Here is a 288358-nt window from a genome sequence, read left to right on the forward strand (position 1 = left end):
GAAACGCTTTTTTATAGTTCACATTATCTCACACGTAAAACGCGTGAAACGTTTTCGATTAAAGGAATAAAAAAAAATTAAAGCTCATGCTTCAATCTTCTTCAATGTGCTTCAATCTGCTTCAATTGGCTTCAATCAATCGTTCAATCCAGCTTTAAGCCTTAAAGTTTAAGGTTGATCAAGGTTGATCAATGTTTCACAAGGTGTTGTTGTGAATCTCGCCGTCATCTTGTAGCGGCGTCCAACGTAAGCTTCACAAGCGTGAAATTCAAATTGAGGTAGAAAAGGAGGTGGAAGCAGCTGTGTATTCTTTTAAAATGCATATTTTAATTAATTAATATTTGCTTAGGAACGTATGTTTTAACAGTCGAATTTCGCTTTTACTCCTTCTCTGAAGTATATTAAATTATGGCAAATATGTTAAACACTTGAAAATTAGAAAATTAATAGCTGAAAGGAATGTATTAGCAAATCAGAAGTTATTTCATAATCTAATAATTATTTTATTGAATTATTAGACATATTATTGTAATGAACAAATGCAACAAAACCGATCGTTTTGTAAAGGAGTCCATTCCTATATAGTGCCAAAAACTATAAAAGGAAGTGCAAAAATAAGTGTTTAGAAATAAAGAAAAGAATAATTAGTAAACAATATAATAATGAGGAGTGTGTAAGAAATCCTTTTACGATTATGAAATGGCAAAATATTATACATATAAGCCCTACAGTGTTTGTACCAACTTATTACGTTTACAATGTACTTTTATCAATGTTGAAATACAATGCATTTTTATTAAATTTTATTTTATTGTAACAACATTTATCTATTCTCAATGACTATTCCTTACCTCACCTGTAACCTGTAAGACGTCTGTGACACATGTGTATAAGACTTCTTGAAGCCATCTTTAAACCATGTGTAACGTATCTTTAATACGTCTATGAATCCCGGCCATCAAATAAAAATGGACCTAGGAATGGGACCTTGCGTTCCGTCTTTTAGTTCCTATATCCATGGGTTCCCTGTGGTGCATGCGCCTATACGATCTTCTACGGACACATCGATTGCAGCGCTGTGTGGCTAGCGGAAAATTCATGAAACTTTCGGTCTTCCTTAAGGGATCACCCCCACCAGAGAGGATGAAACTAATGATTCCATCGATGTAACTACGGTTCCATAGATGGGATTGGGTTCCATCTAGAGTTCTACATTGGGCGGATAAACCTGGGTCTTCCCGCCCGTTACCCGTCGCTTATCGCTTCGCTCAAGCCCACCCAAACCCGTAGCGGGTCGACATATATATCTAGGCGTCCAAGCCCGTCCGAAGTTATCGCAACATGTGATCTTTCCACTCGTGCCCGCTAGAGTCCTGCATTGAACGGGCTGAGCGGGCGTAGTGGGCCTAGCGGGGATTCTACGGGTCGGGCGGGCTAGCACAAATTTGGGCGGGTATGGACGGGTTTGTGGCGCGCATCGTCGGCCTGCGCGGGCCGGGCCAGCCCAGGTAGAGATAAAACGGTCGGGTGACGGGCGGGCTCAGCCCGCCCAATGCAGAACTCTAGTTTCTATGCTACAATAAAGTAGCCTACAATAAACGAGCGTCTACTGTATGACGTTATACCGAACCTGTACGCAACAACATTATTTCAATTGCTCCTTGTTAATAAGTTATTAGTAAGATATCTGACCATTCAATATTATAAAACAGATCAGGAGCAATTTTTTAGTACCATAATATTTGTGTAAAAAGACCATTTACTATCTATTTTGCAGATAACAAATTTTTGCTTTTTCATTTGCGAATATCTTATTAAATATAAACGGTGCGATGGGATCAATTTTAGATTTCGAGGGAGCAAATTGAGAGCAATTTTTTAAGATATAAATTGTTAAGAAACCTAATATTCGGCACCAACTATTCTCCGGTTCCTGGGCATGCTAGATGACAGAGTGGGGTACGCGCACGTGGTTGAGAAATACGTGTGGGCGGAGGGCGTTCCTATGCTACAATAAAATAGTCTGCAATAAACGAGCGCCTACTGGACATATTTCAATTTCTTTAAATTTTTATTTACCGCAAGAGGATAAAAATAACAGTCCATAAAATAACAAAGGTATGTAAATTATTTAATAAAAATGGCAATACATATTATGACTTTATAAATTGTTTTTTTAGACTGTTGTGTTTAGAAGCTGTTAATATTTTTATCCATTTTGTATTAATTATTTCTTGTTAAATTACTGCACATGTAAGTAATTTCTAATTTTTTGATGTATTTAACAAAAATACTCAATTTACTACACTTTTATTTGTCTCTATGTACGTGTGGTGAATACGTACATAAACATGATAATACAAAATACTAAACAACCATAACGTGTCCACACGTCATATCAACAAGATATGACATGTTATGGTATTGCAACTACTGTATTTAATTACTTGTAGTGTATCCAACTTGAAATTCCCAGGTGAATTCCCTTCTATACTGCTTCTACAATATTGTATTAACTATAATTAATAAAGAATTATTGTAAATGATTGTTTCTGCGACATTTTTAGTGTATCCTTGAAGTATTTCCTTTACTTTTTTGTTAAACATTTAATTTAAAGAACGTCGTGTATATACATACATACATATATAGGCATACATGTGTATACCATTCAATCATTAAACAGGATCGCAAGTCGTTTCTACTTCATGTCACATAAAATAATATTTTATGCTTTCTGATTCGATTATGATTTTAAACCAGTTGATAGAATTTATCGTGTGGCCAATAGTAGTCAATTTCTATTGAAACTACCTTTCTCAACCGTCGTATAGATCTGTCTATAAATACAGGACACAGCACAGCAGTTAGCAGCTGGCAGCCGTAATAATGTCTGTTGTGGACAAAATTAAGCATTATCAGCGAAATATTGAAAAATGCGATGACAATCACGATAGAGTATGTATAGTTGCATTAATTTTCATGTTTTCAACATTTTTAGCGAAGCATAAAATGAAGCAGTTACATTATTGTCGTTTGAGGATAACCTCACGATGCTCACGTATAATCACGTTGATGCGTAAACCTGAAGCATTATTATTGAAAATTATATTCAGAAATTTCAAATATTAAAATACATGTTTTGCTTCAAATATAAATACATTTCTTAAAATGAATATTAATTTATATTAGTTTTACGTTACGATCTGTATGAAAGTAAGCTTAAGAAAAATATGCGTTTGAACTTTGATGAATTTAATTCCTATAATTTTGAATATTTGTATATTTAAGTTAAGTATTTTTACGGTAAAAATATAACGATCAGTATTTTGTACCTTACATTTTTATTCTTTTCTTAACCTTTGATGTTCATGATAGGTCAATGTGTACCTGACAGATTAACATATCAATGTTAATATGTTGCTTTTTTTATATATTACAGATACTACATTGTATTTCCAAATTATCCAATTTGCCAGTGACAGTACAACATCTTCAAGAGACTGGTGTTGGACGTACAGTAAATGCTTTAAGGAAATATGAAGATGGCATAGGTGAAGCTTCTAAGGCACTTGTTGCAAAATGGAAAGCTATGGTTGCAAGTGAGGAAACTAGCGATGGAGAAGATGAGGATGAAGCTTGCATTCCTGATGCACCTGAAAGTTACAGTGACGGTCATGAATCTCCAAAGACTGAAGAAAATTTTATAAGGTACAAAGAAATTACCTTATCTTAGTGTATCTGGAACCATGTGATGTTTCAAGTAGTACTAATACTACGTATAACATAATCTGATTTTATTTTACATAGTTTTTATACATAACATGTTATAATAACTTAAGGTGAAAGATGTGTTTAGGTAATATTCATGTTGAAATATTTGTTATATGTAGAATTATAAGTATATATTAGTAACAACAAAAAATAATGTTCTTGGTATTAACAAAAATTTATGTACTTCATATTATGGTTTTTCAGATACAACAGCGAAGAAAGTGGGAAACATTTACAAAGGCATAAGACAGAAAAGATTGAAATATCAAATACAGCACATAATAAACATATATCTAAACAAGAATCAAAATTAAAATCTGACAAAAGTCAGTCAAAGTATACTAGTGATGCTGCCAAAAGTTCTGGTAGTGACTTAGAGAAGCAAAAGAAACATGACAAAGATAAGCATAGTCATAAACATCAGTCTCGAAACGAAAAAGAATCTTTAAAGGATTATAAAAGTGCCTCTAAGAAAGATGAAGTTCATGTGTCTAAACACCACAGTCATAGTAAACCAGAAAATCTAGAAAAATACTTGAATAAATCTTCTGACAGTAATACTTCACTTAAAAACAATGAAGAAAATCATAAGAAACGGAAAATTGAAGGTTCCAGCACTCTAAGAAAGGAAAGCAAACGAAGAAAAAATTCAGAAAGTGAAAACGATGAAGGCAAACTTCATGTGTCTTCTACTTCAGAAAAACATAACAGTACACCTAGTACAGTTAAAATAAAAGAAGAGCCCAAGGACAAAGATGTCATAAATAAGAATGAAATTAAGCATGAGAAGAAAGATTCTCAGGAAAAATTAAAAGGAAGCTCTAGTAAGCATAGAAGTGATTCATCGAGTAATAAGTTAAAAGACAGTGGAGAGAAAAATAAATGCAAGAGTGATAGTCAAACAAATCATAATAAAGATGAATCAAAAAAAGCTGATGATCATCATTCCAATAAAGAATCTTCAGAGTCAAAGCATCGTAATAGTTCCTCTAGTGATAAATATTGTGATAAAAGTAAAGATAGAAGTAAAAAAAAAGATCATACTGAAGGAAAAAGTAAACATGAAAGCAAAGGTAATAAGGATGCAAAGCACTCCAAGCATGGATCAAAGGAACCAAAGGAATCAGTAAAAGTTAAACAAGAAATTAATGGGGATGAGGGAATAGATTGCAATTCTGGTTAGTTTGTAAATATTTGCTGTTTTGAAGATAACCAAAAAAATATGTAATTATTTAGTTTTTTTACTTAAACAGTGTTGAATAAATTTGGTTTATTGTATTGTTGTGTGCTTATGATAACTTTATAAAATTCCTTAAATAAAATATTAATTTAATTTTGTATAGATGCTGTATTAAGAAAATGTTTCCTTTTATAAAACTATTTTGGAAAATTTCAAAAATTTATTTCTCATAGTTACATATTTTAATATTTTTCAAATTTTAAAATAATTAGAAATATCATAATCAATGTGTTTCTTCTTTATCTATAGGTGCTAGTTTTGCTGAGGCACTTGGTATGTGTACAGTGGCTCAGCCATCGAAGAAACGTATTAACAATACTGCAAGCACAAGTTCTACAAAACCAGTTAAAGTGGAACAATTGACTAATATTAAAAAATCAGTACCGAAGAATGAATCAGTGAACAGTGATCCTTTACAAGTAAGTTATATTATACAATATAATTTACATTGTTTCAAGTCATTTAAGTATTATTACTTTATATTAATACAAAACTATAAACAGTTGTTTTTGAAATTTTATTAAACTATAAATGTAATCAATGTCTTGTATTGCAGCCACCTTCTCTTTTGTCATCAAATGTAAAGTTAGAACCATTAAGTGTGGATTTGGCATCTACGTTGCCTGAGATTAGTCCAAATTATAAACCACTGCCATATGTTAACCCTGTGCATCGTAAAGAGGAAGATAAATGTCTTACGGACGTGATATATGTAAAAAATCAAAGGTAACATTTTAATAATTAGGAAAATGTGAATAAGATATGACATGTCTATTTGTAATTGTAGGACAAAAGTGTATTCAGGAAATAAATCTGGCTACACAACTGTACCTACCCTGTTTGAAATATGTACGCAAGTACTAATAGAAAATATTGATGGTAAGTAAGATAAAAATATAATTACAGTGAAAAAAATTTCCAGTACTTTTTATACTTAAAATTAGAGCTATTAATTTTACTCAGGTACCCGTGAGATAGCCGGGTATCCGGGTATCCATGAGATATCCGAATAATGAGCCAGTCAAGAATCTCGATTCGGGAGTCGATCGTATTTCGACCATCTTCGATCGATATCTGCAATGACCGAAATAAACTAAGAAAAACTGAAAATGATATTACAATAATAAGAATAATAATTATAATCATATAATCAAATATATGTTATTATATTATTATGATTATTCGATCGCAATCGCGTATACTACGTTATTTAGCACTATATACTAATAATAAATATTATATTGTTATATTATAAGAATGAGTAAGTCATGTTTTTGCAGTGTATGCCTACGCGGCTGCGGTCACTTCCGAATCGCAATTCTGGACTGTCTCATATATTCAGATATCCCATGGATACCCGGGTACCTGGGTATCTCACGGGTACTGGGGTACCCGGGTATCTTATGGAGTCACAGCTCTACTTAAAATACAGCTTACACATAAAATCTAAGTATAAGAGAAATGTGAAATATTTTCTTAAACTTCAAATATTTAATATATCGGTAACATTATTATATGTCACATACCTTGTTTCTTAAAAATAACTATTAATATTAAAGTATCTTTAATTTTCTTTATGTCATATATAGCTCTTGAATTTACTGGCGGTGTACCTTTTGACATCATAAAACCAGTGTTAGAACGTGCAACACCAGATCAGTTGTTTATGTTAGAACATTATAATCCTTATTTAATTGAAGATACAGATAGTTTGTGGCAGTTTCACTGTAATCGTGAATTTAGGAGCAAACAAAGGGAAGAAATGGAAACATGGCGTGAAATGTACATGGTATGTATATTTTGATATAGTTTTCAACAGTTTGTATAACGGTTCTTAAAATAATACAAATTTATACTTTGTGGAATGGTTACATGCTTGGAACATATTGTAACATTTTACCTTAACTATATGAATTCTGATTTTTATAACATATTAGCGCTGTTTGGATGAGAGAGAAGCAAAACTGAAAACGCTTACAGCAAATATAAAACAATCAATTAATAAATCTATCCCTGTAAGATCTGCAAAACTTGCATATGCGGAAAATATTGTTAAGCCTCCGAGAAATGTTCTTAAAAAGCAAGCTAAATACGGAACTGCAAATTCTGTACCTGCTACTACATCTAGTTTAAAGAAAAAATTAATCAGTGGAGGTGGTCCTACATCTGCAACAAACATTTCTGTTCCACCACCACCTATACATCGTGCAAAAACGTGTAAGTATTTTTATGTGTTGTAGTTCAGATTTCAGGAATTCAAAGATGTGAAAGTCATAAATCTTGCTATATGTGTAAGAATATATTGTACTAAATATTTCTATTTGTTTTATTAGCCTCTGGTAACGTTAAGAAAACAAAAGCACCTCTGATGGCAAAAGCTTTGCAATTAATAAAAGGACGTTACAAGCGGTAGTTCATGAAATGTTTATTAACATTTCACTACTTAAGTAAGTTATGGATCAATTCATAATGCATTTTGCGTTTATGTATGTGTATCATAATCACGCGAATCATATCAGTTTATATTTTCGGTTATATAATTTAGTGACAAAAGAATGTATTCTGAATAGAAATATGTTGCGATCTTCGCCCACTCTGTTAAGCAGTCGATAATTTACTAATTTGATCATGTAATGTAAGTATCTGACAACAAGCGCGCAGTTCTTTCAGATTTATTATGAATATTATAAGCAGATCTATAGATGGAATTCAAAGGTTTGGATTTTCAAAATGATTTATATAAAAGTTTGATGAATTTTTTAATATGAATGACGTGCAGTAGATATCTGACATTCTTTAATCATAAAGGTCATCAGAAATTGATATTAAATTAAGGAGTTATTAACATTGAACTTATTTAATAGTTTAATAGCTTATATGCACAAATAAAAAATTCAACTGAAATATGACAGACAGACATAAAATCTACTTGTGTACTGTATTTTACTTTGTTCAGTAATGTTTATTCACGTACAAAGTATCTATTCAAATGAAATTCAAAGTTACATACACATTAATATATCTCATTTGTAACTGTGATTCGTTAATTTCGTTAAATTGCAATTGTAAATATCTGTTTATGGAGAAATATAAAAAAGGAAGTAAAACAGAATAAACTATCTAAAGGCAGAAGAAAATTATAATAATGGTTAATATTAAGAGCATAATATGTAGTTTGTATTCTTGTATAATTTACAATGATTGTGAATTATTGATTGTATGAAACATCACTGATCTACATGAAGATAGAGTATATCAATGAAGCATACAAATGTGCATTGAAAAATACTTTCTTCATTATACTGAAAATCACCTAGGACTAATAACATTTAGAAAATTATAATGTTAAATTATTTTAGTAACTATAAATAAACTGCATTCAAGAAGTTTTTAGATGGTTACTCAGAGACATGGCAAATCTGAGAATTTGAGATCACAAAATTGTTTAAACATACAGGTGGAAAAATATGCAAGCATAAATAACATTAAATATTGCATATTAATATTTTTGTAAATTTTCTTTGAGTAGCAGATCATAACTAAATATTGTGTGAAATTAATGTTATTTTGTCCAATACGTGATATGCATATATTTATGCGGAATTTGTAATCGAATACATGTATTTAGCGTAAAACACTGATCTTTTAGTTATCCCGTCTCGGAAATACGTTACCTATCAGCTTAGATTATTATAAGGATATAATTTAACACGTTGGCTGCTAAAGTAATTGTTTTGTATAGGTTGTTAGACTAGTTTGATCACCTGCATAGATAAGGAGGGTTTGTTATAATGTTCCATGTACTACTATCGGCGACCATGTATTCTTTCATCCGTTTCTTTTTCGACTATTCAGTCATTAATGAAAATTAATAATTTGGAAATAAGATTTTATATGGCCCACTTTTGAACTTAAATATTCTTTTTGTGTATGAAGGAGATTCTAAGGTTACCAATTCATTTTTAAATATAAATATATGTTCATAAATTAACATAACAATATTCTATTCTATATTCGGACAAATTGAATGACTGTAATCGCTGAAAGTAAACGATCCGAACATTTCCACAAATGGTGATAAGTAGATAACAGAATGTTAGAAAGCTGATTTTGACTTTAATTCATGATATTTATGAAAATTATACAGAACGGTTGACTGTTTAAAAAACACATTAATTATAATTTATCAATTTTCGATATAATCAATATTTTTGAATACGTATAACTTTCATATTTTATGAATCTTTTCCTGTATTTTAATAATAGCGTTTATTGACATGTATCAATGATCAAATGAAAAATTGAGCGCAAGTGAGATCAAGTAAAGAAATTGACAGCAATTTTATTTGCTTTTAAGTATTTTTCTGAAAGCAATTAATAGATATAAATGTACTTGACCAATTAACACAAAACGCATGAACAATTTTTACTAATGTACAAGCTTATAGTCAGCTTTGAAAGTTCTTTTTTATGTTTCAGCATTTTTCATACTATATAAAGCTATACTTTTCAAACGAATCTTCTACAATTTTTCTTCATTATTAGATTCATCTGTCCACATCACTCGGAGTTTTTGTTTTTCCTGTGTGCCCCTTTTTCTTTTTTGACAATTATTATTTTTAATAAGAAATAAAAATCAAGGAAAATGTGTTAGCATATGCTGAACTGTTTGTTTCAATACTTCACGAAGCTACTAAGCAAAAAAAGATGTAGTACAGGCATTATCAATATTCCAGCTTTACATAGCAGAATACTTTGCCTGTTGAGTGACATTTTTCTTCGAGTTTCTACATTAGACAGAGTATTATCTAAGTCTGTTTCGAAATTTCAAATACATGGTAAAAAGGACATTGTTCTCCGTGTATATGGCGTCTATACAAAGCATGTAATACAAAATCAAAGTAATATTTCAGTAATATTGAAATGACCGCCGGCGGTATAATATGTTACAGTCAACGTGTTAAATAAGAATTCGAAATGTATGTTAGTCAGGATGGCATATTTAGAAAACTATATGATCACTTTAGTTTAAAGAATGAATAGAATTAATTTTTAGGGAAAATTTTATTATCTACAGCATTATATTCATGAAATTGTACATACACAAGATACTGCAACGATTGTAATTTTATGTATCTTACAATGCTATTTTATTTATTGTTTCATTATAGATCTATATATTTCAGTCTTTTAAATTTGATTTTATAAACGAACAATTGTAGTTTTCTGATTTTACATATTTAACAAAAAATGAATTTGGATACATTCTTGAATTGTAAAACAATGAACAAAATGTCACAAATAGTTTTATATTTATTATATTGTAATAAGTTAACATCACAAAAGAAACATACATATGTATATTGTAATTTAAAAAAAAATTAAAAAAATTATAAGTGAAAACTAGATAATTGAATGTCATTATCGCCATATATTAGTTTCTAGAGTAAATTTCATTTCTTCTTTTTTTAATTTACGTTGTAGTAAGAAATTGTGTTCAGTTAATAGATTGCGACCAATATAGGGCTAAATGATAATCATATATATAAATCAGTTTCATATATGTACACAGTATAATTCGAGGTGATACATTTTATGTAGAATATATACTTTTAATAGTTTTCGATAGTATTTGAATGTTGAATAAAATTTACTTTTAAAAACAGGTAGGAGTATATAAAAAATTTAGGAATGCTAACTTTAAGAATTCATTTGATTTGTGTTTCTATAGTATTTACATGCTTTTAAGAGATCACATTGATTTTTGTACCTGTCTTATTTTCACAAATGCGTTTTAATCTGTACAATAAAATTCATACATGAAGTATTGTATTACCTACACCTGTTTCCATCACATTAAGAATTCATTAAGAAAATTTATAATGTTAATTAGCAGCTTATGTACTTAAAACCTTTGATAAGGATGTGTACTAATGAAAAGAACTGTATAAAGTACAATAAAATATGTTGACTAACATTGTACAGGGTGATTCTTTCGCTACATAAATCAAAGACTGTGCCGCTCTAAAGAACCGCCTCGCGGCTTATTAGTACCGCGACGCGAGGCATAATCGGGGCAGACCTCGACTCCCCGTGGACCAGTGAATACCGATCGCAATCAAACTCTCTGCTGTTTGGGTAACCGACTCTCCAAGGTACTCGTGTAAATCAGGCGCTGTCCGACCGCACGCAGGCAAACCTTTAGCCCCTGGTCCTTCGGCAGTGTAGGGTCAAGCCGGTCAACCCCATAGACCGGACCATCTAGACCCCTCGTTCCCCATAGGCAATTACCTAAGAACCCTTTCAGATCTGAATTTTCTTTTAAGAGTAACAAAAATATTTGATTACACATTTTAACTCAGTAGGCTGTTTAGATAGTGTTTTGAAGAAAAAAAAATTTTGTAAGAAAGTTCATCTACACAAATGTGACCACCAGGTCTGAAAGGGTTAAGACAGTAAATCTAAACTGAAGAACGAAGACATCCGACGAGGGAACTTAGTTCTTTATAGGTTTAGGCTCAAGAAAGAAGTCATCCGCCGAGGGATTTTAGTACCGATAGTATTAGATAATTAAAATTTAAGTTATTTATAAGGTTTATTGTGAAAGGTGGATAGATGCAGAACTTGGGATTCCATCTACCTGCCTTGAGCCTCCAGTCGCAGCAACCTCCTCGTGGTGAGGCCCAGGCAATCGGTATTGTCTTCGGTAAAGTATTGTAAAACGAAGATAATATCGAGTTACTGGCTGCGAACTTTGCATTTATTTCGTAACAGCATGTTGTATTTTACAGCGGACTTTCAAGGCGAAGGTAGTTATATACATATATTAATAAATGTATATATGTACTTAAAGTATGTATGTACATGGCAATATTCCTGGAATTCTGGCCCTCTATAACCCCGAAGGCTACAATAAACGAGCGCCTACCATATGACGTATTACCACCGATAGGTATAGAATAGACCTATCATCCAATGCTTTTTTCTGTCCCACGTTCGCAGGGCTACGTAGCCCTGTTACCATTTTAGTGTCAATATCCGACGTTACCGGTAAAGCATGAATTCTGAGTATTATCGAAGATGAGATATAAGAATAGACCTAACATGCAATGTAATTTTCTGTCCCATGCTTCGAGGGCGTCAGAAGCCCCCTTGCCATTTTAATGTCAATACCTGACGTTACTGATAAAGCATGAATTCTGAGTATTATTAACACAAATGAAGTGTTATATATTCCATTCATATTGCGTGTATCTATATGATTTGGCGGGAATAAAAATATCCGATGCTTCAGTTTAAGGTATAATATGATAAATAATATAATAGGATAAATATGACAGTCATGAAACATGAAACGGAAAAGTATATATTTTTTCACTTAACTACAAGACAATTTATTCTAAATGTATCGTTAATGGACATTTTATTAATGTTACTTTTTACATGTTCTTGTTTTATTCGTTTTTATATCTTGTCTTACATTTGTATATTTGTAACAGATAAATTCAGAATAGATGTAGTGTCATAAATAGTTTATCAAATCTACATGTGGGAGAATATATACACCGCTTTTATTAACATTTACATATTTATAATTTATATGGGAGTATGAATAGTTTTATTGCCTATTGTAAGAATTTTAATACGCACGAACAATTACATTCTGGCAATTGGTAAATTTTTACATATGAATTTACTTACAAAAATTTTATTTATTGCGAGTAATTAAATAATGAACGTATGTTAATATTCAGCTACGTGTCTCTCAAATTAAGTGAAATACAGAAGCTTTATTTTCTTGAAAATTAGTGTCAAAGACTACAGCAACTGGTCAGATTAGTTACGTAAATAAATCGAAACCCTGTATCGGCACATTGTTTTTTAGGCTATCAAATATGACACGGAGTCTTTTAGGATGTAGTAAATATACACGATATCATACGATCGTAAAAAGTTATCAGGCTTAGAGTTTCGGTTTGGCGGGTTTTCTAAAATACCCATTGGCACTCGTACGGAGTACCTGACGTCCGGTGGTAAGGTTCAAGTCGCGTGGACCCGAGCGGAGGAACGGGGCCGAGAGGGAAAACTTGTACGCGGCGTGTATCGAACGAATTTCACGTTGTGCGTAACAATACATACATGTAATACATAAAACGAAGTATGTATTACACTAAACAAATACATAGGGTGTTCCAAAAATCAGTCCCATACTTTAATTGGCTGACACTTTGGTATGATGCGACGCTGTTCGTTGGTATCTGATAGTTGTGAACTAACAATATGTAGTAAGTATCTACTATCCTTTTAAACTTATTATTTTCTTAATTTCATGTAGTATACGTGTGCATTAAAAATAGTAAAATCTAAATATTTCGTATGGAACTTCTTTATAAAGTAGAGTAATGTATGTTTTATGAACAAAACATACATTATCCACGATAGAAAAATAATTTAATCAGACAGACCTAATATTTCATGCGTACATTGCTACACGACTGATTTAAATTCGTGAAAATAAACTTGTAACTCGATTTATGCAATAAAATTTATTTCATCATTGTATAGTCTTTTTTGCAATGAAATAAAATTACAATAAATATGATAATACTGATTACAATAAAATTATTATAAAATAATTTTCCATGTACACATTACTTTACTTGTACGGACACGTTGTTAAACTTAACAACTTAATTTCGTATTGCAAGTAATTGTTACAAACTATGTTGTGAAGTTTAATTCCAATTACGAAAGTATCTTGGAAAGCGCAATAAATTTTTTATGTGCAAATGCAGGCTCTATAAGGCAGGCTATCCGTTCCAACCGAAAACGACGTGAGCGATCATTAGGTACATAGTAATTGTCACAGAACTCGTTAACATTACCGGAAAGCCTACCCTGAAACATACATGTAGAATATTATTTGCTAAATCAATAAAGATATTATACCTGGAAGAATAAGTTAATAGCAAACTTTTGTGAAAACTAGTTTACCTACTAGCGATTTGTTATTCGTTTTGAAATAATAACTCCAGTCTTGATGCACTAAGTTTATATGTATAACATATTAAACTATTTTGTTCAAACTTAATTCGTAATTTAAACTTCACTAATGTATTAATTATAACAAAGGAACATTGATTGATTGTAACTTGCAGGAAAATAATAGAAAAAGATACTTACTTGAAGAATTGCATAAAAGTAAATCTGTATCCATGTTGCTCGGCGACACCTACGCAAATTACGTTAGAGGTAGCTCCAATCAAAGTTCCATTCCCTGCAAATAATAATCCGTTCAACCACATAAATGACATCAGAATTGATCGTTGTTTAACGTTCACGATATAATGTGTTATGAGCAAATGAAGTAACACCGAAACTTGAATCACAATTCGTTTTGAACTTTCGTTATCCGTAAATTATATTCAGTCTCATAATTGGGAATGTAATCTCTGTTGCCTTGTAAACTAAAGTCCGGCATCCATTTGTTGCGCATCTTTGTATCGTATCACTGCTACGTATCAGTATGGACGGGTGAGCATTGCACAGTTTCGTGTCATCAAAATTTGATACAAACATATGCAACGGGCTCAACCTATCATTTGTTGATTTCTTATAGTTGCATCAAAGGAATGACACGGTATTGGAGTGAGGCAATGTGGTGTGGATACGCAATGATAATACGGGAAGAAATCACTCACCGTTGCACCGCACAGTATAATCGGATGATAAATAACGATGACACGATATGAGAGAATGCAACAAAAACTGAAGTTGACTGAAATTGAACAAATCCAAGTACACAGACGTCACGGAAGTCTGTAGCCGACTATAAACGCCGACCGTTGACCCGCCGAAACATGGTCAGCAGCCGCGATTACTTTTGAAGGAAAGTAACTTCTTTTTTAAGGAATCCGTGCCTTCATACACTGATTAGAAACAAACCAACACCAATCAATAGTCTCAATCACCCTAATACTAACATTAACCCGCGTGCAAAAGCAAATACATGCAAAAGATCATTTCCTATCTATTTTGCAGACAACAAATTTTTGCTTTATTTGCGAATATCTCATTAAATATAAACGGTGCGATGGGAGCAATTTCAGATTCGGAAAGAGCAAATCAGGAGCAATTTTTTGAAATGTAAATCGTTAAGATACGTTAACATTCGGTGCCACTATTTTCCGGTGGCGCCAGAGACCCTGTGTGGTGAGATCGTGGGGTCATAGAACCCCCGGTGGAGACGCCAACGACCCCGTGTGGTGAGATTGAGGGGTCATAGAACCCCGGTTTAGCACCAGGGACCCCGTGTGTGCGAGATGTACCCTCACGAGCAAAGTTATTGAGATATCTGACTATTGATTATTATAAAACAGATCAGGAGCAATTTTTTGGTACCATAATATTTGTGTAAAAAGGTCATTTACTACCTATTTTGTTAACAACAAATTGTTACTTTTCCTTTTGCGAATATCTCATTAACTATTAACGGTGCTGGGGAGGCAATTTCAGATTTCGAGGGAGCAAATTGGGAGCAATTTTTTCAGATATAAATCGTTAGATACGTTAACATTCGGCGTCAACTATTTTTCGGTGCACTATACGTAGATGTATCTTAAACTTTCATACTAAATCAAGTTGATTCACAAATTCTTAATAATAAATATTTTGGAAAATTTAAGTTAAAATCATACACTTTGATTACTCTAAATCAATTTAAACGATTTAAAAGTCGTCGTTACTGTAATAATGTACATCTTATAAAAATTAAATTAAGCAAATCTACTTTTTAGAATTGAAGGGGTATATGTTTTTAGTTGTTTTATCATCAAATATATTCTATTGTATAAACAGTTCTGTCATTAATCGTTTTCGTCGCAAGTGATTTGATCTCCATGATATGTCACAGACTCCTATCGATAGATGTCGGGAGTCACGTTTATTCGTTATTCAATTACGTTAATAACAAAAAAAATCGTATTCGAATAAATCTGGTTCGAATAACTCTTTAAATTTATTGGTGAATAACGAATAATTTTTCGTCGAATAAAATCGTTATTTGTTATTCACAAATAAATCTTGGGGATTTATTCGTTCTTCTTTATTTGTTATTCGGAATACAATTTGCACAACTCTTGTAACCGTGCGGGTTATATAACACCAGTAGGATGGTAGTAGTAGTAACTATGTAGTAACGCAGGTAAAGCCGCGTACCCATCTGAGTATGCGGCCCCAAATGATCACCGGATAAGTGTCGGACGCACACCGAAGAAGCGAACGTGCGCAGATCACTGATGCCAGTCTGGCTTAGGTCGGCCTTCGCGTCGTAAACGCGTGACGTAGGACTTTTGGACGTAAGGACTTACTAATGAACTCTAGTCCTACACTTTTGGCTGCTCGTATAGTTTCATGGGATCATATTAGGTGCTTAAAACGATATATTATTGCAGTTTGAAAATTATCTTAATTTCCTTACCTCCCATACAGGCTCCGAAAGCTAAGGCCCACACTAAAGGTTGTAGTGGTAAACCAAGTTCACTGTTTTGTGCTAAGTTTGTTACGATTCTTATCATCATAGTTGACAAAGGTACATTATCAACGAATGCGCTCGCAAATGCTGAAACCCAGAGTAGTAGCAATATAGCCACTGCTAAACGTGATTCTTCGCTCACTGATAGGATAATATTTTCTGTTTGTTTTCCTATCCAAGCAATAAGACCTAACCGAGAAAGTGCCTGCAACATATCGAATGCGTTACTAAAGCTTAATTAGGTAAATAACACAAAAAATACAGATAACTCTTTTATAAGATGGTAGTTAGAATTGGGTTAGCTCCTAATAAAACCACGTGTAATGTAAAATCGTGTCATGTAGGGACAATTATAACAAAATAATACCAAATGAATGATTCCCTTATAAAGACTAATAGATCCTTATAAGATTAATAGGAATTTACTTAAAAATCAGCAGAGTAATTAAACAATACTACTTTTTAAGTTAGATTCGTTATTTTATGACTACATAAGTCATTAAAACGAATGTCGAATTATTAAATGACATGCGAAAAATTAAAAGAAAATATTATTTTCAATAGAAAAATTCAAGTTATGGGTTCACGATAGATATGGAGTCATTCGACGTGAAGTCGGACACTCTTTGCAGTAACATTTCAGTTTTTGTTAAAACTTGGATATGTTGTAGTCTTTAATGATATAGAAGTGAAAATTAGTTGAAGTTAACGCTGCGTCAAAATACGCCTTAATCTTCATATGGTCAATTTTCAAGTGTCGATAGTTTTTAAAATTTGTCTATAAAGGGAACAAGTGGGACTAGGTATATCCTTATGTTTTTAAAAATTTTTTAGTAGTGCCTCGCTATTATAAAATTGCATTTCTTTAAAACAATTGCAAAATAAAAGCTTAAAATATATTTTTTTTCAATTGAAGTAATTTGTATTAGGTTCTCTGGTAAAAGTTACGTTTAGGGGATGCAGCTCCGATGATCCTGACCTTGACACATGTTTAGGACACTCTTCTCAGTAACCCCCAAGAAGTTTCAGCCATCGCTTATTTTTTTATTAAAAAGTTATTAGCAAAAGAATTTTCAACATATACTAATTATTTTAATTATTGGAAGGCATAAACAACTAGTATATGCGTGGAAATAGTACACGTATTAAGGGAGAAAAGTCATTTGAAGCAGTAAATCGATAGTGAACAGAGGATTATTATGATGTAAGAAATAGTCGATGAGTATGCGAAATGAGAATTTTAGTCAGTATTTAAACGATCTAATCGATACACAGAACTCATTATAAAGCATTAATACGTTCGTCAAAATTGTATTATTCTTATAAACAAAAATTCCGCAATGTAGTACGTGAAATGATAGTAATCACGTGTGCTGTAGCGAGGAATACTTGCTCGCATGTCCCTCCACAGTCTTTCTATAGTTTGTGTGTAAACATCAGTTTTAGGATGTACAAAATTGGCTCAATGGTTTACTGTCCGATGTATATAAATTTTCATTGCGTAAAGTATCGTATCCGCGCTACATGTCGCTGTGAATAATTGTGTTCGGAATAATATATTTTCGAATGTTAAGTAAAAGTGTTCCACTACTTCAATTTGGTACAGGCAAAATGAAAACTTTTTTTAGTATCACGTTTGATACCACCAACAACCAACATTGAACATGGTCCGTTGAAAAGAGAAAGAATGTGCGAGAGGAATAACTAACCAACTCTGAATTACTTTCTTTTTTAACTGCCTCTAATCAACTCTGAAGTATTATACTGATCGCAATTGGTTAGAGACAGTTCAAGAAAAAAAGTAATTCAAAGTTGGTTAGGGACAGTTGCCTTTTAGTAGTTAAAATACTTAGTATATGTTGCAATTTTTTTTGCGAATAGCTTTTTAATAAAAAACGAGCGACGACTTCAGGGTTACTTGGAAAAATATCCTTAACAGCATATGTCAAGGTCAAGGTCATTGGTACTACATCCCCTAAAAGTAACTTTTACATTTATTGAAAAAAGGTTGGCGTATATTTCAAACAGCTATAAAATTAACAATTTAAAAAAATTTCAAAAATCTTTCGAGATTCTTTAATATACCACTATAGACTACAAAATATCCGAGATTCAATAAAATCCGAAATGTTACTCCATAAAAATGTCCGACTTCACGTGGAATGGTTCTAGTGGGAGAGTAGTGACAAAAATAAAATCTACAATAGTTCAAACTTTACGAATACATTGTTTATGAAATAATATTATTCAATCGTTATTTAAATTGTACTGTATGTTCTAAGAAGGCTAATAAGCAATTTATTTGTTCCTGACAACAGCCGCTGTGTTCATAGAGTATTGCAGTATTTATCAATGCAACTATTTGTAAAGAATAACTATTTCTGAGTTAAAATTTGGATAATTATAAAGTACATAAGTATAAGCAAATATTATTAAATACACTATACCTCCATTAAGATAAATAATGATGCGAAAAATAACAAAGTACTCCATTCTACACGTGCCATAATACCATCCAAATCTTCAGTGTCCGCTAAAATTAGTAATAAAAGAACACCAACCAATGCTGTCCAACCGAGAGACAAATGCAGATTCGGAATACTGTGGAGAAAAAACAGAATGATCACGAAAAGTAACGTGAATCCAGATTTTGCTAGTAACCATTTGTCCCGAATAGGATACTGTAAAATAAAATAAAACAATTATACTTATTTTCATTTGGATTTATTTACTTTGTTTAGTATTTATTATAAAGTATTTCATTTGTAATATGCTTAAAATGTATGTACTTAACAGTAAGTCATATTCATATGACACTCTGTATACAAGGTAACTGTGGTCGGATAAGTGGCACAAGCGGCAAAGGGGTGATTCTACGTGGAAAAAATAAGTCGAGAACATATAACATTTTTTTCATTTGAGTCTTCGTTTTCGAGAAAATCTGCTGGATGCGCGTACAACTGAATAGGACTTGGCGACCGCGTCTGTTTATTGCATTCCGTTTCTACTTCCTACCATGATGAATACGGGTTTCAGATTAATCTTCAAAGTCGATTTTCTCAAAAACGAGGCGTCAAAAGAAAAAATTTTTTTTTTTTGGACTTATTTTTACATGTGTAGTCACCACCAGCCCGGCCACACTCTGAATAATACATGATGTTTATTATAATAATAAAGAAAATTACGAAAATTCTTTTTTCCATTACCAGTATCATTAAAAATTTGCTAAAACTGCTTGTGTTTATATTTAGTACGATTTTTATTCATGCATACAAGAAAGAATAGAAAAATTTTTATTCTCCTGGCTCTGGCTGAAAGCACTTCACTTGTCACGAAACGAAAATAAGATTCGGAACAATTCAGAGAATTGATGGAATATAAGGAAGAATTCCAAGATTCTAACAGAACAAGTGACATTGAAATAAACACCGTTTAAAAGGGACATAGCTTGATGTCAATAATCGGGGCGGGGGGGGGGGGGGCAGGACAATTATTTATTTCACGTTCTCGTACATTCATGCTATTGAAAACAGATAGATTAAAAAAGACAGTTCAATTCTGCACTATATACACCACTAGTTACGAGCAGTTTATGGTGTCGTTATGCGTTTTGTGGCAATTTTTCTTTTTCTAAAGATTGTGATCTTATTTTCTGTCATCTTTTGAACATCAGCAGGTAAGTAACAATTCTTCATCATGTAGTGGCGAATGTAGGAGGTAGTGCCGCTACAATGTTATGTCTTAAATATTACCAATTAGGCAATTTTTCAAAGTATTTACTTATGTGCTGTTAGGTTTAATAAAAACGATTTTAAGAATTTAATAGATAAACAAACGGTGTATTAAGAATATCACACCACACGCCCTTGAACAGTACCGAAAATAAAGGAACTGTTACAGACTTTTCGAAGAGCATATACATATACATATACCGTTCACGACCATGATCCCTTCAATGATTTTCCGACGTACCGAACACTCATGATCTGACAACATTGCGTACTTTAGACTCAACACACTGTAGAAGGTAGACTAGTTGAGCTCGAATAGATTTAACGTAGTTCACAAATTCACCGTTCTCATAACGTAGAGGGCAGCAGAAAATCCGTGACTTTTTACACTATCGGTATTTCAGAACATGAGACACGAAGTCCCATAAGATGATAGGTCTATCCTATACCTCGTCGGTGATGATAGGTCTATACTATACCTCGTCGGTGATTTTGGCGGGATAATTCAAATGTGCTTGCAAAAAAGAATCACTTCTTCAAAACAAAATACTGATTCTGTGTTATTTTGCTTTGATTAAGTGGTTTTTTTTCCTAAACAGCCTCTAACCATCACAGAATCAGTATTTTGCTTTGAATATGCGATTTTTTTTGCAAGCACATTTGAATTATCCCGCCAAAATGGCCGCGACCCACATGCATCTCCTTACAAGCAGTGACACTACTGATTCGGAGTGATTGGACGAATTTTAGATTGAAACCAATATGGCGTTAATCTAATCTGTAAAGTACGTTAAAAATACTTGGCTTTACATATGCATAACTTTTGAACCGGTGGATTCCTAAAATTTGCATTTTCACATTCTACTCGTTGAATACTACTAGGAAAAAGTAAAGTTTACTCTTTTAATTATTTATAATAACATGACTTTGGGTTACGTTTACAATAATATGACATTTTAATATTTTAAACATTATATTACAACATTTAAACATTCGATTCGCATTACAACAAGTACATACTTTACTGAAGAATATCTTAAAATCTTCCTCGATTGTTTTCTACTCTTTGTGGCATCTTCAATTGTAGCAATGCACTAAATAACAAATAATATACATCAATTATTTTATCAATGATTAATATTCAGGTACATTCAGGTAAATGTACCAAAGTATAAATAGTTATCTTGAATAATGTAATGATAATCTTATATAATGTATGGAATTTTAAATACATTTGTCACTATTCCTGTGTATTCTGAATTCCTTTCAACATCCTTAAAAGTGGTGTCCAGATTTCTTTTTTCAACCTGCCTCTGATGTCCTTACTTTTTATCATTTTATGTTACAGATAATATTACAACATTTAAACATTACATTTACATTAAAACAAGTACATACTTTATAGAAAACTGTATTGTAAAATCTTCCGTTACTGTTTTATATCCTTTGTGGGTTCTTCAATTGTAGAAATGCACTAAATAACAAAGAACATACACAAATTATTTCTGAATAACTAGTATTCAGGTACATTGTTAATTACCAAAGTATAACTACTTATCTTGAGTTATGTGATCATGTCTTTATACAACATATGGAATTTTAAATATACTTTTTGCTGTTCTTATGTGCCTTGAATTTCTTTGCTTATCTTTAATAGCTGTGGCCAGTCTTTTTTTTCCAATCATCCCTTGATGTCTTTGCTTTTTACTAGTTTGCATTACCTAGAAAAAACTCTTTTAAACCTGTTACTATCGTTTGTATCCAATATGGTGCTTTTGTACTATGATATTCTAGTCGTTCAAATATATATTTTAATTCTTTTGCATTATTTTCAGCCTGGTCTTCCTGATCGAGTATCTTTTTTTGCCATTCATCATGTTTTTGATCTTTATCACTGCTCTCTTTTTCTTGATATTCGTCTTCTGGAAATTCTTCCTCCTTGATGACAGGTTTCATTTCTATTTCCTCAGATACAGATACAGATTTTGTGACTTGGTTTACCATGGACTTTTTGTCATGTCCATGAATTAAATGTATGTTGTGGCGTCTTTTAAACTTTACAAGCCAGCCTTTGCTCACTTTGAAACATGAACATGATGGTATACTGTCTTTTAATTCGACAGCCTTCTCTAACATTAAAGCGTCTGTTAGAGTACGACCAAGTTTCCTTCTTTCTGCAAACCATGTAAATAAGTGGAGCTCCAGTTCTTCATACGTTGGTCTTCTTAGTCTTCGCCGTTCTCTCTCCTGCTTATTCTTTTTTGCAAATACATTAATAGTTGCGGCGTTTCTTCTTATTCGACGAACAGTTTCGGGATGTACACGATATTTTTCAGCAATAACTGCAACAGGTTGTAATGCTGCCAACTCTTGTAGAATATCCAGCCGTTGTTGCATAGAGAGAGTACATTTCTTTATAGACGCCATATTTATTACTTCAAACAAAATTACTACCACAGACGAGATATAAGAATAAACCTAACATGCAATGTAATTTTCTGTCCCATGCTTCGGGGGCGTCAGAAGTCAGAATTGGTTAGAAGTAGAGATGAATCGATACAAGTATATACGAGTACATTACTCGATACTTTTGTTTCGATACCGAGTAAGTATCGATACCTTCATACAATACTAGCAATGAGTAAAAGTATCGTTATCTTGGCGGTATCGATTCATCCCTAGTCAGAAGTAGGGATGAATCCATACAAGTGAACACGAGTACATACATTACTCAATACTTTTGTTTCGATATCGAGTAGTTTTGGTATCGATACGTATGGTTGCGATACCAAGTAGGTATCGAAAAAAAGTACTCGTATTGAATGGAGTGAGTATCGACCCATCAACATTTGATATTGTAATTACTTTTAACACAAAACAATGTTGTTTATATTAATAATTAAGGAATCTGTATTTAAATAGTTTCAATATTAAAATAATACATGAATATATGGTTGGGTGTGAGCTTCCAAAAATGGTATTTTCAAATACAGACCAAGTTTTCCTGCATTGTTTCCTGCAGCATCCCCATCTACCATTTATGTTATGTTTTACATAACCTTGTTCAATAATGCATGCTACCTTCCCAATGAAATATTTTACTACTTAAATTTAGCAAATTTAATTGATTTGCAAAGTTAAAGACTGCGTTTTCCGTTTCAGTTTCTGTTAAATATTTCATTTAATTTTATCATTAATAAATGTATTATTTATGTTATTGATGAAATTGTATTTATTCTTTTTGTTTTTACAGAAATAAGGGGCTTTCCCATTTTTCTAAGTACAACGTCATTGTCTTGTTGTATGTTCTATATTTTACTGGGTTTATTTTTGCAATATACTTCGAAAGATGGTCTGGTTGGTCTAGATATTTTTGGGGCTCATCCCTGTCGACCGGGGAACAGAACACGGTCACGGTATTACCTGCCTGTCGTAAGATGCGACTAAAAGGGACCGTTGGGATTGGTTGGGATCGCGGGACTGTGGCACCCGCGGTCCGGGGGGGGGGGGGGGCCCCCCCCCCCCCCCGGGGGGGGGGGGGGGAGCTCACCGCTTCCCCCACCACAGAGAGGGCGCTCTGCCGTTTCTGGCGGAGCGGGCGCTGGGGAGGTACCGCCGGTACCGTACCGGTTGTGTTCGCAAGAGATCCCGGTGCCTCCCCGCACAGCGCCGAGCCCGGCCACCGTGAGATTTTAACCAAGTTGAATATTTTCAGAATATCTCTGAAATTAAATATGCTAGTACAAATAATCTCTGATAATTAATACGTACATACCTATTTATTTATTATGTATATCATATATTACGTATATTGTATGTAGTTTATACATGTGTTTGTTTATTTTTTTTATATTAAATATTTAAATAAATATATATAGTATATGTAGTATTGTATTTTATTTTCTCTCGAAGTATAAACAATGTTTGTCTTGGGTATCAAGGTTAGGAAAATATAATTCGATCCAAGTAGGTATCCATACTTTTGTTGCGGTACTGAGTAAGTGTCGATACTGTAAGGAGTTCATAGTCACCACAGTCTTGAGGCGGGGCCCCCGCCTTGACCTGCCGAAACGAAAGTAGCAGTGGCTCTGAGGACCGCCAGAGGGCGATAGGAGCATAGGAGGTGTGGCGACTGTGCTCACAGATAGTTCGCGCCACCGCCGCGTTAGAATTAAGGAGTAGGTAAGGCACACTTTGTGAATGCAGATTCTTCTCCGTCAGGCGAACATAGCGACACCTGAAGTGGTGCAGGCGAATAATGGGAGGGGTTTTTTGGCGCTCTCGTGAAATGCGTCACCTTTTGTTCGGGACGTAAAACTGTATGAACGTTCCCGTTTACGTAAAGTTATTTGCGTTCGTTATTTTACATTCGTAAAATATAAGGTTATCTTATAAAGTATATCTAGTGTACGATGTAGTGTAAATTTTGTTAAACTATATTATATAAGAAGTAAGAATAGTTATTTTCGGGCACAGTCATCCTGATTGAAAGTATACGCACGAGGTGATAACCGCCACAGAGGCGAACATTTGTAGATTGGCGCTAACTTAACGCGCCCCTGGAAGGAAGGGAGGGAAGCTTCTTCCCGAGCGCGCGCGTAAAAACAAATGAGAGATATAGCGTGGCTTAGGTAAAGAAAGTACACGACGTGGACAATAAAGGGTCATCTTTAGAAACCCTTTGGTTCTAATTTTCTTTATCTTACACATCAGAAGTGAGATATATCAGCCACACGTGCCAAAGTGTTCGGACTGTCTTTTTGTTTCGATTTTAGTTTTGTATGTATATTCATTCTACGTAGTGTTGTACCTAAGCTATAGATTTAGGTTAGTTTAACTATAGTGTGTGTAGTTGTTAATTAGTGAACTAATTAATAAATTAGAGTGTACGACTTCCGTGGTCAAATGAGTAAACCGAAAGCGAAATCGCAGAAGCGTTCGAGTGACCTGTCGCGAGAGTCTTCGTGTTATCGCGAACGGGGAGAAAGCGCAACGATCGCGTGAACGTTCGCGTAAGGTGTAAGTGATCCGGACGCAAATCTGACGATCGAATTCGTCGACGCTCGCGTGATGTTTCGCGAGATGCATCGCGAGATAGCTCGCGAGAGTGTGTACGGAAGCGTTCGAGTGATCGACCCGGAAAAAAATCCAGAAATCGTGCTCGTAGTGATTCACATGATCGTCCGCGCCGTGCGCGAATTGACTCATGTGACCGTCCACGCCGTTGCGAGAGTTCGTTTTCTTCATCGGAGGATTGGCGCGCAGTGGTCAAAAGACTACAAGGGGAACTGAAAAGCGTATACAATAGACCCAACAGCCATGACTGCACTGTGCCGATCGTCGACCCATCTCGAGATGAGTCGGATGTGGAATCATGGGTATCACAGGTGGACCGACTCACCCGCCGGTACTTGTGGAACGACGACGACGTCGTCCGCGGTATGCGAGACGACTATACGACGACGAACAGAGGAACGATCCTTCATGGAAGGAGCTGAAGGAATTGTTCATAAGACAATTCAGGAAGCCGGTGCGGTTTGGGTGACTATTGAGAGAGGCCGCGATGTACACAGCCCGACCGGGACAGCGACACGGGAACTATTGCTTCGAGAAAATGTCGAATGAAGGATGCAATCATCGGAGGCATTGGCGACGACGGCATCGAACGAACGATACGTTCCAAATGGTATCGGAATGTCCACGAACTTTATGCTGCGATGCGGGAGATGCATGCAATGCCATAAACGCCGGCGGTTGCTCGAAGGTCTCCCCGACCGATGGCACGTCGCTACCCAGCAGCGTCGGAAGGGACGAAACCAGCGTTTCCAGTCGTCACTAGGACCACCGACGCGGCACAACCCGGCCCTTCAACGACACCTGGAGAGCAACGACAGGAGTCGTATAGTTGCTACAATTGCGGGAGGACGGACATTCGTGGAGGTGATGTCCCCAACCCCGCAATATCTGTCAGCAGTGCAATGGTCAAGGGCACCTAGAAAAGTACTACTTCCACACGAGACGTGTAAACGTTACACAGGTAAGATTAAGCACCGACAATATGTATAAATTACCGACTCTCGTTAACGGAAAAAATGGTTACTTGTGGACTTTGGGAGTTCGAATACCCTTATACAGCGGGTGGTAGCGGTTAGGTTAAAACTCGAGATGGTAGAGGACGACAGGTTTGAGTTACGTCGATTTACCTGAAATGGAATAATCAGTAACTTGGTTTCGGATATTACAATTAAGATTATGGAAGCATCTGCTAAAGTGACGGCGATTGTTGTATTAAGAACGCGCCGAGGGGTATTAGCGCAATAGAAGGGAGGTCGAAATGCGAGCAACTTACTATCGGCGAAATAGACGAACAGGACCGAAAGCATTGCAGGGCGGTGATCGAAAAGTACGCAGGTTGTATTCCGTTCTCGATGAGTACGCTTGGCAAGGCGGAAACTGTGAAGATGGAAATCCGATACACGACGGACGTTCCAATCGTTTACAACCGTTACCGTATGGCGGAATCTGAACGAGAAGTAGTACGGAAGGTTATTCACTACTTAGTGGACAATAGGATAGTTAGAGACTCGATGTCGCCGTACGCGAGTCCCATCGCTCTCGTCAAGAAGAAAACGAACGACTTCCAGTTATACGTCGACTATCGGAGATTGAATGTCATCACAATTAAAGATCGATATCCGTTGCCTCTGATCGGATATGCAACAGAGTCAGATCAGTGCAGACGTCTTAAATACAATCAAACAGTCGTTTCTTAACCGTTTACGCGAGTGTATTGCAGCTGATTTATGTTTCTTTGGTTTAGAAAAAAAAAATATTTGTTACAATGTTTGCCGAATTCGTCTCAGTATCCGCTAAAAGATGGGTGTAAAAAAATTATAGATTTATTTATAAAGAAAACTGAAGGTGACGTTGAAAACTCTGGAAAAAAGGGATGGCGAAAAATTTGGTATAATTATCTTGAAGCTCTTCTTGAATCATGTTACATTAGAGAAAAAAATTTCGATGGAGTGCGTAACAGTATAATAATCTAAGCTGATCACATAGTTAAATACATATTTCGTAAGTGAATGAACATATGAGACAATTATTCCGAAAAAGTGATTCGGTACTCAAGGGGATATCACATAATGCACGCCTGGCCAAACATTCGCCCGTGGAGCTACATAAACAATAACACCAGTCCTCTCCACACGCTTGTGTTGTGTTGTCACCCTTAGGCAGGAGGTGCGCGCGCATACTGTGAGTGCCCCACTTCCAATACATAGTCACTATGTCAACGTCTGTCGTCAAGAACCAATGAGTAGGGACTTCGGGAGTGCCTAAGTCCAAGGATGACAACATAACAGAAGCGAGTGGTGGGAGCTGGTGTTATTGTTTATGTGGCTCCACGGGTGAATCTTTGGCCAGGCCTGACATAGTGTATGTAGCTTTTCTGTAGGTACAATGGTGGGGGAAATTTTAAGGACAACTTAATTTGTTAAAGTGGAATGGAAATGGAATAAAAAATACATACATTTATATTTATAATATAAGAATATTTTTCGCGATGACTTCAACGAACTGCAATATGATGTACATTCCGTCTCATAGATTGTTTTGGAGCGTACGTTGGTTTTTCAACAAGGGAGTCTGAACGATCATTTGTAATTTCGAAAAAGTGATAATCTATGAATGAGTTATTAACACTCATTAGATGTTAACGTCAACGTGTTTTAACTAGAGTCGAAAGCAGCTGACTTGGCGTTGTTAGTCCTTCGAAGGATTTATGATAGGGTTTTGAAATGCGTGCGGTCTTGAAAGAGAGTACATGAAATCTTAAACGGACTTGTCATTGTTTGGTGGCGGATGACCAGCGTCGGATTAAGGGAGGTGGCCTAAGGGGGTTTGCAGTCTTGGGCCCCACTTTCCAGGAAGGGCCTGATCTAAACCGTCCATTTATGTAAAAAAATAACTGAACGAAATTTTATTTAGGTACTGCTTTCCTTTTGAAATAATTAGAAACCATACTAAATGTAGAAATAAATCGGATGAAAATTATTAAAATGTAACGAATGGTTCTTAATGTTAAAATAAAAGTTACTGTTAGCGCCCCCCCTCCTCTCCCCGCTTGCCAGTCAAAGAGGCCCTCTAAGGTTTGATAGCCCCGGACCCCAAAAATTGTAATCCCAGCCTGCTGAAGACCACGTTGGGTCATTTGGCTATCGGTAGTGTGGGTTTGTTTATGTGAAACAGATGAGAAAAAATTAGAAACGGCAAGCAATGATGTATAATTGATGTATGTACGTTGTCTTAAAGATAAGGATATTCTTCCTTCAGAATCTGGCCACGAAGTGGGGAAGGCGAGGATGCCTTCTGATAAGAGACTGTTGGACCGCACGGTACGTATCCAGAATCTCGAAGGAACGCAATTGCAATCTTAATTAGAGTTCGTTATTTCTAACATACATAATTAAATACGATCCAAATCGTATTGTGTTTGATTTCATCTTAATTAGAAAAATGACGCCAATAATTTAAATATATTTTCATAACATTGAAGTAAATAATATAAAACTTTCATGTTTCACTATTAATGTATAATAGTTTCTCGTCATGCACGATTTGCTGTCTCAGCCCTCACTCCCTCTTTTAGTTTCATTCACTGACCTTTTCTATGATCACCGTTGGGCGGCAAAATACAATGATAAACTGCCGACTGAATGAGGTAAGAAAATCTGTTCTGCCCCGCGCTAACTGTTCTATCAACCAGTCCGATTTTGTTCAATCCGCCGCAACCGCTTGCGTACACCTGTTACGGCAGCAATAAAGGACAGAGAGTAAACAAAGAAAGACGGAATGAGCGTCGAGGCTACAATAAATACTTCCATGCCCACGTATATGTGAGTACAACACAAATGCATGGATGAAACTTTTTCAGGTTTGATTCTGTGTTAATAAACATGTTGTTAACATATTGATGAGATTTTTCTGAATAACATGATATCAACACGATAGAATTTGGATCATTTGTAATTTATCCGAAGCGATAATGAGAGAAAATGAGCTAACATGAAATAAATAAATATAATTCAAATTATATTGTGTTTGGGATCACTTTAATCAGAAAAATCTCACCAATATGTTAATAAAATTTTCATTAACAAAGAACTAAAAATACAAAAGTTCCATTGCTACATTAGACTTTCCATACTGATAAGCAGGTTTCCATTTCCTCACCGTCGCTGCCGTCAAAACGTAAAAGCGAGCTGCCGAGGTCTGGCTTGAAATTGACGAAAGATTAAAATCATGTTTGTACGTTCGAACTGCTCGCACGTGGTCCCGAGTTTCGTGCAGTTAAGGAGGCAGTTCTATACGGTATTTGACTTTTTTGTTATGTTTACCGCGGTGTGGTTTTGCCATATTCACGTTTGTTTGCTGGTTTACAGAACTGTGTTTTAGTCCGGGTACGTGGATTTTTCCTCGTGGCGTGATTTCAGTGTTTTTGGTGCCTTTTTCTGTTCATCGCTTTTAGTGGTGGAAGGGGGGCGGGGGTATTTAAGTACGTGCGAGTATGTGGATATGTATAGGTGTTTGTACATACCAAGAGTTACATATATCAATAAAATTGTTGATGTTCCTTTCTCTTTTACTTTTATATTTTGTTGATCGATAGATCTCTCTAATAATGAGATGACTACGATATACAAAACTTCATTTTATTTCTAATTTCATACGTGTGCTTAATTTTTCCAAAGACACTTGAACGTTCGTGTTCATAAGAGAGGAAGGCATTCCGAATACATGTTACAATGATGAGCGGGTATTGAATTTTTAATATTTCTATAGATAAGACTATTTTATACGAAGAAACTAGTCTGATTAATGTGAATCATTTTTATCTACAATCACTTCTGGTTATTGTATCGTGGGAAGAAATACAGCTTACGACTGTAGAATTAAATGTTACGGAATGAATACGTGGCATGTAACAACATTTTTTTTCGGTTTATTATACTGTTTAAAGTAAAATTACTAAAGAGCAATATTAAAGAATATCGTCATAAATTTCTAATGAACTCATATTGATGTGTATACATTTATTTCTTACCTTTTCTTGTAGTTCTTCCAGTGTAGTTTCGTATCTCTCAAGCGCAACACTGCCAGTGAGTACTTTCTTTTTTAATTGAGAGAGTAACCGTTGAACTTTTTTCAATAAAGTTTCTCTGACTAAGTTTTCGTCTTTACTGTAACTCGATAAACTTGCTGCAGCTCGTTGCCAAATGGCAATTTCATGTTTTAATTCCTGCAATAAGAACACGTGGGTAATTTTTGGATTTATTGCTTTCAAACTACCTACGCAAAATATTAAACATATTTGGAACTATGTAGGAGAAAACTGCTGAATTTGGATTGTCGTGTCGTCTAATTTGGAGTACTACTATAACTTGTTATGTGTAAGCAATTTGCGCTGCATGATAGACAATATGTATTTGTTATATATTAAATTCGTTATTGCAATCACCACTATCGCACAGTGCCAGCTGACGTTCAGGTAAACGGTAAACGATGGCAGTAAGCTATAACAGTTAAGAATGAAATATTTTAACATTAAACTGAAACTGTTCTTCAGTTGTTCTGAAGTAAATAGTAAAACATTAAATTAGGTATATACATATAATCTATATATGTAGAAAGTACGATAATTAAGCTACAATTTCCTGTATTGATTTTAAATATCTTATCTGAAAGTACGGATCAGTGAAATATTTTTAATTATTCCGTAAAGTTGCCTAGATTGGAGCAAAAGTAGTTCCCTAGATTGGTTTCTACATAATTCTAAGTGGTTCTGTACTTTATGTGTAAAAACCGAGCAAGCAGATATACAATGCATAAAATATCACACTTGGATTCATATACTGTGCGTTGGCGTAAGTTTAAAAGTCTAAAATAAGTACTATGTAATTTTAAATTGTATTGAACAAACAATCTTGGAACAATAGTTCTGTACTATGAGATTTTGCCAATTATGCTGGTATCTACGTACCTAATAATTTTCTTGTAGATGTTCTTAAGAAAATTTAATAAGTTTTATACTTCAATCTAATGGTTCAACATAGGAAACGAGTTGCTTTGATTGGACTGATGTGACAATTAAACAAACGACCTGTATACTTTTTATATTATATCTAGGGCAAAATAAATTACGTTATCTTGAAGGCTAAAGTAGTGACATTTTTTCCATTACTTCTCAGAAATTAAAAATATTTTATTATCTTGTTAGAATAAGAAATAGTTTAGTGGTCCAAATTCGGCAATTTTCCCTCATTCCCACTACTCGCAGGGGTTGCGGTTTATGACAGTATTGGTCCGTGTGTCGGGAGGTGTGTAAAGTTGGGATCACACTGTACAAAACATTGTTATACAGTAAAGTTGTAAAGCGTATTAAAGAAGGGATAGAAAGATGTTATATAATATGTTACATATGTATATGTATGTATATTATGTATACATAGTATGTTTGCCAGTCGGTCCAACCAGTGTGAAGTGGTTTTAAAACATTTGCCATCTTCCGTATGCAGATGGTTGTCATCTCCATTTGGCTGAAATCTTTGATCGGAAAGTATTTCCTATTACTGTTTCATTAAATATTGCTTTTTACTATCATGACAAAATGGAATGGAGCAAGGAACTGACCGTTCGTGTAATTCAACTGTTCCGAGAGTAACGTGTGTGTGGCTACCTACAGCTATGAACTTCAAAGATAGAAAGAATACGAAGCATGCTGCTAGAATTATATGCTCAAGTTTTGACGCAATTGTTAATAATGAAATGCAAAATATTTTACAAATTTGACATTATAATCTATAATAGTAACAAATTATAAAGACGTCTAATACAATAAAGTTGCAAAAATATTGGTTATATAACAATGTTTTGTTATATAGTGTGGATTAAGCTTAACGGTGCATCAAAACCCCTGCACAAATTAAATAGCTCCTTATTCGCTATTTCGCTTAAAGAATAGTATGTAGAAAGTTCTTGTTGAGTGTTCGAAAGGCTCCTCAACACTGACAGTGAGTGTTCGGACTCAGACAACATCCCCACCACTAGGGAAGGGGACCGTGAAACTATGGTCTGTTTTTCGAAAGATGATGCCTGGGAGGTAGGCTCGAGTCTTCGCGGTGTTGCCACGATCACGAGACACCTACGGCACTTGTGTCTCTCTTACTCTTCGCGTCTTGGCCAATAACGTGAAACCGTCGACGTGAGTCCTTGCCTACGGTCGTCTGTCTCCATCACACGTATTGCAAACCTCTCGAGAAGGACCTACCTAGAATCTCAAGGAGTGGGGACTGCGTTCGGCACGCGCCCGTCAATCATCCATTCTCTGGAAATGGCGGAGAATGTTGACGAGATGCTGAACGTTTTTACACATCAAAAGTTAAAATACATGAATAAGAAAAATTTTATTTCTTTTGAAAGAATGTATTGTACCCAAATATTGAGCAACATATTGAAAGGGGATTAAATTAATACGTCGGTTATTAAACGCTACACGTGGAAATAGCAGGGTAAAGTAGGAAGTTGGTTTACCGAGTGTCTGAGCGAGAGGCTCTCGTGCCGAAGTGCTGGAGGATGGAAAGAGACACACAGTGGCATTGAGACCGTCACAACGTCGCACGAAATACGTAGCTCGTGTTGGATCCCCGCCAGGCCACGCGCCGAGGTAGGCCAACCTCCCAGGCATCATCTTTCGAAAACATAGTTATGCGCATACTTTGTTGTCCCCCACCCCCCTCGCCTTTGTTGCCGAGTCTGGGGCTTCGGGTAAAAAAAATATATGAGGTGCTGACGACTTTTCGCTTACCGCGTGAATGTTCCGTCGCGGAACCGAGCCCCGAACACTCACCGATGATTCTCTGTATTTGCTTTCAGCTATGAAATAATCTATGATTTCGAATATAAAATCCCAGCTGCTCGAAGAATGGCAAGTCTTTCGTTAGACGTAACAACGAGTGAAGAGGTAAATTTTATAGTGCTAAATGAAAAGTGAAAATTATACTTACTTGTACATCTTGTGGTTCATCGAATCTAAGGACAGCCACATCTCGAAAGATATATCGTAGCTGAGCGTAGACTGTAATTATTACCAATATTACACCAATGCTCATGTGTATTGTGAATGTACTGAAATCGATACCCTAAATGTTCAGAACATAAAATATGAACAAATAATGAATCTTCATATACGTGTAAATGAGTATACAGGGTGTCCCACCTAAGTATCGCCACGGAATTTCAAGACTTTTCATGATCTTTACAAAAAATTGTGTTAAACAAAAGTTAAACTATATTTAAGTGTGCACAACTTTCGTAATTAAGAGTTTATTTATTTGTATTTGGTAAATGAAACTGTAGAATTTTTTGAACATTTTTTATTAGTACTAATTGTGGGAAATTTAATGGCTACAAAAATGGGACAAAAAAATATAAATAACGTATAAAGGTCAATAGAAGTTATACAACGTCGTATGTACCCTCACGAGCATACTCCCGCGATTTGGTTTCGGGAATAATTGAAATATATGTCAAATTAACATTCGATTTACCATTTATTTTTAGTTTTTGGAATAATTTTATCAAGTTGTAGGAGGTCCTTCTCCTACGCCACTTTTTCCCCTAGCAGAAGCCGAGTTTGCTCGCGAGGGTATACCGACGAACAAACTCTGCTTCCTCTAGGGAAAAAAAAGCAATCTAGGGGTTAGGGTCACCTATGGGCGGCAGATTTAGGGGATTTTTCCGTCTCGGGATGGTGGAAGAATGTTCAGGTGGATCCGATATCTCATAAACATGTTTTAGTCAGTCGGAGAAGTCTGGAAGCCCCGAAAATCACACCCTCTCGCCTCCACGCGGTGCCGCCTGAGATCCTGTCTGGAGATTCGACTCTGGATAGGATGCGAAAGAGAGGGTGACCTTCTGTTTCAGATAGGGGATGGAAGTCAGCACGAGCAGAAGTAGAAGGATAGGAGAGGCCAAAGGAGACGACTGCAACAGAGTAGGTATCGTTCTCCGAGCCCTGAGAGGAGAGATAACGAGCCAGTGTTTTCTAGGGGTATTTGGGTTCGATACATACGGGGACCCCGTATCCGTAAGGATAGACAAATAGGATACGGACTGGGAGTGTCTTGTCAGGGAAGCATGTGATGTTGACAGAGCCACGGATAACATTTTTGCTAAGGAAAAATTTGCTCCAAATCGCCTCACGAATGTCCCCCTTCAGAGACCTACAACATTTTTGTTACACCCTGTATACCGCAGCGTTTCATAACTTCTGTTAAGTTTTTATACGTTATTTGTGTTTTTTTTGTGACATACAATAGTCGTTAGATTTCTTACGATTCGTATTTATACAAAATATTTAAAAAATGTTGTAATTTCATTTAAACAACGAAAAGAAAGATTCGTATCCCCGAAAAATTGCAAATATATAAACTCTGATTTATCAAAGTTTTGTACACTTAAATATTGTTCAACTTTTGTCTAACGTAATTTTTGGTAGAGTTCAAGGAGGTACCTGAAATTTCATGGCGACATTTACGTGGGACACCCTGTATACACAAAAAGTTTCTTTGTTCATTCATACTATGTTAGTATCGAATACATAATTTCAAACTTTTGAAGTACCTGCATTATTATTTGTATACAGGGTGTCTCATTTGCCTTCGAATATTTCCGACATTATTCGTGATACTGGAAAACGTTTCGAACAAAAATTAAATGGTTTCGGGGGGAACATAATTCAATGTCGATATCTTTTTGTTGGTGGAAGCGTAAAGAACATATGAAGGTTAACTTCATTTTTTTAAATGGAACTGTACAATTTGTAATACATTAATCGACGCGGCTCGGCATTTCCTATAAAAAAAGTACTAACTGTTTATGCCGAAAAAACATTAGTTTAGGAGATATTTTAATTTCAAAATGACAAAGCGGTGTACTAGTAATACGATGTTTACTTTAAAGTTTATATGCACAAGTATGTCCATAGATGTCACGCGTAATTTTGAAATTAAAATACCTTCTAAATTAAAAGATTCTCGATATAAATAGATTAATACTTTTTCGCAGGGAATGATGAGTTCCATCGATCAAAGTATTAAAAAATGTATTGTTCCATTAAGAAAAATAAAATTGGCCTTCATATATCCTCTGTCTCCACCTAGAAAAAAACTATTGATATCAAATTATGTCCTTCTCGGGACCATTTAACTTTTGTTCGAAACATTCTCCGGTATCACGAATAATGCCAGAGATATTCGAGGGGATCGACTGAAATGGGGCACCCTGTATATTATTACTATGAATCATTAACACATACTGTTATTATTATTAGTAAAAACTTACTATCGATGCGGTTTTTTTTGTATACAATATAAGTAAAGGAGAAGTTAAATTATTAAAATATTAGTAAAAATATTTACTTGTTTAGGAACACTTACACTATTTATAACATCACGATTGGATGCGATAATTACGTTCGGCGGGTCACCCACGGGTGTCATAGCACCGCCGATGTTAGAGAAAACAACTATTGCTGTCAATACTGGTACCGGATTTAATTCCATTACTTCGCATAATCTGATTGTTACCGGTGTCATTAAAAGCACTGTTGTAACGTTATCTAAGAAGGAGGAAATGAACGTTGTGAAGAAACATAACGTATTCACAAGTGGCCATACTCTTCCTCCAGTTATCTAAAAATAATGAACATAATAAGTGATAAAAATATCTCTGCTCGTGATTGATCAGTTTCTTTTTTCACATTTCATGGTAAATTGTGGAGTATACAGAATGTAACAAACAAGTTGGAGGACTCAGGAATACGAGATATTAACGAAAAACCCCGACCTATCAGAGCGCGAGTCTGCCAGCCGGGTTCCCGCAGTAACGTTGACTACGCTCTGCGATTGGTAGCCAACGCTATCGCAGGACCTCGACTGACAGACTTGTCATTGGACGGGGTTTTTCGTTAATATCTCCTTAATAAAGCCTCGGATAACATTTGTGCTAAGGACAAACTTGTTTCAAATTACCTCACGAGTCTCCCATTACCGGATCCTCCAACATTTTTGTTACACCCTGCATAATAGTGTGTAATAATCATAGACCGTTTGTCTGCTCAGATTTGAGACACGTTGAAATATTGGAACGTTGTGCGATACTGGGTAAACAAAGAAAAATTAGCGTTAGTTTTATTTTATAACGGACTAATGACTCAAAACACAAATAAAGAATAGGAACAAATTGTTTAAATCATTTTTTGTTAGAAAAAGCACTTGACCATCATAAACCAGCCTTGGAAATTATTTAACACGTACTGGATTATTCCGAACGAATAAGGAAAACAAACGAAGTTGCTAAGAGAAACGACATCTGAAGGAACTACAAGTAGAATGATAGGAAATACGAAAAGAATTTATTGAAAACTTCTTTGACAGCATCTTCGTACGAATTGCTACCGTTACAAGAATACAGGTCATATAAGACATTATTTTCAACGAGTTATTATTGTTTCACGGTGAATAATAATTTTAACATAAAAAACTTCCTAAGAAGTAACGACACAGTTAAACTGGTATTGGAAATTTTTAAACCCATTCATGAAGTAATGATGTGATGTACAATATATTCTTCCAGTAGATGTGTCGGATGACCAATCTAGATACCTATAAACTTTGATTTACTCTATGAACATTCTGTACTAAGGTCCACAAGCAGCATAATCCATAATAACAAAATAATTAATTCTAAAACTTTTAAAAAAGTGCGGGAAAAATTGGGAATTTATGGGACATTTTGTGGCGCTCCCACCAGTTGGTGGCGGGAATTGGAAGTAAACCCAGAACTTCTTGTTTAGTTCGCAAAGTCGCCACCAGATGGCGCTGCTTAAAAAAAGTTTGGGGATTAGTTCCAATTTCCGCCACCAACTGGTGGGGGCGCCACTAAATGTCCCATAAATTCCCAAATTTTTCCAGCACTTTTCTGAATCCAAGATGGCGGAAAAACCGGCATGTTTTCAAGTTTTGGAATTAGTTCCAATTTCCGCCACTAACTGACGGGAGCGCCACAAACGTACAGGTCTTCCGCCATATTGGATTCAGAAAAGTGCTGGAAAAATTTGGGAATTTATGGGACATTTAGTGGCGCCCCCACCACGTATTGAATACGTGACGTATTTCAGATTTTTCGAGAATACTGTGTATTCTAGATTCTAGAATATTCACAACGCAGCTGGCGTAATTAACAAAAAGCGGTCAAGAATGAATGTGTGTGTGCGTGCGTGAATTGCACATAGCACGTGGCAAGGGGCTCTGGAAAATCCTGGAATGTTCCTGATCCGGAGTCCTCATGCAGCGTGCCGTGTATAAGAATAATTGATAAACAAAATGGGTTGAGATAATCGTCATCAAGCAGTTCATCGTTTATTGGGTTCATTCTAAAATAGATATTTCAGATATTTAAAATCTCGTAATCAGCTACCAAAAAAACTCTGTATATGCCGTTTCGTGCAAGTTGAATGAAAAATCTAGAATTTAGCCCAAAGTGGTTGTTATATTGTATCCGCCGTGTTGAATTTTGTAATTTTTATCTCAGAATCGTAATGAGCAACCCCAAAAACCTATAAATGACCTACGATTTTAATGGTTGATTCAACAGAATAATGTGTCCCTGAAAATGGGTTGGGTCTTAGGGGTGCTTTGTGGGTAGGGGCCCCAACAGCCGTTTTTCTAGGGTGTCGAAGAATATCTATGCCACATTTGGTGCGGATTCGTTGAGCGATATAGAAGCATTTACATTACTGTATCCTAATTGAAAATATTTTTTTAAGTAGGTATACTTTGATATGTGCAGTTTTTCTGTAGACTACATGTTTTTTAGAGGCTTTGTTTCAAGTAAACTGGTGTTGAAGATGCATTGGATGGGCGAACACTTCAGTAATAGTTAAGGGTACCCTTCGGTCAAAATTTTTAGAAAAATCGGTTCTTTTTTATTACGCATTTTCATCGTATAACATCTCAAAAATACTATTTTAAAGTTTCAGTCCGATATTTACAGAAGTATAGATTCTGCAAGTATGTAAATGACCCAAACGCGTCGACCGCATGTAGCACTCGAAAGATTAGATCCAGAAGTACAAGAAATCGTAAATCCAGTATATGAAAACTTGATTTCTGATGAACTATTAACATGTTGCGCAGCGACAAATATTCAAAATTATAACGAAACTTTCAATAAGTGTAGGTATACGGCAGCTCGCTCAGAAACACATGTTTTGTCGAAGAAACGTTCTTAAAATTTTGGCCTGGGTTTCGGCATGCGTGTTTAATGAGAGACGAACCCTTTATCAGTCGTAACGCTAAAAATTTTGTCATCAAGAGATTAAGAGCGCATAGCGGAAGCCAACAGTCGTAGCACTAGCGCATCAAAAGAAGCTAGAGTTGCTTGAAAAAAAGAAAAAAGTTAGTTAGAAGTAGAATATGTAATCACGAATGGTGTTATTGTATGGTGCAGGAACATCTGACTAAAGGTAAAAAAGCTTTAAAATTGTTCTATATGCATATGATTAACTCGAGAATGAAAAAGAAAAACTAAATAGGTACGTTTTTCTCAAAACACGATTTTTTTTCCACGGGTGCCTCGATAAGAAAGTTAATTGTAGACGGATTTAAAAAATTCTTGCGACATTTTATTCATAATTTACGTTGCTATCCCGTTACTTACGGAGGTTATCTTTCGAACATTCATTTTTTTTGTGGACAAAATACGTGAAACTATCCGTCTTTTTGCAACATTCTGTTTAAACACATGCCACTCATTTTATGTGAATTATAATAGAATCCAACATTTTGAGAAACTTTACAGAGGGCTTGAGTTCATAGATTCAAGTAGTGGTCGGTAAACAAGAATGGAAAAACTAAAGGAGATTTAAAAAACACAATCTTGTAAATAAATTGCTTTTGAACTTCCAAATACCAAATTTCTATTACTAGTTAAGAATTCGTTATACAACTACGCTTGGTGCAATGCATGATATGTTGCAAATTTAGCATATTAATATTTACTAGATAATTTCTGCAGCTTTATTTGCATTCCCTATAGTAAAAATATACACTCTAAGACCGAAGTACTGTTTCCACGCGATTTTGAATCCATATTTCTTATCGTTTCTCTTATTTGCTGTGATTTCCCTTGGGTTGTCTTAGCCCAGATATTAATTTAAAATGATTGTTTATGGTTATTCAAACGTAGATAAATGGTAGACATCTGTTTTATATGTAGTCATACAAACTTTAACGATACGTATCAATCATCCTACAATGCATTTATGAAATAGCTTGAATGTCTCTGAAGTGATTAGTTTGTTAACATATATATGTTTACTATTATATTTAATTTATTTTTCTTTTCATTAGTCTTATTGTCCAGTTATGTTTATGCTTCTAGTGGGATTGAAACAGATACCAGAAACTTATCGTATACTAATTATACATGAACATAAAGAATTAAATTTTAAAGACAATATATGTACAAATATTTTTAATGTACCCAGTTTTTTCAATTTAAGACAAGTGACTTTATCAATAATAACGTATTAGTCAATTAATAGAATGAAATTTAATGGCAAATTTTTTAGTTACAGAGGAGTCATAGTTACAGTTATTCTGCCTTGCAAATTTTTATTTATTTTTACGTTAAAAGATACATAGTTATTTTAAACTACTATCAGTTGAGTTCTGGTTCGTTATTATACTTCTTACTATCTTTAATACGAATGGTAATATTATTTATTTATTTATTAATTTCATACTGATGAATTGTGTCTTACCTTATAAGCATAGACTGCTAACCAGTCAAATATGCCAGTTTCAGCAATAACGGCAACAAGTATCATCATAGAAAATAATAACATCAGCGTATCGACGTCTATCCATGAAATCAATTCACCCATTGTTGGCCTCTATAACCACATATTATTTCATTAAATAATTTCCATAGATTCTGTAAGTAACGTCTTATATGTATATTTGCGTATATTTTCTCAAATTTTTTGTACCTCATTTAACGCTGCTAATATCGCGATAGACATTGTGGACGCTAGCATGGCAGCAAGGGTTCTATGGACAACCTGTAATAATTAATTGTTAGATGCAAGAACAACAATATAACCGTTATATAACATACTATTGGGTTGGCCACAAAGTAACGTTGTAATTTTCAATAAGAAACAATGGTCCTTTTGAATCAATATTAACAACTTTATAAAACAATTTAAGTTTTAGTAACAGCTTTCGATATTTTCAATATCTCAGTAATCGTTCTTATTGTGTAACGTAGATTATTATCATTTAAAATGGATACTTGGTTGTTATCAATCTCGATACACCTACGAAATCGTTTATATACAGGGTGTCCTAAAAATGTCCTCCGACCCGGAAATGGGGCGCTCGGGGGGTGAATTGGAACAACTTTTTCCTTAGCAACAATGCAATCTGAGCCTTCGTTACAGAGATATTAACGACAAACCGCGACCAATCAGATCGCGAGTTTGCCAGCTGAGTTCCCGCGGTAATATTGGCTACCAATCGTAGCGCGTAGGCAACGTTACCGCGGGAACTCGGCTGGCAGACTCGCGCTCTGATTGGTTGGGGTTTTTCGTTAATATCTCGTTAACAAAGCCAAGGATAACATTTTTTCTAGGAAAGAACTTGTTTCAATCACCTCACGAATATAGATTGAAACTTTGAATGAAGTTATTATAAGTGAAAGATATTGATGATTTTCTGCATAACTATACATTTTTTAAAACGATTTCCTATGTGCATGATAATGGTGCTGTAAACGAAAGAATGTTTCAAAGATGGTTTAAGAAGCTTTGCGATTGAGACTGTAGTCTGGCCATTTACATATACATATGTATATGTAATGTATGTATGTATAATGTATGTATGTATAATGTATGTACATATGTGTATGTATATGTAAATGGCCAGACTACAGTCTCAATCACAAAGCTTCTTAAACCATTTTTGAAACATTCTTTAGTTTACAGCACCATTATCATGCACATATGAAATCGTTTTAAAAAATGTATAGTTATGCAGAAAATCATCAATATCTTTCACTTATAATAACTTCATTCAAAGTTTCAATCTATATAAAATATTTTTTATACCTATTCATGGTAAATTTATTCCAAAATTGTGGTTTATAAATAGCAGATTTTAATTACCTCAAATATTATTAATACATATAATCCCACTAAAACTATTGCAGCATATGCTATACCGATACTTTTGTCTATCAACGACAAATCGTAAGTCAGGGAGACTGCGAAACTGGATTCTAGATTAGTTTTTAGTTTAATTGACAGCAGACCTTCTTCCAATGCGCTAGAAAATAAAATATAAATGTTTAAATGGTAACATTTCAATTGGTATATACGGCATGTCCATGAAACAATGAGACCGGTTTTGTTCTTTGTCGTCTTGAGAACACGATAGGCAAATTTTATATGGTGTGTATGCCGTATGTGTATCGGGTGACATAGCTAACACAAATCATCTAAAATATCTCTGTTGATTTTATTGATACGAGAAAATAGTTCAGAAAGACGTTGTAAGGCTTAAGGGAGTATTCTAGTTTCAAGGATCCAAAATATATATTTAATTACACATAATTATTTTTTCTTATATTCACGAGTCTGTATAAAATCTCATGAGTAGGTAAACAAATGTTTAGTTTTTGTATGAATCAAATATGTTCAGTTTCAAAAGGTTATTTAATGATGCTGATGTTACTATGAATTCTCCCAACAATATGTCTTAATCAATCTTTCTTTCTCAATGAGACGAGCATTGTAACAATATATTAAATCTTATCACCGATATGTTTTTACTAAAAAATAACTGAACATACCTTATATCAGCGTTTTCTAATTCAAAGGTCTTATGATGCCTTTCACCTGGAAAAATGTCCACTAGATTTTCCGGAAGTACTGGTAACATCCATACATTGCTAATGTTCTGCGTATAAGATGTCAAAAATTGAAGTAAGTTATCAAATGTAAATAAAAGTAGTGTATATTATATTTTCATTTATACACACGTATCGATCACAAATACAATTATGGTTCTTAAACACTTGAATGTATGTACCTACTTATTTAGTGTCTGTAGGAAATATTACAAATTCTTTAAATTTTAAATTACAATTGGAAAGAACTTGAAATGGGTTTTATAGACGAAAATATAATCAAACATTTGTTGGTAGTTATGTGGAAAGAATTTTAGATACTGAAAGATACAAAAAGTCTTTTATAAAAAAGAAACAGTATTTCCTTTACTGAATAATGGAAGCATCAGAAATCGAAATAAAGTAAAACGATGTTGGTTATAACATAAATTAACTAAGAATAGGTAATCGACTCTTACAATTAGATAAGTTTAATCATAGACATGTACCACGCCATAAGGCGTTTCATAATTTTTGATAGTCCAGACCACAAAAAAACTTTTTATTGCTTCAATTTCCTGTCCGAAATTTAAAAAATTATATTTAGCATTCTTTGAAATTCAATTGGCACAAGTAATATCGGATATAAGCATGGCTTCTAACTAACAAAATATGTATGTACGTATTGTGAAAAGGTGATAGTTAAATGCATGGTTTAAAAAACATTACGATTGGGTTAAATTGTCCTGAATGACCTTGTTTTGAAAATAAGTGACGAGATGATGGATTTGTAGTAATTATGTTTTGTTATTTTCGTTCGTTTACTACACGATTACCATGCACATAGGAAAACTGTTCAGTTGTTTGTGCCGTGTTGTTCCCTTTTCGGAAATAGAAAAGCACATTTGCTCGAAAGTACACCTTCTAGTAATTCTCATTTCTTAGTCTTTATTAAAACCACGTGTTGACGTGTTAACTTTCAGAATATATACACATTTTATTATTTAGGAGCAGTACTTTGTATAGAAAAACAAAAAGAGCATCACTTACTGCAGAAATCCGACGTTACTTTTGATAATCCAATAATAGAAACAAAATTGTCATAATTTCTATAAAAACAATAGAAATGAATACATTTTGAACCGAAACTATGCCTGGACAAAGAATTTACAAAGATTGTACTAATATTACAGATACTATAACAAAATGTCTGCTATTTTTGTACTGTCAATTAAGTCAAATATAATTTATGATGTTATTTTATTTTAAAATTACATTACCTTGATTCGGTTAGAGAATTCAACTGAAGATTTATTATTTATATTTATTGTGTTATGTGTTAATTCTAACCATAACATTAAATATCGCTCAGATACATTCATATGACTCATTAATTTAGCCGGAGGTAGGAATGAACCTTCTACGACGACACTAATATGTTTGCTAGAAATATCGCCGTGGATTTTATAATCTATAGAAATTTAAGGAACAATTCAGTGCCAAGAGTAATTTTTCTAACAACGAGTGTATCCCAGGTGTTTACCTCCGATTGCTTTAGTTTTCGGATATGTTTTACAGGACCAAAAAATAAGAGATACGTATTTTTTTATATCGGCCCGTTTTCACATTTATGGGGTGAAACCACCCCTCAAAGTTTCGACCCGGAAGTACTATCTATCTCGAAAACCAAAGGACATACACGAAAAAATCCAATGGGCTAGTTTCATGGCTTGTTTATCTAGAATAATATGGTACTTACAAATTGTCAAAAATACAGTTTGTTTATAACAAAAATTCTTTTTATAACTTTATATTACAACTTATTGAAATTTACATAATCACAAAACATGACAAGCATTTCATTCCAAATCCATTGGTATATTTTTGTAAAAATCGCCCCTTACAGGTTCGCAGTTTTTTATTATTATATCTATATACGCATAGCTCAAGTTTAATTATTAATAAGAGATTCTTTAATTAAGATAATTAATTTTTATGCAGTCATGTATACATTCGTTAGGACGTATAAGTTGGGAAATTTTAGAAATGATGTAGATTTTGCTTTCGAACAGAATCCAGAAATGAAATGTGCACTTTGTGATGAAACACCGATAGTTAGATGCTCTTGGTGTAAAAAAGCATTTTGTTTAAAACATTTTTTTCATGAATATTACTTTCGTGACAAATGTGAACTGTAAAGCCTTCGATAATATATTATTCGAAAATCAAACCAATTGGAAGCTGCAAGAGCGGGCGTGCGCACTGGATATAAATAATAAAAAACTGCGAGACTGTAGGAGGTAATTTCAAAGAAAAATATACCAATGGATTTGGAATGAAATGATCGTCACCTTTATCATTATGTGAATTTTCATAAGTTGTTAAATAATGTTATACAAAGTTTTCGTGTTATAAACAAATTGTACTTTTGAAAATTTGATAACACCATATTATTCTACAGAAAAAACCATGAAACTCATTGCATGTTTTCGTGTACCTCCTACGGTCTTCGAGATAGTACTTCCGGGTCGAAACTTTGAGAGGTGGTTTCATCCCCTAAATATGAAAACGGGTCGATATAAACAAATACGTATCTCTCATTTTTCGGTCCTCTAAAACATATTCGAAAACCAAAGCAATCGGAGGCAGACACCTGGGATACACTCCTTGTCATAATGTAATACAATTACAAAATTTTCAGAATGAAATCATGTTGACTGCATGTATTTTCGAGACCACATCTGACGATAAAGATAGATTTTAGGCATTATGCGTACAAAACAAAGCGTTTCGCGAAAAATGAACTTGTTGGAATACATGTATTATACCTGTCAGAATTAATGTTTCTAAGTGTATCAGTTTTTATACATTGTTTGAATACTGTAAAAAATTGTTTAATAGTGAATAAAAGGATACTCTTTACTTGTCCCCTTGGTACTGAAATTTGATGCATAGTTTCAATTTTTTCACTCTTGATCATTAGTATAGACTGGAAATATGAAATACAATTATTAATTATTATGATAAGTAATCTGTTATGTTTAACAATAAAAATGGTATTTAACGAAACTTTTCTATAAAAATGTTTTTTAAGAAAGAAATTAATACAATTCTGTTACATAATTCTACGTACGCTATTATAATAAGACATGTATTAGTTTAATCGTATTAATTATTAAAATATAATATGCGATATATACAGTGTGTCGTAAAAAAAATTAAAATAGTTAATAATTATGAAGGAGGTCCATATTAGTTAAACAAACACTCAGGAATTAGGAGACATTTAAATATCTACTATATCTGATTCCCCGCTGTTATAATTAAATTTAAGAATATCTTTTGCTGTAATACATAATATCGTATATTAGGTATTGTGTTTCGGATAACTTACAGATAATGATTGTTTATAATATACAAACTATAAAAATTAAAAGATTATTCTACCTGTATTTGTAACATTCTTACTTAGAACATAGAATTATTATTGGTGTCAAATAATCTCTCTTTGGAATGAATACAAAGTAAAAAGATTTTCTAAACGTTTCGTAATTAAAAGTTTCTGTTTTACAAGATTGTCGGAATTGAAATATTGTTCTGAAATGTTTGTTAGACTCATCATAAATAATGCATACTGTAAATGTATTGTAAAACACTAATCTTTGATTGTTACAAAAATTGTATTTTATCATTTTGGTGATTAACATTTTTGTTGTCGTAAAAGGAATTTGTTATTGCTTCGTAAAATACTAGGTATATAAATTATAATATAACTTTGTCTTTGCTTGAACATTTATATACATATTTTAATATGTCTAATTTAGACAGTTTAAGAATTAATCACCATTAGTATTAAAGCAAATCTGGATAATCGATTTTTGTGTAGAATAATGTTTTAAAATAAGAAATTTAGTAAACAAACTTACCGTGAATATTAACCAACAGCAGAACAAAACTGTTAATTTTATGTAACGATAATGTGGCTTCTGTTTAGTTTCCTGAGACTCGTTCAAAGTATCCGCGTTTGTATCATCGTCGTGCTTTCTAAAATATTGTATGTAGAAGGTATGAGAATAATTCAAAATATATTCGGTAATAATAATTACTTAATATCATATTACTACACTGTTGATGGAATATACAGTGTGCGTAAATAATAAATATTATCTAAAATGTCTCGTTACCTATTGGTTGTATAAAAAAACGTTTTAAATGAATTATGTTGCAATTAGAAGGGACTCATCAAATGGAAGCAATTTGATTTATTTTATATCTTATATTTTCTGAAATATCTAGGCTATCCTGAGTTTTTTCGGGGTCAATAAATTGGTTTTCAATGGTGCGTTGCTTCTTTATTTCGAGACATTTAATATTTTGCATGTCACCCTATTTAAAGATACTGTTAAAGGTAATAAGTTTGTTGTATGCTTTTAAGGTTCCAGACATGTTTTATTTTAGATTATATGAGCATTTTTAGAAATATTTTCTCAGGAAAACAATATTTTTGTTAATCGCAAATGAGCTTACATAATTTTTAAGAGTAATAAATTGCCAAAAACGTGACTAATACCAAATTTAAATTTATAATACTCTATTGAAATAGATTTGTTTTGAAATATAATTCAAAAATATAAATAATAATAGTTCTAATAAAAACAATGAAGGCATATTATTGAATGTAAAAATACAGGGTGGGGCAATAACTCTGTCCACTTTGAATATTGCCGTTATTTGTAATAATATGAAAAAATGTTGTATACAAAACTTACACAGTACAGAGGGGGGCATATTGTGACACAAACATTTACTGCGTGGGTGAAGGCATAGAGATGATTTCAAGGTCATCTCTATTTTTTTTAATGGAATGTTATGTTTTTTTTATCGCGATGTGATAGTCGGTGTTGAGACGATTTCAGTGAATTATCATTAAAGGTCCTGCAAGGTCAAATGTGGTAGTAAAATAAACTTTCTTACATTACAGGAGATGCTCGAAGTGGTGACCGTTTGCGTCAATGCAAAGTTGCAATCTTTGTATCGCTGCATATATATGTATATATTGATATGATTATTATATATAAAGTTATATATAATAATCATTCTACCATTCTATCCTCAAAAACGGGATCGGTTCGTGTGTAAAATGAGTGATGAAAAGAACAGTATATAGTGCGAAAAACCATAAACGGAAGTGCAAAAATAAGTGTTTAGAAATAAAGAGAAGAATTATGTAGTGTGTAAGAAATCTTTTTACGATTATGACATGGCAAAATATTATACATATAAGCCCTATAGTGTTTGTACACACATATTACGTTTACAATGTAATTTTATCAATGGTTTAAATAAAATGAATTTTTATTAAATTTTGTTTTACTGTAATAACATTTATCTATTCTCAACCATTATTCCTTACCTCACCTGTAAAACGTCTATGACACACGTCTATGAGACTTCTTGAAGCCATCTTTAAACCGTGTGTAGCATATCTTTAATATGTCTATAAGCCATATCTAATACGTCTATTAAAAACCTATAAGACAGCCTTAAAATGTCTACAAAACGTCGATAACACATCTGCATTACCTACGAAGACGCCTGAGTCTACAAGTCTCCATGAGACCGCTCCAACCTGTCTTTAATATGGCCAGTTAGACCGTTTTAAGACATCTTCAAGACAACTCGTTTTTTCACAAGACACGCTCACAGGCTCTAGATAGGCTGTTCACAGGATATTACCAGACGTTTGCAAGATGACATGAACGTCTGAATACAGACATTTTCAACACAGTCACAAGACATACGTGTGCTATCTGGGTAGCTTTTGATTATTTGACTGATACAGAGTAACGATTCTTTCTTATTTAGCAGAGGTATTAACGTGAACGGACGTTTAGTTTCATAGAATTGCAAATCGATTAGTATAATGCTTCAGAGTTAATTAAACACAGTTCAAGAAAAAAATAACTGTCTCTAACCAACTCTGAATTACTTTTTTTTCTTAAACCGTCTCTAACCAACTTTAAAGCATTATACTATGTAATCGATTTGCAATTCTATGAAACTAAACGTCCATTCATGTTAATAACTCTGCTAAGAATGAATCGTTATTCTGTTGCAGTCAAATAAACACAACTATGGGCAGAATTCAATGTGCTAGTACCAGCAGTTTTTCGCGAATATCTCGGAAACTAAGTAACTCCCCCCGTTGTATGTATAGGAAAAAGTTGTTCAAAATGTCAAATTTTACAACATATCCAAAAATGATCAAAATCGGAGGTTAGGCAGCTTTGCTGCAGTTTGACAGAAGTTTTAAATAAATTTAGTCGTTGTTAGAAATAGACTCAACCAGTTTAACACTAGAACTATGTACCAAGCAAGTCAAAATGACGTGTCAATACACTCTTACATCGACGATTAAAATGTTATGACAATATATTTTCTCAGATATTTTGCACCTTTATTACGATATGAAAGTGAAGAAATTAGTCAATTTCTAAATTTCTAAATTTTCAAAAGTTTTTCACGTTTATCCACCGATCGAAGCAAATATGCGTTTATCAACTGTAGTTCTAGTGTTGAAGGAACACATTTATGCAATGCCATTCAACAGCCACACTTCTTTTCACTATGTCATGAGAATATTGTATTGTATTGTTACTATAAATATGAAAAGAATAGGTCCATTTGTGGCTAAAACTAACTTTAACTCATTTTTTTCAAAATTGGATTTACACCAGTTTAAAAAAAAAACGACTTATATATTCACTTGAAATGTAGAACACCAAATCGAAACTGAATAAATATATTTCGAATTTCATTAACTCCATATGTTATCTAGGATAATTGAGACATTAATAGTTAAGATGTACTTACTTTTTAGCAAGTGTAGGATGTGTCTCAACAGACATGTTCACAATCAGACAATCTTCGTTCCTGGCATCTGATGATCTACTGAAACAAGGAGCTGTTAGTAATTACTTATTTATTCTATACTGAGGAATCAACTGTCGAAATATACCTATATGTATGAATTTATATGTTGTATTTAAAGTAACGAGTGGTTAATGACGTAAATATGTAATCCATATAACAGTAAAATAGCAATTTGCTAATGCATAAAATGTTAACTAAATTACAAATTTCAGTCACTGAACCAGTAAAATTTAACCTAGCGACAAATATATGAAGCAGATTTAAATGAAGGATACTATCAGAGATTCCGAAATAATATATTGGGATGGACATAATAACCCTGTCTCGTCTATTTTTATTCGAGTTTTTCAATTTGGTCAGACTCGAAAATTATCATAATTTTATAAAAGATATTTCGCTGAACATGTAAAAAAAATCTTGCAAGAAGAAAATTGTTAATCATATTAAGATCAAATAAAAATAGGAAATCTCTAAAACTTCTTAAATTCTAATTGTCACTGTGTTATGAATGTATTTATAGAAATACTGACTTTCCTTCTGTAGCTTGGTGGAATCGGTTGTATTCCCTCTGAAAAGCTGCCAAGCTAGGATCCAAACGTATCGCCGGTGGTAATAGACTCCAAACACGAAGTACTTTTTCGGGAATCTGGCCAAGTACTATTGAACTTGATATAGAAGACGGTGTTCCAGCTACAAAACGAATAAGCGTTACAGAAAAAGATTAAATCGTTCTGCGTGTAGTGTTATAATTTAATAGGTCGATACACATGAAATGAGCGACTTTATTTATAGGCAGATTTGTGATGTCACTTTCATGAAAATTAGTAATACTGCTCCTTGCTTTATTGGAAAATAGTACATTGTACTCTAATCGTTTCAAGGTACTATGTGACATAACAATAAAATCAATGATGTTAAACACTAAAATAAATTAAGGTAGAGTATCAATTTCAGTTAAATTCGGCCATTTCTTTCACGCGCATTAAGCGATGGATATTTAAGCCAAATTTATAAATAATCGTTATAAAATGCATGTAAATTTCTGCTAAAAAATACTATTTATCGATGACAACATTTGACGAAAAGATGCCAGTTAAAAGTATTACTTTTGAGTCATCTACAAATTCCGTGACATAATTGTGTAATGAGTTGTAACCGGGGTTCGATGTTTATATTACGTAAAGTAAACAAAGATAAGGTATATTGCGGTACGAAGTTAATATGTGTATAAGGAGCGACATCAAACGCGCGACATTCAGATGAACACAGGATGTTTATTATTATGATTTTACATGATTCCGAACACTTTCTCAAATATGGAAATATTTGAAACACATTAAACAATATTTTAAGGCAACGCGAAGTCTATTTAAGCATTATTTAGTCATCTTTCTTGAATAACTTCATTGCTCAATACTTCTGAAAGACAGTTCGAGATAGAAAAGTAAAATAATTTTCTGAGATTTAAAGAAGGCCAAGAGGTAAGAGTTTTATCGCATGCGCTCTGAAAATCTAAACATCACTTGACGTCCCTCTCTAACATATTGTTTAATGTGTTTCATACATTTCCATGTTTGGAAAAGTGTTTGCAATCTTGTAAGATCATAGTAATTAACATGCTGTAAACTCAAAAACAATTGAGTGTGATTTTTAACGGCTTCATAGTTCATATTAATAAGTCGTACGTATGCATGCATCGAATATTGAAATAATTTGAAACTGAAAGTGATCGGGAAAAGTTCATTACAATTGCGGAACTAGTATCCAAGAATACATAGAAAAAATCAAACATTATACATATGGGAACGGGATGCCCATTGGACGGTACGGTCGGTGTCGATTACGCGTAGCTACGACACTGAAATGTCGAGAAAAGCGAGTAATGGTCGCGTGGCGGTAAAACACCGTGTACACGTTGCCGACGGATATTTTCCCGGCCAGTTTGAATTAAAAACCGTTCCGAAACTTATTCTAGGTGGTTTCTTCTTCACAAATGTCTACAGAATACGATACTGTGTAGCAAATTCGTACTATGTAGGTAAAGAACTTTTTATAAAAATACAAAAAAAGTACATAGAAAATATACACATCGGCTCTATTTTATATTTTCAAGGCAATTTACAACCATGAAAAATTACATAATTTTATAATTATGTACACTTATGTATTCGAAAAACTCTCCTCTATTTTTCAAGTTTAAATTGAATTTTCTAACGTTTTTAGTTTTCACGTAATACGTCATTTTTGGTCAAAATCGTGTGTTTTTACAAAAAACTCATGTTTTTACAAAATTGTGGGAGATGGAGAAATTCTGCTTTTGGATTCGTTATCTGGACAAGAAACTCTAAGGATTTATAGATCATGTAAACACAATGATTATAGATATTTTACTTACCTGGGGTTTCTCGGCTGCACCGAGATCCTTTCCTGAGGAATATCGGTGTGAGTAAACCAGTGTCATTTTCACTCGAGTCGCTATCAGACATTGCGGCGTTGGTTCTTTCCTTTTAAAATTTGTTCACTTTAAACTAATTGTTACTGACTAAATGTGAAAAATACAGTACACTAACGCATGAAATTTTCATACATTGCCATGACCAGAGATATTCACTAGAGATGTACTACATACATATTAACTATTCGATATTTAATCTCATCTTTATAAATCAAATGTTTTTGCAATAAGGAGTCGGACGGTTACATTAGTAAATATAGAATAAGAACGATTTGATTCTATGAAATTATATAAATAACAAATTGAATAAATTGTTATTAGTACTTTACATTATAGAAAAAATGTAAGCTATATTGTATGTCGAAAACAATCTTCAATATTTTTTTCATAAATCTTGTTACTTAATTCTGAAATGGCAATTTGAATTAATCATATTACTCTGACTGTTAATTTCTTAATTACTTTCTAATTATTTAATTTTACTGTAATTTTTTTTTATTTTCTTTACTAATTTTATTCGCCTTTCTTTATGCGTTTTCAATTCCTGCACCTGATTAAGGCTACATTCAGAGAAATTGATCGTGTGCGGAAAATATTACACAATGTTGAACTGATTATTATTTCCTAATTTTTTTCAATAATTCTGAAATGTACATTGCATAACAATTAGACAGTAAGCTTGCTCTATAATTGTGTATCTCTATCGCAATTAACATTTCTTTTAGAATAATTAATTTATCCATCATATATTAAAATAAAGGAAACATAGACGTATAGAAGTAAAGTACTAATTGCAACAAAAGAATCGTTACACTTTATTTTTGATTTGTTGATATTAATTATTGACAGATATTAATTATTTCTGTAGTATTTATTGGTAAAGATGCAATATTTGCATCGATAATTCCTTTTAAAGAAAATATGTGAATGAATTTATGTGTATGTATTACTATATTTTTAAATACTCGTGCGTTAACCTTTGTAACTGTCGTATTATTACACTTTTCGAAAATGCTTTAAGATATAAAACACTTTAAACACAATTAATTGCTAAACATTTTAAACTTGTAAAAATAAAAGTAATATTATTATCTTCTATTCCGAGTTCGTAACAATGATTCAAGTTTCCAGCATTTCTATTTGGTTTGTAAGTATTAAATTTAAATTCTACACATCGTTAGAATCTATAATACTGTTGGTAAAACAGTAAAAGTATTAACTTCCTCAAGCAACGTTGTCATTTTCTTTATACGTAGCAGGTAAATGACAAATATTGTATTAACACGGTTATTCATAAAGAAATACATTATCGTAGGGTATGTATATTTACATATACTTATATATTATATTATATACCTATGCACACCTATAGATATTATACTAAAGCTTCCATACATGTATTTCTTACTTAAAAAAAATTAATCATTACAATTAGAAACAATATATATTTAATGTTATCATAAGGTCAACGTAAACATATGTCAATATGTATCTTAGAGTTATAATTATGTATACAATTTCTAAATACCTTTTAAATAAATTTATAATACAATACATGTATCCATTTATTAAAATTTATTTCATAAATAGTTTCTACGTATTAAAACTTGAGAAATTCTGAGTCAGAAATTTCACAATAATCGAATATTACTTACCAGGAAGAAGTGATACACAGAACTGTTAATCTGTCTTTGTAAACACAGTCACACTACATTCTGTAGGAGATTTGATGGAACAGGCGGTCTGTGGAGACGTTTCTCCCAGTCATTTGGGTTTTTGGTAGCGGCCGCTAGGTGGCGAGTTTTCTCGCAAGCGGTAATTAGAGCTTTTGGCTACTTAAGCGGCTCCGTCAAGGAGCAACCCAGGCGTGTGGTGTAGGGGTCGTCTACCATCGTCAGCTCCACTGACGAGGTTTGGTAGACGATTCCCGACACGAAAACGCCGCCACCTTTTTGATCCGCCTACAATCCACTCACTGGAATTTTACAAAATTTTGAATACTGTTAAAACAACTATTTACACGTGAATAGGAAATGAAGGAACGTGAATCTGCGCTTAACGTTCTACGAGTTTCACTTTCTACTACTCGTATGGGTCGAAGTCACATTGTCCTAACTTTTTATTTGTTTTCATTTTCAGTTGAAATTTGAAATACTATCAGCCATTCCATTTTGAAACAACAAATTATGTATTTCAGTACATGTATCGTGTGTCAAGATTTCGTACGTCAAGGAAAATTTACTAGTTGTTACGTTTGATAACAGTTTACGACGAAATGTAAGAAAGCAAAATAGATTATGAATATTTTGATTAATGTTACCAATAATAAACAATGTATAATTAACTTGTTCTACATACATTCTTTCAAATATTATATGTGATTTTTATCGATAGGTGTGTTTAATGAATTATAATATACAAATGTATGTTATGTCGAATAAGTGTCATGTATGTAACTATGTACGGGGTATTTACATATAACATTCAATGTTTTCATTCTGTAACCGTACATATTATTCGTATCTTGCGGTACGATTGGCGTAATAACACACGTATACGAGTCGCAGCCCCACTACCAGTCCCCGTCCTCCAGTGCCTGGTGGCACGAATCCGACATTTCTACAATATCGTTGTATAGAAATCACGGGATACGTAGGAAGTAAAGTAACTGGCCTTCAGAGATAAATTAAATGTAAAATTTATATTAAAAATGACAATAGTACGGTTATAATTCATAGACCCTAACAGCAAAATACTGAACAAATTTATTATAATTTAAATTTGAACTTATTAATATTATTTGCTTACTAATACATAATAGATTGTGGATATTTACAGTGTATCTGTAAGGTGTGCATATGAACAAAATAAAATAAAACAATATAAAATAAAAATTTTAACAAGAATTTATGAAATTTTTATTTTATTTTAAGCCGTAAATAAAAATTAAGTAAATTTTTTAGTTCATTCTATTTATTGTTTCACAAAACTGTCTACCACTTTCAATTTTATCATAAATCTCACAATTTCATGTTTCTCTTTACCATCGCTCATTATAATTTCGTTTTCCGTTACATTACCAAAATTGCATTTTATTTTAAAGTCAGTATGACATTACGTAACATATTGCACGAAAATGTTACAGTTTAATTCTTAGTGTCCACTGACTAAACGTTGCTAGATAATCGTCAAAAATATTGTTTTATATGGTAACAAACCAAATTATTTTTATAAATGAACGATTATTGTTATAATAGTAAACACTAAATTTCGGATACCTAATGAGCATGCTTATTATAATGAATTTAATTATGATTGTAGGCGGCATTCAGAAATGAAAAGAAAACAGCAGCATTGAGAGCCAATCCTAGGTACTGAATAGCGTGCAACTTGAAAAAGGTCTGTTGCTTCGTCCTTCTTGATTTCCTATTAACATTATATGTTTCAATTAAAGTTAGATATTTACTTGAATTAGATACTGTAAGTGTTATACATAGATAAGTGATGTTATTTTGAATGCGGAATCATTTAAATTCAAGTATGTGTACGGAATTTGTAGTGGTTCAAATTTATCCGGTTTTAAAGTTAATAAATGTAACTGAAGGAGGGTCGTTAGCACATAATTATTAACTCAATTGCTAATTAATCAAAGTGTTAAATGTCTTATGAATTAATATTTGTACCGGATAAAATGAATGAGGAAGTATAGGAAAAGTAAAAGAATTCTGATTTAAACGTTGAAATCGATGATTAAAGACGAAAATCAATGACGAAAAATGTTGCTTTCATTATCATCGTTAGATAAGAAGTTAAGAAAGGTTAATTATTCCAAGTACAATAAAATTTCGATCATCGAACCTGTGGGGAGACAAAAGTGCACAACTAACAGAATTTTCGACAACCTTTATCACGTGAAGCTTTATATATTTTAAACATAATAATACAAGTGGCCAGAAAAAGATACGTTGTACAAGAAAAGTTTACAGGCTACTTTTAGCTTCCAAACTTGAACCGTTTTCGGGATATGTATGTAATGTCAAAATGTGACATTATTTCAACCACAATATTTTGGTTATTTTTAAACGTGGAGTATTGATTTTTCTCTCAATTTGAAACTAAAGAAACGCTTTAACTACCTGTATAGACAAAATTTTGTTTATCGTTAATAAATTCAACGATAATTAAAGTTACATTTTTAAATGCTCATTTGACACTGTTCTCACTCATTGAAGGATCTTTTGAGTTCTCGAAGTTAATTACGTTCTTTTATTAATGATATTGAAATACTATAGAATAAAATTACTTTCTTTTTACATAAATCGATTCTTCTAAACATGCTGCGCAATAAAGTATTAAAGTATTATGTGAAAAAGTTAATGATTCGTGACATATTTTAGTGGCAAATGTCTAGCTTGGTTAGCATCTTTTATGCATTACGTGTCATCCGCAAGACAAGAAGCAATGAAATTGCCACCAATATTCATTCCACTAATAAAAACATTGCAACATTTTATTAAAACAGTATTATATACATTTTGCTTTCTGTGATGCATATTTTTCTACATGTTACTATAAGTAACTGTATCTTAGGAAAGCGATATCATTGTGCGCCACCCAGTATAGTACGACCGCCGCGGCGCGTGACAACTGTTTGGCTCTCGCGGCATCAGCACAAACCACGTGACGTATATCATGATTAACTTTATTTTTTTTTACATGTTCCTGAAATCGCTCCATCATTTTGATCTAGTGGTATTTTTTCCAAATTGATCCATGGGTGGGAACAGTGTCAAATGAGCATTTAAAAAAGTAACTTTACTTATTATTGAATTTATAAACGATAAACAAAATTTTGTGCATACAGGTAGTTAAAGCGTTTCTTTAGTTTCAAATTGAGAGAAAAATCAATACTCTATGTTTAAAAATAACCAAAATATTGTGGTTGAAATGATATCGTGTCAGCTGATTTCGTTGGATTTTTAAAAAATTTGACATTAAATGTCTCGGAAACGGTTCAAGTTTGGAAGCTAAAATTTGACATGGGTCATTCTTTCGTGGTTAACACAAATGCTGTCAATTTGAAAAAAATCGGTGGCTCTGACCGCAGTTTTGTGTTTTTTGACGTGGAATGGCTCGTTCGTATACGTACACGGTGGTTTTTGAAACTGAATTTTCTTGAAACCTAAGCATTTTTCTTTGTACATATGCAAGAACACACAACAATTTAGGCTCAGGCAGATAAACAAGAGAATAGAGGTAGTTGGTATGCGATTTCTTTATTCATATGTGTCATTACAGTTTAATAATTCAAAATTTGTAATCCAAGAATGGTTAAAGTTACACGTTCCTAGGACATTAATTTACTATAATTTAAAATACGTACGTAATTCTGCTTATTTCATGCATAGTAAGTGTCTGGGGTCTAATTCTCGACAAGATTGAATAGGCTGTGACTTCACCGACTTCGATGGAACCATCTATTGTTCCTGGCCAATCAACAGCGTATTCGCTCGACGCAAAAAAAATCCTTGAAAAAGATTCATTATTATAAGCTACTCTGTTCAATGTTCCAAGATTTATTGGTCAAAGTGTTCCAGTATGCATCGTATGAAAGATGGTAATGAAAATATTATCGTAGTCTGCTTTTGTCATAACATTTGAATTAATTATTTTTGCCAAATAAGTAGTATCGCCAGTATCGGCAGTGTCTCACCAGAAAGCCAATTGTACGGCATAATAAAAATTTGTCATAAACATTGATTCGTTGGATTTGTAAGAAAGTAATACGTATCATATGCTATTGAATAGCATTTGTGAAAGTCATTTAGTGTGTCCAGTTTGTGTATACACTAGGCTGGCCCTTAATTTTCAACATCCGATTTCTTTTGCCCCCACCACGTAGTAAGGTTCCATTTTATAAAAAAAATGATCCCCGAAAAAGTTTATTTCAATCGGACAACAGGAAAAGGTGCCGACCAGGCCTTTAAGTTTTGAATTTATTGATGTTTTTTGAGTTTACAACCAATTTCTCAAAAATGGTACGTCTGATCGAAATTTTGGACAAATAATATTAAAAGTGCGTTAAATTTTCTATAATTTCTCCCTATATAACTTTCTCGTATTCCCATCCATTCTTAAGATAATAGCGTTTGAATATTGTAAAATTCGCATTACGTACATGTATAATACCACGCTAATTTGCACGTCGCGCAGGGTGAAGGACAACAAATTTCTTATAAAAAATAGAGAATCCCTTAATTTATAGTATCGTAGCAGTGACGATAATCTTGCGTACAGTTTGCAAGACAAACTATTTGTGTTCCTGGTCTTTTATTAAATATTCATTGTCATCGGTCACTAACTTAACTGCTCTCTCTGCTGCGTCATTTACTACCCCTTTGCTTACTATTTCAAATCCCTGTTTGTAGGCATCTTGTTACAATCACGTTACAGGGTTTATATTTAAAAATTCCGCATTCATGTTAAATCTCTTAAAAAATACTTTAGTTTCCGCAGAAATCAAATATTCTAGTTCTTGTTCAGTCATTTCATTAATGCTCTTATAATATTGTTTGAACAAAATTTGGATACGACTTACCATTTTTGAAGAATTCTTTAAAAGCTCCAAAAACATGGATAACTTAAAAACTTTCGGATTTGAATAGATTTATTCTTCAAAGGCATTCGAATTTGAGATTTTTGAGGAATGAAATCCAAGTGTGGTTTCTATCAAAAATTAGACCGAGGATTTTTGGTGTTTGTTATTGTATGTAGTGTGGATACTTAGGGATGTGATCGAACTGAGAGCGGAGCGTGAGCGAACCGAGAACGGTAACATAAAGATGGTAATTCTTATTGTTTTATTGTATTATTGTTTAATCTATTCACATACCTTCCATTGGAAGTATTTGTATGTCTGGTATGATTGACGATGGAAGTTGGCTTCATAACACTCATAGGACTACTAATCATCCCTTGTTCATCTGATAAATCTGGATTCCATACTTTAAACTGAATGTATTTTTCTGCTTCAGTGGTGTCAAAGCATTTATTTAGGGTTTCAAAAAGTTCCTCTGTGTGAGGCGCAGAAGAATTCGATTGCGCAAGAAATCCAGAGAGCACGAATGCATTTGTGCCAGTATGCGTTGCATCGTAAGCGATGTTAAGGTTGCTATTGAGGTCCCACGTAGTTACAATATCTTTTGCGTGATCATTCCACAATGGTATTCTATAAGCGATTTTGAAAACTGTATTTTCACCCGAGGCATATAGATTATGAGTGTTTAACAAATATTCTGGCGGTGATTCGATGATGATATTTTCTATTGGCGGTGGTACCGCTAAAACTGCGAGTTCACATCTGTAAAAGAAATGAATTCATGATTATAATCGTGTATAACTTAAAACTTGTATTTGCGAACAGAAAAGGAAAAATTATGACGGAACTGTATTCATCAATTTTCTGCTATAAAACATTCTTTTCTTCTATGATTTGAGAGTTGTCAAGAGTTTTGGAGATAATGATTAACAGAAGATACTACAATATATCCTAATTATTTAACGCATTGAGTACACTTAGGATTTGCAAATATACGAAAGAAAATGAAAGTAACAAATTGAGAATAATTAAAATGTTTAAAAGATCGAAGAAAATTATATTCCATTTGGCTCATAGTTAATATTTATAACTCAATAAACAGTAGTAGGTAGCATTGTATTGTAATAAATAATACATGCAATATTGTGGTTAATTATTCCAAATAGGGTACCTGCTTTTAATTACACATTTTATTAAGATGATGTACACACTTAAAGCATAAATAAGGATCATAATATTAAATTACTTGAAGCGATTTTTCGCTGTTTCTACATACGCTCGATCGTCGTTGAACCGAACTTTTTTAACAGGTTCTACGTATCTTATTTTTCCACCGAGACGCAAAATTTCGTTCAGTAATACGTGTACAATTTTGATCATGCCATTCTACAAGTAACAAGGATGATGATATTAAGAAAACTATTGTGTATCTAAAGAAGCATATATTTGTATACTTTGTTCAAAGTGAAGTTTGTTATAATTAGTTCTACGTATTTAGTTCAAGTGATGCAATTATTTTCCTTTGACGTTATCTTTAAGCTTCACTGAAAATCATGGATGTTTTTTTTTAAGTAATAAATTCCGCTTTCATAGTATTGCAACAAGTTGAGAATAAATTGAATACCGTATGATACTCTGACCTTTAAATGATATTAAATATGACGTTAAAGAGGGATCTGTTTCTACCATTATAATTGTTTCCTTTGAACAACATAACTTTTCTTTTTGTCACTTTCTTTTACTTCCCAACCTCACAGAAAAGTGTTCTTTTTCTCATAACTCACCTTGTATATCTATACAATGTGTTAATTTTTTGCAAAAAATTGAGATAAAATTTCTTATTTACATATCAATTAACTGTATTATATTATTTCTGTTCAAATATATGATATACAGATTTTATTATATTTGTATTGTGACTTTTTTAAAATCAAATGCATGTAAATTAAGCAAAAATGTAATAAGTATCTTATTGTAATCATTGCTTGCACAAAAATGTGCCCAATATTTATTATTAGTACATATGATATACATATATGTTTACCAAAATGTAAAAATTCATATACTCGTTATTGAAAAATAACAAAAGAATCTTTAGATGCAGTTTACTGCCCACTCTATGAAAGCATATTTTAGTAGCAACTTGTTAATTGTTAATGTCTGCATATACAAAACAGAACAAATGTTATTGAAACAATATTTGTGACAGTAATGAAATATCAAGTTATGAATGGCGAGGAACTTTACCAAAATATTTATGTGTATGTATAACAGTTTCTGAAAATGCATTATATATACTTATGGTACAGTAAATACAACTTATTAATTGTACACGTACTTGTATAAAATATCGATTTCTGTCACCCATTGTAACCTTTAATCGATTAAAAAGGCCAGATGATCCATTTAACATGACAAGTAACCAAAGAGATGAAATATTATTCAGGTTTTCCATAGCTACAAGAAATATTATCTTCAATATAATAACATTACATTATTATCAGAAAATAAACATTTCAAATTTATACAAGATTGACGTAAACTATTTTCCTTTGTGTTTAGCGATATGAAAAAAATATTTAAATTAGTATGGCAGTAATCAATTTCTGGAGGGTGGAAGCGTATTGCAAATTTCAAGATCATCTTAATTCTTGTAAGTTGCACATCTGCCTATTTTTAATGCATGGGCAGGTATTCAGTCAATTTTAAGGATTTATAATATATGCATGAAAAAAAGCTAGGCAGTTCTAGACTTGTAGCAAATTCGTGCTAGGTAAAGAACTTTTCGTGAAAATGCAAAAATAGTCTATAGCAAATACCCACATCGGCTCTTTTTTAAACTTTCACGGCTATTTACAACCATTCAGAATTACACAATTTAATAACTAAATACACTGCTGTATGTAGGGAACTCTCTTCTATTTTTCAAGATTAAATTGAACTTTCTAGCGTTTTTAGTTTTCACGTAATACGTCATTTTTTGTCAAAATCGGGTGTTTTTACAGAAGCTCGTGTTATTCAAAAACTGCGGGAGATTGAGAAATTCTGCTTCCGGATTCGTAATCTGAATGAGGAATTCTATAAGGGTTTCCCAATGGATATTGCAGATTAAAAATGGTGTTGGACAGTGCTATCGTCTTCTATGTTTTCATATTAACGTTATAAGTTGATATTGACGGTGACTTAGATTATTTATTCATAGTAACATTTGTCCTTTGAAAAAAAAATGTTTACTTCTTCAATAACTTTTTATATTCCCAAAATCAGGGAAGATGTTAGAGATATTTATATTAAGTTAAAGTACATTATATAAAAATCGTTATTATTACAATTAAAATATATTATTACACTTTATATTGTTACAATTTAAGTAGAGGTTATTAAAGCTTATAAAATGTAGGTATATACTGTATTTAAGAATAAAATCGTATGACATCATTTTTAAAAATTATGGTGACCTTGAAATCTCCGATACACATTCAGCTACTTTAATATGGCCCTTTATAATACCATGCATTTTTCTTACATAGTATTTCTTTGTACACTTGAAAATAGTGGGTTTATTTTACACGAAATGTTATTTTCCCACTTTATTTATTTAAATCACAATGAATTTAAAGACTGAGTCGGTTGTTTAATCATAATTTGAATAATATCAGTTAATTCGAAATCAATTTACCACATGAGCTGCAAATAAATGCGCGACATAATGTACGTGAATAAGGAAAATAAACCAGTCTACGTAACAACTGTGCAACAGATGTTTCTGCGAGATGCTTTGCGTCTTCATGTTTAGTATAACTATTAAATCTCGGGTCCAATGAATTTTTCTCAACCTAAAACATAAGACTATATTAAAAACATTAAATATAATTAGAAGTTATGAATGACAAGTGGCTATACTATTCAATGTGAATACAGATATTATTAGGTTGTTCCGAAAGTTCCAGGCGATTTTAAGAGTAGAGTTTCAATATATAGTTTTCAATTCTATTTTATTTACAATTTCTTTCTATTTTTTAATTAAGTTGATTGCACCAGTTATACACAGTTTCGATTGTTTTGGCTAAAAAAGACTCGACAACCTGGTCTATATTCTAGATGAATTTTGTTTTCGACGTTTTTTCTGTGACTCAGAATATTCTGGTGATCTGAAAGAATTGTTATCTGATGGGATAAAGTCTTATTAATTGGGTAGATGATATCAAATTTTCTAGTCGAAGTAGTGTAATATTTTAAAAAGTTTGATAGAACGTAATGATATTAGACTTTATATTTGTTCATACGTTTCGTCAGTAAAGACCTCTGAAGTATTTGCTAAAGTGTAAAAGGTATATATAAAAAAAAAAGATAGATAAAACATTTTCTATCGTATACTTTCAATGTTTATTAACCCATCCCTTACTATATTTTAATCGGAATAAAGAAATACGAAATGTTTCTTATGTTACCAGTTGAAGAAAGTGATGAACTTCTGCTCCATAAAATCTAGGTAACTTTTTGGATGGACCGTACTTTGTGTACAGTATTCTTTTCTTAACATCAATATTTTCTCCTTCATTAGTGATTACATGGAACTGGTTTGTCAAGTCAGTTATATGTTCTTGCAATGAACTAGCATAATACGTATCACTATAATCTGGAAGTATTCGGCCGCCTACTTCTTCTGTTTTTATATGCAAATAAGTAAGTTATAATATTATCATAAGTATTCGCAAATTTAGGACCTGACAAAGTGTAGTAGTTTATAATAACAAATAAGCAGTTTACACGATTATATCAAAATGCAAATATCACTATTACAATATTATAAGTGTAAAAATAATATAAATTTCCCTCGTTATTTGACAGCAGGTTTTAAATGCCAAATTTAAAACAAACCGTATAAAAATTGCATAATTGAAAAGAAACACCTATCAGTGTAGTATACTGAATTAAGATATGTCTTACGATACTTTTAGTTTTTTAGATTGTATACGTACATATACAATCTAAAAAACATGTACTTAGCATATTTATATAATACAATAGTTAATACTGCTTTACTTATGAAAATATAACGACCGAATATATTACTTTATATTGTGATATTTAAAATAAAACTACTAAAAAATGTGTATTTGTAAAGTATACTTAATAAAATTATCCAAGTAGTTTAATAATCAATTGTTACTGATTTTTTGTTTATGTATAATGATAATTACTATTTGCCTCGATAATTAATACTTCTAACCCAGCTTTTCTCTTCAGGATATTGTACGCGCAAATAAGACCACTTAATCCTCCTCCTATTATTATAATATCGTAGTCATTGTAATCTTCCATAACAGAGTTTTAAAAATTATCGTCAAATTTTCAAGCTATACGTGTTATTACTTGAGTTTCTGTTTGTATAAATTGATTTATTGTAAAAAATGTTCTAATAAATTTCAGTCCTTCTTGTTCTTCGGCTTGAATTTGGCAATTTAAAAAGTCTGCGATATATGTACATATGATATGGCGTCTTGAAATTATGTAATTTCCAAAAGTTACAAAAAATTAACTTTCTTACCTTTTTATGTAATTTAATAAACAAGATTTTACGTACAATAATATTTGTAGTGTTACTTCTAATGTATATATATATATACACACACACACACACACATTAATTAAGTACAGTACAATACAGTGAATATAATAATTGACATTGTTATAAATTATAAATTATCTTTAAAATGTCTCTTTCAGTTTCATTTTCAAATATTTAAATTGATAATAATGCATGTCAGAATTTAGGGGAGACGAGGGAAATGTGGGCCAGTTAATGGAAAGTTAAGATACTTAATCATTTACTTGAAATATTTATTAGAATTGTAGCGACCTTGTCACTACCATTCTCCGAGTTTTAGGTAGTATGCGTGAGCGGCGATTTACCGGGTTTTTCCGGAAGGTCTTGCTCGGGGCTGGCTTTCGTCGATGTACCCATCTGGCAACCAGATTCGTGCAGGCCTACAGTTTTTAAAGTTAACAGTGAAAGTCAGCGAATGTTGTCACCATTGTTGGGTCATTTTTTCTATGTTTGTTCCCCAAGGTCTTCGGTCTTGGAGGGCATTCTGCAAGGACGCACGGAAGCGTTCACTTCCTACCGCGTCAGCGCACAACTTCTAGTACATCTTTTATCCGCGCTTCATTATAGATCTAGTGTTTATGTATCGCACGATTTCAATTGTGTAACGTTCGCGTCGTATTATTAAAAGAGTGTGGACGAACATTGATTACAAATTATTATACCTTTTGTCGCCTCAGAACCTTTGACAATTCTTTAAACAAGCAATACATAATTAAATAAGGATAGCCTTCTTTACGTTTTATCAACTCAAATTAAGCTAGAAAGTATCAAGGAATGTTAGAAAATCTGTTTGTTTTCAATAGAGAAGCGAAATAGTTCAGCAAAACACGCGGCGACGATAGAGATACTCAATGACGGCGGTCGCCTTGCCTGCGCGCGTTTAGCGCATCCGTTATGTTGATTGTGAGTGGCAGGCAAAACGACCATCGTCATTTAGTATCACTACCGCCGCCGTGTGTTTCGTTGAACTATTTCGTTTCTCTAATGAAAAGCAAACAGATTTTGTAACTTTCCTTAACACCTTCTGAAGCAAAAAGGTCTGCTCTATCGCGTGCTATGATTAGATTCTCTCCTAAAACATTAGTTTTTGAAATAAATTGAGGAATATGAGCTTAAATTGGCGCGTTTACGGTGTCCTATTGACCTTGAAAATTATTTACACATATTTAGATATCTATAATATAATAACACTTTATATCATTTTGTTCGGGAGAGTCCAAAGAATTATTTTGTGTTAAATGGAATTGAATAACTATTAATGTAAAAGCACAACACAGTTCCAAATTTGAAAATTTGCAATGTTTAAAAAAATTGTGTTTTTCAAAAACTGGACGTGCTGGAAAGAAACGGTTTGCAGATTCGTATTCAGCTCATAAAGATCTATTAGGAACGCTTCCGAACCATTATGAGGTATTTTCGTGTTGAGTAGTGTTAGTAGAGATCCATAAGAAGTATGCATAAGCATATTGTACTGTACGGAATACCAATTTGATCAACTACTTTATATATGAATCGTCCTTGATGAATCAAATCAGCTGCACTTTTCAGCTCTTCAAAAGTCCAATTACAGTGATTCCTCGATGAATGCGACACGAACAACGACGTTATTCCCACCAGTAGGGGCTCCCTTTCTAAAATTAATCAAAACAGTAAACAGAAACTAAACATAGGTTCGGCTTCGTCGAAAGAAACAAATTTATAAGGGGCTAAAAACCTTTACGCCTTGCCACGAATGCTCCGAAACGGACCCGAGTTCGTTGCACTCATGTAGACATTACTGTACCTACCCTTGTTGGTAGCCCTTTTCCAAGTTCTTGGCAGCTTTAGCAAAAGAGGTATCGCTGTTCAATGTCTTTTGAAATAATATATAAGAGCCACCTGACTCTCATTACCCCTACGACCGTTATTTTATTTCGGTGAAGATAGCAGGAAAACATTTAAAATAAACACAAAATTAGTGTTATTACAACAAAATTTAACTGTGGATCATTCCAATTAAGTCGTAACAAAATATAATAGACAAAGGTTTTGTACTGATTATTTCGATGCAAATTTTTAAGAAGCAATATAAAAGATGTCCTCATGAAAGCACGTTCTTCGTCAGCAGCACGAAGGCGACTAGCGACAGAAACAAATGTTCGGTACCATCGGTGCTGGGACGGATACCTTCAAGCGAGATTTGAGCTCGGAGAAATGCATTTGAACACCACGTTGGTGTTTTTTGTTTCTTTTCCAGTCATTTTATTTACACGTATTCAAGAAAAACTGAACAAGTCAGAGAAGTTATGAAAAGAAAGTTACTTATATTCATTTTCGGAGCTTCTAATGACGCACCTTGACGCCATTTTTTTGATCGATACTGAATTTTCCGGATGAGTGACAGTTACTGTAGTTTTTAGGAAGTCGGGTCCCATAATTTTTAACCATTATTTTTCAAAGTTAATTTAACATATGGGTAGTTTCTCTTGTTAGTTTAATCTTGTTTTACAAGAGGAACTCAAAGTGTGATATGAATATCTAGTTCTAGGTCCCGCCATTAATCTAAGTGCCGAAGACTTCAGAACAATTAATATTCAGTTAGTAACTTTATAGTCATAATACAGCATTCTGTTTATATAGTCCTAATACTCTGTTCTCGTAAAATGATTGTAGAGAGCAGTTGGTACGATTTCGTGAAGGTTTCATTGGTCGGAAATTTACTTATGCCTTGGCTGCAAAGGCAAACGGAGAATAACAATGAGCGAGTGAGATGGAATGAAAGCCCTATAAAATAGTGAATATGGTGTATATTAATTATTACATATACTGTCACAACCCTAAAACGATACTGTCCATTTTTTAAGATAACGTGCCACGTTGGGGTCGCGGGTGACACGTAAATAAAAACTAAATATTATAAATACTTCCACTTTCCGTATTTTTCTTGAGACATTTTAAGAAAGAATGATTGCAGCATATTCTCTTATAAAAATACATACAGGAAAAGAAAATTAATTAAGAATTTTAATTTTACGAAATATAAACGTTATATTAAACTGTATGCTAAAAGAGAGTTCGTTCGATATGCTTTCACATCGTGGGTATTCCAATCACTATACATACCTGTATAGTTTTTAATGGTCAGAAAGTATAATTTATATCTTACCTATGTGGCTCAGAAATAAAATTTAAAAATTAGGCACAGTCTCCTTGAACATAAAACACACGGCAAATGCAAATCTACCACTTGGTTTTTTTTGTGTAAATTTTTGTAACTCAGGCGCACATACGTCAGCGATTAATGTACGTAGTTGTCCGGGTATAGGTAATATTGACTGATACATGGACTTTGAAGTGGTTTTCTATTAGCGCGAGTGATAATTTTTTTATGTAATCATAGCATTTTACTAAAAAAATAGAGTTGGAACAGTTAAGAACTCGGTCAACGATATATCCATTGTTTCGAATGATAGGTAACGTCTCATCTTGTTCTATATGTATATATACGGGATAATACATATACCAAACGTTTCCTATACTAGATGACACCACCTGCCGTTTCGTAAGATGACGCGAACTTTCACGTACAAATTCCAATACGCGGCATCTGAAAAATAACGGTCGCCACCGTCTCGAAGCAGTCAGTCCCTTGATAATTCAAACAACTTTTAACTGCAACCTTTATAACTCCCGCGATGGCCTCCTTCTCTTCCCTACCCTTCCGGTTCGTCCTAGAAGCGTTACTTTCTTCCGCCCCCTTTACGACTGGTCTACACTCTCTTTACGGAGCTGTACATCTTAAATAATTGATCTTAACGTAGTTGCCGGCGTTTTTATAACTGTTTTACCGCCCGCTGTTGCCGCTGTGATATATATTATTTAGCTGTCGGTTTTTAAACTTGGCTCCATGAACGTCGAGGTGTGAAAAGGCTGACGAACTATCGGGCATATGTATACTCATTCGTACTCATTACTGTCCCCTGTGTGTCATTAAGCGGGGGATTCTAGTGTAGACGTTCGTTTTCTATGTGATTTATTGGGATTTTTTTTGCAGAGAAACTGTAACACATTTTGCAATCAACGTTTCATTGCATATTCATGCACATTTCAAGAATATTTATATTTTTTTATGTCGAGAAGAAATCGACATTGGTGACACTGAATGCTTTCGAATACAATTGCTTATAAAAAAGGTCATATCATGGTGTCCGTGTTTCTAGTCGTTCTGCCCATCTGAAATAAAAAAACCAAGACAATTTTTAATTAGAATGGATTTGATATTGCAGGTATCAAAATCAATTCAAAATCTCTCTTTTTTATATTTTTTTTAAGCTCTCGAAAGTTGAAAAAAAAAACAAAAAAATCAATAGTCAAATTTCAAAGTGCCGCCATTTTTATAATTATCGACTTGTTTCTTTTGTTCTGGTACCTGCTATAGTCAAACTCATTCTAATTGAGAATCTTTTTGGCTTTTGTATTTCAAATAAGCCAAATGGCTGGAATCATGGGCACCATGCGACGACCTTTTTTTTTATGAGCGATTGTGTACGAAGCATGCCGTGTTACCAATTTTGTTTTTTTCTCGACATAGAAACTTGTAAATGTTCTTGAAATATGTATGAATATACCCTGAAGTGTTGACTACAAGAAGTGTTGTAGTTTCTTTGCAAAAATGCCCCAAACATCATATTAAAAACGGATGTCTACCCTCATCTATTACCTTAATACGTTGACTGCCACGGAGGACACCGAAGTCCGGTGCGGTTAAATTATACGAAGAAACATTAAATTTCTAAACAAGAATATTTAAGATTTTATAAATATGATTAATAGTAGAGTAATAATGATAGTTATAAGCATTCAAGTCAATGTATAAAAACTTATGTTGTTAATAACAAAGAGCTAAACAAACATATCCTATCACGATACTGTTCGGACAATAAAAATTGTGGGGTTCAACGCGTTAATCCTATTTCTAACCGCATACCCGGTAAAGGAGTCACAGTTCTACAATGCAACAATTACCTATATTTTACGTAATTTCTCGACTCAAATTAATTGCATTAAAGTTAAGTTTTAGAACTTTATCGTTTGCTATTATGTTAGTATACGTTCCCTCGGACACTTTTTGTGAATTAACACTAACCGTACCGAGACTTTTATACACCTATTTGTACCGTATTTAAAACCGGCCATTTGACCGGCGGTCGGTACGGTTAGTGTTAATCAAATACTACTTTATGCTACTATGTCGTAAAACAAATGTACAATACATCGAAGGGTTTCTTTTACATTTTCTTTAATTACACGAACAACCCAATTATCAGTTGGAGTATTGAATGATGTCTGTATTTGTGTGCAGTTATAATTAATTATATGTCAATTGAATATATCCAATATTAAATTTTGTACATTGCGATTTATGCATAGTTAGTGCGTGACTTTGTACAGTTTTATCACATTGTTTAAGAAATGTAAATATGTGTTTACAAGCTTGCATATTAATTAAGTCTTTCATGTGACTGTTGACGAGAGAGAGAGAGAGAGAGAGAGAGAGAGAGAGAAAGTGAGAGAGGGGGAGAGATCACTGCTAAATTAAGTAGTTCAGATCTTTTTCTTCTGGGTACATTCACATGTACGGTTAACATGTATGCCTATTCTAGCAACGGAAGCTGCTAGATTGTAGTAACTGACTGAATATCTATTAAAAGTTACTATAAATTCGCGAGATAAATTACATTTGCCGAACCATGGTATGATGGATTGATTGTAGTACAATTCAGAATATTTTTTACCTTTAGTTAGGCTTTGTCCGGTGAATATGCGGTTATTTTCGGCTTTAGAAATCATTTTGAACTGGGCGAACAAATCTGTGAACGGTATATAAAGTAATTCGCGCTCTGATTCTTTTTATCGCACTTTTGGCAAAATTGTCTGTAGCTTCGTTATCAATAATCCCAATGTGAGAAAGAATCCAAATAAATTATATAAGTGACTTAGGATTATTCGCCACAATTTCTGTATAATCAATTTGTTAGAGTTGGACACAATTTAAGATATCGATCTACACTGAGAATGTCATCAATTTTGTTCTCCTATACTGTCCTCACCGTTGCATCGGAAGAAATCGAAGAAGCTCCAATCGACGAGGGTTTGCCTTGCTGTAAGAGTGCAGCTATTTGGACGCACGGCAGCACTTTGGGCAAGAATGAACTTTCCGAATGCTGAATGCAACATCGTTCTCTTCTGGAAAGCACTTTGACAGTGCCCCACGGGTACATTACTAGGATTGCCGCCACCAATTGAACTCCCCTGACTCGTCGGAGAGCGCGGCCCCCGGCCCCGGCTCCGCCCGATTCCCTTATGCCTGCAAACAGAGTCGCCTCAGGCGACACCGCTGCGCCGTTCAAACACCCAATCGCTTGCGATTCATAACGATGAAGCAACTTGCAAATTCCGCCATTGTTAACGTTATTTGACTTAGCCGTGCATTGGCCGCGCTGATCTCCATAATAGGTATTAACCCGAAAGGATTCAAACTTCAGCCTCGCTGTTATAATTTCACCCCGTGTGTAGACCTGGTTACGTTTCCCCGCCTGGAACTTCGAAACGCGTTGCTTCTTATATACAATGGAAAGTGATTAACAATTCCAACAATTTTGCGATGGAACGTTCTCCGATGAAACGTATATGTGTGTACGTTGACCTTTTTTCAGAATCTGCAACACCGATCTGTCGCGTTAATTGTACATGATAAAACACATTTTGTATAGAAAATAATCATGGTTAACCCTCTGGTACCGAAATGGAATCTTGGAGACTGTGCTGACTCTACTTCTATTATTCCCCTGTTTTTTGTGCCTCTATCGAAGTTAAATGTAAGAAATTAGTTCAGCGCATCCCTCTACTCTGTGACATTTATTAAGAAAATGTATTACTAAAATGAAGCAGTAGAAAGAATTGTCGAGAATCGTGTATATTTATCTATAAATCTTTTAAAGTTCAGGAGTCTCGTAGAGTCACATGCGACATTATCTCTCGTATATGGTCCCTTGGTACTAGAGGGTTAATTAAACATTTTTCCAAATATATTGATAATTTCGTGTTTCTTCTGATCATCATGTAAGCAATTTTTTATCATGAATAATAATTTATATAAGTAAGTAATGATATTCATTTACGGATCTACTATTTCCGTTATTAACAGCATATACGGGAATGACGATAGTCAAAAATGGAACAGTTGTATTGTGATCTTATTCTTTTAATTATACTTTGATCAGTTTTTAATTATAGAGGTTAGTATTAAATACTAGGATATGTATATTTTCAATAAAATAGAAGTGTTAACAAGAACACTTGATTCTTCATGAAGCAATAAAATTGTCTTTTTACTTATATAATACCAGACGAGATTTTGAAAATATGAATTTATTGATATTTTATCATTCAATATACCTATCCGAATTAATACTTGTATGGGGATTTAGTGCATTTCTAATTTAATTTGGACATACATGTACGATTACAGTGATATAACAGGAAAAAAATGTTCGAACATGTGGAATAAAGGAATTTTTCTACGGAGCTACATTTTCGAGGATAACAATATTTGAAGTTAATCAATACGCGTGGTTTACAATATGAGTGATTAATATGTTTGTCTATTATTCACTATTTCTATTTGTTGCCAACACAAACCATGGCGCAATATTGTGTTCCTTTGAACGTAGTATCATCTAAGTACTTCTTAATTTCTGCCAAACTATTATAAGAAAAACCAAATACTATACCACTATCAATTTCAATTCAAATATTAACATTAATAGTAGAAGTCTTGTTTATTTTGAAATACAATTTTTCTGGAAATTGAAGCTTTATATGAAGAATCGTATTTAAACAATAAATTCTAATTCTACTTTTACATTGAAAAATATTAACCGATGTTTCTACACTGTCCTTATTAACACAATTAACTGTATAAGTGTTTATCATTTCTTTAAACTTCAATTAATTTTGTAATAGTCTTGATCGACGGTAGCATGGCATTTGTTTATTCTTGCATCAGTTAGTTTTTATATTCTGCACAGGTTTTTGCCAGGGAATTATAACAATACAACAATATTTGCAGTTGATATTCTTGGAATTTCTATGATACGCAATTTACATAATTACCGACTTCATACTTTGCCTAAAAAAGATACAAAATGTGTATAGAATCCTATTTAATTGATTTTGCAAACATTAAACTGCGTGTAAACCTAGGAATCTTTACCAACTGCAGAAATATTTTCTATTATCTTTGAAAACTATTTCGAAGTTGGAATAAAACAAGACAATTACAATATGTTCATTTATGATGTTTGTGAAAGCATTGATCTTCTACGTTCTCTTTGGATTTACAAAGCCCATTCGGTTGCTCAAGTATTCCTTCAATCAAGGGTACGTAATATTTGCTTATCAATAAACAATTACCCTTACAAAGTAGCATAAATAACAAAAAGCGAAAAAGATTCTCGTACGGTCGCATTTACCCTCGTCAGCTTAAAGGTGCGACTGCCGATTAAACATAAATTATTGATACAGTCAAGTCCGGTTATTGCGACATCGCTTATAACAGCAGACCGCATATTGCAACCGACTTGTTCTCTAAGTTTGGTTCCAATACACATTACTTTATGTATATTTTCATTTTGTTTATAACAACATTCGTTTACAGCGACGTAATTTCTCTATCCCTTGAATGTCGCTATAAACGGACTCCACTGTATCTTATTGATACTTACCGATATATCGATAATATCGTTAAAATATCGTTTCGGCGAATAGAATGCAACGCATTAATTGTATCCAAATCATTTGAAATTTATTTATTTTTATTGGAAGTTATTGCAAACAGTATATTACTATACTTTGGTTGTAATCTTATTCCTCTGTTTGAACAAATTTGTCCTGTTTTTGAAAATAATCTTTTTTGGAAATAAGTTGCCGGTATTGACAAATATTTGACAGCTACAGTGCAAAGTTTTGAGAAATTTATTGCACTTCTACATTCCATCACGCGACTAGGTCACGTTTTCTATTTATTATGTTGCATTTCAAATATCTGTAAACGTGAAAACATTAAAATATTACTCGTTGATATTGAAAATAAAAAGTGTGTGTGTAGATATACTCATATATGCACGCAACCAGATGGTTAGCAAAATTATGTCATTTAAAAACACTTACACAATCCAAATTCTTGCAGAAATAAGAACAAGGTTACAGCTAAAATACACTAATATGTTGTATGCAATAAGTTCTAATGAAAAGAAATAGATTTTGAATGATTTTATTACAATTAATGCGTTGCAGTTTATCTGAGTCGTTTCTGTTCACCTGAATCCTATATTTAACGACATTATCGATAACATTTCGATGTATGTGTGTATTGTATAGTGAAACGTTGTCCTACGTTTCCTCTCGGCGTATTCCAACCGGCCCACGATGTTGTCGACATTTATCCATGACTTTATCGATAGTCACACCTCTACGACAGTTATGGTACTTCAGAATGGGCCCCAAACTGTCATCCTCGGCTACAGATTGCACATTACTGAATTCTATTTTCCGGTCGGACAGCTCGGTTTCCAGCGAACCTGTCCGTTAATAGGTACACGGACTCGTCGTGCTCATAGTCCCACTTTGTACGACCGAAATTCTAGATAAAATGCAAGAGGACACTGGCAGAAGAAAGAAGCCAAAGGTGCCGGTGGATAGGGCGGAATGGGGGGGGGGGGGGGTTGTAGTGGCAGAGAGGAGGGGAGGAATTCGTAATATAGAGGGCCGCTCTACGACCCCGCTGGGAGGAATTCCGGGGTACGTTTTAAATTGCTGCATCCCCAACCTCCTTGTTTATGTATGCTACCGTGTTTCTTATTCTTGTGCGGCAGCGAAGGAAAGCGCGCGCCGCCCTAACTTTATGTGCACAGTGTCGGCATAAGTATGCAATCTATGCGTCGGTGTGACCGTATCCCTGTCTGCGTGATCGTACGTGTGAAAACAGGCGGTGCTCGTGTGCCGCGGAGGGTAGGATGTATGGGTGACCGCGTACACGCGATCGAGCCCGCGGCCTCTACGGGTGTGTGTGTATTGTATGGTAAAACGTGGTCCTATGTTTCCTCTCGGCGTGTTCCAACCACCCCACGATCTAACCGTATCCTCCTCTGGATTCTTTTCGTGTTTCGAACCAGCTAGACTCTTCCTCCTTATTCCCGACTTCAGCCTGGCTACCCTTCGTGCCATCGGTGAGGCCTACCCCCCCTTCCCCTCGCCGTTCTCCTACACCCCCTTTTTCCCCACCACAACCACCTTCTCCTCCTTCTTATTTCACCTTTGCTCTGCTTCCACTTCCCAGCCTCAATTGCTGTAATCTATGGCCTATGCTCTTGGATTTAACCGTGGAATTGAGCCACGGTGATTTGTACGGTTTATTAATATTGCACGGTATCGGGGATGGGAACTTGGCCATGGGTTTTCATAGATTTTCAACGACGACCGTGAGGATGATTATACGTACGTGAACGGTCGGATATATCGGTGCACGTTCTGTCTTGTAAACCAATTTCCGTGAGCGCGATTACAGCCGCCATTCTGCGGACCTCGATGTTCGAAAATCGGCGGCGTCTATGAATTATTTACTAGCGCCGGCAGACGTGGAAATAGAGTTTCTTTGGAATGTTACGGTGTTATGAGTATTTGTCTGTAACATGCTTCTATGGTTGCTGACTTATTAGCGGTTTATATCGGATGAAATTTTTTCTTTTAGTTTTTGTTCAGGAATAATAAATGTTTACATCCGTTAGGCCATAGGCCACTGCTTTCACTTATGTGACGAGTACTACTACTTTCATCTTCGATATTAAGAAATAATATTACGCCCGTGTATTCTACACCATCTGTAGATACGTACAATCTACAGGGTGAGTCTCGTAATATGACGATTTCAAATAACTCGTAAGTTATTTGTTGTACGACAAAATTTTTCAAACAAATGTTGCATGGTTTCCAAAGGGGACACACAATATGTTGTAATCTATTTTGTGTTACTTTGCTTTTTTATCGAGATATTAGGGTCATCTTCAGTTTTTTAAATGGAATGCCTAATATTTTTTCTCGAATTTCGATAAAGCACCAAATTCTGCATAAAAGAGTATTACACTAAATAAGGTTTATAATTAATGATTCGTAAAATAATTTGTAAAACAAGTTTTATTTCAAGCGTTGTTCGAAGTGTTGTCCATTACTTGTAATGGACAACACTAGAAGAATTTTTTCTAGTGTTTTTGCAGTTATTGAGGCACATGCACTAATAATATATTCTTGCATATCTTCGGCCATCGTTCGTGGCTCGCGATAAACTTCATTTTTTAATGTTCCCTAATGGAAATAATCGAGCGGCGTTAAATCTGGCGAGCGAACTGGCCAAGCAATGTTACTGCCACGTCCGATCCAACGATTAGGAAACATCCTATTTAATATTTGCTGCAATTGCCGAGTATAACAGCAATTCTGCTGATACCACATTATTAGACGTATTAGACACGGTACATTTTCTAATAGGCCTGGTAGTGTTTCGGACAAAAATGTGGAGTATGTTTGACCTGTTGATAATCCTTCAATGAAGTACGATCCAATGATTTTGTGACCAATTATGCCGCATCAAACATTCACTTTCCACCAGTGTTGGTGGTCAATTTCACTAATCCAATGTGGATTCTCTGTTGCCCAATAATGCATATTTTTGTATTAATATCTCCGTAATTTGTGACCGTGGCTTCGTCAATCCATTAAACAGTCTGTACAGGTGTACCATTCGAATCTTCCATTTGGTGCAACAACCAATCACAGAATTGTACGAGTTTTTCAAAATCCCGTCCATGTAGCTTCTAATGTACTGACAGATGAATACTGAATGAAGAATACGTACAACACTCCTTTGACTAATGTCCGAACTTACACGAAATCTGCCGTGTATTGATATGTGGATTATGGGCAACAGCATAAACAATTATCGTATCACACTTTTCTCTGTTACTGAACATCTTACTCTTACGTTTATTAAGCTACTAAACTTAGCTACATCTAATATTGATGATGTCTAACATGTAACAAAGAACGTGTTTACAAACATAACTTGCCGTCGCAAACGAAGATATGTTCTCACGTTGACTGAACATTATGAAATATTTACTAATAGAAGATTATTAATTTGAGAATATCTCAGTAATTCTTCATTTTAAGCTCTCTTTGGTAAAATACTTTTTTACGCAGAATTTGGTGCTTTATTCGAATTCGGGACAAAATATTGGGCATTCTATTTAAAAAAACTGAAGGTGATCCTCGTATATCGATAAAAAAGCAAATTAACAAAAAACAGATTGCAGTACTGTTTGTTCCCCTGGAAATCATGCAACATTCATTCGAACAATTTTTTTGTACAACAAATAACTTAGTTATTTGAAATCATCGTTACGAGACTCACCCTGTATAAATATGCTCACCCCTTTAAAAAAATTAACCCCTTAATTTCTCACTGGCAACTATCCATTTTCCCTTTGATCTATGATTTCATTTGTGTAATAATTGTTGGTAAAAAATATCATTATCGCGTAAATCAATAATACATGAAACAAACAATAAATAACTTTACTTCTTAACTGTCCGATTCCTATATCTTTATTGTTCCTATTTTCTTTATTGTTAGTAACTATATTAATCATTTATAATTTTCATATTTTACATATTATTGGCGCACATATAATCTCATTTACATGGCAGATTAGAAACTACGGGTGTGCGGATACCGGAGCATCGCTTTGGGTCAGGTCGGGTCGGGATTCTGAAAGTTTGTAACCACATTAATATGTTCGTGATTTCAGATACTAGAAGTTGGATGCGGGACATGATTTTTCAGTAGGCTTTTATACTTAACTTTCAAGTTTGGAATCATTTTCACATTCTGTAGTGCAATCAGATGTAAAAGTCCAGAAGCAAGAAAAATATTGTATAATAAAATGTGTGAAATAATAAAATTTTATTTAAAATTTGAATGAAGAAAACATAACTGCTTCTCTTTTTCTGCTATCAATTTAGTTTTAGCGACTGTGACAATATTGACAGCATCAGAAGCAAACAATTCGCTGGATACTTATGTAGCAGAAATAGGCAATTACTGTCGTGCTATTTCTACCAATATGGGAAATTGTGTACGATTGCATTTCCACCATCTATTATATCGGTTTTTCGAAAACTTTATATGTCTGCCCTCTACAACGCGTTTCAGACTACTGGATAAACAGCGTATCCCACAGTCAACGCAAGTAAAATTGTAAATATTCTAACAGCCGCCCTGAATCTATTTTGAATAGGTAATAATCTTATTACATGAATATATTTATGTGATCGACCTCAAGAAGAATTCCCGACCCGATCCGAACCCGTAATCTTGGGTACACGCATATCCCTATTAGAAACTATGTAGATTATAACCAGACTAAGAAGGAGATTACGTTACGATTTGAATAGTTAAGATCCCATGTCAAGTACTGGTTAAAATTGTACCAGTAGTTAATACTTCGATGTGAAATATTAATTACTAAAATGGGAATGCAAAAAATGAGGTGTATTTGTACTCTGTGGAAAATAGTGAATTTAATGTATACACTTATTAAAATTTATTACTTTATTAGCAATGGTTGCAGTAGTTAGTAAAGCCTATATTTATGTACCAATGCTTGACAAACCTCAAATATCAGTCACTCATATTCTATAGTGGTCAAACATACGGATATCCTCTCTGTAATGTGTAGAGTAAATTGAGATTGTGTTTGTGTGAAATTAATAGGATAACAAAGAAGATAACTTTCTTTGACTGGACTCATCTCCTTGAAAAACTTGCGAAGGGAACGAACTATTTAACCGCACGCAGTGTATAGACAAAAGTAACTAGGTATTCTGCCATCTACTTGAATGATGCCTTGCAAAAAAAGTAGTAAATATATCTTCATACTTCATTAGAGTGCATCATGTTTCAAACAGCGTATTATTCAGAACATTTTTTTCAGTAAAAAGCTTATTTCTGGTGACTAAAAATAAGTGTCAACTACCGATACAGTTACCCTAATATTTGTCTGAATTGACTTCAAAAGAAAAGAAATTTTATCTATTTCCGTGATCAAAAATACGTAAGACTTTATTATAAATATACTTTTTTAAACTCGACAATACATTCGTCCTGTAACTTTCACTTCAAGTGAGAGGCTGTAAAGGATTTATTAGTTATTGGAACTTCATGTGTGTACAAATATATTATGTAAATAATTATTTGTACCTTCGAAGTAATATTATACTACTGCTGGCAAAATGTATTCAACCACACGAGTTAACACGATCGTAATAGAAATTATTCACACATGTATTAAACATGGAAAATGCTGCTACCTGTGTCTACATTATAGAAATTATCTAGAACACTTGATATTATTGAAGAAAACAGCAGCGTTATACGGAAGGGATAACAGACAACAGGACATGGCTCACCAAAATGTGAAAATGATTAAAAATAGTTTAAATGAGATCACAAAATGTTAAAAGAAATGTTAACTTTCTAAACAAAAGGATTTGTAATAAAAGTTTGTCAAAACATTGTCGTCGTTGTTTACGACCAATATATGAATAATTTTTACAAGAAATATTTAACTTATTCGTCTAAGTATTTTCTGTTAGAAAAGTAATACTTTTAACTTAAAATACCAATAGCTTCTTTCAGTACGTAATTCGGTTATTTAAAAATCTCGAATGGAACCACTCGTAAGTGATATAATAGTTACTTTGCCAAATAAGTTACGCGATACTTATTATTTGTGTCTACAGGTTACGTTGTTAATGTTTTAATATGTTTAAAACCTTTCGTGTAATTAGTTTCTTCTAAAGAGCTTACCTTCCGTCGCAACTATAGCTCTTTGAAATACGGAGCAAGGTACAAAACATTGCAACTTAACACTATAGCAAAGAAAAATGAATAGAATCATTATTATTAATTATTTATACAAGTATGTTACAATCATGAGAAATTATACTATGAAATAAAACATTTTGTAATTTTCTTCCAGTAAATTAGATTTACATAGTTCGGAAAGATTTGGATTTTGCAATATGTAGGTAGTATTGAAATTAGATCTTTTCGAAACTTGTTGCATACTAGCTATTTATATTTATGTGTCAATCATTGCCTGACATTGTGAATTTCAAACAAAAATTTTTTTGCCACTGATAATATTATATTAATTAAATAATACAGTTTTTCAAAAGACGTAGCATCATTTTGGTTGGGGTTTAAATAAATTTCTTTGTCGTCATTCATAATTGACTAATAATAATTACATTTTATTATCACATTTGATATACTTTTCAATACTGAAATACAGTGAATTTCGGTATTTTTGCAGTGAGCGTAATGTATTGCGGTTGAAAATACCACAGAACTCTTAATGCAACTTGTTTATTCACGACCACGTAAATTAGCTTTGCTTAAATAAGTAATAGTAGCACGGAGCGTTGTGACTTTTGAACAAAAATTGAATCCGCGTTATTGCAATAACAGCATATCGCGGAAATTATTATTGTCACTGACCTGTGATATATTTAAACTTTATTTGTGAAATTATTTGGTACTTCTTTATTGTTTGATCATATAGTTACATCAAATCTGTCAATTTCTACAAAGATAAAAAGTATATAAAATCTACGTGTCCCTAATTACACGAAGTGTTGGATAAAAGTGAAACCAAATCTCGCTAAGGAAGACAAATAAGTGTCAGCAAAATCGGGATCACAAATTTAATTTAAATAATGTATATTTATATTACCATTATTTATCCTTGAATGCAAAATGATTGAATTAACAAATATGTACATATGTAAAAGTTCTATTCGAATGGACGTGGAACATTAAACATATCGCTAACATATCGGCATATCGGACGCTTACAATACATGAAAACAAGTCTACAGTTTTCTCGTTTGCCGATATAACTTTACTTAAAACTTCGAATATTTACCTTATAAACAGATTTCAGCCTCATTGCTGATTTTCAACAGTTTTCAATGTAATTGATGATTTTCCTTTTCTTTTATGTGCTGAAAGAAACGTACAATAATTATTAAGAGGAACAGAGTATTGTAATTATTATAGAAATATAAAATTTTGGGGCTTATATAACCATTTTAGATAATATAGATGTAGAAATTTCGAAATTAAAAATAGTGCCTGGTAGTTCTACAATTTGATTGAAATAATATTATAAGCATTATATACAAAATTATTTATTTTCCATATAGGGTTTTTAAAAAAGGTTCTATGACTATGGATTTATAGTACTCATCAAGAGGAATAAAAAATGTATAATCAAGAATGGTCTAAAAATTAATCTTCTCAAAGAAAAATAAATAAAAGATTGTTTTCACATTTGATACAGAAATTTCATGCGTCTTCCTTGCATTTTAATATAAAATTCACATCTGCGGATCATAGATGGACATATACCTACTTTCATATATTCCTTCTGTACCTCGTATCGCTTGTTATTACACAATATTGAATTAATCTATTTTTAAGCCAATTTTTCTGTTTTCATTCAATATGTTTGGAAGATATTCAGTTACGGTATCAAACGTTCGTAAATATAAAATTTTTAAATGTATGGTGATTACACATTTTCTACTTCTCACGGTATTATAAGATCCTTAAGTCTTAAACTTTCCTTTTTAGCACCGTGGATAGTATACAATGTGTCAATAAAAATGTGGAACACTTCCACGAGGTAGGTTCTATATGAAAAACTAATTACTAATTGTAAAATACGCGTGAAATACGCGTAAAATACGTCTGACACAGCGGGTTATTCTACTTGAGAGGCGCGTTTTTCAATTGTTTCGCGAGTTGGTTTCATTCCCTTGATGTTATTTCATTCAGAAAGTACATAATCGAACGATTCCGTGCATTAGTTGGAACTGGAGTGTTATAAATATTAGAGATTTGAGGCTTTCAAGGCCCGGTATCATACAGTTCTCACTGTTGAGGCTTTCGGGTGTAAGCCGTGTCCTTGTGGAATTGTTTTCCCAACGTTTCGCAAGCATTGCAGTTAGCTTCATCAGGGGGTCGAAGACAGACTGATACTGGTGTGTGTCTTGTGGTGCTCCTCTAATATACTGGAGCTTGGTCATGTTCCGGTTCATTGCTTACCAATCAAAATCGAAATTTAATTGCTCAACTGACCAAGAGAATTGTTGTAAATATTGGTACAGGGTAAGTCCGGTAGAGATGGACCGACAGGAGAGAAGGACCAGAAACCTTTTTTTTAAAATAATTGTCAAACACACTACATGTCAATATTGTTTTATTTTAATGAAGGTGATTGAGTGGATCTGTAAACTTGATACCGAAGTTGTAGCAAATTTTCATGAAAATCAGCAATACTTTAATTTATGGTAAGGACAAACATTTTTTCCCTAATCATAAAAAATAGAGTGACTGTTATTTGAGCAGAAGCTTGCGCCATTTTCATAAACTAAGCTTTAATAACGTGCACGTATAATCTAACCTTAAACAGTGATATTCAGAACCATCAGAATGGCGCAAATAGATGGTCTAGATGTATACCCAATTCAATTCGGACTAGATAATACCACATACACTCGGTAGTGATGAATGGACCGCCCAATTAATTTTACCCATAATGTCTTATAACAACAGTATTTAAATTTAAGATAATGAAAAATTAATTAAAAAATAATAGTAAAAATAATTAAAAAATTAATTCTTCGATTAATTGTACTAATTATTAATTAAACATTTTTAATTAATTTAATACTTTTTAATTATCTAATTTGTAATAATGTCATTATTTTAATTTCAAATGTTTCTTAATTAGTTCCAAATTTTAAAAACATTTGCAATTATGATGGTGTTACGTTTCCTTCCGTACATCTTTAAGCTTCGTGGGAAAAATGGCGTGAGCTAGCGCTTGTTGGGCACTTTCGTTTGTGAATGTAATTCTAAATATTTTAATAAATAACAATAAACTATTGAAACTGTTTAGAATTCTGAATTTTTTATTTTAACAAGACTGAACTTATGTAGGTGGGTTTAGTAAGAACTTTTACAAAATAATTTTATGTTTCGAGAACGCGGTCGTATAGTTTTAATATCCGGAGATTAATACCGAAAGGAAAAAAGAAAACATTTCTTCACCCGATCGTAAAACAATACAATTTGTTGATTATTAAAATATCTTAAATACCGACATCCTATCAGGAAATTACTAATTAATTAAACGACTTCCTATTTGTCGATGCATTTCTTTTCGGTTATCGATTTTCCAGTTGGTGAGCAATTGTAACATCTCTACATTGACTTACACATTGGGAAAGGGAGAGAAAGATAAAGTGCAATTGTTGGACATTCGTTTTTAAGTAAATAATCTGAAATATATCCTTTTTAAAAGAATTTTTACTGATTTCAAATCCCTTCCTACTTGTGCCAACTTCACTTTTCCTCCCTTCTACAATACTATTACATTTGATTCAAATTTCGTGCCTTCAAGACTCTCATATCGATAACGCTAAATATCGCCCGAACGGAACACACATTCCCACGATAACGTAAGAATGGGAAAAAATATGTAAAACAATACATATATTAACTTCTTTTGCTTAATAAAACAAGTTTGTCGATGAAAATAATTGTTATAGATTAATTTGATGGAGGAATATAACTTTTATAAAAGCGGTCCATCTCATCTGTAGTAGTCAGGGAGAGATGTCTTGTATATTTAAACTATTTGTCTTCTGAATTTTTGTATTTAGTGCAATAAAATAAGTATTTAAAGTGAAACATAATTTCTCGTAATATGTACGTAATCGTTATATACAATAATTTCTTCATATTACAAAATGTTATGAGCCTTTTATGTATTTAACATTATATGAGCACGATCCAATTATTTGCAGCTCTGAATAAATCGTTAAGGAGTAAATACGATTTAAAAGATGTGATAATACATACTTATTTTATATCGACTCAGGCGACACTTGCCGCCTGAGCTATAGGTACGCAACCTAACTACGTAGGCTTGTGGCGCCCTCGTTGAGGTTACAGCTTACTACATAATTTTTAGTATGTACTATGGAGCACTATGGAGACCGGATTCTAGAATAATAGCTTAGTATAATATTTTCAGATCGCTAGAAACAAGTAGTATTATTGATGAAAAATATTGTCGAATGCCTCATAGATGATTATTTATTTAAATGACTACTTAATTACTTTAGAACAAAGATTGAAACAAGTTGTGAAATAATACTCTTTTATGCAGAGACCCTAACTGTTATAACCACAATTTAAAAAGTGACGGTATAAAAGTTAATATCTTTTTGTGAATGATTTTGGTTACGAATAACCATTATAAATGATTAGAATTTTGTTTGGTTATTAATAGTAATTATCGATAACGGGAATTTTTTTGGTCACGAATGACCATTAGCAATAACGGAAATTGTTTTTGGTTGCATGTAGCCATTATCGATGACGAGAATTTTATTTTGGTTACCGATAACCATTATTGATGGCAGGAATTTTTGTTGGTTAATTATTATTATTGTGTTGGTTAATTATAATTATTATGAATTTATTTTGGTTACTTTCGGCTATCGTCAATTTTTATGAATGTTATTTTTATTAACGTATTTATATTTTATTTAACATATCAAATATTTTTAATTTAAAAATTTTTTATATAAAGATAACGTTAATAAAAATTTACCATGGTCGAAAGTAACCTAAATAGAACTCTCGTTATGGATATTGGTTACGCGTAACCAAACAAAATTCTCGTCATCGATAATGATTATCGATAACCAAAATAAAATTCTTGTCATCGATAATGGTTACATGCAACCGGAAATAATTTCCGTCAGTGATAATGGTTCTTCGCAACCAAAACAAATTCTCGTAATCGATAATTATTATTGGTAACCAACAAAAATTTTGATCATAAAAATAACCAGAAAAGTAACCAGAATAGACAAAAATCCATATTTTTTATTCGCATCATTCTTTGAAAAAATTCTTCGCAATTTCTTAATATTTGATTTCTATTTAAATAAATAAATTACTCTTTACTCAATGACTTTGGTCTCTGCTTTTATGATAAAGTAGGTACTGTTTGGTTAATAATTGACATTTATTAGACGAATACTTCGTCAGGTGTCATAATTTAAGATAATTGAAACTTTTCTGTGTCTAGTTGCTTGATTACGATTCAGCAAAAGATATTGCGATATTAAATTTGTTATACAAGCATTTGTTGCTTATGCAATGGAAATATATTTCAAGAAGACCTCCCAAACAGCACAAAAACATCCTATGTACGTCCGAAGAACGTACGTTCTGGACGTTCGATACATACGGAGGATGTCCTGAAATAAAAAATTTATACTTCAAAACTTATGCGTGACATCTGAAAATGTTCGTTAAATAAATTATTAGTGTATAACGGAATTATACTTTCAGCATAGTTTTCATTTGTTGATCTAATTCTGCGCTTTGTTGTTGTTAAATTATTTATAGGTTGCTCTAAATCGTCCATTAATACTTTAATTGCGTCTACATCCAACCCATTGTTCAGAGCAATTAGCAAAGCTGCATTCATTTTTTTAATATTTTATTATTATTTTATTAAACGGCAATGTTCACGATTGTTGTAACAACTGTTTAAATTTTGCGCCACAAGTTGTGTGTTCAAAATTAATTTAAAATTAAGATGTTTAATTTAAAATTGAATTCTCAATGCTATTTTTCATTATATCGTAAATTCTGTTATTTTTTAAAATACACCAAAGTTTTGTAGGTAGAATTTATTTGGTTTCAATAGGAACGTCCTGTGGTGCCATCTGTATATCTCTAACGAATAAGTAAGTATGTGTGCACATAAGCACACTGGTTACTTGTTCTTCGCACGGAAACGGGACCGAAACTGCAGGCAAGATTCGAGATTGTTGCAACAAACGAGGTTTCCAATCAGCGGCGTGATACCTCCCACCTATAAGATGCTTCTTGTGTTAACATTAATAAGACTAATGTTCAAAAATCCATGTTTTTCCTACTACGGTTGCTTCCTACTATAATATAAGTTACCACCCCTACCCTGCGTTAATGAAATGTAACGAACGTGGTTCGCGTGCAAGAATGGGCATTTCACCGAGAGTGCAACAAGCAAGTAACCACTGTATACATGTATAAGTAATAGGAAGTTGTAAATATTTAATAAGTTCCGTTGCTGCATGTTAATGTATCTTGTAACAAAAATATTTAATATTATATATAAGCTGTTTTTTTGATAAAATATATATTCAATTTTAAAAAATTCAATTGAAATTAGTTTTAGCTACCTACTTATGTTCTATTTTAGCTGTTTAAATATTAAAGTTAGGACATATTAATATCCTTACGAAATAGTCAATAGAAGTGCATCTGTTATTGCATAAACGCTGAAATTCAAATCCTTAAGTGTTTTTAAACAAGAAAATTTGCATTAAAATGTTTTATAAAATTATTTCAAGTTTCCCTTAATACTTTTATGCTTTCTATTAACATGTTTTTTAAATGTCAAATAAACACTGGGTATTAGTTAATTTATGCACCTTTGAAAATAATTTATTAACTTAATTGAACAACGCAATGATATTTAGACTCAATACTCAATAATGCAAAGTGGAGTCGTTAAAAGATCGAATCGATGGTACAATTTCTAAACATTCTATGCACATGTTGTAATATTGAATTACGTGATGAAATATTGATGACATGTTGTAATGAAATATTGTTTTCCAGAAAATAAATAAATATTTTTGTGAGAGATAAATATTAACTTTTAGAGAGTTATCAGGCTTTCGTGAAACGATACTTACGTGTACGCTCTCATTTATTTACTATTACATATTACGTATATCTATTATGTATTATTACGTATACTTATTACATCAGTTAGAAAAATAATATATCAGGATCACGTAATTTCAGGTTAATTTTCATTTACCCCACTTTGAACAACTGCACCGGTCAGTTTCTCTTGCGTAATTGTTACCCTTCAGCGAAACCACGATATGCAGCTTGCACTCGGTAGCCAGCTTGATTATATATTATATATCCTAGTTTCGCCTTGTATCCCTGTTACAGACAACGCAACATATTTTCGTGACAAGTAAAACTTCACTCTGAAAACTGGGATATACATTCTAATTTCATTTTATCATATCTCGCTTATTGTACGAATAGCTCGTAAATAACAAATAGATAATCTGAAAAGTTAGAAAATAACCGAATAATAAAAGTATTATTATAAAAAATGGCATCGTCGTTTCGATCTGTTAGACGTACCTTTGAGGTAAGCAACAACACCAAAAATCTCGTACGTGTCAGCATTCTTCTTTAAGCTCGAAGATTCAATTTGGCCCAGAAAGGAAACGGTCGCTCGTCGAGGAGGATCACCGCGTCCCGTCGTTCGAGGTGGAGCGCGCAGAGAACAGCCTAGACATCACGGGGAACCGAGAGATCGAGACGCGGCAGTAAACCTACTAGGCGTAGGTTTTGATGGTAGACAGCGGTGGCGAGTCCGGCGGTGGTCCGAGGATGAGGGGTGGTCGGAGGATCGGGTCGGAGGGAAGGTTTGGATACCTTGTTGAGGATAGGCTGCCGGTGCAAGTAGGTTTAATATTTGATACCGCGGGCTGGTCATCCTGCCGAGGCGATAACACAGGCCCCGCGGGAACCTTCCGCCCAACATCCCTCGGAAAACGACTGCCGCCAAACTCGGTGCACCCTCTCTCCTCCGCGCCTCGCGCCCTGTTCACGTCTCACCGTTTCTTCTTCCATCGTATACATTCCATCTCGCCCCCGATCCTTCCTGTCTTCCCTCGGCTGACCCGTCGCAAAATGGTCCTTTTTCTCAAAAAGCTGGCCAAACCACAGTTTTTGAAGTAAATAACAGCTTTTCGTTAATATAACACATTTACAATGTAATAGATGTCGCTTGAAATTTGTAAAATATAGTGGTCGGTTAGTGAGGTATACTGGATAGACGGGTAGTAGGATCCTTAGCTCAATTGTCCTAACCGACATATTCAGACATTCGAGATAATTCTTTTCGTGTCGTCCTTATTTTTCATGATAGAACATTTTAATATAGAAAACCATTTAAATCGTATTTATTTTACTTTTTTTACACATACCTATCTGGAGCATAAATAATTGAAGCATAAACATGTAAGTCATAACTTAAGACTACCTAAGTTAGTAGATGTTACATAGAACCATATGAAGTAGTAAAATCATTTGAAAACCAGTTAGGACAAATAAATTAGACTGTTTGTAGAGCCATAAAAAGCACACAGTGCATTCTAGCTATAACTAAAAAGTGCAAAACATATAGGGCTCAAAATATTTCGAAAAATTTTGAAAACTGATCATCTATTAGATAGAACATTTTAACTGAGGAAGGCAGTATAGCTCATTAAAGTTGACGAAATTTCGTGCTTCTTAATGGCTTGAAAACGCTAGCACGTTTAATGTATCAGGCAACGTTTATTTTTAAAATAAACATATGTAAAGAATTTTACCATTAAAATATGTTATAAACATAAACTTTTCTCATAAACAATGTAAAATATCTTTGAATTTGCTCATGTACTTTCCTTCTCAAGATGTTATAAATCTTACAATCAGCAATATTATTCACCAAACTTCACGCAGTGACAAGTTTCTTGACTTAAAGTTACATGTCAAGTATGATATTCAATTGGAAAGTCTTACACATATTTGCACCTTGTTAAGATATCCGCAATTAATGTGCCAATTAGTACCTATATACGCTCCTTAAAACAAATGGTTTTTGATCCGTATTTTTTTATTTTGAACAACATTTATGATCCTTACTTTTTTTATTATTATGTTCAACAACGTATTTGAAATACGTGATCTACTAAACCTAGAAATGCTGAATTTTTCATGAAAATCGATAGAATAAAATTTTAAAAATATTTTGAGTTAAAGTAATCATATTAAATTCAAAATTTTAATTATATACTTTTATGCGAACATCGGAAAGTTATCAACTTTCACACGGATTAATTTGAAAACAACATACCTGTGGAATTAGATCTTTCATTCTGACTTTTGCATTTTTGACAAGCTATTCAAATTCAGCCACCTAAAAAACATTAAAATAGGTACCGATTTTTATGAAAATGAAATGAAATTATGAGTTATGGCCAGCTTTTCGGGATAAAGAACCACTGTGCGTCGTCTGAATGCACAACCGTACCGCCGCATAGTGGTCTGGATCGAAGAATTGAGTTACATTTTGCCAAAATGTCAACTTTCTCGTATCAATCGTTACATCTCTCAATGTACATTGCTTCTTAAATATCCATCGACCTCCAAAATAAAGAAATTAATAAAATTGAATATGAATCTTAACTGTAATAAACAGTCGAAGTTGAACATTTTAAGAATGGCAGTTTTCAGTTGAGAAAACTGCTTTTCTTTTTCAAGATGCCCTGACGACCCTGATTGATATTTTTCCTCCGTCTTTTTAAATACAAAACATTCTTCCACGTTAAGAATTCACACGTTGAATTAAGAATTACTGTTTATAATTTATCAAAAGTATAATGCTCAATGGAGTAAAGAGAATTGTCAAAGTTTTCCACAATTGACAAGGAATATCTTTTAAATTCCAAAAAATTCCACATTCTCACAAATTAGATTGTTTTCAGTATACCTTTCTTTATATAACCACACAAGAATCATTTCCCCTACAAACCACTCTTTAAGTTATTAAAGTTTGAAGTTGATGCTATATGCCGGCTACTGTGCACAAGTTGTTAATACATGGGGCAGAGATAATACAACTCGCATTACTACCAATTGGACAGCTATTTAAGGAAGTTCATGAAGCACAACATAAAGATTTTAAAAAATATTAGAAGCAACATTACTTGAAAGTTTTCCCGATCACTAACGAATGAAGACATACTACCCAGATAGCACATGACGCCTTGAAGATGGCTTAAGGGCGCGTTAGACCTAAAATAGCCGTAAAATGGGCGTCTTCAAGACGTCATGTGCTTTCTGGGTATAGAAACTACTCTTAACGTCTGATCCTTATTCATGTATGTATTTAGTATGCGAATAAAATCATATACAAAGAAAGTTAAAAAATTTAGATCCACAAGCTAGGGAATTAATAATTATTAATTGATTTTTGATTTTTTCAAAAACTGGACATGCTGGAAAGAAACGGTTTGCAGATTCGTATTCAGCTCATGAAGATTAATTTAATAACATAAAATATGTAATAATAATAATGTCAACAATACTAATACTGTTAATATAATATTTTTATCCTTTTTTCTTTAATCTATTTGTAACTTACCACTAGTACATTATTGTGCTCAAATTTCATGTCAATATCTTACAATTCCAAAGTTATATCAAAATGTCACTACACTTCCCAGATAGCACACGGACGACTTCACGACGGCTTAGAGACACCTGTTTCAGTCGTTCCTCAAGCGTCTTGAATAGCTTACGAACAGCTTAGGCACAGCTTTTGACCGCCTAATGTGACAAAACAAGGCGCGTTCAAGGCGTCTTAAACAGGCCTGGATTAGGACTGAAGCAGTCGTTTAAAATACGTAATTCGTCGTATTTATCGAATTTAAATTAGGTCAAATGCATCTCTTTAAAAAACGCCATTAGCACATATTGAAAATGGTTATGGATACTGATTAATTGTAATATAAATTTAATCAAGGAAAGCGTTATCTAAATGAAATAAAACTTAATAACAATTCATTTCGATGTACTATATTTATTTATTTAAAATTTGATCACATTTATTTTTATTATTATTATTATTATTACATGCCATGCTTGGTATAATAGATTATCCACCGTGTGTTTACAAGTATATATTTATACAATATTTAAATATTACTTGTTTGTTATACGGGCACATATATGTATATAATATATTTCTATTATAAGATTAAATTATGCACGAAATGAATACAGACTACACTTACAAGAAGTATGTAATACACATGTAGTTAGTACACAACCGAATATATAGAGTATACAAAGTTCACAGAACACACAGAATATATGCACGTCAAATATACATAATATCATATAGAGAATACAAATACCATACGTTAGAGTATTAAAAATTTTACAAAATACTACAGAATATAAGGAATATATATGTATATAGACAATGGCTTAAGGAGGCAGTATATATGGCGCCTTAAATACGCCTGTTCCCTAGTCTTAATGGCGCTTACAGACGCTTAGAATACGTCTTCAAGACGCCCAGAATGCGTCTTAAAGGCGCCTTTGTTACCAATCAGGACATTCAGTCGTTCAGTCCTAAAATGGCTACAAAATGGGCGTCTTTAAGGCGTCATCTGCTATCTGGATCTTCGATCCGGACCCACAATATTTCTTTATAATCTGCAAACGAAACATTTCTTCAATTTGCGATTAATTTACCATAAAAAGTATTATGTACAGCATGAAATAAACAGATTTTTCTTTAATTGTTACGATAATTAAACCTAAGAAATTAAAACAAAATCTATTAAATAAACATAAAATATTTTGCATTATATATCAATAAAACAGAAATATGTTTTAACGTTTTTTAGCGTAAATTCCATCTGGATATCCTTTACGGTTCGAAAGTTATACACAAATGTCACTTAATTCTTCGATCCGGACCACTGTGCGCCGCGTCGCCGCCGCGCCGTTACTCTTTCTATTACCGTTCCTTCTTTTTTCTGCGGAATGAATCATTGGCTGCTTCTACTTTACCCAATAAATAAAGTTATCCCTACTTATCTGACGTAGGTGGACCGTTTACGGTATTCTTTTATCTTGCCGCCGTTTCTTCTTAACCCCTTGCTTTATGAGATCGAGTCGGGTCTGTGGTGATGATTTGATACTGGAGTTAACCTACATGCATGTTATTCGTTTTCGTCGAATTGAAGCAACACAGAATTTGGTCGGTATTAACATTTAAGTTTTCGTTTGTTTCCAGGAAATTATTCACAATAAAGTCATTTTGACGATCACTGTCGCGAAGAAAATCGTAAGGCAAGCGGGTTCAACTGGGTGCTTTTGAATGGTAATTGAGAACTGGTTTACATTGCCATGCGATAGTTGTACTTTTATGAACGGATAGATACCTACTGTAGATAAAGTAAGTGTTGAGCAAGATTCATTTTCTGAAATAACTTTTTTTTTTGTCATTACTTTACTTTCATTGCTGCTACTTTATTCCATCTTCAACGATATTAAAATCTCGAATAACGCGTTGGTTGCCATTGTATTATAAGTGTAACTACGAATGTTTGTGCAGTTATTCCATAAAGAAGAGCGTAAAGTACAAAGAAATACATCTTTTAACAAACAATAATTAAATTTTCTATATACCTACTTCTGACTTAATACATCCTTTTATTGCAGAAATTCGTTTTTTCATGACATAGATTTCTGTAAAATAACTTATAAAAATGGATATTTACATAAACGTCCGCACAAAACGTCTAATTGTAAGAGATCTGAGCGTGCAAATACTTTTCGAGCCACTGTATGAACGCAAAGTTATAGCGTGCAACAACTCAATATTTATTAATCTCTGGACATTTCTAGAGAGTATATAGATTTCGGTGTATGGGTCTATTGGATTTCTGCAAATTACTTTTTTTACACGTATATATTATGAACCGTACTCTTTCGAGACCTGATTGTTTCCTTATGCATACTAATATAAACAATTAATAGATTCAATGAGTGAAAGTGAACTAAAGAGATGGGCAGTACTCTTGCAAACTTACGTTGAAGGAAATCCGCAGCCGCAGTTGGAGGTTTAACACACAATTAGGATAAACGGTATGTATGTAAGTAACAATGTTAAGATTTTTATGAACTCCGATAAAGGATATGATTCCTTATTACCACTGTTTTGGTGCGAGACTGCTGTTACAACAGACCCTCGTTGAGCATATTATAACACAGTTGGGACGTATTGGTATTGTTGTATATCAGTGTAGATATATTATAATCAATGATTTATTATGACATAGAAAAATTCAAAATAACAGCATTGTAAGATATCCTTGTATTAATGCCATGAAAGTGTGAATTTTTCATAACAACTCTCATATAGACTTAATATTCAAGACATATAAAAATACTTTCTAAATGTCTAGGTCTTAATAAAACAAAGACTACTTTTAGCGTTTTATGTAGAACTTCATGTCTTCACATAAAAAGGAACGCAGAAACTATAAACAGTCATGCTCCTTGTATCGATTTTTCATAGTAAATTATGAAAACTTCAAGAAATAAGTTTATATTGTTGCTAATTCTTCGTATTTTAAATTCTTATTTTGTTCTATAGTCATTGTTGATAGAAATTGTTTATATGTATAGGGTGTCCCATGCAAGTGTTGCCACGAAATTTCAGGATTTTCCTTGAATTTTACAAAAAATTGTGTTAAACAAGAGTTGAACTATATTTAAATGGGCACCTCTTTCGTAAATCAGTTTCCTTATCTGCATTTCTTCGAGGATATGGATATTACCTTTCGTTTTCTAAATATTTTTTATTATAACAAATCATGAAAAATCCAACGATTACAAATATATTACCAATAAAGACCCAAATAGCGTATATAAAGTTAATAGAATTTATGCTAGTGCGAGGTACGTTTGTACTTTTCAATCTTCGATTCTTATAGAAGCGACCTCCTTGTACGCACCACGACGATCCACAAATTCTGCTAACGTTTTTAACGTTATTTATGTTTTTTTGTGATACATTTATAGTCATCGAATTTGTCACGATTCGTTCTAATGAAAAATATTTTAAGACTGCTACAGTTTCACTTAAAAAAATAAAATGGATCATCTATTTCCCCCCCAAAAAACACAGCTAAAGGAATTCTAATTTACAGAAGTTATGTACACTTAAATATAGTGTAACTTTTGTTTAACACAATTTTTGTTAAGTTCAAGAAGTCCTGAAATTTCGTGACGACACTTACGCGGGACACCCTGTATATGATACATATTTCTTTTATACATATTTAATTATTGTACACGCGCAACGTTTGCATTAAATATTGAATTTTTCAAATAATTTCTTATGAAATTTGCAATACCTTTGAGAGTTGTAGTTCCTGTACGCATGAAATAAATGTTTTAACTACCGTTGTATTACTGTAAATTGTTATTCCAATATTTCTGTTTAAAAATAATGTATTCTTGGTTATAGAATTATGTTACAATTTGGTATATGAAATAAATGAAAATGGATTTACAAAATAGCCGCTAGAGGTTATGTATATATTGAATATTACATTTATTATTTATGCCTGTTTGTTAACTCGGTTCTCAATAATAGGTGTCTGAAATTTTTAACTGTAAATAGACTGGAATAAAAGAATGGTAAAATCAGCTTCTGTGTTGGTCAGTTGGATTGAGATCCGAGAGTCAAGAATAGCGTGAAATGGCTTTATTCGTTTATTGGATCGACGAAAGTCCCAGAGTCTTGTGGGAGTAACAGAGGGGATCTGGGTTACGAAGGGTCCATGACACCTTAAAAATTCATTATGAAATAGCTCACACAAATCTGCACTTACTACGAAGACACGACCGATCAAATAGAAGTATAGTTGATCGTTAAAGTACTCTCAATTGCCTTTGAATTCCGAATGTGCATGCAATTGTCATTCATTATTAATGGCATATCGATATAATATTTATATCATTAAAAGTAAAAGTCTTGAGTGTCAGCTATTACTGTTTGTAAAATATGCGACAAAAACATAACGTGAACGAAAATTACAATTAAAGTAGTCTCTGGTTAAATAAAGTCGAAATTAAGTAAGTATGTATTGTGGTTTCAATATTATGAACATACAAAAAGTTAATGAAGGGATACATGTATATTTTCAGAATATGTAGCAATAAGCGTAGTAATTAGTATTTGATAGTAATTGTAGTTTTTAATATATCTTAAAAGACACTTAGAGGTAACAGGAGACCACTCGGAATAGGTATATAAATAGTGAAATATGTGTTTGGATTGGAGGTTGAACAAAAAAACGAATAGTAATATGTATTGGTATTTATCTACATGGATTATTTTCTCAAATACTATATTACTTTAAAACAAATATGCTCACAGGTTAAAACAATGATTTCGTACATGAAAGTGACGTAAGTAAACTGAATCTAGTTAAAATTGTCTACCAATAAATTAATTAAAGCAACAGTTATTAAATTCAAGTTACATATTGACTTCAGCTTTGTTATGATAATTTTAAAAAATTAGAAATACATCCAGACTTTATGAGTCCTGATCCTTATTTTGATTATTTCCATTAATCGTTACACATTTGTGATGTAATTGGAAAGTATGATGATAATCGTAATAGAAAGATATCTTTATATGGGTGTATTTCTTTGTTTATATTAGTTACGTAAAAATGATGTGTTGTTTAAAGTATTGTGCAAAAAGTGTAATGCAAGTATCAAAATAAATTTGTTTGCTACCGTTTGATTGCGAATATCAGTTGATCGAGTGGCGCCAAGGAAGTCACGAGGAATAATATTTAATATGTATGAAACATAATGTTTGTTACTTAACCCCTTGCCCTATAACATCGAGTCAAACTCGTGTTGACGATAAGAAAATTGATTCAACAAAGAAGAATATTATTCGGTTTTCTTTGAGTCGAAGTAAAGTAGCACGTTGCTGGTATTAATATTTAACCTTCACAGTAAAAGTACAGTTGCGGTAAGTGCAGAATTCCTGTTGTTTCTACTAGGAAACTATCGATAACAATGTAATTCGGGAGACTGCAGACGTCAAGAAAATCATAGGGCAAGGGGTTAATATAATTTTATTTTGTTTTATGTTGGTGCTATGGTAATATCGCGGGACAACATTCTTTCTCAAGAAGAATATAATATAAAATAGTATTAAATGCTCAGGGTATAATACAATAACATATGATCTGTTGCATTCGCGTTCACAATTGGGCAATTCGTCAAGAACTCACGCTCGTTTCAATTTCAGTCTATTGAAAATGAATGTGAAACTTTTTCGAGAACTGAATTTTTTAAATTATTAAAAGGAGTTACCTCAATTCTACATTTGTAAAATATTGTAATTATAATTAACATGTTGTGAAAAAAATCTTTCGGTCTAAAAAATTAGTGTACAATTCATAATTCTTCAGGTAATAATCACTGTATATGGCTGCTTTCGTGAAAATCCAAAAATATCGATACAAAATGGTTACTTAACGACCTAGTAACCTTATTTGAAGGAATGCTTTTGTTATTGTTTCGAATAATATATTAGATATACAAGGCTAACAAACGTGTATTTAACTTCAAAATTGCAGGACATCCAAATGTTGTTTTAATATTAAAATAAGTATTTTTCCATTTATTTCATGTGCTACGAAAACTGTTAATTAATACATATTAAAAAAGGTGACACTATAAAAATGTATAGATTCAGAAGCGTCGTGAGAATCTAAATTACGTCAACGAACACACAAGCCTTAATGCTAATATTACCAAAAATATTATTGGAACATTGCGTTAGCTTAATAAAATTTATTTAAATTTTTAGACGCATTTTCAGTCATGACTTTCTTTACAAATCTACACTAGAAGCTGTATTCATTACGAAATCTTTTAATGTTTAATCTTAGAGAGTATTAAATCTAGAAATTGTTGTATTCGATATTAATCAAGTCCGAATAATGTGTCAAAGTAGTGAACAAATGGACGAAGAACTTCTACTACAAGAAGCCGTTCTTCGATTCATATCGAAATAACTGAAACCGTCAGGCACCAGGTAAAAATTTTCTAGAATAGTTACAATTCACGATATATCGCGCAGATAAATGACGAACGGCGTGCTAGTAGCAGCAGCTGTCTTGGTGTTAAACCGAAGGACGATTGGGCCGGACCAGTTTACGACGTAGCTACTAATCCAACAGCAGTAGCGGTGACAGACGAACGAGAGATTTCGCGGTGGTCGAACAAAAGCACGATGTGGGAGAGGAAAAGTAGGTAGAAGACACGAAGCACCTTCGACGAGACAAGGTTGCACGAGGCAAGTTCAGTACTTACGGGGCTAGCTCGACGATTGCTAGGAAGGGTGTGTGTAACAGTGGTGGGAGTCGAAGGAAAAAAAGAGAATCAAACGGTGTAGGGGGAGCAAAAAGGATAGGTCGAACAAGAGGTTGGGTGGGGAGGGTTGAATGCAGGTAGGATGGACAAACGGGTGGTCGCGGTTAGCGACACCCATGCCAAGCACGAAGCAAGGGCAAAGATGGCCGACACGGATCAGATTAGGGGCGCACGCGTAGCTGCATTAGACTCCGCCTATGCACGATACTACCCCTCCGTTCCGGTTGTTCCCGACTTACCCCGGGACGAACAACCCCCTCTCGCAATGAGCACGCGCCGTTCCGCGAATCTCCTGGTTAGCCATCACCCCCTTGCCCCATCGTTTCCCTCTGCTTCATTTACTACTCCCGCCATCCCCCGTGGAAGAGTTCATCCGCGGAGCACTCTTCGGCGGCCAGTCAGCGCCAAAAAGTGCAGAGCATCAGGACCACATCCGCGCACGGTTCTACGCGGTTAATTAAAACGATTGATAACTTTTTCGAATCCTTTCTACCGTTGTGTATACACTCGTCAGGTGATCGACCTTGATGCACGAATCTGATCGATTATCGTTCATCTGCTTGTGACGCTACTGTTCATCAATTACGTCAGTGGACTTCCTTGGGATCAGCTGCTCTTCAATAGGAAATTATTTATTCATACCATAGGAGGAACAACGTGTTACCCACACCCCCAGCGGCCCCCTCCCTTCCCCCTCCCCTCATCCGTCTGTATTTCTTTTTGTGAAGTGTGAAGAGATCACTGGATTCACAGTCCGAGCCGATCGGAATGTTCGATCGCTATCACTGCAATGGTTAGGGCATAGGACGCAGGAAAAAACTGGTGCGAATCGAACAGTTTGTGTGCCGCGGTTACGTGCAACATGCGAGATCCACGGTCTATACGGTCGATCGTAATAGAACCGGCAGACTGATCGGTCCCGCGCGCCCGAGGATGATAAGGATGACTGTTGCCTCGTAAAACGAGAGTGTAAATGTACCCCTAACCGCGTGTATTCAACCCGTCACCTGTGATTCGTACACGATTGGTGCGCCGTCATCCGGTTTCGACGAGCGATCTGGTGGAAGTGAAGGTTAAAGTACATTCGTAGGGTGCGAGGGGACATATTGAGACATTCTTGTCACACAGATGCGAACCGCGAATACCGTGGCGAAGAAGAAGCGCAGCTGTCGCTGCTAGTATCGTTTCGGTCCGAGGGTGCTGGTTTTTCGTACTGGTTTAGGTCTAAGCCTGTGAGCTTAGACTTAGCTGGGCTGCAGGATGATGTACTCACCGGACAAGATGATGGGGAGCAAGGGACTCCACGGGGCACCGATCACTGCCCCGGGCTGCTTCCCTTCGGGAAGGTATTCGCCGCCGCCTTATCGCGCCGCCCCGGATCCTATGCCGCCACCGCCGCGACGCTGTATGCCGAACCCAACGGTGAGCGATCACCATTTCATCCTACCTTTTACTTTCGCTAGTTTCATTCGATTATACGGATGACGACGATTTCTTTTGTGACCTACGCTGATCATGATTTAACGTCCATTCTTCGATGAATGTCTGCGGATTGCTGTACGTTATTCAAATAACGCTAACCTCGGGGAAGGAGTTCAGTTGCTTAGTGTACTTGTTTGCATAGTTCCATTTTGGATCGTGGTCCCTAATTAACCTTTGTGCACTGTTCAATAGACTAGTGCATTACTATTCCTCGAATAAATAGGGCTTGAATTAAAATCGAATTAAGGAAATATATTTGCCTATCGCTAGATTGTAATATACAGTTTCTCATGAAAGTTTTCGTACACCCCATAAAAAGATCATTTCGATTGATACAAACAATAACTCTGTGTAATATCGTGTTTATTTATTAACATATGAGGTAATATTAACTATTTTATCAAAAAATGTATTAGTCTATACGAATATTTTGACGAATAAGAAGAAAACGAGTTATGCATCTCACAAAAGTGACCTTCTTTAAGAGGTGTACGAAGACTTTCGTGAGTGACTGTATGTAAGTTCGTGGTGTCAAAATAATTTAAAAGATCATAAATAACAGGTATAATTAACGCTCAAACTAATATTAACTAGACAGAATTTTTAGTCAAGATCCACGCCTTAATATGTTTTGTGTAGAAAACTTTTATGTGGACGGATCTTTATTATTATTACACTTTTATTGTAGACTTAAAAACGTTGAGTTCTATAAGAACAGCTGAAAGTACAAATTGAAGTTTAAATTCGGTAAAGAATATGCACAATGACAGTAACAAAAATTCATTTGTAAAATGAGGTTCTCAAAATTGCAATTTGCATAATTTCAATTTTAGTATTCATTCCCATTACAGGGACATGAAGTGTTATGGGATACTTCAAAAATGTAACTCGAGAAACTTTATTTATACAAAATTTAACGATATTTGTCAAATGCCAATTATTTTGCATCACACTCAACAATAATTTAAATTATAACAATTGAACGATTTTTGAAATACGAACATCTCTTGAATTTATAATATTTGTCTAAAATATTTTTATGATAATTGGTTCCTCCATCCAATACAGAGTCGAGGTGCTATAAATATCTAAGTGTAATTTAAATAAATATTTTTTATTTCTTACTTTAATTATGCTGTCTCTTATAATGTCTGATTTAATTCTATCTTTACATACCCTTAATACCTAAATAAATAGCGTGAAAGTGATTTACAATGATATAATCTAAATTTTATTAAATCAACAAACATATCGGAATTACATAAATTGCTCGAAAAGTTTTTAAAAACTGTAAGACATGCCAAGAGATTACGATTAAGGTGTACGGGAAACAATACATTATACATGAACAGATTGGTGGAACGAAGAAGTACTCCTGATATGTTTGGAATATAAGGTGACGATAAAAAAGACATTGGAAGTTCGTACCATCCATTTTCATTCGGCGCAGTTTCCCTTGTCACATGTATCACACATTTCGTGTATCCGTCGTTTATCTTACCGACGCTTACCATACCTTTCGCTGATGCTTACCGTTCTACCTTCTTTCTTACAATTTCCTTTGGGGACTGCTACAGGAAATTGTTTTCCAATATAGTATTTCTCTTTGATATTAAAAACATTATCTATTGACGTGCATTCATTATATTGACTTTTTCACTCCACTCTTACACATTTTATAGGACAGTAATACGTAACCATTTGGTTATACATATTACAGTTATAGCAAACAGAAAATATAAACTGTGTTCTTAGCAATTCTTAAATTAAAATTAAATGCAGCAGAAATGAAAGTATATTGAATAAAGTAATAGTAAAATATGTATTGTTTCTATGCAAAAATTTTAAAGGGTTTTCCTCTAAATGAGTAGAATAATAATAACTTCAATTATAATTGAATAACAATTTAATGAAATACATAATGATTCTTTTATAACATGTATTTTCAATAGATTTTAACACATTTTCTTATTATTCCAATAAATTATTTAATACTCCATGAACAAAATTTGTAGATTATTACTATTTATTGAATTTTTATAATTAAATTTTATTGATAAATTTTCATTGTACCACAGAGTGGGATTCACATAATAACTTCTCCTAACATATCGCAAGTGTTTTTTACGATCATTGTAACGTTTATTCTTTCCATTTTTAAATATTTTTTGAAAGTTTAATTTTAAGTTTATTTCAAATAATAAAACACATTCAGTCGCGTCAATTTTCGTTGGAAACAATCATTCACCGTGTTACATTAATATCGACTCATAATATATTAACATAATTGTTCATTGTTTCCACAAAAGCATGGCGATCATATCATCTGCAGAAAAGCCATCGAGACTTTTGCACTGATTCAATAATATGTATCATTTTATTTAATAACTTTTTAAGAAGTGTAACAACTCATGAATTTGAACTGTATTAAGAATCTGTGCATCTATTCATGTAATATTAATCTTTATAGTCGAAAAGTCTAAGTATAGAAATAAATTAGTTACTCATGTTTTATAAGTATGTATCGACAATCATTTATGTATGTTACTGACTATTATTACATTTTTAAATGTGCAGCACTTATGATAACAGAAAATGACTAATTAATGTGTTTTGAATTATTGAAACAATATTTCAATACAGGTATTCTTGCGAAGAAAATTATTACTGAGTGATCTAAATTTTGAAGTACAGAACAGTGATTTTCTAAAGAAACATCTTATACTGCGAAAATAAATACGAGGCCATAAATTGTTAATGTATATAGTGTTTAAAAATGAATCATGGTAACAAGTGAATGTACAGTAGCCATTATAAAGCATAGAGTTTGCAAAAAAGTTCTTATCAAATTGTATTAAGCTTTAATAGTTCCATTCAGTTGTCGCAGTTTTACGTGAACCTGAGAAATAGAAACTTGAAAAACTGGGAGACCATAAGACCATACACCAGAAAATTAAAACTCCCTTATACAGTGGGTAATCAAATTATCAGTGTCATCTGCATAAGCTCACGTTTTTTACGATTTTAACTGTATTTTTTAGAAGTAGATAATTCAAGTTTAATTTTTTTACGTATTTTTAGTGGATAAAAATTTTTAGTTGATTAAAAATTATCCAGTGCAAAAACCTTGATATTGTGATTTTATTTCGACACAAAGATAAAAAAACATATTTTTCGTATTATGGCTCTAATAGTCTGATCACCCGCAGTACCTATGTACACTGCTCAAAACAATTAGGGAATCATATATCGCAGTCACTCTTCTCACCAATACGACGTGTAATTTCCTTAAAAGTTTTTAATACAAATCTAACTAGATGTTAATAGTATTAGCATTGTATCGAAAAGATATTAATTTAGTAAACCTATAACACTTGTTTGGTTCTTTCATTTGGTGGGTGCAACAGAATCTCCACATTAGCTGTCTCTTATTCTTTTCAGCAGTGTGCTTAAACTTCTTCCTGAAGTTATCATCTGTGTTATTATCACAAAGAATATTTGAATGAGTTTCAACAGTTCAAGTCTATCACATAAAATCGTAGCAGCACAGATAGTACTAATAGGTAGAACACTTATTTTGCTTCCTTTGCTTACAGTGGATGCAACAAGAAGTCTCACATCAAAAATCCCCGAATTCTTTTGAGGACTGTGTTTATATTTCTCTTAAAGTAATCATCTTTATTATTGCAGAGAATATTTTCACGAGTTTGAATAGTGAAGTTGATCGCACACTATCCTAGTAGCGCAAATAGTACAAATAAAACATTTGTTTTGTTTCTTTCGCTTAGTGGGTACACCAAGACCACTCACCTCACAATCCTCTATTTCCTTTGAGAAGTGTACCTATTCTTCTCTCCAAAGTCATAATCTTTAATATTGCAAAAAATATTTTGCCAAGTTTACAAAGTGAAGTGCGTCGCATAAAATCCTGCTACCGTAGATAGTACAGATACAACAGCTCATGTCATGTAAAGCGACATTTGAGAAACGGTTCTACCATCAAGGTAAAAACGCACACCGTCGTAGCGGTTCGGTCATCCGTGTCGTCGCCGATACTCGTTTCACGACGTAAACGGGAAAGTACATCCGAAGTAGGAAACATCTAAACAGAATCAATCGGGGCTCAGTCTCACTGTAGGTAGTCCTACATCCTCTGTCCTGACAGGTCTTGCACTCTCCACGACGTATCCATTCGTAGCAGGAATCCCTCTGCAGACTGGTGACTGGTGGTCCCGCGTCCCTTCGCGAAGCTTGAAACCATGGCACACGTCGAACGGACCTGTCCCACCACCATCCCCCACCCCCCTACCTGCCCAATGCCGCGATCTCTTTCCTCCGCTATGTCGCGGACTCCACGGTCTTTAGTTTATTCATGTGACGTAATAGGATAAAAACCGTCGCTACGAGCTGAGTGCCTAGATGAGATTACAGCCGTACTGTTACGCCCGGTAACGCGAATCCGACGCAATCGTTTCCTCCTGCGATTTTTCGGCTACCTCTCTCTGCCATCATCCTGGCAACGGGCCTAGCGATTTTTTTCTTCTCGCTCCCTTGTTACGATCCGGATCCTGATGACAGGTTTAATGGAGACTTGCCTCGTAGAATCCTTACAAGTATCTGCATTCTTTGGGAATGAAGGCAATTTCGTGTTAGAACTACATACAGTTAATTAATTGATAAATGTCTCATTTAAATTGAGACCGTTTCTTCAATGATCAGTGACGTTTTTAATGACACTTACCTACGTGAAATATGGGGTTTCTGGATTTAACGAACTTTCATTACTTCTTGATTTGAAAATGATCTATTCTTCCAAAGGATGACGAAAACGTTGGTCATTGCGGAGATGCAGTAATTTTTGTAAATGAGATAACATTTTCTATTTTCGGTTTTCCGGATTGTTTAGTGACAGTTATATGGACACATACTATTGACAGCGGTTTCGATTATTTAAATTGAGAACATGAATGGTTCCTTCGTTGAAATATCCGTGCTTTGTTACATTATTTAATTACATATAGACATATTGTTGTATCGGGTCTATTAAATTTTCTGACTGATTGTAGGCTTTAACAAATATTTATAAATTTAAAATGTGTAAAGAGTACGAGAATACTTCAACTTAGGTATGTAGCTGTTCTAAAACAATAAATTCTTATGATACATATAAGAATTCTATGAAATGGAGTTAGACCATAAAAATACTCATGCTTTCTAAACCATACAGCTGTCATTGCTGTAATTTCTTCAAACTGACCAAAACTTTTGTGAAACAAATATTGATAAAATAGTAAGTAGACATATTCGCTTGCCATAAGCCATTATTACTGTTGAGGCGGCATTAAAAATCTATTAAGATATATGTAACAGTTTAACAACAACTTCAGCGAAGGCTCAGTAAATTTTACGAGATCAAACAATAAGGGTGACAGAATTAATTGTTGTGACTAAATATCTGACACCTGCGTTTTATCTATCAATTCATTATATTTTTTCACGTATCTATTCTTTTCTTTTAAGATTACATCTAATAAAGTGCCTAGAAAATATTTTAGTGTTTGTTAAACTTTTCAATTCACAGAATATTCAACAATAAAAATAACTGAATATTGAATCGATTAGTTAATAAATATCTTTTACTATTTTAAAGTTCATTTGGAAGTTTTCAACGTCTTTTAAAAATTCAGAAAACGTGTGCCATAACGATTGTTGTTTCAGTACCGCAGTTAACTGTTCATAAGCAAATTCTCTACCTATAATGTTAATTATCTATGGTTGTTAATATAATTCGGCATTATGCATTTATCGTAAGATTAGGAATCATTTACATTGTAGTGATCATCGTTTTGCACATCTCTTGTATCTGATCTTTTGATCGATCGATATACTAACAGTTTTAATAATTAACGTTATCTTGTGTATGTCTTCCTTTTTCCACACAAATCTTGCTCTCCCTTTTCCAATTCCTGTAATTGGTTAACTAGCATAATAATGTTTTTTGTGCGATTTGTTATCATAATGAAAAAATAAAAGATAATCATTCTACACATGTAAAATAATCAAAGCGTTGAATTCTCATAAAATTCATAACCATAAAAGTTTTATACAATTACTATTATTCTGCAAAAGACACTTTAGTAGTTTACTCTAATTAAATTTTTAGAAATTAACAGGATTTCCCTTCAATTATCTATGAATATTGTGGAATGCTTCTTATCATATTAAGCCTGGTTTTTGTGTTCTGAAAAATACACTATAGGGTTATGACAAACAGAAAAATATAATTTTAAACTTTCGGGGGTGAAAGTGTTCTAAAATGCCGAAAATATTTTTCATATGAGATTATGATTACGCAACTTAAAACATTAAAAGTCCAGGAGGATGTATTTCTATTGGATTTTAAATGTTAAACTTATTTAGTTTTCGACAAACTGGCTATTTTTTATTCAATAATCATGCAATTGTATTTTACCGGGAATAATTAACTCTGGCATGGCAGCATTTAAGATTTTAAGCGTAGTTAAAAAAAAGTACAAAATTAATTGAATTTATCCTACGTACAGAAGAAAAGTATAATAATACTGGATTCTACCATTGCTATTATGGGGGTGTTCATGCAAATTCAACTCTTTGCAGACTAATTTTTGGGCAGTCTTTCTTAGAATATATTATTATCATTAAGGTCTCTATTTAGATAGAAATGCAACAGAAACTGTATTAAATTACATGAGAGTTTAAAATATATTATTTTTTTACATTCACTTACGTCATAAATACACAACTTTCGCAATCTAATAATCATAAATGACATGTACATCAGAGTGCCAATTATTTATTTACTAGAAAAAAAATTCAAATTTTCGGTGAGACCTCCCCTAGTTTTGTTCCTTTTGATTTAATATTTCGCTACACCAAATTTCAGCTCATTCGGTTAATATTATCCCATGGCGACAACACGTGGAAATTAAAAGAACCTTTTCAAATTTTGATTGAAGAATTTATCTTTTGACTTGATAAGAAACAGAAAATAATACATACAAAATGATTTGATACACAAGCAAAATTTAAAAAATAAAATATACTAAATCATTCAAAAATTTCAAGTTTAACTTAAAGTTACATAACATTTGACATAACATTTGACTAAAAACGTATTTAATTCCAAAAGGGATTTCTCTTCCTGGGCAGTTAATTTAAATTCACGACGAAATAAGTATATTTTTAAACTATAAATATATTTAGTCATCCATCTTGCCAAGTAGAAAGCACCTGGTTTGCGAAACTTTGCTCCTCCAGGTGGTGTTCCGCCTAAGAAAACTATGATAAGCTCAAGAAATTCTTTATAATTATCTCTAGGTAAGGTTTCTTTAATGGCATCTTGTGCGAAAGTTAGTATTTTGACATATTCATTTCCTAATATCATTTTAATTTCGGGATGTGATAATCCTTGTACCAAATGTTCTTTATTTATTTCGTCCCATTTTTCTGTGATCCTTTTAAATAAAGGAATATCCGGTCCAGACATTGGCTCCACTTTCAGTTTATTAAAAACTGCACTCAAAACGATTTCGAAGATATGGGTCGACAATCACGAAACAAAATATTTCGCTCTAATCTTTGTTCAAGTAATGTGCAAGCTTCGTTCAGTCTTCCTGTATTTGAAGCTGTCGTATCGAATATAAAAACTTACACTCTATCTGACAGATGCCAGTTTTCTATAGTATCAGATACTACTGATGAAATTTCTAGATCAGTTCCATTTGGTATAACTGGTACCTCTAGTAATTGCTCAACACCAGGGGCATTGGCTATTATCGATAATCTATCCACTGGTTTTCCTATCGCACTTTCTAATAATTTTGTGTCCCAATGAATCGATACAGATTCTACATTTAACGTATGGAAGACTTCTTTTACTTTTCTTTCATAGAGTTCGCGACATTTTGCCCTTCATTCATTAGGATCCAGTGAAGTTGCTTCTAAAAAAGCTATCAACAAATGAGTAGAAGTACACCTTTATTACTTAAATGAAGAGTGCGTCGCATTTTCCCTATTCGATAATCGCATAAAACACGATACTAAGTTAAAGATGGCAGTCAAAATTGTAAAGGAAAGTGAAACACAAAAAGATGGTGAAGAAGAAATAAGTAAAAAATTTATATTAAGGAAAGAGGATGTTGACGATTTTTTAAAAGACAACGACGATGACATTTTAATAAAATTAATAGGACAATATTCAATAACATTATTCTCTAGGTTCAAATTCCAATACACATTTTTAAAACGAATTTCTCACAGTGAATTGACTCAAATGAATACCTAGGGGTGCAAAGCAGGATGAAAGAGTTCAAAATTGTGAACGACACGGCCGAGGAATTAAGCTTATAACAGAATTTAATAATAAGATCACGAAAGACGAAGACTAAAAACAATTTTTATTGAAAGCATAAAATTTGTTTTATTTTTCTTTAATATGCCATATTAGATACGTGTATTACTTTGTATTATACTATTTCATTTTTATTGCAGACTGTTTAAGATTACCGTCGTAGATATTACAACGCTACATTAGATGAACTAAAAGCACCATTCGATATGTAACTTTAAGTTAAACTTGAAATTTTTGAATGATTTAGTATATTTTATTTTTTAAATTTTGCTTGTGTATCAAATCATTTTGTATGTATTATTTTCTGTTTCTTATCAAGTCAAAAGATAAATTCTTCAATCAAAATTTGAAAAGGTTCTTTTAATTTCCACGTGTTTCGCCACGGGATTATATTAACCGAATGAGCTGAAATTTGGTGTAATGAAATATTAAATCAAAAGGAACAAAACTAGGGGGGGGAGGTCTCTTTAAAAATTAAAAGTCGGAAAATAGCTGGCACCTTAATGCATTGTACATACTATGAATATGAGCAACATATCCTTTTTTGAGATGGGTTTTAGAGAACAAACTAATTTCATTTAGCATTGTCTATTCTTTTAATCGCGTGGATCATAGTATCAGATTTGGTAAATATATACATGTTAACTGTTATAAATAGAAAATGTTTCGTTAAGTTACATTAGCTGGGAATTCATATTTAAGGTGCGACCAGTGTATAAAGTGTACTAAGAATTTTATGAATTCTTAATTCTTGTTAGAAGAAAATCTTAATCTCTGTAGGTCATCAAATTTTCAAAACCTGTCATATTTTACACTGATAAGAGTAAAAAGGAGCAATATTTCTTCTATGGGTTGACATATATATTTTGTTATTAAACTTGAGAGTCCTCTCACTTATGTTATCCTACTATCTATGGACTAATTTTTTATCGCAAATTGTATTATTTCTATTGTAATTTAATAACGTCTCGATATTTCTTTACTCATAATGTTAATTCGTTTCTATGGTTATTGAGTATGGAAGATTCGAGACAAACGTAACACGGGACGAATGTAACGACTGTTATAAAATAAATGTCAATCGACCAAGAATCGTCTCTTTCGATTTTTATATGTACATCAATTCCATCTGCCCTCCACCTCAATTGTCACCAATACGCAGCAGTAAGCGGGTTTCTCAATACAACTACCCTATTTAAATAACATATCAAAAGTAAATTTGTATTACCGCTTTCAATTATATATCCTTTTGTTTCAATTCCATAAAATCCTTTGAAATTATTTGTTTTGTATCATGTTTATATTGATATTTATGTTTATCTATGGAATAAATAAAAATATCATTGAAAAATTCTTTTCTATTAATTGGTTCTTTTTCAAATCAGATACGTTGCTACAATCGTTCCTAGGGATAAAAGTATGATAACAAATGTGTCATTTTAAGGAGAGTCTTATTTAAAAAAGCTGGCGTATCATATTCCAAATTTTTAAGTTTGTTTGCGTTTTCCGATAATCAAGATTTCTCATCGCGTACAAATTTAAAAAAAATTTTTTAATATTTTAAAGTTACAGATTTAAAAAGACAAATTGTTGCGTTTGTCCTTAGTTTGCCCAACGCGAAAAACTCGTAGACAGTGATTTGCTGCATCAGTTATCGTCTGGAATGGGTCCCATAATATGAAATCGTTTAAAATTTACTCTCATGAACGGAATATCGGTACGCGTATGTTCATAGAATCATCTGCAATTTACGCTCATTTATGGCAAGCCGAAACGTTATTTTATCGTGACACAAGATCGTTAACATTGATGACAATAAATTCTCCAAGGTTTTAGTTTCATCGCCATTAAATAGGATTTATAGACGTCGTCAATTTCTGAGCAACCGGGTAACCGTCGGATAGTGACATTTCAAACACTCGAAGAAAAAGAAATCGCGTGTGATTATTGTGTCCAAACGTCTGAACGGAAAATCGCGAGGAAAAAATGTAGCACCGATAAGTGTAACGACTCTAGAGGGACTCGGTGGCGGCGATTATCGATTGCTCCGCTACGTTCACCGCTGCGTCGTCAGCTATTAACCATTAAAAGTGAACGTTCTTTTCCCAATGGCGTACCGGTGCACGCAAAACAACAACGCCGGAAATCCGCAGATTTTATTTTCGGTTCTGCCGTCGAAGTACATGCTGCATTACGAATTAAATATCAATCAAGCTGTATCCGTGCCAGCTACTTTGATTACAAAACGTTCATTATTGTGCACATAAATGTGCAATGAGTCCGGTATAGGTACAGTAATTGAGAGAGCTACATGTTAGATATAGACTCAAATATTTTTTGTTCCTAGGTATACGACAAAATATTTAAAGTTTCGCAGTTCTTTGTTTAAAATTTCATATCCTTTATCTGAAACATTCAATGACTAGATACTAGTTCTTGAGGAAAAAGTTCAAATATTTTCTATCCTATTTTTCTATTATTCCAATATTAAGTAATCTAGCGTTTTTTCAGTAAGCTAATAGAACAGTTTAAATTCAATGTATTAGGTTGGTTGGAAACAAATGACCCATCGGTATTTAACTCAATAGAGTTATAATTCTGTGTAGTTTGAGTAGATAGATTGAAGTACTATTCACCACGATTTGTTTTAATTCTACAAACTTTCATTTTCATCATTTTTTAAGAACAATTCAATGTATTTTGCATAATTTCGAATTATAGTAGTGACAATAGTAACTTTAATCTGTTCAAATGGCTATTTATTTCCCATCAACTTAAAAGTTACCTACCATTATGCTTTATAAAAATGATACTATATGTCGGAGAGTACTGGCAAGTATTGTTCGGGGACTAGTTGTTTTTCATTTTCATCGGTTTATTTCCAAAAGTTTAATCATCGACTTTTTTGAACGCTTCACGCGTTTATGAACATTATGTGTGACCTTGAAGGACGCATTGTTGCAGGTCCTTGAATTCGTCTCTAAAATGGCTAACGGGTGCCGGTAAAGAAAATATCTAAAAAATGTAGCATATTGTTATAAGTAATTAATCCCGTCCAACACAATATAATTATTGTGACTATACGCTGGCCTTCACATTGCTATGCGTTTTGCAGGAAACATTTTTATTAAATAAATATAGGTAATAGAAATGTTCCAGGTGAAACATCCTATATAAAAGAATTTTGTATATTTCACATTACTAATTCTACTCATACATACACTGTACCAAAAACAGTCAGTTTTATACAATTCTATAATGTTTACTTGTGTGTACATATTTTATGAAACCTGCAAATTGAATTCTGCATAGAGTCAATGATAATTTTCAATGATATGTGTACAATTCATAATATAGATTCTAGGTTTCTCTTAAACAATAAACAATATCCGAAGGTTAACAGTTTCAGAAGCTGTTAGTATGATAAAATAGGAAAGTTAATGAAGTTCCAATAAGGATTTTTAATCATTCTTGTGTTCCACATATTTGACTTCTGCAATTTCGCAATATAATATTATAGAAATTAATCATCAACATTCATTAAGTTTTAGGAAATAATGAGATGTAACCAAAATATTTGAGAAGTACATATGTATATGTATAAAATATAAGTTTGTTTGTTATAGTTTTATAATACCTTCTAAATTGTATTTTAGCGGAACAGGAAAATTTATTCTATTATCCACTATTTAACCTGTTAATTTTATCTTTGATACATACAAGGTGTAACAAAAATATTGGACGATCCGAAAATGGCAGATTCGTGAGGTGATTTGAAACAAGTTCTTCCCTATCAAAAATGTTATCTGAGGCTTTGTTAACGAGATATTAACGAAAAACCCCAACCAATCAGAGCGCGAGTCTGCCAGCCGAGTTCCCGCGGTAACGTTGGCTACGCGCTACGATTGGTAGCCAATATTACCGCGGGAACTCGGCTGGCAGACTCGCGCTCTGATTAGGTGGGGTTTTTCGTTAATATCTCGTTAACAAAGCCTCGGATAACATTTTTGCTAGGGAAGAACTTGTTTCAAATCACCTCACGAATCTGCCAGTTTCGGGTCCTCCAACATTTTTGTTACACCCTGTATATTGAATCGTATTAAAATGGCATCTGTGAATGGAATAGACATTGACAACGGGTTTTCAAGTAGAATAGAGAATATTTTGAGGATTGTATTGATCTATAAAGCCATTTTAACTTTTAATATTCATTAAAATTTCCAGTATTTATAAACATCCGCAAACGTAGGATAAACTAATTTTTATTAGTGAAAACCTCTACAAATACCACAAAGTCACAACATACTAAAAACTACAGATAATCTAATTATATAATATTCATAGTGACAATCTAACTCGTCGTTATAACAATAGGACTAGAATGTACGAATCACTAAGCTATTGATGATTATGAATCTACAAATCCTTCGTGAGTAATGCTTAAAATTTCATTCTACTTTCGTAAGAACAAGAGCGGGCATATAGGTATATCACGAACGACAAACATTACAACCGAATGTGGAGAATATAAACGGGATGAGGAAATTAAGCAGCGTAGAACTAGCTTCATTAGTGGCAGAAATTTAAACAGTGCTTCTCTTGTGTTTGTAACGAGCCTTTCTCCAAAGACTACTTGTTCTACAGATCTCGTGCAGTTAGTGGCCTGATTTACAGAATTTTCGCGAAGCTCAATATTTGAAGAAGTAATACATTTCTACCCGAGCTAACAGAAAATCCTTGCAATCTGATATGTCGGTTAATGTCAGTTTGTACCCGTTTCTACTGTTAAGTTTTAGACGAACTTTATTTATATACGTGAATCGTGTACACACACTTCATATCTCCCAGTTTTTCTAAATTTTTCCCCTGAGTTAGATATTATTTGAACTTGATCTTTTGCCGGGAACATCTGTTTTCATTATTTTTTAAGTGTTATAGACTTATGACACGCTACGATGTTTGAATAAACTATAACGTTTGTGTCCTCTGTGTACAGGATGGGTCATATAAATCGATCACCGCAAACATCTTCGAACCCGTAGATGATACTGAAAAATGTTTTAGATAAAAGTTGAATGGTTTCGAGAAGGAAATAATTTGATGTGATCAGTTTTTTGTATAATCACCACGTAGAGGATATATGCAAGTCAATTTTATTTTTTTTTTTTAAATATGATTATATATTTTTTGATACACTAGTCATTGCAGCACGCCAATTTCCTATGAAAAAAAAGTATGAACCTATTTATGTAAAGAAACCATTAGTTTAGAAGATCTTTTAAATAATTAAAAAATTGGGAAGTTGTACTAGTGATAGGATGTGTACTTTCTGAAAGTTGATGTTGAAAAGTACGTCCTTCAGTATAAATGCAGAGATATACTCGGTCTCTAAATGACATATTACAGTTATATCATCCTTCGTAGCATTTATTTCGAAATTTGTCGACATGCCATCCATACCTACAAACATCAAATGTTGAATGTCACGCGTACTAGTTATACGGAAATTAAGTATGACTTAGCAATATTGAAAATGAAATATCTCATAAACTCATGGTTTTTTATGTACAAATAGCTTTATAGAGTTTTTTCTGAAATATTTTTCGGCATCACCAATTGTTTCGAAGATATTCGTGAGGATCAACTTAAATGAATCACCCAGTATAGTTTAGATTTGCATATATGGTATTGGTATATCTTCTAGTGATCGCGAAATGATTTCAACACATAGAAGCAAGGTAAGTGTTAACTGATGGTAGACACTGATTGTACTGCTGAAAGTTAACGTTGATTAAAAAATGTTCAGTCGCTATAGAAAAATTTATTTAAACGTAATATACTTTTTCTGTTCTGATATTAACGTGACTCTGATCGTCAATAATGTATAGTTATATTAGTTACATATTTTTTATCTGTATTGACAAGTGACAGGTTCTCTGTACAAAGGTAGGTAATAACTGTAAAAATCAATACAAAAGGATTCAATATGCATACATCTCTGAATAAATACAGAAAAACTTGAAAGTTAAATTAAACGTTAATGAAAATAAGGTAATTAAATTATAAAAACGTGTAAGCAGCGGGATAAAATTTATGAGTTACATACACTTCTAGGGGATACATACTCTAACATTGAATGTAAATATCTTTTCATGAAATACAATTCTCACCTAATGTATGCACACAATGGGGTAGAGCTCTTGCAGCAACCTAATACGTATATGTATACATATGTATAGTTTCTTACAATTTCATATGTATTTAATCAATGTTAAAACTGGAAATACTAATTAAAATTTTCATTCCTATGACCTTGATTAATATATTTTAGATTAGGATTCATTCAACTCAGCATTGCAGATAGTTTACATACAAAAATATTGTCAGTGGAAGTAGCACCCGAATACAAATCAAAATATCTGCTCGAGATCAAGACTTATTTTATGCGAACTTATTTACAATGAATTGATACTAGTCAGATATCCCTGCGATTTTGCTATAAATTTTAATTTGTTCGACAGAGATGGGACTACCTTTCTTTTGTTAATGTCGGCTTTAATTGTGCATTTTTCTCTCACGTCCAGAAATAACAATACTTTTTGAACTACATCGTATTAAATTTCTCAGTTGAATGCATTCCATTCTAATGTATGTTAGTCGTGGTTCATACTAATATTAATTATAATTTTTAAAATATGGCATAATGGCAGATTCATGTATTCTGTGGATATTGCAAGTAACTATCTTCTTGATACATTGCACTCATTTTAAGAACATGTATAACATACTGATAAATGCTAATAGAATTAAATAGGAACTTACAAGCTGTTAGTCGTGATAGATATTCTCATTGTTGGCTATTTGTTGTGCCTTTTCAGCAAAAATGGATCGAAAGCCACATCATTTTATGGCAACTATTAAAAAACATAGGTGAAGTAACAGCCAATATTAAGATACGTACATAACATTTCACACTACTTTGTATTTGTATGAACCCGTTTGATTTTACTTCATAATGAAATAGGGACACTAAAATGTACTTTATTTTGAAGTTTTATTTGAACAATAATTTGTCGAATAACTGTATGAACATTGATGGCAATTTCATTGTTTCTTGTCTCGCAGATCAGACGTTATTGGTAAAAGACGCTAATCGAATTTGACATTTGCCAACAATATGCATACAGTTATCCGACAAATTATTATTCAAACAGAATTTTCAAATACATATGTCGTTGAATTCATCTTGAAATGCTTAATAACACGGCAATAGTAAGAATATGTAGGTCAATTTTTAAAAAAGTACATTGTTATTAAAGTCTCTGTAGATAACGATTAAAAAAAATTGAAATATTGCATTAAGTTTGTTCTATGAAATCAAACAACTTTTACAGGATACATTTTTTGTATTTTTAATAGTAAGAGATATAAGAGGCGTGTATACACTTAAACCGAACATACGTACTGTTTATTAAACCTCTATAATATCTTGTACATCTATGTTATTACGCAATTATAATTTACTAACAAAACACTCCGAAAAAAGTGACTCCATTGACCTTAATAACATTTCACGAAATAATTATTTAAGTGTGTGCGATCCCATTGCTTCGCAGTGTGTTTGTAATATCGCCTCATTTCGCCCATCGTTTTAGCCTTGTCGAATTCCCCATTGGACAGGGTTGGAGAAAGGTAAAAATTCGGGAGGATGAGTTGCATGGAACGGAGCGTGTATACGGAAATTTGAAAAGTGGCATATGCGTCAAGTGGATGGCATAGTGGTTTCATGGCGCGATACTAAGGCGATAATTAACGTCAGGACTGTTTGACAGACTGGGCTCGAACCAGTTTATTCGTACTGGGGTGGCGTACAGGCCAGAAGGGATGAACGCGTATTCATGCATTACAGTTCATACGGGGCTGCAGGCCACGAGATTGCATAATCGATATCTCTTCTACACCTGTGCCACTCACAAGTGCGCACCTGTGTACGAGGAGGGGGTTTGTGGGTAGAGGCCAGGAGGGTGGGGAGAGAAAGGTGAACAAGTTTGAAAAAGGTCATCCGCGGAAGCTTATCATTTTAGCTTTAAGGAGTAACAGTAACTTCTTTCCTTTGATTTGTCGCGTGTATAACAGCCGGTCCCTCACGGAAATGGAAATTTAATGCCCTGATTTCCGCACAGGGAACACATCTAAAAAATCAATTTTTGCTTTCAACGCGCGCTATTATGTCCACTGATTTCATATCGTGTTATCGTGCACATTATTTCTGAATCAATGGTCGAAATTGAGCTGGTTAGTCAGTTTTGCTGAAGGGAACAAAGGGGTTTAATAACCCATTTTTAATTCTTATAATGGGAATCACGATATTGCTGACTAAATCAACGAAATTCATGGGGACAACAGTTTCAATGACATTCTACACCTCCGATACTATAGTTTCTTGACACAGTAGTGAATTATTAATTTGTAAATAAAGAAATGAAATATTCAAGAATGCTTGGTTTATCAACCAATATTTAGTAAGAGTATTTTGTTTCTGTTAGCGAATTTCTTTAATTGGTTACAGGTTAAATGATTTATACTGCAATCAATGGGAGATATTTGTAACAACAAGTCGAGAAAGAATGGAAATTTAACGAAATGACACTTCATGAATGTCTGGAGTTTTCATTCAATACCTGGCTGTCAGAGCAAATGGAATACCGTAACACAAAAAAGAAAGGTTCATATTCATGTGCATTCGAAGTCTGCGACCTGATTTCTTGCGCATGCGCATTGTGAATTTTGTGTCGGCCGGTCAAACTATAAGTGTTTGCTTATAACTTAAAAATATCCCGCGTAAATGACTGTGGAAAGGTTCAACTTAGTACACCTAACTCTTTTTTTACACAATTTTGAAATCACACGGTCGAAGAAACAAACGCTTTCCTTCCTTTTACACGATTTATTCCTTTAACACGGTACAAGAACAAAATCGTCTTTGTTTTGTTATACGTGTTATTCCCTCTGACACTCTTTAAAAATTATCGTCAGTGTGAGCAAATGCAGCAAAAGGAAGAAAGATAGTTCACGAAAAGTAACTGATTAGTTCACATCAAGCAGTGATGGGTAAAATAAGTTTGTTTTCAAATTAACTCACACATTGATAAGAGCTTAAATTTGATCATGTAGTGAAGTGTATCAGTACACTATTTTGCAGTTAAATAAAAAATGATTCCCTGACACACAATAATTAGATAAAGAGTCTCACTAAAATATCTAAAAGTTGCTGAGCGTGGCACAAAGGCAAACCTTTAAAATAAACGTAGAACGGACTCTAAAATTCGTAGTAGGTAAAGTAACTTAATAAAATGATATTAGTTAAATTTTGAGGAATTCCATAAGTATTGAAATTAAGACATTCATTAATGAAAATATAAAATACCCTGACTGACTGAGTAATATGATGTACAATGAGACATATTAATTGATTTTGTAGTTTCAAGATCTTAGAAAATTAGGTTTCGCAAATAGAATTTTGAATGTGACCTCGTTCAACAAAGTTCAAAATCTCCCATGTGTTTTGTTCCAGGACCTGAGGTTCATATTGCTTAAAATTTACAACACCGTTGAAATGTTAGAGTAGTAGGATTCATTATTCATATTTAAAAAGTACGAATTAATATGGTTTCCATCCAATATATTTGGCTAATAGTCACGATGGTTAGTACACAGTGTAATATACAGGGTGTCCCAGCTAACTTGATCACCTCGAATAATGAATTAACGGTACACTTTATGAAAATTTTGAGGCATGGAACTTAAATAGCATCAAGGAGCACATCTAAGAAGGTACGTGCTTTTTTGTGGGTGGAGGCATTTCAGAGATTTCAAGGTCACCTTGATTTCTTTTAACGGAATGACCTGTTTTTTGTACCATAGATCGATAGAGTATCAAATTCTAAGTAAAAATGTGTTCACCTTCATACGTCCTAAACCTAATAGTTGACGAGATATTTACAAAATAATTTTTAGTACGTACTTACTATCTGGAAGCTATAGGTGCTCGAGCTGATACCCCTCAACTTCAATACAGCGATTTCAATAGAGTGATTATTTTGTAAATATCTCGGTAATTATTAGGTTTAGGACGCATGAAGGTCAACACATTCTTACTCGGAATTTGATACTCTATCCATCTATGGTACAAAAAATAGGTCACTCCGTTACAAAAATCAAGGTGAACTTGAAATTTCTGAAATGCCTCCACCCACAAAAAAGCACGCACCTTATAATATGCACTTGATGCCATTTAAGTTACACGCGTCAAAATTTTCATAAACCGTACCATTAAGTCATTATTCGAGGTGATCAAGTTAGCTGAGACACCCTGTAAGTAGATGGATCTTACCGGCCGATCATGTGATTTTTTACACTTGCGTGTTTTAAGCTCAGTGTCGAGGTGATCAAGTTAGCTGAGACACCCTGTAAGTAGATGGATCTTACCGGCCGATCATGTGATTTTTTACACTTGCGTGTTTTAAGCTCAGTGTCGGTCAGCCACACTATACTCACATTCGAACCTCGTTTGTGATATATTTTCATCTATTGCTGATCCACCGATTGATAACCAAAAGCAATTAAGTAATCGTTCAGGTGGTGTCATCCATTAATTGTATATTAAAAGTAAAAAATTCTTGGAAAGAAGATGGACATCAAAAATTGGGATAGATATTGGAAAATTACTGGAATTAATATACATACGTTTTGTTTATTAAAACACGTTATCTTCAATTTGTTATTGTCCTCATAACGTTTTTACTTTCTAAACCAATCATGTCTATAGCTTACATTTATTCTTTCGCAATGAGGATGGTGATCCACTCTTTCACGCAAGATGGTTTTTCCTACTACAGTAAAGGTTCCATGAGAGTTGGATAGGAAGTTCTTCATGAGAGTTTCTAACTTCAACCCCAGCACTGAGACGGGGAAGGGGGGAGGGAGTTGTGGAACCTGTCAAGCACATAATTTATTGCCCTCACCTGCGTTTGATGCCGAGGCTCAGGGTTTGGAGAAAAAATAGATTTGTGAGGTGTGGAAACAAGTTGTGGTGCACCCTGAAAGTTTTGAAGCGGTCCCGAGTTTTAAACTCCCATGGAGCCTTTACTGTATCTTATTTTTTGAAACTTTGTAAGCCGCATAGCAATTGAAGAAACCTTGAGGATCACCAACTGGTAAACAATTGTATGTATAATAACACATCCTATTCACCTCTTCTTCTGCAATATTCGTAGAGTTGGAAAGTTAGAAATATTGTTTTTATTTGAATTAATAGACCTTATGATGGATGTAGCGCACCAATCCTCTCGTAGAGTAGTCATTGTAAAAGTTACTTCATGTGTAATTGCACTATAAGCATTTATGAAGGTAAATTATTTTAATGTATATCATAAAAGGGCATCAGGAAAGTGTCTTCTTTCAAAGAATGGAAACTCTACTAATGTTACTTTATTGGATACTGTACCCTTGTATGTTGTTTTTTTACTGTACAATAAAAAGACCATTTTCAACAACTGACCAATTCTATGTTTTCATTAAGGTTAACATATTATATCAAACATTTTTTGCTCATCTTTATAATAATCGTAGTTTCTGGTGATTTAATTTCAATGTTAACCAATACCTTATTTCAATAAAATAATAATTGTTTAATTTTTTATCATTACATTTTACATTATAAGAAGTTACCATCTTGTTCATCTTTCTTATGCTTCTAAAAATTCGGGCATATGTACGTATATTTTCAAAGTTGCATAACTGCGCATGCTTTGAAACCGAGATTATTTAATTATATCAACTTGGAAATTATTGTATGAAGCCACACACTCGAGAAATTTTTATAATGAATATAAGATCCTTTTTCGTTTCCATGAATAAAAACATGAAAAACCAGTTCGTAAGAAAGTAAAAGGTTTTCCAATAAGAATGATATGATTTTGAAATGAAATGGCAACCATGTTTAAAATGTTATAACTGTCACTAGTTGTCATTTGTCTTTAGCATACATTGACAATTAAATTAATTAATTTAATTTAATTCTATCTATGTATTGCAAGAACAGTTTGATGAAAGGATAATTTTAAGAAATGCAACTGTTAGTTGGTCTCCAAGATGTTGTGATTTAACACCTTTAGATTACCTTTTGTGGAGTTATTTGAAATCTATGGTCTACGCAAACAAACCACGAACCCTTGATGCATTAAGATTGAACATCGAACGCTGCATTCGTGATATTAGGTCCGAGTTATTGCACAAAGTCATCGAAAATTAGGTTCATCCAATTCGTTCGTGTACACGAAGTCGAGGTGGACACTTAAATAATGTGTTACGCAAAACATAACCTAATGAACTGTACTTCAAAATAATATAAAAAGTTTCGTTGTATCTGAAATAGTTTTATTTTATTTCATTGTAAAATCATATCGTTCTTATTGGACAACTTTTTATAAATTTGACTCATTATTGTTACATTTAGTAGTTATTATTCAACTTAAGAACATTTAATACCACTGTTTCAATTATTATTCAATCAGTTCTCTCCTAATGCAACTGAAATGACTTTAACTCAAACTAATGCAATGTTCTACGTATTGTAAGTACAGGATGTCTTAGGTAAAACCAAACTCCTGAGTATTTTCTTTATTTTTCATGATATTAGAAATGTCTCAAACAAAGTTGAATAGTTTCCTAAGATAAGTTTCACGAATAGAAAATTTTGTTTAATATACTTTTTTCTATTGCATCTTGATCACGTGTTAAGATGTATTTGGATAATCTAACTTGTGACCTTGAGATGACCTTGAAAAAATAACTAAATTCGGAGATGAATGTTAGGATACCCCTACCCCTTTTCAAACCATCAAACTGTGTTTGAAACATTTCTCATACCGTTAAAAATAATGGAAACATTTAGGTGTTCGGTCTTAACCGAGACACCCAGTGTATACTAAAAGAGGATATAAGTAGATAATACGACTAATAAGTGTCTATTAAAAGCATGCATTCGTGAAATCTGTGAATAACAGTTCTTCTATAAACTTACATATACACATACAGTCTTGATCAAAACTATTAGAACCCCACAAAATATGAATTTTTATAAATATTTTTGTATTAGGAAGAAATCAAACTACTGAAATATGAAAAGAATAATTTTTTATTAAGTTTGTTTATATTTTGTTAGGCCACCCTTTGCCCTAATAAATGACAATCACAGCAATTTCTTTCTGACTTTTGCCCTGCTCTTTAAAAAAAAAAGAATTAACTTGCGTTGATGGTCACTCAGTTCATACTTTTTTGGCATATTTCGAGAAGAATTTTCTAACTTTCAAAATATTCACAGCATAACTAAAGGCAAGTTGATGTGTTTTAGCTGCGAGTACTAACAGCAGAGTAACTTCGAAGAAGAAACACAAAATGTAGACTACGGATCGCTAGGTTGCTTTACGGCCCATTACAAACCTTGTCAACTGTTTTAAAATTCGTTTGAACCGCATTCGCAGTAAGCTGTAATAATAAAGGTGTCTAACTACCTACTTTTGACCAAGGCTCTACTTTAACCACGATGCGGTTGAACATAAGAAAGAACTACCGGGCCAAGACACGCGTTGATAAATTCCGGACAGCCCCGATAATAAAACACCGCTGTAAACACGTATTAAGGGACAACGCGATTTATGGGCAGCGAGGAATTCGTACGTGAAGAATAATATAATGTATTGCAGATGCGGTGCTCGATAGCATTGCACTAGGGTTCCCGACGCGGAGGAACATTGATGCGAGGTAAACGGGGTAGTGGCTACGTCCCTTCGGCGGTGAAAGTAACGTGGATAGTGCATCGTCTCACGAACCCGCTCACCTACGTCCACAGCGCATACGTGTGTCCCATAGCCATAGAACCGCCGCGGACGATCCCACACACGGGACACTGGGGACACATAACGCTCCCCACTTACATCCAATCACTCCTGATTTATATTTACTACTCGCTTGCCCCCTTATTTATCGTGCTTCACGGAGACGCGCGGAGAACAGGAACGTTAATTTGCACAAATTGAAAATTATGGACCGCGACCAAAGACAAGAGTCATCGGTCGGGAAGAAACTTCACGAAGAGAATTATCGGCCGCTCTTTTTCCTTTCGCTTCCAAGGAAATTAGTCGTGTTCCCATTTTTGCGATTTTTCCCTCGTTCTCGCGCGTGACATCGATCTTAATTGGCCGGTTTTACAGCGATCGGTTCGCGTTATTACTCTCCTCTCTGTCTTTCTCTCTCCCTGCGGTCCCCGCTATCCCCTTTGAACTCGAAATAGGATTAAGAAAGGGAATTTGTAATTGAAGTCGGAGACGATTAATGAATTTTAAAGGTCTTACGGCCGTAGTGGTTAATGATAATTAATACTTTATGAACGAACGCAGAAAGAATAGGCTGGCCAAGGATTTCAGAAGTAATTAAATATGTTTATCTAGTTGTACACGCTTGTGGAACATAACTACAGAAACAAAAAACTTAATAATTGAAACCAGAATTGAGGGTTCAAGTGGCATCAAGCTATGCCACAAAATGGTGACAAACAGGATTTTTATTAATTCTGGCACTTCTTGATGTCTTGTTATTATTCCTTAATTTATAACAACTTGGAAAAATTCCTGCCTCCACTATGATTGTATACAGGGTAATTCACTTAATGTGATTACCTCAATTACTCCTAAATTATAGGCTATACGAAAAAATATTTTAAAGAAAAGTTGCATCGTATCAAGGGGGACATGTATTACAATAATATGTTTTTTATTATGTCATATTTTTATTAGGATACAAAGGTTTCCTTCAGTTTTTTAAATGAAATGTTTAATATTTCTTCCGGAATTTTGATAAACTGTCAAATACTGTATAAAAAAGTATTATACTATACAGGGTGAGGCACTTAAAATCGGCCACCCGAATAACTTGGCTGCTATTGGTGATAGGAAAAAATGCATCAGGCCAAAATTATTTGATATCGAGGGGCTGATCATCCGATGTTACTAGTTTTTTTATAGGTGGAGGCGTCAAGGAGATATGAATGTCATCTCTGTTTTTTTAAATGGAACGGTATGTTTTTTACTTACATTCTGATAGAGTATTTCAAGACGAATAGAATGACCTATTGGAAAGGTCATTCGTGGTCTGGGTTAAACCAATTGTGATGGAAAATAATTTACTTTCAGGAAATTGTCAAACACTTCCTTGCCGTCTCTGGTTGTTGATATTATTACTTCATCTCTGTCTCGTAATCTTTTATTATGGGTCGTTGAATGGAAATAAACATTCAATCACGCTGTACGCTTCATCTGTACATACTATGATTAGTCGTTTATGAGAATCTCTGCCGAGCGAAGTGTATCTCAAGTTTCCGAAATGCGTTATTCAATAGCGGAGAAAATAGATATGGTTTTTGTTTATGGGGAATGTCGCCAAATTGTAAGAGATGCAGTCCGTTTGTATGCTGAACGGTTTTCCGAACGTGTCACACCTTCACGATGTGCATTTACAAATGTTATTAAAAGTTTTCAAGAAACTGGACGTGTAGATAACAAAATACGAAGAAGATCCAAGGCAGCAACTGATGATCGAAATACAGTGAACATTTTAGCAGCTGTAACACAAAATCCCCATGCTAGTACAAGGCAGCTAGCATATGAAAGTGGCATCACGAAGTGTTTTGCGAATATTACATTTAAATAAATTCCATGCTTTTCATGTTTCACTTCACCAAGAATTACATGGGAATGATTTTCAAAAGTGTAAATTTTTGTGAATGGGCTCTGCAGAAATTACAGAGTGATGAGCTGTTTTTGACTAAAGTTTTGTTTACGGACGAAGCCACATTTACAAACTGTGACCAAGTCAATCGTCATAATATGCATTATTGGTCAATAGAAAATCCACGGTGGCTGCGAGAAGTGGATAAACAAAGACCTTGGTCTGTAAACATTTGGTGCGCACTTCTTAACGGTGAAATAATTGGTCCTTATTTTATCGATGGTACATTAAACACTTCGAGATATAAACACATTTTAACGGAAATTTTGCCACATCTGCTGGAAAATATTCCGCTTAACATACGGCAAACGATGTGGTTCCAACAAGATGGATGCCCTGCTCGTTCTGCACGGATAATTACTCAATTTCTCAACGTGACATTCGGAGATCATTGGATTGGTCGTGCAGGAAATCATAAATGGCCCGCACGTTCTCCAGATTTAACACCTCTGGACTTCTATTTGTGGGGAAAATTAAAGCAGCAAGTGTATAATAAAATACTAACAACCAAAGAAGATATGAAAGAGCGTATAAGAAGGGCTTGTGCCGCGATAAACACAACTGAAATTCAACATGCCGTATTATCCGTCAAGCAACGTCTCAGAGCATGCATCAATGTTCAAGGTTTGAACACTTGTATTAGTCGTGTATTACTGTTAGATAAATAAATCAATGGCGCTTGATCATTTCCTCAAAGTAAATTATTTTCCATCACAATTGGTTTAACCCAGACCACGAATGACCTTTCCAATAGGTCATTGTATTCGTCTTGAAATACTCTATCAGAATGTACGTAAAAAAACATACCGTTCCATTTAAAAAAACAGAGATGACCTTCATGTGTCCTTGACGCCTCCACCTATCAAAAAACTAGTAACATCGGATGATCAGCCCCTCGATATCAAATAATTTTGGCCTGATGCATTTTTTCCTATCACCAATAGCAACCACGTTATTCAGATGGCCGGTTTTAAGTGCCTCGCCCTGTATAAGGTCTAAACTGAACAGTTTTTGGGATACAGTAAAGTCTCTATGAGAGTTTGAAACTCGGGACCGCTTCAAAACTTTTGCGGTGCACCGCGAATTGTTTCAGTACCTCTCAAATCAATTTTTTGCCCGAAGCTCGAGCCTCGGTAAAAAAAGCGGGGCATCAATAAATAATATACTTGACAGGTTCCACCCTCCCCCCCTCCCCCAGTAGTGAGAATGAAATAGAAACTCTCACGAGAAACTTCCTGTCCAACTCCTATGGAGCTGTTACTGTAGCAATAAATTTTTTTAATATATTGGTGAGATTCGTTCGATTAAAATGAGACAAAACATGACATAATTTGGACCATATTTTTTTATTAATATTAAGAAGATCAATAAACTAGCTAGGCCTGTAATCTATTAAAATTCATATTTCGCAGTTTCAATTGGTACTATGCCTTTTTTGTAGTAATAAGACTGCAGATTTTCATTCAAAATAACATTTTATAAAGTGATTCATAAAGACAAAAGCAAACATAGTCCTTTTCTTAAGTATCTTATTGTGTTTAGAATAAAATGGAAAATTCGTTCTGTTTACTGAAAATATGATCTTTTATTGTATTTCACAGAACTTTATAGGCTATAAATTCATAAAATCTACAATTTAGTAATAATTCAGTACTAATTAGTAGTTAATAATTCATTAACAATTTAGTAGTAATTTGATACGAGAACACTGGAATATTTCTGTCAAGATTGAAGATAGGAGAAAATGTAAAAGTGGTACTGTCTAAAGCGGCAAATATGGTGATTCAAACAAATCTTCTAATTGCCGTTATCTTCTATCTCTATCCTAATTGTCCTTATCAGGTTATATAAACGTCATTGAATGTTTTATTAAGTGACACCGCGTATTTTTAACTTTATAGAATAATAGTTGATGTCAACGAGTTCGAAGAAATGAGATACTAACTGATAAGAACTTAGACCCAGAGATTTATGATTAAACACTGACAACTTCAAAATTTGCAATTGTTTTATTTGTATTATTAAGTGTTGAAAATTGTGACCTTCAGCAATAATACCAGCATATAAATATTTTGTAAGACTTTGAAGTGTTCTTTCAATCGTTTATGATGAAATAAATGCACAAGATCTAATTATTATTCTTTCTTGCATGTTCTCTGGGGTGGTTGATTGCTTGCGGTAAACATCATTGTTTAATTTTCCCCACAGATCGTTTTTCCCTTTGAGTAACGCATCGTCAAACGTATATCGCTAGACTGATAAGCTATTTCAATAATTCTCGTAACTGCAGTTTGTTGATAATCCTATTTGCGCACATTTAGAGATCACATTCTGTTAACGGCACACACGTGATCGCTATGAATGTAGCCTGGTGGCTTGAGAGCTCAGTGGTTTTGAGAAACCAAACTCATACGTAGGTTATTTTTTTTGTTGATCGAACCCAAATTTCTGAGACTAAGATCACTTCAAGATCATAGTATCCTATGTCATTAGACTCGCCTTGACATTAGCTACTAAGCTATCAAAATGAAAGTACGTGACACCATTTAAAAATATTGATAATCTTTAAATAACCATGAAGGTAACGTCAAATAAAAGATCTGTTTGTATTACCATATTTTCCTCTTTGAACAATACAACTTTCAGACAACTTCAAAGATATTTAGGAAGTATATTTGTCGTGACTCACGCTGTATGCAGTTAAATTAAATGCCTTCACATCTTAAATTAAATTTATTACCGGCCAAAAGAATATAATTATCATGTTTATATTACTACTAACCACAGATAAGATTCTTTGCAATATATCAGTACCCGTACTGGAAATAACATTTCAAAGTAATTAATAAATTAATAGATATGGTACGATTGCAATATATCAGTACCCGTACTGGAAATAACATTTCAAAGTAATTAATAAATTAATAGATATGGTACGATGAGAACTAATAACGTTTGGATTTATAATACATTTTTTTTCATATTAAATCTATAATAGGTTTAGTACATTAGACTTCTATGATTCGAAAAATAACTACCACCAATCTAGAAACTCCAGTGTACAAGTTAAATTATTGTTTAAATTGTAATAGATTATTATTAATATTTTCTCTAATTATATTTACGGTTATTAATTTCAGGTCATATTAAATCTATAAATACACTATACTGAAATCCTTTAAAACTTTAATAATTTACTACACTTAATCTGTACAATATCAGTTCTAGAGAACAGTATTTTCTTATCTACACTACCTTTGTTTACTTATCATAAAATAGCACAGAACAAAAACGTATATTTAAAACTTTCATGAAAGAAAAATAATGCCAGTTTATTTAAATTATATCAATACAACCTATAATTAACTCTTGAACCTTGTTAAGAAAAATAAATAATTCAATTAATCTTTAGAAGATAATTCTTAGGCGGTGTACTGTGTCAGAAATTGATAACTAAGTTTATCAGAAGGAAGGAAGCACAGGTGGACGAAAGGATGTATCAGATTAGGGCAAGAAATAAATGGTGGGTTCTATAATGAAGCAGGGACTTGAAATGGTACATGCTAATAGCAGGTGCAAAGGGGAAGGGGAGGTTTAGTCACGCGCATATGTTCGGGCGATCCTTACTAATGGGACTTTTATATCGACACACTATAGGACACGTGTATATAGCTTTTTTTCATGCAACCATCGTGTCCCTTCGGCTTGACAGTGTATATATTCCATAAAATTTTAAACTTTTTTTTTCAAGTAAAAATCTTTTCTGATGTTTTGTAATAATATTATTACGACTGCGCGTCTCTTATTTAATATTAACAAGAATAAGAACAGTAAATTAGTAATAATCAACACAAGAAACAGTTAATTCATTTGATCATTCAAGACTCGAAGTTCCAGAGACGTCTATCTTCGATCAAAGCTTCTGGATAACAGTGGTCTCTATTATGTTGACAATACAAATTCTCAATTTGTTGTGATGCGAGTAGGCCTTGATCTTCTATGCGGTTGCTATACTATGCTCGTAACAATATTATAGAAATATTTCCTTGTAGGTCATGGTTCTCAGCACCTTGTTTTACGTTAAACATGACAGAGTATGATCCGTAGTACAATAACCATGATTCTGTATGCAAAAACATAACGAAATTATATAATGAAATTGTTTACATGGAGTTGAGTTTTCGAATACATTTTCGAAAAACACACGAGATATGAGCACGATGGAATATGGCATGGACACTGTATTATTTCACTCGTGATTCTTTCTGCTTAAATTATTGTTTATAAATAGACTGCAGATGTCTACTTACACAAAACTTTACAAGTTCAAATACTAATGCATGAATTTTAAAGTTAAAGAAGGTTTTATTTTTTGTAATAAGGAATTTAATATTCTAATTACAATATCAAATGATTCAATTAAGCATTGTTAAAATCCTTATTTTAATACATTTTGCGTATTGGAAGATGTAAGTGTGTAGACATTTATTCATAATAAATTCCAATTTATACCCATTACGCGGAAGGTTCGTGCACATACTCGCACATTCTGGAAACTTTTCGGAACTGCTTCGATTTAAAGACGAAAACGTTCGAAAAGCAAGGAACCCAGCAAGGACTTATGGGACAGCCCAATACAGAAACGGAAATGATAATTATATTTGAATAAGTGTTATATTTTTAAATATTAATTTTTATTATCCAACGTACTTGAATATTACATTGATTTTTTGTATATTTCCCTATTCTAAAAAACAATTCATTTCAAAGTTTGAAATAATTTTATTCGAAAGGATACAAACGCGAAGAATAAGTGAGGAGAACAGCAGTGTTAAACTAGTAAGATTTTACAGTAAATGGTTTGTATCGTATAGAAAATTAATCGTGGGCCTATGAAACGAGAGTTGTGTCGGGATTTACATTCTGTTTTCGCCTTTGTGAGTTGAATCTTCTGTGCTCAATACTGCTCAAACAAAAGATGTTGGTCAGGCTGTAATTGTTTCGTTTCTCTTCTATTCATATTTCTGTGCCGTTATCTGTGGAAAAATTCTTTACTACGTTTATGAATTTTGGTTATTTCGGTTGTAGTTCATATTTCGTTCCATTTTTCTTCTACATTTAAATGGTTGATTAAATGTCGATATGAATTTGGGATTGCTGTTTCGTTTCCGACAATAAATTTATCGCATTTTACATTAAGTATGTTATAACTTTCCTGAAAGAGTTACAATAACTAATGTCAAACTAATGAACTACATACAAGAATCACTGAATCTGTTGAAACGTTGTTGTGCGTATAACAGAAGCACCTACTCATGGGCAAACCGACATTATTAACGCGTGTATATTACGAGGGTTTCCTGCATTGGGGGATAGAGTGTCCATTGTCGGTCTGGAACAGGTAGACGGCGTGGGCTAACAGAAAGGGCGAACATTACTTCCGCTCGGTCCTCCGCGGTTTAACGCTCTTATTATTATTTTTATTAGGGAGCCGCGGTATATAATGCTATCAGCCCCCGCAAGGGCGGGCACGCAGGAAATAAACCTAAGTGTATAATTACAATAATACTTACCGGGAACCCTCCGTGGGTTCTCTCCCCTTCCTCAACTACCCCCGTGTCTTCGGCACCCTATCTAGACCTCACCGTACACCACCGTGTCCGCTCTTGCTGGATTTCTACGTTTCTCCGTTTCTCAGCGACTAATTGCCAGTCTCGTTTCATTTCTCTATTTCTTTACTTTCATCGCACTAAACCCTCCCTCTTTTGTCTTTTTCACTTTCTACAAATCTCATTAGTACTTTCTCTCTTTCAAGACCTTCTTGTATCCGTTTCGTGTACACACACTATGGCTCGAAACAATTCGGATCATAAATTTCTGCAAGTCTTCCACCAGATATAACACCACCTAACATCTACTGGGTTAATGTTAACAAGATGAACGATAACAACAGTGTTATACGGCTCCAAGAAAAAATCATTCCAACAGAATGTTTATCGAAAGATTTATTTATCGAAGTTGTTACGGCTTATCACTATTTCGCTAATTAGAATTGTATGTTTTCATTTATAACACAGATCTGTGAATAAGTTTCCGTAATTTTTTGTAATTATTCCGTTTAAGACCGTTTTAACGGCCGCCTGACTTTTGCTAATGTGTATATTTTATATTATAAACGCAAATAAAATATACTGAAGGGTTCGATTTCTATGGATTATCTTCTGTGATTGAAGAAAATTGTATTAGTGAAACACACAACGTTGGACTTAAAGGGTCTTCCATTAAGAAGCACCATTTTAAATTTCTCGCTATTTTTGATGTATGAATGTTAGAGCTGTCATTCTTGGACGTGTGAGTAGTAAAAACGATATGGTTAACAAAAATGGAACGATACACGCTTGCACAACGTATTTACATTGTGAAAATTCACTATAAAAATGATAAAAATTTAGCGGAGACAGTTCGAAAATGTCGTACACTTTTCAGTCGAAATAAAGGTCCATGTCGCACAGCAATTGTGAATCTAATAAAACAATTCGTGTTTTTCGGTCAAGTTGTGGATGTAAAGATCTAAAAATCCCCAACGAGTTATAGTTTGTGGCGCTTTTTGAGTTAGTGGCATCATTGGTCCGTATTTTTTCGAGAATGAGTCTGGTGAGACCGTTTCATTGAATGGTGTGCATTATATAATGCTGACTTTTTTCGGCCAGAAGTGAATGCCATAGACAAGGATGACCTTTATTTTCAACAGGATGGCGCTACATGTTACACAAGTCGCGAAACAATTATATTATTGCACGAGAAATTTGCCGGGCGAGTAATTTCTCGAAATGGAGACTTTAATTCGCCGCCTAGATCATGCGACCTGGCACGATTAAAATTTTTTCTTAGGGGCTACGTCAAAAACAAGGTGTACTCCAATGCTCCAGCAACGACAGAAGCACTCAAAGACAATATCAAAGTTGTAATTCGCGAAATTGAGCCGGATTTCTGCGAAAACGTTATGAAAAATTACCTTAAACGAATGGCCGTCTGTAAGAAGAGCTTATACGGTAACTTTGACGATATTATATTCCATGATTAATAGCAGACTTTGTGCTTTGCATTTAAATAAAAACAGTCAATACTTTTCGAAAGAACGGCGTTTTTATATAATTTAAGATGACACCTCTTAACCCAATCGTGGACGGTGCCGGAGTCACACGTCCTACGCTCACTATAGCGATACGCACATAGTGATGGAGCCGTTTGTGTAATTCAGGAACTGATCGATGTTTAACATTGTATGAAAACTGCCGGGCTAAAAACTTACGTTTTCGGCTCACTCTATTTCTTCTTTTACTAACTGTCTTTTCTTCTAGATCTATGGTACAAAAAATAGGTCAATCCGTTAAAAGAAGTCAAGGTGACCTTAAAATCTCCGAAACGCCTCCACTTACAAAAAAAATATATGCATTACACAATGTGTACCTCCAAACCATACAACTTTTCTATAAAAAGTTTTTTCATACAATGTATACTTTAGAAGTTATGTAGGATAAACAAGTTGCGTGGACCACCCTGTATACTAACTGATCCAAAAATTTAAAAAGTAAAAAAATTATTTATATTCTTAAGAGTTATTTATATTCTTCTCAAAGTTTCTGATGACGGACATTGACGCTATTTTTCTGTCCGAAGCTATCTTTTCCTGGCGAGCGATACTTATTTCAGTTCTCCCGAGAATAACTCCTATAATTTACAACAATTAGTTTTTCAGAATTAATTTAACATCTGGGTGACTTCTCTTGTTAAGACCTAAATGTACCACAAAAATATAAAAAAAGGAAACTATACGTATACACAGTTTTTAAAACTATGCAAATGAGCATTGTTGATGAATCTCTTCTCATAATATGGCCAGGAATTCTTTAAAACATAAATTTAAAATAATATTTACATTGGTGCATCAAAATATTTTAAGTTAAAATATTTTGTCATTATTGTGGTTGTTCAATTAGAATAATTATCATCTTTATATCCTAACGGTAATTTAGGAGCCATATTTAAATTAACAGTTACGAATAAAATAATCAGTATTGTAGAATTCTATCTGTAGTATCTATCTCTAGTATCTAGAATTGTAAATTTCGGCGAAAATATTGTGTACAATTCTTTTCGTTGTTGAAAATTTCGACCACATTAAACTCACGTTAAAGTAGCGGTCCGGGGCTCTCGGGACGAGTTTTTGCTGAAAACACTACTTTAATGTGAACCAATGGGCACGCAGGATCTCCTGACAGTTCGGTCGATCCATACCCATCGGATCAGAACTTTGGCTACGGATGACGACGGATAGTGGGCAGAGTATGGGCGTTCCTACCGCTACTTTAACGTGAGTCTACTGTACATGGAAAGTGGAAATATTAGAAATTATTTTTCCAACTACGTTAAAAGCTGAAAGATAAAATAAAAAAGTCTTATTATTGAACACATAGAATGTAATAGTTCAAGAGCAAATCATTAGCAGAATTAAATAAATTAATTGGGAAAATGTATTTTCTCAAATCAAACATTTTATTACTCCTTTAATTCCAAATTGCAGGTGTTCTCGACCATAAACTAGAATAAACGTAACTACAAAAAATTATAGCATTCAGTTGATTAAATCCCATGATACATACAAGCAGAAGTATTTTCCCTGGCAGTGTATCGTCTATGTGATCCTGCAGTCATAGAGATACGACTCGGAGTGCTTGTGGACGATTATAAAACATAAGCAATTCCATGGTGTGTGCGTTATAGCACTGGGAAGGGCGGGGGGGGAGGGCCAGAGGCATACGTGACCGAACTCTTAAACGCGAGAATTGCCAAGTTTCGATGGAGTTCGGATGGGGAATGGTCCGTGCTCGTGTCTACTCCGTTAGCTTGATCTCTCCTTCTCGCAGACCGAATAGCACCCTGTGCACGTATGTACGTGTCCCATCCCCTCGGCCCATGTACATCGAGATACATACAGGTCACACGTGTACCGCTTTTCAGATAAGGATACTGCTTCCCGACATATTTTATGTCGTGCGAAACATAACCACCGTTATGGATGAGCCTTCGATACACCTGGAACATACAGGTGAAAGTATTAACCCCGATATTTTCGCCGAGAATCGTTTAACCTGCAGAAGGGCGGGCAATTAGATTTTATCTCACATTAGATTCTTATTAATTAATATTTAATAAACAATTTTGATCAACTTGTCGAAGAACTACCTCCTTACCGATTTCGATAATTTTTGCACATGGTGTAGAAATCAACATTCTGAACAACTCTTTCAAAGCCTGCACACATATTCAAAATCATTAACTCTACCCTACCGGGAATAGGCCTCAACAATTTGGTCACCTCATAGAATTGAACATTGCATTCTTCTCGAAAGAATCCAACATAAATTTTTACGTTTCCTCTCTTTTAAAACGGACACACCCATGAGATACAATGACCACAACTATAATCAGATAATGTCCAAATTCAAAATCAACTCCCTTGAAGATAGATGTACTGCTGCCGTCATTACATTTTTATATAAAATTATTAACAGCTTAATAGATTGTCTTATTATTTTAAATCAAATAAATTTCCACGTGCTCTCTCATGCAGCCGGGCATTCCAATCTATTCTACCCTACTTCGTACACATCCAAGTACAATCACACCGATACAATAGCCTGAACATGTAATATGGCCAACAAATTTTATAACCAAATTGAATTTTTCTCAGTATCAATTGATGAGATCAAAACTTCCATTTACCGGATACTGCGAGAGTAACATGTATACTTTAAACTACTGTAAGTAATATCATGCGATTTTTTTGTTAAACTTTTGTATAAAATGGGTTTTCTTGTTAATGGTAACACAGTGGACTCTAATTATGTATATTGCCATGGTTGGGACTGTAGGGGTATGAACTGAGTTCAGAGCCCCCTCCATGCTAAGTTCTATCGTTATAGCCTCAGCCTCAGCGCCTGCGCAAAAGCTGGATCGTGCTGGTGCGCCAGAGTATGCAACGTGGTGCAAGAGCGAATTTGTATACTCGAAAGTACGTGTGAAGGGGAAGTGCCTCACGTGGCAATATGTTTAGTGGCAATATAGTTAGAGTCCACTGTAAATTAAATTTTAAAAAATCATCGAAATCGGTGAGGAAGTAGTTCTTCGACAAGTACACCACATTTTTTACTGTACGTAGGTACCTAGATTAACACTAGAACTACCAAACAAGTCCAAATTACTTGTCAGTGCACTATTATAACGATGATTAAAATGTTATAAGGATACATTTGCTCAGAATTTTTGCAATTTTTATTATGATATGAGAGTGGAGGAACTAGTTAATTTGTAAAATGGTAAATTTTCATAAGTTAGTCACGTTTGTCGACCAGTTCTAGTGTTAAAAAACCATTATCTTCGTTTGTTTCGTTTATCCTCTGCTTTTCAATCGTTTATTTATTTCCTTTGTATTTCTTGCTGAACACTCGGAACGTGCAACCGAAAACAATTGCGCGGAGCAGGCCGATACCGGATCACTTTCGAACCATATCAAAATTTTTACTATACATATTTTAGATCTAGCATTTGAATACACGATATTATCTATCTATTATATGTATAACGTACATAAATTGATTTATCAGTGACTGATGCAGTATAGTAGAGCCTCCCGTATCCAAACTAATAGAGAGACATAAGTGTTCGAATAAAGAAATCTTTGCATAATAGAACAATTACTTTTCTCATACTAAACTTCATTTATTTAAATAGAGATAAAAAATGCATAGTTTGTTTAAATGTTCATGGGGGCTAAATATTTTTGGCTGCTAAATTACAGAAATTTGTTAATGTTATTAACTGCGTACAATTCGATCGAACAAAAGAAAGTATACCTTGTATGTAAGCACCACGTATTTGCGATACGAGAATGTATCTATTGTTGGGAGACACTCTATTCAGATAACAGAATGTTCGAGTAATGAAATGATCAAATATTATGGTATTCGGATAATGGGTGATCGGATACTAGAGGCTCTACTGTATTTCCGTTCGATGATACTTTATCGTTATGTTCTAAAAATTCACTCAATATAGACGTGCATTTAGATGAATTAGCAAACCTTCTCTCCGCTACAATTGAAACGTAGATATGGGTCAAAAGTGACTCGGTATCGGCTAGGCGAGAGTTAACTAGTAGAAGTGCTATACAATATGATTTCTATGCAATAATCAAGCAGAAAGATGAATGAACTGCAGAACAGGTGACACTACAGAAACTCTGAGATAATGATAAAGAAGAATATAAAATTGAATTCTACAACGGAAATAGTTACAGTAGACATTCGTTTATTGTCGGTTCTTTTATTGCAACATGGGAACGCCCTTCGCTCACACGTATTTTTCGTCGTGTCTGTCGTCTAACACGCCCAGGACGGAATATATATATACGGTGTTGCGTTTCCCTCTTATATTTCACTACAGAAAACGAAGTGTATATAATATCGTTTTAATAAAATGTTTCAATATTTTTAGATGTTTTCACTTATAATCAACTACTTAATTCATATCGAATATAAGTAGTTATGTAAGCAGATAAACTTATAACAAAGTCAGTGTTGGGCATAACCTCTTTGGGCATAAGAATGTTACATGTCTTTAAGGTGGTTGATCATAGAAATTGAAAAGCTGCAAAAAGTTAAAAATTCATACATATGGAGTTTATAAATGAGATTAATACTTATTAATCAAAATGTGTTTTCCTAGGGCTTGATAGTGCAAAAATTTATCACAATAGTACAAAGTAAAACTGAACCAATAATACTGTTTTATATAAATGATTATTCCTATAAATATTACATATATGAAATAATTATAAATCTCAACCTGTATATAATTGTACAACTATTTCCGCTGAAGAAACAATTAATTTTATCAGTATATTCTCTTCAATTTGTTACTTATAATATTTTACTTCCAAGACACTTCTGAGTATATGTATAAAAGTATTGGTAAATGTTTAATTCTTTCTCCAGTGATCTCTACTGGAAAATATTAACAGAAGGTTCTCAATAATGAAATCATAGAACAATAGGATTGAATATCTTAAAGATATTATGAAAATTTAACATTGAGTATGTCATGATGACTGATTATGAGTCAGAAATAAAATATTATACCTGATAAACACAATGGAATGAAGTTAAAACATTAATTGTCTATTAAACTGAAATGGATGTACAATTATACATATACAGGTTGAGCTTTTTTGTTACTCCATATTTGTAGCATCTAAATGAATAACTTATTTTCCTGGAAAAATAGTCACATTGGTTCAGTTTTGCTCCTTACTGTATTTTGTTGCAATCACTAACTTGTGTTCTTCTACACTTTTATATATAAATAAGATAACTTATAAGCAAATGTAGTTGTTAATCATTTTGTATATCACAATTAAAGAAATTCAAATATTCATATTATTGATTACATTGTTTTCAATAAAGAAGAATAATTGAAACTACTGTTCAATTATACATGTATTATAAACAATGGACCAGTAACTTTGATCACATTAATTATCTTCATTGTTTCTATAGGTATAAACAAATTGTATTCACAAAACTTATCTGGTATCAGAGGGATGATAACGTAGCAGAAATAATTTTGTTATAAGTCGAGAAAAAATTAACAGTTTGTGACATATTTTACATTTTGTGTATAAAATATCTTGCGAATTATTCATTTTTTTCACATATGACCGTAATATTTTATTACGCAGAATGTTTAAAAGAATCCACTTACGTAAAAAAATATTGTTATTCCACAATATTTCAGTATCATTAAAAAGGAAACATAATTAATCTTGAAAACTCAGGATATCCTCGACCAACGAAAACATTGTTACTGCAAATTAATTGCCTTTTCCATACTAAACAACTTGTGTGAATAAACTTTTCTGATATCTCTAAAAATAACGAAGATAATGTAAATGATCATAAAATGCGTATATCCAGCCCCTATGTATAGGTGCGTCGCACAATTGAACGACTGAATGGAGGGGAGAGCGCGCTGGTGATTGGAGCTTTCTTATTGTAGTATTCCTGGAATTCTGGCCCTCTACAGCCCCGAAGGCTGTAATAAACGATCGTCTACTATAAACTTATTTTACTCATTTTCCACGGATTACACAGTAAAGCATTATTGCTCTAGAATCTAGAACGTTGCTTCACATGTGTTGTCTACTAAACTTAATAAATTTTCAGAGTGCATTTATATGATAGCATACCTCTATTATTGATATTAGCGGTAATTATTTACTATCAGTGTAAGGCCGAAATTTGTCTTTGTCAAATGGAGTTGCTTTCAAATCTTAGAAGAATATCTATCTAATTGGGACAAAACATATGCAAAGTAGTATCTTATTCTTGCTCATCTTTCTATGCTATAATTTAATTGAATATTCTCAGCATTTAAGTAACAATATCTGGTGCACACACAAAAATACTTCACATGTACGCGTCTGACAAAAATAAATATGAAAATATTTATGAAAACAAACTTATAATAAAACCGTTGAACGATAAATAATTTTAACATAAAAACAATAATTAATTTATATTCTTTTTGAACCCCGTGACGTCCACTGCAATATCAATATGTCAATCCTCCATGTTATTTCTTTTCTTTTCTAACCTCGTTGCCGTCTGGCAACGTAACTACATAAAAACATCACCGTGCTGATGCTAACACGTCCATCAAGCGACGCTTCTTGGACAGAAAACCTCAGAAGTGTCAGACAACCATCGATGAATAATATATTCATTATTATTTATTTAATAGATGAATTCTAGATGTCATCAGATAAATCGTTCCGCGTTAGAGAGACCATAAAATTTCTGTAATTATGGCACACTTAATTGTTCAAGAATTACATGAAGATCCTTTATGCCTGTAATGCATTCTGTATGTACTTTTCTGCTAATATCCTTCAATCTAATAAATACAAGAATAAATACATTGGAGTTTCTATTCGACTAAAATTAATTTTTTATCCATTAGTCGATCCGCCTAATGCGAGACCATCCGCAGGTTTTACGTTTAGGTTCCTATTGGAGAAACAATCACGGGACACTCGAAGGGAGCACCCCTCGTCAAAATCAAGAGTCTATTATTATGACCATATGTTTATGCCACGATTGTATCTTGACGAAGAGGGCGAAACGTACTCCAACCAGTGGGGGGTGCCGAAGTACACCTGCTCGAACACGGTAGCACATGGACAGAAGCAGAATGCGTGGGCAGAGTAAACATCCACGTCGGATATGTGTCACTCTTCAAATAAAATACCTACTATACTGTGCCGCTTATTGGTGAATTCTCCGTTGATGATGCTTTCCGAAATAATCTTTCTGAACGGCCCTACCACACCTGTAGTTCCGCGTTTCGAACAAATTATTGACCGATTGCCTTTTATCTTAATTATTAATTAACACAGTAGTCTTAACCCCTGTGTCAACAACCAGAATTTTCTATGTTGTTTAATAAACGTGCCACCGGGTACCCCAAATGTTCCTGCTCGGATAAATCAAACATATAGCCACGATTTGACTTTTTTAGAGCATACCAAATACCTACTTTTGTAAGAGATTCAAGAAAAAATAACAATCGAGGATGATACATTTTTACAAGCTAAAGTTGGTTTACAATACAGAGGTGACTTCAGAAAACTATAATACATTAAAACTCCAGTTGTCGGAACACTGTTTACTCGAACATGGTTTAATCCAACGGTTAATTACGCGTGCATTGCCATCTAAATTCATTCAGCTGAATTTTTTAAAGTTATACGTAAGAGGAAGAAAGGAATTCGAAAGAAACATATATTATCATAATGTGGAACATTCCGAGTCATTTCGAAGAGCTTACTCTTTTCCAAACAATCTCAAGATAGTATACAAGACAGAATAAAGCTTGGTCTAGAATTATTGGCGAAGAAGGTGAACCTTGAGCGAGTGTTTCGGTTAGGGTTTTTATCTACAAATTGTTTTATCTACACATGAGAAAATAAACTTTTTACAATAATACGATAAATATTCTTCAATAATTTTTTAAAGGAATACTAGTAATGTTTAACTAGAAAACTACACGTATGTATAAATTATAAATAGACAATTTATTTTACAGAAAATGGTACGGCTAGAAAAATGTTCTCTCGTATTTGTGCGTTTTATTCGATTGATGTTGAGATGTTTTTATTTCTATGGCTATTATTCGTTATGTCTGTACTTTAATTCTCGAAAACATCGGAAGTTATTTGTGATGACAAGCGATCAATATTTTTTATTTATTTTTACACGAGAATCACTCCCTGCAGCTTTATATGATCTGTTTTGTTTTCACCTTACTCTATGCAAAACAAATATCCGTAGTATCAGAATAAAGTATTGTACAGAATGATAGTTGGATAACATGCTGCAAGTTCAACATATAGTTACTAAAATTCTTTCACATCGGTAAAATTGAAATGATATTTTGGAAACAGATATAGAAGTAAAAGTGTTTGTGAAACTTGATTATACCCGGATACTTTTCAGTAAAGAATCACTTCTTCAAATTATAGGTTCTGCGTTAGTTCATACTTCATACTTCCGTGTAGGTATCGTGACTATAAGCGAACCGACACTTGGCCTTGCGTTTGTGATCAGAGACACCTGATTCATCGACAAGTGTTTTTCATACCACATTACCTTCAGAATAATGTAGCTTACTTATCGACTTTTTTTTAAAGACTTTCATGAACTATCCAATCCATGTGTCAATCTATTCTTGAAGTACTGACCTTTTCAAAAAGTATTATAATTCTAAATTGAGTCACAATATATCTGAGTACCTAATATACATTTACATAATTCGTAGACCGCGTATGTTCATGCAAATATAGATTTTAGGAACTTGATTACAGAAACAGGAGTCAATGAAAAGTTTGTTGACGTTTGCTAAGGCTTTGTCAGGTTCTACATAATTAGGAACTTCATAAAAGTACATCGAACATTTTACAGTATCGTGCTCCACGCTATAAATCCGTAGTCTAGTAATTAGTTTACACTTTTATTTTATTAGTTTTCAAATAATTTTGGATTGAATTATAAATATCTTCCGCTATAGATGTTGAACACTTAATAACACTAGTAATAAAGATATTTTAATTGCATAACCATTTCTAAGATAAGTATTGATAACATGAAGTAAATTAATGTTAATCATAATGTCTCCTAGTCTGATATGAATTTAAAAAAACAAAACAGAAGATAATTATATCTCAGCCTAATAATTACCGTACAATTGTTTACTGAACCTCTGTATACCTACATATACATTTTACGTTTAGTATGTTTTACAAATACGTTTTTAAATTTTGAAAATTGATGATATTTTCTTAGAAACAATACTGTCTTGTAGTGCACATTAATTTTGAAATGTAATTTCTAGAGACAATAAAAATACCAACACTTAATTAAAGTAATTACAGAATGGTTAAATCTGATATGAAATATAACGTATACATATATGTATATTCAACTTACATAATATTATTTTCTCATTTTTGGTATTTGGTGCTTCTTAAATATGCCTAAACTAGGACTTCCAGTTTTTGTAAAGAATGTTAGTACACGCCATTTTTTACTCTATTCTGTTCCATAAAAAAGAATACCTAGACTCTATAATGTTAGTAAACGTATAGATAAAGATCGGTGCTTAGAATTCATAATGCTTACATGTTCGTATAAAAAATGCCAGTCATGTTTAATTAACGAACAATAATAAATAAATCATATTATATAAAATAAATGTGCCCAGAATTTAGGCAAATGTTTCCTACTTATGTATCAAAATTAATTTTCGTACTTATACTATCGGTTGAAAATATCGGATCTGGTCTTATGATAAATGAAAGTGAAAAATATAATATTGAAAAACTTCAGGAAGCTGATCATGCGTATTAAAATAACTATGTAGTTATGTAACTTTCAATATATTTCTGCAGAAAGCTATTCGGTACGCAGTAAAGTGTTATTTGGAAGAACTTAAGAAGACGAAAAGTATTTTGGACGATTTGAAGTATGTGGAACAAAAGTTGCATGATTTCAAGGGGGATATAAGTTTGATTAATTTTTTTTCTCTATTATTTACACACAAAGTTCTGATGGTCAGCCTGATTTTTCAAAATAGGACACCCACATATTTCATTACGGAATTAAATCAATATTAACATTGAGTAATTATTAATATTAAATGTGAGTAATTATTAATATTAATTAACAATATTAAATTTGAGTAAATAAGTATTAAAGCACAATAGGGCTAAAGTGGCTATTTATTAAGATATTAACAATGAAAGTTTTAGTGTGAACGTTGTTCTCAAATATGTAAATTTCTACTTAACCAGTGTCTTACATTCTGTTTCACGAGTAATTGTAAATGATCAAATTAGGTAAATCACCCTGTATGTAGCACGCTTAGAGATAGGTTGTAAGATTTCATTTTTGCTGAGCAATACCATTTCTTATACAAGTACACCTGGGTCTCTTTTTACACGGTGGATACGTATCATCTAAAGGAAATCGTGTACAAGCAGACCCTGTAAAAAGGAGGTGCTAGGGTATATACATTTACTTAAATTTATTTAAACCCTTTCGCCTATTAGATTTAAGTTCCGACGGGACGTGCCACAATCAACGCCTTGGCCGTTACGCGTCGAGCCATTTGACGCTTCGGACGTGCGCTCGAAGTTGCACAAATCGCACACGTCTTCTAATATGTAAATACATGTGTAAGGTACAACGACGTTAGATAAGTGTTTACGAACGATTCATCAGTGAACAAGATCAATTATCTTGAAATCAATAATAAATTAATAACATTTACTTTATATTTATGAACAATAGATTAATAACATTTAATTTATATTTATGTTATATTTATATTTATTAAACATTTACATAAATAAAATCATTCTGTGCAATGGTAGCACTACTCTCACTGTCATCATCAATGCTAACTTTTCTTTCTACAGACATTATTATTGGGGGTATTTTTCTAATATGTGTAAGAAATATATTTGAATGTGCAAATGCGGCCAAGAAGGACACGTACCTGATTGTGAGACAAAAAGACCGGCAACAATTATCCACAGACGTTCCACGGCTCTCACCCGTGTTTCTCATGTTTGGCTCGATAGACGTACCACGACTCTCACTCGTAATTTTCATGTTTGGCCCAATACACGTAACTCTGCTCTCACATGATATTGTAGGCGAAAGGGTTAACAATACAAATAGGTACAATAATGTACAAATGTACGTCTTGCTTCGCCGACTGTTCGCATTCTTCTGCTTGTTAAAAGCGGAGACGCACACACGCAAAATTGAAGTTAGGCGCTACAGTAGCACGAACTCTGCCGTCTCGACATTACGCGCGCAATACAATTCTGTAGCAAACATCTATCAGGAGAGGGCATCGTGTAAGAAAAGGACCATATGAAATGAGGGAAGTATATGAAAACCTTTTACAAATTTAGTGCAGTGAAGTAGAAAACTAAAAATGATACAAAACGCAATTTAAAATATATCTATACATTCATAATAATCATGAAACAACTGATATTTTTAAAGACAATCGGCATTTACAAAAAAATTTCTAAAATGATTACTTGTTTATATTAAAGCGATAACGATGTAATGCATATACATAAAGACCAAATCACAGTAGAGGACTTTTCTTGGTTCTACGCCAAGGAAATTAGAAGTTTAAAAAGAGAAGAATTTGAAATGTTTGTATGGGATACGCATGATTTTCTTCACATTTTCTGCGAACAATGCGTGTAAAACAAAATCGTACAAATTTGAATAAACCGTGCGAAAAAACCATGTAAAAGTGAATCGTGTAAAAGGAAACTCAGCTGTCGAGCCAATAATACAGATTATCCGAAATTGTTGGCCGGCAGTGTAAGTCAAAGCTCACAGCCACGATATCTATCAGATCCAGATCTCATAAATCACTGCCCCGTAACTCGAAGTTAAACGCGATGAGAAAGCGGTATACTATGATGCTTTTATAAATGGAAGTCCCTTCTCTCTGGACAGAAAGGAAGATCCTTCTTCTCGGTTCAAGTGGCTACGTCCGCTGAAATTAGCATCATCCCTGGTTAAAGCAATATCGACCGTGAGACGTGTTCCGACCAGTGTCTATTCTTCCTGGATCGGGGCTTTACCCCTGAGTCTTAATGAAATTATCGTCAGGCCGAGTTTCGAGGACAAATCGACGTTTCAATTTTCTTAATGCGCTCATCTCCCCGGTGGGATATTGGCCGTGCGGCTGCCATTCATGCCCACCACCACGACAAGCTACAGTTGGGTGTCACCGCCACGTGTCGCCGCGTGCCCCGCCACGTGACCAACTTGCTACCCACTGTTTGCTCTTGTCCTTCCTTTAAGTGCATTACTACCATTGCAATTACAGGCCCGCTGAATTTCCGTGTCACTCGTTCTTGAATTATTTCCCCCGACACCCTACCGGGGTCTCCTCCTCGATTTGATGTACCCCCTCTATTCCCTATTTTGTTTTTACAAGTGGGTCAATAACGCGACACCTTGCGAGCGGACAGAGCAATTTAGAGAACATAAACCCGCTTTAGAATAATCGATACTCTTTGGCTACTATTACTAGCATTTCTTTTGCATTTTTGTTTCTGTTGATATGGCGATGGAAATGGATTAAAAACACACTTGATTTTTTTTCTCGGTATTTTATACCGGAAATTATCGTCGTGTCGTACGCTTGCCGGCTTGCCGCTTATACGCAGATCGCCTTGTTGCAGGTGTTTCTGACTCGAATTTTTGTACTTTTAATAACTGGAAAACGAAGTCCCCAACAGAATTTCGTTAATCTTGATTTTCTTCTTATTTTGACGCGTAGAATCACCACCTAAAGTTTCGGACACCAGTAGCCATAACATTCTTGTATACGTGATTTTTACTGAAGAGCAGTTTTACATCCAGAAGCAACTTGAAAATGTGAAACAGTATATTGTTTCATACGAAGCTTAATTTTCAGGAATATCAAATGTAAAAATTAATTTAAATGTGCTTGTTAAATGTGGCTAGGTAATACTATTTCTAATTACAATAAGCATGTACGGAAGAACATTAGGATTATTATTATTATTTGCTTCATATCATTGTTGATATCTTCTTTTGACCTACTTCTTTTTCAAATTGTCATGGAAAATAAATAACATTGAAGTAAGAATAATCACAAATGAATTGAAATAGTGACCAGATCGTATTTAACCATCGTGCACTATTCAATAAATTTTTGCATTACTATTCCTTGAATTAAACTTGGTCTACGCTAAAATCGAATTAAGAAAATATACTTTCATGTCGTTTGATCGTTATTACGTAAAATACTGGTGTCAAATTAATTTACATCTTTTTCTGGTAAAAAATATAATTGAAAGTTAAAGTCTGATTTCGAGTCAAATTGACCAGAATAGTGTCCGAGGATTAATATACGTTTATTCTATTTAGCTTAACAATAGCACGTATCATTTTTTTAAATTATTTATCTAATATCCTATTAGTTTATAGCTATTAGCGAACACTTTCCGGTATATTACTGTTAATTAGTTAATTTACATCTTTTATAATGTGGCTAAAAGAAGACACAGAGTTACAAATCTATCTTACTTACATATGAGTAATGCATTTCATCATACGTTATAAATAAACAAGGCCGAATAATATATAAAAGCGGGAACCACGTGATTCCTAATGACAAAATAAGAGTAAATCAACTTTTCGTATCAACTAGCTCGTCTGGTCATTACATTCCGTTTCTATGTACCATCATGACGAATACACGTTTCAAGTTAATTTTCAAATTCGATTTTCTCGAAAACTAAACTGAGAATGACAAAATTTTAATCCCCTTGGACTATAAAGAATCCGTGTATTCCATATTACAATGAAAATCTCATCATTATATCTAATCGAACTGAATTTTCCTCTCGTCTATACAGGGTGTCTCAGCTAACTTGATCACCTCAAACAATGACTTAACGATTCACTCTACGAAAATTTTGAGGCATGTACTACTTGAAGACTGTATACGTTGAAAAGTTTGATAATTTGATATCAGCCTTCAAGGATCGTTATTCTGATTTTAAAAAAGTAAAACCGTTGTTAGATTTATTTCGCAACACTTTTGCCATTTTGTTCGAAAATGCTCCTGAGTCAATACAGCTTGAACTCGAATGAGAACCTGCGAAATGAATATAACGAAGACAGTTTATTAAACTTCTATCGTTGTATATCGATAAAAACAATTATAAATCGTTGATAGATAATACATTAAAATACGCAAGCCTCTTTGCGTCAACATATATCTGTGAACAAACTTTATTAGTCATGAATATTAACGAATCGGAAAATAGGAACCGCTTGACTAATGAAAATTTAGAATCAATTTTGCGCTTGGCTACTGCAAAAATCGAACCAAATATTAAAACAATTGTTAAATCAATGCAATGTCACGCATCAAATTAAATGATTTATTTACTTCTTATTATCTTTCTTTGTAACAATATATGATAAATATAAACAAAATAAATAACATATGATAAATAACTTTCATGTATTTTTTTTGCTGGCCATCCCATAAGTCACAGTGAATCTATGTGGCCCTTGATCAGAATAAGTCTGCATCCCTTCTTTAAGGGAACGCACAATGACGTACGATAAATCCTACATTTTTTCCATACGTTTCGTTGTACAATAAATATTTAATGCGATGCGATTTACCTAGAGAAAATAAACGTGTGAGACAGCCCGAGTGACAGTTAAGATCGATCGAGTAACAATCAAGTGTGATCCCTTTTGTGAAAATTTAGACACGTCATTAAAGGTCCGTACGTATTTTACATATTGTTTTAAAATTTAGAATTGATCAAAGAATTCGGTAAAGGCAATTCAATTGTTTTGAAGTCTTTAATTAATCAAAACGGTATTAGTTAGGGAAATAATTTTGGTAAAAACTTTTACTTTTTTTGCGGAGCCATACTAAATAATTTAAAATTCAGTCAGTTTTGATTACATTCATTTAAAAAAGATGTTGAATATTCTTAAAACATAAATAAATATGCGTGCAGGTAGCCAATACCAAACAGTCTTATAGTGTCTTTCAAACAAAATTTCTAAAAAATGTAAAGAATGACACTCTAAATTAGAATACCCTTTACGAGTAATATCGTTCCGATTAAGTATACACCATCTTTTTCCTGAAGTTTCAAATTCACAGCATGTAACATGCCATTAGATAAATTACTGCAAGCATGAAATCCCATATTTGAAATGTAATTTACAGTGCAAAACGTACATATGCAAGCTGAAACTTTGATGCAAGCAACATGAAAATTTGATGATTTTTACACTCTTGAAGGAAAACATGTAATGGACTTACTGTAATTAAGGCTTCTCAATTTAGTTGCAACAAAGTCAAAACCGCGATTGGGAGATTCTATTTTATTAATTGCTTCCGGAAACCAAGACTCGGAAAGTAGTTTCTGGCGTGGCAGCTGAACCATCTCTGGAGTTCATCAGGAAAGCGAAAATGTAGAAAATTATGTCTGCGACGCGTCGCGACGTACCGAATATCTGAAATGACATGGAACAGAGGGCTCGAGAGCCGGAACAGAAATCAGCCGGAAGTTGTTGCATCAGTTACTACTTGAAGGGGTTGTTCTGTCTAAAGTATCAAAAAACGGGCACTTCTTGAAGTCTTCTTTTTTACGGAAGTGATAAGAGACAATTGAATGGAAGTTCTTGAGACCAGTTAGGCAATGTCTTGAGATAAAATTCACAATTTAATAATAAAAAAAGTCATCAATTTAGGAATATATTTGCAAATCCACACAAGTCTTCAAAAACATAGTAGTCTTGTGGCTTTGTGGATAACTTAAAACTTACGGCACACCTTCGGAAAAAATGTCTCCATAGCATGAACCAAAATAATAATTGTAACTTTATTACTTTCTCTATGGTGCTCGAGAAAGTGTTCTTATCAAAAGTATATATTTTTTTATGGTACAGAACACCACTCCCATAATTGTTAAAATTTTTCAATTCTTTTGATCTAGGCTCCTAAGTACCATCTATAGAATACAACCACGATTGATTTTTTGTTCCAGACCTCCTTCAATTGGGGGAGTAACCTACAATGCCGCGAGACTACTGAATTTTTACAAGCTTGTGTCGATTTGCAAATGTATTCAGAAATCAATGTCTTTATTAGATTACTAAAATTAAGAAACTCCCATTCAATTATCTTGTACCCGTTCCATAAAAAATTACAACAGATAGTACATTTTTTTTAATCTTTACACAAAGCAACTCCCTTGAGTAAGCTAACAAGGACGCTAGGTGGAAGGAGTGATGTGCAATTCTTGCATTAATGTTTCGTTATAAAGGTCAATGTACAATTGTACAATTTACAGTAATTGTAAGATGTAGGATTTGCAATCAACATTCTTGTGTGCGTCAAATCACACTTCACAGTTAACAACGGTCGAGGACGTGAACTAACTTATCACATGGATTGTGACTGTTTGAAATTTTAAGATCTTCCACGAAAATGACAGAGCAAGTTACCCAGATGATAAATTAGTTTTGAAAAAATCATGGCAAATTTTAACATGTTAAACGCATTACAATAAAAACTTTAATAAAATGCAACGCTATTTACATATTATTATCAACGTGATAAGACTCTATCTCATTTTCATGCATATAATTTTATATTTAGTTACGAGTTATAAAATTCGATTACCTAGGAACTGAAATAACTGTCACTCGTCCGGAAAATTCAGTATTGGCCAGAAAAGTGGCGCAAAGTCCTTCATAAGCAGCTCTTAAACTTACGAATAAATTTCTTTCTATATGTTTTTAACTATTTAAATTTTTGGGATACATGTAAATAAAATAATTGGAAAAGAAACAAACAACATGACCACAGGGACCAATTCTACTTTCCCAACTTAAACGATATGCATGTTCAGTTCACCAATCGGGAGGCGCAGAAGATCCTGACAATACTCGACCGATCAACAGCATAGTCACTTTGGTCGAGGTGAAAAAAAATTCCATGCTAGTCTTTTTTGTTCCTTTTTGAATTATTTTATTTACATGTATAAAAAAAAACCTAAAAAGTCAAAGGAATTATAAATATTAGTTCTTTTATATCCATTTTCAGAGATACTTTTATCGGACTTAGACGCCAGTTTTGAGGCCGATACTGAATTTTCCGGGCGACTGACACTTATTTCAGTCCTTAGGAGATCGAGTTCTACGACTTTCAACCATTAGTCTTTGAAAATTAATTTATCATTTGGGTAACTTCCTCTGTAAGAACTGTGCATAAACAAGATGATGGTGCTTGGTACTTGATTGGGTATTGACTAAAGATTCATAGTGAGCGTTTGCTTTTGTTATACAATAACCGAGTGGATGATACTTAAATTGTCGAACAGTTTACTTAATTTGCAATTCGACTTTGTATTCGGTTGGAAAGAATTCACATTTTTATTCCAGAATGTTAGAATAGTCAAATGAGGATATGTTCGGCGCCTAAGAAAACAAGAATGTGTACTCTACTAATCAACGCTTTATACCAATGGCAATTGTCGAGTAAAACAATCGAATGTAATGTGTGCCATAAATTCCTTTTCTAACTAATGGTATTGGGTAACCTAGAACGTTCGTGCCGTTCTTACAGGATTGATACGGTGACAAATATTAGTACATATCAATTCAATCCGTTTAGTCATTATAGTAGTCACCATTAGATTCGATAATTTGACCCCAATGCGATACAAGCGTGTATATTTATATTTTATAAAAATTTGTGTCTCCCGATGAAAAAAATTATCGCAGCATTGATTTTATATCGCCTTCGTTTTTAAATGTACTATCTGTTAAATGATTTTACGTGGAAAATAATAGGTAATAATTGCATGCTGAAAGGTGTAGAGAATATGGAGGATCAGTTAATGTTTCTCGACTTTGCTCAGAAATGTTTTCCAACATGATTTTTCCTATAAAGATCTCATCTAAGGTCTCGCGTTGTCTCACAGAAACAAGACCCCCTTACGATTTATCAATGCCGGTTGTTGTTTCCACAATTGTTCTTGCACTAATTGAATTCGCGGTGAATATGCAGTTGCTGTTATCGTTTGATCTTACGGTAAAAGTTCGTAGTACAGTAAATCATCGATAAGTGTTCAAAGGCTCCTCGGCACTGAACATTAAATATTTCATAAACTAATGGTCGTATGCGGCTGAAACAAATATCATTGTCTCCAGAATTCCAAACTCTATCACTGTGATAAACCTTATTAAAAAGTCAGTGCTATACTAGCATAACGCCTACATATTTTTATAGTTAAATAATTGTTTCTCAGGAAGCTTTACTCTAAAAAAGATATTGCGGTTTTAATTCTTGTCATGTTCTTATATCATCAAAAATTAAAAATCCCAATTTGTACTAGTATGGTGTTTACGTATGCTAAGGTGGTGTATATGTCCTATGGGTTAATTATGATAGGTCTCATTATATCTGTGATTTTTCTATCATGAAATTGCGTTGTACATATCCTGTGATTACCCGAGGAGCCGGATATGCATAGTAGAGTTTCGTCCAAGGACTCTGATGAAAGAAAACAACCTCGTTTATCTTGAAATCATTACGCTCCGTTGTGACAATGAGGTCATGATACATAAATAGCTCTTGGATAGAGAAAGCTAACTTTTTAGGGAACCACGATTGAAGCTTGAATTCCACTAGATCATAAGTTAACAATATCTTTTTCAAGTGTATGTACACAGTTTGTTTCTCATAAATAGCAAAATAACGATCGACAGTCTGTCTATTCATAGCTGATCAAGTCTATTTAATGTCGCGGCACAGTAATCTCCAGTTTTTATAACCGAAAAGAATGCGACCTAGTTAATACAGTGAAAGATTTCCAATATTAGAAGGAATAGTTTCCAATTCTAATTAAATAAAATATTCTTTTTATTATTTGTTTCTAAAATAAAATATAACCCAAAATTTGAAACGATTCTCTAGAAATTTATGTAGGTACATACATTTTAACCCTTAACCAAACATATGAAAATTTTGTGCACAAATGGTCATATGCCGCTTGAGACACTACTTTTTTTTAGGAGTGACGAGATGATACAACTTTTTTACAAAATTTGGTTAATATGTAGCAATCACTTACAAGTACTTTTATTACCACGCAAAAGTAAGGTAATTTTGAGTGGTTCCATTCCAAGAAATATCTAGTAGTTTATACTTTGTGTAATCTCTCAGACGTTATGCGTCTGGTTAAGAGTTAATTATACTTATGCAGGGTGAAAAAAGAGGGGTTCATAACTTCTAGGGTAGATACTACTTGCTAAATGATGAAAAAAGTCCTAATAACCATGGGTTGAAAAATTAATATTTTCAAAGTTATAAACAATTTTTTGTTTCGGTTAAAGAGAGTGAATTTCTCGCTTCAGGAGCTAATTATCGTATCGTATGAAAACAATGAAGAAAATTGTAACAAAACTATTAGAAATTGTAGAAGACCTTCTGTAACCAGGAAAAGAAGACATGATAAGGTAGTCCATTGTTTCCATATGGTACAAGAACTCCCGAATCAAGAATTTGTTTATAACTTGGATAAATATTAAGTTTTGGACCCATGTTTATTAGGACTTTCTTTCATCATTTGGCAAGTACTATTTATCCTAAAAGTTATGAACCCTTCTTTTTATCACCCAGTGTTTTATTTGTTGAAGATTACAAGTCAGAGCGATGGAAATATTGGTTTTGAACACTTGCTAATTCAATTGACAAGCTTAATTTGACTGATAAGACACAGGTATCAAGAGAACATACTACCTACGACTAATAATTTCTTTTTATGTAAGTAATAATTATGAAATGTAATAGAATGCTGACAGAGACTATACTATCATGTAAAGTACAATACACACTAACTAATGAGAAACGTAAATGACAAGCTATTAAATAAATGTTTCCACGAGCAAATTCATTATCTGAGAGAAGCGTCTACAAATTATAACCAATCACGCACGATGACTCGGCAACACACACATTAACTTCTTGTCAAGTATAATCACATATCTTGTATGATGTTTTACCACTACTAAATAATCTTTACAGCGGATCACAGATGTCCAAAATGTCAAACCAGTCGTGATGAATAATGGGATACAATTGTTACAAATTTTTGCAATTTTTTTTAAAACATTTCAAATCAGAAAATTTTTGGGCGGTGAAATTAGATAATTGTGGAACTATATTATACATATTAGAATGAAGATAAGGAATTGTCTCGAAAATCTCGAACAGTTGGATGTAAAGTACACGAGAATATCGAATCAGTTTATATTAATTATTGTCTCTGGCTTCATGATATGCAATACCATGTAACGAGGATATTGAACGAGACATTTGAAAACATTGTCGAACAATTATTACAAACAAATAGTATGTGCCACGGGCAAATGCTGTTTAAAAATTTCATTGTCACTAATTAATTAATTTAACCAAAACTATTATATAAGAGAACAATAGTTTAAGCTGTGAATTAATATATTTACGCTTTATATAGAAACTCTCAAGAATTCCAAGCATCGTTTTCTTCATATACAAAGACTGGAAACATTTCGATATTTTGCTGGGGCTTATTTGATACACCAACATAGAATTATATTAATGATTTTTGAATATCTTGTCGGGGGCATGATTCTGAACAACTTTTCCCTTATACATAATCGACGGACGGCCCTAGTTTCTAAGATATTCACAAAAAACTGTCGGTACTACTACAGTGAATTCTGCTTATTGTATACAGGGTGAACCACGAATCGTGATCAGTAGAGATTACTCTGTTATTAGCAATCCGATCGAAAATGTTTTTATCAGGTATAGCATGGTTTCAAGAGAGCTTTAACGTGATTATAGCAAATTTTTTGTCAACTCTTTTTTTCGTGATTTTTCAAGGTCACCTTCAATTTCTTACAAATACACCTATAATTTTTTTACGCCTAATACATGTTATGTTATGATACTTACCGAATTCGTCTTGAAATCCTGTAACAGATAGGCATAAAAAAATTATAGGTGTATTTGCAAAAAATTGAAGGTAACCTTGATAAATCATGAAAAAAAAGAGTTGACAAAAAAATTTCTATAATTACGTTAGAGCTCTCTTGAAACCATGCTACACTTGATAAAAACAATTTTCGATCGGACTTCTAATAACAGAGTAATCTCAACTGATCACGGTACGTGGTTCACCCTGTATAATCGTGCGTTTCGAACAACGTACGCGTTAGTACTGGTTGCCGGCTACCTTATGGCGGTTTGACTACGAACATGGTTATATTAATATGAGTACATATGCTCGAGCTGCGATATGTTTATATGTGTGATCTGTGTTGGTTACAGCTAGTTAAAATACAAAAAGAAAATACTGTTTAAAGCATTGCACTGATCTAAGTTGGTTAAAGCAATATTTTAGTAGAAGTTTCAGAACAAGGAACCAGAAATAAAAAAGTCTCATTGTTGCATTAGTGTTGTTTAACCGACACCCAGACATTTACTCTTTTTTGGGCTTTCAACGTTCAGCCAACGGCTTGTGAAGGAGAATCCGCTGCGCCGGCGTAATAAATGATGTGCTTGACTGGTGCCACGGGATCCCCCCTCCCCCCCCCTCAAGTGGCGAGTATGACGTCTCGACACTCAATGCTGAGGTGCCTCCGAACACTCAACGAAGATTCACTGTATTAAGATAGATACATATCACGAACTTCATAACAGTGTTTCGACGAATATGGCAGCCCAACATAGTAACCAGAAAATTAACCATCGATGCCTAGGCTTACGTCACGAAGTCGCACACCTCGTAGGCAAAACATTGTATGTCCTACATAAAGCGGCCAGCAACAAATACTAGGCTTCCGATATCATATTCAAAAATCATTGAAATCATTCTATATTGGTATATCAGAAACTAGCCATTTTGCTAATTTCAAGAAATAATTGAAACAATTAACTAATAAGATTTAATTAATTATTATTGAAACTATTACTGTTTATTCTTGTCTTCATTATTTTTTATTCTTCTTTCATTATATTTTCGACAAATTAATAAATGTTCGTCGGAAAACAAAATATGTTCACTCTATTTCGATTAAACATACAGAGATTACGTTCAATCACATTGATTCATATCTTGTATATGGAGAGACGGACTGATTGAAACGTGGAGGCGCTTAAATTATAAAAGTGACAGAGTAGACAAGTATAAATATGGATGGAGATAGAAATGGTAGAAGTAAGAAGAACAGGAAGGAAAAGTGGAAAAAGGAGAAGCGGTAGAATCAGAGAAGAGCGTAAATAAGAGAGGGCGATTTTACTCGTGAGGGTGGTGGGATAGACGGGGTTGCGCGGATGGTTGCGCGAGCCGAATAGGTAGAAGCGAACCTCCATTAGAGGAACTCCGCCATCGCTATATACGACCGTTATTGCGACCGCAGTAATGACGAGGCTGCGTGTTAACTAGATAGAACCGACAAGATAATCAGTTTTCATGATTAGCTCTGCCCTTGTCCTGTATCCCTTCATAAATATGCTTTTCTCCATATTTTTTACGCTATTCTTGTTTTTTTTACCAACAGAATTTACCGATAAAATAATTTGGAGTATTCTCATTTCAATATTTCACTTCTTCAAATTGAGAGTAATAGCGTGACGATTAAGATTACACCATATATTTTTAAAGTTTCAAATTCACGACATTCAATGTATCATTAGAAATATTTAAATTAATGTCATTCCGAGATGTGTATTTATTTTCAGTACGAAATGCCGTATTTGAAATTTCATTTATAGTACAAAATGTACGTAGAAATGAAAGCTGAAGCCTTCACGTAAGCAATAGGAAAATCTGATGATTTTTACACCCTTCAGGGAAAACGTTTAATGGACTTAATTAGTTCAATTAGTTGCAACAATGTAAAGACTAATATTTTAAACTATTCTTTTTCGCAATAAAAATGCTGCGACGCAAGAACTGTCACTTGGCAAGGAATAGAAAAGATTAAATCGACTCTTAAGTTTTCTATCATATCCTGTTGTCCATATATGTTTTGACGAAAAAATATCTTTCATTATCAATTATAGCGTAATGAGAAGTTTCAGAACGTTCTATATGTACAATACTTTCTTCTATCGTCGTTGTACAGTGAAGTATCCATATACAAAATTTTCTTGAAAAATATTTTATCATGTCAAGAATTTATACATTTTAATATAAATTATATACTTTCTTTTATTGAAATCAGGAGAATCGTAAAATATTCTTAAAAGTATTCAATATTTTCAATGTATGCAGTCTTAATATAGATATTCCATTAATTGTAATTATAAAATTATTGTTTTGGTTAATGTTAATTTCATGTTTACCAGTACACAAACCAGTGTAAAACGTAAGAAGAAAACCGAAAAATCTGATGCATATAAATATTGTAAATAGTGATCTGAATTTATACTTATAGCACAGAAGATTAGAAATGCAATGTCTACTATAATATAATGTGCATTATTTGAAATGTATACAAATGTATGTCTACAACATACATGTTCAGGGTATCAAAATGAAAGATCAAACTGCAGCGGCACTATTGAATAGAAACACGAGAAAAATATAATATATAAATATATCCAAATATAATTTTTTTTAAATTTCGTAAAATACTCCTGATAAATATATGTATGATACTGTTAGAGTTTTCAATTTATCCTTTTCCGAGTTTCATGTCGATTTCATCTAATTTCAACAAATGTAAGATCAGATTTGCCGTTTTTGTTGTGTTCATTTCGGTATGACAAATATTTTCCAAGTTCCTCTCAGGTAAAGCCTTGGTATTTAATATTTTTATTGTGAAATTGTAGGACATCATTTTTAGAAATACATTTATTAAATTGGTTTGTATGCGAGATCTCAAATGTCTCGAATTAAGAAATTTGAGAGTTACACGTTTGCCAACTGGTTGAAATATTAATTTCCACAAAAATCTAAAGTCTGATTAATACATAGCACGTGACTTTAGCAGATGAAATCAATGAGTAAAAACCAGCTATTTTATTATCAACGCCAAACATATCACACGCGAATCGTGACCATTACAGTAGTGATGGGCAACTCGGCGCCCGCCAAACTAACTAGCGGGCAACAGCGTACAGCATGCGGGCATATGGCAGTGGTGGGTGAAATGTGTGAATGAGAGCACGTATCTACCATTTTCTTCACACACAAATATGTCGTGAAGCACGACTCGTGACTCGTGATGTGCTCTGCTTCATAACCCCTTCACAGGAATTCATCATCTATCGTATGTCCCCAAGAATGAAAATTTCGACAACAAATGTATGAAACTATTCCATATGACGCTTTGAACATCGTACGGAAGATTTACAAGTTACAGAAGAGGGAATTATTTTTATTGTTATAAATCTGAATAATATTTAAGCCATGTTTTACTGAATTCATGCACATATTGTTACAAATATATTGTAAACTCATATATACGTAGTATTTAAGGCAATTGTTGTGAAATTTATTCAAATACTATTGTAAATTGTGTATTTTCATCAGATTTTTTCAATAAAAAACAGTTAAGTGGTGCATATGTGTTGTTTATTAACTATCACTACGACTATCTCATATTTTCCATAAATAAATAAATAGTAATTGGTAAACTTACTTAAAATTGCATTAAAAAAATTAATTTTAAGTTTAATTTAGCGCGAAATTTGAATTTGAAAGCTGCAAAATCAGGAAATTTCTCAAAAAATCGTAGCCATCTGGTGGCGACTTTGCGAACTAAACAAGAAGTTCTGGGTTTAGTTCCAATTTCCGCCACGAAGTAGTGGGTGCGCCACAAAATATCCCATAAATTCCCAATTTGCTCGCGCTTTTTTAAAAGTTTTAGAATTAATTATTTTGTTATTATCTATTATTTCTTATTACTTTTTTGGTTAATTGATATTAGGAATAGGAGTGGAGATAGTGCGGGATTAATGAATAACGCATATGTATGATTTGACTGTTTTAACAGTTGCTTTAAATGCCACTTATACATAATACTACTTAATATAAAGCCATCATTTTCGCGTGGCCGACACAAGATCAGGTTGCTTCTATAGAGTGATACGCTAGTTTAGATTAAAATGTGCGAGAAGGGTCAAGGAATCCCAATACGCAAATATGTCGTTACGTTTCCTGCCTCGCGTCGCTTTCACAGAAGCCCGCGGCTGCCCGCCACTTGCCTGTGCAGGCAACATGCCCGAGCGGGCTCGGTTGCCCATCACTTCATTACAGTAAAGAAAAAAAGTGAACTCTCAAATGCTTGGGAAATTTACTGACTCAATCTCGCAATCCGTTTTACTTTCGATGTACAACGTGATTCTGAAGTGGAATACTAATTCTGTCTTTAATTTCAATAACCCCAAGAATCATTAGGTTGCGAAACACACGATAACTCGTAAACCGAGAACAAAATACATCCTTTCGTCTGGGAAATCTACACCCGCTCTTGTCAACTAGTATATGATGGATGAGAAACGATTACACAAGAATATCGCTCCATCACACTTAAGAGCAATTCATTGCAGTTGCGGGCCCCCGTTCGAAATGCCATGCTTCCTGCAATAAATAATACGATTTCGATGAGAGTTCAACAATGGCTGATAATAGAAAATATAATAATAATTTATAATAATAATTTATTGATGGGATAAATACCCTTTTGTACAGAGTTATAACAACCTATAACAATTTAGATTAATTGGTAAATAAAATTTTCATCTACAGCAGTTAAGCTACACGGGGTGTTAATGAAATTTTAGGACACTTTCACAGGGTGGATTGCACATGCCAAACTAACAATATGACGAAAATCAAGAATGACGCAATTGCGAACGAGGCTCCGTTTCAGAGTTACTAATTGTTGAAAATACTTATTGTATACCAAATGCAACTTTGACATGAATTGTATACAGTTCTTGAATTTTTAAAACACACATCTGATTTATGAAAAATGTTCGTTCTTGTGAAAAGTATAAAAATTACATTTTTTTTAAATATGAAACAATTTATGATTTGTCTCTTATTTTCTTCAAAAAATATGGTCACCGTAGTTATACTGCTTACAACAGTCGATTCCCAGCTGATACACGGAATCGATCGATGATTTCAGTTTTTATGAATAAAACCAAGTCGTGAAACAATTGAAGAACGCGTCTCTTAAGTAGAATAACCCGCCATGTCAGACGTATTTTGAAGCCTCGGACGCAATTTCGCCCTTCTTGATTTTCGTCGCAGTTTCGCGTGTAGAATCCAGCCTTTGAAAGTTCCTATGTATTTTTACTAACACCTTGTATATGTATAATTCTTTTGCGTCTTGTATATTCTAAATATTAGGTTGTACCATATGAAATTGCTGTTTCGATTCAGATCGAAACGAAAACATTTATATGTGAAAATATAATTTTTCTTCCATTGAAATATGATCTGATACGTATAATTTTTTATGAAAATTGACATTTTCATATTGTATGAATTCTTCAAACCCTGCAACTACCGACTCTCAAAAAATGATCTTTTCTTGGGAAACAATCTGGTGAATGTTGTGACTAACGCAAGATTCCATAATTCAATTCAGCTAACTTTGCTATGATAGTGTAGATCATATTTGATTTACTAACCGCGATTATCAAGTATTCAAATATTCGCAGTTTCATGTGGTACAATCTAATATTTTTCTTACAGATCGATCATAAAATACTATGAGTAAAACGAAAGAAACACAATGTTTCTGTCGAGGACAAATCCCTGCAAAAATTTTGTATGAAACCTTGAAAACAATGCCATTATAATTTGAAATACATAGGAGAAGATAGAAGTGTTTCAAAAGTGTGAATAATACAACACTTTTTCTTTCTTAAGATGAACAAATTATTTTCAGAATTTAAGTGCTATCTTGAGGTTGAATTAAATTTTGAATAAGTTAATGATAATATTAGAATATAAAATTGAATTTTTGATACTGAGTTTGAACAATATACCAAGAAATAGCTACTATTTGAATAAAGATTATCATTACACGACTAGTTATAGTATGCGAACTTGGAATGTGTTCTACAGACATAACATTATAAGAAATGAAACAAATGTGATTAATTAATGTTTCAGGCGATTAAGAATGTAAGAGAAGCGTACATTATTTATCAAGCCTTTCCTGTCCCTAATTTCATTCTAACAGGGGAAAATAACCCCTGTGACGTTTACACCCCTTTCCGTTTTACTCCACCATCCCATGCAATAAACATGATCATGTCAGTCATATAAAGAGAAGTTAATTTCCTTTTCTTTTACTAAGGATCTCAGATATTATATTTATATCATTATGAAATATAATACAAACTGATTGTTATTAATCGAGAAATGACAATATAATATCAAACGAACGTTAGCATACAAATTTAACATACTTTCCTGTTTTATGTTACGATGTTAATATTTAGATGAGAGTGGTCATTGTTATGTAATTTTAAATTGACTATCTAAACTTTAAATTATGCAAATAAATTTCTGCTCTTTTTGTAGCCATAATTAAGTAATGTTTAGCGAAAAGGAATCTTTCTTACAGAATAAATATGAAGTAATACGGGAACTTGATGCTTTTTCCTTAATCGTTTCCTCCTTCTCCTATTTCCCACCTATACTGTTGTTATTTAAACAATTTTTATCGTCAAATTTAAATCATGTTTGATTTGAATTCAATCGCATCTTTCTGGATGACGTGCAACATTTTCAATGCTATTCATATACTTGATGTTTGATTTATTTTTGCATTAAAATTATAATTGCATTTAACCAGACTAAGACTGACAAATTTACGATATTGAAATTTTTGTTCTCCACAGAACTTGTAGTGACATGAAAATTAATGAAACACTTTGCGCTTACAAAAACATTGTAAGTGTAAACTGTGTACTTCATGAATATTGCTTCAGCACATATTCCAACTACGTAATTTAGTATAATATATCTTAGCAAACATTCCAATACTCCTAAAACAGTTATGTTCCACATGGCAGTATAAGTACATACATTAGGAGTGGTTTTCTCAAAACGTCGAACCTCGAAACCTGTCAAAATTGAAGAAAGTTTCGAGTTTTGGGAATTTGAAATCCTCGAAACCCCGGTAAGAAAAAATATAAAATCGATAAATAAAGGATCGTTCGGAGCGTGTCCTGAGAATGTTCGATTCATGTGTATCCTGAATATTTGATACGAGATTTTCTTTTGATGAATATTAAATATAAACATATTGGCAATCAATCGTAATGGTAGAGGTGCAGATTGAGAGCATATGATTCGTGAGAGCATGACGCGGTTTTTTCAACCTTTTGTTTCAATTACGTATTATTGTATTATTTAGTGGTAGTAAATACTAGGAACTGCTAAACTATCGCGTGTTAGTGCTAAAAAAAGGGTGAGGGAGCATATTATTATGTTTTTGCTTTGTTTAAATATGGTCAGTAAAGATTTATGCAAAAATTTTGTTGAGACAGCAGTGCTTAAACTAGAAAATTCTTCTTACGAAACAAAATCAGCACTTCAAGTTTCGAGTGTTTCGAGTTTCGAAAGTTTCGAGAGTTTTGAAATCTTACGAAGTTTCGGAATTAAGTTTTGAGAATTTAAAAATGAGGTTCCAACTCACCTCTAGTATATATTATAATTAATGTTTATTTCCCCGTGGTTAAGTAAAAGAGTAAACGTACATATACATTCTATTTCCATTTTTCCTAAAATATTAAGTGATTCTGAGTACCAGATCTTTTTTAATACCAGAACAATATTTTATACAATACTCGTTTCAATCTTTTTATTTTGTAATTCCCATCACCTAAACGGTAGTTACAATCAAATCTGTTTATCATACCTTCGAAAAATGTAGACTATAATTATTTATGATTATAATATATATTTATTTTTAACGTACGACACTAAAAGCAATATTGAAATACAAATAGAATGTGGACGTTTATGCATTTTTAGCAATGCGAATGCAAAATGTTGTTTTATTAAAAGTTGTTTGATACGTATGTATCCTTAGAAACATATTTTAAGACTTTAAGAACTTCCTTATAGAAATAAAAAACCTTCAATAACCGTAGTTTCAGTGAAAATATTATTATCATTCCCGCAAAAGTATGTCGAAGTCAATATAATCTCTCCAAATCCTCGAAGCGTTAATAAAGAAAAACGAGTCTGTACGTTGAAACTAACAAATCGAATCTCTCTAAATCCCATCAGCGGTCGGCGAACAATCTTCGTCAAGGAATCAATCGGGAATCCGACGATCTTCCTTGGCAGGGTGTCAACAGACACAGCCAGTCACCAGGAACGTTGATAAACAGTTTCTGCCGTGTGTGGAGTTTTATTTCGTCCAGTCTTACAAATTGTTAGTCCAGATCGGTATATAGTCGACGAAGGATAGGGGGGGAACGGGTGAAGTTGAGCATGGCGGCTGAATATAGTGTAGATGGTCTGGATCGATGAGAGAGAGAGCGGCTGGTCTGATTGGCGGGGCTGCGGGGGCGGAACACCACGTAGCCAATGAGCGTGTCTATCCCTCGATACATAGTGGTAACGAAATCACTGATTTTTACGCTCGGCAACCGTCAATTTCGGCTTAACTGTAAATACCATAAAGCGAATCATCATGATTTATGGATCGTTCACGCACGTTCGTCACCATTCCTACGCCTCGATAAGAATTCGATTTTTTCCCCTACACACTGTAGCTTTAAATTATACAGGGAATTATGCCCCAATGTGCGTAAATGCCACTATGCTTTATTTATTATATCTCTATTAATTATTTTATAGTAATAATTTAACTTACGAAATTCTTCAGAATTGAATCTCATGACTTTACAGGCTTTCCTGAATTTAATGTAGTTGCTCCATAAATTATTGTTTCATTGAAATCATTAAGGACGTGAGGATTATTTTAAAAAGATTTTTTCTCTCTACTAACAGAAAAAATTAGTGTTCCGATAGCTAAACAGTAGACCATTCTACATCCTCGTAAATTTTGAAATATCGTGGGGAGATCTCGAGAACCACAAAATTCATAAATAATTTATTTACTGCGTACGTCGTTGATTATAAAAAATTCAAGCCTTATTATTTTTTACACATTAAATGCAGTTTTTGATAGATCTACTATTACTCGATGGCTATAAATTCTTGAATGTTCTGGTACAAATAGTCTTTTATAGTATACATATATACCTTTTTACAATTTAATGTTATAAACTGAAAAGCATTAATGTATACTTCTGATTGTATACATTTAATGCTTTTTTATAGTTGTCTAACAGTATTAAACAAAATACATGATATTCCATTTTTTAAATCAAGGCTAATAGTAATATTAGGTCGATACATAAGTAATTTCGGTTTTCATTGTTAATTTTCTTCATTAATATTTGAAAGTTCGGAAATACTGATAAATTCCTAACCTTTAACTGTTTTTCAAGCGTGTAAGATGATTTTGAAGAGTTTTCATTTGATAGTGTGTGCATATCATTTGTTTTCATTTTTATAACTTGGCCAGTAGTTTGCTTGCAGTTAACGTCAAACTGCTATTAACTCTTCGATATAAATTTTGTGATACTTTTTCGAATAACATATGTTCGCTGTAGGTCCTACAAGTAGTTCTGGTTGCTTGTGCAGCTGGTTATTTTTTGTGAAACAGGAAATCACTGATGCATTCAAAGTGTAATCTATGGAGTTCTATTTCGAGATAAATTAGACAGATACCTGAAATATTTCATATTTTCAGAAGTTACGTTCATATATTTTTGTCATTTTAATCAACTGCTGATGAACATTATCAACATGGTACAATGTAAATCTAAAAAAAAGTCGATTGTGTGTAATCGTGGTGGACTATCTGTTTCTCAATTCCATTTGAAATAATTTCTTTTCACGTGAGAACAATTCTCTTTGTTTAATCTGCAGATTAAAAGTTAAATACACCGAAGGTATCCAAATTTTCAATTATCAAAATAATTTCATTAAGTTGCACACCTAGTGACGGCAATTTTCTTATTAACTATAAAAGAAAAACTTATATATAAAAATCAATTTTATCATATCTTGATTCTATCGTAATAATAACAAATTATTGTAAGGCCATTCCATTGTCATTTAAAGTAAAATCCGTTAAACATAGTAAAGTATTTGAATACTGTTTAACGGTAGTGTATACACTCCATGAAATTACTTAGCCACAGATTTTTTAAACAAGTTTTCAGTAATTCAAATGTGTAGATTCACATTTGAAAACAGTCACAAATAATTTCTTTTACTTCTCGTACAGCAGAACGTATAATATAATGTGTACAGTAAAATATTTTATTGTTGCCCAGAAATACTCTAAGTACATAAGCAAATGTGTTATACTCTGTGACAATAAATACAATTTCGGATTGTCGACCAACCTGTTTGACTGTACATATTCCAGAACATTACACAAGAATCGAATATTCCTATTAATTACATTAAAAGAAATATTCGACGTACGAAAAAAACCAATTCAGTAATTTAATTGCAAGTTAATAACATCTTCAATGTTGACCTACAAGTAGCTCTCGAACCTTGAGTTGACTTTTATGTCAAAATGTTTCCCAAATTTTCCTTATCGAGCAATAAACGAAAGAATCGCGATTTTATTTCTATATTTATGTCCTAATACGAATTTATTATTTGCCGAACTACGAACGAAAATATTAAAATCATCTTTTACTGAAATGCCTCTACAATTTTATGTTAATGTACGTATACTGCTACTAAGTACATTTATTGCTAAATAATATATTTATAATTCAGTAAAGTGAGAATTTATTTAATATTTGTACAAACTTTGTAAAAATATCCAATAGCTCTTTTAAACGTAATCTACGATGCCACGCGAAAATTAAACGTTACAGTTTACATTATAACTATAAGAATTACTATTACACATTATTAACAGCACAGTATTAAATCGATTTAAAAAATCAAATAAGAAGTTTAGATCGATACTTTATATTAAGAATCGAGTTTCAGTGGTACTCAACTCATTGTTTATTTCCATAAATTCATTACAAATATAACTCATATTACTCCTTTTTTTATTTAGCTTTCTTATACTTTTAATTAAAGGATATTGCTTTATAAAATATTTAGTAGTAAATAGTAGCAATATAAAATAAACGCAAGTGTATAGAGAAAGGAATACTGTTTTAAAACCAATGAGAAATACTTGACAGTGTCAAATGCATTACCTAAAAAATTGGTAGTTTCTATGAAGCTGAAGTTCATCAGCTTAATATACGTTGAACTCATGTTAATCAAAACTTCAGACGCTATCATTTATCATGAACATTCTATCAGTGTCATTTAGTAAGCGGTTTGTTTTATAAGTGTTTCAAGTACAGACATAATTTCTGTTACAAAAACAATCATATCTGTATTTTTTTGTTGCCAAATTACCAGTTCCAGTTCCTAAATAGTTACTGTTTTGGAATAAATAACGAACTGAAGCATTTTCCGATTCCTTTGTGGTGGATGCTACTTCTTATGTTGTCCGTTTGCTATTACCTATAAAGAACAAGTAATAGAAAATTGTAAATAATATGAAGTCATGAGAAATTCAATCAGCTTTATAGACACTGCAGATACTGATGATTTATTGCTGCAGCACATTAAAAATTTAATTAATTTAATGTGCTACATCATTTAATCCCTTTAAACATTCATGGAATAGCACACTTGAAAAGGAGATACGATAAGTGAAATTTTGTAACTGGACAGGTATATACATATGTATTGTGTTATTGTCATGATGACCTATAATTAGACTGCAGATGTGTAAATGCATTTATAGCATTTTCTAATTTTCAAAATATAATGTAATAAAGATTTCAATAACATTTAATACTATTCATGTATTACTATTAGCATACTGAAACTCCTACTACAGGAAATAAAAGTAGTTAACAATGTTCATTTCTGTAGGTATATTAGTATCTAAAACTGTTATTATAAGTCTATTCACCTTTTTATCGCATGAGTTTTGATAGCAATCCAAGTGTGTATTAAAAATGCATCGACGTAAAAAAGATAGTACTGACGAAAGATGCTTAAATTTTCGAAAATGTGTAAATAACACGAACAAGGTTAATCGATAAATGAGCACCGCCTTAACCATGTCTAAAGTTCACTATTTCAGTGCTAGATTGCATGCCTCACGTGATGGATAACAATTATTTCGAATTATAACAAAGATTTAAACGATAATTCCAGTGTGCAATGTATTATTGACCATCAAGTTAGCACTGTATTATCAAATCATATGCGAGACTATTCCTATTCAATTGCACGCGTATCTAACAGATTTCCAAAGTTGCTTTTTTCTAAAACAATGCATTATGCGCAAAAATTTCATTTTACATTTTTAATTTCTTTTTAAGCATGAAAGCACCATTTTTGTCAGTTTTACAACAGCCTCTGTGTGTTGGTGATCGTAAAAGCAGCCCAATAGTGATTGACTTGAAAAATTGAACGTCTCACTTGTTGTAGATTGTGAAAATAAGTTTCCGAAAATAATAATGAATTAAATTAAGTTTCGAATACGTACTGTCACCACTGATTACATTTCCCTAATTCAATATTTAAAAATTCTCCGATAATTAAGCTGTAGCTAACGAAGCTGAATAATTAAGCTATAAATGCAAGTGAGAATAATTAAGTTGAATAATAAATTATGTATAATTCATGTTAATAGTTTGTAAAATTATTATAAATAAAAGTTGCCAAAAAGTTAGATATTGTTTGCTTAGGTATTCGGAAAACTTTACTGAATATATTCTCAGTAAACAAATTTTGAACATTAACGCTGAAGTAAGAATTTCACATCATTACCACTATGAATGAAAGAAGTTCGGTACTGTCGCGTTAGAAATTCTCGGAATTAGAGTAATTCGTTTTGCAGCATGAATAAGCTGAAACGATGTTCCTCGGGAGACTTAATCGTATTCCGCATTGAAAGCAAAAAATCACTCAGTAAAGAGTTGATGGAAACCAGGAAGACCGTCTATGAATCAGAATACTACATTACGAAATTTCATAAATTCTCTTTATGATGGCACTTAGATGCTTCGCGCTTCGTCAGGATCTCTGTTTTTCATTTGAAACAGTAATGACTCGAGGGAACATAAGTTCGCATGGCTTCTATCCATTTAGAGAGTCGCACAATCAGAAAATGACACCGTGTTTGGAAAAAGTATGGATTAACTATCGGACTTTATACACTGTATATATGTATATGCTGAAAGAATGATAAATGCGACTCTATAAGAAAACATGGAATAAATTTTTTAATTTAATAACCGACATGAAGAATAAAACAAGTTTCGTTAAATATTTACTATACCTGATGTTTTCCAAATAACCCAGTAAATTTAGATTGTATATTTTATGCACTTATAATAGAAACAGTTGTACAAAACATAATAAAATACAAATTCCTATAGAAATTAATAGTATCTTTGTTTCATTAAACTCAACAGATTGGACGATATAAGAAATAAGTTCGTTTCATTCTTGTTTCAGACAAAGTATTCATTTATTGTAAATACCTACGTATGTGTAAAATAAATTCAGACTTTGGGCTGGTACTTTTGTTTGCGTTCTTTTGTTAGATCCACTGACTGTTGACTTTTAAATTAAAGTAGATTAATCATGGTTTATACTAATGCAAATTATAATTACGACTTTTAACTTTACCATTTATTAAATACGTAAAATACGGTATACCTATAGTGATCAAATATATTTATGATTGTATATTTTATTACGTTTATGTCATCATATTTTTAATTATCATTACCAGATAAAATATCAGATTCCTCTATTTAAAGGATAAAACTGATATTGATAACACCAGAAAAATTAATTCTGAAAAAGTTTTCTGCTGTGTTGACGTGTTTGCTCGAACTATCTTCCTTCAAAAATATAACTACATATCTTTTGATTAGGTGGTCTGTTTTTAGTGAGCTTCGGTGTACAAGGCGTGACAATAAAGTTTCGGAAATAATGAATTAAAAACATTTACTTCGAAAATTAAACAGATGTAAGGTGACTGCCTTCAAAGTAATCACTTTGGGACTGTACACATGCCTTCCACCGTCGGATACATTTATCGTAACATTTCTGGTACTCACTCTCTGGTCTCTGTCAAAATACTCGCGTTACATTACGAGGTACGACAGTAAAGTTTTGCTAATAATTTGGTTTCTGTCAAAGTCGAGTTAACTGTTTCTATTTGTTAGAAGACGTGGATTTGTGGATCACAGAAAAAAGATAACACTAATTGATAAACTATATCTATATAATATGAAAGTATTAAAGAACATACAAGAAGAATATATAAATTGTTTAAATAAGTACAATAAAGTAATAGTTTTAACTGTTCATACTGTTTTATACGATGAACTGAAACGATCAGCGCACACTCTACGCACATTACACACAGCGCCACATACTTCCGTTTACAAAGAAATTACGAATCTCAACAGTATTGTAGTCACTTTGACGGAAACAGAATTATTCTAGAAAATTTATTGTCACACTGCGTGCAATATTACACAATTTAGAATACATTCGCACGTAGTACTCGTCATAGAATAATTTACGATTTTTAGTTCATCTTTTTGTTTCGTTTTTCCTGCATACACAATATTGACTGATTATTGTTGCGATGAGCAATTTCTCTAAAATAATTCAATGGATTTGTGAGAAAGGTGGTAATATCAAGATTGACGGGGAAAAGAAGATCCGAGCGGTGTTTAGAATGGGTCAAACGAATCTGTTGAATAATGGAGAATGGCAGACAGTTACTGTAAGGGAGCAAGTGTCTTCGATTATAACAAAAGTGAAGGGGCGTAGCTCACAGCTCATTTGTTATTAACTAGCGTAGTGGAGCGTCGAAGTGCAGAAAGACTTGGAACACGACTTCACACTTTGACTCGCAACCCTTGGTAAATTTAGTTAATTATCAGTCAAACTTCCGCGAAGAACTTCCTCTCTTCTGTCCCATCGTCCGTACGATGCTTCCCCCTTTTCTGGAAAAAAAATTTGAATCATTACTATCTGCACCTGTTTTATCACTTTTTAACATAGTCTGATGCCACGTCAATTTTTATAAGCCCTCTATCTCATTATCAGAAGAATAAACATTGATGACTTCATTCGATTACTGAAATAAATAAAGATATTTATACTTGATATACTATTATAAAACAATAAATTCTGATTCTGAACAAAAAATTTTCTATAAGTATTTTCGTATCTCGATAATAATTGTGGACGCTTGTTAATGGAAGTCATCATAATTTACGGAGTTTATAAGTTTCTAGCATTTATGAATTTGCGAAATACATTAATATAAAATCTTTAGCAAGGTGCAATACACCCTCTGTCTTATTTATAATTTAATACATTTTTTCTTGTTCTGATTTTAGTTACATGAGAATGAGGATTCGAACAATCATCCACGAGACACTTATACATTTTTTTAATTTCCTATGGATCCCGAACATCTAGAATCATTTTTAGCTTCCAAGTGGTTAATCGTATTTGTTCTTTTTAGCTTTGCTCGTAACGGACTGATATTTCTGGATAAATTTTTAACCCTCTGTTGTCACATCTCCTTTTTCAAATGTAGTTGTCACACTGGGTCAATTGGACCCCAGCCAATATTCATTCAGCTGTTGTTTGAAAACAATTTGTTAAATTAAATCGCAAAAAATTCTGACACGAAGTTTGAACATTGTAGATTATATTGACATGGTTAAAACATTGGTTATTACATTGATAGTTTTATCATGTTTAAAAATTGACATTGAAAGTTTTATCGTGTTTGGGTGGAATTATATCTGAAAAAATACGTTGAAAATACACATATAGAAAACATTTTTTTCATTTGAGACTTCATTTTCGACTTTCAAGATCTGCTGGATACGCGTGGAATTGAATAGGACTTGGCTACCGCGTCTGTTCATTGCATTCCGTTTCTACTGACTACCGCAACGAATACATACGTGCATTTCAGATTAATTTTCAAACTAGATTTTCTCGAAAACGAAATCTCAAATGAAAACGATTTATTCTCAAATTGCGACCTATTTTCTCACGTAGAGTCACCCCCACCCAATTATACTACCAGTTGCATAACACTCTGTATTACAACTGTAATAATTACTACCTATAAAGAATTATTTAGATTATTTTAGAGTATTTCCGAACCATAGAAAAGTGATGTATCCTTTTCAAAAGCAGATCACAATAATACTATAAGATTTAATATTTTCCTTAAACTTTGTGACCAATCGCCCTTTAAGGGTGTGAAAAGTAACCTCAAAATAAAATAGGCACCCCCACTTTTTCGCGTCTAACTCTTACAGTACAAGATAGAGAAAAGAATGTTTCAAACAAAAGTTTAATGATACATTAAGCGCTATAAATTTTGTTAAAGCAAGTTTATAGTGCTTATTGTGCCATTAAACCCTTGTTTGAAATATTTTTTCTATCTCTTATACTTTAAGAGTTATACGAGAAAAAGTGGTAGTACGTATTTGACTTTGAGGGTAATTTTCATACCCTTAAAGGGCAATTGGGCATGAATGAAACATACCATTATTCTTGTCTTGTATCACTATATGTATAAACCCAAAAAATTTTGTTAACACGTTCCGTGCCATGTGTACCATCGATGTTACACATTAAACTTTCCATTCAGGCCGCGTGAACCAGTGATGGCACACGCTGGCACATTTATTAATTGCATTCAAAACATATATCTTATAATAGGTTTAACACTCAAAAATATATTACCACCAAAAGAAAGAGGCATTATGAAAAATGCAGTGGAGAACAAAGCAAATACGTTTGTGTAATTGTTATATATACAATAATTAATAATTACATATAACGATGCACTCGTTTTAGTTACTGTTTCTTGCCACCTAGGGCACTTTAAAATGTCCTAGTAAAACTAGAGCACTAGAGAAATGAGTATGTTCATCCACTATTTTGGGTCCAGTGGATGGATAAGTTTACAGAGGGTCTAGGCTTTCCATTGCTTTTGCTCTCCTGAGGACCCAAAATGACGGATGAACAAACTCATCTCTGTAGTTCTCTAGTAAAACCGGTGGAGATATACATCTATAAAGTATTATTACTTACCTATAGCTAAATATTTTGTTTTCCTTCGTTTTTCATGAAACAAATTTCAACGCGGCAGGTATTTGTTTTTAACCAAAAAGTTAAAAATGATTGCATCGCCCAGATATCCCCCACGCATGATACACGATGTGATAACTATTATATACAAGCGAATTACTTATTGATGGATGATCTAATGAAATATTGTGTAATAATATGTATATCAGTCTTTAGTCAAAACATCAAGTGACCTGAATGAAAAGTCAACGTGTTAATAAAACAATTTGTAAATACATCAAAGCGTATTTGTTTGTATGTGATTGGACACGAGGTGGGTCTATTTTTTTGTCGAAACAATTAAGTTTGAATATTTGTCTGATATGCTGGCTTTCCGATACGGTTACGGCATGGTGTCTGACAATTACTCGCTGTTTCTACTTATAAGGACACACCACATGGTAGGCACTAGGCAAATAACTCATCTGTACCCTATTCTACTGAAATATTAAGAAACTCTAAGCATATTGATGCGTGTGCGCGGCATAATCTCCAATAATAAGAAAGCAGGATTTATAAAATGAATAATTATTTATTCTAGAGGACGAGTACTTGTCTTTGATACGTCATTCTCTGTCAAAGGTCGAACTGCGACTCTACATTGCTATGTTGGGCGCCGTTACCAGAATGACGTCCCCGTCCCAAAGCCACTCGCTTTGACAATACACAATACGTGCTACCTAGCGGGTAACACATAACAATATTAAAAAATAGTCATATATTTTTTTTAGCTGATAACGTCTAATGAGACGTGTCCTATATTTTTCAGAACTTCACTGGACACAGATAAACTCTTTAATGTTTCTTTTACGACTACATCGAAATGATCTATAGTGTATTTCGCTATCAAGATAAATGTGGCGGAAAGAAAATCTGTTTGTACATGAAATCAAGCTCTTGAATAATAAATTGTGTAACGCTGCACACATGAACTACTGATTTATTTTTTTTTCACTTTGAACTTTCTACTATGTCACACCACATACAATTGCTATTCATACCCTTTCTAACGAGCTCCGCGTCATTAATTTGTGCTGTTGATTGTAATAATGATGTAAGTCAACATACCAATAAAATTGAATTTTTCTCTTATTTTATGTTACATCGATTTATATTTAAATGTTATGAAAGAAGTTTGGAAACAAAAGTAACTGGCATACACCACATTCATGATCACCGGCACATTTGTTAAATAAACATTGGCGATTGCGAGTTTATCATGAACAGTTCGTAACAAATCATTGCTCTAGTTCTTAAGTGCTCTATCTCCACTACTTTATAAACGGAGAAAACTGAATTTCAAGTTTACAAAGTTCAATATTATAGAAGCAGGTTAGTAATGAAATAATCAAACATAAATCATCTACTATAAGGAATGAGTAGCTATTTATTACAGTATTTAACCAAATTTTATCTTATTACCAACATAAATTTTAAAATGTTGTTAGTATTTAAAGATACAACCATTAAGAAAAACAAACTGTTAAGTTTTGGAGTTAGGATTTAAAAGAATATTTGTTGTTTTCTAAGTTGAATTTTCTTTATATTATGGTGAATTTGTATTCTTTGGACAAGAATTGTCGATATGGTTCGAACGATGAGGGCACCTAAAAATAAAAATTTGCTGAAAGTTAGCATTTTGAAGAAAGATATTCGATTTTTTCTACAAATTTAGCTTCTTCGTTCTGTGAAATTGATTTTTTGCAAGATAGAAACTTGGATCGTCCCCAGTTCCAGCCATAGCTAGCTATGTTGTGAACATATATGTATACAAAATGTATATAAAAGACTTACAGAATTGGCCCAGTAGTTTTTGAAATATGCAATCGCCCAACTTAGAAGACCTTGTTACAATAAAAATATGTTTAAAGTTTTTACTTACCGTTGCGCTGTACGGGAGACACTACCTTTAGACCTCTGTATTCAAAAAATCGCTTTTCAGAAATATTTGTGTTAGTACCAGCAAATAAACACCATTACCGATCAACCACTGGTCAATATTAGTTATTAAGTTAGACGCATTACGTCGCTATTATTGGAACGTAAAAATATATTTTTTTTTAGCTTTGTACGTTTTCCGTTTCCGCTGTTTGTGTTCTAAGATATCTATCGGTAAAACTTTGTATATACGAGCATGTGGATACCATGTATATACGAGCATAACGGACAATTTGTCATATCAGAAACCACAAAACAAGGTGAAAAAAAAATCGTTTTCCTTCCACTCTCTACACCAAATTACCCATCTAATGTTAAACATTTCAAACACATGACCATGTACACATTAAAGTAATTCATATAAAATACCTTAGACACTCAGAAATAAGTCGACGTGAATTTCCTGGAGAATGCATAAAAAAAATGTTTTCAACCATTGGAGCTCTAGATTTTGATTCTGGACCACTGTGCCACGGAGCAAATCCGCAAAGAGATCGTACGAAGAAATCCTCGTTGTCGCAACCTTTTATCAATATGGGGGCCGACTCGGTTCGCCGAATAATTTTATTACACACCCGGCAGGAACGAATGTTCCGATGTATTTTGAAAGCGGAACGGGCCCGGAGGACCTCGGTGTAGTGGTGGCCGAACGATGGCGTCGGCGGTGGCGGCGGCTGCGATCGATCGCCGAAACGATCGACCGTGTCCCGTATAATTCCGCGAAGCAGAGTTTTGCGGTTGATTTACAATCCCGCCCGGGTGCAGCTTCCCTGATAATCAAACGAGAGTTTCCGATTGGATTTGTACGATGCACGCGTACAATTGTGCTCCACTATATTCGGGCGGGTGCAACGCGCTCGTGCATTGCACCGGTTACGCCGAATCGAGGATACCAAGGAAAATCAATTAGCCGGGCAAACTGTTTCGACTGCGGCTGTTTGCCTGCGCGAGAGAGGCGGCACCGTTTATGTATATTTCGTCTCGAGGCTTGGGTTACCCGTGTGTCTCTGCCCTCTGCGCACCCGCGCGCTCGCACGTGCGGCTGCGTGCGCACACACCGCCCTTTGTGTTTGCGACCGATGCAACTGCGAACCGTTACCGCGCTCTCAACGACGCGTCCCTTGTAATGCCCCGACGCGACGTTCCTGCGGATGTGGCTCTGATTACTAACTTGCCTATGTATGTGCGTGAGTATACGCGGAACGGGAATCCGAAATTGTTCAGGCAAATGAAGTGCTTGTAATAACGTGGAAAAGAAAACATGAGGGCAATTTCGGTAGAAACATTTTTGTGATGCAGGGAGATGTCTGGGCCCTAGTAGCATTTATGGTTGGCCAACGGTGTCCAAACAGTTGGGAGTTAGTTGGGATATAGTTAGTGTTTCTGCCTACAAATTCCCAAAATAGGGCCCACGACGATAAAGTTTTGATTATTTGCCAACGAATATCCAATGTTAGGCCTACAATTATTATAGTTGGTAAATTAACAAGATATTTACAGTGATAATAGAACATTGTCCCACCCAAAGTTTTCCAACATTTCAATATCGTCTTAAAGACGTCAGAAACGTTGCTACAACCAAAAACGTATTATATTGCAAATTGTTTTTTTTTGTTTTCTTATTTATGAATCTACTCATAATTTGTTACTGTCACGCAACGTTTGATATTTTGTGAAAATAGAGTCACGGGATAGAAGATTGGAAATAAATTATAATAATTATTTGTAATAATTAGCTACATGTATAAATTGTACATAATAAATTCTAAAAGTAACTGTGCTGATAAAACATTTGTTTACCTGTTTACTATACATATACAATTTATACATGTTTGACGGTAATCTGGTGACTGCAAGCGTGAAAAGGAAAGGAGTGGGAGCGTTTCGTCCTGGGGCTGCTAGTGGACTCGTCAGTAAGGCTACCTAGCAGACCTTGCCTTAGACGCGGGGATATTCGATGGTCGGTTAAGGACGTACATATATAAACGAGGAAGGCTTCAGGTCATAGACATATACAAGGTGTAACAAAAATGTTGTCCGACCCGGAAATAGGGCACTCGAGGGGTGAATTGGAACAAGTTTTTCCTTAGCAACAATGTAATCTGAGGCTTCGTTACCGAGATATTAACGAAAAACCGCGACCAATCAGAGCGCGAGTTTGCCAGCCAAGTTCCCGCGTTAGCGGTGGCTACGCGCTGCGACTGGTAGGTAGCGTTACCGCGCGAACTCGGCTGGTAAACTCACGCTCTGATTGGTCGGGGTTTTTCGTTAATATCTCGGTAACGAAGCCTCAGATTACATTGTTGCTAAGGAAAAAACTTGTTCCAATTCACCCCCCGAATGCCCCATTTCCGGGTCGGACAACATTTTTGTTACACCCTGTATAGACGGAGCATTAACTGAGCGAGGGAGTAAGATTCGTGGTAAGGGGGTGGATAGTGATAGATCGGGTAACTTCGTTCCTTTTCGGTGCTATTCGGGTATACAATTACGTCACATACATGTATGTTATGAGAGATGAAAAGAATATACCTATTATACGTTAAAAATTCCGTGTGTCATGTAATTTGTATAGATATATGTATTTAATAAAATTAATAAATAGTTTGAAGTATTAAATAATAGTACGGCACACAGCGCACCAGCCATTAATAACGAACCGAATCGAACCGAATGCATCCGAAGCTAACCGACGTACCTCTAACGACCGCTGCCTTTCCCCCTCCAATCCTACGGTCCCCTCGCCCGAAGTGGTAGCTTATGCTCCGTCTATATATGTCTATGCTTCAGGTAATTGCGGGAAAGGTGTCAACTCGGTAGACCTCTAGTGGCGAATGTAGGAAGTAGTGCCGCCACACATGTATATAATTATTATAAATATTATTTCCAGTGTTTTACTCCTTCAAATATTTGTAAAGGATGTTATGGAAGTGTAGTATAGCCAACTGTCTTCCTATTGTTGGTTTATTGTAGATACTCTACAATTGGCCCTACAGAAAGAAACCTCCAGTTGACCTGTCGTAGTATAGTGACGTGGGCCCTACGTTGAGTATCATTGTTGGCCAAGTTGCAAAAAAGGGTGACAATTGTAACTGTTGGCCAACCAATAGTGCATCAAAGGCCCATCAAAATGCCAACAGTAATTGCTACTAGGGGGGTAAATGTCACAATTACTAATAGTGTCTCTAATACTATGTACAAATTTTATTATTAAATTGGGACTCTGATTTACATGAAAACAAAGGACTGCATGTACTTGTATGTACCTGGTTAAAAATGAATGTTTAAAAATTAGACCATTTCAGCGTCATAAATTCGAGTACGTAAGTAAGATATGATAGCAAAATCATACTAGAGAGAGAGTGACAATTTTACTATTCAACCTATATCTATTATGCAAAATTAATTGTTAAAGTATATAAGAATTGCAGATTGCAGTAGAATCCTCGATGAGTGTTTGAAGTAACGCTTCAATTTCTTATGAAGTTTAGCATTGTGATAGTGCTTGGAATTCTGAAGCCAATGAGATTTATTTCAACCGCATACGACCATTAGTTTATGAAATATTTAATGTTCAGTGCCGAGGAACCTTCGAACACTCATCGACGATTTACTTCACTTTAATTTTTGAGGTGACAGTTATAGGGACACTGGGATTGCTATGTGTTGTTGTATCAATGACTATCGTATCAGCCTGTAAAAAGACAAAAAGAAGAAAATGGCGCTGTTTGGTACACGTTCAAACCAAGAAGTTCTAAAAGTAAACCAATTTTACCCATATAATGTTAATATCAACAAGGTATATGTTACAAAATATATAATCGATAATTATAAGACAATAATAATTATCAGAATAATAAGTCTTTGGTACTGAAGTGAAAACGAGAAATAATAGATTTCGATATTCCGTAACACTTTGTTGATGTTAAAAAATTCTCAATCGTATTTCTGATTATTACGGCAGCCGTCCATTTGAGAGTTTCTTACGCGAGTTGCGGTCGAGAGTACTGTCACGACATACAACACACAGCCAGTTGACATACAGTTGAACGATCCACTTGCGAGAAGTACCTACTCTCGAGAGCAACTCGCGACAGTCAATAATATTATATCCGACAGTCGCTCGCCGAAAACAAAACAATTTCGTATTCCCGTGAGAACTGTCGCGCGAGAAACATAATGTCCGGCAAGAGAAATTGGTGTGAAAACAATATCAGTAATTTAATTAGTGTCTACAAAAAAAATTCCATACTATGGAATACAAAAAGTGCCGAATATCGTAACAGAGAACAGAGAGATAAAATATTAGAAGAAATTGCGGCAAAATTTCAGTGTTCAAAAGAAGAAAGACAGCGGAGAATACACAATTTACGGATTATCACGTCCATAATCGCTATCTCACGTCACACTTAGTTCAAAACCAACTGCAGAACAGATGGAAAGGGACAAATCTCTAGTCGCTACACACGAGAGTCTAGTGGATACGATTCTGAGAGTTCTGTCAGACAGTAAACTTTCAGCGAGCGTTTATAACGACTATCTGAGAGTAAAAATTCTACAAGTTGCTCTCAAATGGATACACATCGTGATAGTACACTAAACGCAAAATAAGACCATAACTACGAAATGACGAATGTCGGTCTTGTTTGCGCATATTCCTCTCGGTTACCTTAATTACCAACGTCTTAAACAATTAAGCATCATTATGCCTCGTGTAGCATCATACATCGAGTGACTGTGAAGCACAAACGTGCCAGTTCATAAGTATTCATATCTTGAGAAATACTTCATTATGTCACCCGGTATATGACAAATTCTATCGCCCATGTTACAGAGAGATCTCTGGTGCTCATTCCAGCTGCGCGAAACAGATATGGTCTTATTTGGGGTTTAGTGTACTCTCGAGCACAACTCGCGTGAGAAACTCTCAAATGAACGGCTGCCTTTAGGGTTTATTACAATAACAGTTTACATAGTGTATGCAGAACTTCGCCCTTTACACTTAACTTCCGCACTGCATATTGCTCGTATAAATATTGTTTCTTCCTTTTATTTTATTTCTGTTCAAGTAGTTGCAGTAAGTATAATAAGGACGTATTAAAGGAACTATTATTACTACCATTCAAATAAATTCCCAAATTACTTTTCTTATTACAATAATTACCCATGTTTTCAGTCTATCAATCATATAATATGTAACAAGGTACACAGCTTTCACCTGCAACCAAATAATGGGGTTGTCATTCGTTTTCATTAAAATTTCGTGCAAATATATGTACAACATTTTCTTAAACACGATAAGAAATATACATGAATTTTAACTTTTATTCCTGAAGGTCTTGTCTGCCTGGTGTTCTTGACTATCAGCCATTTGTACAATAAATAAACCGATTGACGACCTTGTGTTTGACATACCGAAAATTGGAGTTCGAATCATTCTTGAATAACTTGGAAACACGATTTAGAGCAGTTCCATAAACGGAAGGTAGATAGAAATATGCAGTATGGGCAACATGAAAACCATGCATAATGGAAACAACTACTGCACCTTCTATGGCAAAAAATGAACACGTATTTCATTCCTTCCACGCAGAGTTAAAAAATAGAAGTAGTAAATTAGTACTTTTAAAGAGACTTCATAAATGATTTATAAAAATTTATTAAATTTCATGCTTGGCAAAAAAAAATTTCTTACATTTGATCCTTATTTCTCTAATGAATGCGAAAGACGAAATAATAGTTTTCATTTTTATAATTATTTATTACCTCAAAAGATTCTATACACTTTTATCCTGTCAGTATAACCCAATTTATGTCATAAATTATATGTTAAGGAAGTCTACTTTAAGATAGAATCTTTTAGAAGGATTATATTTGAAATTTCCTTGCACAGGATAAGCTTATTCTTCCGATGACAAGTTAATAATTGCTACTACACATTTAACTGTCGCGAAATATGAATGATATGACTAATATAGTTCAGTAATTCATCATTGAGTCTGCCAAAAATTGATCGAAATCAGGAAACTCAGAATTGTATACTCGAAATTCTGACAAATTGACTATGCTGATTAAATATTGTAACGGCCGTGCATGTACAATCTAGTTCGAAATGACAATTTACTGATGAATTAACGTAAAACACTAATTTATATCATTTATTAGAGGATAACGCGAGAATACATTTGCAAACTGTTTGTTTTCAAAGACGACTACTTGTCGTTATCTCTTAACAGTCGACAGGTACATATGAACCGTTGTTTTTGAAAGTGGTATAAGTCCATTTATTCATACATTGAGATTTTTTAGGGGATTTGATTTGAATCAACTACAAAATATTGGCAAACGTTAACAAATTTGGATAATATTTTTAAAACTAGGAACTTGTTGAATTTTATTATGTAATAACAATTAATAAAACTGTTGAAGAAAGTAAAAAATTTTTTAGCTACAAATGTACTTATACCACTTTCAATAATAACAAATTATGAAAAATATGAACAATAGCAATTTTAAATTTATATTTTAATGGAAGTTAGCTTTCCTGAAATGTATTTTTTTTTAATGTAAAAAATGAGAATTAAAATAAAGACGTGTGAGTAAACAAAAAATCGAGTTTATTAAAAAATATTTTCAGTTATATTATATATATAAATTTATAAATAAACAACAATGAAAAGTCAATTACTTCGTTAAGATAACTAATAATAACAAATTCATTCATATTTCAATCTTATTTTTCATTTACACTTAGCATAGTGAGGTATTTATAATAAATAGGAGATATGTAAGGTAGTAAATTCATCATATCATTATATTTCTCTCTTGTTATAAGTCTTGAAGTTGTCTACAGAGGTAAAATAGTAATTTTGCGAAAATTTTTAGGCGTTCCACGTTTTCCAAATAAATCAAGAACTTTAAATTAAACTAACTTAATAATAATATCAACTTCATCTGAGCAATACACCGTCATCTTATTTATGACGTTGTGTTTTCAAGCATTAGCTATTATCTGCTATAAAGGCTTTAAAGTGCACACTGAAGTCGTAATAATTAATAATGAATATGATTAGAAAGTTGTGTTAATTATTGATTATTGCGAGTGGACTCATTCCACTTTCAAAAAAATCATTCTTGCTATGACATTTTACAGTTAAACGTCTTTTGATTAATTTATGAGGAGATTGTACACCATTAACTGTGTTATTACAAATGTAAAAAAGAGGACATCTATGTCTCACTAAAACTACCATTAACTCATTTCTTTCCAAAAATGGACTTATAGCACTTCAAAAAAAAGCGGCCCATATGTATACACACATCATCTGTATTTATTCTACGAGTTAACAATTCCTGCATACATAATGACTGAAATAATACCTTATCACTGTTAATGTTCATAAACATTAACACAAGTCGCATTAATTATAATAATACTGAAATAACACTAGGTATATCCAAGCCGAATGTTCGTCTACATGTATTTTCAATTTGTTCTCGCACGAATTTTAATACACCTTCTATGTCAGTAATATTATTTAATTATGCAATATTCCTCATATTTTCCACTGTTCCGCTACCTTCATTTTCTGCCACTTGCAAAAATCCAGACAACACGGACCCGAAATTTACCATATTAACCACTTAATGATCAGTAATTATTAGGGAGCACCTATTAAAAAGCTCTGACGATTTTTATAACAAAAACACTGAAATATTTACATTTTCGAAAAGGCTTGTTTATTTATGATTTATTCAATTACAATTCGGCGACAGCGGGCAATAAAAAGCGATAACGATAAATCGTTACCTTGAGTTCGAAAGGGTTAAATAGACTGGTGTTGATTACATTTTACCATTTACAAAAAAAATGAATAAATTAAAGACAATTCCATTTAACTATGATACCTCACTTCTATACTGAATTCATGAGTCACGCATGAAATATTCAAAGAAGTAGCCACGTTGATTTTACCGATGCTCTACAATGGCTAATTTACGAATACACACACTGTGACCGTGTGTATTTGCGTGCGCGTGTGCATGCGCGTGTGTCTATGGTGTGTGTGTGTAAGTACACATCTTCGATGTCATCGAAGCTTTGTATTGACACTCGATGTACTGTGTGAAGGTTGCAGCAAAGCATATACAATCAGTTTACACACACACATGTATACAGGGTGAACCACGAATCGTGATCACTGGTATCATTAGATGTGTTCCAATGTACAGAACGAAATGTTTACAAACAGTAGGCAAGAGGTGAACATCGGAACGCGTACAATGACGTAGCATACGATACTCTTTGTAATATTACAGTTCGAATATTTCATTAATCTTTTCTCGACCCAGATGAAAACAAAAGTAACACATGTTATGTTATGATACTTACCGAATTCATCTTGTAATCCTCTAACAGATAGGTCTAAAAAAATTATAGGTGTATTTGTAAAAAATCGTGAAAAAAAAGAGTTGACAAAAAATTTGCTATAATCACGTTAAAGTTCTCTTGAAACCATGCTGTACCTAATAATAACGTTTTCGATCGGACTGCTAATAACAGAGTAATCTCTACTGATCACGATTCATGGTTCACCCTGTATATGTGTACTGGCGCACATGACTGCGAGGGTTAGAGATGCAAGCGTTGTATGGGAACAGAGCTGCATTGATACATCGTTGAAAATTGACGAAATAATATTTTCATCCTTGGGATAGCAAATGTACGAATACATACAGATCCATCGTTTTGGCGAGTACGCTTACCTGAATAATTAGCGAGCTGCAATTTTCGATTTTCCATCTGTCGATGGATAAAACAATGTTTCGAATATAAGCAACGAAATAACGAACTGCTATGCGTATCCGATACCGCAATAAAATCGATTTTGTTGAACCACAACCGCTCTGTTCCCTGATGAATAGTAGATAAGAGCAAACATTTTAACCGTGTTTAGTCTTCCTATTCCCATGAAGTAATACACACAGATAATACAGGATATTTCATTTGGGATTCTTTTCGGAAGTTGTGTCTCTCAATTTCAAAACTGAATGTTAATTTTTTTTAAACCTATCATCTATAAATATTGGCACAATGGAGTTGTATACAGTGGACAATATATTCATGTAGTGCAATTTTATTCTGAAAATTCTCGTACCAAGAGAAATACATCTCAAATACATCCTGATTTTAATGATCCTTGACACGATTGATTCGCAGCGTAGTGAAAAAGTTTGAAACAACTGGTTCGGTAATGATCACTCTGACGCAAAAATGTCTTCGACAAGGTCGTTCTTCAGAAAACAATGCATTAGTTTCTGAAAGTATAGCAGAAAATTCGACAACATCAGTTTCAGAACGTTCGCAACAAATACGCCTTCCTGAGATCACCACATGGCGAATTATAAGAAAGGATTTATCCTTATAAGCGTATAACATCCAAATGACTCAAGAACTAATGCAGGTAATTTCAAGGAATGGCGATGCCAATTGACCACCAAGTTATGCCATCTGACACCGTTGGACCTCTTCCTGTGGGGCTACGTGTAAGAAAAGATCTACGCGAATAATGTACTTCAATAAAACAACCGAATAGCGCAAACACCAAATCCGAAAAGTAATTGAATGCATCGAGATGCAATTATGCGAAAATGTTACAGAAAATTTTGATGAAAGAATGATAGTCTGTGGATAAACTCGTGGTAAGCATTTATGGAATATTGTGTTTCATATATAATTACCGTATTAAAAACCGTAACAAAATTTTTTAATAAACCACCTTAACGAAAGACCCTGTACGATGGTGAACACAGGTTAACAAAGTGAACTTCTTATAGGGACATTGATTTTTGAGAAAATTCATTTTGATAAAGTATAAAAACCGCGTGCAACTCACTAAAACTTTGATTACTACTGCAAGCACAAAAATACATTTTTCCTATTTTCAGTCAAAGCTATGCAATTATTACTATTAATTATGTTTTCTAAATAGATACAGTAGGTACCGACATTTAGCTTTACGTAATAAGGTAATATTGTGTTTAACTTCTTTTATGAGCCAACAAATTTATCACTGTTGAACCGTACATAAAATGGGATATTATTTTCTATTAATTAATTTTGTGAATACTTCTATAGCAGAAGTAGCGTATGAAATGTATACATACAGGGTGTAACAAAAATGTTGCAGGACCCGGAAATGGGAGACTCGTGAAGTGATGTGCAACAAGTTTTTCCTTAGCAAAAATGTTATCCGAGGCTTTTCTAACGAGATATTAACGAAAAACTCTGACCAATCAGAGCGCGAGTCTGCCAGCCGAGCTCCCGCGGTAACCAATCACAGTGCGTAGTCAACGTTACCGCGGGAACTCGGTCGGCAGACTCGCGCTCTAATTGGTCGGAGTTTTTCGTTAATATCTTGTTAATAAAGTTTCGGATAGCATTTTTGCTAAGAAAAAACTTGTTTCAAATCACCTCACGAGTCTCCCATTTCCGAGTCCTCCAACATTTTTGTTACACCCTGTATAGTCATTATATTAATCTACTACTGCGAATATTTATTTCATGATCATAAGTTTCTTTTACACTGTTTGTGTTCATAAAGTTATGCGTTATGCTCGTGAACAAACTAGGCTTCCGCTAGGGAAAAAAGTGACATAGGGATAGGGCCTCCTACCATTCGGTTTTGGAAGTTTCTGAAATTTACGGCAAATTAACATGCATTGTAACATTTATTTCAGTACTTGATTTAAATTTACCAAGTGATAAGAGGACCTTATTTTTACGCCACTTTTTCCCCTAGCGGAAACCGAGTATGCCCGTGGGTGTACACTCGCGAGCAAACTCGGGTTCCACTAGGGGAAAAAGTGGCGTAAAAAAAGAGCTTCCTACCATTTGGCAAAATTTATTTCAGGTACTGAAATAAATGTTAAACCGAATGTCAATTTGGCATACATTTCAATAGTTCCCGATACCAAATGGTAGAAGGCCCCTACTCTTACACCACTTTTTCCCCTAGCGGAAACCGAGTTTGCTCGCGAGGGTACATATAAGTTATGCTATCATACAGGGTCCAGCCGAATAATATGTAAAAGCGGACACCACGTGATTCCTTATAAGAAAATAAGAAAAATGCAAACAATAAGATTTTGTCATTCTCGGCTTAGTTTTTGAGAAAATCGAATTTGAAATTAACCTGACACGCGTGTGTATTCGTCATAGTAGTAAGTAGAAACAGAATGCAACGACCGACGCGCTAGCCAAGTCCTATTCAATTGCACGCGTATCTGGCAGATCTTCAAAGCCAATTTTTTTGAAAACGATATCTTAGATGAAAAACATTTTTTCTATATTTTCACAGTATTTTTCAGGTAGAATTACCCCCTACCCGGTTCTACCACAACCAGACGCGCTAGCCAAGTTCTAGTCAACTGCACGCATATGTAACAAATATTCAAACTCGATTTTCTCGAAAACTAAGCTAAGAACGACAAAATCTAATTCTATATGTTTTTCCTTTTTTTTCATAAAGACTCACGTGGTGCACGGTTTTACATATTATTACGGTCTTACATATTTGAATACACAGACCGAAAAGTATGTATAATTTACGGAGAGTAATATAGATATGAAGCGCTTATATTAGCCGAGATTCGTATCACTGTCATCGGTAGGTACCAATCGAACACAGAATTGACCGACACTTTAATGAGAACGATATTGAATTACCTAGTTCCGCGCGAATCCTAAAATGACTCATTTAATTCGTGACGCCGACGTCGCGACGCCGGAATGTCCCGATTCTGTCAATCTTAGTGGCGCGTTTTAAATATACATATCACACGATTGCTGAGAATAAAATATGCAGACCGGATGAATATTAAGTCTTGTTGACAGGTAAACGACACCGGTATGCACTGTCCGAAGGAAAATACTTCGCCACGTAGATTATTACTTTATTTTCGGTTACTCTTTACGATTTGAGAAAAGTATTGCAAACTTCAATGTTAATAATTAAGTACACCCAGTTCTGTTTTTACACAATTCTTTAAACACGATTCTGATTTTACACGAATTAGAGAGGAAGTTTCGCTCTCTTTTTACACGATCTGCATGGATTTAACACAATCGACTCAAATTCTAAGAAACAATTTTTGATGGAAGATCTTGAATGAAAGTCTTGAACTGGCAAATAAATTACGTAATCATTTTGTTAAATATAATTCTAATGAGGAACGAGCTCTTAAACGGCATCAGGGGGCATATCTTATAAGTTATATGCTTTTTTTGCGAGTGGACGCATTTCGGAGATTTCAAGGTCACCTTGATTCTTTTTAACGGAATGACCTATTTTTTGTACCATAGATCGGTAGAGTATCAAATTCTGAGTAAAAATGTGTTGATCTTCATACGTCCTAAACCTAATATTTAACGAGAAATTTCCAAATTAATTTTTAATTAAGATGTATCCCTCGATACCATTTAAATTGCAGGACTCAAAATTTTCATAAAGTGTACCGTTACGTCATTATTCGAGGTGATCAAATTAGCTGAGACACTCTGTATAATGGCCTAGCCAAAATACGAACACAACGATTAATAACTGGAGTCGTTCCTAAAGCGATTGAAACATTGGCATCACCGGAGACTAGTGCTCATTTTGTTAAAGAGATCACAGAAAGAATTTCACTACTGAAGCAAGAAGACGATAACCAAGACATTTTTGTTCCCTTCAAATAATGTACTTTATATAATATATTTCTATATGCATGTGCAATTTTTATAAAATAAAAACTGCAAACACGTGAAAATGGTAAGATTTTAACATGAATTTTTATATGGTTTATTGTATTATTTTTGCTGATTTTTTAGGTCTGGAACCAATGTTCTATTTTCCCATAGATATAGTATATTATTTGTTCACACGAATTTTTTTTACATGCATTCTTTCGGGAACGTATCTAACAGATACTATCTATCGTACAAAAACAGAGCTGTGTGTATTATGTATTCCGATTTTATCTATCCGTTTCCATACACGGTGAGATTTACCTCGAGGCCTGGCCTCGCGAGGTTGTCTCACATTAGGGGAGCTGGGTCTCCCGAAGCTCCCTTGTAATCTGTAGTAGGATGCTAGGCCGTGGCGAATGCAGGGGCGTGAGTGAGAACGCTGAGAAAGAATCACAGAGTTGAGGCGTTTAACGCTATCTCATAATATTCACATACTCTTATTGTTTGGAATAATGTTATCCATACCATCATATATTAGTTACAAAAAATGATCCTTTACAATTAAAATGAAATAAAGGTCAAGTTCGTATCTTTAATAATTGCAGAGATAAATATTCTTTCGCAAAGCTAGTTTTCGTAAAAATCGGTGATAATTTCAAAATTTGAGGATCGGCATCTTTTAAACATTTTCAAAATCAGCGAAATTATAACTTAAACCCTATTTTCACATGGATTTTCTCATTAAGTGCATTCTCTAACTCTACAAGTACTCGTGGGATTTCAAAACCAGCTTGTATAATCCAAGTATTTACTTTGTACATATGAAAAATAAAACATCGACTTTTTTAAGTAGTAATCGAATCCCTGAAGTGAAACTTTTGTACTGGAAACGACTTGGATTCGTGAGTACGTATTGAACTTGATCCCATCACTAATTGTTCCGTATAATCTCGTCCCCAAGAACAATTATCAGATTACCCACTCCTTAACTACACCGTTAACTGACCCTCGATTTAAGCTAACATCGCATAATGTCTCTCCCTATCGACTATTAATAAAATGTTAATAAACACTGTTTACACGTTAAAGGGAATCTATGGTTTTATGAAGAAGGAACACAAGTATTAGACATGAAACAAAGGTTATTTAAAATTTAGATACAAAGATGTGAATCAGAGACTCTTTACACACATTTAAATGCCTTGAAAGTGATGGAACATGTACATTATTTGAAGATATTAGTACATACAATAACATTAGCAATATTAAGAGATTTATACGCCTGTAATATATATTCGCAGATAGTTGAAAGTGAAGGTTTATTATCATTACTGCTCATGACAGTCTAGGACATTTTACAAATTTATTTCACAAACGATGGCAGGTTCATTGCTCTTCATTGCAACACGATTTAAAGATACTTACACAGAATAATTTTGAGTGCCACGGATTCTAAAAACTGAAACGATTATGTTCTATAACAGTAACAAAGTGCAACCATATCACCGAAATGAATTTCAATTCCCTCGAATACTCGATGCAGTGTTATTTGCGTTATTTGCAACAGAGTACACAGGATGTCATGAAATAAAATCAAGAATAAAGAATAAAGTTTTTTAAAATTATGTTTGTGTTCGGAAAAATCGATTTTACAAATGTACGCTGTACATTGACGAAATATACAATAGAATGTGACAGAACAATACCTTGGCTACCGCCATGACCAGACGTAACGCCTCTTGGTATATATTTATAGAATCATATAAAATCAATAATCTATTCCGAAAACATAACTGGTATTGAACACTTGATACGTTGAACACCACGTCACACAGTGGGCCAGATCGAAGAATTAGCTGTTCACAACTGCTTTAACGTTATTTCAAAATATATATAGGTCGTTGAATTCGTCGTGACGTCAGCTATAATATTATTAAGTAAAAAATATATAGTGACCATAAAAAAATCAAGGTAACCTTATTTTTTATTTAAACAAAATTTTTTTTAATTTTTTATATTGGAATTTGTAGAACAAGAAGTGATGATTAATCTTTGTTGGAAACATTTTTTTGTCAGAGTATCGAAAATGCCTCAAAAATCGTGATGACGTGTGAATAATGAATTATAATTGAAAACTAGCTGTTCAAGCTTTTCAAACAAATAGAGTAATCCATGATTCTTAAATCAATGAATTTTCTTACATTTAATCAGACAAGAAGAATATGTGATTCTTTTCTTCTTGAAAAAATTTAAAATATTCAAACAAGAATAAATGTTATATTTTAACAAATTAGTGAATATAATAAATTAACCATACGAATTTTCGGCTTAGAAAGAAAAAAAGCATTGCCATTTTTATTATTCTTTATTAATAAACTTTTATTTATTATTTGTCTATTAATAAAGAAGAATCTATGCAATTATTCTTATTAACAAAGATAATCAACTTTTTACTAGAGCTTTATAATGTATTAATTTATGTATCTAAAATTTGTTATCTATAATGAATCATCATCGTCTTGGAAGTCTTCTTTTAACATTAATCTGTGTAAGTAGTGGTCTGCACCGGGTCTCGTGCAACGCGACTCGCCGCTGAAGTGCGAGTCACGCAACGCTTTAAACAATAATAACTTATGGGGTGGGACGATGGGGGAAATGAATCTTGCATGATTTTATAGAGAAACAACACCTGAAGATATTCCACTTTGATAGAACGCATAACTCTATAAAACTTTAAAGATACCCCTGTCAAAGATGAAAAACTTCAACGATTCTCTTTACTTCACTTAGTATTATTGTTTTAAACAAATTATGAACAATAACTTTTTAATCCAGGTGCCTTCTCAATATAGACATATACTATTCATAAACAGAAAACATGGGCACATAATATTTGATAGGTTATCCGAGGCATCAATACAAAAAAAAGTAATTTTTTCGGTGAGAAATGGTATTTATAAAAGTCTGATCTTTAAATGCTTGTTTTAACTACAATTTTTAATATATCTCATTACTTTTAACGTTTTCGAATGTGATACACATTTAGAAAGCAATATACATTCGTTAAACATCGATATGAGGAAATTGATTTTTTGGCAAATCAACAGATAACTGTTCAATCTGGCCCACTGTGCGTCACCCGCATGTAGATGATGTAATGGATAAGATACGGCAAGGGCCCCGTCTAAGTTGACACTTCTCTTCGCCTAATTAGCTGGACTTTACAAATAATTCGCAAGAGTTTTTAATACTAAGAAAAGTATTTAATAATAACAGCACATAAAACTATATAGAAGTGCTTGTAAGTAATTTAAACGTAAAAATATATATAATGTTACAGTTCTATTTTATGATATTCTTCGAAAGAAGTTAAGCAAAGTTATGGCATTTCAGGGCTTAGTAAGGCAATAAGTTCCAGTTTTTTTACATTTCTTTTAGCTGTTTATTGATCTAGAGTTTGCCTACTTGTCTCGTAACAAAAAACACACATTCATCTAATTGTTTTTCTTGTAGATTTTCTTCTAACTATCAAATTGTGTGATATACTCCGATACATAATACCAGCGCTATTATTTTGAGGACATAATTATGTGGCTATAAGTTCCCTAAACCTTGTGGTATGTATTTTTTCCATCGCCACGGGACTCGGAAAAACTCAAGATTATACCTCCTTCAGGAGACGACCATTCGCCGAAAACCATAATGCCGTAAATTTCCGAATTATAACAAAATTGCCACCGATGCATCGGAAACAAAGAACAGAGTTGGAAACTCTGTGATTCATATAATCACTATTTCCGTAATTTTATTTATGTTCATATTTCGAGTTAAGTTTCATAAATATTCGCAATTCCCGTGTCGATTTCATTATATTGTAATAATGTACCCCAGTTTTAGTAATTATAAAATTGCGATACACTAACAAAGAATGTTAAACACCTGGTACTAAAAACAATGAAAATACATTGAAGTAATTTGTATTTATTATAAAGAACCAAATTTTCATCTCATTTCATTTACATTCTTCAGTTAAATAATTTTCGATTATAGAATTAATGTGCATAAACGACAGGACATCTGAAGTCAATGCGTAGTCAACGATGCCACGTTTATTCTAAAAATAATTTAATGGAATCACTTCTTGCAAGCTCATTCAATTAGAGATAAAGATCTGATGAAAAGTTTTTATTTTCTTCGTCTTGGTGTAATGACTAATTTATTCTATAGTATAATATTAAAATAAATTGCTATTTTCTAGAACATCCAAGATAACGTAAATAAATAACAATCTTCAACATAATAATCTTTACACAATGTATACAGCAATAAACACAAATTCATCGATCTATTCCTGTGTATGCATAATATACACATGTACAGATTTTATATTTATAATTGTGCTATAATGTTTTTCAAATACGAAGAACGTACGTTTCGGCCGTTCGGTACCCGCATGAGCAAACTCGGCTACCACTAGGGGAAAAAATGATTTAAGGGAAAGACCTCCTACCACTTGGTCTCGGAGTTACTGAAATTTATGCCAAATTCATATTCGGTTTAACATTTATTTCAGTATTTGAAAAACTGGGTAAAAATTATAGGACTTTCGGGACGGACGTTTCTGGAACGTCCGAAATTTAAGTCTTACAAACATCCTAGAGATCTCCAAAATGAACGTAGGACATTCGAAGATAAACTGGACATGGAACAAACATCCGTTGGATGTACTCATGAAAATTTCAAGCAAAATAATTATACAATAAATTGAATTTATTTATTAGATAAATATATTGAAAAAAGAAGTGTAGGAAAATATGACGAATGCGTTAAAGTACCTTTTGTAAAATTTTATTTTGCCAAGAAATTTGAAATGAAAAATATAGAAAAGTATCGAAGAAAGTGAAACACTTAAAAATGGAAATTTTTCTGTTACAGAGTCGTATATTGGAGGATGCTTCCATTATGTGCAATTCTTGGTCACCAAGGCATAACGTGAGTACAGAATTACAATATTACCTACTCCTTTTTCTTGAATCATATTCATAATGTGCTAATAATCACATTTTTGAAATATTTGAGGAAAATAACATCTAATGAGGAGAACTGAATTCAATATCTATTGTAACAATAACTGATGCAACCCATTTGGATTTATATAGTTAATGATAATAGTGTCTAGAAGGTATTTTTATCATTTTATCGTTTTTTGCATAAATCCGTGACAAAATTACTGACTGAGTTTGAAAAAATTATATATTCACCAATTATGCGTAAGTACATGTTACTGAGAAATATATTACCACTCAAAAACGTACGTAATTATATATTTGATAGAAAAGAAATTAATTTTACTTGCTATAAGAAAATATGGACTTACAGATTAAAGTGGTACAAGTACAATAAGAAGAAAGTGTAGTAAATTGAGAATGATAGCTACATATGAATGAATTATATGATATTTTCTCCTATCGATTTCCTTATTAAACGCAGATATAAGAAATAATCGAATGTGCCTTTGAACTATATACGTATGTATACTGTGTACTCGTTAGAATTACAGCCTATCTTATTATGTAGTCGTTAAAAGAATTGCATTTATTAGGTATATAAATAGATAATCCATTACTTTTTTTTAATCAATTAGTAACATAGTTTAAATTCGGAACATCTTCTTGCCCATTTTCTATTTAAAAATGGTGACGAGTGTTAAAAGAAGAGGAATAAATGTTATTGGTACTTGCTCGTGCACCTAACACTCAACTACATTACCAAAATCATAAGTGTGAAAAAACACCATGTTTACCTTCTTAAATTGATGTTTAAAAGTACGTCCTTCAGCCAGAATTTAGAGATTTACTCGGTCTCTAAATGACCTTATCAACCCTTTCTAGCATTTCTTTCAAAGTTTGTTAACTGACCATCCATATAGGCATAAGATAGTAGATGGTTTTTGGCATAAATAGCTTGATTTTTTTTTTAACAAGGAATGACGAACTACATCGATTAATGCATTAGAAAATATGATTCCATTAAGGAAAAAGCAAATTTGATCGTTATAGGGCCTCTACGCGTCCACTTATGAAAAAACAACATACTGACACCTGACATTACGTTATTTACCCCCTCAAAACCATTCAATGATTATCTCAAACTTTTTTCTATATCATCAACGGTTTCGAAGATATTCGTGGAGATTGATTTAAATAATATATTATAAAACAAGACTTACAGTACACAGGGACGTATTTAGGTAAATTCAATATTACCTCGCCGTGGAAGTAATAACTGATTTCTTACTATTACAATAAAATGAAGACAAACAAGTCAAAATTATAAAATGAATCTTATGTAGTATAACAGTGCAGGTATAACACACCTAACTATAGAGGGTGGGACAATAACTATGTCCACTTTGAATATTGCCGTTATTTGTAATAATATGAAAAAATGTTATGTACAAAACTTACACGGTATAGAGGGGGGCATATTGTGACACAACATTTTCTGCGTAAGTAAAGGCGTAGAGAAGGTTTCAAGGTCATCTCTATTTTTTTTAACGGAACGCTATGTTTTTTTTATCGCGATGTGATAGCCACTGTTGAGACGACTTCAGCGGGCTATCATTGAAGGTCATGCAAGGTCAAATGTGGTAGTAAAATAAACTTTCTTACATTACAGGAGATGCTCGAAGTGGTGACCATTTGCGTCAATGCAAAGTTGCAATCTTCGTATCGCTGCATCACGTGCATGTCTTATCGTTTGTGAACTTATTCTAGCACATGCTGTATTATTTCATATACCCTCACTTTTACATAAACGAATGGTCTTGTAACATTGTTTAGTTTAAGGCAATACATCGCGTGTATCTAGAAATAGAAAAATCTCATAGGTTCGTAACATTAACATGAATCGGTAGTCAGTCTCGGTCGATTGCTAAGTCAAGTAACTGAGTGATCATCAAAATGAAGTTTTCTTTTGAAGAGCAAGTGGATATGATCCTCATTTATTGAGAAATGCGTCAAAATTCGATAAGAGCTCAACCCTTGTATGCTGAACGATATCCAAACCGAACATATCCTTCGCACCGAACATTTCAAACATTGTGCAAAAAATTGAAGTTTTGTCTATAACATTTTTTCATATTATTACAAATAACGGCAATGTACAAAGTGAACATAGTTATGGCCCCACCCTGTATATATCAGTGACAGAAAATGTAGCAATGACGATGATGGCAGTGTTATTAATATAAATAATCTATTATATTAGATTCGTACGAGATAGGGAACAACACTGGGAGGGTTCAGTACTTTCCAGTGTGTATTTTAATATTAACTGATCTGACTTACCTTAGGGTATAGATCTGGCGTATCGTGTGTCCTTGAAGGCGACACTAAATACGATATTTTGCTTACTGAAAAATCTAGTTATTCGGTGGTTAGTCCAAAGTCCCTTGGAACATATGATAGCTCTCATGGAATTGCAACACAAATAAAGACACAAAATGTTCAGTCTGTTCAGTAGCTTAGACTCCCAAATTACACTAAATCTTTTGAAAACTACACACTAATACCATATTACCCCGAAAATGTAACTAATGGTAAATATGAAATATAACAATCTGCTTCTTAGATCAAGTTTTTTATGTACATGTACATAAACATAAAGCTACCATCTTCTCGATTGTGCTATGAATAATAGATCGTCATAACTAGACTGCGGATTTTATGCATTTATAACCTATAAGTCTCTGTGAAATACAATGAAGGACAAAACTTCCGTCAGATGCAACCAGTTTTCTATTTTCTTTTCAACCCAATAAGGTACTTAAAGGAAGAAAGAACTTCTTAACTTTGCCTTTGTCTTTATGAAGAACCTTATAAAATGTGATTTTGCATAAAAATCCGCAATCTAGTCATAACACAGTAGAATTTATAAAAATAAAACATGGAAAAAAGTAAGACCTTGAGTTTCTCAGCTGTATCAAATGTATGAATTTTTGATCCACTATTTACAACCACATTTACTATCTACTTAAAAAAAAAATAAAAATCTGATCTGCCTCACCAATATACACTATTTTTTCTAACAAACGTGTCATACGAGGATACAAGGTATACAAATTGATAAAACGTATTTGTATATCGGAATTAAATCAACATCAAAAGTGTTAAAGGAAAGAAATGATACCCGTATCGACCAAGGACAATTAAAGTAATGAATTCATGCGAAAAAGAGAAGGCTCAGCATTGTAGACGACGGAGGAGAAAGAGAATAACGCCAAACTCTGTTGCTTTATACGATATGTTCCATAATATTTACGGTTTACGAAGCCGCATAGTTACGGTGGCCTGGCTAACATAAACTCGCTAACTCGCGGTTACGATTATGGAAAGTAGTAAATTGATTATTTAGATATACGATGAGGTGATGCGAGATAGTTTGAGTGCCATAAAAAGAGCCATGCGTCGCTTACGGTTTCCGCAAATACAGCAAACAGTGGATACTGCTTTGAAATGGGTGACCTGCACATACTATTGTTTACAAGTACAATGTCTGTTGACACAAATAATTCACGTATTTTGGCACATGAAACAGTTTCTACGAAAAAATTAAATTCGCAATAAAAATATTATTTATTGTCTGGACAAATTCCTTCAACCCCACATTATAATTCACTATTTACTGTGGAAGAAAAAACCTGTAAATCTCCATTGCATGTCAAAGTTTCCACAAAATCCTTAGTTTTCAATACATGTAAATTAATTTCAATTATCCTTTAAGTATGATATTAATAAATATACGTAGATATGTCGAAAGCACACGTATCTTTTTATGCATCTTTAGATTCCATTAACTTTAGCGAAATTAGAAAAATTATAGTGCGCAATATTATTGTGTAATATTATTGCAATAATTTGTGTAATTTGTGTAGCAATGAAAATAATTTGCAATTAGTAAAAATATTTTCTGAACTTACGAATATTTAGAAAGCAACATCGGTGACCTGAAAATTCCAGTTTTTTTAAACAGTATACGTTTGCAAAGGACCTCAGTAGAAATACCAGGCAGTTTTTTCACTATTTTCTGGTTCTTCAGACTTATTCGGTTCTTCCCGTTAAATATTAATGTGTGGTTTCCTGTTTTCTTGTATATTTTAATAAGTACTGCAGTAGATATAAAAAAATTGTTGCAATGAAAATTCAACGGCTCTTTATGTTCTATAAAACGACGGCAATGAAGTTGTTAAAAATTTGTACATTTATTTATTAATTTATTTAGACAAGAAATTTTCAACTGTCATTACGCATTTTATAGAGCATAAAATGCCATTACATTTTTATCCCAGCAATTTTTTTATATGTATCTACTACACTTTTCAAGATATACAGAAAAGTAGTAAAATCTATCTACTTTTGAAATAGTTGCACTTTTTGCGTCATATTATGTACATTTATCATCTTCCATTATTTACTTTTAAAGATACAATTTATTATATTTATTATAAAGGCCTTTTACCTGAATTTTTGAAATAAGCAATGTTTATAAGTTTGATATTACACAATAAAATTCATGGTTCATGATTTATAAATATTTTTCTTTATTAGTTTCCTGTTTTCCATGAAATACCTGCAAGACAATTTTATTATTTACAATGTTACGAATTAAGAATATTTCAAGTTTCGTTCATGGACTCATCATGTGTTATATGGAATACTTGGAATTGAACTTACCTACCCAAATCTGCATTTCCCAGAAAATCGATTTTCACAGTGCGTCAGATACATACATATATGATAATAAATACGATTTAGGTGATATCAAATACAAGTAGAATAAGTAAAAAATCTGAAAAATGTTTATACGAGTTTTCGTTTTCAAGAGAATTAATTTAGAAAATTCATCAATTAGGCTTACGACTAAATGTAATTTCCCTACCATGTTGTTTCATAAAGGATTATTTCTACTTGTGTTAATATATTTTACCAAAATTGACAATATTCTGGTATTGCTTCATTTCCACAATAATCTGATACAAATTGTGTCAGTAGAAAGCAATAGGTTCGATAATAATCAGATAACACCATTTGTGTTTATTACTATTTAGTCGAAATACTCAGTAGTGAAAAGGCACATTGGTCAGACGTATTCAGCAGCACGCTTGCATTCGATGAACTTCTAAAATAGATCTTCTCGTGAATAAAGCGACAATCGTAGTCTCTATTTTTTATTTGTTTTTTAACGTAGAATTTCCTAATTTCCCGTTGTACCAGAAATTATATATCTACCGATACATGTATGTATAATATCTTTGTAACCTACAATTTATGCTTGCTATAAATAATAATTGTACAATATTATGTTACTTATTTTTCATTGATGTTACCAATTTCTGTGAGTTAAGTTATTATTAAAAATATAAAAATATATTAAAATTACATGTTACAAGTTTTCTCAGAGAAGAGATGTTGTATATGAATATTTTGTTATACACCTTTAATTTATTTTTACACGAGAAATCGTTCCATATGCTATTGTGGCACAATTGTAGTTACAGAGTGAAATGGTAAGCAAAAGTTAGAAAGAATCATCGTGCATTAGTGCAGAATAAAGAGAATTTGTAGTTGATATTAAATTTTGACGACAAAAATGTGACGGTTCTGTACATGATTAATTAGCATTTTCAGCATCGCGTCGGTTAGTAATAATAAAGTTAAGATGTTTGTTTGCATCACATTAGAATCTCTAATATACATATATCTCCTTGCGACAGTTCACAAAAAAGCACACACGAATCGTTGCGCAACATTAAAACCAATTACTCGTTAGAAATCCATAAGGTGGGCCACAACACACACACCTACACTCACACGAGGTAAACACTAAATGAACCGGTTTAAACTAAACTACAAGTCACTCTAATAAATAAATTAAGTTAATATATACAAAAATTCGATAACTATTTTGCCTCATATAGATATGTTTGCGTTGACAGCTGCCATCGAACTAAGGAAACGTTATTCGAACCCCACGAAAAGGACAGAAAAGTAATAAAAATATGTAAACAGCGATTGCATGTATGTATTGTAGTATACCTGTTCTTTGGCAGCATCGCCAACGCTTTCAATTGACCTGCAGATGTTGGGATTGTACCAAGTGTAGACCGTATCACAGGTGTGGCTAATTGTTAAAAGGAAGGGCGTATTTTTTTTTTTAATGGGCGCTACCCCCTACACTTACCGCTTGTACGCAGAATGCCTGATTTCAGGCATGTTTGAACCCAATTTTTTATTGTCAATAATTGGAAAACAAAGCCTCTAACATAAATTCGTCATTCTTGATTTTCGTTTCATTTTTGCAAGTATTGAATGTGTTAAGGATTTACTAAATTAAATTCTCAAAATCGATTTTTAGAAAAATTAAATATTTGTTTGGAAACAACCGCATAATATCAAGCTGCACTTCAAATTAATTTTTCTGCACACAAATTAATGGTATTTTTGCCATACGTAAGTGCATCAACAAACATTTTCATCGTTTAGTATTCCATTACATCTTTACTACGAGTGATGTCATTACACGATCAACACGAACATTACTTAACATAGATTTAATATTTTATTATTTTACTGTGAAATTTCTATTTTCTTTGTTGTTTGGTTTTAAATTAGAGCAGAAAAATTATTTACCATTCTTAATAATATTCATATACAGTAGAAATTGATTTATTACAAATTCTTTGATAATAATATGTTCTACCCTTCATATGACCTGGTTTCTTTCCTGAATGTTACACTACGCCGGAAAGTAGCAGTACTAAGTATATTTTTCTTGCTACTATTGAATGTTTTTGCCCATTACACAGAATTTCTAAGATTAACAATTGCCAGCATTCACAGCAATTTGCTGTAAGATTGTCACTCCGGAGTAGCTTAATTACGAGAAAAAATTAAAGTGAATAAAAGCACAAAATTCTGCACTAATATCAGTACGGTATATACACAAGGTAAATAATAGCTATATAAATATACGTTAACCAAGTCATATCAACGTCCATTCAATCTACGTTCGAAATTGAAGTCTCGTATAAGGAAATGTCAATTTTCATTTTCCATTAATTTTCACTTGAGAAGTTCTCTTATACATACTCAAATTTTACTACATAAATACCAGTCTACAAGTTGTGACCCATACAGGCGATATAGGGCGCGGTCGTAACGACATACACGACCTACTTTCTCGAACGAAAATGACTAAAAAATGTGTAAAAACATTTCTCGCATGAACGTTTTAAGGGAAGAAATCGAATATAAAATTTCTTCCTATATTCGTTCACTTGAATACTGTTTACTTCTCAGGATAAAAACATACGTTAGTACTTATATTTCATGCTTCTGTCCTACATTTTGAGTTCTGTTGTTCTGTTCCGAATCGTATCTAATTGGTTCACCTACTATCAATTGTTCCTGTTTGTATTAATATTTATATACAGATTTCCTGCTGTAGTATCGTCTGTTCTCAGGAAATGCTAATAACATCGACGTAGAATGGTTAATATGTTGTAATAATCACTGGATGGCGGATTTTATGCATTTATGGTGTATATTATCATTCAGATCCCAATGTCACAATAAAATTAATTAACTTGAAGCTGGTTTCTATTTTATTTCGAACTAGACGAAACCATTAATAGAGTGATCAAATTCTGTTTGGTTACAGTTTCTGTCACTTAGTTCATAAAAATTTATTTTTTCACACAAACATCCGCAGTCAAGGATATCTCTCTATTACAAGCCGAAACAGTTAGCAAAACATAACATGTTGATATATTGAAAAGCACGCGAATCCATTGAATATTCAAATTAAATCTGTCCGTATACAAAGATACATTAAAAAGGAACGTATTCTAAAATTTTAATTCATTTACACGGAAAACCGTGTCCATGTGTATTTGTATTGGGTCAGTGCTAAAGTTTTGATGGATTCTGCTACAAAGAAGTAAATTAAAAACAATTTATGAATAACATTATTATTATTGAATTTATATATTATGATGCTATTATATAAATAAATTTACAGTTTATCGCATATGAGAATTAACATGGCAGCGTCTCTAAATATATTACAAATGTTTTCACGAAAGTTGCAATGTTTAATTCTGTACAAAACTCGTACAAAATTACAGTGGACTCTTGATACATTGCAGCTTGCCATGCGCGAGGCAATTCCCTTACACACGTACTTTCACGCACACAAATTCGGTCTTCCACCAAATTTCGTACGCCGTCTATTGTACAGGCACCAGGGCCATGACTACGACAACAGAACTTAGTATGGAGAGGGCTCTCGATATTTTACTCGCCTACAACCCCGAGCACAGGATTATGTATCAAAAGTCCACTGTATGACATGCAAATGAAACCTTTAAAAATGATATTTACTGTTGTTTTTAAACAATAAAATGCATACTGTCACGATGATTGATATTTGTTCTGAACAACAATGTCACATTGGCATGGGTTCAGAATACATTAACAGGATTGTTTATTGTTTCCACAAAACCATGGTAGTAATATCATCTACAGAAAATCAATCAAAACTTTTGTTCTGACCCAATACCATCACTATTTCCGTAGCCGGTAGAATGATACACAATAATACAAAGATTGTACTGTAAGTTGTGATTGTACAACAACTTTCATTAAGGCGGGACATTTTTATGTTTATAGAAGAAACCAAATTTATTAGAAAATATTTGGCTTGTTTATTATTATTGAAAATGGAATATAAGAATTATATACAAAAAAGCTTCTCTGCATATGATCACATTTTTATACAAATTTTCTATCATATTTTTGCATAATTTCAACGCAATGCATTCAATTGCACTCCGGATCTCCTAATTGAAATGATGAATAGTTTGCGGATTGATTGCATAGATCTTTCCTTACACGTAGGCCTAAAGGAGCAGATCCAGCGGTGTCAGATTGCATGATTTTGGTGGCTAATTGGCATCACCATTCCTTGATTTACACGATCTGCAAAATTTCTTTGCTATAAAGTTACTATATAGGCTTCGGTTTCTTAAGTGATTTGGATCTCACTCGCTTATAAGAATAGGTTCGTCTTTATTATTTGCCATGTGGTGGTCTCAGAAAGATCTATTTGCTTTGAACATCTTGAAATTTACGTTGTCGGATTTTCTGCAATACTTTCATGAACTAATGCGATGTTTGCCGAAGAACGAAACGCACGAAGTCGTCTTCGTGTTGGAATATTCACTACAGAACTAGTTGTTTCAAATCTTTTCACTGCATTGTAAAATAAATGTTCACTGGGCCGATCATGTCGAGGATAAAAATCACAAATCTGGCAAAAGTATTTCTCATCAAGCAAGAATTTTTATATTCACATCGCATGATTTAAATATATTGTTCCACGGTATACGACTTCCTCGCTAAATTTTTCAATGTTCATAGACGAAAAATTTATAACATAAAGAACATTCAATTTTAAAATTGAGAGACATAACTTCGCAAAAAAAATTCCCTTAATAAAGAACCCTGTAATGTATATTGTATAAGTACACTATAGTATAGTCTACCGTTGTTTTTAGCCAAAAGTCAGACTTCTTTTAAACCTGTAAAACTGATCTCTTCATGAACATGATCGCATATTAGAAAACGTATTACTTCACGCTAGAACTCGCTGCATTGCAATATTTCATGCCGCAATCTCCACTCATTAATCAAACGATAATTCACGATACGACGTCGCGTTTCGCAGTTCGCATCATTAATACACCGGTAATTGCGTTATCCAATGAACGGCATCAATTATTACCGGAGAGTATCGAATGTGCCCATGGCGACAAGTTACGCGGTCAGAGCAGACGCCACGAGACGGAAGGAGAGAGAAAGAATGAGAGAGAACGGTCCGTGCGGGGAAAATATCGAGCGTGATATAAATTTAGATCGTTTCTATATCGATGACGGTGACGGCGGGGTCCAGTCCTGTCTGTGTCACAAGTGAAACTGAATTTGATCATGGCGGAATGGTACAGCCCGAGGTAATATAGTCGTTACTCTAGACAGTAGGTACTCCGCCATGCAAGTGATAATTTGAACAGTCTGCTCGTTTTCGTGTCAGATGTCAGATTTTCTGGAAGAATTGGTTTATTCATGCATCAGACTACTTTGCGATGTAGGTTATAGGACAGAAATAACATAATTGTCCCAATTTGTGATATCTGTTGACCACCGGTACGTGAACGATCTGCATTTAGACTCGTCGGTTTAGTTGCTAACTCGTCTCAGTTGGCGAATGATATTGCACGTTCGAGACTTACAAGATACGATTTCGACTGTCAATCTATTTTTTTACATGCGTTGTTTCGTAATTTTTAGGTAGTATTTACAGTATGCTTATGCGGACAACTGAACGATGTACAGCGGTTCAAAATTGTAATTTTCCCTTCGATCTAATATGCCTTTATTGAATGACATGTGTACTTAAAACTCCGTCTACACTGTACAGCATAACACGTTATACAGCCAATTTATAAAACTTGTTTAAAAAACGGAAAGAAAAATGTCACATATAACATGACGTTATATAACATTTTTCGTGTTATCCAGGGTCTAACAAAAATGTTAGAGTACCCGGAAATGGGAGACACGTGAGGTAATTTGAAACAAGTTCTTCCTTAGCAAAAATATTACCCGAGGCTATGTTAACGAGATATTAACGAAAAACCCCGACCAATCAGAGCGCGTGTCTGCCGGCCGAGTTCCCGCGGTAACGTTGGCTACGAGCTGCGATCTGCGATTGGTAGCAACGTTACCCCGGGAACTCGCGAACCGACACGCGCTCTGATTGGTCGGGGCTTTTCGTTAATATCTCGTTAACATAGCCTCGGGTAATATTTTTGCTAAGGAAAAACTTGTTTCAAATCACCTCACGTGTCTCCCATTTCCGGGTACTCTATTAAGGAATTATAAATAAAAAATGTTACATGCACACTTTACATATGTTTATGAACTACTGTGAAGCATTACAAAATGGCATTGTAAGTTTTGTTAGCATTAAGTACAACATTTCTAGTCTAATGTGTCAATTCATAGTTCAGTATATTCAGTAGGATGTGTCGAAAAAACCCAGTTAAACGTTACCATAATTCTTTAAACCAATTTTACGTTCATAAATTATTTATATGTATAGAATTCAATAATAATAATTTACACATGCATTAAATTTATAAATTTATATTGAATTTCAGAACTACAGAATCTAAAACGTAAAAAATATCAATTCTGATATTTCGTGGAAGTTTAATTCACGAGAAGACATGACGAAGATATAAAGAAACGAAAATACAGTTTTCACAGCTTGATCAAAGTATTTTATAATAAAGTATATAAAAGTCCGAAGTACAATTAAAATTAGTTATTCAATAATATTTCGTTACTGTGCGAGGATTAGCAAAATACAAAAATATAGCAGTAAGACGAAACTTATTTTTCACAGCGATTGAACCGAACATTTAACTGTTGCTAAATATTAGCAATAACTATTACTTTCTTTCAAAACAGGTAATAATTATTGTTTAGCGTATGTAAATTTTGTTTGTTATTATTTCTTAAAAATCAACTCAACAATCTCAGATAAAATGTATCTCATGCCTCCTGAATATAATAATTATGCAACAATAATAACAGCAATAATAATCACAAAAAGTAAGATATTAATTGTATTGCACAATACAGATTCTTGGAGCTAATTACAGAATAATTGTAATACATTTTAGTGATTGAGATAGTGTAGTGGTTCAAACAAGTAAAATTCTTCTCTCGTATATTGTATTCCTTTAAATTGAATTTTTTATTGCTTTTATTTGAAACCACGAGTTGGTTTTCGGTTACTGGAACGTAATGGAAAACAGAACGGCAGGCATTATATAGTCATGAATGTCTACGTTCTGTACAAGTGCATCAGGTTGTGTTCCATTCACCATAGCATTCGGGTTTACGTATTTTATTTATACACTTTGTTTTATTCGTATAAAAGTGAATTACTCTGTTTTTCAATTCCAAGCATTGTACATAATGAATACAAGTAGATTGCATCATGAAACAATATACAAAACGATAAAAAACGTTATTACGATTATAGCAGTGACACAATGTTTCTTAACAGTCACAAAATATTATAGAAATCCTAGTTCTATTGTATGGAAACAAAAAGGATTTTCAATTACTTCGCACACTAATGTTAAAGAAGAGAATGTTTCTGCTCTTGTTCTTATTGTTCTCTGCTACAGAAGGAAACATCTACAGAAAATGAAATGAAAGAAATAAAATATCTGGGAACTTTAAAATAAAGCCAAGGAACTGAAATAACAACTCTTAATGTGAAGTATAGAAATATCGAGACCGTGGATGCAATCAGAAAAGTAACAATTAAAAGGTATAGTTTTAAAACAATGATAATTGAAGTACCTATTTTCTTGAGAATATATTTGAAGCAGAAGGGTTCACCTCCGTTTATTATACCTAGGAAAGAACATAGCACGGCCCAATATTGGTTTTTAATACAAAAATAACTTTGTGTAATATAACAATGCGTCGACGATATGGATACTATCGAAGGAAATATTAGGTATACTGCCAGTTCCCCAGAAAAATGGAAATAGGTGGCGCATCATAATCGTTCATAAAAGAAGATATGTACTACCGACAAGAAGTGGTGAATCACTTGCTAATTTCTACAACAATCAAATGCCCTACTGACCCATTGTTAATATGCCCTATGTTAACAGGAATATATTTTATTTTAAGAAATTTTAGAATTATCTTATATTAAAAGTTACATGAGACATAATCTAATTTTAAGACAACGTTTGTCGTTACCTTTCCTGCTACCTGAAAAAGTGAAAAGACATTCTTTTTTCGCGTTATATAGGAACACGTGATTCTTTTGTTTATCCAAAAAGAGTCCAGAAAATCTTAATTTTTCCGTCATTAAAATTGAAGGCAGTCTTTTCAACGGAAAATACACATCTTTGTGCAAGAAATGGTACAAAATGTAAAATATATTATTAGCATATTAGTTTGTGACAAGTAGAACTTCCTTAGTTATTTTAAAGACGTCCACTTTTTCTTAAAAGGATCCTGTTACTCTTAATTCACGTAATGATTCTAAACTTTTGACCGAGAGATGTAATAAAGTTATTACAATACCGTAAAAATTTATTAGACAATTGTAATTTTCATACTGCTTAGAATCATTAATTTTTTTTCCTAAATTCTTGAACAGTAAGTACGTAACATTTCCTTTCAAATACAAAGTTCTTTCATTTAATCTTCCCTGTTGAATGCTCGGGATCGTCTTAATTTATGCCATAATCGCTTGCACTGGGAGAATTATTGCTCGGAGGATAGTTAAATGGGAAACAAGTTAATGTAATACCTCGTACAACGTGCTACGTTACGAGCTTAATCATTCCCGCGTTCTCGCAAATCAGCCTCGAGCAGACAAATTACACGGACGGTTTGTAGGGTGCGATAATTCAATTGTAATTGGCTAATCTTTAACGTGCCCGTGGTGGAAGACGTATTTAACGGGTGGGTTGGCCGCAGGCAGCTCGGAAAAATGACTCTATTAACCACGGGGACGTACCGAATCGAGCTCGAAGGGGGACTTCGTAGAAACTTTGCTAAACAACTGCTCGAGGTGCTAACGACACGGCTAACAAGAGCAATCTATATCTGTTGCTCCGCGTTGCCATCGCTTTTCTCATCTCTGCTCTTTTCCCGCCACTCGCGTCTTGGAAAACGTTCGCAGTACCTACAGACCGAGTTGTGTATATGTCTACAGGGTGGACCGAGAAAATTTATATACTTAATTATCTGTGAAACTATGGAAACAACAGAAGAATTTTTCGAATAACTGTCATTTGATCATCATACTACGGTTCAAATAACTTTTTTTACAAATATTAGGTTGTTGCACATGGAATGAACGATTTTATCGATGAGTGGATTTGACGTCATTTTTATGAATGAAAATTATTAACATAGCTCCTTTCATTATTGCAAAATTACACAGTTTACTCTACTCGTTCAAGTTACTGTCTACCATAACAATAAAATCAATTATGTTAAACATTAAAGAATTCAAAGTAGAAAATAAATTTTGCAATTATTTAGACGGCTTTAACTATAAAATAAATATAATAATGTTGGTTAGCCACATTGATGCAAAACGGTATAAAATATAATGAAATTAAATATAAATTTTGTAATTATTGTTTCAAACTTCGGAAATGTTTATATCGTCACTAGTGCGTATCATTTTTGCCTTTGAATATACTTCATGGTATGTCAGAGTTATAGGTTACCGAAGTACTCTGCTAAGGATAGTAGCAGAAACAACCGGAAGCCAATTGCACGTGCAAAACATGGAAATATAGAGAAGTGTAATTGGTATTGGATGAAAGATAATGAGCAAATGTGTAGAATTATTAATAGTAGCAAAGGAACACTAAAGCACATGCCAGAGGATTGCCGTGGAATGGAAACAGACGATTCCTGAAGTTGAAGAAGTGTTGGGAGGAAGTGAAAGAGAGAAAAGTAAAATGGTTGAGGGGTCATTCTACTTTGACGACCAGAAAAGTTAAGCTGCCTTTAGGAATTTTTTCCTCGGTAAATACAACATGTAATTAAATGTATCTTGTTAGTATTTATTCAACTACTTATAAATTAGTTACAAAAATAATTTTATTACACTTTATTTTAAGTTTTTTCTGAGCATGGAAGTGACAGCTCAAATAAAAGGTATCTACATGGCGTACGTGCTTTCTCAACTCAGACTCATCTGAAAGAAAAAATTCAAGAAGATTCTTAATTAGTATGAGTGTCGCTATCGCAGGAACCACATAAATAATTTATCTTACAAAATAACAAAATAGCGGGAGTACAATCAAATTCAAGAAATTTCGTTGATTTTCTTATATAAAAAGTATGATAAAGTTTAGACATTCGTTACTTCAGCCTCATAGCCAAGAAATTTGGACTTGGTTTACAACATATCCTAACCTTACATTACTAACTAAACCCACGCATTACTCTAATTCACTTTCTCCAAAAAAAGTATGATACAGATATAAATATGACTGTGGTTTCTGCGATAGCGATACTGATACTAATTGAAAATCTTCTTGAATTTTTTGTTTCAGATGAATCTGATTTGTGAAATCCTCTGCGCCATGGAGATACCTTCTTCTGAATACATTTGTCACTTTCATGCTAAGAAAACACTTAAAACAAAATATAATAAAATTATTTTTGTAACTTTTTCATATTATTTATAAGTAGTTCAATAAATACTAACAAAATGCATTTGATTACATGTTAGATTTACCGAGGAAGCAATCCCTAATGATATATTATCGATCCCTAAGATAATTAAGATTTATCCTTCAGATCGGAGGTGCAAAATGCGTTCATTTTTGCAAATATTATGAAAACATCTTTCACACGACGAACATAACAAAATTGCTATTCTCAACCTTTCATTGTCGTGCATAAACTTTTTTTTTAAAACGTTCTTACACGTTGCGTGTGCTACACAGGGAATTGTCTGTTACATTTGAAAATGAAGAAAACTGCAGCTGGTAAACGGTGTTTTCCCGGCAGGAACGAAGGGAAACGCACGGCGGAACTTGGAAATTAGAAAAAGTAGTGGTAGTTCAGCAACCTACAGACAGACAGTAGGTACACGTACTCGACGAAGACCCAAGGAGTTCATAAATAATCGAAGCATTGATGTACAACGGCGGTTTTCACGTGAAATATTGATCGATGCGAACATTACACTATAGATATAATGAAGTAAGTGGATATCGAATCCGTTTTAGCTTTACCTAATCTAACGAAACTATTTATATTGCAAGAAACATCTAAAAAATTAATAATTCTAATAAACTTTCTCGAACGTTCACCGTGTACTAAGTTTTTCTAAATTCATATCATATTCTATTGGATCATATGAACGTACGACTTTATATCTATAAACAGAAAATTATACACAGTTTGCAAAAGATGAATTAAAGGAAATTATGATCATAAAATAGTTCAGGAACAACATGAAATATCATAAAATAGCGACCAGTCCATAAGCGTTCAATACATAGTACATTGTTCATACTAAAATGTTACCATTCTTCAATGAATAAGACTATCATTTCTGCTACTATTTACTGAACTGAATAACTTTCGTTGGCTATTTGTGCAATTGTACCAGAGTTTCCTATCGTTAATTCTTCTCCAGAACTCGAACTCGTAATCTCATGTAGTGTTAAACTTAAACTAATTCTAACCAAACGCCTGCATCGTCTTACTGATATTCTTTTCTCGTTTTTATGATTGACATTTATCTAAACGCATAAACTACAAGAGAAGCCAGAAGAAAGCTTCCAAAACGTGTTCCTTTTCTATAAATATGTACATCCACGTATACCTTTTCTTATTTGTTAATAAATATCATTTTTGTTCTTCTATGACAGTTTAATATTTTCATTTATGATAATATAATGTTGGGAAAATCAACAAAGATAGTTCGTACAAAAAATAATTGTAAATATTCGTAGAATATTACAAACATTTGCATCCTCATATATACACCGATAACACAATTTTAACGATTATTTTTAATTATAATAAATGCTCTAAAATAAGTGTGAAATTGTTCATCGCCTGTGAAGATGTAGCATAAGGTACATATTACATAGAAAAAAGTGTTAATAATTTAATTCAAAGTATACACAATTTTGTACCTAGATACTACATATGTATATTTTGAAAACATTCGAAGTGTAACTTACTCGGCCATCTATTATTAAGTAAAAAGCGTTTGTTTGTGCCAGATTCATACAATTTTTATGAAACTCCATGGTACAGAGGGCTCAGTTCAACTGTTTCGACAATCAATCGATCCCTATCAATATTTTATAGAGTGAAGATGAGAATCGAAATCGACAATATCGCGTCACAGCGTTATAACTTTAAAATTCGTTAGCAGCAAGTTATTAATGCATAAAATCACAGATTAAAGGTTGTTAAAACTTGTGAAAAGTCTTTTGAAAAGTATTAATTTAGGTTGCAAACATTTTATTCGAATTTTATTAATATTATCTGTGTACCTACGATATCCTTTGGCGATACACTTTAAAGACTTCTAACTTTTTAAAGTTACACAATTGATGTATCTAGTTTTTTATGTGAATGAAATACATTTTATGAATTATAGTAAAAAATTAATTAACGCTTAATTGTGAGACCACTTCTAGTACAATTTCAGGTCATAAAAATTGAAAATTGGTTTTTGACGACATAGCTCCCTTTTTCTTGAAATTGGAATGACCACTGACATATATACTTTAGGAACAATTATGAATATTCCTCATATTTTCACACAATTAATACGTAGGAAATAATTCGTTTAAAACAAGTGGAGTAATTAGAATTTATGCGATCATTAGAAATTAAAAACTGCTCCGCTCATGTTATTGAAATATGAAATCTAAATCTTTTTGTAAAAATTGTATATTTTAATTCGTTAGAGAAATATAGTTTAACTATTTTTAACAGTATCAACACATTTTGTATGAAAAGTGCAACTAATAGATATTGACACCAATGATGAGTATTATTAAATCTATATACAGTACCTACTGGAAATATTTATTGTGTCACTCGAATATTAAAAATTTTATAATTTGTACGTCTCTTATTATTGATCTCTATTGAAGATATCTATTGAAAAAGTATCTAGCTCACCATCTGGTCCAAAATAAGTTGGATACGAATCGTTTTAGCAGTCAATTGTGTGTACCACGTAAATTTTAGTTAAAAATTCTTCACTTCTTAATTAAAAAAGTAAGTTTCTATGTGGTGCAATTTACAGAGGTTAAGGTACATATATTGAAGTATGTACATAGTACTAAATTATGTGGTATAAATAACCGAGTAAAATGAATTTATTATTTATAACCTCCATGAATTTCGGAAAGAATTAAGAATGTAAAGAAACTGTATTTAGTCCCTGCATTACACAAAAGTAAACCTTAAGAAGTATTAGTTATATGTATCTTAATAAATATCAATATTAGCGTAGACATGAGATTATGTAGTTTTAATAAAAATAGAAAATGCAGTAAATACATGTAACTTCTTTATATTCTACTCACAAATTATTTACACCAATTATAAAAATTTATAGTTATAATCATTGGTATACGAATAGGTATCTAAAACCGTTACAGAAATAAGAAAATTGCTATCCAAAAAAGATGTGATGTACCTTATAAAATTGATATTGGATGAAACATACCAATACATTTTCTTCATTTTCACGATAAAATAGCTGAAGTAATATGGTGCTTTTGAAAAGTTTTAAATTGCTGCGCATTAAAATCGATTCGATTTCCTTCGAATAATGTGACAATACTCCTCGCATGACAGCCGAACCTTGTAATGTGCCACGAGTGACAGATGCAGTTGACGCAAAATATCCCATATAATATCGATTGCCACGGTATAGAAGCGTCCTAGAGGAAACGAAACCCTGAATTCGATTCGCAACTGTTATTAATATATCGCCGGAAAAATAGATCTTATTACCCCTTCGCCGTCAATGTTTCACCATTTATCATTGTTTCCTATGAAATTACGTGATTCATCTTCGTCGTTTATACTACGTTCTCTCATCGTCCATGTGACATTCTGCTGAGGGAAAATATTCCTAGAATATTTTCATTATGAACAAATTGAGCTTATTCAATCCATTTAGTGTCAAACTGATTTCTTAAAAAGTTTGTGAGCAGCTAACTCAATAGTTTTCTAATGTTTACTATTATAATTAGAAAAACATGTGTTTCGCACAATCTAGATATTTATAAATAACAAATTATGATATTTTATATTGTAATAAAAAATAAAGTAATGAAGTACAACTAACATTTTTTTTTAAACATTATCAATAATGTGAGTTAAAATATATTACTTATTTACTAATATTCTTCCGGTACTTGCATGTAATGATATATTATTACACATTTATATCATACACGATTGTCTACAACTACATTTAGTAAAATTTTTAGTAAAGTTCAATTGGATTTTTATTTTATCTGTAAATTGACAGATCCCTTTCTAGAGTAAACGAATCTTTCTTTAATTCCAGTCTTCTTGACTTATTTCGCGACAGTCCATAATTGCATATACATCCTTATAAAGTAATAGTATACCTAACCTTATTTTATATTTAAACTTAATTAGTAATTAGTATTCTTAAACTTGTTTTAAACTACATTAAAGTCAAGTAAATAATGCGTGTAACTGAATTCCTGTTTATAAAAATTATTTTCATTTCCATTACACACGAACTCATGAATAATTATCAGTCTGTACCTAACTGGTAACTTCATAAAGAGAATATATGCACCCTTTCGGTTATCAAGTACTATCATTTTAGTAGCACCTCACCCTGAAAATATCTTTTCCACTACCGTTACGATGTTTGACAACCGCAACGATAGAGAATCCCATAGGTCACACGTAGTCGTCTTTGAAATATATTCAACCCAGCGAATTACAACTGCATTATATTTCATTCCATGTATGTTAAAACTGACATCAAACTTGTGTATGACGTTATTAATAATTAATACAAATGTATGAAACAAGTCTCAGCATTAGGAAAAAATATTGTATAAATATTATGAAGTAGTTTTCACTTCACACTGACAAATATTTACTCGAAGGGAAACCTTTTATTTATAAACTAGAATGTACAAAATTAAATACAAAATAGCATGTCAACATTATGTAGTATATTCAATATAATTGCAAAGATATGTTATACATTCAATTATAATCACTGTAACGGTAAAAATGTAATATTACTGTTACATGGCGTAAATTGTTGCCCGTCAGACAATCAACTTCAGTTGAACTATCAGTTAGTTGTACTTCCATGTAATTCAAAGTCTGCGAAAAGCTAAATTCAAGTTTCCAGTGTCAAAACTATTTTTAGAATATCGATCCGACGGCCATGTTGAGTCCGTAGAGTGACCTCTGACCGGATACATTTATGCAAACGAAACCACGTTCTTATTCGCATAGAACGACTATAACACAAATTACCAACAAATATTATTTTCAAATATACAGCTGGTTAATATGACAATAATCTTCGATGATCCAGGAAAATTAATATTTTCCAACATTTGAAACTATACACTTTTTTTGATTTATTTTCCCTGGATACGAATAAAAAATTCGAACTTCTACTATTTTTGTACACCCTGTGTTTCAATTGAAGTTGAAAGCATTCAGAAAATTGTGACAATTTGAAGAATATTTGCTGCAGTGGTTTAGAGTCATTGATAAAATTATGACAGTTTGAATAGTATTTACTACAGCATTCTTTTTCTGGACTCTTCGATCCATCTCCCCTTAAACTGTAAACTAGGCAGATTGTGCGAGATCAATGACGTTACAAGATTTCCCTGATGCGATTTAAATTCGTTTAACAAGACAGGAGGCTTTCTTTAAGAGTTCGGTTATTCTACAGTCTGACTCATGATCCATGATTCTTCAATCAGTGTCACGCGTCGCTTTTAACGTTTCAGGGTGACTTATTCGGGGGCCTGAACAGCGGTCTACAAGACGGCTTACTTTCGAGGGCGGAGGCTTTGGCTGCGGATTTAGGAAAACACAACGCGGGCACCCCAATGCCTTTGAAGCATGACCCTGTTTCCGTCTATCATCATGGAGCCCACATGCCAACCCCCCATCCAAATAACCGGCCGCATCATCAGGTACATTCACACCTCTTTGTGAGTCTGCTTTTTTTTCTATATTATACACATACGAATATTTGTCTACGCATTTACGGGGTTATCATTGATCCACAAGGTACTTCTCTTTTTTTTTTCTTGTACAAAAGGTACTTAATCGTTTCAGTAACAAGGAGCCTTTGATAACCCGGAAACATCGATTTTTTTTAACTGAGCAGATCGCTGGTGTACCTTGATAGAACTATCACGAAAAAGGGGTGCTTTTTTTCCTATACAGAGTATCCTTGCAAAGCATAGTACTACCAAGCACGTAATTTTCCATGAGAAAATAAACCAAAAATGATTAATAACGTTTTTTTTTAATAAAGCATCGTTTACCAGTAAATCTTTTTTGAAAATGTACGTTACACATTTACAAAACGTTTGATATACCGTGACGGATAAGTACCTTGGTCACCGCGTCATCAGACTTGCTTCTTGGATTTTATTTATGGTGTCATACTAAACCAATAGTGTATTCCGAATACTTAATGAGCATTGACTGCTTAAAGAAGAGGATTGCCCTTGCATTTAAAGTTACAAGAGACGTGAATACATCAAAAAGTGTTTGTAATAATGCAGTACGAAGGGCGCAGATGAATATCTGCAACAATATGACCCATACATCCAGCAATTTCTAGAATAATAAAATAAAACATGTAGGAGGTAAACACTATGTCTTACTGAATAGTTTTCTTGCCTTACATTGACAAGACAGTAGATACTACAGAAAGAGTAATGTACACCAAGGTCCATTAAGTTATTACTTAAGAGTTAAGAGTACGCACACTTGGTGCATTTTTAAAATCGATTTTCTCGAAGACATCATTCGAATCATTATTCAAAAATTAGCAATATATGTTGTAAAGATTCCTATTACACATGTACTTAAATACACGTGTACTATTTCATGAATATTTACATTTTTAAATACACGTGTATTAACGTATCTGCATTTTGATTCCTATTAATTTTTAGGATACAGTTACTAATTTTCGAAAGCAAAATATAGTTATAGAAAATAAAATGGAAAAATAAATTGGAAAACCACTCCTATTAATAAAGGGTAAAGCCGGATAAAGGGGTGAAAAGTGCTCTTAGTCGCTCTAGTCTCGACCAGGAGGGTAGTAATAGGGAAAATTCGAATTGTCGGTTTTTCCTCAGTTTTTTCTATTTAGTAGCGTGCCAAAATTCTGTAAAATATATACTATTCTTCTATAAGCGTTGTTGGTGTAGGATGTAGGGGCTAAGTCATCAAACTACGCAACCGACGTCACATTTTTGGACATGGGTTCGAGCCCTAGACAAAGTACATAGTAAGTTTTTTTTATTACGTTCGCTATATATATTTTTTAATTTGTACCTAAATGACAATGAATAGTATTTATTTAAGAATATTTCAACCTTATGTAAAAACAAAAACCTCATAAACCTCGTTCTCGTAATATCCTTAACAGTATGAATAACCTATCCTACCTAAACCCTTAACAATCATACTATTCACTGTCATTTAGTTAGAAATGAAAAAATATATAATTTATGTAATAAAAAAAGTATGTACAAAGCCTCAAAACCATGGCCAGAAACATCTCTACGGATCCGTTGTAGGACGCTTAACCGACTATACTAACGTAATGTCAATATTTTAACATATAAAGTTGTAGCACAGTTTTAATTAAGTTTATATTAACTCCTTTATTTTATATATTGTTTTGCTAAATGTAGAAATACTTAAAATCGTATAATATACTCACTTAATAAAGTAGGTAAATAAAAAAATGCAAGTGTACGTATTTTCCGTGAAAAAACATCGAAAAAATCGGTTTTCGATTTTTAAAACTACGACATACCCTACCAAAAAATCTCCAGAAAATTTAGGACAATACTTATGATAATATATGTTGTTATTGTAATTGTATAAATGCAATCGCTTTAAATCTGCAACAAGGAATTCGTATTTTTCGTCATTATATAGATTTTGTCATGTTTTACCACTAGGATTTTCAACCAAAAAATCGGAATAAATTCTCTATCACGTGCCCCGGTAACTATCATTTATCAGATTTTTTACAGATTTTTTGCATGTCATTAAAAAAGGAAAATATATGAAAAATCGAATAATCCGAATTTTCTCTGTTACTACCCTTCTGGTCGAGATAGAGCGTTAAAAATTGGTACACATCTTTTTCTTGGTAAGCTATCAAATGGTCCATCACAAATCCAATTCATTCTAAGACACTTTTGACCCCCTTATCGGGCTATCTATATCCTTTGCCTATTCCACCCCTTCCTTTCCAGAATAAGTAACTGTACCCCAAAAATTAATACGAATCGATATGCAGATTCGTTAATACACGTATATTCAAATATGCATATATGACATAGTACACGTAAGGTAAATGTCCCAGTGGTTGGACGTTTAAGGCGACGATTGCGGTTACGAAGACTTTTTATATATTAAAATAATATAGATAGAGCAGAACTTCTTCTTCCAGACAAGTCGTTATAAGAAAGCGTTCACGCGAAAAAAAGTATTAAAATCCATGAATATCTTAAAGCGTTCATTTGGCCGAGTGATTGGACGGAATTTACGGCATGTCCTAGTGATTTTTAACTGTCTCAGTGTTTGGACATAACATTCAATAAAGCTACATTCAATAATAGTCATAGTTGATTTTTAATAGTAAAACATTATACTTTTCTCATATGTTGTAAAAATTCAAATAAAAACGTAACAAACTTAATTTAATGCAATAAATAAAAGGAACAAAATTATAAATAAATAAAATAATAAAAATGATGAACTAAATCTATAAATATACATATACATTATAAATTAATAAATAAATAACACTAAGGAAAAAGTGTATATTTGGTAAAAGCTTTTAAACATTTATCTTTATATATTTAGGAAATTGAGCATTAAAAAGAAACATAGTGGATTTAACTTTGGTTTATTATAGACATTTTATAGAAAGTATATATTTTAAATAAAACAAAATTAAAATTAAACCAAATTAGACAAAGTTAAACAAAAATAACAAAATGATTCCTCTTTTTGTTTTTGATTGTTTTAAACACTTTTTGCAACTTTCTTGGCAGCAAATTTTTGTTTTTTTTCTCTTCTAATTTTTCTTTTTTAATACGCTTCTTTAATTCTTCTTGACAGTTTTATTGTTATGAAAAATTATCGAAACGAAAGAAATAAAATAAAAAGGTGATTTATAATGAATATTCAGTACGCGAATCGCTTAGGTTATGGGTGCGTCAAAATAATATGATATTTATGTATGAAGTATGTAAAAGAACTATGAGCTTCAAAAATTAAATATTGTTATCGATATAAAATATACAAAAATACCTACTGTGATATAACGAAAATAATTTTTTAACTCATACACTAACTCTCTGCTCGATGCTGCTCGATTGACTTGACAAGCGTCCAACGACTACGCAATCAGCATTCTCATGTATCAGTAAATAAACTCAGTAATTTCGATATTAAAAGAAAAAGGTTTTATTAAAACAAAGTTGGTATCGATTCTGGAGACCTTAATAAGTTCAGGAAACCTATACTTAATAGAAACACACGAATTATTTATTATTTACGAGCTTAAGAAATGCACTCCCAATGTTAGCGAAACATTTACAAAGGCACTTATGTCGCTTCAAGTTTATGATTGCTAAATGATAATATTTTTTTTAAATAATACATCGCGCTTTTGCGAACATTTTTGTATGATTTATAATAAGAAATAACTAAGGATAATTATTTTCTATCCTGAAGTTCGCTATTATTTAAAGAAAATTTAATATTATCAAAAATTCACGATCGTGTCCAATCACCAAGACATGTCCAATCACAGGGACATTTAACTTATATTTAAATATACGTGAAACAATATAAGTGTATTCAATATACGTGAAATAGTACAGGTGTACTTAAAATAACACGTACTAACGTACCGTATGCGTGAAGTACTCGTGTACACGTGTGCTTTTAATACACGTTCAGAATCGCGACCTCTACAATATAGTTACTCTTCTAGTGTTTTCTTCCAAAATTCTTTACATCCTCAAATTCCTAAGGTATTTCAACATATATTATATTCATAGAATAAAATTATAAAATTCAATTATTTCATTATCTCGAACCATTTAAACATTTTCTCTGATTCCACAAATATTTTGAAAATTCTTAATGACAAAATTTCCAATATCATGGATATGTCAGATTTTCTATTATTTTAATGAACGGGTACAGTATGAACTTCTGACTACGCTATTACCATTAAAAATGAATTCGATACTTATATAGAATTATAAAATACTTCATTGAAATATAATTCTGTACAAGAACAAATTCTTGTTATTGCTAACAACCTATTATATATCTATTGAAAATAGAATATTCACTTGTAGGTATAAGACGTTCATCGTAACGATCGCCGCGATTTTTGAGACACTTATGATATTCTGGCAAAAAAATGTTCTGAACAGAAGTTAGTCAGTACTCAATCGGCAACAAGTTGCAATAGCAATAATACCAAAAAATATTTTCTTCAATAACAAAATCAAAGTCACCTTCACTTTTTTAAATGGCACCATTCAAGTATTTCTATCCAATATTGTAGGTGGTATCGAAGCAAATTTAGCAATGTCATATTAAACTTCTATTCATGAATAATTTGCTTAGAAAGTCATTCTTAAATGTAATAAGATTCTTTATTCACGCGTGAGTCAATTCCGCGATACTTGATAATGGACTGTAAACATTAAAAGACTTGTCATAAATTCAACTTCTCGTTCATGATGTCATCGTATTATTATTGAACATCTAATAAGTGCTTGAACTGCATAATAAAAAATCTTATTACATTTAAGAATGATTTACTAAACAATTTAGTCATGGAAAACCACTTAAGAAAGTGAAGATGACCTTGATTTCTTATTGAAGGGAAAGTTTTTTGACAATTTTTCATATTGCAATTTGTTGCCGATTGAGTACTGACTAAGTTTTTTCTTAACATTTTTTATGAAATTAGCGGATGTTTCCGAAAAATCGTGATGATCGTTACGATAAACACCCCGATACATAAACTTTTCTGTAGCAGAGTATAGAAATAATAAATACATTATTGTGCTTTAACGATCATTGGAGTTATCATTCTTTCCTCTGACATTCGCAATGAAGTAACCAACAAAATAGCATCAACAAATACAGATTAATATTAACGTCATTATATTTACGTTGGAGGAGATTATGATGTAATAAACGGTCTCCGAGATACAATACTATTATTAAAACTTAATACCGATACGGGTGGAAAAGCTTATTAATCAAATAGTTATCGTAATAAAGTGCATCAAGACCTGCTATTAATGTTCCTTTAAATTAAAAATAAAATACAATGAATTGCATCAATGGGTTAAAATCACTGAAAATAATTAATTACACATTGCAGATAATCACTTTTCATAATTAATCTCACAATTAAACGATTTAGTTCTGACGATTTTTTATTAATGTCGTTAACAATGCGTACAACAGACTTCATGCTCATATTTTAATCATTAATACTTTCAATATTCTTGCATACAGAAGTAATGTTATACGCCAGATTCGAAAATTTGATATAGAATTTCATCAGCTATGAATCAATTCATCAGAATACGCTTTAGTTTTACATTAAAAGCTTATCAGTTTACAACATTTGAGATGATTACAACAAGATAGTAAATTATTAACGAAGGTATATTAAGAATACGCCTGAAATAATATCGTAATACGAATAGAAATACAACGTCTTAAATTATAAGTTTAATAAAATATTCTTCATGTACACATAAAGAAAAAAAGAAAAAACTCACAAAAATTTGTTGCTTAACAATACAATTTAGGTGGTTTATTTCATAGTATGATACTATTTTCCCTTTGCAGTGAAAATACGAGACTAATGTTTAAGAAATTACTTGATAGAATATATTAATTTGTATTGTATTTTCTGTTGAATCAAGTAATAACCGATCGTATTTCATGAAACATGAATAAACAGTTTTACATTACAATACGTGTGCCCTGACGTTTGTAAGGTATCTAATTGCATATAACAAAATCTTCAACATATTAATAGTTCGGGATGAAACTATTTTTAAACACTTTAATATTTTTTATTTCATCAGTGTGATACAGACATCCCGAATATCACTATACAAAACCCATACTTCATCGATGGCTAGTAGTCATGTTAAAATGTATCTATGAAACTAGCTTGAAGCATCTTGTATAATAATCATCTAAATATATTCTGAAAGTATACACACGCCTGAAGTAGGCACACTTCATCCCAACTCCCATTGTAGGCACATTTGTGCGAATTTGGATTTTCAAACTTCAATATCTTATATAACTTTTAGAAATAAATAGTAATGTTAAATAAAACGCATGTTTTTGATATAGAATTTTCGCAGGAATCGATTGGTGACACCCACATCTCATAAAAGTTTTACGGTTTTCATAATTGTTAACTACAAAACGTTAGATTTTGAAAACATCTACTTTTCCTATTTTTATGTCATTTTTTTGCAATAAAATGAAATTAAACAAATCTTGCTGGACTTTACAGTTGAAATGATGTACCATAGTAAAAAATTATTTCAGTTAAATAAAATATAAATTAATATTTTTTAAAATAACTCTGAACTTTGGATATCTTTAAAGTGGGTTAAAAAGGAAAGTCAATGATTTATGTGTACAAAATGTATCGATTAAGAGTATTATTTAAACCAGAGCATACACAACTTATTTTTAAGCTATACATTTGAGCATTGGATGCATAGTCCTTATCTATGATTATCACCGATTCGTTTAAAACAACTTTTCAAGAAAGTAATTGTTTATAATGCATAAAATATAAATAAACAGTTATTCATATTAGAATTACTTACTTTTATGCAAACTGAAACTGCAGAACTGTCGAAATCATTTCTTCATTTTGGAGACACAGCAAGCCAGAAACCGTTATCCACACAGGTACCAATTCGCACCAACGTACATTTTCGATGTCGTTCCGTCGAAAACTAAAGCGTAAATAACCCTTGGGCCCTTACTATCTGACACTATAAGGGAACGGTGTGACAAACCGCAAATGAATTATATATATTCTTGAGATAATATACAGGGTGTCCCACCTAACTCTGCCACCCATAATTATTCTTTTATTTGTCACGGTACAAAAAAATGGTTCGGGAGAAAGTTAGTGTATTTTAGGGTTGAAATTAGGCTATGAGATTGAAGGTCATCTCAAGGTCATATCTTTTGAGATTTCTCTAATGATAACGGTTTTTTTAAATGGAATGCCCTATTTTTTCGTTTGCCATCACAAAGAGAAGATCAAAACGTATCCAACAATGTATCACACTATGGGGTGACAACGCTTTGAACATACACTAAAATAATAAATAATGCGATTATGGAGTTTATTTTGTTTCTGCAATTCATTTTCTGTGAGCTACCACCTGAACCAGTTACGTACGAAATTTTCAGCCCAAGGTCATTTGAAAATCATAATGTGATACATTGTTGGATACGTTCTGATCTCCTCTTTGTAATGGTAAACAAAAAAATGGGGCATTCTAAAAATGGGCATTAGAGAAATCTCAGAAGATATGACCTTGAGACGACCTTCAATCTCATAGCCTAATTTCAACCCTAAAATACACTAACTTTCTCCCGAACCATTTTTTTGTACCGTGACAAATAAAAGAATAATTATGGGTGGCAGAGTTAGGTGGCACACCCTGTATATGTGTGTGTGTATATGTATTTCCCAAGATGGCGAGGAGAGCGGAGGCCAAAGCCTTTTAAATATAGAAAATTCTATCAAATTGCTTCTCTTTCGTCTTGTATTTAACACTGGAACTATCAGAGTTGAATGTATGGTAAACTAAACTGCATAATATCTGTACAATATAATAATATAATATAGTATAATTTAGCATGTATAATAAATGAAAAATCAACCTAAATTCCGACAAAGCAGCTTTATAATTTCAGTAACTGTAAAACACAAACTTGAAATCCGTCATTTTTACGGGTTTGGTGGTTCTAGCATTAATCTAACGAAGAGAAACAATGACTGGGAGCAACAATCAGTAGAACATCATGAGTAATCAAACTGTACAACTTTTAATTCGAAAAATATTTTGTACGTACCTACATGTTGGAGGAAAAACATCAGCAATATGTCCAGAATTTGTATAGCCGTTTTTCTTCACTAGAAAAGTATTTTGAGTAATTTATAATAAAAATCATCAATACCCCAATGAACATGGCTCTTTCAACCTATGTATGTTCGCAACTTCAGACAAACTAAAGAGTTAATACCTTCTCTAAAACACGCATAAAAATTAGAAAACAATTACTTTGGTCGCATAGTAACGGATAATCATTTCAACTTGTTTCAATCACTTCACAGATAACGAACAGATCCAAAGTAAGTGAACAAGTTATTGCTGCGACTAAATTCAATTACAATTTGCTGCCTGTCGTTTCAGGGTTTTATGCTAATACAAGCAATCTGAGGCTGATGAGTGGAGCATAGTGTGACAGTAGGGTGAAGTAACCTATGTGCAGCGACCCGGAATGATCTCGAACATAGGGGCGTTGCTCGTATATTATCTCGCCAGTGGGACGATTCGTAACACACTAGGCGGAACGCAATCAATTTTGACAGAATTTTGTTTCTATGATACCAACCCCACCTTGTGTACACTATTGAAGTTGTGGTACATAACAATTTGCTTAATCAATTATTAAAAATATCTTTGGAATAAACATCAAACCTATCTGGATAATTTAATCTATAAAGAAAACATATAATTATTTAAATTTGTTAGGAACCTCAAACAGGAACTTTAACTTACAGGGTTACTATGAGTTGCTATCAAAACACATTTACTTGAACTTATAATGTAGAAAACTCTGACTAGATGTATGCATACATCGTTTATTTCTACGTTATCTACAATCTTTTGATTTCATATATCTATATGTAATTCATCACTCCATGAGGTTTCAGGACACAAAAAACCAATCTAAACCATCTCAAAAAAATGTTACAGCTCTTAGCCTTTTCAAAGTGAACAAAGCTTTATCAAATACTGTAGTATCAAATTTATAGTAAGAACACAGTCACTATTGCCCCCTTCTAAAGTCTAATGCGACTATAAACAATAAATAAGAAAAAGATGTGGTACATAAATACAGATGTTTTTCTTTTATTCAACCGTAGTAAACTACTACTCAACCAAGTCAGTAACATACACTTTGCAAAATCATATATGTCTTTTTATTAAGGTATTTGTTCTGTACTCCATAGCAGATTTTATTGGAAAATTTTAGGGAAAAATATGTAGGTACGAATTAAAACATAACTCTCACTGAATATACCTACTCGATTTTAAAATTTATGAAGAATATTACAGATTATCATATAGGTATGTTTTGCGTGTTTTCATTTATATGTATATCGCTTTTAACTACATAAATATGCATACTTTAAAAAGTAAATTTTTTCAAATCGACACTCATAGAAAATATGTACTTGCATAATAATTTTGCAAATTTTGGTATTTGTGGTACTTTCCATTAAAAAAAAAATATATCTATTTAATGTGCATATTAATATTTATTTGTTATACGTGTATATTAATATTTATTTGCTACTTTAAATTGCTTGATGCTATGTTGGGTTTTTCAGTCTACACAAATGTCATTACCTGTATATATTTATGGTAATTGTCAGTCTGATAACATTTATTACTTTGCATATTTATTTCAAAGTCTCATTAGGAAATTTGGCTTTCTGTCTTTTTAATGTTAAGATGGTATGTGAACTTACTTTCTATGTTACAAATTCTCAAAGTGATGTCCATCGGTGGAGATACACTGTCTAAAACCAGAAATCACGGATTGTGATGCTACATATTTTTGTCTCTTCTGACGTTATAGCCGCACAAGCTGTAATTATTCCATTCTTCATGTCTTCCGGAGTGGTGGATTGCTGTTGGTGAACGGTTCCTTTTTTTCATTGTTCATTTCATTATTTCATGTTTTCAATGTTCAAATTCACCTGAAGATCATAAGTTAGACATATTTGAATGCACCTGAACACGTGCTACATGACGCAATTAAAAAAAGTACACGCTGTCGAGCAAAAAAATACCGGCGACCTAAAAAAATTCGAAAAAAATGTACACCAAAAGAATGTTCCATTTACGATACTATTTGTAAAACATTTCTCGTATCATTAAATAAAAATAAAGAAGATGTTTAGGTGTCGACCTTAGGTGAAAGACTCTACAATAATGATCACGAAAATATGGGACCCATATAAACTTTTATACAACGTGTCCTTTTTCTGTTTATTTGTATTATCATGCTTAAAATACATGAAGTTTCACGGGACAAAAGTTGTTCTATTATCCGAAAATTCCGTTATCCGACCACTGTTGTCTCTCTATTAGTTCCGATAACGGAGACTGGACTGTATTATCACGTTAAGCGCCATCGTTTCAAAAAAATTATGTTACTTTTGGCCACTATGTAAAAAAAAGCCGAATCTGAATAAAGAACACAGTATCCAAACAAACCCATTGGGTCAGAATGCATTGTATTCATTTCGATACAAATGATGTGCTTAACGTGTGAAAAAGTTCTAGCTTAAAGGGTCATGCTCAGACAGAAATTTTCAAAAAATCGATTTTTCACTTTCATTTTCTTTAAGTACAACATCTCGAGAATATTCTGTGCAAGTTTCAAGGTAATCCAATTAAAAATGACAGAGTTACATGCGTTAAAAAAGGAATATTGTATATAAGTGTAAGCTTGACTTGAAACTTCAAACGCGTTTTTCTTGAAACTACATTTTTCAAATCGGTGATCAATATTTCTCGAAAACTACTGTGTCGATTTACATGATGCCTTTTGCGCCTTATTTCAAATCAGAAAAACTTGTCCTTGAACGAAGGATTCTTTTGTTCGTTCCATACTTTTTTTTTAATTGACCAAAAACGAGTGATTTTTTAGGTGAAAATCGCAATTTTTCAGGAAAACGTCCGCTATTTTGTTCCTAATCAATATTTCGAAAAACCCCACGTTCGAGGACAAGATTGGTTCTTCCATTACATAAATCTTACTGAGTTTTTAAGTTCAAATAACCGTTACAGTGATCACGGCAAACCACTTTTTGTGAAAAGACATCCGGGAGATCGCTTACCATTTATTTACTAATAAATATTTTTAAATAAAAAATTGCCCTATAATTTATAAACTGCAATATTTGAAACACACACACACACACATTTTTTGAAAAAGGTCTTATAGTTTTCGAGACAAAAATTCCCAAAGAACACTCTTTTTTTCGGCCTCCTGACTGTGTATGACCCCTTGAAAGCGAATAAAATTCCGCCAATAAAGGGTGCATCGGTCTTGATAAAAATTACTTGACTGTCGGTCGCGAGCATACCCGTTGACCGTCAAGTGGACTGTATAGATCGCAATCCTGGCTTCCCGCAGTGCGGTGTGGCGGGAGCCACCCTCCTCTCGATTACAGTTCCCCGTCTCGCTCTTTCGTGTTGATCCACCGTACAGATGGTCAAACAGCAAGTGTCCCATAAAGTCTGTTTTTATACGCGAGGCTGACGAATTCAATAATGGCGATGTCCTACCCGGCCCGCCTAACGCGCAACGTATTACGTTCACGAACGCATGTAACGAGTTTTGTATCATTGGCACAAGCGGCGGGAGCCAGCACGGAAGAAAGGGAGAGGAATCGCGGCGAGTGATAGGCCATGCAAAAGGAAAACAGTGACAGAGAGACGAGCGAGTGAAAGAGAAAGAGATATAGTGATGGGGGGGAACTCGACTATAACCCTACCGTCGTGTCAGCGTAATGATGAAATATTGCGGGGGTCTCTTGGGCCCCACCGTATACACCCCTGGGCTAGTCCCTCGCTCACTCAACATTCCCCGCCGTCCTCTTTCAGCCACGTTTCCTTCTTCGTCATTCGGCACTGCTCGCCGCCACCCGCAACCCTCAGTATTCCTGATATAACTATGCTATTCCGTAGCACCCCCTGACTAAAACCGTGCCATCCAGTTAGCTCGCTGTACTGTATATTCCCGCGAGAATAAATGTTGCGTACACCAACGTCTCCGTAGGTATACGCGTCACGCCCCCCTGTACGTCTCGTATCGCGAACGTCCCGTAGGTGTACGTTCGCGGAGGAATTAGAAGACACCCTTCGTTCCTCGACCGGTTCGCACGTAAAATCTTTTTCACGAACACCTTCAGGCATCTCCACGATCCCATGATAATGATTATCTTCGGGAATCTTGAATACCATTGCATGGTGCTTCAGAACCTTTAAACAAGCGACGAAATCACTGTACAGATTTTCGTATGTAAAAATTAAGAAATTAAAAAAACGGATTCAAAAATTAGAGGGTAGATAGTACCTACTTGACGAATGGAGTGACAAAGTCCTAATAAACATGGATCCAAAAACTAATATTTTCCTAGTTGTAAACACTTTTTCGTTTCGGTTAAAGGGAGTGGCTTGCTAGCTTCGGGAGATAGAACACGGTAGGGAATACAGTACGTTGTACGGTCAAGTATGCAATTCTCTGATACCAAGGAGTCAAACGTAGTCAATGACGAAGGAACCTTGCCTACTACTCAGTGTAACGGAAGCGCTAAACGCGCGCAGAAAAGGCCGTCATTGAGTACCACTGTCGCCGTCGCGTGTTTTGCTGGACTATTTCACCTCTCTATTCAAAACAAAACAGATTTTGCAACTTTCCTTGACCTACTAACCTTCTTGTATTACAAAAGGCAACTAACCTTTCTCAGTAGAAAGATCTGCTCTATCCCGTGCTATAGTTCAATTTTCTCTGAGTCCGTTAGTTTTTGAAATCAATGGACGAATATCAGCAAAAATTGGTGCGTTTTCGATGTCCTTTTCAATTTGAACATTATTGAAACATATTTGGATGTCTATAATATAATAACAATTTACATGATTTTGGTTGGAAAAATCCAGAGAACTATTTCCTGTCAAGAGAAACTGAATAACTATTTCATACTGTAAAAGCACAACACAGCTCCAAAGCTAAAAATTTGCAATTTATTAGAAAATTGATTTTTTGAAAAACTGGACGTGCTGGAAAGAAAAGGTTCGCAGATTCATATTCAGCTCATAAAGATCTACCAGGAACGCCTATTGGAGATTACAAACACTAAATGAAGTTAAAATTTGTTGGACAGTGTAGTTAAAGAGAAAAAAATTGTCAATTAAAAATGTGACAACCATCCCCGATCTCCCCTAATTTCTCGATCAATGTTTACTAAGACTCCTTTACATTCGGTTAGTACTGAATAAAAGGTTAATAATAGGAATGACCGGAGCCCCGTGTAATAGTCTTCCATAAATTAATGCTGACATAACGTCAAGGATGTACTGAAACAAGTATTTTCTCATTACACCCTTCATATGAGCGAATTATTTAAAAAGATATTGTAAATCTGTACGCGGAAAGAAAATACATATGCACAGATTAAATGGATACAGCTGTTAAGGTAGCTACCGCAGTTGAGTAGGTAGGCAATATAGCAGCTGTTCATTTAACCCGAAAAAGACGATCCGAACAATACGCCCACTTCTGGTGACAAAAGAATAAATCAGAATAATCTTCCTTAGTTTCAAGGAGGACATAATCTAACGTCAACATTTGTTTTGTAAGTGAAAGTGTAGAGGTCTTACGAAGATCAAATTTGTTTTTCCAAATAGATTTATGCATTTTTTAATTCATTAATTAATGCATCAAAAGACAATTAGTTTGGACGACATTTTAATTTTAATGTTGCGAAGTAGAGACCTAGTTTTTAAATGCAAACAGCAAAGAACTAGGCAGAAACGTAGCAACTGCAGACATGGTAAATACAAGCAGCATAATTATATAAAACTGCATTTTAGAAGGTAAAAACATTACTTATTATTCAGTGGAAACATTATGTTGTAGTTAATACTATTTCTATAATTATTCAAAAAAATGTTTAATATTTAACACTGTGTATATGTTAAAGAAATAATTTAAAATTGTATATTTAGAAATTGCTGTTGTGTGTTCGGAAACTGTTAAAAGAAAACCGCACTTCTTACCTAAAATAATTACATACTTCTTTAAGTGAAATAATTATTCCTATAATAAAAGCAGTGTATTCTAATAAGTATTACACAACAGATGTATACTTTTAATAACTGTCATATACGAAATCCTATTACTCTACATAATCCACTATAAGAGTATAAAAAGGAAGCAGGTAAAAAATGTAGTAAGCAGAAAATGCGTGTACCACGACCCGGTTAACCATCTTGATGTATTAAAAAAATACAGTATTTTTTACAGAGAGAAACACTCTTTTCTATAAAAATTATTCAATATGGACAGAAACATGTACGAATAGCGTATACAAATTATTAACATTTTTCTTAAAAAATAAATATGGCGGCTGGGCGAATACTATGACTATGACCTGTACGGCTAGACGGTGTACATCATTTCTGACGAGCAGATTTAAAAAAAAAATTTGAATAATGGAATATTAAATAAATCTGAGGTTGTGAATCATCCGACGTAGGTTTTTTTTTAATATTTCATTTTATTAATATCTGACTAATTGCATAAATAAAGTGTTGTTTTCTTGCAAAAAATGAACTTTTTGCTTCAATTTGTTATTTTTCCACCAAATGAAGGGAGTGATCTACCCCTGAAGTACCTTGATAACTACAGAGTAGAACGTGTCCTATCTGTCACAGATCACATGTAAAAACCAATCACCACTTGCACTTATCTATATCTTTAATATAAAAATTCTAGAATAAAGATTGCAACAACTTTAAAAAGCCGAAGTATACGAACACCACTTGCCGTTGCGCCACTTTCTAAGAGGAAAAATATGAAGAGAGCTCATAAATAATTTGTAAGGGGTCGCGCACACTATGCTCGCAGTGACGACTACGGCACGTGTTGCATAATTGTTCGCAGTAGCTCGTATACGTTTTTTATATCACCGGGTTCTTACCCCTTATATCTACTCGCCGCCTATGTCGTTTATCCTCTCCTCTTAATGACATTAATTCAATACATAGATAATACCATTGCATAATGCCAGTATTGCCAGCTAATAATAATCTCTTGTGCCTAAGTTTTCGATCCCACCTTACTTTACTATTGAGAATCAGTAATATATTAATAATTTTTAGTAATTATTAAGTTAATAATAACACTATTAGTTTATGATTTCAATAATTGATCATTTCTTTTTCCTAACTTTTCGATCCTTCCTTACTTTACTATCGACAATCAGTAATATAATAATAATTATTAGTCATTATTAAGGTAATAACAATATTGACAGTTAATAATTTCTTTTTCCTAACTTTTCGATCCTTCCTTACTTTACTATCGACAATCAATAATATAATAATAATTATTAGTCATTATTAAGGTAATAACAACATTGACAGTTGATAATTTCACCCGTTGATAATTTCTTTTTCCTAACTTTTCGATCCTTCCTTACTTTACTATCGACAATCAGTAATATAATAATAATTATTAGTCATTATTAAGCTAATAATAACGTTATAGTATTCGGAAATTGAAAACATTAAAAGTTATTGTAAAAATTATTTCTACATTGAACATCAATAATATGTGTATTTAAATAGTGTTACTAGGAAAATTAGTATCTTTGTTCCCTTGGGAAATATATGATGAGAATGTGAAATTATGATTGATGAAAGCGTTTAAACGGATGCAGGCGTTGTAGAAAGTTTTGCGCAACTTCTATTATTTGTCTTTTGTTCGAAGAATTCAAATTCTTTTAATATATCGTGACGTTACTTGGACAGTTTTTTTCAAACTTGCACAGTCCAATGAATATTACATTATTCTATATTTAGTAAATAAACAAGAATATTTCTGATTTTGAACATATTTTCTTTAAATATAGTCGACTCTCCAATTTTCATCCCTCAATGAGCGACAATATTTTATATTTTTAATAAATAAGAAGAATACCTTCTGTTAGTGTTAATAATATTTCACAATATTAAGAAATAACTTGAAATTAATAAATTAATAAATAAAGGAGTATACCCTCTGAACAAATAATTCCTAAGTAGGTATTCAAAGAAAGATGGTAAAAAGTGAACAAATTTATGGTTTTTCCGATACCTAAACTATTAATGAAACATTATTCTATATTCCAAGGAATTAGAAATGCATGATTATTTACCGCCAATATGATCGGAAAGTTGTTAAAAAATCAGACGAAGAGAACGGTGCATATTGAGAGAACGACAAATTGGAAGAATTGTTGGCTTTAAATATATGTACTTATCTTAACTTCTAAACGAATGCACGAAATGTAACGATTTAATCGCTTTCATTCCCAGCAATTATCAAAACCTTTTTAAAAAGGTAATTTAATAATGACACAGCATCCATATTTTAACTGTGCAAAATAACGTGAATTTTCTTGTAACTCATCAACGATGCAAGAAATCAAGCAAGGAATTAATTCGTCAATACATTTACAAACCAACAATTCCGTTTATATTTTGTTCACCGTGATAACTAATTGTCCTTCCTTCTGATTACAAATAGAAACATTTATTAAAACGACATTCGTCAGAATTTTAAGATGCCCGTCTTAATTTAAAGAAAGCGAAAAATATTTCCACGAAGCTGCACGAATTGAAAGCGTAAAATATATTTTACAGATGAGTCATCCCGGAATGGAGAGCCTCGACATGCTGGATCCCGCAAATTCAATGACTACATTGACACCGATGTCCGAGAATACCGGCGGCGGACCTGGCCACCACGCTGGTATCCACGGGCCTTCCGTGTACGGCGGTATGAACGGCATGATGGGTCACCACCATCATCACGGAAACTTAGGCGGGGGAGGTGGTAGCGTGCCTCATCCGGCTCACCATCATCCAGCAATGGCGGCCGCCGCGGCCGCGGCTGCGGCGGCTGGCCTGCACCCGGACGCGGACACGGATCCACGGGAATTGGAAGCGTTCGCCGAAAGATTCAAACAGAGACGTATCAAGCTGGGAGTGACGCAAGCCGACGTCGGAAAGGCTCTCGCGAATTTGAAGTTACCGGGTGTCGGGGCACTTTCGCAGTCAACGATATGTCGATTCGAGTCCCTCACGTTGTCGCATAACAACATGATAGCTCTGAAACCGATTCTCCAAGCGTGGCTCGAAGAGGCCGAGGCCCAAGCCAAAAACAAAAGGCGAGATCCCGATGCCCCGTCGGTGTTGCCTGCCGGCGAAAAGAAACGAAAGAGAACGAGCATAGCCGCACCGGAGAAACGATCGTTGGAAGCGTATTTCGCTGTTCAACCGCGACCGTCCGGCGAGAAGATAGCCGCAATCGCGGAGAAGCTCGATCTTAAGAAAAACGTTGTCAGGGTCTGGTTCTGCAATCAGCGACAAAAGCAAAAGCGCATGAAATTTGCTGCTCAACATTGACCCGAGGGTGGCTTGTGACAGCAAAACTGACCGTATCAGTTGCCCAGTCTCGAGCCGAAACCAGAACCCTTGACCGAGTTTCAGGGATGGCCGTAAAAAGAAACGAAGAATAAGAGGATAACGGACGCCATCGTTTTGAAACAACGACCACCAGTGGAACTGAAAAGGCTCGTCGGTGTACATACCGCGCGTCCGTCGATGCAGTTCGCTGGGAGGGTTGAGTTTGCAAGGACATTACATCTCGGTTTCAAGTTGGGTTGAAAATGGTGGCTCGATACTGCGGCCAAGCAGCCGGTCAGACTGTCACAGGCTAGAAATAAATACATATAACTGTGACTCGCGTGCGTGATATTCTCGACGCGTCTCTTCTGCGGAATTGTCGATTGGCAAATGTGTCTCTTTTGGCTCATCGATTCGTGAGTCTCTTCCCTCAACCGTTTATGGATTTCTGAACAATCATGAATACATAACATCCTACGAAACGATGATCAGTGACTTCTATGCTCATCTAGTCTCAATTTGTACTACGAACTTCATTACGAAACTATTAATTTATTGTTGCGTAAACGACTGAAGTGATGTGGAGAAACATCGAAGCGTTATATAACCTAAAAACAGGCGAGGAGTATAATTGTTGTTCGCAAATCGACATGCTTATAATTTTCATTCTGCTTAGAAAATCTGACGTCAGAATTTTTTTCAGGCTACTTAGGATATTTTTATTGATATAAAAATTGAAATGCAATAGCATAAATTTCGCAACCAACATAAATTTTTCTTAATTTAATAATAATTTATTAACGTTGTTTAATGACATTCAGGAATATATACGTATACATTTTGATGATGTATAAGTAATAAACAAAACTAATAAACGGTACACATTTGTGTCTCGAACGGAAACATCCGGTTTATATTGTACAGAAGTATATGAAATCGGATCAAAGATTGGTAGTGGAAACCTTAGACCAGAGCATCCGCAAAGTGAGATAGAATTTGCGAAGCATATCAGCTACCACCACGATAAAACAGTTTACGAGCGCATTCACCCCAATACCGCCCTCTGTAGACTCGTTGAAATCGTCGTTGTTGCTGATTTCATAACCCAACGTTCTATGTATGTACCAATGTTCTTCAAATTTACCGTTGAACCGAAGCTGCACATTTTAATTGGCCATAATATTTCAAAACAAAAAAAAGGTATACACAATTTCGCAACATTTAATGCAATTGTAATTCTATGGTGAAATGAAACGTATTTGATTCACTGAATCAAACGTAAAATATAAATTCAGTAATATTCGTAACATAAAATGTTTTCATTTTTATGAAACCAATGGTGTTAAATATACTTAAAAATATATTTCTTTTCTTTTATTATGGACAAAGATGTGTATGGAACTTGTCGTGGTGATCATTTGATATTCGTATCACGAATTAAAATAGATGGTTCCAAAAGATTAGACAAACTGAGAAGAATTATTTGAATTATAGAAAGTTTATTCGTGATATTTTTAAACAAGATACGAGGGAAGTTATCGCGAACGAAAAAAGCAAATACAGTCGTCAATGCGTCTTGAAAAGTACAATTCGAAACATAAAAGTATAAAAGTACGTATTGTTATAAAGCCGACGCGTGAGTACGTCGCGCCGAAGAAATAAGTGATATTAATCCTAATGAAGACACTCAGTGCAGTGTAAAAAGTGAAAGGATAGAAAAAAGAGAGAGAAGAAAGTATGCGTGTGAAAAAAGTAAGAATGAAACATCGATATGTTTAACGCTAGAATAAGATTTTTACTCGTATATATCAATCTCACCAACTTTACGTTTATAGAACGAAATTCCATAAATATATGCCTAACATTTCAAATTACATGAAAATTTCAGAAAAACAAACCTTAATAATTTATACGAAATTATTATTACGTTCTGAAATATTAATTTTTTACACCCATCGAGCGGATAGTACATACGTGAATTATAATTTTCAACGGATTTCTTAAAAATTTAAAATTTAGTTGAACTCATGTGACAGAATATATCAATCAGTTAGGTTTATAACACTACCAGATGTGTCAGAAACGTTAAAATTAAATGTTAAAGTCTAAAAATATCAGATTTCAATTATTGACTCTGAATCTGTTTTACTTCTTCATGTTGACAAAAATAGAAACTTCGTAATATACTAATACATCAATTATACTACATATTACGTATGTGCATTAGTGTATCTAAAGATTGAAGGTGCGATTACCTTTTGCTACAATCTACTATCATTTTATCGAAATTCTCGAAAACTTCAAGGTTTGGAAAATTTCGAGAACATCAAAAGACCTACGTTTCGTTATCGTTTCGGGCAACGCGTTTGCTCTTAAATGCGATTCATTCGAGTAAAATATATCGATAAACAAGATGCGCGAAAAGTTAGTATGAACGAGAGTAATGAGGTGAGAGAGACCATGAAGAAGAGAGAAAGGAATAAGAGAACGTGTTATGTAGTGATATTGGACAATCAGTGAAAAGACTGTATCATATCATATTGAAGCAATACTGTAGTATTAGTCGACGAATTAATGAACTTTATTTATATTCTTCGGATCGGGCTCGCGTTCCCAATGCGCTCGATAGTCGTTTTCGTGTAAAAGGCAAAAGGGAAAAGCGGTAGAAAAGCGGCGCCCATTTCGATTAGCTTTTCCTCGGAACGAACCAATCTGAAATCCCAATATTTTCGACGATAAAAACGCAATGGTTAAGCGCATAATAAATGAAGACACTTCGTAACTTACTCGCGTGACATTGGGAACGCGATGGATCGCTCAACGAACATTGAAAAATTGATCTTTCGATTCTTCAAAACTGTTCGCTGTAATTTCGCGATCTAGCGCGATCTATTTTTGTTTCCTGGCAACTTCGCTGTCTTTCCCTGACAACGAAACTCGATCAACGCAAAAAAAAAAGCTACGAAATCCTCGTACGACTGTACACGCAAGGCTGTGTATCTCCGCGTGTGTAACGCATGGCATCGATAACACTTGACAGAGTATTTAATAGAATTGCTTTCAACAGACAACGGTAAGCAGAGAAAAGCTTCTCAAGCGTGTCCACTAGCCGGGCGTTACACGCGTGAGATCACAGTCTAGGAGCTGATCACGAACCAATCCCCGAACTAAATAGCAGTTTGTGTGCCGAACGATCATATACACGAGAACATGGCGGCCGAAAGTGTGATCGCTCTAGAATATTTGCGTGTATCGAGCAATACCACGGGGATGTTCGACAAAGAAGGCGATATATCATTATAATAGTGAAAAGTAAATGGAAGGATGGTAGTAATTTTTAAAATTGTACATACGTAAAAGGATAAGTATTTTCTAGAGGAATAGAAGAAAATTAATGGATGAAAATTATAGTGCAATATAGAGTCTAACGACATTTATTACAATCATTATTATTATTATTAAATTCGTTAATACTCGTTATTTTATCTTTCTGTCTGACACTATTAAATTCATATCATTAGTGGTGGCTAATCAAACTGTTCGGATATGTTTAAACATCTGCCGGAGGAGTCTAAACTGCTAAGCCGAGCCCGATCACGGCGAGGCGTTTGAAGTGAAGGTCGCTTCTGAACAGTCTCATAACGTATCAAACTCCAAACATCTCTGATGATATTTCAAACTTCAAACAGTCCGATGACGTGCGATCTCGAAACTTTCGAAAGGCTGTGCTGTGAACTTACCAAACAGTGATGAAACGTTGCAAACTTCGAGCCACGAATGTCGATCATACGACTCGAGGTATGTATCGATAAATAACTGACTGTATACTGTTCGTAGCTCGAGCGGCTTGAAGTTTGGAATGTTTCAACGACTCGAGTTTGGAACGTTTAGCAAGTTCACAGGACAACGGCTCGAGGGTTTGAAACTCGCAACGTCATCAGACTGTTTGGAGTTTGAAACATCATTAGTAGACTGCGGAAGTTTCGGCAAAATCACAATTTCAGATAATAATATCTAAAAGTTAAAATAGAATAGAATTTTCAATTCTGTACTGGAGACATCACTACCGTAGTAATAACACATGGATAATATTAAACTTTATTAAAGTCTTTATTTTAATGTAATCCAAGTTAAGGGATGCTATAAATGCATAAATATCCGCAGTCTAGTCATCAGACTGCTTGGAAGTGACCTTCAGTTTGAACGTCCCGCCGTGATCGAACTCTGCCTGAACTGTTATCAGATATTCAGATCAAACATATTTGAAACAATCTGTTCGTGGATGCACCACTGCTACATATCATCACGTGTATAAACCCTCGAAAAACCCCCTCCCACTTATTATCGAGATGCTTCTTTTCTGTCAAAAATTATTTTTATACGTATGACGGTCTAATAAATCGCGCGTCGCTGATAATAATGACCGCATTTAACATAATTAAAAAAATCCGAAAAAGGAACGATTTATTACAATCGATGGAAATATTTTAATTTTGTAACCACGTAAAAGTGGCATAAATCATCGTACAAGCTGGTTTCATTGCCATAGAAATTTGTTCGTTTCCTTCGAAAATTACAATCTTTCGTGCACGTTCTGCGGTACACAGTTACTGTTATGCTTCGAAGTATATCGATGTTGCTTCCTTATTTTGTACAGGATTATAGATCTATCGAATAATATGGTAACAGCTGGATAAGGCATTATCAGGTAAGGCGATGGAATAAAGAAGTTATTGAGTTTGCAGCTATCAGTCATCTAAATCCCCCACAGTTAACAGATTCATTCAATATTCATAAACATTAGTTATTTTGGCCAATAATTTATGTTATTCCTCGAAGAAAAGTTAAATACATTAGAAATAAAACTAATATTTTTCTATGCAGAACATAGAAGGTATAGTGTAAAACATTTATTTGAATACTATTTTACACAAGCATATAAAAATTGATAAAAGCGCCTACTGAGCGAATTCTTTTTAACTACAAAAGGGGCTGCCATCTTCTGTTCCAAAACGCGTATTATACTATGTGTATAGAGTCACTCCTTTCCAAATGGATCACTTTTTGGGATCGATGTCAGGAATTTGTAGAAAATTGAAATATGATGTAGTTCATACGATCTAAGGGGAGAGTTTTAAATCGTATATCTTGATGGTTTTCAATTTATAACAAAAATACATACGTTAAAAATTGCGATTTTTATCAATATTTTAAGTAAACACGGTGTACTAGTAAATGGTGTGTTAATAAGTTTGACTATGACTTCCGAAACTACTAGTCGTATGACATTCGATTTGCTTTACTTTTACAAAATAATATTTGCAAACTTCTATTTTGCCATTTTCATATCGAAATCGTGTCCTCTAAAAAATATTGTTCTCTGCAAGACACAATTTTCCAAATAGCATTGTAATGTGTTGTTAATTACTAACCTGCGGATGTTTATGGAAGTTTACAGTTTTGGATAAAAAAATTGAGAAAAAACCAAATTGCACAGAAATTTCTTTTCTATACTATGGATTTTAATATGTTAATAATAATGCACAGATAAAATTATATTTTACTAGAATCTTTATTTAGCTACGTTTTGCAAGTAGGGGATGCTATAAATGCATAAGCGTCTGCAGTCTATTAATTACCGTAAGGCGACCCGAATCAGGTATTTAACAACATTTGGGTGCTACGGTCAACAGACCATATCCTGTACATGCTATATTATTCTTGTGAAGTCGACAAATGGAATCGACAGGACTTTATAATCGTTTCAATTGTGTCAATTGAGCATCTAAAAACAGTATCTATGTCGATCAGGTTTATAAATACTAAATTGCTTCGTTATTGACTATATTATACAAGGAATAAATATTATTGCTCCATGGAAACTTGAAAATATAAACGGTTTGAAATAAAATTAAATAAATTATTATGTGTTGCATACAACAAAGAGATCGATAATCGCCCCAATTTCATATAGGCTATATCACTGTTCAATTTCATCAAAATCCGTGACACCGAGTCTGGCTAGTGACAGATTTAACGTGGAATGATTCTATAATCAATATTATGCGATAGATCTGTATATCTTCATAATATGGATACTTTAGCCTGAAATTGAAACAACATTTCGTAGTCTTTCTAATGTTTATGGAGCGACTACGTGATGTCATGCCCACAAATCTGTAAAGTATTGCTCAATTTTTACGAAAACTAATCGAAACATATTGGTTATGTACGAAAGGTATTCATGTCACACAAATCTTTAACGACGATTGTTGCCCAAGTTTGCAACTCCGTAAATTAATTTTTTAAATCAATGAATAATGGGCATGTATACTTCTTTAATAGTAACTGTGCTTGTAATATTTACAAATTCGTAATATCGAATGGTGTAATTGTTCTTCTTGGTGCGTCCTATTGTGATGTACAATTTCAATTATACTTAATTTAATGAATTCCAAATACAAATACAATCTTCTGTAAATTTGCAGTATTAATGATGGTATGCAATATCAAAATATTATAACAAAAACAACTAAAAGCGAAAAAGAACAATAGTATAAACTGGTGAATTTTCGAAATCATTGAAAAGAAAAAAATTGATTCACAATAAATACTTACGTTTGTCTATGTTCTAAGAAATGAGAAATCAATACTTCTTGATTCTGGAAATAATCGGAAAATTGTAGTAACCGCTTATAACTACCTAATCACTTTCTTGAGGGAGTAATCGATCGGAAGAAATTGATATGTACTAATACATGATGACATTATAATTACATAAAAACGGTTGAACTTTAATTAGTCTATCCTGTCCTCGTACATATTAATGAAAAATAGTATTTATTGTAGTTATAAATACCGATAGCAATTGTTATTATTTATGTCTCCATTTATATGTAAAAAAACACGCAAGTATGTATACAAAAATCGCAAATTAAACATAACAAAGATATGACATTGGATTACTTTCCTCAGTCAATAATTTTTGCTTATATAAACGTGGAAGTTATAAACCGAAATAAATTCAAGATGTTGGACTATTGATTATTATCGGAAAGGTCATAGTCAAATCAAGCCTTGTAATAGCCTCAAGACTGACCTACACTGTCACCATTTAAAATTTAAATATTATAGTATGAAACATTTTCTCTGTACACCATGAGAATTGAAGTAAGAGTAGATTCGATGCTATCGTTAAGTACATGTATGAATATAAGATCGGCTAAATGTTTTCATACGGCATCGATTTTATGAAAATTCAAATTGCGTGATATTAATTATCTGTTAATTTCCTACGCAAATATTTCATCAATCACAAGTTAACCAATCGATACCATTGTTCTTTTTCACGAGTAGGAAATGAATCGAAACATTTTTGCAAAATACCGTAATTATTCTTTTATATTTCTGTGGCATACATCATATTTCTAGTTTTCAAACTCTTTTACTACTTAATAACGAAATGTAATGATCGTATTAAGTCACTATCTAAATTACCATTTTGTTATAAGAAATATGACTTGACTTTACTTAGAAAAGTCTAAAATCTAAGTCATCATCAACTGTAAGTGTTAAAGGCACGATGTATAAAGCAAAAGAAATTATTATTCTATTACACGTTATTATTCTAATTACGTTTCAAGCTTCTGAGCTTATTTATATGTTTTCAGTGTATTACATTTGTGACATAAAAAAACTTTATGAATACCACGCATTAACAATACTCGACATGTATCCCATCAACTACGTACACTTTAAATTTTCACAGAACAAAAGTGCTTCAAGTTTGTCACCGCGTTGCTTTCACTTCATTGTTTAAAGTTTTATACATACATATACTATGGGTTTATTTTACTCCTTCCAGAGAGAATAAAAAAGCATTATTATTTTCATTTCATTGAATAAAATTAGTTTCGTTTCGCTACTTTTTATTCCCGTGGTGTTAATTCTTCAGTGACTGCTGTTAAGTAAATGCTCCTTTAGAAATTCTTTGTAATCAGTCGAAAGAATCGGAAATGAATATTACTTGTAACAAACACACGAAAACTCTTTTTCCTTCCTGTAATAATTTAATACGACGAAGAGGAACTTATTTCAAACGGGAACACTTTCAAAAACGAAGATATGTAGGCACTAAAGACAGGGTAACAAGTCATATCGCAGTATGCTTTTAACAATTACTATTACCACAATGTACACCTAGGAGCCTTGGCTGTTTGGCGCGAGTAGGTATATGTGTCGTGAACATTTTTTTCGACTTAACAAGAAAAATAAGCGGAATTTTCAGATCACCATTTTGCACGTATGTATATTAGGGTTCTCCTTATTTTTGGACCTCCCAATTGTTTCGTTTCCACGCCAAGAATGGTTCCAATCTACAAAAGAAATAATATGTGTAAAACATGAACTCGATCGGAAAACATGAAAACGTGCCCCAACAACCAGAACTTTTATGTAAAAATCCATAAGCGCGAACTCGCTGCTACTCCATGTCTTCTAGCATAGTTGTCCAGTTACCTCGTCATTCTTCTTATTTGTTATATGTATTGGTCTTTAGTAAATGTTTTACTACCCATACTGCAAAAAGTCCTACCAGTTTACAATAGCCCCTACAGTAGGTAATTATTGTAAATTTAAGCAAACAAATTATATTCACCGTTTAATTTTCGCTTGATTAGCTCTCAATAACAACAGTCATATGATACAATCTGAAGCCAAATTACTTTTTCAAATGACCTTGCCGATTGACCGAACAGTCGTGACCTAGAGAAATTTCTCCAACGTATTTCGAGCATAATCAGTAAATAAAATGTTGTCTTAACAATACAGTCGTTTCTAACAGGAGTACAAACTTCAGAAATTTTAATCTTGTTCTCATTGTTCTGCGTGCCAATTACTACGACGCAACATTTACAATGTTATAATGAAATTTACATTGTATTCACATGCATGTACAATCTGGTATATTGTCGAACATAGCGACAAGGAAGCATTCCCGAATTATTTACTCGTGGGTAAATCGGATGTAAATGTTATGTACATATATTATCTACTTAAAAAAATTGCAAGCATATTCATATTATACACGAAACATGATCCATGAAAGTCTACTTCTGTCTTCAAAGTTTCGTATAATTGTTTACAGTTGTTTATTATAAGTGCATTCTGTGTTCTGTGCATTATGTGAGTGCTAACTGATCTGAAAAATGCACGTAGAATTTACATTTTTACGCAGAGGATGCAGTTGAATTCACGGTAAAATACATAGAAGGGACGAATTTATAAACTATTTATATCATATGTTTACCCTAAATCGAAAGCAAAAGAAGTACCTATCTAAAAATGTAAGCAATTCAAGTTAGTTAGTACTTATGAGTTATCAATATTTAATTAGATCTTTCAGAATTACTTTCAATACGTTACACATGCTTCACTATAAAAAATCTTTCAATAAGATTAATTTTTCAAAATTCTATCAACTTAGAAGACAACAAACAATTCTTTTATCTATATAATAATCTTGATTTTTACGAAATAAAAAATATTGCACAAGTTATACGATTTATTAACATTCTGAATGCTACAGATATTTGAAATTACATTGTTTCTTCAAAGTATCTTAAAAAATCTTAATTTAGAATCGTTATATATGATTTTATAGTATAATTTGAACATAAAAATTACTTAAAAGTCTAGAGCTATATTTATAGTATCAAATTCCCTATTAAATGAAATACTTTTTGCCACTGGCATAATTAAAATACTGTGGTAATCAATTTTCTAATGAAAAAAAGTTCGTTATTGAAAAGTAATTGAGTGTGTTGATTTTTATTATACTGTTAATTTTGATTTCGAATTTTATTATCATCGAACCTTTCATTCAGAGAACAAAATTAAAATGAAATTTTCCAAACTAATACATGCTATTCTTTAATAAATTCTTAATAAAGCGATTTCTAGATTGCGCTTTCATGGATCGTCCCACGATAAAGCCACAGACACTCGAATTTGAATTTCCATGGAGGCAGGGCAAGAAAACAGAAGTTACTTGAAAAGGTCGCGTATACCTACATGCGCAAAAATTGAAGATTTTTTTAAATATATATATAAATGTGTATAAATTATTTCTTTATTTATGAAATGATCGCCCGCAGCAGCGACGATTGTTTTGGATGCTTGACAAAAGCTAAACTAATAATATAACCGAAAAGTATTATGTTGACACGTACAGTTATAAGAAGATTTGTATAAAGGATTTACGAGAACTAGTAATTAGCATAAATAATTACTATCAGCGATTAGATTGAATGTTTATAATAAATCTAAAGAAGCCAAAATGAATTGTTAAACATACATCTTACTCATAGGTGTATGCGTGATCAGTTTCCGGTAGCCACGTTTTCTTCAAATCGATAATACCCATTGCGCAACGTATCAATCGCTAAGATCGTTTAGTATCTTCACATAAATTAATCGTTTGCGCCTTGTTCATTCTGTTTCCCTTCTTTTCGCGTTACTTTAACCACAAAGACTCTATAACGGCGATAAACGAGAAAATTATGGAAACAACATTCGATTAAATTTAGGGAATGACTATTTTAAAATGGAAAAATAGTAGATTAATTGAAAGAGAAATTGTTTTAGAAATTTAATTATTATTCAAAATTATAAATACTGTTTACATATCGTAGCGAAATGAAATTTCGTTTGGAGTAAATTCCAGTGACCACTGTTGTTTATCGCGTTTGCGTATTTTTCTACGCGATCGCGTCGTTCAAAGAAATACGCTACGTACTGTATACTTTCTATGCAATGTATAAAACATCCTATTCTACGTACATATGGACTAAAGAAAAAAAACAAATCAATAATCGCATACGATAATGATTTCCCTTTTGTAATATTTGGGCGAATCTTAAGGTTTCTCCTTTCTTGTCGTTAACGGTTTTTCAAAAAAAAAAAAGAGAGAGAAAAATATTTGGGTATAGCGTAAGCATCAAAGAATATTTATTAATTTTTACAAGGATCGTTGTATAATACACCAACGTGATTTGGTAAAGAAAAAAAATTCTGTAAAATATAACAAGGTTTAACGGGATATATTGTAAAAATATCCGAACACCATATATGAGTAAGACCATAATTGACCGATATAATACTATAATAAAGACATATCATAAAGTATTAGTTTAATTGCCTGACATTGTAGAATTTATATGTAAATATGTTGCGTGCAACTTGGATCAGCGTACTAAAGAGGTAGTAATGTTTATCGAATTATTTGGGAAATAGATAGACGATTCATCCCAGCGTTATCGTATTCTCATTTAATTCGTATAAAGGCTTTCGTTATTTCTATTTGTCGTAGACCACGATCACGAATTTGTATATAACTACGCGCAACTATGTTTGTAAATTGTTATGTAATAATTGATGCACTGGTTAAATTCTATTTGCTTTCGATCTACGATATTACATGTCGACTAAATGACAACGCATTCCTACGGCGAGTCCGTTTGTGTCGTTCTCCGTAGCACCGAGATTTTTGTAAACCCGTTAACCTATAGTGTACGATAGTTTCTACGAATTTTCATTTCAGATCCGACCGATGATTATGACGAACATTTACCTCTTGAAATAAACAATGTCTGTAAACTATGAAATAAACGTAGGTGGTATCTAAGAGCGACTTTCGTAAAGCAACCAGTATCGTAAGACTAAATATCGTGAGAAAAATAAAAACAATGTTCTGAGGCACACCAAATTGCGCGCAATGTAAACCGATGAAAGGAATTTTCCTCCATACTGTACATATCATGTGCCATAACTCATTTACCATACTTTGTGTCCAACTTTGTTCCAAGTACCTATTCAACTATAAATATTATAGTATAATAAAGTAAACCTTGATGTTATTGATAAATCACTATTTTTTCTCTTTATCCTTCTATTTCCTTGAACGAAACAGCCGTAACTTTATTTACCTCTTTATTTACACTGATATTAAAATACATATGTATTTAGCTGCTATACTTTATCATTATATTGTGTAACTTTATCTGCGTTATTTCGGATTACAAATTCAACTGATGCATTATTTTTGTTGTACAGCAATCTATTAGGATGTTGTACATGCAATGATCGTTTTATTACCGGCACTTGATATTATATGGGACATTGCACGAATTTAAGACAAACTAATTGTAAGAGTAAATAGACTCTATACACGTTTTTCATTGAAATATAAGTGTTATATTCATGTTATATTCATTAGATAACTATTATACTGAATTTGAAGATAAGAATCAGCCCCGGGACAAGGAAGGGGTCTAGGAGGGCTGCAGCCCCGGGCTCCACTTTACAGGGGGCCACCGTTCTAAGCCTTTTATATGTATATGTCAAACAAAAATTGAATGAAATTTTGTTTACTGTTTCCCTTTTGAAATAACTAGGAATCGCATTAAATGTATAAATAAATCGGAAGAAAGTTCTTACAATATAACGAAGTATTGTTAAAATAGAATTTAACCTGCAATGTTTAATTAATATGTTAATTTTATTTGGAATAAATTTCAATTTTTAAAGATTTATGTATTTCATTGCATGGTTTATTACAAAAATTGTATACCTCCCGGCCTGGGTCCCCCACCCCCCCCCCCAATTTATTTATGAATTTAGCTTAAATATCCATATTTTAATACACGTGGAGGAAATGTCCGAATTTAACTGACAGGCGATTGATTCTCTATCTTAATTCACTTTAGTGTTTAACATAATTAATTTTATTGTTATGTTAGATAGTACTTTAAAACGTGTAGAGCACGCTGTGTAATTTTACAAATAATATCGTCCACTTAATGTGCAACGTCCTAATGCATTAATAAGTCTTATTGCAAGTAGGAACAGTGTATTCCAGACAAGTTAGCTAATCATATTCAAAAGCAGACGTATAGAAATAAAACACGCAAAAAATATTCACGTACAATTTTCTGAAACACTAAGTTATACATATATCAGTTGATTTTATTCATTAACTTTTTACACGTAAGTTCTCTCACCAATAACCACTCACTTTATATATGTATACTGTTCTACTACAGAGAAATGTTTAGCATCTTTAGTATCATTCAAAACATAAGTAGACGTGCGCACATGCATTAACTTCTACTATTTAATACGACAGGAGGCAAGAAAATTGAAGAAACATTAAAAATCAAAAGATTGCGCGTCTTTAAAACATATACTTGCTGAATGATGTGAACTACTTTATTACGGAATATGAATGGAAAATTATAAGACTGAGTTAGAAAGAAGCTAGGGTGAAGAATTGTACAAGACAGATGTTCGAACATTGTATTTCATTTTTAAATTGTACACTTATATGTTACAAAATCTGTTTCAAAATCTTTTATAGATTTAAGTAAACTGTTCAGTTAGACTACTGAGGAAACAGTCGTTACCTTGATGAAAAGAACATGAGTAGTCTCCGATATGAAAAAACATTTCATTAAAATACTATCTATACAGTCAGTAAATTGACATAAAAGGTGTGATTGTATATCGAATTAACTTTTAAATAGAGCTGTGCACATGCATATGATCGTGCTTTATGTTTACACGAACAAACGAAGTTCAATATGCGCTCTAGAATCACGTGCAACGTTTTTATTGAACCGAATCTAGACGCAATCACATTGCGTGCCGTATCGCTATCAAGTATTGTGCGGAATTATTAATTTATAGCACGAACAGGAATACGCTGTTAAAGAGATTATTTATCCAAATCAGAAAATCGCACTTCAACACACGCTTGTCATAAAATAGGTAATGCTATCGTCGCGACAAGTGATGGCTATCAAGAACTTTCATGACTCGCCCATCAAAGACAAAAGGTACTCAATTAATGCTGCCGCATTAATTAGGTTAATGCTACTGTGCAATGATACATTTATTTATTACATACAATAGAAATTAATTTTTGAATTCATAGTTGTTTATAAACACCGAAATTTTTGACAAATTTCCGTCTGGATACTAATTATATTTTTATGTGATAATAACATTCACCGTTTTCCAAAACAATTTTATCTTTTGTACTTCTGTATAACATTCACTAATATTTAATTGATTTCTCAATTCATCATATTATATATCTTTGAAAAAAGAGAATCCCAAGTATCGTATCAGAATTGCTCGATTATGGAATATTGTCATTAAAATTCTGTCAAAAATTCAACGGGAATATTACCAGTCACCAGCATTCATTCATTTGTATTTATTCATCTAGTAAAAGAAATCAGTTAAAGTTTGCAGTCACACAGATTTGCTAAAACGATCGTGTTTAGTACTTCAACAGTATACATATACCTATAGCCTATACCTATTCTACTATCAAAATAATTTACATCAAATATGAGATATATCATTAAACTAACAAATGTTAATTTGGAGGCCTTATAAAAAGAGAAACCCAATTTGAAATACCTTATGAAGTTTTCTATACATACGAAAAAATCGGTGAAATTATTACAGAAGTACAAAATGAATACACTGTAATTTATTTGCTTTTACAATTAAAATATAAGAATCATGTAAACGACTTAATCAAAGTAAATAAGTAAAAAGTCCGTTTGAAATAACTATTTACAAAAGTATCAATTTCAACTTTTAGCACGCATATATATTTCACATTAGAGCTTCAGTCATATTTAATAAAAACAACAGATAGTGATTTTATAATGTTTTATTTTATTATTAATGATACGTCAATAAATTTGTCATTTCTTATAGCATCACTATGTAATTTAACATAATTTGAATCAAGATAAAACATTAAGAAAAACAGATTGAATCAGTAGATCAGAGCATAAGTTATTTGAATTAGACAAAAATTGTTTTTTTTAATTAACGCGGATAAAATAATTTTCCCTTATATCGAAACAAATTAAACCATTTAGAATTAATTTTGTACTGAAACTAGATGTTTCAAGTGAAAGGCTAATTGAAACAAAAATATTGTACGATAATTCCGTTAGAAGCTAACTAACAAAATAACAATAAGAATAAAATATTTTCTGCCGAAAACAAAGTAGCACACAATTATTAGAAAGTTACATTTGATTAAATAAGTTGATGTGTTAATTTGATAGTCATTTTAAAATAATTTTATATAAATAATGCCGAGGTCTGCTTGTCAGGATCATTTTCGATGACCTGATCTATTTGTCCTTTACTTACAAGACCTCTTTTCAAAATGCGCTAAATTTAACACAATACCAATTCATACGTACAATGCCGTACTCGAATGAAGCCAAGCAAATGTTTGCATGAATGAAATCATTCGGCAAATCACGAATAAGCTTTCAGGGGCCCCGGGAACAACCTCCCGAAACTGAAGTACAAAGATCAAAGTTCAGTCAGTAGCCACGACGTGATAAGTAGGCGAGGTTCTACAGCTGCAGTTACGTAAAATTGGTGTAACCTGTTACAGTGTCGGGGGTAGAACTTGAGACGGAAAAACCCGCGAGGGAAACGAGTTTATAGTATCTGCTGATTAATTGGTACTGAATGTAAACACAGTTCGGTACCCAAGGCTTGTTTGCCTGTTTATACACCGCTCATAAGGATGGAGGAGCGTACAGGGTCGTTCAATACGCGAGCGTACGCTGACACACAACACTCTTGCACTCAAGCCTGAACATGTGGCAGCCGTGCCTAACTCGTGTAGCCTTTGTGTTACAAATCATGTTTACATTATCGCTACACTTGTGCGGTTCTAACCGGTGCACTGTGCTCGCACTCGTTCCTCAATGGCCCAATAGCCTAGGGAAAACGCCCAGCCAATTTACCCTCAAGCCTGCCTTGATTAGTTTAATTTTTGGATTTGTTTGGCCCAATAATAGCTTGGGGATGAAATGTTCTCGATCTTGCTAGCCCTATACTTATATGGTTCGTTGAAGTTCTTCAATTAGACGATTTTGCGAAATGTTCCACTTGCCATGGTAACGCTGCGCGAATGAAGTTGTGTTGCGACGTACAACGCATACACAACTCTATTGGTCAAGAACGTTGTAACAGTATGGTTGTTGACGGTACACCATGAATTGATTACATTCAACATCTAGTGTAAATTTGGTTCCGTATTAATCATCGAACTGTTTTACGAACGTCCATCTATTGTAAAACACGTTAGAAGGAAGGTATGAAAAGGAACGAAATATTAATAAGAGCTATCAAATATATTTCAATGACGATATACTGAATGCGGTATGTAAACTGTTACAGGAGAATACGTCTAAAATTTATGAATTTTTTCCTTTGTGATTAAATTTTGAACGAAACTAAAAATTCTATACATTTTATCTACTGATCTAGATTTAAATAAATTCATATGAAAATGCACACTCTTGACTATACACCTTATTCCAATCAAATTAACAATGATGATGGTTACGTTATTATTTTTCCAGATTTCATAGTTTTACTAGAAATGTATAACTACATTTCTTCAAACATGTGTTAATGTACCATTCGTCTTATACATAGAGTGCATTGCACTTTAATCGCTTCACAATAATATCTCCGGGACCAATAGATACTGGACATAACGTTTGAGCGTAAGTTAATCTGTACTAAAGAAGGTATACATACATATATGTATGTACTATGTATGTGGTCGGAACGTTTTTACTGCAAACAGGAGTTTTTCAAAGACTAAAAAGTTTTGTTCTTTTAATAGGAGTTATTATATGATATTTCGAATTTTATATTCCGTAGTAACCTTGAATAACATTATTTACAAAACATACAGTTTCTCTTTAGAAACTGAATTGAATTTGAAATCATCGCAATCCCTCCACCTAAAACAAAAACGCATTAAATATAACACAAATTAACCACAATCTGAAATATTTTTACAAAAGTCGTTTGGTCGCGGAGTGTGCCATAATATACCAGTAATAATTTTTGTGTAGATGGAAGTATATTCGGAGATTTCAATCACCTCCATCTTTTTAAAATTGCTTGCTGTACTTTTTAATTCTTGCAAGAGTCGAAGATTTTTAGGCGACTTTAACGACCCCAAATACAAGGTCATTCAATAGTAAATAAAAGAGTAACCAACGAATCTTACATTATAATAATTTACAATACAATGGCAAGTGTCTATTAATCCACTTTATATTTTTGTGAATAGTACGAAATCCCACATTGTAAACTAAGAGCAGATACTTGATGTAGAAAATAGTTTAAAAATACCATAAGTTCGTAAATTTTCGTATCATTTGCATAATATAATTACAAATACAAGTGACACATATAATTATCCTAAAATAACTCATTAACTTATATCTATTGCTACATATAATATATAGTAAAGGTACACTCTGCATATGAATTCCAAACTTTAAATAAAAAACGTAATTTAGCAATATTACGTTATATAATATCTAACTTTTACTAATATATTCAAACGATTTGCTTTGAACAAATCAAATACACGGCACAACTGGCTGCCAGGTCCGGATTAAAATTTCTTGTGGTCCAGAGCTATTAAACCTTCGGAGGCCCGCTTGATTGAAAACCGGGGTGGGGGGATCGAGGGCACAAAATTGTCTAAGACAACATACAATAAAATACATAAATCTTAAAAAATGGAAATTTATTCTAAGTAAAATTAAATATCATTTAATCCTAACGAACGCTTAATTATAACGAACAATGTTTCGTTATATTTTAACAACTTTGATCCGATTTATTTCTACATTTAGTACAATTGTTAATTCTTTCAAACGGGAAACAGGAAACAAAATTTCATACAATTATTTTTTGACAGAAACGGAAGGCTTAGATCGGTGCCCTTCTTGATATTGGGCCCGGGGCTATGGACCCCTCCCTGCCCCCCACCCCGTCCCCTTAATCCGGCGCTGTGGCTACTGTTACCTAAACGTAAGTCCATACCTCAGATAATTTAAGGTCGTTTCATTTTAACCACTTGCGCTGGCAGCCACGGTCACAAATGCGTGTAATTTCGACGTGTGTGGCACGTTACGTTTCAGCACAAGAGGTTAAAGGGCATGCTACAATTTTTTATCCCTAGTAAAATGGCAGATGTGTGTGCGATTTCAATGACTATTATTGGATATTCACCGTTAGATGAAGGAATACAGTAATTCCTCGATAAGTGGCCGAAAGCTCTTCGGCACTGACAAGAAGAGGTCCTCAGGTGCAACGCTGACTTTTTAATAATGTTTAGCACAGTGATAGAGTTTGAAATTCTGAAGCCAATGATATTTGTTCCAGCCGCATAGGGCCATTAGTTCATCATCGAGAATTTACTGTAATCTGTCTTTAAGATTGTCGATTGGTTATTGTTTATACCCACTTATCAGTTCACCAAGTTACTAACGGTACCAAATAGCCATTAATGCAAAATTCTTGTACATACCTCGTGTTTATCCACCAGACGCCAGATCGGATTTACTCTTTAATTTCCTTGATCGGCCAAATACTCGTGAACTCGAGTAGTGAAATTGGATGGTGTTCCGATTACTGTGGACTAGTGTTTTCTTCCGACTTTCCTTCTTTCTCGTTTTTTTTTTTGTACGAACGCGACCCATTGGTGTCACATTCCCTTTGATAGATTTTACTGTATTCTACCTGCAGCACCTGCGGACGGAGGTATCCAAACGCAAACGCTAGGGCCCAAAAAGGACCAATCGGGGACCTTTTCTGCACCGTTGGGATGCAACGTATACATAGAAACAGAATTTTTACTGAAAATCACATGATATGATCGTAAAATAGATTCTTGAAAAATGGATTCTATGAAGACTATGACGACCGACTAGTTTCGCGAGCAACTTAAGCCTGCGGCCAGCTGTTTTTGTAAAAAATTAACGAAATTGGCTGTTAGTATGTATGTAAAAAATTCAATAATTTTGCCTATCTAAAAAGTACAAGTCGACACTTACAAGACGCCAGTCCTTAGCGTCATTGGCCACTAACAGTTGACATTCGTATGCCGCCACTGTGGCGTCATCAGTCGTCATTATGTTAAGGCCGCAGGATGCAGAACTTTATGTATACATATATATGTATACAGCGTTCCGTTTTAATGTGTGAAAAAAATAATATTAGAATTTATGTCTGTGTTTAAATTACTATTGACGTCAAATCAAACGTCAGAGAAACTATTAAATTGGAACAGAATCGAAACAGCTCATATAACCCTGAATGAAATTCAGAACACTTCGCAACTCATACTTTTATAAATTCATGTTCCTAATGTGAGAAACATGAATACTTTAGCTTGTAATCGATGTTACATATGTTCTCCATTAAGCGTATATCATTGAGCACTTTACGGCATTTTATTGTTCCATTACATTTGTTCCATTTGTTTGTAGTACATATTATTATAATAAGTTTTATTATATTGAGAATTCCTAAAATAAAACTAAAGATGGACAAAGTAAATACTTTTTGACAGAACATTAATAAATAAAAAGACAAAACAAAATTAAGTACAACAAAAATTTTTGTTTGTCAGAATAAGTTCCTATTTGCGAACAACGGTATATGTGTGATGGGACTTCGCCAATGTGGAAATAGTGTGCATCTGTTTATTATTATTGAACATTATACCGAATTAAAACATCACGAGGTACATTTTGCGATACAAGAAATGGGTGTGAAAAATGATTGGTTTATCTATAAAAAATTGAAAGTGATCTCCAAAACTTTGAATATTTACTATGATCGTCTTAAAGACGTCTTTCAATCATATTAGGTATGTGACACAGAAAAACTTTTGATTAGTCCACGAACAACAGAATAATCTAAAAGTACGTAAATCTAAGGATGAATAATCGAAGGATCACTGGAATTCTTTGTTTTCGAATTCGAAACAGAACCCCTATATTAAATAATGTTATTAAACGTTCTATTTCTCTTTACTGTAAAATCCCACATTCCTCTGTTCCTTTATCCAATCCGCAAACAATTTATTCTGTCGTTTACAAACATCAAGTGAAAATAACATAAACGATAATCCAATCAACGTTTTAAAATTGGACCAAACGTCGTACTCTAGAACCGCCCGTTTCCCAACGCTTCCCCGTCCGTTCTCGAAAAGTGTAACGTAACGTTACGACGTCGCGATGGTAGCAGAAGAATAAAAAGAATAACTCCGAGTGGTCGTATGTTTTCCAAGAATACCGTGGAACATTACTCGCGATCTCATCATAAAAGTTATAGCGACACAATGACAATCTCATGAATGATGCAACGGCCTACGGAATTATCAAAGTTATGTGACATTGTTCGGCGACGGGACACGTGGCCCGGCACACAAAGGGCTTCGTGACACGCGAAATTGACCAAAGGGAGAAGCCAAAGGTACCAACACTGGTCGAAAGAACGAACGAACAAACGCGGAAATGGAGAACGGAGAATGAGGAACGGGAGAAAAGGCGGTTAGAAAATGGAATGGGGATGAAAGAAAGAAAAGTAGGAGAAAGGAAAATGCGGTGGCGGGAAACGAGGGAAAATATCCAAGACGTCGTGACAGTGAGAGGTTGGACATAGGATGGTACGGAGCCGGTACAGCAGATATAACGGGGCAGAACGCGGTAGTTGCCGACGCGAGACCCGAGCTATGCTGGTGAATTATACATGATACAGAACACAATCACCCTTCTCGACCTTCCTAACTCGTCCGAAAACCGTCCCCCCAGCTTCCAACTGCCCGTATGGATGCCGATACCCGACTATCTCCTGGCACCTCCGACACCACTACCTGTCGACCAACCACTTTTTTTTCCGATCCCGTCCAAGAAACGCTTCCCAACTGATCAGCATTGATTATTGAAACGCTTAACACACAGAACTACTGACAATTAACGTATACTTATTTCCAGAGACCTTAACCGTTATAACCACAATTTAAAAAGTGACGGTATAAGAGTTAATATCGTTGTGTGAATGATTTTGGTTACGAATAACCATTATAAATGGTTAAAATTTCTTTTGTTTGCGAATGACCAGTATTGGCTACGGAAATTATATTGGTCACGAACAACCATTATTAATGACAGAAATTGTTTTTGGTTGCACGTTAACATTATCGATGACGAGAATATTATTTTGGTTACTTTCGACCAATGTCAATTTTTATTAACGTTATTTTCACTAACGTATGTATATTTTAACTTAAAGTATATAAGTTCTATAATTCATTTTGCGTCACTGATAGATACATCAATAAACATAACGTTAATAAAAATACGCGATAGGTATGCTCTCGCCATTTCTTCACACATATCATTATTTTCGCGAAGAAAAACAGACAAAGCAACATCACCTTCGACCATAATTTTATATTCCAGATTATTTTTACATGTATTTCTTATTATTCTTGAATATCATCAGTATATTTTTCAAACTCACTAAAGAACAGTAGTTTAATCAAAACAACGGTTGGTGAAATTTGTATTATTAATATTTGTATACACATTGATCTGTATTTTATTATTATACTTAATGTATACACACTCTTCCTACTAACAAACATAGAAATTTATAAATAAGAACTATAAAGTTATAAAGTAGATTGGCTAAGTATGATGTATCTTATAATTTTGCTATGGAAAAACGATTTAATTCAAAACATACAAAATTAATGTTTGAATTCCTGGAGTGATACTTCTTTACAAAATAATTTTCTAATTTGAACTATGTACTATATAATATAGTTTCTTAAAATGTATACAACTTTTACATTGTCCAGATTCTTACATATGGTAATATGTACATACTGCAATAAATCTAACACTTATACGTAAATGTAATTTTCAACTGCTCCGGATAGTTTTTTATAGAGTATATTTTATCTATGTTCGTAATTATTCTTTTTCACCACTGCTTCGACTTAATCAGGAAAACTATGTAATAGTTTATTCATAACAAGTATATGTATTTCCGGTATTAAAAAAAGATTGTAAAAATGCTCAGAAAATAATAAACACATGGAAAAAAACGTATGATCAATTTTTCCACAAAATATCTGTAGACTTCACCGGTAAAATTTTAAATCGATCCGACTGGTTTCAACTATTTACTTTTCACCTAACAATCATTCAGCAGCAGATTAAAATTTTTAGTAAGTGCAAACCCAAGTACCTAGGTAAAAGAAAAATTAATAATTCGAGACACGAAAAGTTTTCTTATTTCGTCCAGGGATCAAATAACATGTTTGAAAACGTATCTTTGTGAATTTATTATTGAAATATTTATGACGAAAAAGCAGTTTACAGTGTATCATATGCATTAACGTAATTATTTAAAGCTACAGACAAAACCATAATTTACAATCTATAGCATTATGAAGTAAAAATTGGAAAAGACTTATTATTCTGTAAAATACTTGAGAGTAAAGTCAAGCTGTATAGAATGCGAGTTTATCACAGGCCGATTCGATCATTGGGTTGAAACGACCGCCCTAGGAGAACTAATTCTATCCTGAAAAGGATACGGAGTGAAGATGGTGTTAAAGCGAAAAAACACCGGATCTTGGCCGTAAGGCCTACTGTCCACTAAGGCGTCTCGTCATAGACGCTTCATAGACGTTTGATGCTTGCAGGACGCTTCCATGTAGCGACCAATGTAAAATAATGAACGTGTGTCCACATATGCTTCAGCGTCGCGTTTTCGTCGCTGCATGCGTTCGGCATGAAGTGCGTCGTCAACGATGTCTGCCGCTGGGCGTATAGAAGAACGCAAAATTTTCATTTGTGTTGGAGTGTGAAATATGTCGACCGTAAAATTCGTACAGATTGTTGAAAAATTACCCAAAAAATGTAAAAAAAAATAAAGGAAGTACCCATGTTTGTGCATGGCTAACACAACATCGCATTTTAGTGTCTTGTTTTTTTATTAGCGGAGCTACCAAACACACAATTCTTGCACGTATTTTTATTCATTATATAGAAAGAATGAAATACATGATCATTTATGTTCTTTTTTATGTAAGGATGTAACCAATATCATTTCCGACTTTTACGCCGTCGAATATAATTACAACATAAGGCGATAAGATCCGCCTCGTCGTCCGACATCTTTGCGAATGAGGAAAATCAAGCTTCCTGTACGCTTTCCATACGCTTCCAATACGCTCAAATGGACAGAAACTCAAGCGTAGCGTAATCGTCAAGTTGTACGGTACGCTGATGTGTCTATGACGATACGCCTTAGTGGATAGTAGGCTTTACAATTTACTGTTCAGATCGTTAACGATGTTCAAAAAAACACGATTACACACGGTGGGTACTGGAGAGATAATGTCAGCTACAAATCGTAGCGCGTAGCCAACATTACCGCGGGAACTCGGCCGGCAAACTCGCGCTCTGATTGATCGGTTTTTCGTTAATATCTCATTAACAAAGCCTCGGATAACATTTTTGTTACACCCTGTAAATGTAAAAGAAATTACTTAACAGACACATATTTTCAAACAAATTGTATAATATTTATTAGTAAATACATACGACTAGCACTAATTTTTTTTTCACATTATCACAAAAAGGTGACTTTTAAAAGAGATCAAGAAGATAAATAATTACCATCGCAATAATCTTTGAATGTGTTGCACAAGTGAAAGGAGAAGACGGTAAGTTTTAAAATAGATTAAAGTGTTAAAACAAATTTTACCTAACAATTCGTAACCGATAAAACAGTATTTGTTCAATTTAGTATTGAAATTGGGTCTACAAACGTGCATACGAAATAAGTAATTATACGTATAATTTGTGCAATGGCATCAGGAATACGATATATTCATGTGAGTCGCTTTAAAGACGTAAGACGGAATAAAACACAATTCCGTTCATTCACCGTAAATTAAGTACAACAAGTTTCAGCAGCAACTGTTAATTCTTGATCTCATATTTAAGTGGAAAAGAGTTCGCGCGACGTAGACGACGCTAAATCTACCCTCGCTTCTTCGCCCGTCTTAATTGAAAAAATATGAACTTTTTTGTCGTCGCCGGAGAGTACTTTGTTCCCCCTTAATACCACCGCTGTCTTACTTGCCGCGTTATTATAAAACATTGTAGTTTTCCACGTGAAAGATTAAGCTCGGTTCTTTCCTGCCGTAAAGGAAAATTGATTTAAGTCCTCCCGGAGAGAACGAAATTTTGCTAATAGTGAAATTCATTCGTGCATTACATTTGTGATTGCCAATTTAATACATACTGATAATATTATTATAACAATACTAATAACATATACTTTCAACTGTACTCGGTTCAAAAGATTTGAACATTTCTTTTAACTTTGAACTACTTCTATGTGTTCTGTTAAATTATAAAACTTCTACGCTGAATTTAAAACGTAGAATAGTATTATAACAAACTTTGTTATTAAAAAGGTAGAAAACCACGACGATTTAATGTAGATTACACTTCTTTCAGATTTAATCAGAAGTGTTACGTTAGAATCCGTTCTTCCCCTAATTCCAATACCTGTATGCGTGAAGGCACCATGAAGTACTTTTGTGATTCGTTTTATTAGATTAGTCAAAAAGTAATATCGAATTTCTGCAGTAGATCATGTTTTTTTTATTGCAAAACAAAGCACTGCTCCTAACTAATAAAATATGTACACATTCTCAATGCTGGTAAGTACTTCAGCGTGTTGTTTGAAAAAAATCATCACGACTGGGTTAAGTTTCCTTCAATTGACGTTGTTTGGAAAATAAGTCACATGGAAGTGCACTTTTCAGCAATTATGTTTCTTTATGTCCATTCGTTTATAGCATCATTATCATGCACGTAAAGAATCCTGTGTTATTACCGCGTTTTTCTCTTTCTGGAAAGAATAAAGAGCATAATCGCTCGAAAGTACACCTTCTCGTTACTTATTTTCAAATCACGGTAAATTCAAAAGGGTTAAACAAATTCGTAATGATTTTTTTTATACCACGCGTTGAAATGTCAATTTTTTGAATATGTACCTACATATTTTATTAGTCAAGACCAGTACTTTGTATAGAAACACAAAGACCTCATCATCTACTGTAGAAATCCGACATTACTTTTTGGCCAACCCAATGTCTTTATATCTTAATTTTATAAAAATACTAGGCTTTTGTATAACGAAATGAAAGTACTTAAATAAAATAAGAATACATAAAATAGTATAAGAACTATTCGTTCATTTACATTCTTTGAAATAACTTTATACGACAAATACATATTGAATCATACGGAAGCCACTATAAATGTGGATGTACCACGTTGAACCATTATGTTAGAGGCTGCTTAAGGTTAATCCTAAATCCCAATTGCCGCAGCAGTTAGAAGACGGCGTAGCAGCAAAAACAAAACCTGGTCTCCGCTAATCAAAGTGTTTGTCTTCGCTTAATCCTAGCTTAGCGGAGACTTAAATATTCCTTGTAAACTTCCGTCCAACGTCGGGGATTACTAAATGGGAGCAACGGAGGGTCTTGTCTTCGACTTAGCTAGAAAGTGCCAAGCTTGACTGTAATAGGATAAGACCGCCGAGGAGCTTTCTTAGTTGGTATACATACAACGTGTGGCATGTATTACTAAAGAAAGCATTTTCTTTCTGTCTGTTGCGAAAGATGCAATACCTTCATCTAGATATTTTCGTTTTTTTACATTTATATCGTAAAATCTATTTGCCACTGACCAAAATATCATTACTTATGCTGCATTACCAATTTTCTATGGTGTTCCGAATATAATTATTTATCTAAGGAAAATATTAGATTCTCGATCAATTTACCGGGAACGAATATGGCTGTTGAAAAATCAGTCAACACATGCGATTAATAAACGAACACTTTATTGTCAACATAGAATATGTTGCAAAAACACTCTTCTTTAACCCTTGCACTACGGCAAATTCCAGCGTACACCGTGCGTAACAGACGGCAGATGATTTAACTGTGATCCACGCTGCGAATAGCGAAACTTTTCGTCAACGATAACGACTGTAGAAAATTTCAAGCTACACGGTGACAGTAGGCGCAACAGTTATACTCGTGCAAATCATGCAAATAATAAGCGCTTTGTAGCAGACGTTCTTGAAAACACACATTGTACTGCCGCCAACAGCATAGTCTAAATGAAATTTCAAAACGCCTATAGGCGCCAATAGCAGCGGAAGAGTTAACAACTTTTTCCAACTAGCTACATCACGGACAAATGTAATCTATCTCGCGAATTCATAATAACTTTTAATAGATACAGAGCCGATCACTACAACCTAGCAGCTTCTGTTGCTAGAATAGGTATAAAAGTTAAACCTATATATGTGAATGCATCCAAGGACAAGAAGACCTGAACCACTTAATATGACATTGCTGTCTCTACAACAGTCAAAGAATAGACTTAATTAACAATCTAAGAAAACTTAAACTCCAACTACCCCTCCAAATAGAATACTTAATGAAGAGTCCAAACACACAAGCTTGTAAGAACATATTCAAATTTTTGTAGCAATGTAATAAAACTGTATGAATTCACAAACTCACTACGCATAAATCGTAAGGTTTAAAATGTAATATAATATGTAGAAATAATCAATATAATGTAATAATTCTTAATCCTTAATGTAAAGTAGATATAAGCCTCCATTTAGGCTTGAAATGCTTAATAATAATAAAAAAAGAAAGCTACATCACGCCATTCAACCGCTTCCGCTTTTCCAAAAACAAAACGCAAGCATTTTTAGTTTTGCACGTACACGCCTCTCACATTTCCATATTCATCGGTGCAGCAAAACGGTGTTACTCGCGGATTCCTACATTTATATCGTAAGCACTTATTATAAATTATTAATATATATTGTTACATACATCAATTGCGTATGTTTCATGTTGTTTACTACTTCAGACCATATAATAGTGTTCAATAAATACTTAACGAATAGATCTATTCATGTAATTTCAATTTTTCTACAATTTAAAGTCAATTTTAAACGATGTAACAAACATTAACAAATGAACAATAACAAACATACAACAATAACAACAATAACAAACAATGTCTAAATGAATGTTGGCAGTAATCGAGATATTGTAAATGAACAATAACAACAATAACAACAATAACAAACAATGTCTAAATGAATGTTGGCAGTAATCGAGATATTGTAATCTCTTTAACCTAATGAATGTTCTCTGTAGCTACAGATTGGTTTCAGAGTTGGCAGTAGCTTGCATGTATCACATATCCGTTTTGAAGAACGATACTTAATTTGATAAGTTAATATAAATGACTAATACAGAGGAAATTAAATTTTGGTGTTTATATGGAAATAATTGCTTTGAAAAAACCCACATGAGAAACCACGCATTATAGAAGAAAGACTGCAACATATGAAACGAATTACTTACATTACACTTCTTCCATATCTTCCTTTGTTAAGATATATTCAAAATTTCGCGCTGCAAGTCGCACATATTAGGATGACACGCCACCTATTTCCTGTTTTCGTATAACTGGCAATGTAATTCTTCCCTTGTATTCGCATCGTTGACGCGTTTTTATATTAAATAAAATGATATACTATAAAAATCAATCTTGTACCGACCCTTGAGGTGAATTGAAATATTAAATATTAATATAATGAATAGACTGCGGATTGTATGCATTTATAGACTATAGAGCTCCGTGAAATACAATGAAAGACAAAACTTTTTTAGAGAAAAAGGAAATTCGTATTTTTGTTCTTGTCTTTATAAAAGCTTTTTTTAAAATGTTATTTTGCACAAAAATCCGCAGTCTAGTAATGAAACACTGAAATGAACAATGAAAAAACGAAACTATTTACCAACAGAAACCCACCACTCCCGAAGACATGTAAAATCGAATAATTACAGCTTGTGCGGCTATCACGTCAGAAGAGATAGAACCAAAATTACTTTGAGCATTTATAACATAAAAAGTAAGTTCACATACAATCCTAACATTATTAACAGAGTTTCATTACTTTTCAATGTTCAATTCAAGGTCATAAGTTACACATATTTGAAGGCACCTTAACACGTGCTACTTGAGGTAATAAAAAAAGTAGCTGCCTGGCAAAAAATTAACGATAACCTAAAATAAATTCGAAAAAAATGACTAAACCATTCAAACTGTGTTTAAAATATTTCTCATATCATTAAAAGTAAAGAAAATAGTTAGGTGTCCGGTTTTAGGTGGAACACCCTGTACAGTGAATATTAAATTACATTATCATTTAAAAGCTTTCGTTTCTCAATGTGTATTATGTGTATACGTGTCTGAAGTTTGAAAGTCATTGAACGAATTACAATTTCAGTTGCTCTTAAATTATTAAACGATACATATGTTGAATAACAGAAACAGCGATACTGGAGATAATATTCTCCTGAATACCTTACATTCGGCGAAGACGATAAAAATTAAATTCGTAGAAACGAAACTCTACGCAATTAATTACTGTGCGAGTAAGTATTACGAAAGGAAGCACAGAAACAGCAGCGTAGCTGATGGGATGAGGGAAGAGGGGCGAAAATTCACAGTGACGGGCATTTGACACGCGAGACCGAGGAATCGCCTTATAATTAGTCGCGATACGGGACAATGACGTGAAGAGAAACGGCAGAAATTGAGTGCTATGAGGCTACCGAAGAACGATACCACACGGGAGTTGAAAGAAAAGGGGACTGCTCGAGGGGTCACGGGTTGGTCCAGTAAGGAAGAATGGATTTCTGACTACGTAGGAGAGAAAAAAGAAGACTTGAAACGTGACCAAAGTTATTTTAAAGTTAACTTGAAATACCAAAGTTAACTTGAAATACCAAAAGAAGATTTTTTTAAATATTGAAAACACTTTCCTTAATTTTAACTCTTCATGTTGCAAGTGCCAAATTAATTGAACAATTCAATTGGCATTAAAGATGTAACTGTTAAATTCAAATGACATTACAGATTAATGTTCATTATTGATGAAAGGATACTTTTCATTTAAAGTTAGTTTAACAGTGTACCATTGCTAGCACCAGTTTCACATCCGTTTTGGTTGAACTTGTAACATGCGTGTAACAAGCAATACATGTCAACGTTATAATTCACGCTGTAAATTCTTTACGTCATTGAATATATTCACGAAATTTATTAATACGTTCTTATTAAAAAATTTTATAAGTGTTCCTACGTGTTCACAATATTCTCACTTTTACATGGTAAATAATATAGTGAGTCCAGAATTAGCAATAGTATATTTTGCATAATTTTGAAATGCAAGGTCCGAAAGAATCACGGAATTTTCTTCGGATACCAATATGTTGTTAGATGTATTATAAGCAACGTGACTGAGTCAAACGAATACATACGTAGAATAACTTTTACCTTATCAGAATGTCTTAAGAATATTACTCTAATCACTAGATTTTCACTATTTTCGAAAGGATTTACGTTTTAAAAATACTACATTAATTGTGGTATTAAAAAATAAAATAATGCTGTAATTTCAAAATGAAGAATAAAATGTACTTTCCTTAAACCGAAATGCTATGTACAAGAAATACAGTCTGTCTAAACTAACAAATTACCATTAATTGAATTTCATTAATATTAGTGAATTTACAAGTTATAAGTTTTGTCTTGTATACTTCTCTGGCACAATAGTTTTTACAACTTTAAAAGTTACAAGTTAAATCACTAATGTTATTAGTACATTTTACAAGTGTTCCTGCACAATGAATGCGATTTTACAAGTTACTAGTATTAATTACTTGTAGGTGTAATATGTTTACAAGTCTTGAAACACTGACAATTTTGCTTGCAAGTTAATATTCCTGACTATTAATCGGTAAATTTTTGTTGACTGTGTGAATTTAAAATATTTTAGTCGTGATTGATCATTTATTTCCATTATTTATTGCTAAATTGTTGAAATAATACACTTTTGTACATTTTAATTTTCGTAGGCACACACAACTTTAGTTTACGTTGATCTTCACGCTTACCCATTTTTCAATAAAAAGAAACACACTTAACTACATTAACCAGTAATTCATTTCCAAATTAAAATAGTGAAATAGAACAACCCAAGTGACTTGTAATTTGTAAACTTTACTTGTATTTATAACTCTACTCGTTGTATTAAGAAATGTGTCAACGTTCTACAACAGAATTTATGTATTGGGACTGGTAACTTGTAGCTTGTGATTTGTAAAATTCCATTAATAACATTATTTCAATTGTGCATCAGGGCCCAGGTTGTTAGAATACGTATGAATTTATCCTTTCATTCATCGGAACGAATCGAGGTAACCGTCGTTCTTGTGACCCTACGTAAAACTTCCGAGAATTCAATCCGATACCGTCACGGAGACTTTCTCAAGCTGAGAAATTGTTCGCGATTCGCAAATCAATTACAAGCTTGATCCCAACCCTGCAGGTTACGTTGCGCCGAGCAGACTCGCAACACGGGTCGCGTAGGAAGCGTATTGTTGTACCACAGCGAGACGGTATAGCTGGAAGAACCCCACCTACCCCCTACCTTGGCTCATTCCCCGGCGTGTGCCTGGCTACACACGTTAAGAGAACAGGAGAAGTGTGTATGTTTTGAGAGCGGTATTATATCGAGCATAAAGAGCGGCCTCGTCCTAAGGGAATGCAGCGTGTGCGTGCTTGCATGCTCTATTCGCGACCCCCCCAACTTGGGACAAACCCCCTTCTCAACGACCCTCGCCGTTCTACCTCCTCTTCGACCCCTTCCAACTTTCCTCGCTCCGGTACAAGCGTCCCCCTTTCGGTCTATGTGCCATCACACTGACTCCCCTCCCCTTCCCCCTCTAACCCGACGCCCTCGCCATGCGCACCCTCGAAATGGAACCGAACAGGTTGATAATCTCCGTATAATACAAAAACTCGTACAGCCACCCTATGTTGATGCAGTCTCACTCCCTTGTATTCTTCTCCTAACCACTTCAAATCGCCCCGACCGTACCTCTATCCCTGTCATCTTATTAACACGTTCCTTCCTGTTTTTCCTTGCTCGGACTTTAAAAGTTGCGCATCGCGATGACATTTTCATTGCAGACTGACCGTAGAAACGAACCAAACACCGAAATATTAGCCGTCGTAACAAATATCACCTTATCAAGCCAAACTCACACTAGCGATCAAAGGTACGGTCCGATCACGATCAATCTGAATTTAGACTGTACCTCTCATTAGACTACGTGTGATTGATAAAGACCGCTGCCAGATTTTACGTGATCTAACCAGATCGTGACCGCTAGTGTGAATCCGGCCTTAGTCTTACTCGACCGAAGCTTTATTGAACAGTCCGTTTGCGTTAAACTCGTGTTTAATCGTGACGGGTTTAACTGATAAAATTGTATCGGTATAAAGTTGAGATACGGTAAGTACTTGACGGTACAAATTTAGAATATAGACAAACGGAGAATACTAAACTGTACGAAATTCCATGGAAATATATCACAATCTTACAAGCTTTATTTTAAACTGACCATTCATTAAATCGTTTCAAAAATTCGTAGCGTTTCGAGCAGAGTGTTTTCGTTACCTTTTGTAATGGAAAAACACAAAATCGTTTGATCTGATGATCGGGTACTATTTTCTAGGTGTAGATTGAATGTATTTGCTGCACAAATTACTCGTCGACCTGTTTCATTTTCTGTGAGAAATATCGAGAAAACGTATGAACAAGTACAAGGTCCATTTTCGTTACATTTTATCAAGCTTCTAAAAAGATTACACTACTTCGACTGGAAAATTTTATACTATCCGTCCAATTAATTAAACTTCACCTCTTTAATGCTTATTCCTTTAGATCGCTGGAATATCATGTATCAATAAAAAAACGTCGAAAACAATATCCATCTAGAGGCAAGTTGAAAAGTCTTTTTAGTTAAAACAATCGAAGTTGTATAAGTATAATTGGTATAATGCAATTAATTGAAAAATGAAAAGAAATTGTAAAAAAAACAATAGTAAATAAGAATATAATATAAATTGAAAACCATAGATTCTAAAACGGTACAAACTTTGGAAACGGTGATTGCAATGCTTGCGTGCATCTCATTTCAATTCACTTTCAAGTGTCTTTTGAGACTACAATCTTTGCTCAATAAACTACCACCTTCTTACGTTCCCAGTGTATCAAGTCCACCGAGCAGACCGATTGCTGTCCGTACATAAAACTCGAAGAAATGGTCAATTGAAGCGGCAGCGGTTTACCGAGGGAATTGCTGAGGGTCGGACGGCCAATACTCTTAAAAGATTAACGCGTTTCTTTTCTAGGTAGTGACGTGACATTAAAAGAAGAAGAACTATGTTGGCTGTCGAAGTAGTTGGCCGTTTGGCTGCCCGGTAGTACCTAATGTTCCTCCTTGATTTGTTCATCTAGTTGATCGTCTGAACGGTAGCTCTTGACCACTGTGCTTGAATAACCTCCGCGATGGGTAGAATACGACTCTATCCACTTTCACCTAAGTCCTGGGGTCTCTGTCTTTTTCCAAACCACCTTTTTTCTGTTCATCACCTCCTCCTTCTTCCTCTCTTTTTAACGTTACTGTTGTACCAGTTTGCTAAACATTAACGAGCGAGCATACTTCTTTTCACTTTTGCACTCAGTCCTGTTTCTCTTTCACCCCTTGCTCTTCTCAAACTTCCTCCGTGTTTCTTTCCTTCTCCACTCCCTTTATTATTGTCCTGTTATTTCTCGGATTTCTTAATCCACTTTACCCGTTCATTTCCTAGATTTTTCCCACTCTGTCTACCTTCACCATTTCCTTTCTCGCTCTGTTCTCCTCTCCCTTGTGTTCCCTTTCATGCGGCAGTCGGGTTGCTTCTCTCCGCCGCCTGTCGTCTGTCTACACAGTTAAGTGCCCCGCTTTGATTTCCGTCGGCAAACACTGTAAATTCCTATTGACCTGTCTGCCGTCACGTTATCACGTTAAATTAGTCGAGAGTAACGAGTATCGACTCACTGTGGTACTATGTATATTCTTCACCATTGCCCGATATGGATCTTGTGAGGATAAAGTACACAAATTCTGCCGTCTATTGTACGCAACGCAAATTGGTTATTGGATTTCAACATTATTCATGGCATGTATAGAAGTTTATTATTACAATCGAAAGCCTTAGTCTGTTCAATACTTGTGTAGACTGCAATAATTGAAAATTATGATTAAGTTTCAATTTAAAATCGTGATGTTTATACAGAAACAATCAAAATTACGAACCGCCAGTTACAATTACATGTAATAATTTAATTTGTACAGAAATTACAAAGTACATAATTTTTGTTGTGTAATTACTAATTGTGTTAATAAAATTTAAAAGAAAATTATGTAGGTTATCATCAAAATTGTGACTTATTATGAAAAGGATCATCTTAACAACTACTCAATAAAATTGTGTAGATATAACGGATATTTTGATAAAAATTTCTTTAGTTTATTAATAGTTGAATTATTGGAAACATGGCATTTATATCGTTAATAAAAGTTGTGCCGACCAAATACAGAAACCTAAATATTCGTTCTACAAAAATTAAAGCCCGATATGAAATTTATTTCTATCGAGATCGAGATCGAGATTCTAGCGACGGCAGAAGACAATCGCTAAATGTAAACAAGCATGTATGCTATCGCAATACAGATGATCTGACAAATGTAAGATTTCCAAGGTTATCCATCACTTACTTTCTCCGTTATCGTGTTAATGAATATTCAAAATAATGCACTGCAATTCTAATTTTGAAAATCCAAGGGCATTTTAAGGGCATATTATTATATCTCTGGACGTATTTTAATATTAGCTACAATTTGCAAAGGAAAATAGATACACTTATATACAAACGAACATCGGTAGCCAAACAAAGTTCGAAAACTCCAAAGCAAAATGGTTTTTGAACAAAAATATTCCTTGCAGCATGTTCGTCCTTTAAAAGCATTCAAATCGCATACGAAATGTTTTTCGTAATATTACGTAGTTTAATCTAGAGAAGTTTAAGAGTTCATTTTGTTTTAAATATTCATGACGACACGCTGTTGTAACAATGTCTTCGTCAAATATAAGTGTTTAAAAAAAAGGGTCTAAGACTTTAAGTCGTTGTAGTACTCACTGAGTGGGTAAAAAATATTTAATCAACACACATCCCAAAATCAATCCTTTCGGTGAAACATGCAGTAGTTCATTTTGACGTTTGTTACAGATGTTCGGTACGTCTTCCGTCCATTTCAACACAAGAGTCACTCAATATTCTTCCTCAAAAATTCATCCCGCGTGTGATGTTGCGTATTGTCATACAACCTTGAATTAAGGTATCTCTAAACCAACTTGCCTGTTTATCCAATGTGTTGCGAAAAGACTCACAATATCAAACGATCAAAAATATAAAACTTAATTTTACATCGAAAGGATTGCTTTTAGGACCTACATACTATGTTGATTAGACATTTTTTACACCTCTTGGTGAGCAGTATAAGCTCTTAAAGTTGTGGACCCTTTTTTTTCAACATCCTGTATAGTTTAAATGCGGGATATATCATATAAAACGCGACAGTTTAGCGTAGATGTAAATTTGTTGAAAAATATGATTGAAGAGAAAAGAAATTGAAAAGACGTAAAGTAGACTATCATAATGCGTATCGGGGAGGACTATAGTTATATACGAATCTCAGAAAGTTAAGGAGAAGACGGAGCATAACGGTACTGCGTGACAGTGTCTCCTAAATATTCAAGCGGAGCAGGTACCTAAAACTTGGCAGCTTTATCTCGGCATTACTCGAAAATTTATTCATATATAATGAACGACTGAATAATGTAGGAGGTTAACCCCTTGTTCTGCCTCCACAAAGCCTACACGAGGAAACTGGAAGCTTGAATACTGCGAGGAGGAGATGGAAGAGTAAGAAGTAACAAACGCGGTACCAGATTATATTTAACAGCTTGGGTGGGGTCTTCAGATTGGGGGAGAAATATATTTTCCATGGAATTATATAGGGATACAAGAGAATTAAGTGTACCATATTTGATTATTACCCTTTTAATCTGACTACAGGCCAAACATTTTCCAACCCAAATTGCAATCGAGCAATTATAATAGGGTATCGTTAACCAATAGACTCATAATTTAACCGCTCTGCTAGAATTTTATTTTTCAATGTACTTGATTACGTTAAAAATTCAATATTTGGAGTTCTTATCATAATTGGATCGTTGTGTATACGTTTACTAATGTATATAATCATATTTAGCTATATTACAAATTAACAGTTTGTACATACTTACCAATTTTCACTCTGCAGGTACTAAAAAAATACAAAAGTTAACATTTGGACTTAATATTTTCACATTTATTTAATTATTTCGTTTTATAGCAATGACATAACGGTGATGTAACTGCCGACGAGCCGATTGTTCAACTCAAACGCTAGCGGTTTTGCATGAAAAAATTAATTACAAATGCAGAATAACATTTTTCAACCGGTAACTTAGATAAAAAAAAACTTAAAAATCCGTCATCGAATAAGACCGCTTTGTCTGGCCAATATTTACTATTTCTACTTATAACATACATGTATACCGGTTTCATCAGTCGTACTAACTTCAATAGCTGCTTTCGTAATTTTGTTTTCAGATATACATATCTGTATATCTATTCTTATCTGAAAGTACAGAAGGGATATCTGAAATGGAACCTTTCAGATACCTTGAAATTTAAGGAAGCATCGAAACAGCATTTGATTAATTGTAACATTATTGTTTATATAATAAATGATCAGAATAATCACTTCCAATCCATTATATCTTCTAGAGTAAGTTATTATGAACAGACAAGTTACTTTGGTTTTCACTCGTCTGAAAGAAATCTAAAAATCTGGTCATGACACATGTCTACTACTTGCGAATTTTTCGTTTAATATTTGTGTTACTGTCCGCGAATAATAAATTAAATAACAGTTACGTTAATGCTAGATAAAATATCGAACACTCAATGATAACTTCTCTAATCTTCTAAACGAAACATTTGGTAACGTGGAACACATTATGCATTTCTAATCGTTTAATGTACCATTATTAAAATAAGACCTAATAAGATATTACAATGAGGTACCGTTGTTTATTGAAGATACCGCACAAAATCTGCGATAGAGTTTGTCACTGTTTTTTTTTAAACTTATGATTTTTTAAAGCTACTTGACAATCTGAAAGATTTAATTGAAGCATTTTTAAATTTTCTTCTGTAACATCATATTAACACTTTTATTTGATACGCACCAGTGTGTGTATATAAATTTCACATAAAATGAATATCAATCGTTTTTAAATACCGTCTTTCTCAGGAAATCCCAGTTGTTTTGCTGTTAGTGAACATTTTCTGGGTGAAAGTTGATGAAATATTTAAAGACTGATAAAAAGTATGCATATACTCAAACTAAATAAGAAACTAATAGAGAACGGAATAGAATGAAACACTTGTCTTCACTTAAGTGGTATGTTAATATAAAAACAAAAATTTTTGTTTATTTATAAATTCCATATTAGAAAGTTAAACAAGTGATTGCAGGAAATGCTTAGTCATTTTCAAATACCTACTGATAGAAACTTCTAATGACAATTAATACCATTCTTTTTGCTGAAAAAATGAACACATTTAACGTTATATGTGATATTTACTACCGATACAGTTTTTTAAATTTCTTTTTCAGATATATCCAACTCTTCTATTCTACATGTTAAGCATATGTACACTGCTATTCTCCGATTGTAATGCATGATAAATAATTTTTGTAGTAATCGTGTAACCTACTTTATTGCATATTAGTCTGCCGGGAATAATATAGTAAGTTGCTGCACATGACACGGCCGTTTTATTACCGGCACTGGATAGTATATCGAACACTACTTACATGAATTTTATTAGACAAAGTAAAATTAAATAAACTTCAAAACACATTTTTTATTGAAATATAGGTGTTACATTCATGTTACAATTATTACATAACCATTGTACTGAATTTGAAGATGACTCTTTGAATACACTGTTAGCTGCCATCTTCTCGCCGAATATTGTTGTCACTAAATAGTATTTTCCTAGCAGAAACTTACATACATCTTTATAAAGTTTATTTATGAATTTGACTTAAATTGTAATCTTTGAATGCATATCGAGGAAATAGCCGAATTTAATTGTGATTAATTCTCAACCTTAATTAACTTCAGTACTCAACATAATTGATATGATTGATATGTTAGATAGTACCTGGAAAGGAGTAAAGTACACTGTGTAATTTTCCAATAAAAAGGTAGCTACATGAATAATTGTTAATTTATAAATGTAACGTTAAATATACTTATCAGTAAAATTCTCCGTTTCATATACAACACGACCTAATACATACATGTATGTACGATATTCCAATTCTAATTTATGTAACACTTCAACTTTATTTCCCTTTAACTTGGAAAAATCGGGACCAAAATTGCAGAATAGTAGTACATACGAAACTTATACACAGGCTATTAAGCGTATAATGGAGTAAAAGAGGGCGCCGAAATAAATCCGTCTCCGATACCCTTTGTAATTTGAGATGATCGGCTTGCCTCAGCCGTATTGGGACTGGAACCGGTCTCTTATATGTGTCACCAGGAAGCAGTCGTAATCTGCGATGTGATCCGCTGGGTGAAAAAAGGTGCCGAAAGGACCAGTAGAAGTGGATTGTGAAGGAAAAGAGATGAGAGACGATGCCTGTGGGAAGGGAAAATATAAGGACTCGTCAATAACTGTGTATAGGAACTAACATTGATTTTTTTAATTTTTTTCTGTCGCGTCGAACCAGAATCATTTAGTAAAGTTCAAAAGTTTTCACAAAGAAGATTAAATATGGAACAATTAACTGATTGTAAATTAACACTCAAATCTTCAATAATCACTGATCTGAATATATTAATTTGTAAATGTATCTTGTCACTTTGAATAAGAAAAATCAATATTTTCGCAGGTGAATTATTATCTTACGGAGCTTCAGATATAAAACATCCAGCGTGTGTTGACTATTTAGATAGGGTAATTATTATTAACATTCCTTTTGTTGAAAATACTGTTAGGAATAAAGTAGATAGTAGGTATAGAGAGTCACAACAGTTTTATTGCGGATTTCTTTTACATTTATTTTTTGTCTGAATTTATTTCAAATATTACTTCCGATTAGATAGAAGATATTAATATAGTCGACAAACAAATTTGTAGTACTATGTTAATAAAGTTAAATGATTAATTCCATAACACAAAGATTAACACCCTATTGAAGCTGTAGCTAGCGCAAAGGGTTAACTATATGCATCTTCTAGATTTCAGTTCAATCGCATATTGGATAGAATCATTATACTCCCTGTAATTTTATTAATAATCGAGTAAGTGACTGTTTCTTAATCGTGTTCCATACTGGTTCTGCGTCATAATATTGCGCCCTGCACTAAGCAGTTTTTCTATTCGTGAATTTTTAGCAGAAAATATTTCTTTACTTTCACAGACACCTAACTCACTACAAGTCACCTTGTGACTTCTTGTTCTCGGCAATAAAACAAACCATCTACAAGTTGACATTTTCAGACAATTCAGAACATTCAGCGAGCAGTGTCCCAAGGCATTAAAAGAATACTAGAAGGTTTCATGGACAGAATCTTGTTTCGAAGAGGCCAATATATGCTGAAAAATATTGACGATCACGTCAACAAATGATTAGTACAAAATTAATTCTAATACTCTTTTAATATAGGATGCACATTCCTAGAATGTCTTCGTTTGCATTCTTGGTCTGCAAGAACATTTCTTTTTGTGCCTCCAAGAAGTTTATCTATGCTTTTCGTAAATTTAAATGTGCTGAATCCGAATCCAACCTCAGATTTGCATTAACATAACAAGTTTCCGAGAAATAAAGGTTCAAATTTGAAAAAAAGTTTTAAAAGCATCCAAAGGATTTTGGAAATTATTGCTGTTTGGCGCTGCTGCCACTGTTATATTGTGATTTCGATCAAGAGATTTTACTGTAAATTCTGCGTTACGTTTCAAGCAGCGAAAGGCAGTAGATGCAAATAATTTATGGCGATAATCGCCGTAACTTACAGCATCGTTACTTAAGTATCATATAGTATCGAAATACTTATTCTGCCTAACGAAAATTAGCTTCTTTTCTATTAGTTCTTTAATAATAACATAACAAAGATTTCAATTACTGGTAGAGAAAACATATTTACATTCATTGAAGTAGTGTATACATCGAAATGCAATACGATAAAATTATCCCCTAAACCCCCCTCTCGGAGACGAATCTAAATTTTTAATTTCACTGTCACAACTTAGTGGATAATTTTGGACGCTCTGGCGTTTGAGTACTTTCAATTGACAGTAATTGGCACACTATTCCCAAAACGGTAATGCAAAATTACACACAGTTGCTTATTAAAAGCGTTAGGAAATAATGGTTGTCGGATTGTTCATCTCGGACTCGAGTCCTCTGTAGTTAAGGGTTAAAGAATCTGCAATATTCGTAAGGTACAGGTCCGTACAAAAACAATTGTAGGAAACGGCCGTGATATATTTCAAAGACGGACAAGGAACGAATAATGGCGCTCATGGGAAGAAGAACACGACGTGGCTTGCCGCGTACGATATAGTCGGGGCATAATGGTTAGGGTTGGTGGGGTTGGTGCTGGGTAGGAGACTACAGAGATCAGTGTAAAGCTTCCTAATGGACGTCCATTGCTCCCGTCAAAGATATGTCTACTTATCAGCTTAACGTACGCATTTAAAACAGCTGAAATGTAAAAAATATCGCGATATCTAGTTAAATTGGGCAAACATGCAACCAATTATTATAGAACTGCACACTCAAAATTAGAACGAACTTGAGTTCTCACAATACTTAAAAACGAAAAATTACATATTTTGCACCAATAATCTCAACGTGAAATAGATTTAATTAATAAACTGCTTTTATAACAGCATAATTATTATAAAAAAAACACTCAATCAAATATTATACTTAACACACATACACACTATTCAAATGTTATATTTACGAATTATTCATGATGTTATAGCAGTTGAATAGAATAAATATAACTTTCGAAAATTTTCAAACAAGCTAATACTTAATTTTACGATAAAATGGATATGAAAAAAGTTACACGAATAAGAAGGAAGTAATACCTCATTCCCATCACTTCGCGAGTATAGATATACAATGAACCCAAATCCATAGCACAGTCGAATAAAATAATTTCACATAATTTTGCTGGAAGCTCAAAAATTTGTCATAGCTATACTATGAAAAGGAGTCCGATAGATATCATCGAACCAAAAACTCCGACGCTATAAAAGTTATTCCGACAGGTGAACGTCTAAGTCAATCAGAAATATGCCCCCCGCAACGTCATCGACGTCCAAACCGTAAGCGGTTCGCTGGGACAGAGGGGATGGTCGAAGAAGAGAGAAGAGTCTTGCTTGAAATCCCCGAGATGATAGCAAACGGCAGACGAGAAAAGAGACAGAGAATGGGAGAGAACGCGAGTGAAGGCCGCGCACGGATGCTGCGTGCTTCTCCATTTTGTCTTAACGTGGTGTATGCGGTTGCTAGGCAACAGCCCTTACGCTCCATTCATTTATAATTCAGCAGCCAATGCGGGCCACGCGAGTCCGCACCCTCGCTCAGTCATTCGGCTCCGGTCTGCTCTGTGAAACGCTGAAACAGTGCCTCCGCGGTTATACAGCGCACGCACCTTCGCGTGCACGCATATTCCTTCGTCTTCGTCTCCCCCTTTTCCCCTGCCTTTTTCCTACGCTGCTCCCGCTTATTTTACCCTTAACTTACTCTCGTACTCTAACCCCTCCCCCACCGTCTGTATTGCCAACAGCGTTCACGATCCTGCTTTATGCACTTTTCCACGGTTTATAGCCTTGGACAATGCCGCTTGCATCCTCTTTGCTTCCACCATTCACAGCATTTACCGTTTAACATCTCTTCTCTTTTTTTTCTTTTTTGAAGTTATATATTATAATGTTCATTACAATTGTGCACTCGTGTATTCGTTTTTCTTCGTTTCCTGTCTTTACGTTCTGTTCACAGTATCTGTTACCTGACTATCTGCATATTTAAATACACGTCCCCTAGGATGATATCCTAATTCTTTTATGTGTTACTTTGAGCCCCTGTGTGGTGTCTACTTTTGCATAGTGATAATCGTTTTACAGTTAATTAAAAAAAAGAAACTTTTTCATCGATATGTTAGATTTCTCGAATTGTACCTGAAATAAATCTAATGTGTTTATTCTAAGCGTTTCTGTAACGGTCCTGGATATAACAGTGTGGTGATTACTTATATTTTTAAAATTCATTTGTTCTCTTCAGTAATATATTATTAAATATGTAATATACCGAAGAACCCACCAAGTATTTCATTATTAAATACCTTCAACATTCTAATTACATCGAGATCAAACCAATAATTTGTTAACATTAAACTAATTTATAAAATTATAATTATTCTTGTTTATTTATTTTGATTGCTTCTAATCCCCTGAGTAATATTCCGCACAATTATATTGCTTTGATAATAAAATATCTAGTACATTGAAATCGTTTTACGTTTTCGTAACACCATTGATTAAACTCCTTACTTAAGAATACTTAACGCTACTTTTAAACATTTCGATGAATGATGCATTGTTCGGAATAAGACGCATACAACGATTATAGATATATTGATATTTTAATAATCTTTTCATTCGTCTCCGTTTCACTGTAATTCGCAGTGTTTTCTTCAGGCAACAAAAAACATAAATATGTCATCAGTTCTACCCTTTTTTTCATGTGCTTAATTCGTCTATTATGAAGAATTTTGCGTTTCGTGTGCTACATATGCGTTCCTCGATGAAAAAAAGAAGTAGATACGAATTTAATTTATGATGAAAATAAATAATATTTGTGTGAAATAATTTGTGTCTGTGAAACCGGGTTTTGAAATTACAATTTTCAATCGTGTTTTTTATATTCCGACAAAAATCTGAACATGAATCAACTAATTGTAAATGTAGTACCTAATGGAAAATCTGAAAACGCAGCTTGCAAATAAGTTAAATCTAGCATGTATATAAAGTTAGTTTGATCTCATGAAATCTTAATGAATATCAGTAGTAACCAGTCGAGGTAATGAGATTAATTGTAAAATATATATGACAATACCGGTTTGAAATTCAGAATACGACAAATACAATTCATCTACAGAATTCATTTAGAACCAAAAAATGCAACCAGGTTAAGATAAACAGCAATATACCTACAGTTTATGGAAAAAATCAATCCGTCTCATCATCTGTACACGGATTTACACTTACAAATGACCGTGTTAATATTTCACATGACTTGGAATCCGAATACATCTCCCTTCTTTCTGCTCTCCGTTAACATTAGGCTCTACTTCTCTGTGTAAATTCTTAATCATTTTTTCATGAAAATTGATCATGTTCAACAACGAAAACATTAACGATCAATTACTCAATCATTTCTATCTACTTCATACTTTTGCCTGTGGTGGCAGATACTCACGGAGACACGAATTACCATCACATGCTTGCCCAAAACATTATCACTTATGCTTACTATATTCTCGACTTTTCATCGTGAGCCTAGTACATACTACCATTGAGACGTAATCAATAACTAAAGGCTCCAGAGGGTGAAGATGTTATGTTACAAATATTAACACTTAAACATCAGGTCACGCGTTACGACGTGATTTTCTTTATACCGTCTAATACCCAGCCACGTGTTAGTTCGAGTTTTTTTTATAAAATTAAACGCTAGATATGCGATAACATAGAGTTACCAATGCAACACTTAATGGCATGCACTAGAATTAAGAAAGTTTTATTAGAAATGAAAAATTGTTGGTTCCAAAACTAATGAAAACTTAAGAAAACCGTGCAGAGCTTACAAAAAACGTGACAACAGTAGTTATATAGTGCACATTTTGTAAAGTTCCTTTACATATGGGCTCTTGTTATCAAAATTATCATACCAAAAAGAAATATTAATTTCATTGTCCTTTGTTTATGCCCATTTCAAAATAATACAATAGGTTTTCTTAGTTTACACGAAATGAAGTTTAGTCACAACTTTACAATCATCATATCGTGTATATGTACCTCTTAAATCGATTTATTTTCACTGCATGAAAAAAGAATAATTTTAACGAAATCATACCGTATTTAGCGTATTTCATACCACACAATCGCCGGTTGCTTAAGCGTTAAGTTTATAGTACACTGTATTACCCCTAAATTCCTAGTGTTGCACCGATGCAATACTCATTTTAAAAGTGCATCAAATTCTGCCGCCAGTTAATATCTAACTTTTGTCAGCAAGGATCTGCAGTTTCACTAATGTAAAGTACATCTCAACGTTCTCGGATAAGAAATTCAAGTATATCCTCCAAACAGATGAAATAAAAAAATTAAGAAAGTGTATCGGTCTCATGTCGATATTTTTGTCTTCAAAACAACAAGATACAACGCATCCATCAGTCTCATAACTTTGAAATAACGATTTAAGTGTCTGGGCGTTTAAGGGCTAATAAATTAATGTTCTTGTATCAAATGTAACATAACGTTGATCATCCTCTTTGTGTTTTCTTCTCATTCCGCGAGAAAACTTTTGAAAGAACACCGCACACCATTTTCATCCACTAAGAAAACTTAATTTTCAAGAAAGATTGTTACGTAACCCTTTCCATCCTCTGAACCCTTCAACTCTCTGCACTGTCAGCGATTTGTGACATAAAGGATCGTCGTGAAAGTAGAAACTTCAATACCGACGGAGCCAACCCGATGCATGCGTCGAAAAAGACTTTAATCCGAGCGTCAACAGAGGTATTACCGCGCATCGGTGCCCCCCGACTCTTCACATCCCTTCATATTCCCACCTCAACTCCCTTTAACCCCGACCATTGGCTACGGGTATGAAACCTAGCGAGCGAAGCGAGGAGTTGCCGTCCCCAACTCACTCGCCTCATGCCGTATTCATGGTTCATTATCATAGCGAATCATGGCCCATCAGCTTTTGATTGTCCGCCGGCGTTGTTAGTCCTAACTAATGCGACTGCAGTGACCACGATACCTAGGACATCCGGAATGTTGTATTAGAGGATAAGCATCTTCCCTTCCTCACAATTATCATGTTTTTTCTGCTACGTCCAATCCTCTCTTCAAATGGCTGTTCTTAGTTTTTCCTTCCTTTTTTCGACGGATTCTATACGAATCTTCTAATCAATCCTTTTGGTTTGCTTCAGGCGGTTGAAGAATAAAACAAGAGTACGGATGTATTAAGGAACGAGAAATGTAGACATAATAATAATTATTATAATAATAATAATAATAATAATATATATATATATATAAACCTTTACGAAAAAAATGTTAAGGACTTTAGTTTCGTGTAGTTTGTCACGAGGAAATTCGGATGTCCACCCAGAAATGTACATACGTTCTTTCTTGGGTCTCTCCACTTGAAAGTAAGGGAAAGTAAGTGAAAATCAATAAAAGTTGGAATATACCTAAAAATAAAGCTGAAAGTTAACACGTTCGCTACCAGGGTCTGAGAAGAAAATCGTGCACCACAGCCCAGGGTGTGTTTTGTTAGAATATGTCCTTAATTGAGATAGGTCTTTTTAGGATACATTTATAACATTCCAAATAAGCAAAATAAACAATTTTACAAACTGATTTCGAAACTGAAACATATTTTCGGTGCTGGGCTATGGATGGGAAATTTGTTTTGAAGCCCGCGCGTCGTACACATGTGACACATTTTAATAAAAGGAGATTGGTAGAGGGAATACAAAATAAAATACAAGTTATTCATTGTTTTTCATGATAAATTTTCAAACATTCATATACGCATAGCCCAATGAGTAATCCCTTATTTGTTTCACAAATTTCACAGGTGCAGAAAGTATCTTTGCGCCGCTTCTTAGTGGCGTATAGACGGAATCTCGCGCATCTTCGCATCATGGATTTGCTTTCAATCCCTTCTGTCCAGTACAAGAATGGGGACGCCGCATACAGAGTAAGTCTCGTAACGTGACGAATTCAAATAACTCGTAAGTGCTTTGTTATACAATAAAATTGTTCAAACAAATCTTGTATGGTTTCCAAGGGGACATACAGTGTTGTAATGTGTTTTTTGTTATTTTGCTTTTTTCTCGAGATATGAGGATCACCTTCAGGTTTTTATATAGAGAACCCAATATTTTGTCCCGAATTCGGATAAAACACCAAATTTTGAATAAAACGAGTACAATGCCAAAGAGAGCTTAAAATGAATAATTACTGAAATATTCTCAAATTAATAATCTTCTATTAGGAAATATTTCATAATACTCAGTCAACGTGAGAACACGACTTCGTTTACGACGGCAAGCTATGTTTATAAGCACGTTCTTTGTTACATGTTAGACATCATCAATATGAGATGTAGCTGTGTTTAGTAACAGTTTAGTAGCTCAGTAAACGAAAAAGTAAGATGTTCAGTGACAGAGAAAAGTGCGATATAATAATTGTTTATGGTGCGTGTAATGAATATGCTACGAGAGCTAAGACACCTATTATACCAAACTACATAAGTATCCTGATCGAAATCAGACATCACATTTTACCTTTGTAAGACTTAGTAAAAGGCTCCAAGAACATGGCAGTTTTAACGTACAGAAACGGAACTGTCGTAGAATTGTAAACGATGAAGGATGTCGTACATATCAGTACACCACAGATTTCGCGTGGTTCGGGCATTAGACAAAGCAGTATTGTTGCGTATGCTTCATTCGGATAACTTGCATCCGTATCACCTGTCAATACATCAGAAGCTACATGGACGAAATTTTGAGAAACGCGTACAATTCTGCGATTGGTTGTTGCACCAGATGGATGATTCGAATGGTACATTTGTACAGGCTGTTTAATGGATGGACGAAGTCACAAATTATGGAGATATTAATACAAAAAATATGCATTATTGGGCAACAGAGAATCCACATTGGATTCGTGAAATTGACCACCAACACCGGTGGAAAGTGAATGTTGCGGCATAATTGGTCACCAAATCATTGGACCGTACTTCATTGAAGGATCATCAACAAATCAAACACACTCCACTTTTTTATCCGAAACACTACCAGGCCTATTAGAAAATCTACCGTGTCTAATACGTCATATAATGTGGTATCAACACATTATATGTGTTGATCACAGGACGGCTGTCCAGCACATTATATTCGGCAATCGTAGCAAATTTTAAATAGGATGTTTCCTAATCGTTGGATCGGACGTGGCAGTAACACTGCTCGGCCAGCTTGCTCGCCAGAATTTAGAATTTAACGTCGCTCGATTATTTCCTTTGGGGAACATTAAAAAATTAAGTTTATCGCGAGCTCCGAACAACGGCCGAAGATGGGTATACGAGGACGTATTATTAGTGCCGCAATAACTACAAAAACACTAGAAAAAGCAGTGCATTTATTACGCAAGTGCATTGATTGTAATAGACAACACTTCGAACACCGTTTGAAATAGAACTTATTCTACAAAGTATTTTAGAAATCATTCATTTTAAACCCTATTTGGTGTAATACCTTTCTACGCAGAATTTGGTGCTTTATCCTAATTCGAGAAAAAATATTAGGCATTCCATTTAAACAACTGAAGATGACCTTCATATCTCGATAAAAAAGCAAAATAACAGAAAACAGATTACATCATTGTATGTCCTCCTGGAAACCATGCAACATTTGATTGAACAAATTTTTCGTACAACAAATAATTTACGAGTTATTTGAAATCATCGTGTTACGAGGCTCACCCTGTATATGCGGCGGTGGTATCGTATGTGTTAATCAATAGCTTTTATCGCTAAAAACTTAATATCTAATTAATTTTTTAAAAAATCAATAACAAATATCAAATTTTAAAGGAAAATATGAACTCGTCATATTTTGGTTAACAAGTATTTTAATTATAAGCGTATAAGTATTAATAGCGAATTTTGACACAAAGAATCCTTGAATTAAAAGTGAGAACTAAAAAATTACTCCAAATAAAAATACCTATGGAATAAAGGTTATCACTTTATTAATACTGCGGTCTTTGACCATTTGCATAAATACATTACTAAATTGTACTTCAGTCGTATAGAGAAATTGTTCTATAATATAGAAATCACTCGCTATTAAATAACAAAAACCTTAAGACATCGTGCAGGCTTCTGATTCTTCTTAAATACAGATCACATGACTTTGGAAGCCGGGTCTCCATTAATATGTAAGATCTTCCTTTAGTATCATGTTCGATAAAAGGATGTTGTCATAAAATCAGACAGAAAATTTTCTTTACTCATATGCATTATGCTGATATATATCCATTATTCCTCTAATTCCGATTTTCTCTATTCTCTTTAGGTAGAAGTTTCTGTTACTTGCAGCAATAATATGTTTAAAATATAACGTAACATTGTTACATCTTCGAAAAATCATAATTCTTTCCAATACAATTCCCCCTCCAATAAACACTTTTCATAAATATGTAAATATTTCCTTACTGCAAAAGGATTAAAATTACAAAATAAGATTAATATTCAGAATAGTGTGCAAAAATAGAATATTAAAAATCTGTACAGACTTCTGAAATTGTAATTTCATTTCTGATCATGCCTTTAACCACAAAAATTTATAAATAACATAATAATTGACATATATTATAATCTAGCGGCAGAGGAACAATTTTTCGATTCAGTTTCAACTTCTGTGCAAGATTAAAGTTGTTCCACGGAAAACTTCGTAACAAGAAACCAGTTAAAAAACTAAACATTGGAAAAGTATAGATTGGAAATGTATTTGGAAATAATATTTATTTATATGGGTACTGTCCTATTTACATGTTATCTTGTCCTATCAAGTTTGCGAACCATTTTGTACGACATTTCAACGAACAACTTTATTTCTCGGTTGTTACGAGTACTGTCATCATTGAGACCTATTGGGACATATGATCCCATTGTAAGCGACTAATGGGACTATACATACATCCCATTTTCAAAATTATGCGTTACCTAAGTTTCTTTCATACTTGAGTGTACTATAGCCCATACTATTGTATTATTGTATTCATCGTTAAAAAGAAATCCGTCTCAAAAGAGTTAAAATCTTGACATAACAGGAAATATAAATGAATCAATGAAATCTGTTAATTCCGTAAGTTCGTAAGTTTTTTTTTACTTAATCGTTGGACTATCATAAGACAACGTAAGCAATTTTCGAAAAATGTTGCAAACGGGAGAAAATTCGGTCGATTCTACGTTACATGTGATGTACCGTGTGAAGTCGCTTGGTTAGACGGTCTAACTAAGTTGGCACCTCGGACGGACGGCAAACGACCTTTTCCTCTCTGTCTCCCATCACTGCACCTTGACTCCTGCTCGACCACGGTTTCACATTAAGTATTCACGTTGAACCCAATTTGCGTGCAAGGAGCGTTCTAGGAAACTGAGACCACGGTACCATTTCGAATTCACCGAATTCCAAAGAGGGGAACTTTCCGAAAGCCTTTTCGGAAATCACCTGCTATTTATTATCGGAGACAGACAAAGCATATTGAGAAATTCTGCATTAAATATTGATCATTTCATTTCTCAACGACTAACAAAGAATATGACCAAAAGAAATTAGGTTTTTATTGTTGTTACCTTGTATAATATTTTTCGCTTTTTACATAGCATTGTGTGTATAATCCTATTTGGATGTTGCAGTTAATAACGCCAAGCGTATGAAAGACGAGATGAATGTTTATTCCGGAGTAAGCAAAATATGGTTTACACCGGCGAAACAGCGTACGGTTAATAAAGAAGAATATTTTTGTAGACGCGGTTTTAAATTTTTAAACACTTTTTCACGCCAGCCGCTATTCACATCTACCGAATCTGTACCTACCTATTTTTTCTTCGTGTATCTCTGTACATCCGTTTAGCGGAAAAATTTACAGGTTTTATCCTGTTCCAATAGGAAAAGAGTGAAAAAAAAGTCTTTGGCAATAGTCAAACCTTTATTAAACTTACCTACTTATTGATCAATTATAAATAGTACATCAGTACCTACTAATAAAAAAAGGGTATGTTAATGTCACTTTGACTAAATTAACGTTTTCTAGTAAGAAAATCTAAGTACTCTCATTGATATAATAAATATACACAATTACAATTCGATAAATCATTACAAATTAATGTTTCTGATAAATTTTTAAACGATACCTATGACATATCTATTCCTTTTTAGTTGTTAAAGTTCTATTGTATCGCTGTTTCAAGTATTAGTGGTACCTACATACTTCTATTCCTCGACAATACACACTGGGTATTCCATATAACGGCTGATACATACCTACTGGTCACATTTCCTGAAACCTATAATGATATCCAGCTGCAATTTTAGTCTGATTCCTGATGCGAGAGGGTTCGGGAGCTGGGATTTTCCTCACTCATCCCACTCGAGTCTGCACTCGAAGAACATCCCTAATGGGAACAGGCAATGGGTTGGGATGGGTTGACAATCCTCTAATTACTTTAAAGTAGTTCTCAATTCTCCGAGCGACGCCACGGTTATCGAGGGTTGCGAGCCAGAAATTTTAGTATCTATCTTTTAAACGAAGACTCGCGCATACACTACCGCCCAGAAGTATTCAAACATTTATTATAATGATGAAAATGTATGAAATATTGTGGGAATATTTATAAATATTTTTTATCAAATAATATCGATAAAAATACTGTGATCAAAGTTGAATAAAAAGGTATACGAAGAATATATACAAGTTTTGGCTGTCTATTTCTAACTTCAGCTGTACTTTTATGCATTTAGACAAATATCAGTCATGTAAAAAAGACAAAGTATGCCAGTAAAACGATGCAAATTTTTGGTTAAAATTAGTTTAAGTTTAACAGTGCAGGAGATTGCGAACTTGAGTTTTGAAGAAAAATTAACGATTGTTACTATTGTAAAATTAGCCAAGAAAAGCTATTCAATTCGGTAAATAGCAGCAGAAATGGTAGTATTAGTTAGACTTATTGAAAAATAGTAACATTCCAATATCGACAATGTACTGTGTCTAGACTCTTATAGACCGTAATGTGTATACGATGAGGAATCCTGTATTACATAATCAGTTCTAATATAATTCAGTGACCATAGAGTTTGGCAGTCATTTTTAGAAAATAATGTTTTGATGCTTTCTACTATTTTAGTTCTCTGCTTCAAAATTTCATGATTTCTCATGTAATGATTTTTCTTATAAATTTGATTCAATCTTGTGTAAATACTTGCTTCATCGATTTAAAATAATATGTCGACTTTAAAGCGAAATGAAAAAATATGCGAATAATATGCGAATTATTACTGATTATTACCAATTAATTAGTGTTCATTTGTTCTTTATTTTTAAGGCAGCAAAAAATTTGTATAAATAAAAATTACCCAGAGAGCACCGTCATCCGAAGGATGTCCATTTTGGACATCCCTAGGATGTTCATAAGACTTAAATTTCGGATGTTCTAGAAACATCCGTCCCGAAAGTCCAACGGATCTACTCAAGACTTAAATTTCACATGTTCTAGGAATGTCCGTTTCTGAAGCCTTACGAATGTTCTGAGGACTTAAATTTCAGATGTTCTGGAAACGTCCTCCTCGGAAGTCCTACGGATGTTCGTGAGACTTAAATTTCACATATCCTAGGAATGACCGTTTTTTAAATCTTACGAATGTTCGTAAAATTTAAATTTCGGATAGTTTCGTTTAGTAATTTTGGCTCAATGTCATTCCTTGCAAGGTGATGGAACCTCCAGAACAAGGTGTTATTCTTTAGAGTTTAGAGAATTAATAGAGAAGTATAACGACACTAGTGGTTTTGTGAGGAAATCTCAGGAAGTTTGGAAAAATATTTTTTTCCTTAAACTGTCTCCAACCAACACAGAATCAGTACTTTGTTTTGTGTAAGTGGTGTTTTTTACACTGTCTTTGCCCAACATAGAATCTGTATTTTGCTTTGAAAATAAAAATGAACACAATGTACATACAAATCATAACCCGCAGACCTATATTTTCATTATAATTCCTGATAGGAAATTTAACCTTTTACTTATTAACAGGAACTAACTTGATCTAATTTCTACTAATTGTAAATCCGGAAATCGCAGGAAAGTTAATCTTCTATTTATTAAACACAAACCAACCTAACCTAACTATTATGATCTTGCTAACCGTAATTTTAAACATTTGGGAAACGTTCTTATAGTCCTTTTAGACATTACCGTAGCGTTTTTCAGAACTCTTAAACGTTCCCAAAAAGTACAGAGAATGTTACTTTTACACATTCGAAAAACTTTCTGAGACTGTTGACACGAGGACGTTCCACTTCCAGGGGCGGGAGGGGGAGGGCATGTGGACCTTTTCGTCGTACATACTCCGAATGTACCGAACGTCCAGAACGTACGTTCTCCGAATGTACATATGACGTTTTTGTGCTATTTGGGTAATGGCGCCCGTTTCGTCCGTAAAGTTAAGAAAAGTTATACTAAAATAAACATTTATTCCGGTCAATTCTTCTCTAAATGTCTTCTTGGATAAGGATTTGTTTTCATGAACGACTTATTCAATTTACACTGTTCATGTTTTTAGAATATACCAATAATTTTAATTGATAATAGGATTTATTAGAAACGATTGAGCTTTAAGCTCGAACAGTATAACTTCACGATAAATCAATTCCACAAACCGAATTTTCGATTTTGTCCAAGTTAACGGCATTATATCTTTTATTCGCTTTCCAAGGCGCGGGTATCGCATAAATTTATGCTTAATGGGAGCATAAAGGTCTTACAAGGAATGAGTTCCGAGACCTTGACTTAAATGGAGCCGAGCGTACGGGTAGTTGCTGCCACTCGTTGATTATTTATTCAAAGGGTATTACGGGCTCCACTAATTACAATTTATATCGTGGCAGTAACAACATCACATCGACCATACAACTTCAGAGGTGGCACCATATACGTGAAAGTGCCAGGAAAACTTTAGAAACACTGTGCGCGGTAACTGCACCTCTGTTTATAGACATCCCGCCTTGTGCTACCCAAATAAATTTAACAAACGGTAAAATTTTTCACTAAATTACATACGTATCTATCACTAGTTCAAATGTTATACAATATATTTTTCACATTGAATATTTTAGAAACATAATTTCACGTCGCGAAACACCTTAAATTCAAGGTTTTCGATAATAATATAGGGCCATAGTACATAGTATCTATAGTCGTATGTAAGTGACCACCATTGAGATAAACGCACTATTGATAAATGTATGGCCTTATTAAAGGTGTAAAACCACTTTAGCGGTCCAAAAACATAGCGTTTCTTTTACAATTTTGTGTACACTATGTAAGAAAATATATTGTTTTTTGTTCATTGTGTACTTCTTAAGGAGTATGGAACTATTTTTCTCGTTTCAAAAGGGCGGTGCTGGAGCCCTACAGGTGAAACTCTTTCTTTGGATGGTATTTCGGGATTTGCAGCATAAGTACTCTAGATTTAGACCTAGAACAAAAAACCTAAATTGTCAACATTCTACAGAAACGGAACATTTCATATCCTTCTTCTTCCTACAAGTCCCTTAACAAATGGCTTCCACTATACCGTTGTCTGTTTTTAAACAGTGCAGTTTGGCACCATCGTTTATCTTATTTTCTTTTTTTTTTTATTTTTTACACCTAACTTCAGCACACTAAAAGCAGCACTTGCACAAACAAATTGCTGCCTATTCATTATTTTACAATCTGCTCGTGGTCAGTGTTCGGATTAATTGCGAACAGAAATGTAATTCATTCCAGTATGGACGTAGGGCGAGCATTTCAGTTGAACACGAACGATCCCTTGCTCGCTTGGTGAATACGCGGCTTAACGTCTTAAACCCAGATCGACGACTACGTCGTTTGAGTTATAACAAACTTATAGAATTCAGTGCATTCGACGGCATAAAATGTAAACCCGTTCACGAGAATCTCTGTAACCGACTTTCAAAGCTCTGCTCGAAGTTTGGCCCAATGATAGAGAATATTTTAAAAGAAATTGGGAATTCAGCGAATTCAGGTTCTCCCGGAAACACGAAAATCAACCCCGGCGTGCTGGTTGATTTCGATCGAGCCCCACATAGGTAGACACAGAGAATGTGACAGGCACGAGAGCCAGGAGCATGTACAGCCAATCAGCGGTTTTTCCTAGACTGGCTGTCATTCAGTCAGCCAAGTGGAAGGACAGGAACGGCTTGTGGTTCGGCTTTGGCATTATTCATTATGCAGCTCACAACACGCCGTCACCTGCCACCGCAGTCCTGCATACACAGTCAGTCTACCATTGACCACACACGTGTACTTATCCATGTGTATGTGCCTCCTATATCAGCTACGTCTAACAAGAATTTTTTCAGCTAACACTCCGATTTCCCGTGTCGTCTGCATCGATTCGCGTCATTGCACACCGCCCCGCAATACACTTGCGCATGGATTTCGGTCAAAATCGGTTAAATAGTTTACTAGGTCTTTTTTTCGTTTTCATTGAACGATTCTCCAACCAGAAAGAACCTCGTTCACCGTTATTCACCGTCGCAAAAATAACCCCTTAAGCGTCGCGTGATTATCGACTTACGGTCTTCTGACTCCTATTTGAAATATTAAATATCTGTACCGATTCTTGTTGACTTCTACCTGCATACATTCTGCTACGGATAGTAAACAATTTCTTATGAACATACTGATAATACAGTAGAGGCTCCCAAATTCGAATTAGGTAATAGGGGGACACAAGTGTTTGGATAAAGGTTAAAATACTTTATTGATACTAAATTTCATTTATTTAAATAGAAATCTAGAAAATTCACAGTTTGTTTAAATATTGTTTTAAAAGTTTAATTAGTTCTTTTAATGAGTTTAAAAAATTTTCAACATAAGTATTTAAATGGTGTAGAATTCGATGGAACAAAGAAAAGTATGCATATGTAGCATGTAATCACTACATACATATTTACAACAGGAGAAGGAATTTGTTGTTAGGAAACACTCTGTTCGGAAAACAGAACGTTCGAATATTACGTGTTCGGATACTAGAGGCTCTACTGTACTTACCAATGTAAACAAATAGTTGAAGTCGATGGAAAATTTAGACACGTCTAACGTTTCGTAAGAACTCCAATAGAGATAAATGAAAAAGCATTGCACGAGACATCAGAAAGTTACAAAGGAAGGTAAAAATGTCGAAGAAGAGTGTTATGAAATGTATATATTCTTATGTTTATTAAAATTCTTTTAGTCTAGCGAAAAGTAAACAGGAAGAAACTTATCTAATATCTTTATTAAAATTTATTTTATTTTAACGCGATACATACTCTTCTATATACTGTATTTCATTAATTTTCATTTGTCAATGAAATGTTAATTATGCTAATATATTCAATGTTTGCGTGAAAACAAATATAAAAGGATTGTAGCAAAAAACTTTTTCCTGACGCCGAAAGAGAAATCTACTGTCGAACCATGTAAGAGAATGTTTTAAGGAGTCAGAAAATCATGATCATTTTTTTTTCAAATACTACGAGCATGAAAATATATTAGAAAATAAATTACCATTTCAAAACACCTAAACGCCATTTTGGAAATAGTTAAACATATTGGTAAGAAAATTGTAAGTAAAACCGGTTGTATGATGCACGAAAACAGTAGTCGTTATTATCTTTGCCAGCTTTGCATCCGCACGTTTGTGCAACAAGTATATTAATTCAGTTTACGTTTAGGTATACTATACTCAAGTTCATAAGTTCTGACGGATCAAGAAAATCGAGGATGTCTCCTATTCCTATTATACCAGTTGTGTATGTACAGTTTCGTCTTCCTAAGTGTTGATGATCCCGCATAAAATACACGGTCACTTACAGAAGTATCCGCCCACCCCATACGTATAACATATTTTACTAACATAATCAATATCGAGTTGGAAATACTGATTATGTGCAGGAATACATATAGTTAATATGCTTTCGATTAACCCATCAGGACTTCTCACTTTTTCAGTGAATTTACATTATTGAATTTGGTTTTTCGTATTTCATTTATGAAATAGGATATCAAACATTGGCATAATATTTTCCTTGTCACCATTACTACGTACTGAAATTTAGAGAAATTGAAGTATTTATAGCACTATGATAAACCAATTTTTTCTTAAGTTATGGAAACTTTTTGGTGTATCTTTCTTATGTAGTGGGTTTCAATAGTATGGTATCCAGTATCATAATGCAATAGTATATTTCGGCAAAATAATATTCATATACGCTATTTTATTTACTATTTTCAATCAAAACAATTGCTCAAACTTGCCTAAATGCGACATTTTTTTACACAAAATATACCGATCCAAACCTTTTTTTTATAGCATTTACATCCTTTCTTATATACTTGTATAAGTAATAAATAATTATATGTGTAAAAAACGCCTTATTTCACTGCTTGAGAAGTGATAGGTTAAAAAGCAATTAATTGAAACAATATACATAGTTTTTTTTAAAAAGTGTTCTCTGTAGAAGTAGTAAAAGAACGCGCATAAAAATATCCGTCCAAAATCATATAATCGAAGCAAACTTATGTACAATAAATTAATTGCAAGATTGCCGGCTGGAATGTTGATATTTATTAATTTCAAAATCACCACTTTTAAATTAAATTCCACGTATTGAAACATACGTTTTTGAAGTAACCATAATAAAATTTGTACACATTTCGGTCGAATAATTTAGAAACACATTTTTGGCCTACTGAAATGTGAACAAATCTAATAAAACGTTTATATAATATGGTAGAACAGTGTCTAAAATTCTAAAACCCACTTAATATCGATAAATTCGTAGAATGTTAAAGAGTAAAATGATAGGAATACCAGCACTCCGCCGAACACATTACAACTTTTACTAGAAGGCGAGACAATGGGGTACAACTTTTCGAACTGACTAAATCACAATTTTCCATAAGCTGATTGACGTATGAAAGAATCGTAAGCCGTAGAATAGATAGGTGGTCCGGGGAGAGAATGGATAATACATAAGGCAGGAACCGGACTCGGATTGGTGGCGTTTCTTCCGCCACTGACAACGCCTCCCTGTCCCGATTATAGTGGCAATATGTTTATACTAGACTGATAATGAATTCATGCTGTGCATAGGGCAACCTACTTGTGAACAGGTTGCAGCAGCATTGCAGATCGGATTGCGCAGATGCTCTTTTGTCGGCAGATGAGTGAGAGCCCTGGGGATGGCAGTGGATGATATCAGATCTGTCCGGGGTCGAAGTAAGAATCAAGGGAATCGGAGGATCGAAGCGTGTGTATCGTTTGTGTGACCAGCAGACACTGCCGTACGGGGATATGTATAGTACTGTATAGACGCAACCGAGGGATCCCACGAGTCCCAATGGGAACACCATCCTCGGGGCTTAATGACAATTCTGACTATTCTATACCGCTCAAACGCTCGTTTGCGCTTGTTTGTATGTATTATGATCATTTGTACTTAAGCGGGTATGCCCACACTGGCCTAATCACGCAAAGGTTTTCTTCGTGATTTCGTCGAGCGGAACGAACCGGCACGAGAAACATACGTCGCCGTCACCATCGAACGAAAATAATATTAATCGTATGTAAACAAACGAATTTTATCATCTCATATCGCAGGAATAGATAAAACCCGATAGATATACACTCTTAACGCGTTTTTCGTCTCGTTATACTCTGTGAATTATTCAGCAGCTTAAATATCTATTAATTACTTTTAGTTGTATTGGAACAATGCAAAAATATTGATGGATTTTCCGCAGACATGGTCGCCATGATTTTGTGGAAACAATAAACAATTATGTTAATGTATTATCTGTCGGTGAATGTAACACTGTGAATTCTTGTTTAGAGCTCAAATTGATGCGGTCGAGCTGTTATATTGTTGAAAATAAAACTGAAATTGAGCATTCGAAAGGAAAATCTGAAAATGAAAGGAATATGTAGTCGTTACAAACACCGTAAGAAACATTATTTGTTACCTGTTTGAAGAAGCTTCTATGTCAATCCCACTATGCGGTAAACTGTCAATTCAATAATGTAATTTAATTATGTAAAATCAATAAGAATGTTCCGAAAATTTGTTTATTAGAATCAAAATTTCTATTGAAAATACATATGTTATACGAAAATCATTAGGTATTTAATTAAATTGTTATTAAATTGGAATTAAATCTATTTAGTATTAGCTTACTCTGTTAGAACAAAACCCATCATTACTTTTACACACACCTATGTAACATAACTGCTTTGTTGCACTTTGAGGTTTCTGTTTTGAAGGTTAATTCAGGACGGGTAACATACATGTAGACAGATTGTTTGGGAAATTATACAGAATGAAAAATATCATACTAAAATGTATTCTCTTCTCAATACTCATGCAAATATTGTATTGGGAGCACAAATTAGTTCGGTCCGTTTTCAAAAAATAGCTCTGGCTGTTATGACTGTTTCATAGTGACAACTGATTTCAATTGTTTCTGAGAGGTTAGATATCTGCCAATAACATTCAGTTTATATTGCTTTGAGTTTCATTTAATACCACTGTTTTTTACTTTGTTGAATATGTCAAATTTTGTGTTAACTAAGCAGCATTTCCGGGAGGTTTTAATTTTCTGCTTTAATTGGAAGAAAAGTGCAGCTGAAGCACATCGAATGCTTGTTGAAGTCTATGGTGAGAATGCTCCAACTGATAAATCATGTAGGGAATGGTTTCGACGCTTTAAGAATGGTGATTTTAGCGTTGAAGACAAGCCTCGCTCTGGACAGCCAAAAAAATTCGAAGACAAACAATTGGAGGCATTACTCGATGAAGATCCGAGTCAAACTCAAGAGGAGCTTGCAGAATCATTGGGAGTTACCCAACAAGCAGTTTCCGTACGATTGAAATCCATGGGAATGATTCACAAGCAAGGCAATTGGGTGCCGTATGAACTGAAACAGAGAGACATTGAAAGGCGATTTTTCACTTGCGAGCAGCTGATTCAAAGGCAACAAAGAAAGGGTTTTTTACATCGGATTGTGACTGGGGATGAGAAATGGATATTCTACGATAACCCCAAGAAGAAAAAATACTACGCTATGCCAGGTCAATCATTGCCATCGACCTCAACATCAACACCAAAACCGAATATTCATGGTTCGAAGGTCCTGCTGTGTATCTGGTGGGATCAAAAGGGTGTTGTATACTATGAGCTGCTACAACCTGGCGATTCCATTACGGGCCATCGGTATAGGCTGCAATTGATTCGTTTGAGCCGTGCATTACGACAAAAACGACCGGAATACGATCAGAGACATGACAAAGTCATTCTTCTGCATGATAACGCTCGGCCTCGTGTCGCAAAAGTTGTGAAAAATTATTTGGAAACGCTCAAGTGGGACATTTTACCGCACCCGCCGTACTCGCCGGACCTTGCTACGAATTAAAAATAAAAAAGTTTCATCGTTGCATTAAGATTGTCTCACCGATACCCAGGAATATAATCTTTTTTTGGCTCGTGAATGGAAAGCCGTCTCGGAGAGCCGAGGCAACAATGTATGCACTCGATGGACTCAACGGCCGGAACGGGGGAATGTACGACAATTGGGTAGTCGAAGCGTTCAATCGTCAACGAATGCCCACAGAGAGCTGCCGCCGAATCAAATGTAGTTGGATCACCTCCAGTCACACATATTTTTGTTATTGGCGGAAACGGTGCACACATAATCGGACTGTGTGGTCGGCTATAATGTAACCATTGGCTGGCGAGAATGACGTAGGTAGGCCACGCAGCTGAGTCGAGTGTAGAATGTAGACAGAAGCTTACTCTCTACAAAGGCGAGTTGCCGAGGCTCGAGCATCGGGCAAAAAACGTATTTACGATGGTCAGAAGCGTTTCGCGTATTCCACGATTATTGTCCCGGCGCGTACTTGAGTTCGGGACAATAATCGCGAGGTCTCTGTAGGGCTATACACCAAAAATAAAAAACAATACGATAAAAACAAGTTATTAAATATATTTTCATGAATACTGTACAATTATTTTAGTTTTACACATTTTTGGTATATTCAATTAAGTTGATGTAATGTTTAGTATAAATACAGTGAAAAGTATTGTCCAGCAATAAACACAAGTACAAGTTGAATATTTTTTAAGCTAAAAAGATACACTTCAATGACTTACTACTTTATTACATTTCATTTCTTCTTTTTATTTCTTAAACTTCTTCGAACAGTTCCTAAATGATAGAAATTGTAGATAAGAAATTGTAGCCAAAAAGTTACGAGTATATGTATATAAATACCTGCATTCGATTTTTTCGTCTTTTTAAATTTTTTATTTTTTAAAAACGGTTTTTCATTTAATGGATAAAACATGGCCGGCATTCTTTCGAAGATTTTAAGCATTGGAGTTGGCACTATTTTATCTAGAGGAATCCAAGGTGGATTAGGTAAAGTAAGGAACTCGTCACTGTAAACTGTATGCAAGTCAAAAATATTCTTCCTATGAACACAAAATATTTATCATTAAATATGTAATTAAATTTATTAAATATGCAAAGATACATTTAAAATTTGTTTGGAATTAAAAGCAGTAAATTAAATTTATGTCATGACAGTTTACTTTTAATATTCAACATTACCCAGGGCTTTCAACTTCTTTGTAAACAACTGCAAATGGTCCATGTCTTACTGTGTGTCTCATGATATAACGTCCTGGAGATAAATTGGCAACACATTGAATAACATTATGTAGAACTGTTAAAGAATTTTCAGCTTTTACATTATAAAGCCGTTTAATTTCGTTATTTATAGATACCGCTGTACGTTGTTCTATTTGCAATACTTCTGAGGTTCCCACCGATATTCGCACTAAAATATGTAATTATATAAATCGAATATTGAGATATAACATATAAATATTATTTACAGTGACACCCAAAACTGCACATTTACAAATTCGTCCAAATATACTAACATATTTTGAAACAATAATTTTATAGTACAAATAAATGATCCGTATGTGAAAACCACTTATACAGGGTGTTCGACAACTAGTGTCAGAAACTTTAAGGGCTGGTTTTTTCATTTTCTAAACCCTCCATCATAATCCTCAACATCTTCCCGGTATTATGTATACATATCGAAGAGATGGCCGGTCATCACTGGGTGATTTTACGTCAAAATAAAACGAAAATCAAAAATAATGAAAATACGTTGGAGGCTTAATTTTCAAGTTATTAAAGTTGTTAACGGTTAAAAGTTTGAATCAACAACTGCTGAAACCAGGTTCCATATAAGCGATTAGCGTAGGGCACGATAATATCGGCAAATTCACTGGCGCTGCCTGAAGAAAATACACCTTTATTTCGTAGCCAAAAATGTGATATGTAATACCTGCACACGAACCGGCACTATCTTCTTGCGACACTTCAGAAAAAACCACACATAAATCGTTCCACGTTAAACCTAGATATGTATCCGTTAAAATCCACAATAGTGAATCACAACACACATAGAATAAACACTAAGCAACATATATGCAGAACCTAACTTAATCTAAACTAAGACTAACTTTTATAAATTACATTAACTCTGTAAAAAAATGCAGATGCTTCTCTGCGAGAATTGTCCGTGAACATCTAAGGACTGTCAACGTAAAATATTGATGCGTACTGGCAAACGAAATCATGTCAAGATCGTTCTCAGCCAGAACTGACTACCCGTGTATTGATGTCCATACGTCTAGATCACTGTTTTTCCTTAGGGAAAGCTGCACAAGAAAATTGTCTTAGGATCAAGCATCATTCTCTTGCTAAATTCCAACATCTGTAGGTCATTCACGTGCGTTGGCGACGCAACCAAAGAACAGCATGTCTGGACGGTGTCATACCTTCTGCTATGTCCCACAGCTCGACCACCTCATTTTCACTTGTTTTTAAGATGTTGCCCTTGCTAGCAAACATCTCTTTTATTGTGTTATTTCCACTCGTCTTTTTACATATGTTTATTCCTTTTCTGTCTTTTTCGTAGTTTTCTCAGTGTGGTTGCAGTCGTCAACGCGAACGCATTATCTAATTCGCGCGAAATAGTCTTTGAAGAAAAGCATCTGTGCTTTTTTTATAACATCACTTTAATTTATTGTAGCGAGTTTTAGTTTAGTTTTGAGTTACTTTAATCGTTATACCTGCGTGCAAGTTCGCGCGCAGATATTACACATTACATTTTTTACTACGAAGTATAGGTGTATTCTTTTCAGGCAGCACCAGTGGATGTGCTGAGACTCTCGTGCTCTATGCTTATTGCTTGTACGAAGATAGCCTGTTTCCGGCGTTGCTGGCCCAAATTGTAAACTGTTAATAACTTGAAAATTAAGCCTCTAACAAAGTTTCATCATTTTTGGTTTGTGTTTTATTTAGTGTTATAAAAACGCCTTCCAAAGTTTCTGACACCACAGCCGAATACCCCTAACACTAAATTGTAAATTTGTGATTGCCTGCAAGTTTGGAACCACCAAGTTGGAGAGTGGTTTAAAAACTGAGTATGATTACACAATATATAAGTTTGAACAATATAAGAATTGAGGAAATAGAGTAGGTGCCTTAAAAGGTATTACATTTCCATTGCTTGTAATTTAATAATATTGTTTTGATCCAATGTGAGAATATTTGGAAAAGTTTATAAAGTGTGTTCAGTTTTGCTCATTGTTAAACCTATAATTTATAAGAATTTCTACAATTTTTTGCAATACATATATTAATTAAAACTTGATTAGTTTTTAAACTTAAATCATTTAGAAAAACTCTTGAATTAAAATAACTACAATTAGAATTTAATACATTATGAATTGGTAAGACTTGAATGGTTTACCTCGTGCAAGAAATGTGAGGGGTCTAAATATCAGAGATATCCATTGTCTTAACGATTCTTCTAATGTTACAGCTTCAGCACCAAGATCAGGTTGATGTTCCAATTTTGGCGCCAGTAGTAACAATTTTTGCACATTATTTGGTAAAATCTATGATTCCAATAAAGTATTTTGTTAATGTTTTTATAATTGCATACAACAATATTCCTTCCTGTAAATAAATGTACCACATATACGAACCTCAACTCCATCTGTTTTTGATCTAACCAACATTTTGTACTTTTTAATAACATTTTTCATTAGTTCATTTTTTTCTGAATTTTGTGGTCCAATAGTAAACAGCTTATACGATACGTTGCTTTCTGTAGTCATTTTAGAACTATTTTGTACACCTAATTCAGAAAATACATTATTTTCTACATTTTAACTTATTATTTTTAAGATCTCTAATTCACAATTTGATTGATGGTTTCATAATAATTTTCAGATATTGGGTAATAATATAATGTTTATAACATTGTCTA

The 288358-nt window shown here is 33.5% G+C and overlaps 5 protein-coding genes across 5 annotated transcripts in view; 2 read left to right on the forward strand and 3 right to left on the reverse strand.

The window, feature by feature from the left end:
- Positions 1-2884: 2884 nt before the first annotated feature.
- On the forward strand, positions 2885-7430 carry LOC107187782 (transcription elongation factor B polypeptide 3). Its single transcript, XM_015575993.1, has 9 exons — positions 2885-2956; positions 3441-3709; positions 3977-4950; positions 5262-5431; positions 5569-5738; positions 5800-5891; positions 6602-6801; positions 6950-7229; positions 7346-7430. Exons 1-9 carry the CDS (start codon positions 2888-2890, stop codon positions 7423-7425), a joined length of 2304 nt encoding a protein of 767 aa, XP_015431479.1. The 5' UTR covers positions 2885-2887; the 3' UTR covers positions 7426-7430.
- A 6235-nt stretch (positions 7431-13665) lies between these two features.
- Positions 13666-53404, reverse strand: LOC107186984 (P protein). Its single transcript, XM_015575006.1, has 18 exons — positions 53331-53404; positions 51616-51724; positions 49751-49910; positions 49161-49235; positions 46214-46331; positions 45204-45276; positions 43568-43758; positions 42252-42358; positions 41566-41725; positions 40390-40461; positions 40162-40293; positions 35774-36028; positions 33341-33475; positions 30382-30576; positions 18993-19226; positions 16492-16750; positions 14196-14289; positions 13666-13910 (listed from the first exon to the last, which is right to left on the reverse strand). The coding sequence occupies exons 2-18, from the start codon at positions 51704-51706 to the stop codon at positions 13823-13825; spliced, it is 2439 nt and encodes an 812-aa protein (XP_015430492.1). The 5' UTR covers positions 51707-51724; positions 53331-53404; the 3' UTR covers positions 13666-13822.
- A 1576-nt stretch (positions 53405-54980) lies between these two features.
- On the reverse strand, positions 54981-63598 carry LOC107186239. Its single transcript, XM_015574104.1, has 6 exons — positions 63478-63598; positions 62725-62939; positions 62008-62109; positions 59520-59659; positions 58568-59035; positions 54981-55101 (listed from the first exon to the last, which is right to left on the reverse strand). Exons 1-6 carry the CDS (start codon positions 63596-63598, stop codon positions 54981-54983), a joined length of 1167 nt encoding a protein of 388 aa, XP_015429590.1.
- Positions 63599-97444: 33846 nt separating this feature from the next.
- LOC107187884 (inhibitory POU protein) lies at positions 97445-225706 on the forward strand. The gene is made up of 4 exons (XM_015576111.1): positions 97445-97665; positions 187126-187182; positions 207884-208072; positions 224942-225706. Exons 1-4 carry the CDS (start codon positions 97504-97506, stop codon positions 225704-225706), a joined length of 1173 nt encoding a protein of 390 aa, XP_015431597.1. The 5' UTR covers positions 97445-97503.
- A 59470-nt stretch (positions 225707-285176) lies between these two features.
- The window catches only part of LOC107186421 (little elongation complex subunit 2-like), a 6786-nt gene continuing 3604 nt past the window's right edge, over positions 285177-288358 (reverse strand). Inside the window, 5 exon segments of the mRNA XM_015574318.1 lie at positions 285177-285204; positions 285318-285470; positions 285610-285838; positions 287837-287984; positions 288075-288250. Of these exon segments, the coding sequence (XP_015429804.1) occupies positions 285177-285204; positions 285318-285470; positions 285610-285838; positions 287837-287984; positions 288075-288250 (734 nt within the window).

This window comes from Dufourea novaeangliae, unplaced genomic scaffold, assembly GCF_001272555.1.
Source record: "Dufourea novaeangliae isolate 0120121106 unplaced genomic scaffold, ASM127255v1 scaffold2, whole genome shotgun sequence".
NCBI lineage: Eukaryota > Metazoa > Arthropoda > Insecta > Hymenoptera > Halictidae > Dufourea > Dufourea novaeangliae.

Bases quoted from the DNA above. Each gene is read 5' to 3' on its own strand.
- LOC107187782 (XM_015575993.1), top strand. From the start codon at position 2,888: ATGTCTGTTGTGGACAAAATTAAGCATTATCAGCGAAATATTGAAAAA. The intron at 2,957-3,440 runs GTATGTATAGTT...TATATATTACAG, and splicing joins GCGATGACAATCACGATAGA to ATACTACATTGTATTTCCAA. The intron at 7,230-7,345 runs GTAAGTATTTTT...TTGTTTTATTAG, and splicing joins TATACATCGTGCAAAAACGT to CCTCTGGTAACGTTAAGAAA.
- LOC107186984 (XM_015575006.1), bottom strand. From the start codon at position 51,706: ATGTCTGATAGCGACTCGAGTGAAAATGACACTGGTTTACTCACACCG. The intron at 49,911-51,615 runs GTAAGTAAAATA...TTCGTTTTGTAG, and splicing joins GTGCAGCCGAGAAACCCCAG to CTGGAACACCGTCTTCTATA. The intron at 49,236-49,750 runs GTCAGTATTTCT...TTGTTTCAGTAG, and splicing joins CACCAAGCTACAGAAGGAAA to ATCATCAGATGCCAGGAACG.
- LOC107186239 (XM_015574104.1), bottom strand. From the start codon at position 63,598: ATGGAAGATTACAATGACTACGATATTATAATAATAGGAGGAGGATTA. The intron at 59,036-59,519 runs GTAATTTAATAT...TTTCTTTTACAG, and splicing joins ACAGCGAAAAATCGCTTCAA to ATGTGAACTCGCAGTTTTAG. The intron at 55,102-58,567 runs GTATGTGAATAG...TAATGTTAATAG, and splicing joins ACAAATACTTCCAATGGAAG to GAAATCAAGAAGGACGAAGC.
- LOC107187884 (XM_015576111.1), top strand. From the start codon at position 97,504: ATGATGTACTCACCGGACAAGATGATGGGGAGCAAGGGACTCCACGGG. The intron at 97,666-187,125 runs GTGAGCGATCAC...TTTCTGTTACAG, and splicing joins GCTGTATGCCGAACCCAACG to AGTCGTATATTGGAGGATGC. The intron at 187,183-207,883 runs GTGAGTACAGAA...TTAACGTTTCAG, and splicing joins CTTGGTCACCAAGGCATAAC to GGTGACTTATTCGGGGGCCT.